The sequence below is a fragment of the Carassius carassius genome, chromosome 42 (genome assembly GCF_963082965.1).
Source record: "Carassius carassius chromosome 42, fCarCar2.1, whole genome shotgun sequence".
NCBI classification, from domain to species: Eukaryota; Metazoa; Chordata; class Actinopteri; order Cypriniformes; family Cyprinidae; genus Carassius; species Carassius carassius.
Genome location: NC_081796.1, coordinates 3,170,863 through 3,459,220, shown reverse-complemented (window position 1 = coordinate 3,459,220; position 288,358 = coordinate 3,170,863). Strand labels below are relative to the sequence as shown.

General features: G+C 38.3%; 3 protein-coding genes and 1 pseudogene across 3 annotated transcripts; 2 read left to right on the top strand and 2 right to left on the bottom strand.

Moving 5' to 3' along the window:
• Positions 1–41,282: 41,282 nt before the first annotated feature.
• LOC132124113 (inhibin beta A chain-like) lies at positions 41,283–51,755 on the bottom strand. The gene is made up of 2 exons (XM_059534948.1): positions 50,887–51,755; positions 41,283–43,468 (listed from the first exon to the last, which is right to left on the bottom strand). The coding sequence occupies exons 1-2, from the start codon at positions 51,287–51,289 to the stop codon at positions 42,696–42,698; spliced, it is 1,176 nt and encodes a 391-aa protein (XP_059390931.1). The 5' UTR covers positions 51,290–51,755; the 3' UTR covers positions 41,283–42,695.
• Positions 51,756–87,324: 35,569 nt separating this feature from the next.
• On the top strand, positions 87,325–98,876 carry LOC132124230 (coagulation factor XIII A chain-like). Its single transcript, XM_059535152.1, has 15 exons — positions 87,325–87,464; positions 88,899–89,059; positions 89,341–89,526; positions 91,442–91,693; positions 91,788–91,906; positions 92,008–92,115; positions 94,468–94,645; positions 94,754–94,892; positions 94,973–95,076; positions 95,924–96,012; positions 96,133–96,286; positions 96,383–96,661; positions 96,748–96,908; positions 97,004–97,140; positions 97,946–98,876. The coding sequence occupies exons 2-15, from the start codon at positions 88,927–88,929 to the stop codon at positions 98,082–98,084; spliced, it is 2,178 nt and encodes a 725-aa protein (XP_059391135.1). The 5' UTR covers positions 87,325–87,464; positions 88,899–88,926; the 3' UTR covers positions 98,085–98,876.
• Positions 98,877–105,750: 6,874 nt separating this feature from the next.
• On the top strand, positions 105,751–110,426 carry LOC132124225 (neuritin-like). The gene is made up of 3 exons (XM_059535145.1): positions 105,751–106,167; positions 108,670–108,814; positions 110,166–110,426. Exons 1-3 carry the CDS (start codon positions 106,113–106,115, stop codon positions 110,392–110,394), a joined length of 429 nt encoding a protein of 142 aa, XP_059391128.1. The 5' UTR covers positions 105,751–106,112; the 3' UTR covers positions 110,395–110,426.
• A 32,087-nt stretch (positions 110,427–142,513) lies between these two features.
• On the bottom strand, positions 142,514–282,154 carry LOC132123891 (phenylalanine--tRNA ligase, mitochondrial-like; annotated as a pseudogene).
• Positions 282,155–288,358: the final 6,204 nt, after the last annotated feature.

Below are 288,358 nucleotides of genomic sequence, written 5' to 3'. Positions count from 1 at the left end.
ACAGAGACAGGGAGACAGTCAAAATATCAGCACCTGCATTTACTCCCTGACCAAATAGGACCTGAGAGAGAGCATGTCTGCCATGTTCACCATTCATCAAAAAATATGGTGCTTGCAACATTTCTAGGGTTGTGTCCCCAAAAAATATAAAAGGTGTACATCAAAAGCATAGAAATTAGTCATTTAAGAGCAGAATGAAAAGGCATACATGAAAAGAGCATAATGTAAAGACAATTTATTTCACCTTTTTATGTGATGTTTCATATAATAATTAGCATCAAATTGTTTATAAGTGTCCCAAAAAACAAAACAAAAAAAGAAAAACAGAATTCTTTATTACCAGGGGAATGCGTCACAGGATGAGAGTGTTTCTTTGCTGTTATTCGTAGATATCCTCACCCGGGAACAGGTGTAACTAGAATTCATTGTTCAGTTCCATCCAATTGCTTTTGGCGTTTTTTTCCTCATGTGCGTCACAACCCGTAGGCTTTCATCTTTGATAAAACACTCATCTTATAAAGTTTTCAGTTGGAATAGCTTGTAGCTCTCTCACTCTCTTCATCTCTCTTGTGTATGTGTTCGTGTGGTCTGTATGTCTCTGTAGGTGTCCGTGAGTTTGCAAACCTTCCTCTGGTTTTTCCACCTGTCAGATCCAGTTTTGCTCTGGCTAGTGATTCCAGGAACTTGCATCTATTTCCACTTTTATACGTCCTGTGCTATGGGTTTGTGGGAAAAACAAGATACAGAGAAATTGCTAGTCATCCATCCTTCCTCTTGTCCATTGTGCAGAGGGCATTTATAATAGTAGCTTTTTTTTTTTTTTTTTACTAATATGAAGTATCTTACATTTCTGCATAATGCTTATAGCAAATTCTTAATTTGTATTTTTTATTTGTTTTGTGCAGTATCTTACCTCCTAGTCATTCAATAAATCCATAGTTAACCTGGCTGCTTATTTATCATGAATTAAATCTTTTAAATAGTTGGTAAGGTCGTTGTTTAGTTTAGGTATGGAGTAGTGTTAAGGGATCTAAAATATGTTCATGCAGAATAAGGCATTAATATGTGCTTTATAACTACTAATAAACAGTCAGTATGCTAGTATGCATGCTAATCAACAACTAGCTAATAGTGATAATTGGTCCGTAAACAAAAGTGTTACAATTGTTGTTGTTGTTGGTGTTTTTATTGTTGTTAAAAGTCCATTGAAACTCCTTGAAAGAACCCAATTGAGGAAAACGAGTTGGACTTGCAGAGCAAACGCCTCTAAAGGGTAAACTGAAAAGTGAAAAGTTTATGAGAAACAGAAAACATAAACATTTTCAATTAGGTTTAGGTCTCATCAACTATTTTAACATTCAAACATTTGCTCTCCACTTTTGATCTCACGGCCCACAACTCTTTGCCGTGTCACTTCAAAATCTAGACCTTATATTAACACACAACAGTTTCTGAAATCTCGCTTGTCTCTCGCAAGCCTCATATGGTGATTTGCTAACTCAGAGAGGCTTTGGAAGAAGCCTGCTTAGACATTTCTAAGAAACACAGAGGAAGAATTGCCCCTTTAATTCACCAAATAACATATAAAATGGGTTCAACTGAGGGACGAAGGGTCATTTTGTAATGTCAAGTGCTATGTGAAAGTAAATGCAAGAATTTAGGCTGCCAACTTGGGTATTAAAGCTTGAACTTGTTTGTGTATGAGTCTACAGTGTGTCTGAATAGAGGGTATGGTTTATGGCTTCACACTGTGGGACACGGCAGGTAGCAAGATCTGTAAAACCATGGAGAATTATTTGTTTCATGGAGGCCTGGAAAGAACAAACTATGCATTTTCTCTTAAATCATTAGTAATTATAAGATGACGCTGGGGAGTTGTGTTTTGTGGTAGGAGAGGGAAGTTAAATTGCTATTTTAGATGCCTTTGAAAAGCACAAGCCTCTGAAAGCACAACTTGCAGTGTCCTACTATTTAGAGCAGAGGACTTTAAATTAAAAGCTTTGCTTTTCCTTATAAAGAAAATGATTTTTAAATGATTATGTATACATATTTTTAAGACAGTTCACATTAGGTAATGTTATTTATTTATTTTATTTTATTTTTGTGCTTCAAATGTTGAAATGTTTTGATTGAAATACTCTGTAAACTTGTGATTAATCTCACAGCTGGTTGCTTTGCTTCATTACTCTTTATTGAAAAATTTGTAAAATGACTATGGAGAAAATGAAAGGGGAAAATACTTAACCAAGACCACTGATAAAGTGAGCGGTCACTGTTGTGCTCAATTATTCAACGGGAGTGATGTAATGTTATCCTAAATTTAACAGAATGATGTTTGAAACTATCAGGGTTACGTGTGGAAAAATACACCCTGAAGGGTTTTTAATTTTACGATAATGACCAGCTGATTGTACACCGGCGTGGGTACCTAACAAATAAATAAACTAAATGGACATGAAATATTGATTGGAACTGGAAATATATCATTAAGTGTGAAGAAAGAGAGTGCAGATTTATTCAGAATTATTCAAGAGACATGAAACTAGCACCGCCAAGCTGGAAATCAGCTGCATGAGGCAGTATAGGAGTCATTGTACAAAAAATATTTCATTGCACAATGCCATGATTGGCTGATCAGAATAAAAACATCATCATCAACAACAACAACAATAATAATATTGATTGTAATATTATATGCTATGATTGTTGAGATTTATAATCCTAAAAGTGGTATTGGATTTTGCAGTATTGGGTTAGGGTTAGCGACCTATATATAATATTATTTATTTTGTTAAGCAAGAAAGTATCCTTGATATGTCCCATTTCAGTTTCAAGTGTCCCAACATGTATCACAATCACTACATAAGAGAAATACAATTATCAATTTAAAACGAATAGAAAAACAGCACACACACATGCATAGGGTTTACATGTTATTCCATAGGCATAATGGTTTTTATACGAGTGGTGGTACGCAAGGATAAGAATTGCTATTCCTTGACAAATCCATCCTCAAAACTCAAGCATGTACTGGAAACCGAGGGTGTGTTGCTTGACAGCATAACCTTTGTGAATTATAGGTGTATCTAGTCACATACTACAAATGTTTATATCCATGTGCAGCTTCAGAAAGATCGATCTCTTTTTTATGAGGTAATTAAATGCACACAACTTTTGTCCCAGAAGGATGTACTCACTGAAAAGACTAACACAATGAAAACAAACTGAATCCAATCCTCTGTGTGATTTGGCCACATCCCTTTTTAAGTCTTGTTTAAATTGTGGATCATTCAACAGCTTACACCATGGAAAGACTGGCTTTGAACATCACAACACAATACCAAAAGATCGCAAATTAATAATATCCATCTGACATCTGGTTAATGAAATATGTTTACTTGGGTAGTGGTCTGAAGCAGGGCATATGTTGTTGATGATGTTACCACTAATAGTTACTCCCTCGAAACAGCAAATTGCATTCAAATGTTGTCTCTAGCAGTTAGGAAACGTTTTTTAACAATAATAATAGCAAAGTCTGCCTCACATTTCACGACACGTTGGGACTCTTTTCATCATCAGAAATGAGCTCCATTTGTTTACTTTGATAGTTTGGGATTAGCGAGATTTAGGAAGTCATTCAGTGTGACCAGAGCCTGAGGTATAACGTTTCTTTGACTTTCTCAGAAGTCGACCCTCATCAGAACTATTGGCTCTCTCTCTGTGGGAAGTCTAGACATTTAAAGACCTAGGGTATAGAGCAAAACAAATAAAGGGGTTACAAATAAATAAAAAAATAATAATAACCATCTTGCCCATATCATGTGGCTTACATGCATCACTGGACAGTTAAAACAATCTAGAGGAGCACGAGAATCGTAACGCCATCCCTCGCATCCTGTTGGTTTACATGTTAATGGTGAAGTGGGTCGCCTATATTAATACACTGGTAAACATAATCATTATTTTCTTATTATATGTCCTCATCTGTTGATAGGCTAAAAGTACATTTTCAGTCATTCAGAGGCTTCGATTTTCCAGTTTTATTAATTTCAAGTACCTTTTTAGGGTTGCAGCTTAATGGATATTGAAGAGGAATGTGAGTGATTTAATTTTTTACTTGTACAGTTTTAAACCTTGTAAATAAGAAGTGCACTTAATTATGCTCTTTTAGTGTACATTAAAAGTTAAAAATATTTTAAAAAATGCAATTGCAGATAATTATACTGAAATAAAACGATAGTTACGTGAAAAATAAAGAAGTACACTTATGCGTGTTGACTAACATACTTAAACACATGTAAACTACGTGATTATAATTTTAAGATTATGATTTTGAATTGTGTTATTTGATAGTACGTTAATTTGACAAATAAAGTTAGAATATTTGAACGTGATTAATTGCAACTCCATCATTATGAATGTGTAGTTAAAAATACATGCCACATGAGTTTTAATGACATTAAAGTGCATTTTAGTCGCCATACATATTTGTCAGTACTATTATTTTGGGTTAATGTAAAAGTCTAATATATACTGTATAATGTCATATACATAAATAAAAATGTAGTGGAAATAAATTGTACATCAACCCAAAATAATGCAAATCAGTGCAAAATTCAAAATACAGGTACAATTCCTTCATATGAGTACAGTACATTGTGCCCTATTTTTAATTTTTTTAAGATTATAGGTGTAATTATGAAAATACATATACAGATGTCATATTTAAGTACTTCAAAAAAGCACTAGTTCAGCAAATTGATTTAATATATTTTAACTATAATAGAGTTTCATTTAATTGCAGTAAACTTGCAATTAACATGAAGACATATTTCAAAGGCAACGTTAGTAATTATAAAATTACATTAACCTCCCGTTTCACGGACTAGGTTTAAGCCTAATCCCAGACTAAAATGTAACTCTGGGCCTGGTTCCCTGATAACGCTCACTATTAGTGCTTAGTGATTACTCTTTGGTAATCTTACCAAAGTTGTTTATGTTCCTAAGTGTGTTCCCCGAAGTGTCCCTTAGAAAGCTTCTTAACATGCTGCCTCTTACGTCCGACGTTACAAAGGCACTGTCCCAAGTAATGGTGCTGTATTAGTTGGCATCGATGGCTCAGGAATCGATTTTCCACTTCAAGCGAAGGTGCATTACAGCGTTAAGAAAGACAACACGTTCTATGCAAATGAAACATTCCTCAAATTATTACAGTAAGATTTATTTTAACATAGTTTAAGTTATCAGTAGAATATAGACTATAAATGGAATTATCAAATGGTCAGTAATATGTTCACACGATATGTTGTGACAGTTAGACGAACCGGGTATCCCTCGCTAATCATCCACCCTCTTTATCCCGTTGTGCCACTTATGCCGCTTCTTGACATGGGTTTAACGACTTAAAAATTATTTAATACACTTTTATATTAATGGTAAGGTACTTTACAATCAGAATTGATTGGCAAGCAGCTGCAGTTACTTCAGTTTAATAGGGTATTGATTGCCATTGGTTAATGTTTTCAATAAAAAGCAACCTATGAACAGAGAGAGAGAGAGTTAAATACAGATGGTCGGGACGCAACGTATAAAATGGCACCTAGCTTAGAACCGTAGCCCTCTCCCTCGACCTCGATGAAGCTCCCTGTAGCAAAAAAAACTTAGCGCTGCAAGAAGCTGGACTTCGGGGCTTAAAGCAAAATTCCGCTGCGTTAGCCTGGCAAGCACAGGTCTGAGAAATTTCAGCAGCTCCATAATGAGTTGTCTTGGGAGGCAAATTATTTTTTTTTATATAGCCACATCAGGCAAAATGTCAAAAGGGCTTAAGTTTTGCCTAATAAAAAAATTTACATGGACTAAACGACTCCGCAGTTGGCGCCGTCTTTGATTCAATACAAGGACACATTGGATCGCTGCCATAGTTGGTCGCTTACTGGACACCACCATGCTTACCTATTTATAGATCTTAGCCATTTAGTGCCAAATTATTTGCCAGATTTTAACACTTTGACATTACGAAATAGCCTAGGCTAATTATCACCATATTAGTTCTGATACCACATAAAGTCAACTTCATAAATAGGCCTGTATCCATTGCGAACATATTTTATTATTAGTCTTAAAATGTCCATAACATAAAATCATTGTTGTCATACCATAGTTTGACATGTACTGCGCTGCGCTGCGCTGATTTCTAAAGACCGCTGTACAGTGGCGGCGACTAGCGTCTTGAGCTCAAACAACGCTAAGAGAGAGCTTACGAATGGTCCAGACCAACCTTACGAAAGTGTGACTTACAGAAGGTAAACTTAGCGTACGAACATGTCGGGAATCATGCCATAAGGTTAAGAGAGAGGTTATGGAATAGGTTAAGAACTACTTAGCGATTAGAACGTTTTGGGGAACCGGGCCCTGAGCTTTTCAACTTGCATTGATTGATACTTAAAATATGTCAGTGCCCTCTTATCGTCTCAAGATGCACACCAGGGGTGTTTCTCTCTCTCTCTCTCTCTCTCTCTCTCTCTCTCTCTCTCTCTCTCTCTCTCTCTCACTAAGGCATGTTTATAAAAATGACTTAGTATAACCCCTGTATGTGAAACCAGGTCATAAAATTGCACTAGTTAAGTGAGGTAACTCTCTTAAGCTAACTAACTAATTGCATATACATTTTTGCATTTTAATTGCATACAATAATACACACACACACACACACACACATATATATATATATATATATATATATATATATATATATATATATACATACATATATATATATATATATTTAGTTTAATTATTTTATTTTATTTAATACTTTTTTTAACTATGTTAAAGTGTACCCCTTTTTCACAAGGGAAAGAAGTTTTCAAGAAGCTGTATGATAAACAGATGAAAACCAAGATTTCCTCTGTATAGTCTGTAAAGTAGCATCAGTTATAGATTGGATAACTTTGAGTTTCTTGGCCAGGATTTGCTTTCTCAATGTGGCATTTATTAAAGGATCTCTGTTCACAAGAGGCACATTGTTCTGCCTGGGAATGGTGCAGTTTTGTAAACACCAATCTTCTAGAGATGGGCTTCCAAGCAGGCAATCTGATGTGAGCGTTTATGTCAAATGACTCTTCAGTCAGAAGAGTTGCCAAAAAAAAAAAAAAATAAATCTTGCAAATATAAAACACATTTTATGGCTGTTGAATTATACATTTGATCAGTTATGATGAGTTATTGTTAGAGCTAAAGTAGTTTATCAGTCAAGTCTCTCACTTTTTGGTTTTAATACCTGGTCACTGATAATTCTCCAACAGTGTTGGTTTATTCATGATTTTTAGATCCAGAGTGAGATGATATTTAGTCATAGAGTCAGGCCTATGTATGAATATAAAATTATATTAAAACCCTCTGTGTTAGCACCTGGTTTGAGCAGGTAAAGACATGCCGCTCATGAGCGATCCATCATTTTAAAGACTGGCATGATTGTTTTGTTTTCTTGCCATGACGACATTAATGAATAATAGTCCGAATCCAGATGTATCCAGTCACATCGCTGTATGACAGTTTGGAGTTTGCCTGTCATGATGACTCATGGGCAGTTGTTATTCATGCAATTCATGTTATTTCATATACCTCTTTAATAATCCTGATGCTGTCTTCTTTAGGCTTGTTTAGATATTGACCCGTGTTTTTAGAATAGGGTTCTGTTTAAACACAAGGTGGCGTTGTCTCAGAGTCTTTATGCTTTGCTGGGAACCCATAGTTTAAACATTTATTTACATATATATATTTTTTACAACTCAGGAGCCTTAATGAATCCAAAGTTTTTTTGTTTTTTTTCATGACAATCTAATGCATTTTTTTTTCAGTAATATATATATATATATATATATATATATATATATATATATATATTAGTAGTGGGCATATATCTCACTGTGATCTTGAAATTAATCTAGATTAATCTAGATTAAAATGGCTCGTTTGAATTCTGCCGAAGGCATTAAAAATATGTGTGTTACCCAAATAAAATTGACAAACAGTAAGTCTTTGAGAAGGGGATTATCAAGCTAGGTGGTGCATTAGAAAAGGGGCTCATCTCCTGTTTCCAAAATGCATCACAAAGTGCTTGAAAAAACTGTAAACTAATTCCACATTGCACAAGGTGCAAACAACCTTACGCCTGTTTCACACATACTCTGTCTGCAGTGCGTATGCGTTGCATATTTTTTTACGCAACATGTTAACGGATTCCAGTTGCGTTCACATCACATAGCTAATGCAACAGGTCACCAAGTGTGGTCTCTCAAAATGTAAAAAAAACTTCAGTCAAAAGTGACTGAAGAGGTAGAGAGGGATAAAATGAACTTTAAAAGTAAATCTTTTAAATTCACATTGTTACAAAGCACACTTTTTACTGAAAGTTTACAAAGCACAAGTTTACTGAAATGCATTAAGAGACAAAGTCATTAAAGTGATTGCTCTTTAAGTACATTTTATTTCATTAAAATTATCTTCATTTTTACATATACTTCTATATATACTAGATATACATTTAATACTACTTTTCCCATGCTTCTTATTATAAATGAACTTTGTTTTCAGAGGAAATAAAATGAGATACAAATGAGACAATTGTTGGCATACAGTATGAATATAATCTTTGCAAACTTAACATAGCCGACATCATTCATTCATTAATTTATTCTCAAAAGGATTTGATGCAAAATACTTGCATGGTAACACTTCAAATTAGGGAATGCATGTTCACTTACTATTAAGTTTTCCTTTAATAAACTACTTACTATCTATAAGAAGCAAATTATAGGAAAGTGGTTGGGTAGTTAGGGTTAAGGGATGTAGAATATGGTCATGCATTAATATGCACTTACTAATAAACAGCCAATATGCTAGTAATATGCATGTGTTCCCCAGTCTAAATTGTTACAGTTTGTGTATAAATTTCCGCCTCCTTTAGAATTTCAAAAGAGATTTTTTTCTAAAGACAACAAGACATTTGAGATTCCTAAAGTAAACTCTTCTCTATCTCATTGCTGACAAGGAGAAACAATTGAGATGTCATTTGTGGCATTTTGAGAATGCACAAGTGTGTATTTTGAAATCCTTAAAGGTTATTATGGGCTTAACATCTGATGTGTCTTTATAGCAATATTTATACAGTGAGAAGTTGAATCACAAAAAAGGGCTGAAACAAGACCTATCACGCAGTGCAACACACCAGCGCATTATAGCGTCTTTTTTTTAGTATTTCAGAATAAATGTTTGTTTACATTTGCAAACATGACTCCATCTGTTTCGTCTGTGGCGGAAATTGTTATGAGCTCTGTCACTGTGCTCTTTCCATATTGTGACATTTAATATTCGGATGACTCTTCCTAACATCGGTCTCAATAGGTTGATTACAAAACAAAAGACACTACGTCACAGAACAATGAAGATGGATATTTATTTCTCCTTAAGTGGGCATAACTTGAATTCAGACAGTTGTGGGGCGAATTTTACTGAGTCACTGAGATTACTTGCACACTCCCAAAACAGATCATCTGCGCCCCACCCCACAAACTTACAAATACTTGTCTGTGTTGCTAAATATAGCCGTGATCAGTGTCAGCCTCACTTCATGTCTGACTTAAGGATGATTGTTTCATCCTCTCCTCACATATTCGCAGCCCCAGGGTCCGTGTTTTCCTGTCATGCGGCAGACAGGATGTATAAGAGGCACGTATGGCTTTTTAATCATCATTTCACATTCAATATTCCTGGTACACCTACAATATTTCCAGTTCAGTGTCCACTAACTTTTCATTTTCAAAGTGGAATGATATATTAACTTTGATCCATCCAGAACAGCTCTGTCCACATTAATCATGGTACAAATTTAAACTGAGCAGGGACACCAGAGAAGGGAAATATTAATATTTTGCTGGTTGTTGCCATCACTTCAGTAATAATAACAGGCTGGAGCCTGCAAGAACATCTGCCAAGTGAAGCCTCAATAAATGGCATTGAAGTAACGGTTTGTAATCGTAACAGGTGATAATGTTTTGACAAGTGAACAGATTTAGTATCAGTGATTGTCAGAACGCCGCATTGATTCCATCAACTCGTGACACATGCCTGTACGAGAGTCAACCTGAAATAAAGTCTTTTTAACACAAGCTCAAGATATTTTCAAGTTTTATTCACATCAGTAATACCTCTTGTGTTTTTTTCAAAGCTTTTATTTGATAAAGGCAGTTGCTAACAAGTGGCTAAATGAGACTACAGAGGTTAAATGTAGTGACATCGAACTGTTAAATTAATCTACTCACAAATCGCTTTCATCTTCCAAACTCTTGCACACCGCTGTAACTCAAACTTTAAGGGCAAGTATTTTAAAGACTGAACGACGTGTCAGAATCTTAGTTGTGACACTGAAGTTATGCGACCGTGGTGTAATATGTTTGTAGCCTACTGTGGCATGGACTGGGGAGTGCCAGCAGATTTTTGATGGACTGAAGAGCAAGCTCACGTCCTCTCCAGTTCTTGCATATTCTGACTTTTCTCAACCTTTTATCCTGGGAGTTGATGCTAGTCACTCAGAATTAGGCACTGTTTTATCCCAGGAGCAAGAGGGCAGGGAGAGACCCATAGCTTATGCCAGTCGCAGTCTTCGGTCCACTGAGCGAAACATGACAAACACTTGGCGCTCAAATGGGCCATGGCTGAAAAATTTAGGGAATATGTGTTGGGGCAGAAGTGCATGCTGTATACTGACAATAATCCCCTTACCCATTTTGCTTCTGCTAAGCTTGGTGCGACAAAACAGCGCTGGGCGGCACAACTAATATGTAGGTCTGGGATGAGTAACAATGCAAACACTTTGGCCAGACAGGACCCGTCAAAGGTAGATAGGCAGCATTATGATTTGCTGGGAATTATTGTCCCAGTTGAGGTCCAGAAATCTTTGGCTACGGAAGCCACACAGGACACTATTGTATCTTTGCCAAATCGCTTGGCGGGGGACTTTGGGGCCTTGCAGAGGGCTGATGTTGTTTTTGGGGAGGTTCTGGGAGAGGCAGACCTTTCCAAATGGTGAAAAATGCCAACATCTCTCAAAGCCTGCCTTAGTTCAGCTTCGACATTGGGACATTGGGACAGGCTGGATGAGCGAGATGGGGTTTTTTTTTTGTTCAGATGAGGGGGGAGGAAGTTTTTCAGATAATTAGTTTTTTCAGATAATAAGTTTTTTCAGACATTACACAAGCAATGTGTAATGAAGTTTTAACAATGGTGCATCAGGAACACAGGCATCAAGGAATTGAATGCACCACAGAATCGCTAAGACAGCAGTGTTATTGGCCCGGTATGAGTTCCAATGTAGTCCGGGGGTGTAAAGATTGTGAGTGGTGTCAGGTAGCTAAAGAGGCACAACCAGTTGCTAATAGCTTCATGGGTCATCTGCTGGCTTTTCGGCCAAACAAAATCTTGGAGATAGACTTTACTGTACTGGATGGTATTACGGTATTATCAGGAATCGAGAATGTGTTGGTGATGACTGATGTGTTTTGTGGAGTCCAGTAGTGCATCAAGTGGTGAGGGCACCAAAGGAACGTGGGGCTGCCTATTCTGTTGTGCCAGTAGGTGAGCTCGATAAAATGAAACATGTTCATCGCTCATTGCTAAAGGTAAAATATTCAGGAGAGCTTCCTGTACAGAGCCCCCCAAGGCTTTCTTCCTGCACAGCAAGTGTTACAGAAGGAAGATGAGGACATTGATGCAGATCTTTTAAGGCTTGTCCCAGGGGAGCATTGGGCGCTGGGGGCAGTAATGGATGAAAGGGGAAGATTTTAAACTGGGGGGAAGATTGTGTCATGCGTTATGGTTGTGACGTCAGTAATTAGCACCATCCTACGCACATACATAAGCATCTCACACCGGTAGCTCAGGTATGCGACTCCCCTTTGGGATGCTGCCTTTCCTCCTGGCTCGGTTGTTTGGTGTCTGCTGTGAAGTGATTCAGCTCTATTTTTCATCTGCCTGCAATTCCCCAAACCCCGTGTGGCCTGACCTGATGGCCGAGTTTTGTTGCCAGCGCGTTTTTTTGTTGCCAGCGTCTTTTCTTTCCGTTGGTGCTTTTCACTGCCTTTGCATGCACTTCTCTCTCTTTGGTATGTATATTGGCTTTGATTGTGGTTTGATTGTAGTTTTTCAGCATTTGGCAAAGATGACATTATAGTCTGGTTCTTCGTGTAGGTGTATCTGAGCATGGACTTGTTGTTCATTCCTTTTAAACAGAGTGTTTGAACACTTTGACTACATTCAGAGTCCCGTAACGACTTGCTGGAGTGCAGCTTTTCCAATGTGACTGTGCCGCTGTTTTGTTCCCACGTGGAATTCGGCGAGTGCCTGTTTTCATCGGACCACCTCGAGTGTTACCTCGTCCATTGAGGCGTGGAGCATTTTATATAGGGTTGTGTGATTTAGCCACCTTTTAGAGTATTTTGTTTAATTTTGTGTATATTTTGATTTATTTTGAATTTTGTTTATCAAAGTGGTTAATTTATTTTAATTTACTATCACCTTTAGATATCTGTTTATTGTTTGAAAAATGTTGATTTAATTTGTTTTGATGTGAATTTTTGTTAATTAATTTATCTAGTTTAACTTCTTTGATATAGTTTGGTTGCCAAATCTAATATTATTACTAAATTTGTATTTTTTCCTTCTGAATCCTATGTTTGTTTCTTTGTGTGCGTGTGTTTCCCTCAGGAGTTGCAGGTTTACTCGGAGAGCGTGTGTGGCTAACCTCTTTTGCGGTGGTGGTGTTTCTCACAGATTGCAGTGCTTTGCTGTGTGCACATGGTTGTGCGTGTGTGGTACCACCAGGAAGTTACTTTTGTTGCCCAGTCTATCATGAAGTAAGACTGCAGCCCTGTGGGTTGTTGGTGAGAGTGTGTGTACTCAGATATGAGGTCGAATGCTGTTTTTTTCTTCTCTAAAATAAAAATATATATTTTTTTGTAATTTTGTATAAAAGCCTGTGCCTCCCATTATTTGCAACTGCCTTGGGGAACCTGTGTGTAGCCTTAGGGGATAATTCCCAAGGTGGCGTAGTCAGTGTTTATGGTTGGGTTGATTGGTTCTGGGCCCCTTCTAGTCAACTTGGTCACCACACTAAGTTTAGCTTTTTACTTTTGCTGATTGTATTTAGGATTTTAAGTTTCAAGTGTTCGTAAGAATCATAAACCTTTGCTGGTCACAGAGATTATTTTATGGAATAATCCAAAAGCTGTGAAAAAATTATATTAGGTGTTGCGAACTTCTGGGTTGGCTTTAAAAGTAATCATTACAGTCTTATCTGAAGTGTTTAATTAATTATCAGGATTATATACCATCTGTGCTTGAAAATTCCATTTAATTTGAGGTTATGTTAGTTTGCTAAAGGAAATAATAATAATAATAATAATAATAAGAGAGATGGTTTAGTTACAGTATTCACAGTGGGCAGTGGGATTTTTTCTTTGGTGTGATGTTGCATCCATGCATGTATAAGGAACAACAACAAAAAAAGCACTGTGCGTCATGTTTTACTGTCATGTTTTTCTTCTTCTATTTTCTTTTTCCAGCTCAAGTGTTCATGTATTTTACAGTATGTAAACACCTTTGGACACAGCCGTTGTTTCCCAGAAAGCGACTGCATCATTTTCAAGAGTTTTGGCCCAGTCCTAAGTGTGCCTGAAAGTCTGATTTTAAACAAACATCACTGCATCAGAATTAGATAGTGTGCATGGGTATGTATGATCTCTCTGCAAGCGTTTCTGAGTACTAAAGAAAAGCCATCATGTGCTAAGCAACCTGAAGAGTCTTGGGGTACTTGTGTTGAGTGGCGTGCATTATGCAGCTGAATCAGACTTCTACTCAGTACTCCAAATACTTTGTATGAATCAAGCACAGAACCTTTTTTCATTGCTTTCCACTTACTCGAAGGCAGTTTGTAAGCACTTTTTTTTTCTTGTCTAATTGGGAAATGACTACATAACATAAGCCTTGTCATTTGCCGGAGGCATATAAACTAGAGCATTTTTAACATTCCACGGATTTGAACATTTATACTTAGGAGCAAGCATTCCCATAAGCATGTCCAAACATGTTCAACATATTTGTTTGAAATGTCAGATTTTCATGATTGCACAGTGGTTAATGTAAGTTTGTTTGTTCTTGGAGGCATTTACATAGAGATTTGTGTATGTGTGTTTAGGTTTATTTAGATGCATTTTGGGGACAGTTTAGAAGTTGGCAAAATTTGACATATTGAGTCTGAGAATATCCAAGGACAATTGGTCAATCTGGAGCCCAGTGTCTATATACTGTAATTTCAGACCCAAGCAAATGTTCTGCACTGGAGTGTTTTATTTTAGCAAACTGTTGAATTTAATAGGGTTCATTAGCTGATCTTTACCACACATCATTAGCTGTTCTGAAATATGTAGTTCGATAATCATTAGATATTCCTATAGAAATTCTATTATAGTAATGTTTAGATGAGGGTTCCACAACAAGTGTAAATAGATGAGACAGTTGCCTGGCAGTTTATTTTTTTATTTCCACCAAAATACTTCATTCAAGGTTTAGGCATACTTATTAGCAGTTTATGCATTCAATTCGAAATGTTCCATGTTCTTGGTGTTGCAAGCATACACTACTGTTTGAGAATACTAGAAGTACTAGGGTGTGTTTTTTTTTTTTTTTAATGGACTGAAGTGCGATAACTCTCTCAGACCCCTGAAATGATTGAGAAAAGTATCCAGTGCTTTTAAGGTTATCAGGTTATCACACACTGTACTCTGAGTACCGGGTAATTGAAAGACTTTACTCATGTATATATATATATATATATATATATATATATATATATATATATAAACTGTATAATATTAATGAAATAAAAGGCCACCTAAGTGTACTTAATACTTAATAAGAGTACACTACCATGACTGTTTCTTAAACTTTTAACCGTAATGTTAATGTAATGATATTAAATTGACTTTTAATTAACTAAAAATTTACTTTGTTTAACAAAGTACATTTTAAACCATTCTGTTTTAATCATCTTTTAAAGAAGTACATTTATTTTGATTGTGTTTACACTGTAAAAAATTGTCCTGTAAATTAACGGTAATATACTGGCAGCAGGGTTTCCAGCAGTGTACCGTAATTTTACAGTTTTAACTTTTTTGTTACAAGGGAATAAAACCAAAATAAGGCTTCAACAGTTAATGGTAAACACGTTTCAATTTGATATGTTTCTACTTTATTACAGCTGATGCTGCCTGTTTGCTTTCTTTGCAGGTTTTCTAGTGTTAATTTGTCAATAAATAAATAAACACTGTACTTTTATTCATCTTTATGCTATAAGCATTGCCTGAGTCTAAGGACGTGAGTGATTATGGTGTCTCGTCCTTAGCATACAGTTAAGATTTCTTACATTCATAATAGAAATTGTATAAACTTATACATTAGTTTTGATTCTTAAATTCTGAATCCAACAATGGTGCACATGTCATGCAGTAACATTTTACTCTTACGAGTCCATAAAAACTGCAAACACTGGCTTAAGAAAGAATTAAAAAAAACTTAATACACTCTCTGCTCTTATTGTGCATGATTCATCCATGTATGTCATTCCAAAGACAATACATGTTTGTCTTATATTAACAATTTGTTTATATTAACAATAGCCAAACAGAAATTGATACAGTTTAGGCTGCTGATGTAAATAATGCTTTCCATACTCTATTTCTTTCAATTTCCACGAATGCATACTGGCTCATATGATGTATGCACTGCTTATTGATGGCTTGTTTGGCATAGAGTTGAAGATTTCCTCCATTCAGTATGTAGAAACACGAGGGGTGTGGTATTTTATGCCAGCGAGTAGTGAGTGCAGGTCACGCAAGGCTGTAATAGAAACGTGAATGTGTCAGTGTAAGAGGAAACTAGGTTTCTGCACTGGAATATGATATATTACTTATAGCTGAGAACACTTCTCCCATTGATTATTTGTCCAGTTTTCCATAGTTTTAATATCAGCTATTCCAAACAGCTTACAGACTACTTTCTTTCTTTTTTTTTCTCCACATGCACAAATGAAGCGTGATGGAGAAAACAGTCATGTGATTGCTCTACCTCTTCCTTCTTTTAGGAACTAGCACTTCCATTTTTAACACACAGGATCAAGCTGTTCCTTTCGTCCCACCCGCTTGAGATTTCCTTTGACACCACACACACACAAACTCAATCTCCCACCATATTATGCCTCCCTTAGATTTCTTCGGGATGTTCAGCTCATGGTTTTCCTTAACAGTCTTATGGAGGTTAATCTCACCACCCACCTGTGGTCTCTGACAGGAACTCGCGCTGTGTTTCTGTGGCCCGTCTTGAGAATCTTACACTTAATTACAGTGTGGAAACTTCTTACCGACTTACTGTCAGGAGAGACAATTAAAGCAGCAGGTGAATGAGGTTTGAACCAGCAGAGCAACAGGAACCTGGGGAGGTCAAACTGTGAATCCAATCCTGGAAGCAAATTAATGTTAGCCCGCACTATCAATCAGAGTTTATATCATTGACAAGGTTCTTGGAGCACAACAATGGCCATTTTTATATAAGCATGATTATATCCTGAGGCACAACAGGGCTGATGCTTCTACAATGGTCTTTTTTGATTTGTCCTCCCACATCCAGACTGCAAGCAGTCCTTAGCTACAGGTTGTTATGTTACATTAAATACAAGGGTGGTTCCGAAAACAAATGGATCACACACACCACTGGTCAGCGAAGAAAACTTTGAAATGAAGTGAAGTTACATTTGGGTGGGAATCATTTCAAAAGAATGTTATGAGTATTTAACCAGATTTTTCCTCTAGGCTTTCATTATTATATTATTATAAATGTATTTATGAATGAATGAACGATTGAAGGATTGAGTTGAATGAATGAATGAATGAATGAATGAATGAATGAATGAATGAACGCAAGTGGAAGTTGTATTTTAATTTTCTGACATGTCTATTGAATACATTTGATACATTTTCTAATGTGTTATTTAAATTAGTAAAAATATCAATTATTAATATATTAATTAAAATTAAACTATTAATCAATTAATTGTTTTACTTAATATTTTATTTCTGTAGTCATAGATGTATTTGTATATTTATTAAGTTCTTTATTTTTGTATGTACTTATATATCACATAATTTTGGAATATGAAATATCAGTGGTAAATAAATAAATACAATTTGCAATTAGATCACTAATATATATTTTCATTCATTCATTTATTATTTTGTCTTTACTTAAAATAAATAAATAAAATTAATTCATTCATTAATTTGCCATTTATTTTGTGCAGTGTACATACAATTTATGTATAATTCACACCTATTTGCTTAGCAACGTTTTTTTTTTTTTTTTCGTTTTCTCTAGTTTAGAATTATTTGAGTCTTCATTTTGTGTGTAACACAAATATGTGAGATGTAATGCATTCTTAATAATTAAGATTGGATGTTTGTTCAATAATATATGACCAAGGACAAAAGTTAAATTTGCTTTAGCAACGAACACTAATAAGCCTAAAAAAGTAGCTGTATGCTGAAAACCGTTTAAGAGATTACCCGAGTCCAACAACGGACTTGTCCCAGTATTCTGTTTTATTTTTAACTTCATGTGGTCTGTAGGATTTAAAAAATAAACCATCTGTGTTTCTGGCCAAGAAAGTGCACATTTGGCCAACTGTGTAATATATGACTCGAGGGTGCTTGAGGGTCAAGGCTCTGGTGAAATCTGTAACTGTGGCCAAATCTTAAATTCAAAGGGAAATTTACAGTTATCTCAAATCCTATTACTTTGCCATATGGCTGCTTAGAATGATAGGAAAGGGAAAAGGATGATGTCTTAGTTTGGGGGCAGCCATTGATCACCATGCTCACTCAAATAAAGACGTTTTCTTCCACATCAAAGCTCCTAGATGTACAATTGTTTCTTCCGAGGTTGCCAAATGGCACTTCATCAGAGAAAAATCTGAGGAGAAACAAGGCAGCGAAGAGTATTTCACTGAACAAAATCTCTTCTTGATAAAAGTGGGCCTGGAGGACTGTTGTTGATTTCACAAATTTCTTACCTCAGTGCCACCAAAGTTTCCTCTCAGATCATTAGGCCTAACACTCGAGTGAAAGAAATAGCATGTGACGTTTAACATGTAGGTGGTCATTTGTAATTTCTATTCCCATAGTCATGCCTCCAAATGGAATTATTAAATGGAGTTCATTTGATTCCAATCATTTTTTTTCTATTATAATGAGAGAAAGCACTCAATGAACCCGGGAGCTGTATGTAGACTCCAGGGAGAAAATATGCCACAGTGGGCATTAAATGTCATGCTTTATCAGGATTAGACTACAAAGTTCCATTGAAATAGTCACTGGCACTAATGATGACAGGTGGCCTAAGTGACATATTTCAAAGCGTTGAACAGTCACAAGGCCTCATTTATGCCATCTGACGTCATTGACTTTTCCAATGTCACAACCCTCTTGAGACAGGTCTTATTTGGCCCACAGAACACGAGCTTCATTTCAAGCTCTCACTCTACACTGGTGACTAATGGAGTTAACTGTGCTCATCAACATGCTAATGATCAAGTGCCGAGCCCCCCCCCCCCCCCCTTTCTTCCACATGTATGAAATCCCATTAAACCAATCAATCAATGTCTGGCACCAGGGCTACTGCACTGACTCACAACTGGTGGAATAAGTGTTAGGGTCCACACGATGGAGGTGAACATTGTGACTACAGTGTCTTCAAAAGGTTGTCTTTGTGCTGGACGAACCATCTGAACTGTGTCATTTCATCACCAGGTCCGGATCTCACTATTACCCTATTTCAATTTTTTTTCTTGTCTTGCCACCTTTTGTAATAATGGTCTTCTGCAATGTGTGCTTAAATGATTGAAATGAAGTATTTACAAGTAGATGAATGACTCCAAAACATGATGCATTATGCTGACAGTTATTGGAGGCCTTATCTTTTATGCAGTTGTATGTATTTTAGTTTTGTTATTTGAACCCTTTCAAGGCTTTGTGTAACTCATCCTAATGACTCCGCAAACTTTTTGGAATCGGTGCAGGCAATTTACAAAAAACCTGATTCCAGACTATTTTATTCCAGAATATCTGCAATTATCACAATGACCAAAATACATTCACTGTGGATATCGTCACAATACCCAAATCAGGACTGCTAAACCTGGACAACTCCTACCTTTTTGGTCTACTAATCCAAGACTATCTAAAAATGCTGGGAGACTTGTCGATTATGAAATGCTAACTCCACTGCCCGGGTCAGATGACAAGTAGACAGAGTGAGTTCATGATTGGCCTCTGAAGATTCCCAGACTGAAACAAGCTGTGGAGCAGGCTCTGAGGGCTCCCAGACTAGAGCGGACTCTAGAGTAAACTCTGAGGGCTCCCAGACTGGAGTGGACTCTGAATGCTTCCATGTATGCAGAATAGTCCAGAGGCCAAAGGCAAAGATAGCCTTCTTGACAATGACAGCAGCAGCAGACTTGGGACCACAGGAGCAGGGCCTTCCATGACCACCGGACTCAGGACCACCAGATTTGGGTCCTCCAGGACCACCGGTCTTGGGACCACCAGCCATGTCAATGGTGTAGGAGCTATCCTCCTCCTCCTCATCTTCTGAGAATGATGCAAACTGGTTGGAACGGGCACAGGCTAGGAGGTGGGAAGAACAGGGAGAGGAACCCACTCCTCCTGCAGCAGTTGTCTCTCCATTAGCTGGCAACAGTTGTAAACACCTCCCAATAAGTCTAGGTTTCTGAATCCTCCAGTCCCTAAAAATCAACAGGGTCATCCAGTCCAGCAAGAAAGGCATGTATGATGGTGCACTCACTAAAGCCTAGCCCCTCAGTCTCATCAAGGATGGCTTGAGCAAATACAGCACCCCAAAAGGGCAATAGTTCTGGTGAAATAGTAGCAGTCCTTTGGCCAAGGGTAGGTCCTTGGAGAAGGTCTCCTGCTCAATGGGTGAAGAAAAACTCAAATATCCTCATCTTCTGCTAAATGGCTGTTTCGTTCAGTCACAGTCCGTGTGGAGAGATGAGGCGAGGACTCAAAGATGCAGTGAATTGGCTCTTTATTACATTGATTGCTTACATATAGAACAGCCACAGGCTCAGCACCCATCTACTTCCACTCACTATTAAGAATCTACATCCCTTCCAGAAGTTTCAAAATCACTTTCCTGAACATTCTCGTTCACCATTCCTGGCTGGTGGAATGATCTTCCCACCCCTATCCAGAATGCTGAATCCCTGTCAATTTTTAAGCGACAGCTGAAAACTCATCTCTTGAAGCTACTTGACTTCATCATAAAAAAGTATTTCTCTTTATTTATTTATTTATTTATTTATTTATTTATTTAGCTTGTATTTATTTGAACAGTGTCTAAAACTTAGTATTACATGCAATTCCTGTGTCTGTTTGCTCTTTAAGAAGAATTGCATTGTGTATCCCCCCATTGAAAGTCACTTTAGATAAAAGTGTCTGCAAAATGACTAAATGTAATGGAAATGTATTAACAAAAATAAACAAAACTAACAAAAGTTACACCAAGGGAAAAAACAGGAAGGAAGGCCAGAACTAGGAGCACACAGACACTGACCACAAATAACGAAACAGCACAGGACTGCAAACACAGGTAGACTAAGTGGGGCAGGTATTGAGGGAGACACAGGTGGAATAACTGAAACAACAATGGCTACGTTTACATGCACAATTTTTGGTTCAATCTGAATTCATTACGATTGATGAATCTGATTGTAGTGTTTACAAGAACACTAAATAAAGTGATCGGGTTGATGTGTGCATTTATATGTCACAAGCTTCAAATCAGAATAGATTTATTTTGACGTGCACACTGCTCAAACAGTGAAATTGAAAGTGAAAAGTGACATATAGATAATATTGAGTTTCTCACTGTTTGTACATAATAACCAATATTTACCCATTTACAGTATGGATAAATATACATATAAACCACTTTGTGCTGTGCTGCTCATATTTATCACAAATAAACCACCCACTTCAATCAGATCATAATTTCATTCCCATCGAGCTCAATCGAATCGATTAAGGTGTTTATATGAACGTTTTTCAATCCGACTGAGCCGTCAATCCCGACAAGCTTGCACGCTCATTCTCAATTACCATAAATCCCGGCCATTATATCCGACTGACAACTATATATGGGCATCATATTATGACACCAAACGAAGAATTTCAACATGTATTCTCAAAAGTGAATGAAAAAGAAGTGGTCGGGATAGCGTGAAAAGACTAATTAACCAGTCATCATTCTTGGCAATTAAGTCTGCGCCGGTCTCTGAAAATATGCCTTTTGAGTAGCACTCTATCTTAGAGCTGAAGATCTTTGCCCGAACGGTCGGGGTCGGGCTTAATTTATTTCATCTTATGCGGGCTTGGGCTTGCGCTCCGGTTTGCGAGGTAAACGAGCGGTCATGTGATGTGTTTCGATTAGCGCGAGAAAGATGCGAAAATGAATGCTGAGTAAGTGTAATGGAGGCTTGCTTCTGCCGATTACGTTTTGGTTGCACCAGCAACTAAAGCAAAGTCTGAGGTGTGGAAAAGTTTTGACCAGGTTTATAATGAGAATAATGAGTGAATAATGACGCACCATCAGTGAGCGCAGGAACGCGCTGAAGCCATCTACAGTGGAATCAATCATTTTCCTGGACAAAAAACATGTAGGCTTAGCCTAATCTCTGTGAGTAATGGTTTTTCAAATGATAACTAAATATTAATTGAGTCTTAAATGCATAATGTGGACAGAGTATTTACGATAATGTTGACATTATTCATTTATTAAATATAGCCTATCATCTGCTAGTGCAAAGCAAATCCGGCGGAGCCTTTATCTTAATTTCGTTATTGCCAAATACCCATCTTAATTTAAAATTTATCTTAATTTAAATTGTTAAAAATGACTCGTTTTTATTGGTGTGTTGGTCTATTTATAGGCTAAATGAGCCTATGTCTAGAATGCTGAGATGTTACAATGTAACAGTGGACTTATTTTATTTCTTTATTCCAACTTCAAAGTGGTCTAGTCTACGTTAGTTATGAATAAATTATGTTAAAACATGTGTAAATGACTCATTATTGACAAAAGGCAAAAGAGTTGTGTGCGTGCGCACATTTGAAAAATGTCGGGCTGTAAACGGGTTCGGGCTTTAAAAAAGCTGTCAATCAAAATGTACCTGTCGGGCTTGGGCCAAACCTAACTTTTAAGGCCCGATTACAGCTCTACTCTATCTGCCAAATCTAGCAAAAGCGCTATATTAGCGATCGTAAATGTTTCTTGTTATTCCTGATTTTGGCCATTTTATAGGAAACAATTTTTGTAACAACTAAGGGGCTATTAGTTTGCCCAGTCCTATTAAAAGCATTTCCTTATTGGATTAAAGTGTTCTGTTGGCAGACACTATTAGCTACTAGCTCTCATAATAAAAGTAAAAAGAAAAACCATATGTAATTGCTATATATTTTTTTCTAAATGATGTAAATATGTACCCGATTAAGGTGAATTAAAATGCAGCCTTATTAATGAGCAAAATGTTCTGCTGTTAAACACACTATTTACGCGTGGCTGGGAGCAGGTGTAGATTTTTTTTCGTACCAACTAACATTTGGAAAATACGAACATTTTAATTAATCCGAAAATTTATGCCAGAACCACTTTACACACGATTTACACACAAATTTGTTCTGCTCGTGTTGCATGAATGAGACTCATTGTCCTCGCGTGGCCATCCTGGGCACTCCAGCTAAAGACTGTGACCATTAATAGCTGTTAAATCTCTTAATTCTGAGGTGTGTAGCAACTCAATGCTCAAGCTATTTAAATTCAGGTGAATTCTGATTGGCTTTGAGTATTTTTATAGTTCATCAGCTTGTATAGAGTGCAATAGTGTCTGTCCTCTTTTTCAGGGAGCGTTAGGTCCAGAAGTAATTTTTCCATAAAATTTTCACGAGGATTAAAAAAAGAAAAAATTGTGTTGTAAGCCATGAACCAACAAGCTATGGGGATAATTATAACATTGCTAACGTTGATTTAAAGCAAAAACTTATTTGAAAATCAGCCAAAAATATGAAGGTACAAGACGGCTTAAATCAGGAAAAGAACTAAAATCCCATAAATCATAAAAAATGACACAATCAAATGAAATACGATCCATTTTTGGTTAATTGTCATAGCAACAATATATTTAAAATTCCTTGGAAAACGTGCTTATGCTGAATATGTATTTAAATATTAAACTGTTTTGAGTACATGGGAAGAGTGTCTCCATTACATAATTTGAGTCGCTTCATGGGAGAGGGCGGAGCTCAGCACTCATTTGGCATGATTTGCAACTCTCTGATTGGTGGAATTGTCTGCACAGCATCATTGGTAATATAGTTTTCCAAAAGAGTTTTCATTGTTAAACACAATTATTCATAACGTATTCAAAAAGCATATACCATTGATTAACAAAATCGGAGCTCACAGTAGGGCTGTCTTCAATGGTTTATACCATAAAAATAATTGGGACTATGTACAAAAAAAAATGGCTTTAAAGCGACTGTTGCACTCTATAAATAGTTCTAAAAGTGATTCCAACAATATTGTTCCTCAGCATCGCTAACATTATAGTTTTGTTGTGGAATTTCTATATTCTAATAGAAAATTAGAATATAAGTTATCATTATAGTCGTGGCTTGGACATTTCAGACATTACTCTCCCAAAGCATCAGAATCAAAGAATAGATCATTTTTAGGCTCCTTACCCTACTTTTAATTGTTTACCTGTTAACCCGCTATTGTCCACTAAGGAAACATTTTCAAGGTTCTTCTTTCTCAGTTTCCTCTCTCTTTCGTCTGTGAAAGCTTGAGATGTCCAGTTTCTTAGACAGATGATCCAGAACCTGCTCTCTAATGAGCAGTGTCAGGCCCTCAATCTTTCACAATCAATAAATATTTCTCTAGCACAATAAATCAGCATGGATTTGACATCTCTGTTTAAACAGTTACCCAGAGACCCCGGAGTCAAGTTCACATGAGGCAGAGGTCACCTTAACATGTCCACATCACCTGCTCAACAACATATGCATTCACTAAAAGATGATGTTCTGATTTAAATCAATCCTACATGTCTTTTCATTTCCTAAAAGTCCAGCAAACATGTCATCAAGAAAACAAGACTCTTCCATCATTTCTTTTATACCAAGATCTGTCTGGTTTCCACTATCAGTCTGTTCGCACAGTAGTTCATTTATATTTCCCAGCTTTGTGTTTTGATTTCAACTCAGACAAACCCAAACAAAGCTTGGCATTGCCACTCAGGGTTATGTTTATCATATCCCACGTACTGTAAGTGTCAGGTTGCCATCATGCAATAAGAAACACCAGACCATTTACATTTTAGTATAGCACAGCAAAAGCATGCCACATTCTAATTCTTAGCAGAAAATTGGCACTGCTTTTGTTTTAAATCTTTGACAAGAACTATTTGTAGTGGGGTTTCAAAACAATCAGGCCATTCTTAGATTTGTAAAAGAATGAGCATTCTGTCATTGTCCTGATGAAAGAACACAGGATCAGGGTTATGTTTTGCTAATATCTCAAAGGAGTATTCCAAACATACCACATCAGATGGCCGTTTAACACGCTCTAATCAGTGGCACTTCAGGTATTATTCTTCAAGGTTTGCTTGTTCAAGTAAATTATTTGAGAAATAAAGCCAAGCAAGCTATAAAATCATAATTGTGTGAAATTAAGTCAACGGTTATCAGATGTAGTCACAACTGAGAATAAAGTCACAATTATGTATTGTGACTAATTATGTAAAAATAGTCACAATCATGAGAAATAAAGTTTTATTTGTAACGTTTATATTTCAAGAAATACACTTCAAGATATACACTAATGTGTATCTGTGATTTATGGTCACAGTTTTACATTTAACATATTAAAGTCAGGATTATGAGAAATAAAGCTGTATTTATGAGATTTACATTTACATTTAGTCATTTAGTAGACACTTTTATCCAAAGTGACTTACAAATGAGGACAATTAAAATCAATAAGAGGGCAATGATATACAGTGTTGGGGAGTAACTAATTACATGTAACGGCGTTACGTAATTTAATTACAAAATTATTGTAACTGTAATTAGTTACAGTTACTAAGGAAAAATGAGTAATTAAATTACAGTTACTTATGAAATTTTTTACGATTACAAAGGGGATTACATTTGAATATTTACACACATCCACATACAGATTTAACTGATTTCTTTCCCAAATTGCTGACTATTCTGAGACATACCGCCCTAATCATTTCCGGGATGCGGAAATACAGTCTGGTTCGTAGAATCCAGTCATAAAAACGAAATGCCTAACTCGGACGGAATATGCCACATTTTGGATGACTAAATTAAAGTAGGTCAGCACACTTGAATCAAAACATGACATGGACTAGTGTCTGTGAATATAAAGCCTCAAAAATGCAATATATGACTTGCACATTCTGCGTGTCTGTGGAAATTAATCAGGTGCGGACTGGACACCGGGAGAACCGGGAGAATTCCCGGTGGCCTGGCAGCCGATTTTGCCCCACTATTTGATATCATTATTGTATAATTGTCTGCCGAATGTACTAAAGCGATCATTTGCGAATCCGCCATTTGATAATTAAATCTCTAATAAATCATGAATTGTTAGTCATGACTCGCGCGCTCTCCGCGCCTCCGCCAAACGGTTTGGATCAGACTCAGAGTAATCAATGCGAGAGAGAGAGAGAGAGACAGAGAGAGACAGAGAGAGAGAGAGAGAGAGAGAGAAGAGAGTGGACTGCTGGAGCAGAGAAGCAGAACTCCTGTTCAGGGTTTCAGGTCAGTTTCATCTGTAAAGATGTTTTTTTGTCTTTGTTTTTTTATTTAATTAATCAAGCAGCAGCACGTTGCTCATCAGTCATCACTCAAAATACTATATAAAGGACATCATTATTATCAGTTGTAATGTTACAGTAGTAATTTAGCTGAAAAACAATCCGATTTTTTTTATAGGTTTAGGGGGAGCTACGACAGACAACAACACAACCCTTACGAAAATTAACATTTTAATATTTAACTATAAATCCAGAGAAAATGGTTACTATTGTTTAACTGTGATAACCAAAAATGTAAAATTATTTTACAAATGTATTTATTTAAAAATAAATACAAATCCATTTGCAAAAAACAAACAAAAAAAACAAGGTTATTTGACTTTTATATAGGCTAATTAAAGCATGGTAATTTTTTGTAAGGGAAAAACATGACTCGTGCACAGTATTACGATTTTTCTATAAAGATATTGTAGTATTGTAGAGTATTGTATTGTAAAGTATAGTTTTGTTCAATCTTGAGTATTAAAGTCACGAGAGAGATGGATAACAGGGCAAAATAAAGAGACTGAAGAGAAAAATGGAAGTGAAGGTGCAGTTCAGGAGATAACTTTTAATTATTTTGCATGTCCCCAAATTAAAGATTTAAACCTTTTTTATGTCAGGTCCATACAAAAAATAGTTTTGTCCATGAATTTGTTTGTATGAGTTTGAATTTTCCAGTCTGATTTTTTTTCCCAGTCCGCCCCTCCTGTAAATTAATGGCAAAGACATGGTTTCATTTACTACACATAGGCCTACTGAAGCTCGCAGTGTTTTCAACCTCTGCTGCCTCAATATAGGCGTACACGAGCACATAAACATGATTTCTAGAACTGCTCTGTGTCACTTCATGTGCATTTTACTTATTTTGAGAAAACTATCATCATATACAGAGACAGCAGTTTCAAAAAAACACCAATGTTTCAGGAGTTTATTACACAGAATACGTCACATGCTTATTAGATAACTGTATTTAAGTTGATGTATATGCTTTTATTTATTATTCTTTAATTTTCACAAATTTAGAAAAGTAATCAAAAAGTACTCAAAAGTAATTAGTTACATTACTTTAATAAAGTAATTGAAAAAGTTACACTACTATTACATTTTAAACAGGGTAACTTGTAATCTGTAACCTATTACATTTCCAAAGTAACCTTCCCAACACTGATGATATACAAGTGCTATAACAAGTCTCAGTAAGGTTGACAGAAAAAGTAGCAAGGTTTATTATATATATATAAAATATATATAAAATATATTATAATATATATATATAATAGAAAAAGAATAGAGCAAGATAGTGTTAGAGGCCTTTTTTTCTGCTTTTGTCAATTGTATAATAATAAATAAAAAAATGGATAGAATACAGAAAGATTAGAGATTTAAAGTTACATTTTTGAGAAAAACTCCCAGTTGTAAGATATAAAGTCAAAATTCTGAAAAATAGACATACTACCAGATGTTGTCACAACTGTCAGATATAAAGTCACAACCGTGATTTACAATAATTACTGTCACAATTATTATAATTTATGATATAATGTCACAGTTATGAGAAATATAATTTGACCAAATAAAATTTGACCTTTATATATATATATATATATATATATATATATATATATATATACACACACACAACATATATATAAAGGTCAAATTTTCAGAAATACATTTTACATTTTGAGATATAGTGAAAATTATGAGAAATAAAGTTGCTGTAGAGATAGTCACAATTGAGAACATGGGAAACAAAAACGATTTTTCGCGGCGTGAGGACACAAAATGTGGCGTGATGTAGCAACAGTAAGCAACAGGAAGTCTTTGTGAAGGATCAATTGTCAATAATGTCACAATTGTGAGATATGGTCAAAATTATGAGTAATAAATTACCAGATGTAGTCACAATTTACAGTAGAAGATTTAAAGTCACAGCTGTGATTTAGTCATGGTTATGAGAAATTAAGATAAAAAGTCAAAATTATTAGAAATAAGGTAGTATTTGTGAGATATGAATTTGGAATGATTATTATTTTTATTTTTTTTACTCTGGGACAGAAACTGCTTTTCTTCTGGTTTAGTGTAGGTCTAGCTGATGCACTGGATAAAGTCAAGGACTTTGGCTTCAACTAGAATGTACTGACATCACAACACAACTTGGTTTCAGTAAAAAATGAAATCTTTGCGTTCCACTGAACTATAATCAAGATGAAAAATATACTTTCTAAGACACTCTGCAGCCAAATAAAGATGAGAATTCTTCTCCCAGACATTCCTTTCTTTTCTGTTGGCTTCAGGCATCGCTACAGTTCACATCGTTTATGGCAGGGATAATGATATGCACCCCAGACACTGAAGTGATGCCCTAAACGATATATCCTTATGGATAATGAAAGGGTTCACTTTAAATTATAACTTATTTGGGTCTTGATCTTGTTTTGATTGGTTTCTCACTGTAAATGGAAATGTGAAATCTGTTGACAGGTTTTGGCCTGCAGGATGACATTGTTCCAGTGTCTGTGAAGTTAGTGCAGACATGCCTGACAACTCATCACAGACTGCTAGAATCAAGCTATATTTTCCCAAAGCATATTAGTAATAACACACATCTATATTTTCATATCTGAGCAAGATGGAAAAAATTTAATAAAATACCCCAGACCAAATGCCTGAAACAAAAACAAATTCCAAGACACACAGCCTCATACCCCACAGTAAATATGAACCACAGGGAAGTCAATTACCAGACATTAATCATGGAAGGAAAATTAATTGACTTATTTATTGTATTGACTGGTTTAAGGTTGTTAATTTTTAAAAAGAGTAGTTAAAATAAGCATATATGATATAAGTAAACTGGAAGGATCTTTACAAGATCCCTTAGAACTTCTCACCTCGGATTGCTTAAACTGCAAAGTGTTCCTGGTAACACTTAAGCATGGGGACCAATTCTCACTGTTAAGTAGTTGCTTATCATCATACCAATTATTAACATATTGGCTGTTTATTAGTACTTATAAAGCACATATTCTGCATGAACTTGAGCCCTAATCCTACTCAATTCCTAATCTTAACAACTACCTTAATAAGCAGCAAGTTAAGAGTTTGAGGCAAAATTCATAGTTAATGGTTTGTTAATAGCGAGAATTGGACCTTAAAATAAAGTGTGTGCAAGTTCCCTTATGAAAAAAGTACACTTACAGTAATTGTATTGAATGCGCACTTGCAATGTCTTGTAAAAGTGTGTATATATATATATATATATATATATATATATATATATATATATATATATATATATATATATATACTGTAAAAAAATTACTGTACAATTTACATAGGTACTGTAAATCAATTATTAAAATTTTACTGTTAAAATAAAGCAAACCTTTTTACAGCGATCACTGTAAAATTAAATGTTTATAAATTTGAGTGAAATTACAAGAGCAACTTTGAACTTTTAATGCTCTGCATATATTTTACTGTAAATTAGGTGTTTTGAAATTCATTAACTAAATTAACTTTAAATTGAGATTTTTCACTGCTGTGATAATGTTTAAACATTTGGTTAACTTATTTCATTTGAGTCCACTGAAAAGTATTATGTCTTAGTATAAAACTGCAAAGGTTTAATGTATAATAGTAAAGTAACTAAACATATGACTAATTCAAATCGCTGCAGTTTATTATCAACTATAACACACATATGTGCTGAAATACTTAAAGAAATTATCTCTGCATCAACGTCAATTACTGTCTTTAAATAAAACAGCAGAACATTAGTGTTTGTGGCTCATCATTGACTGAAGCACAGTTTCTACTCTCCAGCACAATGATTAACCACAAAACTACTGTACATTAACATATCTCTCTTGTGCAAATACACATTAATACAGCTCAGCTAAATATTACTCTCCTTATAGATAATTATGTGAATTATTATGTGATGATTGTGCTTTACAGATGAACAGTTGTTGTTAACAAGCAGAATTACTGAATGAAAGAGAAACAAGAACTACAACTGACTTTAGCCACAGCCTTAGACTGAAATAAAAGACATTAAGGCCTGGTTTCACAGACAGGGCTTAGACTAAGCCAGGATTAGGCCATAGTTCAATAAAGACATTTAAGTTATTTTAATAAACGGGCTTTAGAAATAACATTACTGGTTTGCATTTTGAAAATAAAGGCACTGATATGTTTTAAGATCAGTCAGAGCACATTTCTTCATTTCTCCCATTATTAACCACCCCAATGCTATTTCTGTCAGACCTTTACAGAAGATGTTATTGAGAATTTTGTTTTTGTTTTTATTTTGACACTACCATGATGGAGATCAGTGTTTGCTTTAGCTGGACTCTTGAACCTTGACTTTATAACATCAATGCTTCGTCGGCTGTTGTAATCATGTGTTTTTAGACACATTTATAGTGGTAAGAAAACTAAAAATCCAAAGCAGAATTTGTAGTGTTATTGATTATGTCTTGTTGGTGACATCATCATCATTAAACATCAGGTTCAGTGTTTCTTCTCTTACCAAGACATTAACAATAAATTAGACCAAAAGGACAAGCAGGCTGTTTTCAAAGATTGTTAAAAAAAAAAAAAAAATATGATGTGTTATGAAACACACACATCAAGAATCAATGTATGAATCTCAACAATGGTGAGCATGAACAAAAATAAATAAAGAGATCAACTCTGAACATCACAAAACATGCTACTAAAACTCAAGACAAAAACAAAAGCAAAAATTAAAGCACATAGTTATTCAATTCAATAAGTGGATAATTCAACTGCATAATTTATTCATGCCGCAATGCATGCTGGGAGTCATGGTTGAGTTTTCTACTGCACTGGTACCCAGCATGCTTTGCAACATTAAGCTTTTATTTGATGATTCATGTGCTGATTCTTGATGTCTGTATGTGTGCCAATAATCCCGTAATGCTAAAAGGTTTTGTGTGTAAATGTTTTGAAAATCTTTCAGCAGTTTGTTTTCTCATGCGGGGTCAAATAACTTCTGTAAATAAAACAAATCAAATGAAAAAACATGCACCATGTAACTTGAAATTATCCAATAAATGAGTTCAGTGAATCAAACCACCTGGTAATGATTAAACCATTAATAATAATAATAATAATAATAATAAAATGTGTACTACTGAGTAGTGTGTGGGGGATCCTGGCACGTCTGTGACACCAGTATATCCATCAGTACACTTTAAAGAAAGTAGAAGTAATTATACAAGTATACTGTATATAGAGATTTACTTAAGTCCTGCTTAAGAAGGTAAAAAAAAAAAAAAACCTTTTCATTTCATTGCAATCATGCATTTTAGTTTTTGAAAAGATATATTCAGTTTGCACAGTATATTCTTTTAAAGTATATTATTTCTGTAATAAACATGCTTTTTAAAAGTGCCTTCTGTCTGTTCTTATATCCTGTGTGATATTTAAATGAAATAAAAATGCATCTGTTTAGTTGTCCTTGGATCCTAATACCAGAGATGCATGCAAAAATTCAGATTTAAAGACACTTCCTCAGTCATGAAATCTATTTGGTTTGTGTTGGATAGGTTGAGGTCTGGATACGAGTATTACATAACTGGGATTTCTGTCATTTCCTAACTGTTCCAAAGAAATCATGAATGAATTCTTCACAGTTGAACTCATGCATACATAAAATGTGACTGATGTTTAAATGCCTTTCTCAGCTTTGAGAATGACACATCATGTTAGGGAAGGAATCCAGTGCTTAGTGCCACTAAAAACTATCTGCTTTCCCATTCAAAATCATTGGCTTAGGAAAAACGTTTTAGACATCCTCAGATGAGACATGGATTAGCAGATATTTTCCCAGTGTTTTGGCAAGAATTTAACAGCTACTGTATACTGACCTCTCTCTTATTTCCCATGATGCTTGTCTATAGAGAAGTATTAATGGGCCAGGGTCAGGTGCTGACGTGCCTGTGTTGTTGAGTCTTTTTCTCAAACCGGGGCCAGTGCCAGCTACATGATAGCAGTGCACCAAGGGTGTGTGGCCATGGATGTGTGAAAATGACCCAGCAGTCCTGTGTTTAATGGATGGAGGGAAAAAAATGAAAGAGCATGCTGTATTACAGAGAGAGCTTAAAAATGATTTATTATTCTGAATTATATGCTTTTTTATGGAATCTAGCTTTCAGTATTCAATTATTTCATTATGATCTGATTAAAGGCCACATGTTGAAGGCAAGCTACAAAAACAACTATATTTGTACACATTTTTTAAGAAAAAAGCGAGTAGTGAAAATTCTACAATCTTATACTCACCATTAAGTTATTTTACACCTCTATGACTTTCTCACTTTAGTGGAACACAAAACAAAAGATATATATATATATATATATACTGTATATTGTATGTAGTACTTTTTAGTTTTCATTTCTATATTTTCCACCATCTTACTGTCAGTTTTTAGCAATTTTGTTCTGAGATTTATAGACAGATAGATAGATAGATAGATAGATAGATAGATAGATAGATAGATAGATAGATAGATAGATAGATAGATAGATAGATAGATAGATAGATAGATAGATAGAGCAGTTGTGCAGCCACGTGTCTTGGCTGAACTGAATTTATATGCAAAGCGACCGTGCCTCATTATATCTACAGTGAAGCGGAGGGAAAGGTTCTCAACAGATACACACTCTAAAAATATACAGTGACATTTTACTTTATTTGATGTTTAGTTCTCTATCTCTTAATACAGACATACAGAACTGAAAAAAATGGAGGACTGTGGTACTAGAAGGTCATATTGTGAGCGCAGGCTCAACTTGGCTCACAATTGATATATATGTATATATAAACTAGTGAGCACTGCTGATGAGGTTGCTAATACAGCTGTGGGGGAATGATGTAATTTTGACAGCTTTCTGTCTTCTAACCACTGTAATCGAGCTCTCAGTATTTTCCCTTATTTGAAAAGTCATGGTATTTTTTTGGTTTTGGAATAAATGGGAATGGAATAATAATGTTTCCGCTGCCTTCCTTTCGCTGCTATAGAAATGCACTCATCTATTATGATTTTTGCTTCTGTGAACAGTGGGAATGTGAAAAGTGTCCATGATGCCATATCAATATCGTCCATCCTTCGTAGCAGACATTCTTCATAAAAAAAGAAGACACAGACTTGCATTTTGTGATTTAGAGCAGAAAACTTTTTTTTTTTAAACCCACAACTTTTTTGTGATATTTGTGATTTTTATACCGTTTAAATATCACAATTCACAAACCTTTTTTGATTTGTGGCTAAAATTGAATTGATCATTTTGATGGCTAAATTTGTGCAGAAGAATCATCTGTTTCCTGTGGTCTTGTCCTGGTGCTCCTCTGAGACAAGGTCTTTACAGGAGATCTGTATCTGGGGCTCTAGTTGTCCTGGTCTCCGCTGTCTTTCAGGGATGTAGAGGTCCTTTCTAGGTGCTGATCCACCATCTGGTCTGGATACGTACTGGATCCGGGTGACTGCAGTGACCCTCTGATCTGGACACAGACTGGATCTGGTGGCTACGGTGACCTCGGAATAAGAGAGAAACAGACTAATATTAGCGTAGATGCCATTCTTCTAATGATGTAGCAAGTACATAGGGTGTTATGGGAAATACATTTTGACATTTGATCAATATGTGAAATACATAAGGGACTGTAAAATCCATTTGATTATTTATGAATATGCCATAATAATGCAAAGGTCGAATGATCTTCATGTGGACAGTTTTTCCAGCAAACACTGATGAATTTGATTAAAGGCAGGGTATAGGTGTTGGGTTCAAAATATTGTTATGCTGCTTGGAAGTCTCATCTGTGGAATGCATAGGACCATAAAATGTTCGTCCACTCATATCCCTTGGTCTGAGGGCTACGATAGGCTGTTCCACCTGCCTGTCAGAGTATGTATTTGCAAACCTCTGTTTGCACAGATATGATATATGTCACCAGCATGTTCCATTACACTATTATCCATTACATTATTATTGTAATATTATGGGCTTTGTGCTAAAATGATTTCACACTGGTGAATGAGATATGAGGTAATCTGACAGCATTGCATTCAACACTGCACCAACTGCGTCTCTCATCATGTCGCCGTTTAGCCTCTGGTCTCCCTGTGTGCGTTCATGTGTTTTGGAGAGTGATTATGCAGGAAGGATGAGATCTAAAGCTTTTAAAACTAGCCTCTCAGAAATCGCCTAACCTACCTTTAACTGATTGCTGTAACAATTTGAATAATTATCATATGATGTAATTAATTTGATTACACATACAGGATATGCAGTTCTCTAGCAAAGTCACCGTTGCTAATTTGCATGGTTGAATTCTGCTGAATTCTCTGCTGCTCCCAACGTGTCATATTTAGTACAGTAGCAAGGCACTTGGATCATTTATTGTTTTATCACACTGCATTCACAGGTTTCCAGTCCAGAGCGTGCAGATAGTGCAGAGTGGAAGTGGAGCACAAAGTGTGAAATGGAAAAGCTGGTTACATTCTTTCGGTTTTTGTTTTCAGAATCAGTTTTGTTCCCCTTTTTGCCACATTCTTTTGAAATGCTAAGTGAAGGTCTGAGATTTTATGCTTTCCAAGTAAAATGCTGAGATAAAGTTAACAGATCCCGCACACCAAAAAAACATAAAATTGCAGGTTGTATCACACGAAATCAAAGTTTCCTGTGAAAGCATCACTTCCGAGCAATGAATAGAAAGTGTCCTTTTTATGAAGGCTGAGGCCGGTTTCCAAACTGATAAGGCAATATTGTCTAAAGACAGAGCTGAACACAAGCCGATACTTTGTTGTAATGATGTCAAAGGAAGTGATGGCTTTTATATTTTTCACCGGAAAAAAAACTATCTATTATTATCAGACTGAAATGTTACAGTAAATCTGACATGAGTTACTCAGTTGACAACCTTGGACCAGTATCTAACTCCATGTTGGTCCAGGCTGGTTTATATTGGTTAGTGATGGTTATATATTCATTTTTTTTTCCATCTGCCTTATGTTAAACTGCTCTAAATTAGTTTTTCTCCACAGCAATCTACACTTCATACAGCATAATGACAAAGCAAAAAAAAAAAAAAAAAAAGACATGACAACTAAGTTATTAATAAACTGAAAAGAAATAAACTGAAATGATTACATTGCAGAAGTATTCCTACCCTTAACTCAGTACTGAGTTATAGTATAAACAAGATAACCAAGATACAATTCTAACCAAGGCTCTCCTACATCAATTGCTCAGTCTTCAAATTAAGCATTATAGAGGTGACATGCTTCTGTGAACATTCAATGCAGCAAAAGTTTTTTTGTTTTTTTTTCTGTCTCTGAGATCTCTCCCTTGACACATTCTGTCTCTGAGCTCTAAAGGCTGTTCTTTGACCTCAGGGCTTGGCTTTTGCTCTGATATAATATTTTTCAGGCCCTATGTAGACAGTAGTGCCTTTCCAAATCATGTCCGATCACTTTAAATTGTCACAGGTTAACTCCAAATGAGTTGTAGAAACATATCAAAGATGATTCATTAAAACTGGAATGTACCTGAGCTAAATGTCAAGTGTCAATACCTAGGCACTGCAATTATTTCAGTTTTTGTTCATGTTCTTAATCTTTTTTTTTTTTTTTTTGCTTTGTCATCATGATGTATTGATTGCTGTGGGGACAAAGTAACAGAAAGCAGTTTAACATAAGATAACTAAATGTGGAAAAAATGAAGGGGTATGAATACTTTCGCAAGGCACTGTGATATATTAATTTGGTACTGTTCAAAGTTTGTTTTTGTTTTTTAAAAGAAAGTGATACTTTTATTCGGCAAGGATGCATTAAACTGATCACAAGTAACAGTAAAACATTTATAATGTCACACACAATTTCTATTTTTCAAATAAATGCTGCTCTTTTGAACTTTTTGTTTATCAGAGGATTCTGAAAAATGTACAACTATCTTAAACACTGATAATAAAAAGAAATGTTTCTTGAGCAGCTAATCAGCATATTAGAATGATTTTTGAAGGATCATGTGACACTGAAGACTGGAGTACATTCAGCTTTACATCAGAGAAATAAATTACATCATCAGATATATTCTAATTGGTAATTCTATATTATAATAAAAATGCATATATTATAGACTTCTTTAAAAACATTTAAAACATCTCACTAACCCTCTTGTACAGATAGATAAAATAATATTTAATATATAGTATAAATATTATATATATATATCAACTGCATATGCAAGTATGCCATGCATTGTTTGTGATGGCTATCAGCCCCAGTCTGTTTCTGAACTCTAGTCCATCAGTGTAGACAGACTGCATCATCACAGCGATGCTGTCAGGAGTGAGCTGAACGGGAATCAGTGGAAAGTGTTCTTCACATCTGTCTCTTCTTCTGCAGGAGTATCATAAGAAGACATGAAAAGCTCCACGGTGCTGTTGAAGTGGACTCTGGTCCAGTTCAGACGGTTGGGAGGCTGATATCAGAGATGCTTTGGACTAAAGATCTGTTAAGTGCTTAGACAAATAGTTGTAGTAGTTGTCGGCAGTTTATTTTCTGGCTGATAAAACACCTTGGATGTCAAGTGAGGGGACCACTAGTGATCCTGCTGTTTTGATAATGAATGATTTTCTTCTGATTTCCTCTAAATCAGTGGACTGGAAAGGTTAGTTTTAGCTCGTGTGAATTACATATCAATTTCTGTCTTAGTTTTGTACCCTGTGTCAAGCACAGTTAGTAAATATTATTCAATTTAACTGTTTTATTTGTTGTAGTAGTTGTTGTTATATATACAAGTTTATTTATTTAAAAGAAAAGAAAATTACACATTTCCAGAATTCAGTGTGTTCTCAGAGTTTTGGCTTCCGCTGAATTTACATTCATGAACTCTTCCTCTTCAAAATGAAGTCATATGCATTGTATTTCTAGACAGCAGAAGAGTCATCTTGAATTAACATAAAGGATCTTTCAAGCTCTCATATCAGTAATATGCTTTCACTTCCATGGATAAAAACGCTGGTATTTGAGCCAGACGCTAACTTCACTTTAGCATTTTGGCCTTGGCTTGTTTTCCTCTCTGAAATAAAAGAACAGTATGTTCTCAGTCAAGTTGGATCAAGGTCATGGCCAGTCCTGGCTTACGATATTTTGTTCCATATAAAAATGTCCTTCATATCTTCTGTTAACCTTTGACTTTTCCATGAGGTTGCAGAGCAGTAATGATCAATAGTATTTCACTGTGCTCTTATTTTACCAGAGTTTGAATAAATACAGATTTATCATGAATGGTAAATATATATTTACAGTTTTGTATGCTGATTAGTCAATAAAGCTATAATGAGTAAAAAAATAGCCATTATTTTAAATCATATAAAGGTAGGACTTTATTTTTCTGTCCTGTTCCACATTTACATACTATGTAATCTGTAACAACTTGGTAATAACTGGCCAATAACTATGTACTAACCCTGAACCTACCTCTAAACATAACCTTAAGTCGTTGCCTTATATTACCCAGTACTTTCTCAGACAAGTACGCTGTAAGTACATGTAAGAGCACTGTAAACTGAAACTAAAATGTAGGCCTATCTTTAAAAATTTATTTCTAAACATCTTTCCCATCTCTTATGCACACACATGCATTCTATATGTTTGCATTGAAGTATATCATTGTTTTGTCCTTTAAAAGGGGGGCAATGTTTACAGATGTTTGTCAATGGCTCATTCTCCCATTAGAGTCAATTAGCACCATTGTCCTGTGTGTAGGAATCAGTGTTTCTGTTTGCAGAGCTCAGATGATATCCTAATCTAGTCTTGGGTTTGACAACACCTTGCGCAACTAGTTTCTCCCTCCCTCTCAAGCCCTGCGAATACTACACTTATCTCTTTGATATCACACAAAGTCAAATGCTTGTTTAAAGGTCTGTTAGATGCTTTGTTTTGTCTTCAGCTAATCAAAATTCACCAGTCATTTATGTACAACACAACTCAACAAGCATGTTTGTGTGGATCATCCTCTCTTTAGGATGCATGTGTACTGACAAATGCAAGACCTCATGATTACAGAATTTCTTTACTCTTTATATTTGCTTATTTTACACAGTTTAATGTATTGCTGCACAGGAAATAGCACCATTATGTACAATTACCCTGATAGATACAAGTATAGTTTGTGGAGCAGGAAGTAGGGCAATAGTTCCCAACATGCATTGCATGTGACTTACCACTGATTGTATTGAACCTACTGTTCCTATTTCCTGTTTACTTTTCATTTATTTTACTCTCAACTTTAAATGTCTTAATTAAGTGTGTTGTGGTAAATCCTTCTGTCTTTTTTCTCTCTCTCTCTGTCAGAAAAAAAATAATAATTACAACTTTTTTAGCTAACAATTCTGCCTTTTCTTCTCAGAATTATGAGTTTAAACATCACAGTTGTGAGTTACCATTAAAAGTCAGAGAAAATTCAATAATTGTGATCCAATGTTCCCTTTAACTTACAATTGTGGGTTTACTTAGCAATACAACGTTTATATCTCATTACTTTATTTTTGGAACACCATCACACACAAAGAAAGAAAGAAAGAAAGAAAGAAAGAAAGAAAGAAAGAAAGAAAGAAAGAAAGAAAGAAAGAGGAAAACCTGTGTGAGCAAAGTCAGTAAGTTTTAGCCCAATGCGATTAACTAACATTTTCATGAAAAAGAAAATCCTCTCTGGGTCAAAATGACCAGAACACAACATGAAGGTTAAAACAACAACAGCAACAAAATGTTGGTCCAAAAAACTGTGAAATAAAACACAGTCACGTCTAAACGTGTTCAGCTGAATTATTTGCACATCCATAAATAATTTGCTTTAAACTTGAAATTCTGTCATCATCTATATACCCATGTGACATGTAAATCTACTGTGACTTTTATCGTGGAACAAACTGTCAAAGTTTCTACATAGTAATCACTGTCAAGTTCAGCTGTTGCACCTGCTTATTTAAAAAAAAAAAAAAGGTTAAGAAATAAACCAAGGTTCCCTTTCATGCTTTTTAGAAGCTGTACCTTGAACCTTAAAGGAACACTCCACTCGTTTTGAAAATATGCTCTTTTTCCAACTCCCAACTTAAACTGTTGAGTTTTCTAAATCCATTCAGCCGATCTCCGGGTCTGGTGGAAGCACTTTTAGCTTAGCTTAACATAGATCATTGAATCAGATTAGACCGTTAGCATCTCACTCAAAAATGACCAAAGCTTTTCGATATTTTTCCTATTTAAAACTTAACTCTTCTGTAGTTACATCGAGTACTAAGAACGCAGGAAAAGGAAAAGTTGCCAATATGGCTAAGAACTATACTCTCATTCCGGCGTAATAATCAAGGATCTTTGCAGGAACAGTAATGCTTGTAGTACTATTCAGGCGCTGCATGATATTACTGCACCTGTTGCACCCAAGGTACGGCAGCAAAGTTCCTTGATTATGTTAAATAGGAAAAATATAGAAAATCTTTGGTCATTTTTGATATGCTAACGATCTAATCAGATTTAATGATCTATGATAAGCTAAGCTAAAAGTGCCACCGCAAGCTCCGGAGATCAGCCAAATGGATTTGTAAATGGTACTTTAACTCCAGGGGAGTTTTTGAAAAGTTTCAAAAAAGTTGAGTGTTTCTTCAAAAGTACACACGTATCAAACCATTTTTTTTTTTCTGTCATCTCTTGCCTCAGGCACCAAGTGTGCCAGGACTGCCACCGATGCCCCAATGCTTACCTTAGCAAGCAGCACTATTTTTTTATTTATTCTTTTTTTTTTTCAAGTGCATTCTAAATGAATTTTTTTTTTTTTGAGTTTACAATTATGATTGTTTCGCTGGCCGCAGACTCTGAGCTCCTGAATGCCATCGGTGAAGCTCTTTGATCGCTCTCTACTGAATTATTATCACTGCCAGACGTTTGCTCCTCTCTGTCATTGGCCTGAGACAGCTCTGCTTTAACCAGGAACTACTTTATGTCATCTAAACTAGTACCTTTTTCATTTTAATAAGTGAAATTCATCTGAAGTGTCAGGAGTTTGCGAGGCTGTTGATGTTTTCTTGCACGTGTGTGTGCACGCGTCTTGGGGGACACTGTGGTTATGTGTCATGCACCAGTAATGGTTCATGATGGCTCCTCCAAAACCACCATGATTTAACTCAAACCTCAGCATGCAACATGCTTTTTATAGACGCCATCTGGTTCTTGATCCCAATAATCATAATTTACCATGTATACAGTCATCTATTTTCCTCTAGTATTCTCTTTGGGATGTTTCTGAGGTGGCTGTTGGGATTATTTTCTAAATGACAAGGTATGGACCCCGTTTTATTGCTGTGTATATATTTGGTCCTGTAAATTGTTCCCTGATTGTCAAGGCCTGTAATATTGTAGGGCTTGTGAGTTATCAGCACTGTTTTACTTTGCACATTTTTAATATATTTTTCCCTAGTATTTCTTGTGTCTTGCAATTAAATGTTTTTATATGTATGTGATTTTTGCAAGAAATCACAACCAACACTTTTCTCATGTCGTAGTGTACAACCTAACTTTAATGGTGAAGCAAAGGACAAAATACTGTAGAATAAATTAAATTAAAAAAAAAAAAGCCACAAGCACATTTTTGATTTGTACAACAAAACAATGCAACATATTGGTATCTTAATTTCCATATATACAGAATAAAAAATATATATTTTTATTCTTAGTCCACTTATTTGTGTCAATTATTTTCAATAACAACAAACAAATAAAAAACAAACAAAAACATGTACAACGTCTTTCTTTTTATAGATTTTTTCTTTTCCATTTCAGTTGTGTTTTTATGACAGTTTGAATGCATTTTCATCAGGAAATTACTGAAAATAGCAAACTTTTAAAAGTCCAAAATGTAACACAAAAGTTCTTTAAGTTATTTTTTCTTTTCTTTTCTTTTCTTTTCTTTTCTTTTCTTTTCCCAAATTGCTTCATTTCAATTTTTTTTGCATTGCACAGTGGTAAAACATTTCATGTTGGGAAGCGGAAATATTAACATTTGCCAAACAAAAGCAGTTTTTTTTTATTGTTGTTGTTTTTTGTTGTTGTTGTTTTAGTTTTTTGTTTGTTTTGTGTTTTTTTGTTTTGTGTTTTTGATCACTGTAGATCCTTTTTATATTTGGTGAGAAATGTTGCACATATCTAAATAGTTATTAGTCTCCTAACTAAATCATTAAATATCAATGCTGCACATTCACTTTTGTAACAATTCATAATTAAAAACACACTTTAAAAGGTTGGCTTAAGTGCTGTTTTAAACATTTAGATGGCCAGTCGTGCATGGACTGTGCAGCAGTGCAAAAGCACACACAGGAGTGAGCTGCTGTGGGACATTGAGAAACTTTTTTTAAAGGTATTTCGGTTTTTCTAACCTGGACATCTTTATAGGGAAAACAAAGCAACCTTCTGAAAGACATATTGGTATCTTCTGAACAACTGTTTGGAGACAGCCTAATATGGTAGGCAACACTAACCTGAATTCTTTGGTGTTGAGTAAAAAGACAAAAAAAACAATTTTGTAAAATGCATGTGTTTACATGGTCCTCTGATGTAGTGTTAGTCATATCTTCCTTCCCCTCAAACCTCCCTGTTTATTTTTAACAATCTCATTGGTTAGACACATGCTATGTAGGTATGTCTGCTCTGAAGTGCTTCTAGTCTTTCTCTATATACATATTTATATATGTGGCTATGCTGATCGAAATGTTGATATAGTGCAAAACTGTAAACGTTTTAACGTCTCATTTTTAAGATTAAAAAAAAATGTACAGAAATCAAAACAATAATAACATTATTAACAATAGTCAGAATAATTAGAATAATAATATAGAGAAATGTTTGGTTCCAGCAGCCCGTCAAACTTCTTTCAAGTATCTCTCAACAACACACACAAACAGACATGCACACAACCTAACACGAATACTCCCGTAGGCACACTGTATATACACACACTTTTTGTACACGGACACACACAACAAACATACAGTATAACATATATAAATCATACGTACAGGTATAAAAAGTCAACAAATGTTAACTTTTTCTTAGTTTGTAAAAGTAAATAGTTAAGAAACAAAACAACACCTTGATGAAAAAAATATATCATAATACTTGACAAGTTGCATAGTTTTGAGATTTTCTTTTTCAGGCACCTCATCTACACCATCTCTCTTCCTGCAACGCATGTCTGCACTGCAAAGTAGGCCGCATAAATACTCTCTGACCTTGCTCCCTTTGCTTTGTAACAAAAATATATTATATTTATTTTCTCTTTTGAAAGTGCCACATAGATAACTCTGAGTTACAGATACCCATTGTAACGTGATTGTATTCTAAAATGACCACGCACAAGTGGTCAAGAGAAAGAGAGGCCTGTCTATGTGAGAGTTTGTCTTGAGGCAGTGAGATAAAGATAGAGGAGCTCTCCTCTCCTTTCTCTACATCTCTTCTTTTTCATTCGTTTTGGGACTGCAGTTCTTGCCCCTACCATCCAACCTTGTCTCTCCCTTCCTACCCTTCCTCTTCACACAGTGGCCTTACGAGCAGCCGCATTCTTCTACAATCATGTTCTGGATGTCCTTTTTTACGATTTTCTGCTCCTCATTGTAGTAGAGCATGGACATGGCTCGCAGACGAGTTGGCACGCAACAGGACTTGATGTTGGTGAAGGGACTGTATCCTCGCATGCGGTAGTGGTTGATGACCGTGGAGTGGAAGGACAATGAGTTGCCCGTTATGCTGGCCACATGGCTGGGACAGTCGCCCTCGCAGTAGTTGGCGTGATACCCTGAGGGAGCGATGATCCAGTCGTTCCAGCCGATGTCCTTGAAGTTTACGTAAAATTGCCGTTTGCAGCAGACACGTACTTTGCCGTCACATTCCAGGCCTCTTTTGCGACGTCTCTTTTGGGACAGATCGTCCATCTGTCGCACCACAGCCATGAGGAACGGCCGGTGGGATTGCTCACGTTCACCACCACCAGGAGTCACGAGCACCGGTGTGGCCCGGGCATCGGCACATAATGGGCAGGAGATGTGCAGACTCAGTGTGCTGCCCCCATGCTGCAACAATGCCTGCAAACTTGCTGAAATGGGAAATGTGTGCCAGCCACTGCGTCGCGTGTCCACGGATTTCTCTGCTAGAACCTTCTCCCCTGTACTTTGCTGCAGGAGCAGCCGGATGGTGACATTGGCACGGGTGCGGTTGCCCTTTGGCAGTCGTAGAAAGAGCCAGACGTTAGCTTGCTCCACGTAAGACATCTCACCACCTTCCTTTGATATGAGAAAGTTCACAAAGCCTGGAGCTTCACCTGTGGGATAGGAAGAGAAAGAAACATCAGAGATTAGTCAATCGAGCTGATCTTTAGTTATCTAACTTGTATTTCACTTTAGCCTGAAGCTCTGGTTGACTTTGAAGACAGTGTGCCAGCCACATCAGAGCTGAAACTGGGAGTGGTGACATCGGATGGAACACTTTAGCTTTGTGCCAACATTGACCGTTTTTAAGGTTTCCGTAACAAACAATCTTCTGTTTCGTGCGACTATTAATAAATGGCATAGATATATGCAGTCATCCATCCTTTTCCTGCACGTCAAATCAGTGAATCAGCTGTCTCTATACGCACACTCGCAAGCAAACAATGCCTCCCACTTGGTTCTTCCTGCACCACCTTGGTATTAAAAAATAGAGGGTTTTAACAAGACTTTAAACCAACTTCATCACCTCTCCTGGCAGTTAACTGAGCAATTAAAAGTCTGCTGGCCTGGAACAAAGTTTTTCTGAACACAGGGTAACACGAAATGGCAATAACAGCATACAGCATGCAGCTGAAAGCAGTGATGTGGCATGTGGCTGGCTGTCTCACTGGACTCTAAAAGACTGTTCCATTTGGCTTTGATTCCCACCGTGTTTTAGACAGAGGCAATGCCTCTGGAAAATCTCAGTTCACGGATCATTTGGGTAGTTCTAAACAAATCCTCTCCATTTACTGACTCAGCCCGTTTTTCAGCTACTAAACCTTTGTTGGGACATCGTTTCTGGCTGGTCTCGGTGACTGTTGTTTACTTATACTGCAGCAGAGTTCTTGTAAAACTGACCACCTTGTTGAAGGTTTGACATACACAAAGAGCTTCTTGCAACAAGTATAAAGCAATATACTCTACTCTAATGCTAATCTATCACGTACCACAATATATTTACAGGGCTATGACATAATAACAATGGCATCAAGCTGCAAGTGTATATGTTTGTCAGAGCGTATTTAAGGATCCCTAGCCCACACACATCTGTCCAAACATAGGCGAGCTTCACAAATGCAGTCTAAAATAATGTTGTTGTTGTTATTTTTTCAGTAGCGGCTAATGCATTGTTCCCCTTTAAATCTGCACCCAGTGAAAGAATCAAGTATTGTTAGCATGTACTAAGCTGGGTAAACCCTTCAACTGCCCCTCCAGAGCAGAGGCCCAGGCCCAAAGAAAAAAGGTCACCACCGGAGCTTTGCAACTCTGCATGCATCTGAATATATTTGCCAGAGAGCAAAGAGAAATTTTGAAATTTGAACAGAAAGACTAAAGAGCCATGCGGTAATCCCTCAACAATAAACACCAATTTAACCGCAAGAGCAGAGTTTGCACAGCTGTCCTGCACACAAAGATGGAGAATAACATTTACACATTCCTCCCCTCCCCCTTTCCATTCCTTCAAAAGAGGCGGGTGGCTGAAGTATAGAATCACCTGGGAACTTAAGTGTGTTTTTGGGGGGGGACACGGGGATGTCCACTCCTCTTTAAACATGGCTTTAGTTAATGTGTTCTATAATCCCCTTTTCTATCTGGTTTACCTTAGGAGGAATCAGCTTCTTTCATCTCCTTGTTGGCCTCTTGTCATATTGTATGGCTTGCAATGTCCCAGTACTTGAAGCTAAAAGAATGCTTTTGCAGTAAAGAAGTCCGCAACCTGAAAGGTTGCTGAAACACGCCTCTCTGGAAGGAGTTTGTTTGTACTCTTACTGGTTAACTGGTTATAGAATGCACTATTTATCTTTGGCTAATTTGTTGACAATGCTGATTAAAGGCAACCGTTTTTCCACACAGATCACACATGCTAGTTCAAAGACCATAGCGCGAACAGGTGCTTAATGGATCAAGTCGAGCGAAGCATTCATTCATACACCCAAAAAGAACACAAGAGAGCTTGATGTATATTCTCTAGGTCTTGCTGACACTTTGGCAATGGCTAGTACTCACTTTAAACACTAGTTGCTTGTTGCTGACATGAAAACAATATCTGGATCACTTCATAAATTAAAGAGTCTTGACTTTGACTTGATTTTCTTTTTTGACCCAACAAGATATTAAATTAGAAATAAATATCTGAGGGTGGACATATGACTCTTTTAATGGTGTGTGGGAGCGAATGATTTGAGTTCCACACCTGTTATGCAACATATTTCAAACACAGTCCCGTCATTAGTGAGGATAGATTTCACAGACTTAACTCTTTTGCTAGAGCATACTATGAGCAGTAATATCAAGTGATATTCATATTCATATATTCAACCAATAATCAGTTATCATCTTCTAGATAACTATCGCTTGCTACTATAATGCATTTAAAGCAGTTCCAAATCAGATACTACACCAAATAAAAATGCAGCCGAGGTATTCCAAGAGAAAATATACAACAGAGACCTACACTGCAATCATAAAACTTCCTTTGACATTACAATGTCACTGAACAGACCAGAAAACCACTAGAATTCCTTTCAGCATTCATGGACTTTCCTACATCCCAGCATGAGAAGCAAACAAACAAAAAGTGCAATTAAAGCTTATTTCCCAACCATAACACTGTGGAGTCTTGTATACATTCTCCGGCGAGTGTCACTAACACTGGCGAGCCGTTCCACGGTACCACACCTTGCACCGTAAAGGCCAAGTATGCTTGTTATGTTCCTTTCCAAACTGACTTGCTCCCTCTTTATCTGGTCCTCATAGCCCACAGGCATTTCAGGCACCAACAGTGGGCCTGATTTACTGCCTCCATCTAAGTCGGGCACCCCATCCAGCCACAAAGAATCACCAGCTTCAGCCAGCACCTGCAGGCCAGCAAAGCTCCCAGGGAACCAGGAGGGTAATAAGGAGAGTTACTGCAGCCTCCCCCTAATAACCTTTGGTAAGAATCTGCAGAACATGGCTCAAGCCCATGCTGAATAACTGAAGGTAGACAGAACAACACATGGTGGACAGTCTATATCGGTTGTTACAATTCATATTTTACTTGTTTATCTGATTGATTTGTCAGGATTCATGGTTGAATGTAGGTTTGAGATGCTTGCTACTCTTCTACCAATCCCACATCTGCAAGAAATAAACCACTCTCAAGAACAGGTTTGGATGATGCATCAGCTGTCAAAGTAATAAATGAGCATAGTTGGCATGATGCTGCAGCATCCTTTCTTCGCTACAGTACTGTACCTCGAATCCAAGAAAGCTTTAAGTAGCATATTACAAAATGTCATGAGCAGTGAAGTATCCTGCAACCTGCAAAACCTATTTGACCACACTAAAGCTAAGGGATCCTTGGCTAAAAAGGAGGCATTCTGATGTGGTCCTCAAATCTGGATTGTGTTTAAAGGTAATACTTTGTGGCTATGTAATATGTAAGGTTTGGCAAGCTGGCAGTGTACCCCCAAAATAAGACAAAGATACTTTAGGAATTAGCCTATTCTATTTACATTGCTTTAGAAAAAAAGCAATTCTTTATATTATTTAACAAAATGACATTTATCTTTAAGAAAGTCAGCTTCTCTTTTCTGCAAATAAATCAGTATTTGATCTAGCAAAAATAACTGTTTGCACATGAACAATCGGGACATCTTTCCCTTGCTGTAACCATTATTGGAGGGAGTGATTATAGGGCTTTCCCTGTGATAAATTACTTTGCAAGTGGGAGGAGATCAAAACGAGGAAAAGAAGTAAATATTGAGTCATTGTTTCAGAACATGTCAAGCTTTGCATATGCAACCTGCACGCCTGAATGACATCAGAAAGGCCAAACACTGAACGCCCACACACATTCATTGCATCCACAGTGATATCATCAATGTACTTCTGTTTGAAGATTCTGCACATGGTTTCAATGGAATTCAGTGACAAAGAACAGTGAACATTGAACATAATATTTATATGTTTCTGCATTTGTTAATTCATTTTCTTTGATTTGGAAGCAAAGGCAGTACATCTTGCAACTTCTCTTGAAAAATAAACTTTAGCAGAAAGTTTGGCCATGTTTTGTGAATGACCTCTGGTGCACTCTTGTGATTTAGCAGTAATGGTGACATGTCAAGGAAAGAGCAAACTCTTTAGATATGCATAGATATGTTTTTAAGCATTTAAAAATGCTGTTATTTCTTTGCTACTGCCTGAAATTCTGCAGACTAAAGTTATTCATGTTTTGCAGTCATGTTAACATACACAAGCACTGATTGCACATGCCTTCAGGCTGCACATACTTAGAGTAATCACTCATTCAACTAGAATACTGCATGTTAGAGATAGTGGTTTAAACTAATATGTCCTACAATAAATGCCTAATGTTCTGCAGTTCTTGTATCTGCCAACTGATATCTTCATCAAGGTGATTTCTGAACCTGATCAGCACATAATTTAAGAGGACAACAGCCATGTATAAAGAAAAGACTTTATACTATAAACTACCAAGAAATAACAACTCTTGACCTTCTGAAGAAGCAGCTTATTATTACTATTTCAGCCTATGATCATTCAAGAGTTTAATGAATAGTACTTAATGCTATTACTTCATATATTTCATAGCTTTATAAGATATGTGTATGTCTACCTGTATGTATGGCAATCATTAGAGCAGATTCTTGGACATGATTCCAGACAGATAGTGTTTGCAGAAGTCTGAGACTTACATCATACACATAATTACAGATGTCTAAACAACCTACTTAAAGCAACATTATAGTGATGCAGTGCAGCAACATGCATCCTAAAAATCAAACCAGTATGAAATAAACACCATGCACAACTTTGCATTACGGTATTTATAAAATGAATCTAATTACAGCTATGTCTCAGCCAAAAAATATCACCGGGTGCCTCAATGCAGTCTAAATGATGCTTGTACACCAGCAGTGGGACGGGACCCACTAGGAAAGTCAGTAAGCTTCCAAGGGCAGCAAAATGTGAAAACTCTATTATTAAATTGTTATATTGAAATAAATGAACTATTAAGAGCCTAAATTATTATAACGTTGTTTTCTTTAAAATGTTATAAGCTAGCTAAATTCAGTAGGTACTTCAGCAGCACATCTTGAGATTACCATAATGTATTATTTAATGTATGGACAGTTCTAGTGTTTATTATTATTATTATTATTATTATTATTCATTTATTAAAAATGTATAAACACCACAATTTGAGCAGACATAAAACAGCAAATCAAATCCTGCCAAAACTGACTTGTAATTGGCTTTTATTATTTAAGGTTTGAAGTTATAAATGTTAAGAGCCCCTGTTGTGCATCAGTTTTGATACCAGATAAATGTTTAGCCTACATAAAAAAATAAAAAAATAAAAAAAATCACTGCAAATGTTGGAGAACAGTTCTATTTAGAATACTTTTGGAAAGTAGATCAGATGCAACTGAAAGTGGAATTTCGCACCAGTCGCGAGAATGGAATTCGATTCGAGCGGGAAAACTCATGAGCCATGATTTCAGGTAAGAACCAATTATGGTGAGGTTTCTGTGAGACAACAATGCGAAGGTTTGGCTGAAGGAGATGATGGATGCTTTTCTACGCTTATTATACCCATTCATTTGTAACAAAAGCTTGTAAGTGAACAAAAGGGGAGAGGACGTGTGCATTTGGTCAGGTTTGATTATGAATTGTGTTTTAGTAACTTAAACACTGAAGTATCGCCTGACAGAACGTATTGCAGTCTTACACTCTAATAATGCAAACACTCCATCCACTGCTTATTTTAACCATCAAATGACTTATTTTGTCCTATTTACAGCCTTGTATTTAGTTTAATTAGCTTTTATCGTGAGAACTATGTTGTAACTATTATATTTACTAATGTGGGTTTCTTTAGTTCCTCTGGTGTGTTTGAAATGTCAAAATAAGTGATGGAGCCAGACATGTAATTGAAAAGTCTGATTGCTGAGTTGAGCTGTGATGTGTTTGGCTTGTGACAGTAATTTGACATTTTGGGATCTGAGTTGTTGAATATGAGCTTGTAATCCTGATTTATTCATTCAACCTGAGGGACAGTCCATCGCCATCCAGTGAATGTATCAAATACCCATGAAAAACCTCTAGATGTGTCTGACATTAAGGGAATAAATACTAAAATTCCAGGTGCTAAAAGTTAGAAATTGATTTGATTATTAACAGATTTCGTTCTGTCTCATAACTAGGTTTTTGTCACCAAGAAAGCATGAGCTGAATTTGTTTTGTACTGTGACAAGCTGTAGTCTGGCGCCAAAAGGTTATCAGGGAATGGTTCTCATTAACAGGGTTCTCACGGTCATGAAAAACCTGGAAATATAAGTGCATTTAAAATTTCCAGATGTGGTAAGAAAGGTCTTGGAACTTTTCGTGATAAATGTAAATTTGTTTTTTAGAGTTGCGTTTCACTCTAAAATATCGAATTGCTCTTTGTGAATGCAGTCTTTATAAAATGATTTAAAAAAATACTTTTGCAGTGGTCACGAATGAAAAAGTTGTGGGGGGAAAACGTGGCTGAATCTTGCATATTGTTTTATATTTTAAGAGTTCCAGCGAGTGGATGATTTCATGTCACATCTTGTCTTAAATGATTTATTTCTTAATCTAGTTTACTTGACATCTCTTGTGTACTTATTATTCCATTTCAAAAATGTATAATACATTTTTATACCTATAAAGTCATTTTGAATATAATCATTCTCTCCACAGGGCCGCAGTGTTACAGTCTCAGCTCCCTAAAATCGTGAAACATTCATCTTTCAGACAAGCAATCCAATTGCTCTGTTTGCTGCTTTTTAGGTCTGACACATCTGTTGAGAACTCCTGCAGCACGCTGCGGCTCTGTCACTCATGACCCGTTTGAGCTGCATGACTCAGAGAAGAAGCCAATCTCTCCTCACATCATGGGCTTGACAGCACCTTTGAACAGCTCTCACTGCAGCCAACAATGCTCTTTCAACTGCCTTTGAAACCTGACACAAAGGCAGTAACTGAACAGCCTTCTTCTCCCTCCTATAATATGGAGAAGTCCTTTTTTATTCCTATGCATCATGATTATTTCTGTCTCTCTCTCTCTCTCTCTCTCTCACTCTCTCTCTCTCGCTCTCAACCCTCTTCAGTCACATAGGAGTCTGTCAGTCCCCTAGGAAGTGCTCCTGTGCAGAGCTTACGGCTAGAAGCCTGGGGGGCCCTCGCAGATAATTACTGATTCTCTAAACCAGCAGGAGGTTTGCAGGAACCCCGAGAGGGAGGAGTGAGTTGCCGCAGTGTATTTCTCACTGCTCTGACTTTGTGCGGTGGCAACAGGTTTCTCTGAACTCTTCAGACTGATGATAACAAGTTGAACAGCTTTATAAACCCACCTCTCCGGTTTCATCCCACAAGGGAAAACTGACCGATTCACTTAGTTTCAAGTATTTAAGGACTAAGATCACCCTCTAGACATTTGTTAGAAATTTGGACTCACCGGCTTCAGCAAAGGTGATGATCTCCGTCTGTTCTGCCTGTTCAGTGTCCTGACGGCTGCTGGCCTCGTCCTCAATCAGGACACTGCCGTCCTTGGCCACCCGTCCCACGTGTACCTTGCGAATGGCATTGAGGAGCGCAGCTCGAGGCACTGGGTGCGTGATGTTTGGGCGCTCTTGCAGGTGCAGCATGTTAAGTATGTGTCTCTTCACCGCCTCAACCACGTCTTGCTGGGCTCCCTCGTCCTCACCCTCACCTTTTTGAAGCCGTGCCAGAGCACAAGAGGGACAGTCCGTGGCTGCCTGTTCGGACGTTGCCAGGCTCCCTTTGGTGACCATGGCACTGAGGCAGCAGGTCTGGATGAGCAGCAGGAAGATCCCGCTCATAACAGGGATAGGGGACATCCTTAATGAAAAGTTTCAGTTGCTGAAGAGAGCTGGAGGGTGTCGGAAAATGAAAAACTTAACTTTAAAAGTTCCTTTCAAAGAAAGACAAGAATCAGTCCGTTCACCAACAGCTGGCAGTAAAGTCTGTTTGCCTGTGGATGAGCTCAATCTGACAAAAATTTGAGAGGAGCAAAAAAGTAAGAACTAAACTACTAGTGGGAAAAAATAGTGAAGGAAAGTGTAATCCTTGCTGGTAAGTTAGGAGAAGAGATGCTGTTTGGACAGCAGGGATAGCTCTTGTGGATTTCTCCCTCTCCAGGTCCTTGGGAAGTTTGTATGGGATGGGCAGTCGGCTTCTGGATGTGCCCCAGGGAAGCAGTGCACTCGTAAGAGGTCTGGGACTTCTCACTGTGCAGGAGTTGAATGGTTTTGTTGAAGTGGGCTGGACTCTCTCGCTGGCTCTTGCTCCTAGTGTCTCTTCTACTGTTCCTAACACAGTAATTATACTTCCCGTCCTCCCTTCCTCCCTCCCTCCTGTCTTACTTGCTCACTCCCTCTCTTTACGTTTCCTTTTTATTTATTTTTCTAATTGTTCTATTTGTAGGGGAGAGTAACACGTAGTGGAATATGCTTGACAGACATGACAAGTGTTATTAAGTGCAGAGTGACTAAGTTCATTCATTTGTAAATGTATTCATTTGTATTGAACTCTCTAAATATGATTATATTTCAATAGCTAGTTGACAAAATTTAAGTCTGGCAAATAGTCAGACTGAGTTATTAGAGTAGTACTTGAGAATTGTGCGGTGGCATAGCAGTTCCTCATAAAAGTGTTAGCCAATTCTGGTCAACTGGAGATTTCTAGAGGTAATTTTCAGAGAACACAATTTTTCTTCCCATTTAAACAGTTCCCTTTTTCATAAATAATGAACATCTTGACGTCACTTGGGAGCAGTGCGCGTTAAGTAATCCACGCTTCCCTTTACTGCTGCAACACATGTTGTGTGCAGATTCACCAGGAAATGCCCGGAAGGCTAACTTCCTGTTTAATTGGCAGAGGACAGATGTCTGGGATTCAGGCAGCTGGGGTTGTGACATCATCAAAGGCTGAGTCGAGGGCATGTGTGGGTCGTTCGTCTGCATAACAGCCCAAACACGTATGAGGGATCCCACAGTCATACAAGTCAAGGTGTGAAATAGGTTCCATAGACATTTTTGTACCATATAAGACATGGTGATGTAATAATTCTGGATTACTCAAACTTCTGATTCAGGAGACCCCCCTTCCTCGGTGATGCTGCGTGAAGTCAGTGTCTAAAGTCTGCTTTGAGAGAGTCAGCCTTTGGTTTTGTAGTATAAGAAACTTCTGGGGAAAAACATTGTTATGTAGTTAAGCGTAGGGAAAGAATGGGTCTTTTTTTTTTGCCTTTTCCCTAGTTATGTGATATGGTTTTATTGATCAGGGATATTTTAGTAAATATTATTTACATAGTTGTTATTTGATTTGTATACCATGCTTGTATGTATTTTTGAATGTATGTTTAATAACTTGATTTGGATAAAATGTTATGGTAGTCTTTCCTCTGTATTACATTTGTATCACTTTAACATTTACCAAATCACTGTAAGGAGTCCCTCTTGTGGTTCAACTTGCTCATTGCAGAGAGTCGAGAAATACTGTGTGTGTGTGTGTGTGTGTGTGGAATACCGTATTGATTGTTGAGTATTGATTCACATTATTTAATATATCTTATTATGGATATTATGAATCTTTTTTTGGCAACTTCTCAATTAATAAATAAATAATTTGCATTAGACCCAAAGGATCCTTGAAATCCTCATACTGATGATACCATCCAGAGAATATCTATCTATCTATCTATCTATCTATCTATCTATCTATCTATCTATCTATCTATCTATCTATCTATCTATCTATCTATCTATCTATCTATCTATCTATCTATCTATCTATCTATCTATCACATGTTTATTGCATGTGTTGGTTTGAAGATGAGAAAATATTCTAATCTTTATTTCTAAATGTCAGACCCTTTAACATCTAACTGCTGGAAAACTCTCTAGACTGGATTATTCTAATTGATTAAAATGACTGGTTGATTGTAGACTGATTATTCTAAATATGATTGTCGTTAATACTGTTTCCCCTTTACATGTTTTTAGACTGAAACCTGTAATCTGGAAAAGAGAATTAAACACATCGTAATAATCATGGCTTGTGCTGAGACCGCAGAGAAGAGGAAATCTGGAAGTTACATTGTATAACACCATTAAATAATGACCTCACTGAATTCTCACACGACGCTTGTGAAATTTGACGTTATGTTTTTGTGGTCTGAGGTGGCCAAAAATATCAGTTGTTGTAATGACTGGTGGTTCCTTTATTTTTTTTTATTTTTTTTTGTTTGTTTGTTTGTTTTCTGAAATGGTTCCGGGTTTGAATTTCAGCTAGTTATTCACATAGAGAATGGAAAGCAGAAAAAGCAAGACAAATTTTTATTCTTCTGGCACTGAATGTTTATGTGGACACTAGCTTTTTATTAGGGTTGTTAAAATGAGACATTGCAGTCTCTGCCTCATACCTGATACAGGAGATCTGTTACTACTATTGGACAGCAACAGACTTGCAGTGACATGGGGAAATACTCTGTATCACATGGCCATAAACACCAAGAACTTGCTGACTTGTTGAATATACAAAGTAATTTGTATTAATAACCAATTCTCCAAACATGACAAGTCAAAAATCCCGCATAGTCCTAAGCTTAGTTACATTTTGTAAATCTTATGTAACGTTTTGCAACGTTTCTTAACTGTAACTGGACCACGGCTAAATGTCTCACGGCGGGACAGTCTGGATGATTTGGGCCGCCAGTTGGTGATGGATGGGCTTCCTCCACCTCTGTCTTCTCATCAGGGGACACATAACAGAGAGAGGGAGGAGAGTCTGGTGACACATGGGTTACGCGATTCCTCACCGTCACGGCAGGGAGACAACGTCCCATTAAATTGTGAATGGAGAACAGGGAGAGGAAGGAGCAGGGAAAATGCTTTTTCAACCCTAGAGAAAGAGATGGACTGAATGAGCAAATCTTTCTCCAGATGTGAGCTTCTCCAGGATTCAAAACTTTCTATCACACAATATGTTTCTCTTGCTGTCTATCCCTTCCAGGATTTGGGGTTGGAGAGAGGCTATAGGTCAGGCTGTCTGGGCCGTGTGCTATCTGAAACCAGAATCGACTCTGCCTCCCTGTGTGAGTTTCATTGGAGACTACAGGGAAAATCTCCAAGTCATGAGGTCAGATAGGCTAACGTTGATTGCCCTAGCATCCCTGCTGTTGGAGAAGTGCAAAGATGGGAAATGAGAGCCAAAACTATCTTGCGCAATCTGCCTAACCATTGCATTCATCATGGTTATTATGCTGCATTCTCCCATGTGGCCTATACTTAGTATATCAGCATGTACTGTACTTGGATGCACATGGCCCTAACTTTTGACTTCATTAATTAATCTAGAGTAAATCAAATGCCATCATTAAAGGTCAAGTGAGTAATTTATATGCTACTAGCATGACCAGAGAGAATAAAAAAAAATATATATATATATATTATTAATTTATTAATTAATTTTCTTACTTCATACACAAAAAACTTTAAAATTCTGCCAAAATCCAATTTCTATGATTTGCTATTTTATAATAGTGATTTTATAATATCAAAATACAGAGAAAAAGTAGAAATGAATGACTAATAAGCCAATAAGTGCTCCTGTGCTGCTGTCTACTGGTTATAATTGTGTATGTATAATTTTGTGTATAATTTGATGTATTATTAAAATTTTACATAAGTGTGTTTAACACAAAATATATTTTGTTCAACCCATTAAAAATAACATTCAAACTGGATCATCTTAGAGCTTTGAAGTGCTAGTAATAGTTGTGTGAAATGTTTGAATGTCATTGAAAAGTGCTTGCATTTCTCTCTCAAAAGGTTGTACAAACCCTGAAATGAATGATACAATGCATTGACTATTTCTACCACAACACCATGTTGACAGTTAGTGTTACCGCTTCGGTGCAGAGTTTGAATGATTCTCACTAGCTCTTGCAGTAACCTTATCATTGTGCAGCGATTTCAAACGCTTCTCACTGGATCTCGCTGCACTGTCGCATCTGTGCAGTAACAGTGCACGAAATCAACTTTGGCTCCAGAGTAAAGCAGTTCTGAGCTCAGACAAGTTTGTTTGTGTCACGGTCCGAGCTGATAAACGGTCTGCGCTGCACAGCTGAAACATAGCGAGGTTTAGTTTCCGCTTTGTTTGCCTTTTGACGTTTCTCAAATGCAACAGAAATTCCAGAGATTATGAGTTAGGCAACAAAGCATAAATATGAAAATGTTTATTTTCTGAGTATATATTTCTTGTGCATGTTATTCCAAAAAATAAATAAACAAATAAAAAACGTTTTGTTTTCCATTCCTTTATAAGAATATAATAATTCTTCTGATATCATCAATCCCTTATGTATTTCAACACCTCCAAGCACCTACCATACATGTATAATTTTTGTTTCTAACTTAATGTCTTGTTTTTATGGCAGGCCGTTTCGAACACTGGATTGAAAAAAAAAAAATTATAATAAAAATGGTAATTGCAACTTTTGTATCTCACAATTGTGACTTTTTTTTCCCTCAGAACCTCTAGTTTACATCTCACAAGTCACAGTTTATATCTCACAATTCTGACTGTAACATGCAAGAAAAAATAAATCTGAATTGCAAAATGGATACTCGCAATTGAAAGAAAAAAATTCAAAATTGTGAGATAAAAAAAGTTGTAATTACTTTTGCGTTTTTTTATTTATTTTTTTATTCAGTGGCAGAAACAAGGTTACACATGTTTCACTTAGAAACAAGCTACATTAAGGAAGTAAAATAGGTTGTGAATGCTGTTTCACATTATCTTTAGCTTTAGTTGATGTATTTGTAGAGAAAAAAATCATTCTGCACCCTAATCACCCTTGACCCTTTCATTCCGGTTGAAGGCCGTGGCCTTGGAGAGATCCACAGCTCTGCCGTTTGAGCATAGATCTGTCATAGACTTTAGCTGAAACTTGGAAGTAAACATGGAAAACAATAAGCATTCTGGTATGTAATATTTACTGTGGGAAGAGGTGTTTGGAGGTGTCTTTTTTCAAGATAAGAGCTATACATGGTACAGCTAACAAGCCAACATCTCCAAAATGTTATTACATTAGATGCATCAGATTGATAGTGTATGCTACAAGCATCTGTGAGCCATCACTGATAATATAATATAATATCCAATTGCTTTGTAAAGCATTGCATAATAGCTAACTTCAGCGGGAATGTAACTTGCACAGTGCATGTATTACGTGCATCAAGCTCTTTATATTCAGCCATGGCAGAATCTCCCACTGTGCTTTATTGCAACAGTATATTTAAGCCTCTTGGGTGTTCTGGTTGGTTTATATGCAAACACGATTTTATTAATGTATGTTCACTATGCAGTCATTCGTCAAGCACTCCACAACCCACCTGACCTGAAAAGACATTTGTATTCTCAACAGCCCAGTGTGATTTGATATGCAGAGCTTTGTCTAATGCGAATCTAGCTTTCTTCACCACCAGCTTTCCCCCCACCTAGCCAAAAACATATTTATTAATAACTCTTTGTATATCTGCTGCACGGATTGTCTTTGGTAGGTTTGTAGTTGATTCTCTGTAATATTTTAGTTGATGCGCCAGATGACTTACTGCGCCAAAGGGGGGAAAAAATAAGTCTGCTGTTGAAATAATTATGGTTTTATATTTATTAGCAGGAAATGTTGTCTGTTAAATGAAGCATATTCAGTTCTGGATTAAATGCCTCGTGGGACCTGTGTATTGGCGCATTGAATGAGAGGTCAAATTGTAATAAATAGCGTGTGCATGGCTTCAGTTTACCACTGAAGCTAAGCAGGGCTGAGCCTGGTCTGTACCTGGATGGGAGACCTCATGGGAAAACTAGGTTGCTGCTGAAAGAGGTGCTAGTGAGGCCAGCAGGAGGTGCTCACCCTGTTGTCTGTGTGGGTCTGTGTGGAACCCGGCTACTTTTCAAAGTAAAGCACTTTGAGTGCCTAGAAAAGGAGTACATAAATGAAAGGAATTATTATTATATTTATAAAAAAAAATCATTAATGTGTTGTATTTTCTTGTGCTGTTATATATGCATGTAGCACTTAACCAGTGTCTTGCATTAGTTTGTTCCTTTTCTGGCCTATCATTGACAAAATATCCATATCTGTATGTGACTGTACACAGTCATACCTTGTCTGTTTCATCCTCATGCACTGAAATGTTTATTTTTCTGTAGCTTGTTTTTACATGTGTAAACCACAGTTTATGAAAATGTGAAGTATTTATGTAAAGTATGTGTATATTTAGATTAATTCTTTCAATAGGTTAGGTATATTTATGTTTATTTACATTTATGTATATAGCATCATCGTCAGGTAAGCCAGAATATTTTTTGTTCCTTTGTGCGTGTGCATGTATGTCTCCACATATATGACACATGTTCTCTAGTCAGATCACCGAGACCAACTGTAGCTAGTCTCTCATTATAAACAAAGTAATGGAAAGTAAAAATAAAGTTATGAAGTGAAATTCAGCCAAGTATGGTGACCTATACTCAGAATTTGTGCTCTGCATTGAACCCATCCGAAGTGCACACACACAGAGCAGTGAACACACACACACACACACACACTGTGAGCACACACCCGGAGCAGTGGGCAGCCATTTATGCTGCGGCACCCAGGGAGCAGTTGGGGGTTCGATGCCTTGCTCAAGGGCACCTAAGTCGTGGTATTGAAGGTGGAGAGAGAACTGTACATGCACTCCCCCCACCCACACCCACAATTCCTGCCAGCCCGGGACTTGAACTCACAACCTTTCGATTGGGAGTCCGACTCTCTAACCATTAGGCCACGACTTCCCAATATATCATCGGGTATAAGTTCAGTGCCCATGCAACACTACATTTGAATGAAGAGCCAAGCTATAGTAGAAAGGAACATATTAGGGACATTGACGTCAGTAAGTACAATGATATGAGTTACAGTTGTGCAGTCTGGATATTCAGGGATCAGAAACAGCTGCTTCTTAGCCGGCTATGGGAGTGTAATCTTCCTTCATACACGCAACAATATGTGGGAAATAGGATGAAGTTAATCTAGATGGGGAAATTCCCTAGCAGTTCTAGCCCTCTCAAAAGTGATTTCTAAGGCATAGTCTCAGACCAATTGGAGGGGTAATAGGAGGGAGAGGGTGTGGACGTGTAGACAAGACGGTGATCAGAAAAGGGTGGTGGATCTGCTCAACAGCACGCATATGGGTGTGACACTTATAATTCTGCTGCATACATCGTCATTACAAAGATTGCTTGTGATGTTACTTGCGTCATGTGTTTTAGGACCCAGAAGACTGTTCTTTTATAACATCTCAAGCCCAAATTGGAAAACTGTTGACTGGTTGCTTTTAAACATGCGTATTACTAGCATGTTGGCTTTTTACTTAAAACACACATATAAATGCCTCATTCTTTAATAAGAATTCTATTAATAAGCAGCAAATTAGGAGTTTGAGGCAAAAGTTGTAGTTAAGTTGTAGTTAATCACCAAACTAAAGTGTGAATCTCAGAACTGCCCATTGCTGAGCCCCCTCCTCTTCACTCTGCTGAAACACGACTGCACACCATCACAAACTCTTCATTAAGTTTGCAGATGACACAACTGTGGTGGGTCTCATTAGCAACAGAGATGAGACAAACTACAGGAGCGAGGTGAGCTGGGGTGAGCCATCCTCAGGTTCTTCCACTCCCCACTCCCACTAACAAACTATGACCTGCACCAGTCACTTTGTGCAGCATCGGTCTGTTCACTACCCCATTCAACTACCTCTGCAATCTGCAATGTTTGTTTACTTCACTGGTTTGAACTCTATCTGCCGCGTGCCTTGTGCTGCCTTTTTAACTGTATTATTTTTCTTTTTCTTTTTTTTTACATGCCCTTATTTGTATATTTGTATTTTATATTTTATCTGTATCTATCTGTATTTTTATGCTCTACTGTTACTGTTACTGTTAGTGTTATCTGTATGAACCAAGGGTCTGGGAGTAATGGAATTTCAGTTCTCTGTGTGTATGTGCTGTACATGTGGAAGAATTGACAATGAAGCAGACTTGACTTGACTTGACCTGACCTGACTTAACTAAAATGCAAATTTTGAGAAGACAAAAGCATTTTTGACCTTGCATGCATATTGTAGCAGACTCCCAAAACTCTTTAATAACACTTTATTTTCATGGTTTAATTCCACTGACTTTTCAAGTATTGTACATGTCAACTGATTCTACAACCAAAATGTGATGTCAGCTTTCCATATCTCCAAACCACACAGTAGTTTTGGTGGTGACAGCCGACTCGATTCACTTTCTGTGAGAAACCAAAGCTGAGCCGTCAGCTCATTCTCACTTCCGACAGTCCAGACGCACTCTGAGGTGAGACATATGACTGCACTACCGGCTGAACTGATTCATTGATCGGCTGAATCACTGGCCCACTGGTTGGAAATGATCAGGGGCTGATGGATTCATGACAGGGGTAAACATAGAAATATAGCTTCTGTATGAGTCTGGAATTGCTGGCTCTGCCTCCACTCTCTCCTTTAATGGTTATAAAGTGAAGAATGTATTCCGAGGCCCTTTTGTGTTGTTCTTTCATTTTTAATTGAACCAGTGTGTGAGTGTGAGGACTGATATGTTGAGTGCTTGCAGAAATTCCCCTCGCCTCATTTTGGCAGGCAGATACGTGTGATGTGAAACAATATTTGGCCGCATGGTGAACATGGAGTCTTTTCTCCTTTTCTCAAGCTTTTCTTCACTCTCGAATTTCATTAAGTACTAATTTATCATTCTCTCATAACTTGGCTGTTTATGAGTGATACTTCCTGCGGTTTTCCATCTTCTGTTGATAGAAAATAAAAACATCCTCTTGGTCAAAGTATGGAAACCCAAGCTTATTGTCTTATTTTGCACAAATAAGGAATTATTTTCTTTTAAGTTGGGCTAAATTGAAAGTAAATGGGCTCTTGTGAGTAAAGACAAAGTTCACTCAATTTGTTCATGTTTCTCCAAACCTGTATGACTTTCTTTCTTCTGTGGAATTGAAAAAAGGGGTATTTTCTCATTATTTAATCCGGGACAATAAATATTAATAATAAATGCAAAAAAGAAATGTAAAACTGCAGAATTAACCAGGGTGGCTAATTTCCATCTACAGTCTAGTCCCAGGAAAGATTGATGGGGGGAGAAAATCAATACATAAATACACTTCTAAAAACTAAAATCCCAATAAATATGCAAAATTTTCATTTGACCAAAGTTGAATTTTTAGAGAAACTTCAAGGACTTTTTTGTATTTTTAATTCTGTTAAATCTCAGAGTTTCAAATAATTTCAAATAATGTATTCTATAATGTAATAATGTAATGTTGCATTTAATGTGACTTTTATGAGTCTCTCTACGATAAGACGTGAGGAATCCCACATCTATCTCTTTCAGGAAATGAAAGAAAAGTGTTTCAAATTATGCTCAGATTTGGCCAAAAGTCTACAATCAAGGGATGAAAAGATTTCAATATTAGAGATCAAGAGATCTCAATATTAAAAATATCAAATGATCTGAGCTAAACTCTCCGAATTTATTTCATAGCTCTATACTCTGACTGTATGTCAACAGCTATCTCATTTGTGTCTATTTAAATTTCTCCTAAGTGATTTCTGGGGAAAGTTATGAGCAATGCTTTGGAATAATAAGTATTTTTGTATTTTCTATGGGAGTTTTTATTTTATTGATATACACTAGCAGAGAGATAGGAAATCAAGGGCAGAGAGAGGAACAGTGTGGGGATCTGAATGCCTGTGTGTTCACAATGACCACCGATCCAACTGAAGTTAAATTGATTGCTAAAATGTTCCTATTGGAAAGTAAGGTCTACAGTTAGTAGTGACGTATACTCTGGTCTATTCCAACATTTAGGCTGAGTAGTGAGTCGATCTTCCGTTGCAGATGACTCATGTGAGGAAACAAAACATCAAGCCTTTACTAGTCCTTTTGTGGTTAGGTGTATATACAGAAAATATAAAAAGTGATGTAATTCGTACGATTCAGCTTCCTGTGGAAATATGTCAGCATGGATATCAAATCATGAGTCTGTGTGTTTAATGACAATACAGGATTCCAGGTAACACTGACCACCAATGTTTTTGAGGCTATGCTTTTGTAATGACTGAAGTACTTCAGAAATGACTTTAAAAGTGTTTGTTTCATTGGGAAACTCTGGTTTACCCTGGTGGAATGACTTTGCTTTTCTTGGGCTTTTACCTAATACTCATATTACTGAGAACTCCATTATTTTGATGACTATAGATGACTCAAACTTTACATGCAGTGTCATTCCATGAGAAAATAAAAGTCCAGGTTTGAACAATATTAAGCTTTAACATGTTAAATCATCTTACATTCCCTGAAGAACACCATATGCAGCGTTTGTCTATTTCCTCCCACTGACACATGGGACTTCTTCATATCCAAACATATGCATCCATAGACACGTGGAATATAAAAGTATAACATTTCCTTGTTCCTTTGAAAGCTGTCCATGTGTATGGCCAACATACCAGTTCATACAAAGTGCTTTCAGCCATCCCTACAGAATATGATCCATATGGACATAATCAAAAATAACCAGGACAAATTCAAATATTTTGTCTTTTGCGCTTTTTAATTTGATTATGTACAGTATGTCCTGTCCTTAAGGAAGATTTAATTGCACAGATTATGATCTTTCATAGCTCATGAGTTTTTGAAACAGAGATTATGAAAGAATTCTCAGTTTCACTTAATTATCCCATTTGTATCAGTTGTGAATTTCTGAATCTGAATTCTGAATTTCTAATCATTTTCAAAAATAAATTTTACAGATAATAATAATTATTATTCCATTTAATTAGATCATCATTATTAAAACACCTCATTGTGCCTTTCATACAGTGTGTAATGTAGCTGTATGTGAATCTAAATAATCTGCAAAGTTGTATAATCTTCATCTCCATAAAGCTTTTCAGCAGATGGAAGCATGAAGTGCTCCAAAATCTCCTGATAACTAGCCGCATTGACCCTGCCCTTGATAAAACACAGTGGACCAACACCAGCAGCTGACATGGCACCCCAGACCATCACTGACTGTGGGTACTTGACACTGGACTTCAGGCATTTTGGCATTTCCTTCTCCCCAGTCTTCCTCCAGACTCTGGCACCTTGATTTCCGAATGACATGCAAAATTTGCTTTCATCCGGAAAAAAGTACTTTGGTCCACTGAGCAACAGTCCAGTGCTGCTTCCCTGTAGCCCATTTCCTGCACACGCCTGTGCACGGTGGCTCTGGATGTTTCTACTCCAGACTCAGTCCACTGCTTCCGCAGGTCCCCCAAGGTCTGGAATCGGTCCTTCTCCACAATCTCCCTCAGGGTCCGGTCACCTCTTCTTGTTGTGCAGCGTTTTTTGCAACACTTTTTCCTTCCCACAGACTTCCCACTGAGGTGCCTCGATACAGCACTCTGGGAACAGCCTATTCGTTCAGAAATTTATTTCTGTGTTTTACCCTCTCGCTTGAGGGTGTCAATGATGACCTTCTGGTCAGCAGTCATGTCGGCAGTCTTAATCCATGATTGCGGTTTTGAGTAATGAACCAGGCTGGGAGTTTTTAAAAGCCTCAGGAGTCTTTTGCAGGTGTTTAGAGTTAATTAGTTGATTCAGATGATTAGGATTTATAGCTCGTTTAGAGAACCTTTTCATGATATGCTAATTTTTTGAGATAGGAGCTGTATGCCAAAATCATCAGTATTAAAACAATAAAAGACCTGAAATATTTCAGTTGGTGTGCAATGAATCTAAAATATATGAAAGTTTGATTTTTATCATTACATTATGGAAAATAATGAACTTTATCACAATATGCTATTTTTTTGAGAAGGACCTGTATATATATATATAAGTCATGCATTGTAATTTTAACACCTTTTGATAAATTGAAAATATCATATCTATGAACCTGTGAGACATTAAAATCTTCTTTCTGAGATATTGGTGTGCTTTCCTGATTAGAATTTTCTGATCAGAAGGAAAAGTAGACCTAAGGATTTTGTGGTGTTTTCTTTTTTTTTTCTCTCTCTCTTGAGGTTAGATACGAAATTTTCGTCAGATTGCACTTGTCATCATAAATTTGGAAGGTATGGTGCAGCGAAATGATAATCTGCCATCATTCTTCCCCTTTCAATTCATCCTCATAGAGAGTGTCTTGATTCATGCCAGGAGTTGGTACAGAGTTAGCAGAAGCTGTGTCTTTACAGCTGTGTGAACTTGACTGAATAAGATGCTTGTGATCTCTCCAGGAGAGATGGATGAGGAAGAATGACGCGGTGATGGTATCCCAGTCCTTTTGTTTTGATCTACATTCCCACGCTCCTCCTCACTGCCAGATGCTTTCCTTCTCTCATTTTATAACCTCCTGGCTGATTGTGATTCACCTTTTTGTAGCAACAGTGAAGGTACGTCACACCTGAAGTTTGTGCTTTTGATCTAATCTGTCTGTCACAATTGCATATATATGTTTGAATATTTAGCAAAAATGGCTGCCCACTGCTCCAGTCGTGTGTTCACGGTGTGTGTGTTCACTGCTGTGTGTGTGCGCTTTGGATGGGTTAAATGCAGAGCATGAATTCCGAGTATGGATCACCGTAGTTGGCTGTATGTCACTTCACTTCATATTCATATATATACATAACAAAAACCCACCAATTCACGATCTCAACAAATTAGAATATGGTGACGTGCCAATCAGTAAATCAACTCAAAACATCTACCTATCTATCTATCTATCTATCTATCTATCTATCTATCTATCTATCTATCTATCTATCTATCTATCTATCTATCTATCAAAATGGTCTCTGACAATCATTGACATCCTTTTGTGTAAGTCACAAAAATTGATTGTCAATAAGCTGGCTGTTCACAGAGTGCTGTATAAAAGCATGTTAACAGAGAGTTGAGTGGAACGGAAATCGATTGAAGAATTTTAGAGAACTTCACAAGGAATGCACTGAGGCTGGAGTCAAGGCATCAAGAGCCACAACACACAAAAGTGTCAAGGAATTTGGCTACAGTTGTCATATTCCTCTTGTTAAGCCACTCCTTTACAACAAACAAGAGGCATCTTACCTGGGCTAAGGAGAAGAAGAACATGACTGTTGCCCAGTGGTCCAAAGTCCTCTTTTCAGATGAGAGCAAGTTTTGTATTTCATTTGGAAACCAAGATCCTAGAGTCTGGAGGAAGGGTGGAGAAGCTCATAGCCATAGTTGCTTGAAGTCCAGTGTCATGTTTCCACAGTCTGTGATGATTTGGGGTGCAATGTCATCTGCTGGTGATGGTCCATTGTATTTCATTTTCCAGTAGGATTTGGCACCTGCCCACACTGCCAAAAGCACCAAAAGTTGGTTAAATGACCATGGTGTTGGTGTGCTTGACTGGCCAGCAAACTAACCAGACCTGAACCCCAGAGAGAACCTATGGACTATTGTCAAGAGGAAGATGAGAAACAAGAGACCAAACAATGCAGATGAGCTGAAGGCCACTGTCAAAGAAACCTGGGCTTCCATACCACCTCAGCAGTGTCACAAACTGATCACCTCCATGCCACGCCGAATTGAGGCAGTAATTAAAGCACAAGGAGCCCCTACCAAGTATTGAGTAGATGTACAGTAAATGAAGATACTTTCCAGAAGGCCAACAATTCACTAAATGTTTTTTTTTTTGGTTTTATGAAGTATTTGAATTTGTTGAGATGTGAGCCAAAATCATCACAATTAGAATAGCCAAAGACTTAGACTACTTCAGTCTGTGTGCATTTAATTTATTTAATAAATGAGTTTCACAATTTGAGTTGAATTCCTGGAATAAATTAACTTTTCCTCGACATTCTAATTTGTTGAGAAGCACCTGTACATATATATTGAGAATGAGATTTGTTTCATATTACAATAATGAGATTGACAGTGCTTAAAAAAATTAATATTTAAATAATATTAAAAGCAAAATAATGCTTCATTTTTTTATGTTATTTAATTTTTTTGCTATATTATTGAATTTCTCTTTGAAATCTCTTTGTTGCATATCATCTACCCAATACAACTACCAAAAGCTTTAAAGTCTCTATCTCACGTGCCAAGGTTTTAAATTGTCCCCTCAAAGCGATTTCCTAAACGCCTCTCTTAACTCCTCCAGGTTTTTAGTCTCCAGGCCGTCCAGATGCTTTCCCAAATGCACATAAACAGCTCGTCTTATTCTGCATTTGTGGATTCTCTGACGTGAGCTTTTTTACAGCATTTTTCTGACCTGTGATAATGTCATCCATGACTGAGTTTAAATAGTCTATGAGCATATTGATGTTGGACGTTGTTTGCCAGTAAACGCATTTTCTGATAAAACTGTCACAAAGTGGGAGAGATTGACATCCTCTCCTGCTTATAATCCAGACACAAGTCCTCCCAACAGAGCACCAAAGCACTTAAAGTGACACTCACAAGTCATGTTTTATTGCCCTTTATAAAATGGTAATCTTTCTCTCACCAGCAGCCTTCTCTGCTGGAGCTTTTGGCCTGGCTGGAACGAATGGAGTACGGATCCACATACACACGCTTAGGTAACACTTTGATAGTCCACTTTAGACATTCTGCGAACTGTAACTTTACATGTCAACTTCAGACATCTTTATACAGCTAAGGCTGCTCTATGCCCACTCAAAATGTTGTGTAAAGATGCAATGCTGTATCAAAGCCAGACGAAATTATGCCTTCTGAGACCTACCTCAGTCCCTACTATCAAAGTATACAGTTTTAAATGCTGCATAAAAGCCAGACTAAATCAAACCTGCTCTCACAGTCTGCATAAAGACATCCAAATGCCACTTCTGAAGCTTTTCTGTGCTACCTTTGCAGTATACAAGTAACTTAAGCCAAATCTACACTGATAAAAAGGTGGCAAAGAAGCACTTCTGAAGTGGCATTTAGGTGTTTGACTCTTTAATACTGCTCAGAGGTGTCATATATGCATTTACATAGATTCAAATATAACTGTATAATTTCATACTGGGGTTGAGGTGGGTCTAAACAGGCATAATTTAGTCTGGCTATACATTGTGGCTATACATACACAATTAACATAGAATTGTGAGCAGGTACAGAGCAGCCTTAACTCAGATGTGTAAAGGTGCCTTAAAGGTGCTCTAAGTGATGTCACACATTTTTAGGCCAAAACATTTTTTGTCACATCCAGCAAACATCTCCTCACTATCCACTAGCTGCTTGTCCCCTGAACACACTGTAAAAAAAATGGGGTCTCTCTAGACACCACAGGCTCCACAAACAACAAGAAAAACAAACTGGGCTCACCCGCACCACAAAACATAAACTGTTCCAGCCAATAACCGACAAGAAAGATTTGGGGGTGGGGTTTGGGGGGTTAGTGCACGGATGAGGAGGAGGGAGGGTCTAGCTAGCCTCCGTTTTGTTTGACAACAATTTGAACGTCAACAAGAAGTTACGACTCCCGACATCGCTTAGAGCACCTTTAATAGTTAGTAGAATGTCTAAAGTGAACTAACAAAATATGCCAAATTTACAATGCAAAGCTGGCAGAGAAGTGCTTCAGAAGAGTCGTTTAGGTGTCTTTATGCAGACTGACAGAGCAGGCTTAGTCTGGCTTTTATGCAGCATTACATCTTTTCAGAGAATTCTGAACCGGGACAGAGCAGCCTTAACTCGGCTGTTTAAAGATAAGTAGACTGTTAGTTAGTTGAATCAGAGATGGGCAGAATTTTAATGAAATGCATTTAAAATATGTATTTAATTGGTTTTGTCATTTGTATTTTGCTGGGGGAAAAAAAAAAAATAATTTGTAAGAAAAAACTTGAGACCGTATTTTGTATTTGAAATACAAAAAGGTCATTTAATACAATATATATCGCAATGTCTTTCTTCATGAGTAAAAGTACTGCCAACTATAGCCTATCACAATTTTTGGCTTTATGCAAGGGAATCATGTGACATCTTGTTGGATCCATAGACAAAGTTTTAAAGGGTTAGTTCCTACAAAAAAAAACAAAAAATGTTAATTACTCACCCTCGTGTTGTTCCAATCTCATAAGGCTGGGCATACACTGTGCGATTTTAGTTGAATTTTTGTTTTTGTTGAATACCATCTCTCACTGTATGAGTAAACTGCATGCAACGTCAAGCAAAAGCTCAGAATTTATGTGCTCACACTATTCAGTCCAATCGTCGAGCTGCACTATATACTGAACTATACGAGCAAAATAAACATGTTAGACCCCCTAAACCCAAAACTGTGTAGCCTCTATCACTTCCATTTCATTTCTGTTTTCAGTCGCAGGTTAGGGCATTCGGTTCATAGCTCTGCTTCAACAGTGCAATGCCATCATGAGGGGTGACCCTAATTTCAGACTGAATGTTAGAAATTAATCCGTCCATTCGATTGCGGGTCGAAGTTACCCCCTGTAAACTGCACATCATAAGATGCACAAAAAATCAGAAATTCAGCCTGAAAAAAAAAAAAAGTCAAAATTCAGCTCAAAATCTTGTTAAAATCACAAAGTGTATGCCAAGCCTAAAGGCTTGTACACACCAGGACGAATATCACAAGCGATTATTGCAGACGTTTAATGAGGTGTAAAAGCACAATGAATAAATAAATAAAATAAATAAAATAAATAAATAAAATTAAAAAACACCTTAGGCTCATTTTTTTTGGTTTTGGCGTGCTGCGTTAAAAAAAACTGGTCGACCAATGAGATTGGCGCTTTTGTTCACATGCCTGGAGCTGCTGAAGTTACAGTAAAACACTACTTGGTGGCGCTCAAGCACAAAACGGTCTTGCTAAGACCAAAGAGGAAGTAAGATGACAAGAAGATGCATCGAGGCAAGATGAATATAGAGCTGCTGGTCTCATTGGTGTCTGAACACAAAGGGCATTATGACAAACGTGACAAACAAAAAAGTTGATAATAGGGAGTTGTTTTGGAGAGGAATTGCAGATCGAATAGGATTTTGCAATTTGCACATTCACTCGGCTGATTCCCGGCTAAAATCACTTTATTTTGTACACAAAAGACATGTCGAAAATCGTTGGCGATAAGTGCGCGATAATTATCCTGGTGTGTAGGAGACCTAAGACCTTAAGCAGTAATAGAGCAGCCTTAATTTAGCTGTGTAAAGGCACCTATAAAGTGTAATTCTCACGTACTCATGCTTGGCGAGCTACAGTAGGTCAGCACAAACTAAATAGGAAAAAGCCTATGGGACCAGAAAGTTACACTTGGACATTTTTTATCCAGAGCTGATTAATTAATAGCAATAAATCATGTATAATTAAATATTTTATTTAATGTAGTTACATTACATATGTGGCATGGGCAGTAGGTTTGATGACAGAAAGAATTTGGAAAAGACAGAGACAAAGCAAGAAGAAAGAGAGAAAAAGAGGAGTCGACTACGCCACCCTGGTCACTAAGCCAGGGAAGTATCCCAACAAGGACACACAGGTTCGAGTTTTCCCTTATACAGAGACTCTGAGACGTGGATATAACAATGTGCAAAAATATTCTTTATTAGACAAAGATAAAATACTAAAGTGCAAGGCGATCAGGCTCAATCATAACCACCGCACAATAACGAGGAAGGATTGTCAGGACTCGTGATTACCAGGAGCAGGACGAGCTAGTGCCAGACTTCACCAGCGTCAGCGATGGCCAAGAGGCACCCACACGTGCACTATACTGCACACACACACACACACACACACACACACACTCACGTCAACCAAGATCAATCACTACGGGTTGTAGACCACACACTGTGCACCATCAGGACCCACCACCAAATAAAGCAACTAGCCTTCCTGCTCCGGACTCACACGGCCTGTAACACAAGAAATGCAAATTACAAGAAAAAGAAAATAATTTGCTTACATTTGAGTACTCAATTTACAAGACACATTATACAAAACAAAAACAATATAACAAAAAGAAAATCAAAAGCAAGCAAAATACAAGAAAATAATGAATTAAATAAAATCACACAATAATAAAGCAACATAACTCAACCAATTAAACAAAAACAAACATCACCAATACTAAAACATCCTCACATTGGAGCAACTGCACTCAAATGTGCATGTTGAGGAAACAGGACAATGGAAACAAAAGTTAAAATAGTAGGAACAAAACAGCAGCGGAGTCCCAATCAGGGCAACAGTCTTCAGGTGCCCTTATACAGGCAGATTAATTCACCAAACATGCGGAGATCACGTCATTCATCCGGCAACAGCAGATGAACAAAGTTCACAAAGGCGAGCTGGAATGCACGCATAAACCCCATCACTATACATTACTTAAATAAATACGGCTACAAAAGCTAGAAAGAAACTTACCAAGAAGCCAAGCAGCAATACAGCAGTGACGCTTAGTGCAATATATAACGTGCGTTGGTATCAGGCAAACAGCGCATATTGCCAATGGCTACAAACACTCAGCACAACGTGTGCTAATCGACACACAGCCCAGCACCTGACGAGAGTAACACTGTTAACCGTTTAAAGTCTGGTAGATTTGAGCAACGCTCATAAACGGCCGTCACACTCACCTCCAGCCAGAACACTAGACCGACAGCAGAATAATGACGCGCTAGAGAGACGGTCACGCATTGACGTCACGTCCAGTGGCAAAACAGCCACCCTAATATACTCATGGAAATGAGACGCTGATTACCTGCGGGCCTCTAGGGCGGAGTCAACTTACTCGGAGAAGACGCAACCCAAACAGCGGCACTTCACTACAATCTACCCTTCCCCTTTGCATCGTCGCCCCGACGATGAACTAACCAATAACCACCGTATTCAGATCCAAGGTCTGAACACCACGGTTACTGAACGGGACACTGACGGCGCTACACCCAACAAGGGTCTAGGAAGATGATGGAGATTTGAGTGTCGACCAGCAGTCACTCTTCCAGTCCTTCGCAGTCCAACCTCGCCCCTCCCAGGCCCATCTCCCGACCCAACGGATTCGGCCACCGAACCAACTTCGACACCACTGCTCTCGTCAGGGATAATCACCCTTCCCATGGGGACCGGGTCCGAAGACCTTGCTGCCAGAGGTGGAATAGCCCGCTCAGGTGAAGCTAGCCTTACACAACCAGGACCCCCTGAGAAACACTCAGGACACACCCTCACCAGATCCACTTCTTCCTCCTCTTCCTGCAATGACACAGGAACCAAGGGATCACTCGAGTTACTAAGGGGAGCAGGACCCAAGGGCTCCCTCTGGATCCGACTCTTAAGCTGTGAGCGGTGGACGGTTTTTACTGCGTTCCGATTTCCCACGGGCGCTATAGCGTAAACTGCACCTCCCTCTCGAGGCGCTCTCACTACCTGGTAGACAATCTTATGGCGACCCCTTACCCCATAGTCCCGGAGATACGCCAACTGGCCCTCGACCAGAGGTGCATTCTTTACCTGCTGATCGTGCCTTTCCTTACGCTTCGCAGCTACTACCTGTAAGCGTTCCCGTGCTCCTTCAAATGCCACTTGCAGCCTGGTTTGGTGTTTGATGACCCATTCATGCACCCTCCCTGCCACTGGTTCCTGCACCCTACCCAACATGAAGTCAAGGGGTAAACGAGGTTCTTGACCGAACATTAAAAAATGCGGAGACTCCCCAGTGACTTGATGAGGGGTGGTATTATAGGAAAAGAGAAGCTGGGGAAGACAAGACACCCAGTCCCTCTTTCTGGAAACTGGCAGTGCGCGCAAAAGATTGTGCAAAGTTCGATTAAAGCGTTCGCACTGACCATTCCCAGCTGGGTGATAGGGTGTGGTGCGAGACTTACCCACATCATACAGACTACAAAGCTGGTGGAGCAGGAGAGATTCAAAATTTCGCCCCTGGTCAGAGTGGAGACGACTGGGAACCCCAAACTTATAGAACCACTCAGTTACTAAGGTCTGGGCTACTGTTTCCGCTCTCTGATCCCTAGTCGGCACCGCAAGAGTGTATTTGCTAAACACATCGGTCAGTACCAACACATTCTCATTTCCTGACCTAGAAGGTTCCAGCACCGTAAAGTCTATGGCCAAGATTTCGTTAGGCCTAGAGGCCAACAAATGACCCATGAAGCTTTGAGCCAAAGGATGTGAATCCTTAGCTACCTGACATCTCTCACACTCTTGGCACCACCGCTCCACGTCCGACGACAAGCCAGGCCAGTAACATCGCTGTCTGACTAATTCAGTAGTACGCTCGATGCCCTGATGCCCATGTTGTTGATGTAACTGCATGAGGACATCAGACTGTAACACAGCAGGCAACAGTAACTGGAAAACCTCCTCTCCCCCGCTTGGAGTCCTAACCCTACGATAGAGTACCCCCTCCTCCTCTAACAGGCGATCCCACTGACGGAGCAATGCCACGGCTGAAGTAGACATGCGTCGTCGTTCCTCAGGCCCAGGATGGGCCTTACGCCTCCACCAAGTCAAAACCTCAGAAATCACAGAGTCTTCTTCTTGCAGCCGACCCAAATCAACCATCGAATAACCAGGCATCGTGACGACCACACGCTGTACTGCTTCAACAACTGGCTCTACCCCCACAGCTTGCTGTAATGACACCGGGACCACAGTCCCTGGGAAAAATTCACCTACTGCCCCTAGCTCTGGTGGATTCTGCCGGGAAAGAGCGTCAGCATTCTTATTACTCCTTCCGGATCTATACCGGATCTCGAAATCAAAAGCCGCCAACTGAGAAGCCCAGCGCTGTTCCGCCGCCCCAAGTTTCGCCGAGGTCAAATGACTGAGAGGATTATTATCCGTAAAGACCACGCACTTGTTACCCAATAGATATTCTCGGAATTTCTCAGTCATGGCCCACTTGAGCGCAAGAAACTCCAACTTCATGGAGCTATAGTTATCCATATTGCGCTCAGTGGGCCTGAGACTGCGACTCGCATATGCAATGCGACGTACCCTACCCTCGTTCTCCTGTGAGAGGGCTGCTCCCAACCCTCCGTGACTAGCGTCCACCTCTAGGATGAAAGGCAAGGAAAAATCCGCATATGCGAGCACCGGGGCTGTGGTTAGCCTCCCTTTTAACTTCTCAAAGGCCGACTGACACCGCTCATCCCAAGCACCCTCAAAACTTAACCCAGTTCGTTTCATAGACTTTGATTTCTCACAAGAAAACTCAGCCACCAGCCTATGCAGAGGGGCTGCCACTTTAGCGAACCCCTCCACAAAACGCCGGTAGTAACTGGCGAACCCGAGAAATGAGCGCAGTTCAGTGACATTAGATGGACGACGCCACTGAGCCACAGCCTCAATCTTACCAGGGTCGGTTGCAACACCCTGGGCTGATATAATATGGCCCAAATACCTCACCTCTGTCTGAAAAAAACGCACATTTCTCCATCTTAACCTTCAGATTATCATGCTCCAAGCGGCTCAAGACCACCTCCAGCCTCTCCAAGTGCTGCTCTACAGAGGAGGAATAGACAACAATGTCATCCAGGTACAGAAGTAATGATTGGCACTGCTGGTCACCAAATAGTCGCTGCATAAGTCGCTGGAACGTGCTAGGGGCATTGCAGAGCCCAAACGGCATCCGATTCCACTCGAATAACCCGAATGGGGTGCAAAAAGCAGTCTTTGGCTTATCCCCTTCTGACATGGGAACCTGATTGTACCCACTGGTTAAATCCAAAGTGGAAAACCAGCGGGCACCAGTCAGGGCGTCCAGCGACTCCTCAATTCGAGGTAACGGAAATGCGTCTTTCCTTGTTTTGGAGTTCAATTGACGGTAGTCCACGCACATGCGCAGACTGCCGTCCTTTTTTTCACCAGCACAATTGGAGAGGCATAGGGGCTACAGCTCTCCCGCACCACCTGAGCATCCAACAGCTGATTAATGTGCGCTCTTACCACTTCATACTCAGATGGGGGAATACGGCGATATCGCTGTCGAACCGGGGTGTCATCTATGAGTGGAATATCATGTGCAATGATATTAGTGCACCCTAAATCCCCCTCAAAAGCAGAAAATACCGACTGATACCTCCCCAAGAGAGCCCTAACCTTAAATCCAATGCATCAATTTGGCCTGGGACAGTTGGAATACTTGCAGTAGCAATAGACCACACCCTACCAGAATTAGATTTCACTTCGGTGACACCTGGGGGCAAACTGATCACATTCACAATTGTTAAAGTGCCTATTACTCGGCGAGGAAAGAGCAAAACATCCGTGATCCCGACATTAACCACTGGAACATACACAGTGCCCTTAATTACTTGAACCAAGGCAGGAGAAACCAATAACCCCATAGGTAGTCCCAATTCTGGAGGTTCAAGGAGTGCAGTAACATTGGAATACTGCTCCGAACACGTTGCGGCTACCAGTTTAATGGTGCCACCAGGTATACGGTATGCCCGAGGACCGCGGGTCTTAACCTGACCCACTTCCCCAACTGGAGGAAGAGTGCTGGTTTGATGGCAATATTGCAATGCCCGAACGACAGAGACGGGAGCACTCGCTACTGGCGGAAACTCAAAAAGAGAGGGGCCATGTTGTCCCAAAAGCCCCTGGTAACACTTACCCAGTACATTCATCCCCAGCACTCCAGGGACCTTAGCACACATGCCACCCGGGGGGTCTTTAACTACCAGCACACCACATTTCGGTACTAATTTCCCGCAAAGCTCCACATCTAATTCCATATACCCTATATAAGGAATGGAAAGTCCATTCGCAGCCTTAAGTTGCAACCACTGACAGGTTCTAAGGCGTTCCTGTCCCCAGGGCTCAAAATACTTTAGAAAACAACTCTCCGTAAGAGTAGATACCATGGACCCAGTATCTATCAAACACGGTACTGAAATACCACCCAGGAGAGCGTTAATATGAGGACAGGGGGACATCAAATTTAACATGGGGTCAGGAACATGCAACACATCTGAGCCGATGTTCCCCCCAACCGAGCTGTGGCTCTGCAACTCGGCGGGGGCTAGTTTTCCGATAACTGACCTGAACGATGCAACTCCCCCTCACTGACCCTAGTATCTTCTCTGCTAGAAGCGGGTACCCGAAGCGGAAACACGTTCGCCGTCGCACTCCCTTGCAAAATGTCCCGGTTTTTGACACCGTCTACAAATAACCGAACCATTACGAAAAGGACGAGGTTGGCTATGAGAACGCTGAAATGGGTCCTGTAACAGAGCTACATTTTGTGTGAGTTGAGTTAACTGCTGCAGCAGTTTTAACATCTTTCTCAACTCACCCATCTCAGACCGCCGAGGAGAGTCACCAACACCCGGACGAACACCCTGTACACCGTATTGAAAACCATGTGCTGAGGGGAGAGAATGACTACGACCTCTTGCCCCGCCCCAGCATGCCCTCCTGCTCCCACCTAATAGCTTCCCTGCGAACCTCCAATAAAGTGGCACTAGGTTGACGACGAACCAACTGTTTAAGTTCGCGGCGAAGAGCACTATCGACCACATGCTCCACGAATTGATCACGAAGCAAGGTTTCGGCATTTGACATAACAGTAGGCGATTGCTGCTTGACTTGCTCCAAAAGGTTCATTAAAGCGAGTGAAAACTCCAACAGAGCCTCCCCATCATGTTGCCTCCTGGAGAAAAAGGCCTCCTGCAAGGCAACATGTGATTTGGAGCATCCGTATAATTCTTTCAAAGCCGTAATAATCTTCTCGGGGTCTTCTCGCTCCCCAGCAGGCCTATAATTTATCTCATCACGTGCCTCCCCCTCTAAATGGTCAAAAAGAAAGAAAGCCTTATCTGCTATGGGCATATGATGGGACCGCATGCAGGCCTGTGCCTCCTCAACCCATTCGTTAATTCCTACACCAGACCTACCATTAAATTTAGGACACCTTCGGTCCCTCGGTATAAAAACGTACCGTTCCATAGAAATGGCACCCGCATCAATAGCCTGAGGAGGAGTAACCGACGGGCCAGGTACATTGGGAACATGGCCGAGGTTCGAAGGCCCTACAAGAGCTTGATCTTGCCGCAACTTTGAATTATCGGCCCGTAATTGGGCTACAAGCTCCCTCAGCTCTTGCAATTCTTCTTCCATTTCTACAATACCCAATGAAAGGGAATCTACCCAAGAACATCCAAATAATGTTACCTGCGGTCACAGTCCACGCTGCTGTCTTGTTCCCAATACCTAATAAAAAAAGAAAAGAAAAAACAAAAACAAACAAACATACATCCACGCCTCAGCTCTAATGTAGAAAAGGGAAACCCTGCCGACTACGCCAAATGTGGCATGGGCAGTAGGTTTGATGACAGAAAGAATTTGGAAAAGACAGAGACAAAGCAAGAAGAAAGAGAGAAAAAGAAGAGTCGACTACGCCACCCTGGTCACTAAGCCAGGGAAGTATCCCAACAAGGACACACAGGTTCGATTTTACTCTTATACAGAGACTCTGAGACGTGGATATAACAATGTACAAAAATATTCTTTATTAGACAAAGATAAAATACTAAAGTGCAAGGCGATCAGGCTCAATCATAACCACCGCACAATAACGAGGAAGGATTGTCAGGACTCGTGATTACCAGGAGCAGGACGAGCTAGTGCCACACTTCACCAACGTCAGCGATGGCCAAGAGGCACCCACACGTGCACTAAACTGCACACACACACACTCACGTCAACCAAGATCAATCACTACGGGTTGTAGACCACACACACTGTGCACCATCAGGACCCACCACCAAATAAAGCAACTAGCCTTCCTGCTCCGGACTCACACGGCCTGTAACACAAGAAATGCAAATTACAAAAAAAAGAAAATAATTTGCTTACATTTGAGTACTCAATTTACAAGACACATTATACAAAACAAAAACAATATAACAAAAAGAAAATCAAAAGCAAGCAAAATACAAGAAAATAATGAATTAAATAAAATCACACAATAATAAAGCAACATAACTCAACCAATTAAACAAAAACAAACATCACCAATACTAAAACATCCTCACATTGGAGCAACTGCACTCAAATGTGCATGTTGAGGAAACAGGACAATGGAAACAAAAGTTAAAATAGTAGGAACAAAACAGCAGCGGAGTCCCAATCAGGGCAACAGTCTTCAGGTGCCCTTATACAGGCAGATTAATTCACCAAACATGCGGAGATCACGTCATTCATCCGGCGACAGCAGATGAACAAAGTTCACAAAGGCGAGCTGGAATGCACGCATAAACCCCATCACTATACATTACTTAAATAAATACGGCTACAAAAGCTAGAAAGAAACTTACCAAGAAGCCAAGCAGCAATACAGCAGTGACGCTTAGTGCAATATATAACGTGCGTTGGTATCAGGCAAACAGCGCATATTGCCAATGGCTACAAACACTCAGCACAACGTGTGCTAATCGACACACAGCCCAGCACCTGACGAGAGTAACACTGTTAACCGTTTAAAGTCTGGTAGATTTGAGCAACGCTCATAAACTGCCGTCACACTCACCTCCAGCCAGAACACTAGACCGACAGCAGAATAATGACGCGCTAGAGAGACGGTCACGCATTGACGTCACGTCCAGTGGCAAAACAGCCACCCTAATATACTCATGGAAATGAGACGCTGATTACCTGCAGGCCTCTAGGGCGGAGTCAACTTACTCGGAGAAGACGCAACCCAAACAGCGGCACTTCACTACACATATTTAATGTATCATTAGAATATAATATGCAAAATACATTTATTATATATGGTCAAACTTTGTTTACTCTGGCTGGGACCACTTAATGAGGTGACAGGACTAGATAGCAAGCCAACATTTCCGTATCTGTGCTGTACATTGGTCCACTGAGACATGAAACAGTGTCGATCTTAGCTGTGGAAATACGCCGGTTTTTCTTCTGGGTCAGCATTAGAAGGACCTCCATGAGCCTGGGATGCAGCCATGATTCAAAGATCCAGCAGAAAGATCCAGGCCCATGACATATTGTGCAGACAAACCAACTCTATATTTTTACTTCTTAAGAATACACTATGGTGAGAGCAAATCCAGTGGGAGACTGCTTTTACCTAGTCCTAGGTCATCTGATGGTCTTATCTGATGACATGAATATGAAAGCTAAACTCAGCATTATCTAGTGATGCAGAGACAGCGATCCATCAGCTAAGAAAACAAAGACATTGCAACCTCCTACGATTTAATCGGCATCAGTGTAAATGCTTTTTTTAATGGCGTATTTTAAATATCACTGATACTTAGACCAAAAAAAAAATGTCTTCAGAATCTTTTGTCAAAATCTACAATTGTTTTGTGAGTAAGAATCTGTTGACAGGCGGAAATTCATCTTATTTTCATGAGTGTAATTTGCAGGTGGAATCTGTCCCCAGCACTTTTTGAAAATCGCTGAAAAAAATATAGCATAAGGCTAATTAATTAATGTAACACGACAATACATTTGCATCAGTCAGAGAGGTCTGATCTATACACCTTGCCAAGCACATATGTGACCCTGGAGCATAAAAGCAGTCTTAAGTTGCTGGGGTATATTTGTAGCAATAGCCAAAAATGCATTGTATGGGTCAGAATTATCGATTTTTCTTTTATGCCAAAAATCAGTCAAGTCTTCTGTGAAGATAAATTTCCTTCCATAAATATATCAAAACTTAATTTTTGATTAGTAATATGCATTGCTAAGAACTTAATTTGGACAATTTTAAAGGCATTTTTCTCAATATTTAGATATTTACACCCTCAGATTACAGATATTCATATAGTTGTATCTCAGCCAAATATTGTGCGATCCTAACAACCCATACTTCAATGGAAAGCTTATTTATTTATCTTTCTGATGATGTATAAATAATAAAAATAATTGAAAAATGGACCATTATGACTGATTTTGTGATTCAGGATCACATATCAGCATTTATAAACAGTAAAAATAGTTTTAATGTGCAGACTTCCTGGGTAGAATTAGGAAGTTTAATGCAGACAGTGTTTTGTTTCTGAAATTGGCGTTTCATTCGCGGATGTGCCGCAACAGATCTGGTGTTAATATAATGAAATTTGAATGATCAGCAGCTACAGCACACTGATTATATTGTTCATAAATCTAATGTAATCTAAATGTTGATAGGCGTATAATGATATTTCTTCTGATTGAGCATGTTTGCTGTATCCATTAACTTAGTTTACATGTTTAAACTATATAACTAATGGTTCGCTCAACGGTTTTCAGTGGCTATAGGACCCATAACAGAGACTGTAAAATATTGTGATGTCTGTTTATGTGGAGTTATCTGAGAAAGATACTATTTGAGTATAAGAAGATGGGCTTTTACAAGAGCTATGCCACACGTTTATTGTTTTGTTTGAGTTATTCACATAGAAGTGATATAACACACTGATTTAATTATTGTAATAAATATTGCAAGAGTGACTCCGTTGCTGAAAGCAGCACAACTGTGTCTGTCTCGTATTCTTCAAACAGACTTTACTGCAGTACCGTCAGCTGGACAGCTGGTGTCCTACATGAACATAAAGGGAATGGGCTCTTTTAACTCTTTCAAGACAACACGTCACACGTTACAATTACCCAAAGACATCTCTGTTCAGAAAAACATCAAAGCTTTGATGTTAACATTGTAGTGGAGTGATGTTAACCTGGTTGTGATGCCAAGTCGAATTACAGCACTGTCTTTCGTAGGGCAGGCATTATGCTTTCTTTATGACACCATCATCAGGGAGCCTGTTTCGAACACGTTTCACCACACGGATGTTTGTCCTAAAGCCACAGTACCTCCTTCAAACAAACCCTTTGATGAGAGCATAGAGAAGTGATGCACCTGAGATATTCTCACAACACGTAAAAATCTCTTACTTTCCAACACATACAGCTATAACAGACGGCTGACTTCATGAAAGAATGACATCACAGATAGACGAGGTGTTTCCTGCTTTGACGGCAGGATTTGTTAGATGGGCAGCGCAGTGTTTCTGTCATACAGACACCTGCACTGGTTATGCTGTACTGTACATCACCAGCCGGCTGAATCAGGAACGGCTTCTTTGGATACAGCTGGAGCTCTGTGGGGTTTCTAATGAGCTGATTCATGCGGTGAATCATGAGCAGCTAATGAGGGTCTGTGAAAGTTGGCTTTGTGCAGTAGTGCTTTTGAATAAAAAGGAACTGTAAGGTTAAAGCCCACATAGAATTAAGTATGTGTATATTAATTAGTCATTTAGCTCAGTCATTACCAACCAGGGGTCCAAAGGATTTAAGAAGGTTTGGGGCCATTAAGATTTTTCTTTGAGAATTTGTGTTCATAATACCAAACAATCATGTCGTTCGACCACAAGTGACCCTGTTGTAATGGCACTGCACATGTCTGGATCTCTCATAAATGGGCCAGGGTTTACAGTAGTTCTGAAATAAACATTTGCAGGTTTATCTGGTGTGTCTGTAGTCCGTCGGACCTGAAGATTTTTTTTTCCTGATTAAATACTGATGATGATGCAAGGGCGTGTTGAGAAATCGTGATGTCACGGTTCTCTCAATTTCAAAACCTGACACTTCAGAAGTGTGGAATAATTCAAACATTTTAAACCGGGGAGTTAGTTTTGTGTTCTGAAACTTAGTATGCATTTTTTTTCAAGTGTAAATATCAAGAACATTTAGATTATCCATTTCATGAAAACTGACATGATATTTGAGTGTTTTGCCCTCCTGTCACATGACTGAAAACTATGAAAATGCGGGGCTTTCAAATATTGTGTTGGGCAGTGGGGTGCCTTCCTTTTTAAAAAAAATGTTGAGAACCACTGATTTAGCACGATTCTTCTTTATTCACTGATTTAGCACATGGAGACTACTTTTATGATTAAGGTTTATTGTATGCTTTTAGTTTTAAAAGAACAGCACACATTTTTCAAAACTTCTTTCTCATTCTACTGAAGGAAAATTGTACAGGTTTGGCATGACACAATGAGTAAATGTGAATAGTTTCCTCCAAATCATGATGAGCTCAACCCCAGCTAGACAAACACTGGCCTGAACTGTGAGCCAGTGCTCAATCCTGCCAATAGCGGAGCCCTGTGATGGATGTGTTCTGCCTTTCCAGTCTCCCAGCACCTAGTGGGATTCCCGTGTTTGTACAAGGTATATCCTATTCTTGCCCCTGGAGTTGATATTTGCAGTAGCGTGTGGAGTGAACATCCTGACCATACTGAGAATATGACAGTGAAAAAGACAGAAAGCTTACAGACCAGTGAAACCCAGCCTGGGTTTGGAGGAAGATGGCCTTTGAATCACAATCTGCAGCTTTAGGAGACTTGGAAAGGTGTTTTTTTTACAGTCTCTGTAAGATACTTAACATATCCGTTTGGCTGGAAAGTGAATTATGGATTCTAACAAAGGTGACAGAAGTAGTCTTCAGAGGAGGCATATTAGCACATAACTCGAAACATGTGCTCTTTAAGAGAAGCCATGCTAGAGAAGCCTTGTAGGGTTTCATATTGAACTGTCTTAGTGAAACTGGGCCATGGACTGAAATCCAAAGCTCAGCGTAGGTTTTCTTTGTCCTCAGCTTTGAGGTTAGACTTTGACTCTGGAGAGTTTTCCCTCAGCTTGGAGGAAATCATCTCTTGCATGAGTTTCCACAGGGTCTTATTTTTATGCATTAGGGTAATAGGTAACTGTACGTAGACCTTTTCCTGAGGGTGATTCCAAATTTAAGCAGGTACGCAGCTGTTTGGTGCATTTTTACTGCTATCTGTCAAACGGTGTGAGGAAAGAGGTGAGGACCTCTATCAGTTTTGTCTAGTGTTTTACGAGCAGAGGGCCACGGTTTCAGCTGGGAACACAGTTTTTGAGGATCTCCCCTCTGTCATGGTCTTTTTTTTTATTGTATTCACTGCCAGATTCACAGAAACCTGTGTGCCCATGAGAGAACCGCAGTTCAACACATGTGCTAACCGCAGCTTGGACCTTCTGTCAGATTCTGAGAGGGCTGCTGAGCTTTCAGATGGAATTCTTCTGTGAAACATACAGATTTGAATGTCACTGAGGTTCAAACAACATCGGACCGGCTATCAAAAAAAACCTTATGTGAACTTTTCTCTTTTTTCCTCATTGTGAAATACTTTAATATATCATACCATAAAACTGTATTTTGTATCTGCGTAAAGTTAATTTCATCAGCTTTTAGTACTGTACATATAAATGGCCTTAAAAATTGCCCCTGGAAAAAAAATATATATTTTTCAGCAATAGCCAAAAAAACATTGTATGGGTCAAAATTATGCATTTTTCTTTTATGCCAAAAATCACTATGATATTAAGTAAAGATCATGTTCTATGAAGATATTTTGTAAATTTTCTACCGTAAATATATTAAAACTTAATTTTTGATTAGTAATATTCATGGCTTAGAACTTCATTTGGACTTTAAAGGCGATAGTTTTTTTTTTTTTTTTATTATTATTATTTTTTTTTTTGCACCCTCAGATTCTAAATGTTCAAATAGTGTATCTCAGTCAAATATTGTCCTCCTAACAAACCATACATCAATGAAAATATTATTTATTCAACGTTTACTGTACATATACACGTTTTACTATTTGGATTTTATATAGGTTTTAAACATATCTTCATCTGCCCTGGGAATGTCCATATCTGTGAGCCTTATAGGTAACATATGGCAATATCACTCCTGTTATAGGGCAATATAAGTTACAAAATCTTGAATGCAATGTAAACAATTAAAACTCATAATATTAATATTACTTAAAACTCATAATATGATCATTATTATTGCTGTAGAGATGTAGATTGTGTAGCATAATGCAGTTAATCATTTGGCGTTATGAAGCTTATGAGTAAGCCTCTCCCAAAGGAAAGTTTCAAAACAAACGTTTTGATTTAGGTTTGGCCACTTGACGCCACGCTTCGCATGCTGAAGACGTTCATTGTGCAGCTCAGTGATGATATATTTCCATAGCATCAACTAGTTACACAATCAGCATGTGGTATCTATTTTCACAGCATCACATGTCTGTTCATTTGAATATGACCAAAATACACTTGTTGTTGTTAAATCACTCTTTCCTAACAGAGAAAAGGTCACTTGACAGGTTCCATGTTGTGAAGCACACGCAGGGCCCTCCTCAGCTGATGCGGGGCCCGGTTGACCCCACTAAGGACAGTCCTGAATCCACATGTTTCCTCCATTCTCTGTCACTCTGTTGAGACGCAGATGGTGGAATTGAGTGTTCCTGCCATTCGTAATCCCCAATAGCATACAGTATGAGCACAGTCAGTGAACCCTACCAACTCCAGCCAGAAGCTTGGCCCACTGCTGATAAAGAGTTCCTAACCTTTCAGACGCGACATCACCTTCCCTAACAAAACCAGACAAGTGTTTCCGATGTGGGTCACAAACGGTTTAGGCAAACGAAGTGGGAGATGCAAAGTGTTTGTGCAGACCTGTTAGACTCGGCGGTTTACATTGAGGAAGAAGACTGGTGTTCAAAGATATAGAAATGTGATCATTTTCACTGTGTAAAGCATCAGTGTGGCGTAAACAGCGGAAGGTTAACATGACTACAGCAACATCAGTTTATTCAAATATATTCAAAATGCGCATGAAAACAACATTCACACATTAGTTACTACAACAACCACTTCATGCTGTTTTCAGTGGTGTCCTCTGCCATCTGCTGGATCTACTTATACTGACCTTACCTGAAACCTAAAACATACGGCCTGGTAATATTTATATATATATATATATATATATATATATATATATATATATATATATATATATATATATATATATATATATTGCTTTGTAATTAATTACTAATTTGAATAGAAACCTGTAGTAATACATGGAAATCTGATCCAAAATGGGGTTTTCTTTAAATTCACTGAAAAATAAATTTGAGTAATATGATGTCTTTGATCACACTCTCGAAGAATGTTCTTGTTTCCTCTCACCAGTGACATGGAGCCCAGACTCTTCCACGCATCCCATTTGACTTTATTCACAAAGTCCAGCATGCTGGGTTTGGGGGTGTTGCAGGGTCCTCGTGTGGCCTGATGATTTACAAAACAGAAATGCATCATAATTGAGAGATGAGGACAATCTGGTCTTATAGAGTCAAAAATAAAATAAAAATAAAACAAATCTGTATTTAAAAAGAAGTTTCTTATGCTCTCCAAGATTGAATTTCAGTAAAAAAAAAAAAATAATAATAAAATAAATAATTCCAGTAAGTTCAGACAACCAAAACCTACAAATTTGGTGACTTGGGTGACATCTGGTGAGATATGATGGTATCAAAATATCAAAAATATCAATATCCACTATTTAACTGTAGTACGCAATGGCTGCATATGGTCATATGTTATATATATATATATATATATATATATATATATATATATATATATATATATATATATATATATATATATAAAACTCAAATTCAATAACTCAAAAAAGAAATATGGTACCATGGCATGAGTACAGCTTTACTGGCTCTGAACATCAATCATTAATATATTAAAATGACAGCACTATAATTCAGTGTCCTGCTATGTGCTTTTATGTGAAATAATGAATGGGAGCATGTGCATATGCGCTCTTGTGTGTGAGAGGTGGACACCTGACACTGAAGTAGGGTAAAGGTCAGTGCAAGCTCAAGGTAAACACAAGGTTCAGGAGCATTTCTACTGCAAAGCACAACATGACTCCACAGCAATTATAGAAATGCTACAGACTGCAATGTAGTGAATCTTGTGTCTAAAACTGCTCAAAATAAAGCACTCAGTTCCCAACATCACATCTCTAATAAAATCAATTTTTCCAGACGAATTGATCAATCTCCATGGTGAGAGAAGTCTGATAACAGCTGCAATAACAGTGGCCCACAATAATCAAAGTCTATGTACACAATTCCGAATTCCGATTCCGAAGCTGTGCGCTGTTGTCAGTCATCTGAAAGGTTAGCTCCGCCCACGAATCAACACGTTAGCCAATCAGACATATTCTTATTCTCACTCTCTTATGAATTTAAATCAACATTCAAGATCTAAATTATCCAACGTTTAACAGTGATCAATGGCTACACAAGGAACTGTTAACGAAGCATTGCATTTTGAAGTATTTTGATTATACCGTGGCCGGCTCTTTGCCTTTTGACAGTTGAAGTGCCATTGGTATGTGGAGTTAACGAACATGAATAAATCAGGCCTCAGCATCAGAGTAAACAAGCGTTTCCCATAAGCATCAAGCAATGCAACCGGAGAGGCCGTTCGAAAAACTATTCATTTGAAATATTCAATAATATTTTGTATAAAAGGAATTTAGTTTCTGACAGCTAGTGAATGTGTACAGTGTGTCTTTGTGTACGATGCCCAGAAAAGAGTCAAGGTCTTTGAATATTTACAACAGTTCCATCTACCAGTTCATGGAATGTACATAAAGCTGGAAAATACCAAACATACTTTACTGGAAGAAATTTAACTGAAACTGTTTCCTAATCATATGTACAAAATAATAATAATAAATAAAAACTTAATATTGAGCATAACCTTTAGCTTATAACACTCTCTAACAACAAAGCAAAATAAAGCACCTCTTAACCGTCAGGATTACCAGCTGGAGTGCTCTTGATAGCCACCAGAGGGCACTCCAGCTGGTGATCCTGACATAAAAACAATCAGACATGATGAGTCTGGGCAATGGGTTTATGGGAAATGCAGTCCAGGATTGAGTGGCAAAGGAATGTTGTGGAGTGCCATCTAGTGGCTATCAAGAGCCCTCCAGCTGGTGATCATAACAAACCCACATCTCATATGAGGGAGTGTGTTTGTTTTAATGTTACATTTTAATGACCACAACTAGCATTAAAAATAGCCATACAGATACATTAATAATAATAATAATATATGTTTCTGATGAAAACCTTTTGATCTAAAGACTTTCCTGTTTAAACTGCTTATATTTGTTTTATATTTGCTTAGAATTGTCTTATGTTTAAGAAAAGAAAATTGTTGTTGTTTGTTTGTTTTTGATGATTCCTATAGTCCTTGATGACTTCAGTAATTACAGTAAATCTTGAATATAATAATAATACAAATGAGTGGGCGGGGCCAAAATATATGATGAGTGGGATCTGCATGTAAAATACACATAAATTATGAATCAATACAGTGCTTGGGTTAGCACATGCATGCAAGGCACAACAAATAATGTGCAATAATTATAAGGCAAAGGCAAGTTGCGACTCATTCCAAAGTAATAATTATATGACCGTTATCACTTACAGTTTTCATAACTTTGGGTGTGTTGCAGCTGAGGAGGACATTTCCAAACAGCTGACTGCACACTGTCTTACAGTGAAGCTTGTGTTTTATGCATCTGAAGTCAATGTTTGTAAAATAGACTGATTGAAATATATTTGTACATTAAAATGATAAATGTCTCTCAAGCAGAGGAATGATGCGAAGACTTCATTGTTCCATCATTCAGTGAAAATCATTCAACAGAAAATGTCAATAGACAAAAGACTGTTTCATGATGCAGGCCTCTGAGCAAAGTCATCTCTCACAATTATGTTTCTGGTTACGCTTTGGTTTTCTTGTGAATTTATACTGAAATGAAAAGACATGGCAACTTAATTTGCCATTTGGGTCAAACACAAGTTTCATTTCCCTGTATTTTCTAACTCTGCCCTCAGAGACACTTCCTGATATTCATCAGTATGAAATATATTAATGTAACTTATCTCTGTAATAATGAGACATACTTGTTTTATTTTTCTAAGAACAGCGTCTCACACACGTGTGATCAGTTCACACAGTTATCATAATATTCAATTGAAATTCGCCCAGATGCAGTTGTCTTTTTCTTTTATTACTTTTTTATTTGTGGTATTTCAGGTCTGACATATGAGTCGCTGCTGCTCGAGTATTACCAGTTATGACATTACTGAGCCATTTTCTTTTCAGTTAAGTCAGATTGCACCCAAAGTCATTTTTAACATCCCCCTTTTACACTCATATCACAGTTTTAGGCTCTGGCTGACAACATGTAGTATAACAAAGCTGATATGTTGGATTTGTTGTATAATAGCACCATTGAGGCTGTTCTTGGCTTATTAGTCAGTCCCATGTGCTGTGTTTATATTATCACTACTCTGAGAAGACATCATCATAAACATTTGATCTGAGGTATGATATTTCATCAGCATGAATTTTCATCTTCCCTATTGATTTTTAGTCAGAAAAGAGTATTTATGTTCTTGAAGGCCACTCCTGATAACCTTGAACTATAATTTATTGTCTGAAACTGACAACCTCTAAAGAATTGTGTAAATTAAAATGGCATTTGGGAACTTTATGCTGTTATTTTTGCACAATAAAATGTTGAATTTTATGCCTCAAAAGTAAACCTTGTGAAAGAAGGGACAGTATGCTCATAGTACCTCAGCCAATCAAATGAAGTGGTGAAATGGATAAACTGATGTCAATTTTATTCTTTTGACATAGAAACTAAAATATGGAAGTGACTTAGATCTTTGAATCACTGCCATAGAAAACATTTCATAGTTTTATAGCGATAACTATTATGTGTTATTGGTAAAAAGCACTGTAAGCATCATAACATTTGTCGTCTATTGTTAGTGATGGTCTGAATATGCTGTTGTCATCGAGAATCAGAATCAAGGTCACAGATTTGTCTGTCAGACTGACCTGATCTTGGGATCCTCTTGACTTTGGAGGCTGTGGTTCCTTGGAGGTGTTTTTCTCCAGTGGAAGAGGAAGTCCTGAGCGTATATTAATCAGCATGGGGCTCTTCATCAACACATCTGCCTGGAGCTTCTCAGCAGACCATCTACTCTTCTACAGAGACTGTGAGTTCAACACTTTTAATGAATCTTTGTAAAAGTTTCTGAGCTTTGATTTTGGTCATTAATACTTTGCTTTCAATTTGGTCTAGGTTTTGACTGTTTTCTGCATAATTCTCTCACATTGCAATTAAATATTTAGATGCATTTACCAGATTTCTGCAGTGTAGCTGTATTTGTATCACACACACACACACACACACACACACATATATATATATATATATATATATATATATATATATATATATATATATATATATATATATGTGTGTGTGTGTGTGTGTGTGTGTGTGTGTGTGTGTGTGTGTGTGTTAGCAATAAATTAAGAATGCATTCACATAATTTTTTTGTTGTTGTTGTTTCTTTTTTTTTGGCCATGATTTACTCATTTGTTCCCTCATTTTATTTCAATATAACCGATTTACTAAAACAAAAGAACAATTTAGTAAATCATTTTTTTTTTTCCCCCTACATGTCACGTATGGGTCTCAGTGGTATTTTATGTAGCACTTGGATGTTAAAATAGATCTTTTGTAATGTTTTTTTTTTTTTTTCATAAAATGTATCAGTGTTTTGCTTCACAACTACAGAGCATCTTTTCATTTAATTTCTTTTCTTTTCTCTGCTCTTCTCTTCTTTTCTTTTCAGAGATTTTCATTCCCTCATGATTTGAAATTGTTAAGCAATGTAATTGCTATTAAGTAAATTTGTTACTGCATGTAACAAACAGGGGAAAGAGGTTTCGGGTTATTTTTTATTTTTTTTTCTAAGAAATTAATTTCATTTAGCAAAGGTGCATTAAATTAATCAAAAGTGACAGTAGAAAAAATATATATAATGTAACAGAATATTTATTTTTCAAATAAATATTTCTATTCATTCTAATGTTCACAGAAAATATGAAGCAGAAATTGTTTTCAACATTGATAATATTCAGAAATGTTTCTTGAGCGGCTAATCAACATATTAGAATGATTTCTGAAGATCATGTGACACTGAAGACTGGAAGAACGATGCTGGAAATTAGATTTTAAAATATATATACATATTTGTAAAAAATATATATTTCACTTCTGAAATCATTAAAAAATCTTACAGACTCCAAACTTTAGAACAATGCTCTGAATAATTCTGTGATTGATGCTGCTTCTGCTTCTGCTTCTGCATTGCTCAGTTGAGAATGATATTTAATCAGTGCTTTATGATTCTCACAGTTTCACTGAGAATTTGCCTTTCCTAAAATGATCTGACACCATTTTGCATCATATCTTCCCATGAGGGAAAACAGAAAGAAATAGACAAAGAATTTTTCTTTAAACACACATGTAATTGCATGCACCTACTGTACTATCTGTCCTGTCCTCTGCAGCTGCATTGAATCTTCAGATGTATATGTCAGTATTTTAAAGTCTAATGTTAATATGATCTCTCGTCCAGGCAAACATCAAGACATCTTGTGTACATCATGTTTAGTGACTTCTCTACCCTTGAGCCCTCGGGACCCCAGAGAGGCCGTATGACCTTTGCCAACTCAAACTCAATTGAGTCTAAAACGCTTGAGTATGAGCATTTTAAAGGAGCCACACCAAGAGCACCCAGTAAAGTTCTATTCATTCATACTCAACTGAAATTTGTGCACGTGAAACAAGTGCTTGAAAATCAACATATTTATAGATTAAAGTCTTTTTTTACCATTTAATGGATAGTTATAACATTTAAGTTAATATAAATTGATGTATTTTGTATTGATGTAAATACTACTAAATGTCTTAATAAATATATTGTAACTGTTCTGAAACGGTTAGCCCTGACTCAGCTGCAATTATAATGTGTATATTCTATAGATCATCTAAGTTCTTTTTGTCTTTTTTTGTTCCAGCAACACAAGCTCTCTCTGTACTGGGTGTTGATATGTATGTGACAGACAACAAGAAAGCGCACAACACCAGCATGTACAAGAACACCAACCTCATTGTGCGCAGGAATCAAGAATTCATCATCATCATCAGGTTTAACCGAGCCTTAAATGACCAGCAGGACAATGTGCATTTGGAGTTCATGATTGGTGAGCAGATCTTTCAAACCATCAAATTTACATTTAATCATTTAGCAGACGCTTTTATCCAAAGCGACTTGCAGTCAAACAAACAATATGTAAGTGCTGTGACAAGTCCTATATAGTCTGATGCAGTACACATAGCATTTTTTTTTTAAATAATACATAAAAAGAGTAAAAACGTGAATCGGAAAGAAATAGTATAGATAGAGCTAGAGCCTCTCATGGTATTATAAATTGTATTATAAATAAAAGAAAACAAGTGGATAGAATAGAAATAGAATAGAGAGTGCAAGTGTTAGACGGAAGAGATGTTTTTTTAGCTGTTCCTTGAAGATGCTGCTCGGATTGAGTTGGCCAGGTCTTTCCACCAGCAGGGAACAGTTAAAGTAAAAGTCTGTGAAACTAGTTTTGTGCCTCTTTGGGATGGCACTATAATATGCCGTTCACTGGCAAACACAAGCATCTGGAGGGCACATATGTCTCATAATTAAAAAATAAAAATTCCAAACCAATTTCAATCATATGCTTTTAACAAATAATTAATTCATTAATTTAAAAAGCAAGCTTAACCTCAACTGTAACTGGGACATTATGAGATCTTTCAACAAGATCTGAACAAAAATGTCCCACAAATTAAAATTGCCTGTGCACAATTAAACAATGAATTAAGGCTGTCATGATTTTTTAAAAAAATGTGAAAATGAATGTAAATCTTGCTCACACTGCACCAGATTTTTATTATTGATTTATTTTCGCTGTGTTGAGACTTAAAATCATTGAGCTTAGGAATGCAAAGACCAAGACGCTTAGATTAGTCAGCACCATAGACTGTATAAAAATATGGACGTAGTGTCCGTGACGTCATTCATAGATTTCTGAAGAGGGTTTTTGAAGCTCAAAGTGGGCGGAGTGGGCCTTTGCCATGTTGGCAACACATCACAGCACGTCACTGCACGTCACTGAATAATCCAAAATGGGTAAAATAGCGGGAGCTGGTTGCTGAAACCATGTCAACCTAGCTCGACGGCAGTGACAGCAGCCGCAATCCACCTGTTACTCAAGTGGCCACGCCATTAATTATGCAGAACTTTAAGGCTTAATTTAAAGGGATGAGTTATAAAAAAAATTCACCCCCTCACAGTTGTCATGAATGGCAAAATTAGCTGTATAGACCGAAACCACTTTTTGTACCAGTCTGCAAACACACCAGAGCCATAATTATGACGTTTCCCCAAAATAACTATAAAAAGTTTTTATTTGTATTCTACAGAGCCCCGCACATGGCATGCAGAAAATTCCCCTGATATGCTAAATCGTGCACGTTTTAGTACAGCGAGGGAACGAATTAGTAAATCGTGTGCACAATTAATTTATTTTTTCTTGAATGTCATGTGTGGGGCTCCGTAGTATTTTATTAATTTACATTAATAATATTTTTTACATTATCAAGAGCAATAACCTACAATAAAGTTTTTTTTTTTTTTGTCATTATATTCCATTCATATTAGCTCCCGTTTCTAAATAAATTAGTTAGATTTTATTTTGTTTAATTTTAAACAGTCAACCGTTATCAGCAACAGTCAAAATATTTTGACTGATTGAAGTAATTGATTAAATTCAAGTTTTTTATATATATTAAAGACAACACAGACAATAATTATTAAGGTGGTGATGAAAATCAAATGATAATTTTTTTATTTTTTTTACCATTTTAATACCCCTTAATGGTAAAGTTAATTTCTGAGCCTGTTTTGGAGCCCACTGACTTTCATTGTATGACCAAAACCCATTCTTCAGCTGCTTCAGACATACTCAAAAATATCATACTTAAAAGTCATGAGTTTTGGATGATAAAATTATGATAGAATATTAATTTATGGGTGAGCTGTCCTTCAATACTGGCATACATCTGTCCTCACAGGCGATACACCTGATGAATACAAGGGCACCTACATCATTGTGTCCATTGGAAAAGAGAATCGTGATGGAAACTGGAGTGGTCGCGTGATTGGCATGCAAGGCAATGAAGTGATGGTGGGCATAACACCCGACGCCGGCTGCATCATTGGCCGATTCCGCACCTTTGTAGCAGTAATCACTGATTTTGGAAGACAGCGCACTCCAAGGAACCCTGACACTGATTTCTATGTTCTGTTCAATCCTTGGGACCCTGGTAAGTACAAGTATACACCTGTATAGCATAATGGCAACAAAATGTTATACTTTTAATGATGATAATGCATGTATCTCAAATTGTTGCCGCATAGAGGATGTGGTGTATATGTCCAGAGATACAGACAGGCAGGAGTATGTGATGAATGATGTGGGGATCATCTACAATGGAGATTTCAACAACATAACTTCCCGTGCCTGGAACTTTGGGCAGGTTGGCAGTACTCTGGAGTTGAATCTTTACAAAGAAAACAAATGTTCTTCCTCTTATAGTACCTGATACCTTCATTTAACATTTTATATGGTTTCTTGTAGTTTGAAAAGGGGGTTCTGGATGCCTGTCTTTTGGTTCTGGATGCTGGGAAAGTACCGCTGCTGTACCGTGGAAATGCCATCGAAGTAGTTCGGCAGGGATCAGCCCTGGTATGATGTAATATTTTGTTGAATGAATATCATTAGCATTCTTTTTTTATCACACACATAGACAGGTTTCATGAAAAAAGCAACATTTTGAACAAAATTACATTTTTGTGAAAGACCACATCGAATTCAGATCATTGATAAAAGCAGGAGTAGATCGATTCCAGAGGTATAAATGCCATACCTGAAAACAATACTTGAGTAAAAGTACAGATACCTTACAGTGACTCACCAATTCCAACTTGAGTAGTCTTAGAGTATCTGATTTTTACAGTACTTAAGTGTTTTACTTATACTGAATGTAGGCTCAACAACTGCGCTGGTCCTCAATACCTAGAGAAATGTGTACAATTTGGCAAAGATTTTATGAATTTGTATGAGTGTGGTCATATGAATTCGTACGAATATGTCTACCTTGTAAAATATGTACAAATTGCCATGAGATCGGGTTGTGATACCCAGTAAAACTACAAAGTAGCCAAAAAGATACTTAAGTACAGTAACTAATTACATTTATTTGTACACTTTAAAACACTGAATGCTTCCATCAACACCAAAGCTTGCACTAAGCTAAACCACTTCCAGGGGCAACATTTCATTAGGTAACGTGAGGCAGTTTTGATTAATATGCTGTTTAATGCGTGATTATAATGTTATTGTACATATGCAGCTGCTTACATGCTATCACTTCTTTCTGTTGCTTCTTCTTCTTCATTGTGTTTTAATGCAGACATTCAGTATTCTATCAGAAAATTTTTAATAGTGCCTCCTGATATATAACAGTGAAAACACGGAAAGCCACTAACAATAGAGTTAAGAAAAAAAAACATTAATAAAAAATGAAACCAAAATGTAATTTAATCCTACAGTTGGATTAGTCTTTTTGACCCAAAGTTGGGATGAAACAACCCAGCATTTTTTTGAGTTAAGATTATAGAATAAACTATCATTATATATATATATATATATATATATATATATATATATATATATATATATATATATACCGTAAATATATATATATACCGTAATTCCTCAAATAAAAACCGGTAGTCAAATAAATGCCGGGCCTTTTAAGCCCCTTTCACACTGCACATCGGACCCGGCATATTGCCGTAACATTGCCGGGTCGCCCTCTGTGTGAAAGCAAACACGTCCCGGGATTGATTCCGGCATTGAACCCGGGTCGGGGACCTAGTAACATTGCCGGGTTCAACCCGGGACGAGCGCTGTGTGAACAAAAGCCAGATCTAATGCCATGTTGAAGTGATGACAGACGTTATCGTGCAACTCTTTTACCAGCTGTTTTGAAGGAAGATCAACATTCGCAATGAAAAAATGTGCAAAAAAAATGTGTAATGAAGCAGAGATCAGTTAGTTTCTCACTTTCCGCGCTGACGCTGAGATCGTTCGCTTGCTTCAGTGAAATTATAACGTGCATAACGTTTTCGACTCATACATTACACGTCACGCCCTAATGTCACGTGTCGTTACTGGATCTTTATGGGTTGTGTGTGAAAGCACGCACATATCCCGGGTAATCACTGGCAGTGTGAAAGTGCAAAATCTAGCGACCCGGGAACAATTGCCGGAACACTTTACCCGTGTATTTGCCGGAATGGCAGTGTGAAAGGGGCTTTATAGTGGCCGGGGGAGTGGTCAACATGGACAAATAAAGGCCGGTCTTAAATAAAGGCCGGGGGAAAATTTGCGCAGCAGAGCCAGATAACGAACGTACACGCCCACTGCCGGAGCGTTTCTCATTCTCGAGTCAAGAACCGGTTGCATCGGTTTTCGGATCACCAGTACACTGAACCGAGAAACGTTTCTGTCGGACGCGTTCGAGCTGATAAAACTGAGCATGCGTGATTCAGCGTGAAGCAGACTGACACAGAAGCGCGTCTGAACCAAACTGGTTCTTTTGGTGATGGATTCTGAACTGATTCTGTGCAAATGTTATGATCTCTGTCCACTGGAACGCTATCGCTTTTAATTTAAAACGGGTTATTTAAAACAATTACTTATCAAACAGATGCAATTAGAAATAAAGGGCTGCCTCTAATAAAAGCCTGCTTCAAATAAAAGCCTGTTACCTTCTGCAGTTCAGGTAAATAAAGGCAACGGCTTTTATTTGAGGAATTACGGTATATATATATATATATATATATATATATATATATATATATATATATATATATATATATATATATACACTTATTTATTTATTTTTCTTTTGGTTTCTTTGTTTGTTTGTTTTATAAATTCCAACATACTTCCTAAGCAGTTGGTTTTATAAGAATATATATATATATATACCCACACATACATATAGGCTTTTTGGTGGTATATTTTCAGATTAACTCTCAGGATGATGATGGTGTCCTGGTTGGCAGCTGGAGTGGTGACTACTCCACAGGCACAGCACCCACTGCCTGGACTGGAAGTCCTGAGATCCTGCTCAAATATGCCAGAGACGGTTGTGTGCCTGTGTGCTTTGCACAGTGCTGGGTGTTTGCCGGTGTGCTTAACACTTGTGAGTATGGTGACGCCACATACATTATTTGTTCTGAAATTCAGGTTATTTAGTGTCTTGCTAAAAAAGACTGAGGCATAACCATGGCTCTATGATGATTTCACCCAGTCGTGCGATGTCTCGGGATCCCCGGACGAGTCATCTCCAATTACTGCTCTGCTCACGACAACACAGGCAACCTGAAGACTGACATTATACTGGATGAAGATGGGAGAGTGAACAGAAGCCGAACAAGAGATTCGGTCTGGTGAGACACACAAACATACACAGTCTTATAGGTAATGATGGTTACATGTTGTTTAGTGACAATCACACTGTGCTTTACAGGAACTACCACAGCTGGAATGAGGTGTACATGAAGAGGTCTGATCTGCCTGAAAAGTTCTCTGGCTGGCAAGTGATCGACTGCACCCCTCAGGAGACCAGTGATGGTATGATCCTCCTGATCTTCTATATATAGCCTGGCCTTCCTCTGAAGTTTACTTGATAAGGTTAGGAGACACTATAAATGAATTATTGAAACCATTTCCACCACTGAATAAAAAGTAATTGTGACTCTTTAGCTCGAAATTCTTACTGTCTTCTCAGAATTGCGAGTTATAAACTTGCTATTGAGAGTTATAAAGTTCAATATCTAAAAGAGTTTATATCTCGCAATTGTGTGTTATAAATTCAGAATTGGGAGAAAAGTCAGAACTGTGAGATAAAAAGTCACAATCGCCTTTTGTATTTTTTAATTCAGTGGCAGAAATGGGCTGCCATAATGAATGTAGAACACTGGGGTCCCATTACTTCTTACATTAGGCAATTATGTATCCATCAGGATCTACTATTCAACCCTGTTAAGAAACTTATTGCATGCAAAATGACTGAATAAATACTCTTCAGTTTTATGTGGGCTAATTCATATTCTTATATTTAGCACTGTAAGAAGTGACATGACAAACAGCCAAGTATTGTGACCCATACTCGGAATTCGTGCTCTGCATTTAACCCATCCAAAGTGCACACTTACACAGCAGTGCACACACACCTGGAGCAGTGGGCAGCAGTGCCCAGGAAGCAGTTGAGGGTTCGGTGCCTTGCACAGTCGTGGTATTGAGGGTGAAGATATTTGTACATTCACTCCCCCAAACCTACAATTCATGCCGGCCCGAGATTCAAACTCGCAACTTTTGGATTACCAGTCCGATTCTCTAACAATTAGTCCATGACTTCCTGGTACTGTTATGTTTTTTTTTTTAATACATAAATATAGATTTCCCCTCTCTCTTTCAGGTCTTTATCGATGTGGCCCAACGTCCGTCAATGCCATCAAAGATGGAGAGCTCAGCTATCCGTTTGATGCAAGGTTTGTCTTTGCAGAGGTAAGAAAAATGTCAATGCTCTTTGATGTTTACTTACCATCAGTCTTTAGATACAAGATCTTAAAATCACTGCTGCAAATTGCATTTAAACCATGGAAAAACTCTTTCTCCTATCTTAAGCTGAACAGTGATGTGGTCTACCATCAGTCTGATAAGTACGGAAACACAAAGGTCGTCTCTGTGGACACCATGTATGTTGGAAAGCTCATTATCACCAAAAGTGTGAACAGTAATGCCTATGAGGACATCACTTCTGCCTATAAATATCCAGAAGGTAAGCTCCATTCGGTCCAAAAACACCTGGACATGGATGGTCATTCCCTTGGCTATCCCCTTCCCTGTCATCCTTCAACACTCTTTCTGATTCCAGGCAGTGACAAAGATAAGCAGGCAATGCAGATGGCAGAGAATCGTGGTGTCCCTTCCAGGAATTACTTGAAACCCCCAGAAGCAGGTGTGGACATCGAGCTCCCGGCTGACGCCATCAAAATTGGTGACAACTTCAAGCTGACGCTCAATATTAAGAACCAGACCAGCCAAACCTGCACCGTCAGCGCTGTCATCACTGGCTGTGTGGTGTATTACACAGGCATAACCAGCTCGATCTTTAAGCTTGACAACAAAGCTGCAACTGTAGATCCCTGGAAAAGTGAGTCTGACTTTACAGGTTTGCTGTTGATTTTGGACACATGCATTTCAGATTGCTTTGCTTAATTTCTGAAAATCATTTCACAGCCTCCAGCATGGTGATTGATGTCACAGCTTCAGAGTATATGCCTTACCGGGTGGAACAGTCCAACCTGCTCTTTGTGGTGTATGGACGCATTGAAGAAACCGGCAAGACCCTTTCGACAATGAGAGTTGTCAGCCTCCTTCCTCCAGACCTCACTATTAAGGTATACATCTTCCATAACCAATCATAGAGGAACATGTGTGATACATTGATCTTTTCTATTAGTTGACAGACATAACTCAGATAACTCATCTACAGGTGACTGGAACACCCCGGTTCGGAAGAGATTTCATGGTCACCGTGTCGTTCCAAAATCCCTTTAACTTCATCCTGAAAAACATTCAGCTCCGCCTAGAAAGCCCTGGTCTTATAACAACCAAAATGAAAGCATACGAGTAAGATGGAATAACCTCTGTCATATTTATTTTCCATTCCTTCCATTACCTATTCACAAAACATCTTAAAGCTTTAAGTAGCTCTTAACTTGCACATTTAGGAGAAACTCTTAAAAATAATGGGCGTGTCAGTCCTAACTTTAGGACTCTTAAATTTTTGATCAAAGAGTATTTCACAAAGCATTTTAGTGCTAAACCAGCTCCTAAATCTGTGTAAGCTGGGGTAGTCAAGAGGACTCCTAAGTCACCAGACCAAATCTCAAACCATCCTAAAATGTCTGTTAATTAATCTAATTAATATGTCCTTCTTTTCAAGCTGGTCAAGACGTCACAGCTGTCCTTGAGTCCAGTTTGGCTTTCTTTCATGTTTTATGTTACATCTTACTATTAAATCAACCATGGTTATTCTATTATGTTAATTAAAAGGCTGTTTACCTTGTTGAAAAAAATAAATAAAATAAAAAATAAAACACTGGTTAGGTATGTTTTGAAGCATGGCAGCTAGTTTAAGCTGGTCCATAGTTGGTCATGAGCTGGTTCAAGCTGGTCATGTGCTGATACTAAGCAACTAGCTTCTGCTCAGGACTAACTTTAACCAGTTCATGAACATCTAAACGACCAGCTTAAACTAGCTCAAACAGGCTGTCATGCTTAAAAACATATCTAACCAGCATATGCTGGATTTTTTCAACAGCCCCTAATCAGTTTGCTTTTAACTATTCAACACATCAAGTGAGGTGCTGACAATGGTGTATATATATTATTTTGTATGCATATATACAACTCTATCCATTTCCATTTGCAGTCACATTGCACCTGGTGGTTCACTGAAATATACAGAGACGATCACCCCACAGTATCCTGGGAAGAGGATGCTGATAGCGTGCCTGGACTGCCCTACAGTGAGGCAGGTCACCAGTCAGCTGGAAATCATTGTGCAGTAACAGTTAACTGATTGCACGAGCGAACCAGGATGAATCAGAAGGGTTACAATTACCATTTTGTTGAATTGCTTTGCGTTGTTCACAAATTTTATTGAAATACAATATAATGTTGTTTTTTTTCTTTACTAAACACCCACACCTTCCAACACTGGATTGTTAAAAATATGATGATTTTTGATTGGTACAAAATTACTGATACCGGGGAATACAAGCATTTTAAGCAAAAACTTGTAAACTCATTTAACTGTACAAAATACACACAATCAAACATTAAATACCTATGCAGCATGCACTGTCTCCCTCAACCTGGAGGTCTGATATGTTCTGATTAGCAAAGTGTGGATGCAAGAAAGTTGTAAATTGGGAGTTGGAGGAAGAGTGGAAAAAACTGGAGAACCCCATAATATTAGGAGTGTTGGCAGGTATCCACTTGATGCAGAATATATTTGTGGGTGTGCAAAATGTTCAATGTTCAGAGAAAACAAAAAGATCAACAATTACCTGAAACAGCAACCTGATAAGTATATGTAAGTGTACTCATGCACACAAAAAAGTCTGAGTGTGCAAGCGACTGAAAGCTATGAAATACAATAAAGGTCTATTAAAATATAAGAAGATAATATAAATTATTTTCTAAAATTGCACATGAAACACTGTGGTTTTGGTTGGGTATCTTAACATAACTGTATTAATCAGACTGTATTAATCAGAATATATTGCATATTTTCTGTGCTACAATGCCACTGACTGTATTTTACTAACATAACAATAAACTTTCAGCACAAAAGCATATTTGATGGTTTTATTTGTTATTTATACTGCAGATCTTCATTAAGACTTCAACACCACCTGAAAAAAGTAAAAATATCTGGGCCCGTATTCATAAAGAATCTTAATGCAAAAAGTAGCTCCTAGTGACAAAATTCTAAGAAAGTTCTTAGAAATGTGGGCGTTTACTCTTAAAATTAAAGAAAAAATCCTAGTAAAGAAAAAAGTAATTCAGAAAGCATCTTAACCCTTAAAAGAGGTTCAAACTTGTTAGGAGCACAGACGAGGACTTTTAAGAGGCTTAAGAGTTTCTTTAGCAGAGGAGAAAATGGCAGAAAGACGAAGAGGCAGAAGAAATGTGTTGCAGACAATGGATGACAGTGAGTTAATAAGACGCTATAGATTAGATCGTGCAGGGCTCATGTTTGTGACTGATCTTATTAGAGATGTGCTAACATCTCCGACACAGCTCAGAAATGCCATAGCGCCAGAAATTAAAGTAATTCACAGCATTATTCACAGCACTAGGCTACATTACGATATTTGGCAACTGGGAAACTGCAACAATGCAATAAGTGATGACAGCAGAGTGATCACACAAACAATTACAGCACTTTCAGAAGATCTTATTGTGTCGCAGTTCATTTCGTTTCCACTGGACATTCCCACCTTGCAGGCTCAAAAAACTGCATTTATGAATATAGCAGGCTTATAGGTGCGCACAAGCAGGGGGAATGAACCGTTAATAGTTTGTGCTATACGCTCCCATGTCTGCTTCTTGTCCCTTGCTGTGAATTTTCCTTTAAGAATGGCCTTGTGTTCATCCACTAACTGGGCTAACAGTAAACACTGTTCCTCTGTCCAGTTTGGCTTTCTCGCCCTTCTTGGTTTAGATTCCATGTTTGATACATTAAAACCAACATGCAAACCGCCACTTAAATAGGACATCAATCACTGTAATTGGAAAGAGTGGAAAATTTTTTTATCATTCTAAGCCAATCAAATACCTTAAAGGAAATTAAAAGCATGGTTAATAAAAAAGTGATTTATATACACACATATAATGTATGTGTGTGTGTGTGTGTGTGTGAACAGTCAAATAGGAAAAATACACATGTAAATTCAACGTGAGAATTAGAATAGAACCTATACTTAAAATCACTCTTTTTTTCCTTCTTGGACAACCAACCAATCACAGTCTTCACAAGATTGTGTCATACATAGCAACGGGGTCAACACTAAGATGAAAGTTTTTGTCTTTTCCTTACTCAGAGCTGCTCTCAGATCGGTCCTGAATCGCTCTTAAACTAAGACTCCTACGTAAAAGTTTTTAAGATAGATTAAGAGTTTTTTTGTGAGAGGATTCTTAGAATCTTTATGAATACGGGCCCTGGCTTGTAAGGGATTAGGACATCATGTCAAAGTGTAATGCCATTTGCAACCCGTTTTATTTCTATAATCTTATGCATTTCCCAGTGAAATAGAAAGGTCTCCTGACCATGGAGTTGCTAGCGCCATCTTCTAATGGAAAGAATTAAATTAAAGCGCAGGTGTTTTTTCTGGGCCAAGGCTCATTTAAAATGGACTGTGGCAAAGTGGAAGACTGTTCTGTGGTCAGACAAATCAAAATTTGAAGTTCTTTTTGGAAAACTGGGACACCATGTCATCCGGACTAAAGATGACAAGGACAACCCAAGTTGTTATCAGTGCTCAGTTCAGAAGCATCTCTGATGGTATGGGGTTGCATGAGTGTGTGTGGCATGGGCAGCTTACACATCTGGAAAGACACCATCAATGCTGAAAGGTATATCCAAGTTCTAGAACAACATATGCTCCCATCCAGACGTCATCTCTTTCAGGGAAGACCTTGCATCTTCTAACATGACAATGCCAGGCCACATACTGCATCAAATACAACATCATGGCTGCGTAGAAGAAGGATCCGGATACTGAAATGGCCAGCCTGCAGTCCAGATCTTTCACCCATAGAAAACATTTGGTGCATCATAAAGAGGAAGATGCGTCAAAGAAGACCTAGGACAGTTGAGCAACTAGAAGCCTGTATTAGTCAAGAATGGGACAACATTCCTATTCCTGAACTTGAGTAACTTGTCTCCTCAGTCCCCAGACATTTGCAGACTGTTATAAAAAGAAGAGGGGATGCCACACAGTGGTAAACATGGCCTCGTCCCAACTTTTTTGAGATGTGTTGATGCCATGAAATTTTTAATCAATTTATTTTTCCCTTAAAATGATACATTTTCTCAGTTTAAATATTGGATATGTCACCTATGTTCTATTCTGAACAAAATATTGAAATTTGAAACTTCCACATCATTGCATTCTGTTTTTATTCACAACTTGTACAGTGTCCCAACTTTTTTGGAATCAGGTTTGTAAATAAATAAGTTTAATCATTTAATCGCTGAGAATAAGAATTTTGTTGTTTGTTTGATTCTAATTATATAATAAGAAATATCAAAAATGCAGATCCACTATGTGTGAGATGACAAAAAAAAATTAAAAATAATAAATATATTAGAATAAAATAAACATTGCATTGTGTTAATTAATTATTAAATGACTCAGTAATTATCATTAAAGCCAGACTTCTAGCATTAGTGACCTTTAATTTGGAGCAAAATAAACCAGAGGAGTGACTTTGCGTCTCACATCTGATTGGTCCAACTTCAGTTTGAGATCTCTAACCCAGAACATAACCTGCCCCGGAGCAGGTTAGTCATGGAGTGTAAGTTACTATATCACTGTCGGGAGATAGCGGTCGACGGCTGCAACAGTTTTAAATTGCAGCTTTTTGAGACCAGTTTTCCCACGACTGTGTTATGTGTGGTGGTATATATCGACCTCCAAAGTACAATAAGAATTTTATCCAGGATTTTGCAGAATTTGTGGCGGCAATTGCATTGAAATATGATCGTTGTTTAATTATTGGTGATTTTAACATACATGTGTGCTGCGAATCAAAACCTTTGGTTAAAGATGTTCTTTCTTTCAGAACCCTGGTTAAATGACACTACCCGCTCTCTCAGACGTGCCTCCAGAGTAGCTGTGAGAAAGTGGAAAAGAGATAAACTTAAAATCTCGTTTGAAATGATGCAGGACGCATTATGTAAATACCAGAGGTCAACCACTCTATTCTTTTATCTAGACTTGAACACTGTGTCGGCATTAAGGGCATAGCCCTTTAAATGGTTTCAATCATATTTGACAGACTTGTCATATTTGACAAGTTTTTCTGTTCACCTTGGTGAATTTTCGTCATCTGCCCACCCTCTTTTTTGTGGCGTCCCTCAAGGGTCAGTATTGGGCCCTATGTTGTTTTCTTTGTATATGCTGCCCTTGGGGTATATTTTTAGAAAGCACAATATCACTTTTCACTGTTATGCAGATGATGTACAGATTTATTTGCCTGTCAAAACTAATGACAAAGCTTCGTTTCTGTCATTACTGAATTGCCTGAAATATTTAAAAATATGGTTGGATCAGAACTTTCTTTGTCTTAATGAAAATAAGACTGAGATTGTTGTGTTTGGTCGTCCTGGGGATTTAAGTACTTGTGTAGATGCACTTGGTAATTTAGGGTTATATGTTCGACCATTTACCAATAATCTTGGTGTGATTTTTGATAGTGCTTTTAAATTTGAAAAACAGATTAGTTCTGTTGTAAAAGCCAGTTTTTTTCAACTAAGACTGTTGGCTAAAGTCAAGCCCTACCTGCGACGTAAGGAGTTTAAAAGTGTAATGCATGCTTTTATAACATCTAGACTAGACTACTGTAACTCTTTATATGTTGGTCTGGATAAATCATCTCTTCAACGCTTACAGTTAGTCCAAAATGCAGCAGCTCGGCTTTTGACTCGGACTAAAAAGTATGAGCACATTACCCCTGTCCTAGATTCACTACACTGGCTTCCTGTCCGCTTCAGGATTTATTTCAAGATTTTATTGTTTGTTTTTAAGATTTTAAATGGGTTGGCGCCTGCGTATTTATCAGAGCTTTTACATGTCCATGCCCCCATTAAAGCATTGAGGTCATCCAATCAGGTGCTCCTCAGTGTTCCAAGAACTAGGTTAAAAAATAAAGGTGACCGGGCTTTTTCAGTGGTGGCACCTAATTTGTGGAATAGTTTACCTGTGCACATAAGAACTGCTCAGACTGTTGGAATTTTTAAGTCATTTCTTAAGACACACTTGTATTCCTTGGCTTTTATATCAAGCTGAGCTGTGACATTGGGATGTTTTTACTGTATTTGTCTTATTTGTGTTTGACTCTCTATTTTTCTTTTCTAGACATTGTTAAGCACTTTGGTCAACCATGATTGTTTTTAAATGTGCTATATAAATAAATTGAACTGAACTGAACTACTATGGCAATGAATGCCGCTAAAAGCCAAGCCACTTACATGGTACCTATTGGTGCAAACTAACCTGAAACTTACCTGGCTAGCCAGCTAATCTATCTTAATGGTACAGGCCCCAGGGAACCTCAAATCTGGCCCGCAAGATCCACTTTCCAGCAGAGTTTAGCTCTAACCTTAATCAAACACATCTGAGCATGCTAATTAATGTCTTCAGGATCATTACAAAATCACAGGTACTCTAGGTGAGTTTGATCAGGGTTGGAGCTAAACTCCGCAGCGGATTTGCACTCCAGGGCAAGATTTGAGGAAACCTGTGGTAGTCTATGTGTGTTGGAACTATATTCGCAGTTGTAGCTAGAAGGGATATAGCTACAGGAAACCAACAATAAATATTATTTTCTACCAAGTGGATTGCATTTTTAATAAAGTCTACAAATACCCCAACCCTAAACCTACCCTTACTGTAATGCAGATACATTAAATATCGTTGTTTAGCATGAGAAAAAGGACGCGATATTGATGTGCGCATGCGCAGTAAACCCAGGTAGGAAAGTCTGAGGGGTAGGATAAAATGTCAGGATACCAGCCCTCGGGGAATTGAGTTTAACACAAATATATTTTAAGAGACAAAAATATATTTTAAGGGTCAAGATATTTTATAAAAAATATGAAGACAAGCTATTTTTAATCTTAGGAATAGCATGCAACAAGTAATCACACCTTACAAAAACAGCTAAGAGTCTATTTAAATCTTGCTGATTTTAATCTGTTAGAAAACAGTGAGCTTCGTTTCTTGAACCTAATGAAGCACAGAATTGTTTTACTTAATTCTTGTCATTCAGATAATTCCAGAATGAATCCCCTGTTTTCACAAAAGAAAGGAAAACTGCTGACGCAAACGGTGCCTTACCTCATTCACTCCACTCCCTCCATGTGAATGAAACACAGTTTAGACAGCCTCCACTGCATCAGGGCTGCTGGAATACCCCCTTCTCTCTCTTTCTGTGTCTGCTGCTTTCCCCAAGCCCTCCCCGCACCCACCTGGATGAGTCACCACGGAAAACCTCTCAAACTACGGAGTAGGACGGCGACAAACATATTAGCTACACAGGGATTCCCTATGGCTGCTTTCATTAAACCCCTCTCATTCAAGAGTTTTCGACATTCCTCCAAGACTGGCTTTCACATATTATTGGTATCAGCCAAAATAACTTGCTTTTCTGATTAAAGAGAGCACATAACCTAGATATATTATACTTCTTGTTGCACGGCTCCGCCACAAGATGGAGACAAAACATGAAAAAAGAAAACTGCCATAGTTTGGACTCCTATAGCATTCTCTATAAATTAAATCCATGCTATTGAATCCCTTCCTGCATTGCAACACTATGCAGGCTTTTTTTTTCAGTTATGCAACTGCTAATTTTTCTCGAAAGGTTTAACGCACGAATTTGCACAAATCATAATGCTCATCCTACATTTACGTGACAGGCTACTTTTAGTTTGAAAGCTTTGCTGATAACAAATAGTCTGCCATTAATTTTATATAATATTGAGTAGTAAAACTCATCCATACTGTCAATGAAAAAAAAAGTCCTCAGGGCATCAGTCCCCTGGGTTCTGTATAGTCTGGACGCTAAATGAACTGTCAGGGGACCTAATTACTCAGCAGCAAGGAGCACACGGTTTCTGCTCACTGCTCGGATTCTCCTTCAGCTAGAATGCCCTAGGTAACTTTTTAGTATTCTCCTCCTGCAGTCAGTGTTTTAGAAAAAAAAATAAAAAAAATAAAAATATTGGTGTGCATCAGTACTCGGTGCTCATTGGTTGACAACAAATTCCGCTGACGTCAGCGACGTAATATACATTTTTCTCCTAATATCACACCACATGTATTGTACATTTTTCATAGAGCATAATTCATAATTTTCAGTAGCACAAAATGCAACCTGGCATTTTTTTTCAGTAATAGGCTACTGAGGCATTATATTCCTGAGCCAATATATAATTTTCACGATTCACACACACACAAAAAATAATAATAATAATTAATCATCGAAATCATCGACATACTGCAGTTTGCTTCGTTTATACCTCAAATCACCTCAGACAGACATTGATAACCTGGAGTTATTTATTCATAAAAAGAACCAACCATCAGTAACGATCAGTTCTGCACTAATAAGACTCAAAATAAAATATGGGCACTGCATTCATCAAACTGTGCACAGCGCAGGGTCACATTTCCATAAATTATCAGATAAAGCCATAATTTAGGCATACTACATGCATCTTATACACAATACATCACAGCCATCTCATGAAGAGGGAGCCGTTTTAACAAACCTCTGCCAACTTTAACTTCCAGCCACATGCATCAAGATTCCTGCATGTTTCAGTCTTGGCACCCTGGAGCAATGAAGTCTGCACGTGTATCCATATATGGGTCACGGGTCCACGTGTAACTTTCACTGCGTGAGGGTGGATAGGTGAGACCACCCGGAGAGCAGATATATGCGGACATCTCCGCGATCCCTGAAATGCCAGTAAAGTGCGAGAGGGGGAGAAGGGGGCCAGCCCGGTCTAGCAAATGAGAAAATAGAGAAGTGGGGAGTCCGACGGTGAATTTTACGTCAGGCTTGAGACGTGGGCGTGAAGAAGGGAGAGAAAAAAAAAACACGAGGCATCACCGCCTTCTCTTAACGGGGTGCACCATTTCACTGCACCGCGCCGCGCCGACAACGGAACAAATCACAAAGAGTTTCTGATTAGATGCGTGAACTAAACAGCGATGTCCGACGCTCAGATCTGGCAATCTTTTCCCCTAACAACTATATAAAATTGGCATATATACTCCAATGGTTTTACTGGACGTAGAATGGGATTAACTTTGTCTGGAAGATATATTTCATTGTTTCTTGCTGTTCAAATAGGTAAGTCGATTATTTCTGTCGTTTATTTTGGGATGGGCTGATTTTTCCTTTTTAAACTCGTTTTAATCTTGTATAGATGCATATAACTTAACACTTATAATTCATAGTTAAGGCTATTTGAAGCCCGTAAAGGTATAATTTTGTTGGTTATATGTTTGTAGAGTGTAGGCTTTGTTTGTGGATATTTTAATAGCTTACCGTCCCGACTGCGATTTAAAGGCTTGCAACTATTAGATCTGTGTCTTGACTAAGACAACAGTAATATTCTTTAAAGTCTTTTAAATGTATAACAGTCGGGTAATATTGCATTGCATCTCCATTCAATGTTGGAGAATGTTCCGAAAAATAAAGCCCCGCAAATCTTATTGGAGCAAGTTGGTGAAAGTGTGGGACCGCCCGATCCTCCCCGTAATAAATTATTTATAGCCTACTAATATTAAAAAATAAGACGAAACGGCAAATGTTCATTAAAACGATTGCATTAACAGATTTTGCTTGCAAATGTTTTATAGCCAACATGAATCATCCGTTTTATATGGTCCCATGTGTCCCTTAAGGCAATAACCACAAAATATAGCTAATTTAGCTACTTATAATTTAGCTAAAAATTGGTTTTAAATTTTTTTTTTTTTAGAATATATACAAAAGATACCAGGTCTTGTTCCTGTAATATTGTGTTTTGAAAGGGATTTTTTTTTGTATTTATTTTATTTTTTTGTGCTGCAATGTAAAGTGCATCTCGTGCATCAAGATTAAATCAGTAATGTTAGCGATGAATTGTGGTTGCTCGTGAAAAAGCTGGTGCCGTTGAATTTAATTAATTTGCCATAAACCCCCTCATGACTTCACTGAACAGATTTTGCGGTGCTAGGTTGACACCGGTACCGCTGACAGGGTCTAGTAAAGTGGTCGTGACCACAAGTAGGCTACAGTATGATAGGTGAGTCTATATTAGATGCTCAGTTGTTTCTAAATATAGATCATCGCGCCTACAACGAAAAACCATTTTAAAAATTCACCGTTTGTTCGCAGTGTTGTCTTGTGCGACTGTTAATTCCAGAACAGAAAATAAAGGCAGGGAGGATTGAAATGTATTTTAAATATGAAAGCACACATCCCATTAATGCACGGCATTCCACAGCGAGCTGCATGAGCATCTTTGTATTTCGCATCCTCATATCCGCCATGTTGAGGTCTGAATATTTCAATTATTTTAATAAAAATGCACGAAAGAGGTTATAGAGAGTATAAACCAAGGTATCGCATTTACGGATTTATTTTCACTCGGTATGATCTGTTGGGGCGAAATGGATAGGACTATAATGTTCATCGTAAAGGGCGATCTGTCCGTGAAATCACAGTTATAGCGAGATAATTCGTTATGTAAGCCGTAGAGGTGCGGCATTAACACCTTTAATCATCTGTTTCAGGAAATTATACAATAATTGAATCATTTTATCAGTTCAGTATTTTGTGTCATTGCTGGATGCGATATTTATTTATTCTGTGGGTGATAAAGAATGCAAGGAATGACTGTTCCAGCTAGCATTTATTGCATCAACTAAGGACTTTTAATGATTTACGAATAAAAGATACATAACAACAGTCATGATTGCATCTATATTTTATGTTTCGACTTTTATTTAGCGTATAATGCTTGCAGAATAGAATACATGAATACATATAACGAATATAAAATAATGTAGGCACCTATGCATAATGTATGGACAAATATACAGTATATAACATAATTCATGTAATATAAAGTAGGAAGGCTGGACATGTACCGCATAAAATACAACAGAGAGATGTAGACTAGCATACACTGCATAAAGGATCATATAGCAGGAAATGCGTATAATATAGGGCTAGAGTAGGCTTTATATCGACGCAGGGTATGTTCTGCATATAATTCATGCAAAGCATTTGATATAATGTAAAGACAATTCTGAGCTTTACAATGTGGTGTGTAACAGGGCGTAAGCGTCTTGCCCATGTGGTTTATGGGTAGAGGCCCGGCCTGATTTGAACAGTGAAACAACTTAATTCGAGAGATCTCGCTATTTAACCTGTAGAAGCCACAGGAGTTTAAGGATCGTTAAGAAAAGGGATCTGGTCAACTGGTCTTGTTGCAACTGCTAGTGACCTCCCAGTCCATCATCGAGTCCCAAATGAAGAGGGGAGGAAGAGCATGTGTCCAAAATAGTCTCATTTTCTCTAATAGATCTGTCAGAGAAAAGAGACTCTACAAATCACTGAGAATGAAAATCTCACTTTACACAAGCCCACACACCCCCACCCTCATCATGTAAACCATTACATCATCTTTTGTCCACGCGCCACCCTCATGCTCAACACACACGTTATTGTGTGCAAGTGTTTTATGCCTTATTTATTAGAACCGGAATAATTAAATAAGACGAGCGAATAAAAGAGAGTGCAACTAGCTGTTAGAAGAAAAAGAAGAAAAAAGATGATTCATGCTAATTTCTCGTTTTCCAGCCTATTTGCTGCAGGCGGTTCGAGCAGCGGGGAAATGTGAAACAGTGTTCAAAGGTTTCTCCGACTGTCTGCTTCATCTGGGAGATAGCATGGCCAACTATCCACAGGAGCTGGACGAGAAGGAAAACCTTCAGACCATCTGCACGTAAGGGAAACATGCATACACACAACAGATGAAATATACGTGTGTGAGAGATAGGGAGGGGGAGAGAGAAGCAGCGAGAGGAGCCAGATGGCACAGGGGCCCCTTGTTTAATTCGACAGCTCCATGAGCAGAAATAGAGCCGTGCAGGCAGTGCGCACTATTCACATTTCACCAGGTAATTACAATTAGATAAACCATCTCTACACGCCAAGGCCAAAGATCAACATCCATAATTGGATCAGATCGGGAGGTAATGCACGATTATTGTAAGCGATCCACCCTATAAAATAACGGGTTCTTTTACAGCCCGTACTGAACGGAAAAGTATCTAATTACAGGGACTGAAATTATTATGCCTTTCTTTCACTCTATTTTTTTTTTTTTGTTTTCGAAAATAAGTCTGCCTGCCGCGTTTTTGAACACGCACTAAGACCCGTTTTAAAATTATTATTATTATTATTATTATTTAATAAAATGAGATGCCTGTCTAAGGAGATGTGCACTAAGTGCCCATTTATTTTCCATATACTTTTTTCCATATAGCCTAATATTATTTCATATAATAGGCTATTGTTTCTGCTTGAGTAAAAAGCATTTCCTTTTTAGCATTATATTGGATTTTATGTTTTTGGAGCGGATCTACTTGTGACCATGCGCGTGGTCATTTGTAGATGCAGGGTTTAGAATGTGGGTGAGTGTTCCTGAAACACATTAATAAATGATAGGCTCGAGAGTGGGATAAAGGAAGGGGGTGGGGCGCAGGAGGGGAGTTGTAAGAGAGCGGGAGAGATGGGGAGGGCCCTCGATATCACGTGATACGGAGACTTTCCCTTTGGAGCCGCTTGGGTTTCCCTCGTGCCCCGTCTCCTCCTTCACGTGGCTAAATGAGGACTCATGAATGCTATAAAATGGATCCTATGTTAAAGTTTTAATTATTTTAGAGTTATGATTTGGATACGTGAAAAAAAATTGGAAGTGTTTATTTAATGTTATTTCTGTGGTGTTTAAAATTCAAATGAAAACGGAAGTTTAATGCAGTCAAATAGTTTAAATCCTTTTTTTGTTGAAATAAACGCATAAACCGAAAATATGGCGTTGTTAAACTGAAAGCAAAGCGAATCTCAAAACTGCTTCCCACATAGGCCTATATGATATTTTTTTAAAAGAAGAAGAAAAAATTGAGTTTCATACTTTACAAAATAAATAAATGCATACAAATAAATAAAATAAAAATCTATAAAAACAACAACAGCAATAATGTCAGATGATCGACTTGAATGTGAAGCGTTACTCAACTCAGACATGAGCAATGATTTTTTTTTTCTTTGTGTTTGAAATATTTGATTTGCAGTTACTGGGATGATTTCCATTCATGTGCGACCACTGCTCTGGCAGACTGTCAGGAGGGAGCCACAGATCTGTGGGAGAAGCTGAAAAAAGAGTCCAGAAATCTGGACTTTCGCGGCAGCTTGTTTGAACTGTGTGCGGCTGGGAACGGCGCGAGCCGATCATCGGTTCCGTTCGGCCTAACGCTGATCCTTACGGCACTGTCTGCGCTCGTCACGTGGATGCAGTTTTAACCCACGGAGAGAGAAGAAGAAGAAGAAAAAGACGAAGAAGAAGAAATAAATAAATAAAAGAAGAAAAAAGAAAGAAAGGAGAGGGGAAAGTCCAGATACACCATTAACACAAGAATAAAAAAGAATAATAATTCATGACGATCAAAATTAATCCTCACCCAATGGATTTATAAACCTATTTCATCTGGAGAAAAAGCCTTTTTTTTTTTTTTTTTTTTTTTTTACTTTTTTTTTGCAAGAGACAATGGCTAGAAGAAGTCTTCTGGGAATGCTCAAGCACACTTGCCTGACTCTGGGTCGATATCATGAAATATTTATCAGATATTGAGTTGAAATGACGGCCTGAATTTCTGAAAGGTCCTGGTTAGAAGTGTAGTATTTTATAACATTACCGTCTATTATGAATGAATTATTACTGTAGGCTTTTCACATTTTCAACTGCCATCATGCATATAGCAAGATATTCTCTCATTCGTTTGTTTTATATGCTCTTTGTCAATATTTCGTTTTTCATTTGTCAAATTTATTTTAGTCAAGCCAAGTACATGGATGTTGTGTTAGATTGTTTGCTGACCCACCAATCCAGGACAAAAATATAAGGAATGTCTCCAATAATCACGATGCTAAAAAATAGGCTATAAATAATAATACTATTTATGATAATAACACGTATAATAAATAAACCTCAGGAATGACTAAGGCGTATTTAGTGGCATACAAGAGAGCGGATTATATATATATATATATATATATATATATATATATATATATATATATATATATATATATATATATATATATAAGATTTTATTAAGGAACAAAGAAGTGTCAAATGTAGCCATTAAAAGGCTGTGAGATAGTGACTGTTGCCCCCCCCCCACCCCCCCACCCCCTAAAATATATTTTGTTCCATTCAAATAAGAATTGTCTCTTTTTCATGTAGGGCACATGACAGTAAGAAGGCAACACTTTACATTGCAGTGTCCATGTTGCATATACAAATGTGTAATTACAAGCAAGAGCTCCAGAAAACAGTTCCTCATACACGTAGGTCATTATATCACACAGTACTTACACTGCAACGTAAAGTGCGGCCTGTTTTTCTCCCGACAGTATCGTAGCACGAGAATATGGACCTTGACATTAATAGTTGGATGACGTGAATTTTGCTAGCTTTATTTGATGTTGCCAAGGCATAGACCACGTTTCACTGCCTTTAGAAGATGTGTGTTTTGTTTGTTCGTTCGTTTGTTCGTTTCTGCGGATGTTGCATATGAAATACCTGAATATTCAAAACCATACAAGTAAATAAGAGATGTATGTGGAATGAAAAGAGAGATACTTTAACCTAAACCGTTTTAAAACAGATTGATTATACAGGTATATAAAATAGACTGATAAAAGAAGTATTTAAAAGTATTAAATAAAAACAGTTACTGTTTGAAAGAGATCTGTGTTGTTTTTTATTGATGTAGCCTTTGTGGTGATTACAATGCATCTAAAATATGTTTTATCGAATAAAGTCTAATTCATAACGGTTATACATAGCCTGCATAAAATATGTAGCCTATATTAAACTGCTAAAGCGTAGGTTCAACACGCACGCGTTTCTCTTGCAGCTCCTCAAAGGGGCGTGAACGAGCACGGAGGCGTGCGAGACTCTGTCGAGTGAAGACGTATTGTTTCATTATTAATAAGGTGGCAGATAGAGTCATTTTATATTGATTCCCCCGCGCTCAGCGCATTTCTGCAGCATATGAGGCGCTTGTCTGAGAGAAAACAACCACCAGATTGAAAAATGATAGTCGAGGGAAAAGTATTTATGCTGGTCGTATTTTGAGAAACATTAGTCTATTACCTTTTCAAGAGGCCACGGCCTTTTCCTTTTGTAAATTAATGACAAATAAGAATGGTGGTGCAACCAATAAGAACAAACTTTGCAAGAAAAAGTAAATTATTATTATTATTATTATTATTATTATTATTATTATTTATTGATTTATTGATTTATTGATTTATTATTATTATTATTATTATTATTTTACGTAATTTACTAAATCTTCAAATAATCATAACATTTTAAATAATCTTTATGCAGTAAATAAAAATAAATATTCGTTTCCTCATTTTCATTTTAATCCGATTGGATAAATAACACCACAAAAACATCTAAATCGGAAACGGAAACACGGTAATCAAAATAATGTGTATATATATATATATATGTAATGCATTTCTGCATATTTTTGCACACAAAATGGAATCCAAACCAACATTAAAACCTGCATATCGCGTGGTTTAGAGATAGGAATAACTGTTAGGCTATTCATTATTGAAAAATATTTGAAATTTACAAACTGAAGTAAATACATACGTTTTGATCTTATTTGTTAAAAAAAGGGGTAAAAACTGGTTCATTTTAAAATAAATGCATTACAGATACTTTGCTTTGTTTGCGCTTGTTTATTAAGTTCAACTTTTATGATAATCAATATAAATCCGACTTTGTATCAAAAACAACTTTCTTTGATACATTGAGACATAAACAAGCTTATTTTGAGCAGTGGTAAAATGAGCACTAGTACTCTCCCTGGAGGTGTGAGACTGTATGAATGGGACTCAAGTCCTGGAAGGCATACTTTATTGCTCCTTTTTAAGTTTGAAAATGAGATTGAATTTCATTCTGTCCCTGAAAGGAGATGACGACTACATTTGTAATCTCATTAAAATGCATGCTATTCTGTTCCTGGCGCTGAATATATTATCCTCAACAGATCTTTGTGTAGTGCATAGAGATACATTTTTTCTTAGCTACGATTTTTTTCTTTTAATTCTGAAAAGAACACTCATTTGGAACATTTCCTAACCACACAGAATGAGGAGGCTATACTGATTTTGACATTTAATATTTAACAATGAATGCAGAGGACATACACACACATACTGAGATGGCTGGCTCCCCTACGGCTGCTGCACAACAGACTATGCATGACCATTTTTCAGGGCTGGCAGGCTTGATCAATGTGCCCATGCCAGTGCCAGGCAGACATGGCGCTGATTGTTTAGCTGCGCCTTTTCTCACAGTGATGTGATGAGCACAAAGGCAAGGCATACAGTCCCGCAGAGCATCATGGAAGATTGTTTTTTTTTTCTTCTCAGTAACACAGAGTAGTTTGATCCACAGAGCAAATATAATGTTTGCCCTGAAAAATGTTTGTTAAAGACCCAGCATAACATTTTGATGCAGATCAATTTATTAATAAATCAATTAATCAGATGGTATGGAATGATATTGTGGACTTTATTCAAAAGGAATTGCAAATTGTATTTGTAATTGCGTTTTCAATTTGTGGACGCATAAAATGTGACATAATCCAAACGCAAATGCAAATCGCGCATTACCGTTTTCATTTTCGTTTAAGCGAATGCACAGTGTCTGCCAAATTTAAAATGGAAATGCAAAGTCAATTTGCAATTGTTTTTCCCATATCTTACAGAGCTATGAGCCTGTCATATTTAAATAGCAATATTAATTACCACATTTGCCTTTTCACTCTCTCTGCACTGTGCATGTAAACTGCCAAAACTCAAATGGAATCGCAAATTCTTTTGCATTTGAATGTCCAACATCTACACGGAAACCTGTCAATCAAGTTACAGGGGTGGGGCCATTTTATTGGGAGTGTTTGCATTGGGAAGTGACGTCACTCACAGTCGACGGTAGTAAAAGAGGCAATTGATATAATATTTAGTTTCATTTGTAATGACTGTATATATACACATTTCCCTGAACTAAGTACATTTCTGCTGCTATTATTATGTTTAAATGAAAAATGAAAGTAGGCAGTGGTATTTCATATCCTTTTTCATTTTATTGTAAATATACAGTGAGGAAAATTGCAGTAGTCAAGGCGAGCTGACATGTTATCAAGTATGCTGCTGTTTGCAGAATTACCGGACCTGCGTCCTCGCAGACATCACACTTCCGAGTCGAATGCACAAAGTCTGAACTACTGAGGATGCAAGTCCGAAATCAGAGTACTTTGTATTGAGAAATGCCCGCAGACCTACGTCACCATTCTATTTGCCTAATCTTCCCTTTGTTACGGTTTAACTGGTTACCGTGTTATCTGGTGACCAACTTCCTAGTCCTGGTCTCCACTGCAGATGTGCTGGAACGACGGCAGCAGATTCGGCGATTCTGAAAGCACAAACTGACATGATATTAAGTGTTTAATAAACGCAGACTTGCTCATTGCATGATTCAGATATTCTTGTAAAGATTACAAGTTATTAGTATGATCGCCCGTTTCGTGGCTGAAGTTAGTAGGATAAAAAAAAATGAAGAAAGTCTGTGTTGGCCCGGGTTTCGAACACGTGTTTAAAGATGGTGCACCGTGAGAGACAACAGTTACTTACCACCAAGCTACCAATCTACACTGAATCGGCACCAGATCTCTAGATTCAAGACAGGACTCTCGGCTTTACATCGTGCAGCTGCTGAAAAAAGGAAATGTGACCGTGTTAACTTGTGACCTGTGTTTACCTATTATGAAAATAAACAATAGCAGAGCACTGACTACATTTTATGGTTCATGATGTTAAAGAACATTTCATAACGTCTCAGACAACTGTACATTTGTGGCTACTGTGTTTTAATTATAAACACTATCGTTAACTCATATTTACCCTAGTAAAAACATGGTACATTTTAGTACAATCGAAGACACAAAAATTCTACTAGAACAGACTTGTATATGTGCATTGCCAGAAGAGACGAGAAATGGATTCGTGTTCAGCACCACAAAAAGAACATAAAGTCTCAATATCAGGAAACATCTTTTTTAAGTAAAGCTTCACAGGATAGAAAAGATGAAGTAATATGTAAGACACATCCTTAACCTTATTGGTTATTAAGTATTTAGATGACAAAGTCCACACTAATTAATTAATAATTATTTATTACCGTCGACTGTGAGTGACGTCACTTCCCAATGCAAACACGCTCAATAAAATGGCCCCACCCCTGTCACTTGATTCACAGGTTTCCGTGTAAATCGAAAATGAAAACGGTAATGCACGATTTGCATTTGCGTTTGGATTATGTCAAATTTTATGCGTCCACAAATTGAAAACGCAATTGCTAATACAATTTGCAATTCCTTTTGAATAAAGTCCGCAATATCATTCCATACAGATAACCTGGGTTTTGTTTCCAAAACAGCAAGTTAAGCTGTTGGTGTTGGTTGGTGTCGCTGAATAACTTCATCTTTAATAAAGACTAATCTATAAATATGTGGAAAAACTCGCGATAAATAAGCTACTGATCAGCATTAAGCAAAAATGAACAGTCTCACGCTGGCGCAACATTCAGCGTTTGGAAAGAAGTTCCTGGAAGAAATAAAATTTAAAAATGTATGATTGAATTAAAGGGTTAGTTCACCCGATAATACAGGTTAGTCCATCTTCTACTCACCCTCGAAGCAAACTAGGTGTAGCCTACGTGACTTTCTTCTTTCAGAATAATCCAGTCGGAGTTATATTAAATATTGCCGTTGTTCTTCCATGCCTTTCAAAAGCAGGTGTTTGTTGTCAACAGCTCAGAAGACTTGAAATAAAGTGCGTGGATCTGTAATATAACGTCCCTCACACGGCTCCGGGGGATTGTAGCGAATCCATGGGTTTTTGTAAGATAAATATCCAGATTTCAAACATAATAAACACCTTTTTTTTCTAACATCTGCTGACTGTGGGACACCAATGAAATAGATCATACACTGGAGCAAATAAGCAATCTAACATCTAGTACAATCTATATATTTCATTCCATACATCCTTTAATTTTTAGGATAAATAAAGCACCGTTTTTGAGAGAGCGCATGCGTGTATGTGCTCTACTCTATTTGCTCAGCGGCCCAATTCTGCAAAGCTTCCGTCCAGCTATTTCTATTATCTACTTGAATGGTGACATCTTTTAATTCAGACTTTTCCGCCATATTGTGTTGCTCTTTCATAAGTAGGCCTAATTTGAATGCATCTTAGTACTGCATATCTAAAGTCTTTGGTAGTTAATGGGACCTCGTAAAACAACAAATAAGGTGAACAAAAATGGATGCAGTATTCATATGCTATTGTCATCTACAGCAATAATTTGATGATAAATGATTATTTGATTATGATTATTATGAATAAATGATTATTTAGCACAATTTATCACTATACACCAGTTTGAACAATTAATGTGTGACAAAGTTCCTACATTTTTGGGTGTTGACTAAGGGGACACAGGTGATGGCTGTAACATTTTTGACATTTCTATCTGTATCTTAGTTTTCTTTTAAGCCAGTGCGTTCAAAATATAATTCAAACTGTGTCTCCTATTAAATGACACAAACTGAAATTGGAATGGAATTGGTATTTGGAATGAACTTGTGTGTGTTACATTAGCCTCATGATAATAAAACTGAACAAAGTGTGTGTGTGTGTGTGTGTGTGTGTTTATGCATGTTTGTTAATGTCAAACATAATTAATAATTAGTAATTGGCCAGAATATAACTAATTTAACTTGAACATTTAGAAACACCCCTCAGTTTTTTCTCTTTCAATACCTAGGCATGAAGAAATTTAAAGAAAACCTTTAAATAAATAAATAAAAAAGCTTGAAGTTATAAAATGTTTCATTGATGTTTTAATTAACCCAGAGTCGTATAGCCATGAACTAGCTCACCTTACAGCTAGCAGCCAAAACATTAGAACAACTTGCATGAAAAATATCTACACAGACACACACTAAACATAATTTAACTTTGATGAGTTTAACAAATCAGGGACCGCTACCACAAAAATAAATGAAATATAAAAAGATACCTTTTTCCCCCTCTAAAATCTGCTGTGTCTGCCACAGGGCTCTACTTCATCACATGTGGAATAAGGACTGAACTGAAAATGTGTGAATTTGGTGATTTATAACTTATTCCTTATTTGAGAAATTGGAAATGTTACAACTGACCCGTGTCCAACCATCCCCGGTCTCCCCCTACGGCGTTTACAGCTAAACACTGAAACATTTTTAAGCCTTTTGTCCGTTCTTTTACACTACAATGGTGTTTTGGGGGACTGAAAATGTTCAAAGTGCAAGTTTTTGAAACCGTCGTGCCTACCGTTGTGACTTCTTCATGCAAACTACAAAAATATTTATTACGAAAAAATAAACAATGATGTAATGCGTATGTGTAGCTATTATTTGTTTGCACTGCATTTCTTTACGAAATGACATCCCCAACTACTGGTCTGGCATGCATAATGCTTAAAGTCGTTTTCACAGATCCATGTGAACAGGGATCTGTCAGACTCTGTTCCTTGTTTTGTGTATGTTTTGCTCCTCATGTGCTTTCATATGCCCATATTTGGTAAGTTTCCTGTTCCTGTCCTGATTAAATTTATTTCATTCCAGGTGTTCCCCGTTTGATTTGATTGACTCCAGGTGTCTCAAGTCAGAAGTCCCCTTTGTCTGTGTATTTAAAGATTGTTCAGTTCCCTGTTTGTTTGTCCGGCATTGTTGATGTCTACACCTTGAGAGTCATCATGATATGAAGAAATCCCTTGATTCACAAATTGTGACAAAAAGGCATCGAGTACAGCTCCGTAAATTTCCCCAAGTATTTATTTGGGGGGGTGGGTTGTAGGGCTCCAGCCACAGAGGCCAAGGCGGTGGTAGGAGCCGTGGCATCGGAGGCTGTTTTGCCATGGCCTCCCGAGTCCCCTGCACTGCCATGGCGCCACAAAAGGGTACTGTTCTGGAGGCCTACTATCCCATTGGATGTTATACAGTGTGAGGATACGCCTTCCGGAGGGGGGCATTATGTCAGACTCCATGTATTGTGTATGTTTTGCTCCTCATGCTTTCCTATGCCCATATTTGGTTAGTTTCCTGTTCCTGTCCTGATTACATTGATTTCATTCCAGGTGTTCCCCATTTGTTTTGATTGACTCCAGCTTTTGGCTGTGTATTTAAAGAGTGTTCAGTTCCCTGTTTGTTTGTCCGGTATTGTTGATGTCTGCTCTTTGTGCTATGTGTAATTCACCGTGATATGAATAAATTCCTTGGTTTTGGACTCCTGGCCTCCTTGCTCTGTGTTCCAGCACCATAGCAAATCGTGACTGGATCGTTTTGACAACGTTGTCATCTGTACAAAATGGATTTTCTTTTTTAGTACATTGCTGTTATGTAATGTACCCTTAGTTTCTACTATGATGCATCATGTTGGTTAAGCAGTGAGTCTAGATCTATCTATCTAGCTATCGTGGTAGAAACACATACTGGCTAATAACATTTTGACAAAAAAATTAACAGCAGAAGTAGAGCAGGCTTTAGAGTTTGTAACATTATCCCTCAAAGTCACAGGTCTTTCATGAGAGGTTGTTAATGACATTAAGTTTCGCCTTCAGCAAATAAATTAATCAAATTATTGTTGACTTAACACCTTTTAATAGCACACATGCCTCATCACCTCACCCTGAGCAGCTTAGTAAAGGATCATAATTAAAAGCCCAAAGCGGGTTAGTTCAATGGCGTTATGTCCACACTGGCCATTTCACTGCATCTGGGAAGCAGACACGTTGCTCTAATGTAATTACAAGAGCTGGATAATCCAGCAGTACCTATTAGTGCCAACCGATAATAAATGCGATGAATTGTAGATTGTGGCAGGACAATATTTCAATAATGGACCTCAGCGTGGTTAACTAAACTTGAACATCATAGAAATATGCTTGGTTCTCCTTTACAAGTCAGTGTCAGAGAGGGCGTTATATAGGAAATAGGTTATGTTCATTTATTGCTGTCTCAATGCACGTCTCAATTTGACATAGTTTGGTCAAGATGGATTGGTTGACACTTAGACTCATTTGATGAGCTTGTATAATGCACCACATGGATCCCAACCTTAATGGGACAAAACTGGATCATGTAGGAGTGAAAATTTAATTTGGGACCATATCAGCTGTAGGGACTACTGGAGCACATTGTTCTCTCTTCTTGATGATGGTGAAGATTTGCTCACCAAGGGGCAATTACATAAACACGAGTTTCACCTCTCTACAGCTCTGCATTTTATAAATAGACATCATTTCATTTTTGCCAAAATCTCTGAAAATTCACACAACAAAGATTGGCATGATCGTTATTGCTTTCAGATTTTCAGTTTGTGAAATCAAATGCCTTTATCTGCATGGCAAGTAAACTGCTTCTTCACACTAACATTCAAAGGTGAGCTATTTGACATGATTTATGTCAACCTTATTGTTAGAATTCAAAAATGGTTCCGGCCAGGACTTGACTGCATTTATTTCCTCTTCTCATCTTCCTTCTCATAGATATTAAGCCATAAAAAGTATAGGACCTCAGGCATAAAAGAATCATTTAGCAAATGACAATTTCTCAAGACTTTCAATTCCTTGTTAAATCAAAGCATCAATCTTTTTAACACTTGCCAATGTTCTACAAAGAGGAGTCAGTGTCATGCAGCGGCTGCAAGGAAAAATTACTTTTTAGAGGTTATGGTGACCTATTGGATATTGGCAGGGAGCCTGAATAAACTGGGGGAAAAAATGTAGTGACTTATGTTTGATGAATATGAAACTTTTCTCCTGTTTGTAAAACACAAAGCCATTATAACCACCCAGAGACAGTCAGCTTTTGCTCAATGAAAATAGTAAAAAAAAAAAAAAAAAAAAAAAAAAACATTACAACATAGTAAAAAAAATAGTAAAAAAAAAAAAATAAATAAAATTACAACAACGCAGAAACATTACAACACAAAGCAAGAGTGGTGGTGTTTCCCTGAATGATTCTGTGTTTTAGAATTATTATTATTATTTGAATGAATGAATGAATCAGTTGATATACTGATCCAATGACTGAATAAAAACAGTCAAATGTTTATTTCTCAACGAATCAGATTTTTTCAACACATTGGTTGAGGGAATAATTCAGTGACTTTCAAAAGCAGTGGCTTAATTCCTGAATGAATTAGCAGAGGTGGGACCAAGTCATTGTTTTGCAAGTCTTTGCATTCAAGTCCAAGTCAAGTCCTGGGCCAAGATTGTTAAGACCAAGTTAAGTTGCAAGTCCTTAACTTTAAGCTTTAAGTTCTTAACCAGTCATTAGTGCTGTTTGCCCAAATTAGTGTCTCTGTATTAATTAATACAGTACATTTCAAGCCATTAATGGTCTATACTAGTAGGCCTATAATTTAGTCAGTGTTGGGGAGTAACTAGTTACATGTAACGGCGTTACGTAATTTAATTACAAAATTATTGTAACTGTAATTAGGTTCAGGAGGAGCTACGACAGACAACAACACAACCCTTACGAAAATTAACAATTTAATATTTAACTATAAATCCAGAGAAAATGGTTACTATTGTTTAACTGGGGTAACCAAAAATGTAAAATTATTTTACAAATGTATTTATTTAAAAATAAATACAAATCCATTTGCAAAAAACAAAAACAAAACAAGGTTATTTTACTTTTATATAGGCTAATAAAAGCATGGTAATTTTTTGTAAGGGAAAAACATGACTCGTGTACAGTATTAGGATTTTTCTATAAAGATATGGTAGTATTGTAGAGTATTGCATTGTAAAGTATAGTTTTGTTCAATCTTGAGTATTAAAGTCATGAGAGAGATGGATAACAGGGCAAAATAAAGAGACTGAAGAGAAAAATGGAAGTGAAGGTGCTGTTCAGGAGAGAACTTTTAATTATTTTGCATGTCCCCAAATTAAAGATTTAACCCTTTTTTATGTCAGGTCCATACAAAAAATAGTTTTGTCCATGAATTTGTTTGTATGAGTTTGAATTTTCCAGTCTGAATTTTTTTCCCAGTCCGCCCCTCCTGTAAATTAATGGCAAAGACATGGTTTCATTTACTACACATAGGCCTACTGAAGCTCGCAGTGTTTTCAACCTCTGCCATCTCAATATAGGAGTACACGAGCACATAAACATAATTTCTAGAACTGCTCTGTGTCACTTCATGTGCATTTTACTTATTTTGAGAAAACTATCATCATATACAGAGACAGCAGTTTCAAAAAAACACCAATGTTTCAGGAGTTAATTACACAGAATACGTCACATGCTTATTAGATAACTGTATTTAAGTTGATGTATATGCTTTTATTTATTATTCTTTAATTTTCACAAATTTAGAAAAGTAATCAAAAAGTACTCAAAAGTAATTAGTTACATTACTTTAATAAAGTAATTGAAAAAGTTACACTACTATTATATTTTAAACAGGGTAACGTGTAATCTGAAATCTATTACATATCCAAAGTTACCTTCCCAACACTGAATTTAGTATAATAATAATAAAGATATATTAATTAGTTGTGTTTCGTTGAGGAATGAAACGTTGTTTGTGAACAAATTGTAGGCCAAATTGTAGTGAATGAATAATTTATTTAATTTGTAAAATGAACAATCAGTTTAGTCAAATATTTAATTACTTGCTAATACATAAATCAGATGCTCATTTATCTCCACCTATTGACGGAGGTCTACAGAAGTAGACATAGCTTTACTGAAGCTGAAAACTAAATAAATAAAAATAGTTATAATCAGTGTTGGGGAGTAACTAGTTACATGTAACGGCGTTACGTAATTTAATTACAAAATCATTGTAACTGTAATTAGTTACAGTTACTACGAAAAAAATAGTAATTAAATTACAGTTACTTATGAAATTTTTTACGATTACAAAGGGGATTACATTTTAATATTTACACACATCCACATACAGATTTAACTGATTTCTTTCCCAAATTGCACTGACTATTCTGAGACATACCGCCCTAATAATTTCCGGGATGCGGAAATACAGTCTGGTTCGTAGAATCCAGTCATAAAAACGAAATGCCTAACGCGGACGGAATATCCCACATTTTGGATGACTAAATCAAAAGTAGGTCAGTACACTTGAATCAAAACATGACATGGACTAGTGTCTGTGAATATAAAGCCCCAAAAATGCAATATATGACTTGCACATTCTGCGTGTTGGAAATCAGTCGCGGACTGGACACTGGGAGAACCGGGACAATTCCCGGTGGTCTGGCAGACGATTTGGCCCTCTACTTTAATATCATTATTGTATAATTGCCTGCCGAATGTACTAAAGCGATCATTTGCGAATCCGCCATTTGATAATTAAATCTCTAATAAGTCATGAAGTGTTAGTCATGACTCGCGCGCTCTCCGCGCCTCCGCCAAATGGTTTGGATCAGACTCAGAGTAATCAATGCGAGAGAGAGAGAGAGAGAGAGAGTGATAGAGAGAGAATAGAGTGGACTGCTGGAGCAGAGAAGCAGAACTCCTGTTCAGGGTTTCAGGTCAGTTTCATCTGTAAAGATGCTTTTTTGTCTTTGTTTTTTTATTTATTTAATCAAGCAGCAGCACGTTGCTCATCAGTCATCACTCAAAATACTATATAAAGGACATCATTATTATCTGTTGTAATGTTACAGTAGTAATTTAGCTGAAAAAAAAAATCTGAATTTTTTTATAGGTTTAGGGGGAGCTACGACAGACAACAACACAACCCTTACGAAAATTAACGTTTTAATATATTACTATAAATCCAGAGAAAATGGTTACTATTGTTTAACTGTGATAACCAAAAATGTCAAATTATTTTACAAATGCATTTATTAAAAAATAAATAAAAATCCATTTGCAAAAAAAACCAAAAAAAAACAAGGTTATTTTACTTTTATATAGGCTAATAAAAGCATGGTAATTTTTTGTAAGGGAAAAACATGACTCGTGTACAGTATTAGGATTTTTCTATAAAGATATTGTAGTATTGTAGAGTATTGTATTGTAAAGTATAGTTTTGTTCAATCTTGAGTATTAAAGTCATGAGAGAGATGGATAACAGGGCAAAATAAAGAGACTGAAGAGAAAAATAGAAGTGAAGGTGCAGTTCAGGAGAGAACTTTTAATTATTTAGCATGTCCCAAAATTAAAGATTTAAACCTTTTTTATGTCCGGTCCATACAAAAAATAGTTTTGTCCATGAATTTGTTTGTATGAGTTAGAATTCCCCAGTCTGATTTTTTTCCCAGTCCGCCCCTCCTGTAAATTAATGGCAAAGACATGGTTTCATTTACTACACATAGGCCTACTGAAGCTCGCAGTGTTTTCAACCTCTGCTGCCTCAATATAGGAGTACACGAGCACATAAACATAATTTCTAGAACTGCTCTGTGTCACTTCATGTGCATTTTACTTATTTTGAGAAAACTATCATCATTACAGAGACAGCAGTTTAAAAAAACACCAATGTTTCAGGAGTTAATTACACAGAATACGACACATGCTTATTAGATAACTGTATTTAAGTTGATGTATATGCTTTTATTTATTATTCTTTAATTTTCACAAATTTAGAAAAGTAATCAAAAAGTACTCAAAAGTAATTAGTTACATTACTTTAATAAAGTAATTGAAAAAGTTACACTACTATTATATTTTAAACAGGGTAACTTGTAATCTGAAATCTATTACATATCCAAAGTTACCTTCCCAACACTGGTTATAATATAAGCTACAAATCTTAACAAGTTTTAAACAAGTTTTCTTGTAGTTCTATTGTTTTATGTTCTTATATGCTATTCCTTCAGCAAATATTTATAACAGCAAATTATTAAAATGTCATGCTGTTACAGAGAGGAGTGTAATATAGTAGGCTAATATACAGTAGTCTTAATGTTATTCTTCATTCAGAATAAAATGTCACTATTTTAATAATCCTAATAGGGTTGAGTTAATATGTCGAGTTTACATATGTTGTGGCCGCAAACATCTCCAGCACACTGTTCAAATGAGGCATGCAAAATTATTCACACCAAAACTGTAGATATTCAGATTCTCAAATATATATAAGTCAATGTATTTTGTGGCTCAAACTAATTCATAATGATTACAGTTGATGGCTTAGTTCAGGGGCTATGTGTGCTACCATGTAGTAGCCTGACAAATTTACAACGTGATTTCGTTCATTTCTTTTAAAAGACATGAAAGTGAGTGGCTAATAAATGGGAAGAAAAATTTATTGAACTTTATAGGTAGGCTACATAAAATGTGCGTTTGACGTGAACAAAGAAAATCTGATTATGTTTGAAAGGATTTTACTCCCGTTTCCATATCGTTATATATTATTATTATTGCTATTATAAATGGTTTATAGCGAACATGTGTTTTTTAAATGTCTGAATCTTTAAATAGCCTAAAATATTATGTGGTTGAAAACACTGACAATCGATCATTGGGCTCAGTGCCTAAAGCCATGCTTATCATACCAATGATCATACGTTTCAGTAACCAGCCTGTCACAACTCTGTTTTTAGAAGGTAGGCCATAAACACTTTCCAATTCACAGTCCAATCATGTCTCAAGTCAAGTCACCTTTATTTATATAGCACTTTAAACAAAATACATTGCGTCAAAGCAACTGAACAACATTCATTAGGAAAACAGTGTCAATAATGAAAAAATTATAGTTAAAGACAGTTCATCATTGAATTCAGTGATGTCATCTCTGTTCAAATAGTGTCTGTGCATTTATTTGCAATCAAGTCAACGATATCGCTGTAGATGAAGTGACCCCAACTAAGCAAGCCAGAGGCGACAGCGGCAAGGAACCGAAAGTCCATCGGTGACAGAATGGAGAAAAACACCTTGGGAGAAACCAGGCTCAGTTGGGGGGCCAGTTCTCCTCTGACCAGACGAAACCAGTAGTTCAATTCCAGGCTGCAGCAAAGTCAGATTGTGCAGAAGAATCATCTGTTTCCTGTGGTCTTGTCCTGGTGCTCCTCTGAGACAAGGTCTTTACAGGGGATCTGTATCTGGGGCTCTAGTTGTCCTGGTCTCCGCTGTCTATCAGGGATGTAGAGGTCCTTTCTAGGTGCTGATCCACCATCTGGTCTGGATACGTACTGGATCTGGGTGACTGCAGTGACCCTCTGATCTGGACACAGACTGGATCTGGTGGCTACGGTGACCTCTGAATAAGAGAGAAACAGATTAATATTAGTGTAGATGTCATTCTTCTAATGATGAAGCAAGTACATAGGGTGTTATGGGAAGTGTTCCCGGTTCCGGTTAACCTAATTAATGCAACCTAAAAATCCTTTAATGGATTTGGATATTAAAAGCATATTAGTATGTTATGTGTAAGCCAGGTTAAAGAGATGGGTCTTTAATCTAGATTTAAACTGCAAGAGTGTGTCTGCCTCCCAAACAATGTTAGGTAGGTTATTCCAGAGTTTAGGCGCCAAATAGGAAAAGGATCTGCCGCCCGCAGTTGATTTTGATATTCTAGGTTTTAACAAATTCCTAGAGTCTCAAGTCATTGTTGTCAAAGTCTAAGTCAAGTCACAAGTCTTCTTTGTTTATGTTGAGTCAAGTCTCAAGGCATGTGACTCCAGTCCACAACTCTGTGAATTAGAGGTTTTGAACAATAGACCTCTTTCACATGTCCAGGTTTCCGAGCAGCAGAAGTCATCATAGTTGGGTAAACTTCTGTAGCACTGAATGGGAGACTCCCACAAATATATATTTTTCGCATTCCCAAAAACTCTGTGGTAGTGATTTCATGACTTTCAAAACAGAAAAAAAAAAAAATAGAAAGAGATTGTTAATTGCAATCAGTAGAGAAAACAATGTCAAATTTTTCCATCATTCTCATAGATGCTAATTTAGAAACACCCTTACATTAGCGTAGTTTTTTTTTAAATTTGATGCAAATAATACAAAGTACAGTGTGATAAATTTACATACATTTAAAAAAAAAGGATTTACGATGCTGATGACAGTTGAAACACGTCATCGTAGTCTTATGAAAAGGGTCCATTGGTTGGGTGAATGATTTGCTGACACAAAGAGAAACAGGTACATTTATCTCAAAGGGAATGAATAACTGTTTTTATACAATGGTTCCTTATTTTGCATTGGAATGATATTTCGATTATAACTCCTTTTAGCATCATTTTTGAATGATATGGTCATTATATGAAGTTTCATTACCATTGAGAAAGTAGGTCCTGTGTTCAAGGAAGATTTCACGAAGGTCCTCAAAGGGAAACTAAGTTTCTCAGCCAATCAAATCTGAAATCTGAGGAACTGTATTATGTATGTACTAGTTTGTTGTATGGTGATTCAAAGAATGTATGAGGCATACAATTTGCATATAAGGTGCATATATCTTCAATCCTGATGTCTCACCACAAGAAACTTTAAAATGTATCCGGTTTATATCTTCCTTTATAATACTGAATTTCTGAAGTAGAGATGATTTATATCCACTTTGTGGTGATGCCTAAAACACAAATTGACTGTCTCACCTGTCTGCAGCTGTGAAATAAAGGTGCTGTTATTCTGGAGTTCTGGGCCTCTGGGCAACAACAAGCCTGTCTGCTGTTGGAGAATCAACCAAGCATTATTTGGTATACTTTCAAGTCTTCTCTGGGAAGCCAATATAAAATAATATTGGCTTGGTTTCACAGTAAAGAACAGATGAACTGCACCCATACCATATTTCTGAGCTGAGGGTGCCCACACAATTCACATCCAAGAAGAAGGCAAAAACAAAGCAGAGATATTTAAAGAACTGTAAAGAAGAGGGTCAAACAGAAAGTATTGAAAGAGAAAGTGAGAGGCGATTATCTAGGGAAGAGGATGGGAGGAAAAAGACAGAAGAGAAACATGAGGAAGAAAAGAAGACAGCTGACAGACAGCTTCTCAGAGAAAGTGAAAGTGGTAAATGGAGACAGCACAAGGACGGAGACTGAATGACTTTTTGCAATAGTCAAACGAGAGAGAAACTGTGACCGAAGATAGAATGAATAGATGAAAAGACAGAGAAAAGACAGAGGAAAGAGAGGATGTCAGACTAATTGCCTCAGACCTGGAATTGCGCCCGTCAGATGCTGTGCAGTGACATTAAAATTGATTTCTTCTCTGCCACGGATCACCTGCACTGCTGGAGAGAGATCACAGACGGCCTGCCAGCGCGAGCCTCGGCTCCAAGAGCTGCTGATGCAGGGGACACAGGGTCAAATCGCTGGCCCTTCAAATGTGTATGCTAGGAAGATGTTTGTGCCCTTTATGCCAGAAAGACAATCACACCTGAGAACGATGGATTTATCTGCTCTGCAGTACATATTGTTGATATACAGACAGACAGACAGACAGACAGACAGACAGACAGACAGATAGATAGATAGATAGATAGATAGATAGATAGATAGATAGATAGATAGATAGATAGATAGATAGATAGATAGATAGATAGATAGGCTAAAGCTTTTATCCAGACTGAAACCATTCAGATGACATCATCTCTTTCACAGATTTAAACTCGCACATTCCTCTCTCTCCCTTCCTCCATTTTTCTCCTCCTCCCTCCATTTCTCTCCTCTTTATACACCATTTTACATCGATAACTAGATTTCCTCATGTCAGTTGTTTCTGATCTAAAATTCTGTGGCCATACAAAGAAAAATGTCTTCATCAGTTTCCATCTGATGTGAGCTTTGCAGTGAAGCAGGCTTCCCTTGATAAGGAGACAGAAGCTGCTTCTGGAGAGACTGGTACACCACCTTCTAAAAATACCTGCCCTAAATTCTCAAAACCCAAACGGAAACACAGAAGCACTGATCACATCTAAAGCTGACATCCACCAAAATGAGCTGCCATCGGTGATGTTTGCTCTTTCTTTTGTGTAAGAGGCAAATCATGGATCCCATGAAACTTTCAAGTAGTAAATGCTGAATATCCCATTTAGTCTGTCCCCAGTGTTCCAATTATTATTATTATTTTAAATACATTAAGTACGTACTGTATATATATATATATATATATATATATATATATATATATATATATATATATATATATATATATACACACAAATCTGTTTGAATACCTGTCCGTACATTTGTTTCAAGAACAAAAACATTCTTTAAGATGTAGATGAGTGCTACATAAGTGCTAATGGATCCTTTGCAGTGAATGGGTGCCATTAAAACGAGAGTCCAAAGAGCTGAGGAAAACATCCACACCACTCCAGTCCATCAGTTAATGTATTGTGAAGCCAAAAGCTGCATGTTTGTAAGAAAACAAATCCACCTTATGGATTTGATTCTTACAAACACACAGCTTTTGGCTACACCAGATGTTAATTGATGGACTGGAGTGGTGTGTATTACTTTTGGATTATTGTTGTTTTTGTTTTTATCAGCTGTTTGGGCTCTCATTCTGACGGCACCCATTCACTGCAGAGCATGCATTGCTGAGACAGTGATGCAATGCTACATTTCTCCAAATATGTTCTGAAGAACAAACAAACTCGTCTACATCTTGGAAGGCCTCCAGATGAGTAAATTTCAGCAAATGTTAATTTTTGGGGGGGAACTATTCCTTTAAACATATGGTACAATACCCAACAAACAGAGACTGGAGAACTGAACTAGATTTTAGCATTACGCTACTTTGGAGGAGAAATTACTTAACCAATAACAACAAAAATGCATAATTCATGTTGTGATCTACAAGCTTCAATTCTCTGCCAGTCTGGTAAATATATGAATGCATTTGCATTTCTAAGAGCCCCTGGGAATAAGGAATATGCCGCTGGTTCCCTTACCCCAAGGTGCTGTTGTAGCATCGGTTTGAAACAATATTACCATGTTTGTTCAAGAAGATATTAAGTATCAGTTCAATACCTATTGATGTGCCATAATGCTGTTTGCAAATAGAATAATCAGATTTTAAAAAATGTCTATTAAAATCCGCACAAGAATGAACATGAGATGTATTTCATGCAGCAGCTGCAAAGAACATATATGCAGAGGAGAAACAGTGATTATGCTATGCTGAAAAAAGACAGCATATAAAGAAAGAGAAAAAAAAACCTAAGCGGAGTTAAATTTCGAACACTAGGAGACGTGTAACATCTGTTCGATATATAAATGCGAGCTGGGTTTCTTTCTGGCAACCTAGCCAGATTGGACTTGAGCTGAATTTCCATGGCAACCACTTTGTACCACCTAGGTTGTTCAAATCTGGTTGAGTTTCATGTATGCTGGCTGAGACTGCTTCTTGTCCTTGCATGCTCCAAACAGTCAATCTTCAACACTCTTTATGGATTCACTACAACAGAGCACGTGGCTTCAACCTCCTTGGAGAGCAGCTTGATTTCAACAACAAGACTTGCATGATTCAGCCTGAATCGTTGTGCAATGATTCAAAAACTACTCCCACTATCTGAATCTTGTTCATTATTTTAAATACTAATTTAGCTTAAGTCCTTTCATTCTGTCTCTATTGTTGTTGGGCATTTGATCAGCTTTACTGAATTTGAGTTGAATAATTACATTTATCGTGTATAGTGGTTCACCTAGAACCACTTTGTTCATCTAGATGAACAATGTTCAATACTATTATACATGTATATACATTTAATCAAATTTAAGAACCAAGTACTATTGACACTCTCTGAATCATGCTTTACGATTCAAATGCTACTTCCCCATCTAAATCAATTGTTTTCATTCAAATTTGACTACTATTTCAATCATGATTTTTGAATTAAGCTTAAATATTTAAATACTAATCTACTCCCACCATTTCAATAATATTCAATGAGTCAAGTGCTATTTTTGTAAAACACGGACACTGGGACAGAATGTAAGAGTGAGTTAGTTTATTTGAAGTGTTTGAGTAGAGTAGGGGAGAGATGCAGAGGTATGGTGAACTATTGCAGCTGGTTCTGGCAGGACAAACTGGATGGGGATATCCAGAGCCGTCGGTGGGGTGACCAGGGGAACAGACACGTTGCACACCTCAGGGTTCACACAGGAGAGGGGAACTTGAAGAATGGAAGGCTGGAGACACTCGGGAGAGACGTTGGAGAGACACTGGATCAATGATAGGTAAGTAGCAAGGTTTGTATTGAGTCTGTACAGGTAGCCTTACAACAGAAGAGGTTCCGCTATGCAGCTACGAGATCGGACGATGAGAGTGACTGAGGTGTGTGCTTTTATGTGGAGGGGAGCTGATGGGATAATGGTACACAGGTGCCGGTCATTAGAATTCTGGTGAGGGAGTGCGCTGGGATTGGCTGATTGGTGAGCCTGACCGACTTGCAACAGTACACCCTCCTCCAGGGCCGCTCCTGAGGGCCGAACACCCTGACGGCGTGGTGGTCTCCCTCTGCCCCGAGGGGCTGGATGATCCGGATGGGCCATGTGGAATTCCTCCAGAAGTGTGGGGATCAAGAATATCGTTTCTCAGTTCTCAGATCGTTCGTCCGGGCCGCATCCTTCCCAGTTGACTAGGTATTAGAACTTACCACCATGCCACCGGGATTCCAGGATTTCCTTGACCTTAAAGATGGTTCCTTCCTCCAGGAGTAATGGGAGAGGGGGTTCCTCTGTCCGGTCAGGCTCTGTGGAAACAGAAGATGGCAGCCGACCTTTGTAGGACACCTACTCTGACCTACCGACACATGGTAAGCGCTAATACATAGTCAACTGGGAAGGATACGGCCCGGACAAACGATCATGGGTCCCAAGAAATGATATTCTTGATCCCCACACTTCTGGAGGAATTCCACATGGCCCATCCGGATCATCCAGGCCCTCGGGCAGTGGGAGACCACCATGCCATCAGGGTGTTCGGCCCTCAGGAGTGGGCCCTGGAGGAGGGGGTACTGTCGCAAGTCAGTCAGGCTCACCAATCAGCCAATCCCAGCACACTCCCTCACCAGAATTCTAATCACCGGCACCTGTGCACCATTATCCCATTAGCTCCCTTCCACATAAAAGCACACACCTCAGTCACTCTCATCATCCGATCTCGTAGCTGCACAGCGGAACCTCTCCTGTTGTAAGGCTAGAAAAAGAAAGCCCCGTCCCAGACTCTCTCGCTCTCCCATAACCAGTAATCTACAGCAGGAACATCAGAAGGTTCCCCAGACCAGGGGAAGAGAGGAGGCTGGTAACGGAGTGTGCATTGGAAAGGTGTTAGCCCTGTGGATGGTTGGCGGAGCGAGTTCTGGGAGTACTCGGCCCAACCTAGGAACTTGTTCCAGGAGTCCTGATGGTCCTTGCAGAAAGTCCGGAGAAACCGTCCTATCTCCTGTATTTTCTGCTCTGTTTGACTATTTGATTAGGGGTGGTAACCAGATGAGAGGCTAACAGTCACACCTAGGAGAGAAAATAAAGCCTTCTATACATGGGAGATGAACTGGGGACCACAGTCTGACACTATACCCTCTGGGAGACCAACGGGCGGAATAACCAATTGAAAAGGAGTTCAGCAGTTTCTAGAGCTGTGGGCAGACCCTGTAGGGGAATGGGGCAGCAGTATTTAGAGAATCTATCCACTATTACTAGGAAACATCCATTACCATCAGATGGAGGTAGATCCGTGATGAAATCCACTCCTAGGTATGACCAAGGACGGTTGGGGATGGGAAGTGGGTGGACTTTACTGGCAGGGAGATGACGGGGACTCTTGGAGATGGCGCACTCGGTGCATCCACGGACAAACCTTCTGACATCTGCTGCCATGTTGGGCCACCAGAAGTGGTCTTTGAGCAGCGAGAGAGTTGTGTCAGCCCCAGGGGGGCCAGTAGTTACGGATGTATGGGTTGTTAGAATGAGAGCAGTGCATTGGTTATGTGGGACATACCGACATCCTGGTGGGCAGACCAGCGGAGCAGCTGGAGGGACTTCCGCGGCGACTGGCGATGAGGACCACTGAATAGGGCTGGAAATAAGTTGAGTGGGTATTAGATTTTCAGGTTCTTCCGTACCATCCCCGGGACCATGGAGACCTAAGCCAGTGTCGTCATTCTTCCAATGCTAATTTAATGCCCAGTAACTCACGGTTTCCAATGTCATAATTTTCTTCGCCGGGCTGAGCTTCCTGGAGAAGGGGGCACATGGATGGAGTCGAGGAGGAGAACCTTGCCGCTGGGAAAGAACCGCTCCCACTCCGGTTGTGGAGACATCCACTTCAACCACGAAAGGGACTTCAGGGTCCAGATGTACCAGGAGGGGAGCAGTGGTGAAGGTCCGTTTTAGGGTAGTGAAAGCTTCGGTGGTGGCTGGAGTCAAGGACAGAGACTTGGGCTTATCAAGGAGGAGATTGGTTATATGACTGGTGATGGTTATGTAATCTTTGAATCGACGGTAGAAGTTTGCGAATCCTAGGAAGTGTTGGAGTTCTTTGATGGTAGAGGCCAGGAGGTGATGGCTTCAATCTTCCGCTCATCCATGTGGATACCGGTTTCATTTATGATGTAAAGTGAACAGGAAGTGAACTGATGGAATGTACACTTTTTGGCTTGGAGGAAGAGGTGGAATTCTCTGAGTCTTGAGAGAACGGATCTTACATGCACGCAATGTTCAGCGAGGCTCCAGGAGTAAATAAGGATGTCATCAATATATACGATCTTCTGTAGGAGTCTGATCTTCTGTAACACATGTACACTGGGACAGAAGGTAAGAGCAAGTTAGTTTATTTGAGGTGTTTGAGTAGAGTACAGGAGAGATGCAGAGGATATGGTGAACTATTGCAGCTGGTTTCGGCAGGACAAACGTAATGGGGATATCTAGAGCCGTCAGTGGGGTGACCAGGGGGACAGACACATTGCACACAAGTCAGGGTTCACACAGTGTTGGTATTGACTGATTGGTGAGCCTGACCGACTTGTGATAATTTTCCTTATTTGAAATAATTTCAGTTAGTCAAATACTATTTACTCTTTTTGAATTTTTTCAGTTATTCAGATTATACTCATATTATTTGAATCATGTTCAATGATTCAAATGCTTCTTTCCTCATATGAATTAAGTGCAATTAGTCATTTTTATTCATTCATTTTACTTTGTGATTCATGTTTAATTCTATGACTCCTTTTAGAGACATATTCAGTGGTTCAAGTACCATTCCCACTATTTGAATCATGTTCAAAGATTCAACATTAACTTCCCAGATTTTAATCTACTAAAATACTAAGCTAATCTAAGATACAAAAATAAACTAATCTCACTATTTAAATTGTGTTAAATCATTCAAACACTACCTCCTGAATCAAGTTCAATTAGTTTTTTTCAGATTCCAATCAAGTATGATTCAAAAACTAAGCTACTCAAACAATTTGAATCATGTTCAGTGATTCATATGCTTCCTTCTGCATTTGACCCATTCAGTGAATTAGATAATAATCTTATCCACATCTCTATGTTCATATCTGAAGCTAGCAGAAACATTGCTGTATGCTGTATTGATGGCACGTTGATATACAATTGATTGCACATGCCCAATCCCCCATTGGAATCATGCTTAATAATTCAAACACTACTACATATTTGAATTTGAATTGTTCAAAGTCTTAAGAGTTAATTTGTATTGTCTTAAAGTCCCTTATGTTATCTTTTCAGCAGCGGATTCTGCTCCTGAAATATCATCTCTGTTTTGTTATCACTATGTATTATTAAAGAAATGATAGAGGCAGATGTCATCCGCAGCTCTTACTTGTGCGACCAAGCAGCTGGGGACTTACAGAGCAGAATTTGCTGACAATGACAAGGACCTTATTCTTTGAGTGCAAGCCCCTTGAGGTTTGGAATAAATTTAATTTTCTTTTGCATACATATTCACAGCTCCTCTACACACTTCATGGTTTAGAGATGCACTCAGGAAATCTGAATACAACAGCATGACCGATACAACATGGACAGGATTCATGGATAATATTCTTCCTGACACCAAAAGCAAAGTTTGGACTGACATGACAGCTGATCATGTTGGACATGAGAAAGTTCTGTGTGTTCATGACATCTTAAAAACTACACATTGTAAAGAAGGGTTCAAATGTGCGTTTAAATAATAAGCTTAGCCTTACAAAAAAACAACAAAAAAAAAGTGTACATTTTGAAACAGGAAAGTTTGAAAATGTACTTTTGAGAAGAGACATTTGATTTCATTTGATGGAGATGGTAACTAAAATTACTTTGGGAAAAATATTTGAATTAATAATTAAGATATAAGAAAGAATGTTGCTAGGGTCAAAGAACAACATGAAATCTGAGCATGCCATCATAATGGAACAAAATACACTGTATGTAAATGTAGACTATTTCTGAGAATGCATCCCAAAATATCACACAGCCACCAACTAGTTTTGTTAAAATGAATCAGAAAAGTAAATATATTTTGTGTGATATTTTGTTGTTTTCAAATCAGATACTGGAAATTATGCAGTGCAGTTATGAACAGGTTTTTATTACAGGTTAGTTTTGCTGCTGTTACCTCCCAACAAGCTCTCATTATCCTTTTAAGTGGCCATATCAGGTGCAGGATGATTCTGCAGAACTAATAGCACTGCTGTCCTCAAAGTCCTCCTCATTGCTAAACGCTGCTGCTGTAGTGTGTGACTTTCAAGTCTCTGGGAGACCAGTTCAATAAATCTTCCGTCTCAGAGAGAGACTTTAATTTTCTGGACCCCTCTCCATTTCTCTTTTCAGCTCTTGTTTTTCAGATGACACAAGCACAAAACAAATAGCCCAGGAGTACCCGAGAATGAAATACAACAAGAGAGCACTCAGAGAGCGGTGAGAAATAACTTTGTGACATACAAACTGAGTGGTGCGCCAAACCTTTGACAGTTTGGAAGATCGGGGCCACAATTCATAAAGGCCCACCTCACACACCTGAAGTGCTATTAAGTCTAGATTCATGAAGGCAAATAGAGACAGAGCGAAGCCTCCTTCAAACATACTGACAAGAGGAGCAATTTTTGAACAAAGAGTGAAGAGCTGAAGACATTCATTTATTCAGATGTTAAATTAGTCCTGCTTATAATCCACATGATATTTAGCTTGGACATGGGTGCCCAAGACTATTAGTATACTACACTACACTAATATTCAGCCAGCATCATGATTATGAGGGGTGATATTGAGTTCACAACATCACTTCAAAGAAAACAAAATTGATTTTAAAACAGGACAGTATCAGTTAACTCTACTATGGAAGCCCTTTAAAAATAAATAAATACATAAATACAATTCAGACATTGTTTCTAACAATTCTGAGAAGAAGAAGAAAAAAATAGATATAAATTTACAGTTGTGAGATATAAAATGTACTCAAAACCTTACAATTCAGAGTCTATATATTGCAATTATAACACTTTTCACCTTTTTTTTTTACTATTGTATTTAAGTGATTCTTTTTATTTCTTCTGGCACAGAAAAAAAAATAAGGTAATTGCATAATTCTCTCTCACAATTGAGTCTATTTCGTACAATATGGACTTTTCTTCTCAGACTTTTTCAGTTTATATCTCACAATAAAGGGAAATTCTGAATTATGCGAAAAAAGTTACAATTATCTTCATTATTTTTATTTTTTTTTATCACTTTACACAAACAAGCTTCCATGGAGTTTGCATGAATTTCTTTAACCATAAAACACAACACAATGCAATGCATAATTCAAAAATATTGGCAATGCACCTATGCTTTACATTTAAATGAAACACTGGAACACAAGATGCTGTATCCGAATTCACATACTCTCTGAGTAAGTACTTTTTTTTTTAATAATTCTAATCAATATGTGTTTAGCCTCAAATGTGGACTTACTACATTTGTCAATGTCATGTGACTTAGCAGTTGTCGATTCACTGCCATTTACAAATCCTCTCTCGTGGCCTCATGGGTTAGTAAAGGGTCCATCAGATGCACAATTAGCACAAATAGTGAATTTAAAAACTAGGTCAACTCTAGCTAAGCATAATGTATGTAATGTGATTTTGTTTTATTATTTATTATGACTCCTAGATTGGTTGAAGTCTGGGTCGGTGAGGGGGGAACAAAGGTGAAATCATATTGATTTTGTCTGCATTTAGGTTAGAAGGTCGAGTTACTTTGTTCCATTTTAGAGACATAGATTTGTGGAAAGCTGCTTTTGTGTATTGAATTAAATACTGGAATAAAGTTTGAAAGCTGATCTCCATCTTTGTAATTTAGGGCAGCTCATGACTGTCTATCCAGTGAACGCTGCACATTTCTCTCCTCTCTTTCCCCTCAGGCCAATGAGTGTGAAAGTGCATCCTGGGAGTTTTCCTGGAGGGGCGACAGCAGCACAGTGTGATTAATACGGGTTTGACCTGGCAGCTCCATCGTACATCATAACAGCATCCGATCTGAATAACCCCTCAGCTAAAAGCCCCCTCCCCACTGCCTGCAGCTGCTACTTTAATGCCATTATTAACCCTTTTTTCCACCTGCATCAGACATTCTTACTTACTCCCAGTGACACAAGCTTGATATATGACACAATTTGGCTCTGATAGAAACTCTTATATCACAATAGGAGCACGAAAGCAATGCCTCGCAGCTGGTGAGATGCAGACAATGGAAATTCTAAATCTCGATAAAAAGAAACAAGAATAATGCATCTAAAAAAATATATATACAACATTGGGATAGCAATATAAATTGGCAAATCAGCTTGATCAGATTTTGTTGATATGAAAGATTGTCTGAATAATATTAACCCTCTAGTGCTGTTCACGTTGTGGTAAAATTTAAAATATATTTTAACTAAATTAATATACTATATTTTTGTTCTATAATGTTTTATTATAATTATTATTATTATTTATATTTTGCATTTTTAGATTTGATGGTACTAAATTATATTTATGATCCAATTATTACCTGTTTAACCACTTTTTGAGCAAAAACCTGAAAATGATATTTCCAACTTAAACTGTTGTAAACCTTGAATATTTTGGAGTAGCCTTACGTGGCAGATTATTGCTGAATTGAAAAAATAAAAATAAAATAAATTATAGAAGTCTATTTTGATGAAAAATTTGTATATGAACTCTATATTTTCCAAAACATGTTTTACTCTAAAACTGAGAAAATATAAGCCATAAATCTAAAGTTGTGTCCCAAATTTTGAGGCTCATATCTCAAAAATATAGCTTTCAGTAAGATTTTGTTTGGGCGCAGTCCCAAATGTTTCGACTAGATGAAATTTGCTTCTTCAGGACCATTTAATCAGGTCAACTCATGTCCAAGATTTTTTTTAAATTAATTAATTTATTTATTTATTTGTGTGTGTGTGTGTGTGTTCATATAGCAAGTGCCACATCCATGTTTTGCACCAATTGGATGAAGTAAAATAAATAAATAAAACAATTAGAATCTAAAAAATAAAAACTTAAAATGTTTTTACGACATCAAAAATGACCGAACAGCACCAGAGTTAATGGTGAATTCAGGATAATTGGGACAATAATAGACAAATGGTAAAAACTGTCCCAATTCATGTAGCCACCACATTAAGTTGTCCGTCAATGTGCAATTTATACTGTCTCTGACATGACATGGTTTTATATTAACACATGTCCATAGAGATCTTGTAAAAAATATAGGGAGTAGATCTAATGCTTGTTTAGGTCACACTTCTAAAGTCATGACAGATGCAAGTCTATGTGGATGAAATTTGCTCTGCTCTATGATGGCATCTGATTTCAAACATTACTGGCCAGACCAATGACACTGTGACTTTATCATTAGTAAAACAACATACAATCACAGATGTCAAAAGAATCAAACCATGTTAGTTAATACATAACATCTTTGACTATCTAAAATTCATTTTTCCTTGTTTGACCACTTAAAGGCTCCATAGCTCATTTAATTATTTTAACGACGAGACTCTTAAAAAGGTTGTGTGATCCTGTGGAAGAGAAAATTGCATTTCCTTTGCAAGAAAATTGGCTGTAAAGAGCACTGTAATGATATCAACCTTCATATTCATCCGGAAGAAGGAGGCGGGAACCGGCGGACAATCAAACAACATTTTAATAAAGGAAAATAAACCCAAAACAGCGCACCAGCCCCTCACGGACGACTGGTGCGCATAAAATAAAACCAAAACACAACTAAAAGCCCAGGCCTGGTCCTCTCTCGTCCTTCACTGTTGTCGCTCCAGTTTTATATCCTTCCATCTCCTCCATGGGCCTCGAGACCGGTGGGTCGAACAGGTGCAGTTCATCTCCAATCACTCCCCCGGCCTCGCTCCCATGTCCCTCGGCCCCGCCCCACTCGTCACATACCCCCATCGCCCCTCGCAGGCCGGGGGGTACTCCCGAGACTGCGCTCTACTCCCCCCCCCCCCCTCCCTCCGGGGGGGCCGCTCCCGGGGACCTGCGGGAACCTGGGGGTAGGACAGGCGAGGCGAGAGAAAAGGAGATGGAAGAAGGAGCGACAGAGACGAGAGAGGGGAGAGAGGAAAAAAAAAAAAAAAAAAAATTCCGGTTCCCAGACGCACCGCTGCTCGGCCCTCCACCAGCTGGGTGATCTCCTCCGCGGTGCCTGGCGGTGGCACTGGACGGCCCTCGGCGGACGGCACGACACTCCTCCGCCGCCCGGTGGACGGCGACGGCTCCTCCGGTTTTGGGCAGCCGGCAGGAGTCCCCCGTTCCCTGCTCCTCCCCGTTCCGGCGGAGGCAGCAGGCTCCGGCCACCTGGCGAACGGCGCCGACTCCTCCGCTCCCTCACGGACGGCAGCCGTCTCTCCACATCGTGGGCGGCCGGTAGCGAGCTCGCCCGTCCCCGGCAACTCGCTCCAGTCCACCGCCTCGAGCGTCCATGGCGGCACACTCCTCGCCAGCTCGATGGCACCGCGGATTCACCACAGCGGCGAGGGATCTTCAGCAGCGCGTCCCTCCTTCTCCCGGGTTTCGGCACCACTGTAATGATATCAACCTTCATATTCATCCGGAAGAAGGAGGCGGGAACCGGCGGACAATCAAACAACATTTTAATAAAGGAAAATAAACCCAAAACAGCGCACCAGCCCCTCACGGACGACTGGTGCGCATAAAATAAAACCAAAACACAACTAAAAGCCCAGGCCTGGTCCTCTCTCGTCCTTCACTGTCGTCGCTCCAGTTTTATATCCTTCCATCTCCTCCATGGGCCTCGAGACCGGTGGGTCGAACAGGTGCAGTTCATCTCCAATCACTCCCCCGGCCTCGCTCCCATGTCCCTCGGCCCCGCCCCACTCGTCACAAGCACCAACATGAATTCCCAGCTGAGCTGTTGCACTTTGCCTGAGAGGAAACAATAAAAAGGGTTTTAAAATGTATCATATCAGATATGATGTATTTGTACCCGTCTTTGAGTTTCAATAAATGGCAATAAATAAGCACCTGCATTTTAGCCCAACACTTTCTCTTGGTTTCATGATGCTATAGTGATGAATAGAAACAGACAGATGTAAAAATTTAGCATCCCACAAACCAAAAAAGATGAGCATAGACAATAAAAAAATGTCCTGATTTGAAATGGAAAACGCTTTTGGTAAAACAAATGGTAAAATTGTTATGCTAATGACTTTGAACTCTGGATCTCAGAGTTTCTCAGAAGTGAGTTCTTGTGTTGGTTTGAGCACAAGTTAAGAGCCAAATTAAATGTTGCTCTATTTTTAGAAAAGCATTGATATTTCAAACAGAATCGATCCAAATTTTGATCTCAGCGTTGAAACTCCTCCACATTCAATGTCAAAAAATCTCTCCAAAAACTTCCAAAATGGAAGTAGTTCTCTGGCCATATACTTATTCCTAACTTTTTCTTTTTCCTTCTTTTAATTTTCCTTGATTGATTGGGTTCATTTCTATGGTGTTTGCCAATCTCTGGTGACAGTATTGATCTGTCTAAAACATCCTGGAAAATCAGAGTCTAGAGTCAAGCCGCTGTGATTTCCGCTTTTGTATGTGATGATAAATGATTTTCCCTCGTCTAGAGCATGTAATGTCAGAGTCTCCTGTCTCCGTCCCATTTTCCTAAATATTTTTGTGGAGACTGTTTGTCTGCTGGTGAGTGGAGTTTCTGTATGAGGCAGATTAAGATTGCTCCCCTCAACGAAATTTATCCTAAGGATTATACAAGCCTGCCAAGAATCTCAGGGCCATGGCGGAGGACTCGATCCGTGCTTAGAATAGTGTTTTTTTTTTCTGCTGGATGGTCAGTAGGTGCAGTTCCCTTTTATTGTATTTTAATTTTTCATCTACCTGGTTCAAATAGCTCCTTCTGAGATTATATATTTTTTTGTAATTTTTTTATCATTTGTTCTTAAGCTCTCTAGAATTGATTGTTGGTGATTTCAACATAATCTGGTTCCACTCATATAAAAGGGCAAATTTTAGATCTTGTTTATACATTTGGTTTAAATATTGTTTATGTTCTGTCTGAGGATCTTTTTATTTCAGATCATAATTGTATTTTATTTGACATATCTTTCAATTTAGATTCATCACCATATAGTCGGGTAATTAATTCTGGCATCTAGAAACCTTTCTATAGAAAATGTTTGTGCTGCGAAGATAAATATTCTCTGAGAACACTAGAAGATCTCACTAAACTAGTTAGCTCTATGAAAATCTCCACTATTTCACTGGATGTCCTACCCACTACTTTGTTTAAAAATGTTATTGACACCATTGGTCCATGTGTGCTTGCCATAATTCATAATACATTAACATCTGGTCATGTTCCAGTTTATTTTAAATAAGCTGTTGTTCAACCTATTCTCAAGAAAATATTCTTGAGCTCTCTTTGCCCCAAAATTATAGACCTATTTCTAAGCTATATTTTATGGCTAAGGTCCTGAAAAAAGTAGATGTTATTCAACTTGCAGCTGTTTTAGATGGGTATAATTTGTTTGATAAATTCCAGTCTGGTTTTCAGCATTTGCACTCCACTGAAACGGCTCTTCTAAGAGTTTTTAATGATTTGTTAATGCAAGGTGATGCAGGGGAATGCTCTGTTCTGGTTCTATTAGATCTTACTGCTACGTGGGAACAGGAGCGAGGCCGGTGGAGTGATTGGAAATGAGCGACACCTGCTCGACCCACCGGTCGCACTGTTGATCACTGTATATTAATTGAGATGCTCAGACAGTATGCTGATATCCCTGGAACAGCCTTGAAATGGTTCTCGTCTTACTTGTCAGATAGATCTTTTGTCAGTTAGCATTCACAATTATGCATCATCAACAGCATCTCTCTCCTGTGGGGTTCCCCAGGGTTCTGATTTGGCACCACTGCTTTTGCTTTGTATTTGTTGCCTCTGGGGCAATTAATAAGTACTTTTCAAGCTATATGCTATCATTGTAATTCAGTAATTCATTGTTGAAATGATTAATAGTGGTCCAAAATGCTGCTGCTAAGTTTAAACTTGCTTTTTTTTATTGTTCGTCATGATTTTTTTATTTGTGTGTGTGTGTTCCAAATTATTGTTTTATTGTACAAAGTAAATTATTTTATTTTGCACACATGATTGAAACATCATGAGCATTTTGTTCTAAACACTGGCATTTAAATAAGTGATCAAATCCTATCTTGCATAAATCAGCAGAAACCCATTAACACATGAGAAGTAGCCCCACCGGACTGTCTCATGCTCTACAAAAAGTGTCCCATTCATTCAGTATCTGATTGCAGCACATCAAAAATTCATTACTGGGATTCTAATTGAGCTTGTTCCCCAAAGGAAGATCCCTGTATTCTTTAGCCACTCCTCGGAAACAAGAGTGCGACACATGGATCACACCATAAGGGCTCATTAGGATGCAGAGGAATCTCTGTTCTGCTCCAACAAATGCCATACCGGTTGGGGTCAGTTTATCCCAATCTGTCACTGTATACATATGATGTAGGGCCTGGATAATGGGGATGTATTGTTCATGTTGGATTCAAAAGGGTGATCTGGAGATGAATAAAATGTCACAGTCTAAAAACAAACATGACATCTAACAAACAAAAGTATGGACAGACAATACAAGTGAAATATTGTTTGATAAGCAAACAGTACATAAAGATTCTTCAAAATTCACCTTATAGATTGAGACAAACATGATGTTGAGTCTCCAACAAGTGCAGTTGTTGCTGAGAGTTTCCACGGTTTATTTACCACCACAGAGAGATGTGACTACATTTGTGAATCTCATCACGGGGGGAGGAAGATCATCATGATGGTTGTAGGGAGAGCTCGGTATCTTCCTTGCACTCCAAGCTCTTTTTGGGCAGCCTGCTCAATGACTCCGTTGATGATACGCACTTCTTCCTGTGTCAGGGTCCTCTCTATGTGACGATACACCACACGGTGACAATGACTTACTCTCTTCTTCCTAGGAGAGTAGGAAAAGAGAAAAATATTATTTAACAAGAGTCCTTAGACTTCAAAATTGCTCACCAAAATGTTCTTTACAAGTAGCTACTATATTCAACATCTTCTGAAGTCATACATCAATTTTGTGTGATGAACAGATTGAAGTCGTTACTGACTAATAATCTTCCACCTCAGTGAGCTGTTCAACACCAAAACCAGATCTTTGTGTCAGCGAGTTATGAACTTGAGAATCGGATCAGACTGATTTATGAACCAGTCATTCAGATCAGTTTTGTAAACTCAGTCAACCAAAGAGTTGACTCAAATCAACAATAGCTTTTAACTATTTGGCTCTCAAGTTCAACTCACTGGCTCATTATTCTGGTCACAGCAATTATGGAGTTAATTGCTCATAGGAGGGGAAAATTATAAATAATAATAATAATAATAATAATAATATTGTGACGAGTGGGGCGGGGCCGAGGGACATGGTAGCGAGGCCGGTGGAGTGATTGGAGATGAACTACACCTGTTCGACCCACCGGTCTCGAGGCCCATGGAGGAGATGGAAGGATATAAAACTGGAGCGACGACAGTGAAGGACGAGAGAGGACCAGGCCTGGGCTTTTAGTTGTGTTTTGGGTTTTATTTGCGCGCACCAATAAATGTTTATTTTGTTATTAAAATGTTTTTGATTGTCCGCCGGTTCCCGCCTCCTTCTTCCCGATGATTATTAGAGTTTTATATCCTTCCATCTCCTCCATGGGCCTCGAGACCGGTGGGTCGAACAGGTGTAGTTCATCTCCAATCACTCCACCGGCCTCGCTACCATGTCCCTCGGCCCCGCCCCACTTGTCACAAATATTATTAATAATAAAAACATACATTTCAATCTGTTTTTAATGTAAGTTGAAACCCAGGTTCATTGAAAACAAACTGCCCGTTGTGACATTTGTGCAAAATTATATTACATTGTTTCTTGCACATTTCAAAGTGAAAGTCCAGTGAGTGGTGCTAAAACCACGTTCAGTTTTAGTGATTTATTTTTTTACGGATGAAAATTAATCTGGCAACATTTTATTACACTACATGGTGTATCTCGGCAATTTGGATATTAAATGACTGGTGAGTGGCGCTGAAGAGTTTGCTGTATCACGTTTGAAAATTGTGACATTGTGACATCGTGACATGACATTCAGCCAAGTATGGTGACCCATACTCAGAATTTGTGCTCTGCATTTAACCCATCTGAAGTGCACACACACAGAGCAGTGAACACACACACACACTGTGAACACACACCCAGAGCAGTGGGCAGCCATTTATGCGGCGCCCGGGGAGCAGTTGGGGGTTCGATGCCTTGCTCAAGGGCACCTAAGTCGTGGTATTGAAGGTGGAGAGAGAACTGTTCATGCACTCCCCCCACCCACAATTCCTGCCGGCCCGGGACTCGAACTCACAACCTTTCGATTGGGAGTCCGACTCTCTAACCATTAGGCCACGACTTCCCCTTAAAATAACACACCACTTGCACTAAATGTAGCCGACATTGCTAGTGAAAGCAAACTTGAGATAAAACACATTTCCTGAAGCAAGCAATCCATTTTAGTTTGCTGTTACAGGTTGTTAAACACTTTTATTGTGAATTATGTTTCACTGAACTTGTACCAGAGAGCTTCACATCGTAGGAGCAATGCTGTACCAGGTGCACTATCGAGCAAGTTTACAATATCAGAAAAGCCATAAATATGGAGCTGGTTAAGTGATGCAAAGAACAAATGTATTAGTTTGCAAATCATGCATCACGGTAAAAGTTTTTGAGGTCTTAACATAGTATTGTGCAAGGAACCATCCAAAAATAAGTCAAGTCACCTTCATTTATATAGCGCTTTAAACAAAATACATTGCGTCAAAGCAACTGAACAACATTCATTAGGAAAACAGTGTGTCAATAATGCAAAATGACAGTTAAAGACAGTTCATCTTTGAATTCAGTGATGTCATCTCTGTTCAAATAGTGTCTGTGCATTTATTTGCAATCAAGTCAACGATATCGCTGTAGATGAAGTGACCCCAACTAAGCAAGCCAGAGGCGACAGCGGCAAGGAACCGAAACTCCATCGGTGACAGAATGGAGAAAAAAACCTTGGGAGAAACCAGGCTCAGTTGGGGGGCCAGTTCTCCTCTGACCAGACGAAACCAGTAGTTCAATTCCAGACTGCAGCAAAGTCAGATTGTGCAGAAGAATCATCTGTTTCCTGTGGTCTTGTCTTGGTGGTCATCTGAGACAAAGTCTTTACAGGAGATCTGTATCTGGGGCTCTAGTTGTCCTGGTCTCCGCTGTCTTTCAGGGATGTAGAGGTCCTTTCTACACATTTTAGCTAAAAACGGTAGTGAATAGAGTAACAGCTGTCATTAGATGCAGTGCTGTGTGAAGATTCTTCAGAATATCTTCTGCAGAAGTCATACAGGTTTGGAATGACTTGATGGTGGGTAAATGATGGCAGAATTTAGATTTTTGACTGAACTGTGCCAATAATGTTAGTTTAGTTGTTGCAGTGCAGATATTTATGCACAAATAAGTTATACAACAGTGTATTTGAGGTCAAGCTAATACACAGATCAAACTTGTTAAGCGAGCTGCCAGTCAACAAACTCTCATTCTTTCACACATGCAGTGTGCCTCGTCTCAGGGGAGCAGCTGGATTAACAAAGAACAAGAAACTACAAAGTTTTAACTTACACAGTGCTCTCCAGGGAGAAGACCAAAGTCAAGCATGATGCTCTCTTTATTGTGCATGCTGTATGTAAGCAAGACTGCAGAAGACTGAGGAAAAAAGCCAAGGGTTTGGAATCTTTACAAAGCAAACTTAGTGAAACAAAATGACTAACAGGCAACTGCAGTAAAGCAGCTGCTGGGATTCCAGTGCAGACCAACAGGGAGTTGCGAGGCTACATCAGATTCACTTTGCCGATATTGGATTTGCAGTCATTAGGCCCGGTGCCCACCGGGATGTAAACTGACATAATAATGCATCAGAGATGCACCCTAAGAGTCTAAGAGCTCCAAAATGCTTAGCGTTTTCAACTGAAATAAAGAGCTATGGCTATTTTTTTTATTATATTTGCTATCCTACACTTCCTACAGAATCCCAATCCAGCATCCAAATCCTCTCAGGTTCGTAAAATATTGTGTTCAATGAAATAATAAATAGATTTTTATTGTATCTAATCAATGAGATTAATAAAAAAATTTAAAATAAAAATGCTCAATGTCATATTTATTTAATGCATTTATCGTATGTGAAATTGAATTTCTGCGTGAATTCTGGTGCTGTAATCAACTCGAAATCATCACTTTACTCAAGTATTTTCACATGTTTTTTTACAGTTTTTCATGATTCATTTATTATTATTATTATTATTATTATTAATGTACTTTTGAGGTGTTTTAGTAGTGATTTAGTAGGAATGAAGTTCAGAAATATCACACAGTACCGTTTAAACGTTTGGGATCGGTAAAATGTGTTAGGCTGCAGTTATTTGATCAAAAATGCAAATAAAAATATTTTGAAATATTATCAACAACTTTCTATTTGAATATATTCTTGAAATGTATATACAATATATATATATATATATATATATATATATATGTGTGTGTGTGTGTGTGTGTGTGTTTATTTTATATAAATGTTTATTTTTGCTGAATATTTAGCATCATTCCTCCAGTCTTCAGTGACACATAATCCTTCAGAAATCATTCTAATATGCTGATTTGCTGCTCAATAAAATTTTTTATATATATGTGAGCTTGTTCATACATACATAAATGTACCAAATAGATACTGTCAGTATGTCCATATTGCATATGTCATTATATATCCAAATTTACAAAAATATGTAAAGATTATTATTAAAAAACAGGTGTATTATTCACTAAAAGCCTTTCACATACATCTAGAAAAGCTTGTCATCACAATGATCTGTTTCTATAGGAAGAAACGTGTATCTTTATCTTTGAACACCTCGCTACATAAAAAAGTAAACGGTTGAAGTGTAAATGCTTTTGCGCATCTTGCGTCTTTATACCAATATACCAGTCCCTCTCGATAAACAGCATGCTCACAGTAAAGAAGCTAAAAATATCCAACAGATGAGTGTGATCCCTGGGGAAGCTCGTCCATGACTGATCGACACATAAGGAATGATCCTACCTTCTGCTATGTGAGGAGAGAAAGATAACTCATCAACCACTGTTAGTGTGAACAAAGACAACTACATGGAAAGCAATTAAAGTAAACCCCAGACCAAGTGAAAAAAAAAAAACATAAATAGACAGCTGTAAAAACGGCAGCTAAGAATAAAAACATGAAACATGACGGCTTTCTACCCACAAATGCTGTAGTAAGGGTTTCTGCGAACTTGTGGAGCGGAACGGCTGGCACACACATTCCGTCTAGCAGCCAGAGATCGACTGCGAGAGCTGCGCAAACAAGCCTGACAATTGTAGGCTATCACAGGCTGCCACTGGGACATGTACGCTTCCACGCATCTCAAACAGCCAAAGCAGATAATTGGATAAAGTGATTTTTGTCTAGAATTGAAGTATCTTTATTTCTTTTTTTCAGTTGTTGCCTTTTTATCTCTCACATCAGAATTATAGAAAGAAAGCAGTGCAAATTTGGGAAGCTGAACTAAACTAACTACAACTAGAAAACACCCTGATTCAAGCAGAATATTTCACTACAAAAGAAGATGAAATTGCAGTGGAAGGACTTCTGCTTGGGGACTCCAAGGAATGGAGTCATTTTTTGAACCATTTCATTTGCATGAACCATTCGAATGACAATTATGTAAAACGAATCATCCTTCTCAATGTTTCATACCAGAGAGAGGGGAGATTTTAAGAGTATTTCGTTATGTTCTCTCAGCTAAAGCTGCAGGCGCAATGCAATCTGATATGTCACAGATGTGTCATGTCAAGTGGCTACTTGTCGGAAAATGTGGGTTGTTACTGGACGAGCTGCATTATTATGAAAACTGAAGTTAGTAGCATTGCTATTTTTAGCTAGTTACAGCTAAGGACATGACAATGTGCAGCTAGCAAAGTTAACAAGACCCAAAAGAGAGGCAACCATGCTGAACATTTCACCATCACATCGCAAAATCGCATCTAAAACCTTTTTTCATGATTTTCAACTTCAAAACTATGTGTATAATAAATCAATCAAGATTATATTTGAAGCTTGCATGTTATTTCAATTGAGGATAATTTCAGCCTTGGTAAAAAGAACAGCTGCCATTTTCAGTGAACACACAGGTGTTCAATAATTCAGTGGCCACAGAAGGTGAACAGTGATCCAAACACACACAACAATTCCATTTTATTGCAGCTGACTCTGTTTTATTGCTTGGCAAAATTTGGTGTGGGAGTCGGAGGGTGCAGTTATTCATACAGGCTTTGCCACGAAAGAAAAGGTGTGTGTGACAAACTGAATGAGCCACATAAGAGAGAGAAAAATAAATAAATAAGACAACAACAGAGCACAGATATGAAATCTGTTCTGAGTGACAAAAGAAGTACTGAACCTTAGAGATAGAGAGAGCGCAGACGTTTGTTAGCTGTTTGTGACCAAATTGCCGGAACCCGATTCGACTTGACATTGACTGAGAATTCGTTTTATCAAACGAAACTCTAAACAACTTCTCCATGCAAGAGAGGACAGAAACCTCATCTCTAGTTTCTAGTCTCTTTTGCCAAAGCTGGCAGTACAATATATTTTCTTGATTAATTTGCCAGAGTTTTAGCTTGTGGTACAAAGAAAAAACATAGGTTTATTGTCTGTGGTGAATAGTTATTTTTAAACTTCACCAGGTAATTCCAACCTTCAATCATGGATGTTATTAAAGCTCAGTGCAAAAATACCACAAAGCTCATTAAACCGCTTTGGTAATGTGATACATTAAACACTGGCTCATTTTCATCCCACAGTCTTAATGTGAAAATGTAATGTACATAACTGACAATACTGTATAGAACTGAACAGATTTAGCGTTTGCTTGCTTTTCACAGTTGTAATAGAAAATATTCTGCGCTTTCTAAAAACACTTACAGTTTAATATGAAGGTCACATCCTATAAGCTTTTACTTTGGAAAGCTGAACCAGATAATGTTTCATACTATTATTGTCACAATACCGAAATTTCAGTAGTCATAACAAATACAAGTAGGGGTATGTTTACACAACAGCAATCTAGTGTTTCTGAAAAGTTTCACATATAAATGACACCATTCAAAACGGTCCCCGTTCACACAGATTCACGAAAACGACTAAAACACTGTAGTATGCATGTCAGGCCAGTAGTTGGCAATGTCATTTTACAAAGAAATGCTACATCTGCACACACACCTATAGACTGAACATGTAATTTGCATACGCATGACTACACAACGTGATACTGGCATCATTTTCAATAAAATGCAAGTCAGTGGGTACCAGCACTTGAGTGTCAAACAAAGCATATACAACCAGGATGGTCTTAAGAAGTGAAACGATTGGTCTGTGCAAGAAACTGAGCATTATTGCCAAAGTGTTGGGGGTAACACATAACAAGTAACATAATGCGAGTTACGTGATCAGATAACGTTTTTCAAGTAACTAGTAAAGTAACGCATTACTCGTAAATTCACAATTAAATATCTTAGTTACGTTTTCAAATAGGTAATGCTAGTTACTTTGTTTTCCTGTTTATTGACTGAAAGTTCTCCTATCCTCATGTTGAGAGAAATCAGAGACACGTCCTTCAGCCAGAAGGTTACTGATTTCACTGTTGGATGAAAGCGCCTTTGCAGTTGCCAAAAATGATAACTTTTGGGTTTTTTGTTATTAGAAATAAATAAGCATGCCAATTCCAGGTAAAAGAAAGTAATGCAAAAGTAACATACTCCAGAAAAAGTAACCAAGTAATGCAATTAGTAAAATTTTTATGGAGTAACGTAATATGGTAATGCATTACTTAAAAGTAGCTTTCCCCAGCACTGGTTATTACCTGTAATCTAGAGTCTCCAGAGTGGAAAAACAAATGATTCTTCTGAACTGTGAACTGGATGAGCCAATTCACTTGACTTAACTGTCTGAATCAGTTTGCCGCTCGAGCAGCACAGATCTACAAGTTACTCAATCAAAACTCACTTTTGGATGCCTGAAGGCCCAAGTAACTGTATACTTGCATATGTGCAAACGTAAAGCCTCTTTAAAGTATAGTCCATTTGAGCTGTATGCGAATGCAGGTGCTCTACACATGCACTCTAGAAAGCTTCATCTTTGTTCAGTGTCTGCACTGTTTTTTCTCCAAAAGTTATGACCGATAAAATGTCTTTGTAGACATGTAGCTCTTCTCAGTTATAGTCAATGCAGCTGACTGTTGTTGCAGTCTCCACTATTTTGTTGTTGTTCTGTCTCTTTAGTTTCATTTTCTACTGTGAAACAAGAGCCTGGGCCACTTGCCACAACAACTGATTAGTGCAAAAACAAGTCAATAAGCATGTGGATCCAGCACACACAAGCCCAATGTATACTTTGCTCATCAGCATTCTGTGACAATTTTGTCCATGCAACCCAATTTTTGTGACCATGTGGATGGTCCACATAGTGTACAACAGCCCAGACGTACGGTGAATACTGAGACAGAACGATTCGAGTAAGTGGTACTGCATACATCGAGGCTGTCCATCCACGGTTGAGTATACTACTGTATGAAAGCTGAGCAGATGCAGCTGTGTGTGTGACGGAACAGAACGCGGAAAGTGAAGTATACATGGACCTACAAAGTACGTTTAGAAAAATGAGATGGTGTGCATACAGTACACGCGTATTATTCTGGTGTTGCAATTTGCATCACCCGCACTCTACATGGACCCTTTTTATAGTTTTCTTTCAATAAAAATGTAGTCTTGCCTGATATGTGTTTTTTTTTTTGACTCAAATGCTGACTTGCATTTTATGAATCACTGAGGACCAAGGTCTCAGCTAAAAATATTCATTACTATTCTGCTGAAGAAAGACAGGCCTGAAGGTGAAAAAATTAACATCAAATTATTTTCTTATAATTTGAGAACTATTCCTTTAATTATTTGCCAACAAATGGACATGACAACAGTTAAGTTACAAAAACAGATAAAGCCAGATTAAGTTTAAAGCAAAACATTTCAGAGGTGTTATTTCATGTCTCAAAACATGCATTTTCAGAATATCCATTGCTGCGACAGTGGACGCGAAAACAAAAGCACATTGATATATATGCCAAAGTGAAAAAGCACGCTTCGCATCCTCAGAGCCTAGCAGAAAACTAAAGGCAGTCGCACACAGCGCTAAAGGCCATGGTGACAGTGAGTAGTGCTTTTCCATGTCTTCTAGGCTCACAGGTTCTGTCACTGTAAGGAGCAGTAATATCAGGGCCTCATTTTTGCGAAGGTTTCAGCCTGGCTTTTGCCTCTCCATCCAGTAAATGGGAGCAGTATTCTAGTATTATGACTACACGGTGCAATTTAAGAGACATAGGACAGACACGGCATGACTTTCTGTTCTAAGATATAAAACCATGGCATCTTTTGTTAAGACATCTAAAGACAAAGGTAAAAAGTATGCTTTTCTTTTATTTGTTTATTTTATTATGCAGCAAATTCATTTTAATGGATGTGGATTAGAGGCCTCTGTGGTCTCAGACCAACCGTTTGATAAATAACGATTCAGTCCAAGGACCACATTTGCATAATTTGCATCTTATATTTGTTTTTAGTTGTCTCTTTGTTCCAGTCTTTTCATTTCTTTTTCCAATACCATTTTCATAAATATAAAGTCTGTTGTAATTTGACTGAAAATACAGTTTGTATAAGAAGAAAATCTTCATGCCCTGATTTATTAGTCTCCAACATGGCAGTAACAACATATGCTGGAATATTTAGGTCATATCAGAGTCTTTAACGCTTTCTTTGTCTCTTGGGGAGCCTTCAGACCCTTTGCACACATCCTATATATACAGTCAAAGATCATGGTCCATATACAGATTTTTTTCGTGCCATTTTATTTTGTGGCTTTTGGAACTAAAATAATCAGAAACATGCTGTCATGTCTAGGCGGTATGATGGTTTTAATTCAAGTGTTATATTTTGAAGCAGCTGTTTTGCACTGATGCAAGACTTAAAATTCATTTGTTATGCATAATCCTGTCATTTGATTTGAGTTCATCCAGATATAAATAAATAGAGCAAATAATCAAAAGAGATTAAGAAACTTACTTATGTATTTAATTCACTGGATCCTCAAAAATAGACATTATCACGTGTTTTATATATATATATATAAATATATATATATCATACATAAAACAACTAGTTTAGGCTCAGTATTTTTTATTATAATTATTATTATTATTATTATTATTAAGCAATGATGCATCAAACTGATCAAGATTGACAGAAGTATTTTACATTAAAAGCTATTCTTTCAAACTTTCTATTCATCAAAGAATCCTGAAAAGAAAGAAAATCATGATCTCCGCAAACAAACGTATACTAGTTGAACTGAGAAATGACTACATGTGTGGTTTATCAAGTCCATGGATACAAACACTTGCTGCATGGAAAGGATCCATTAGTGGAAGCAATTTCAGCTCAAGTAACAGGCAACATACAGGAGGAGGGTTTACTAGACCAAAGCCATTTCTGGAAGCACATCCACAGAAAATCCCATGATAATAAGTTGATTTTCAGAAAGCTTGATATTCTGAAACATGACACTTCCCACTGGTTAAAGCTCTCAGAAGAGAGGAGAGGAGCAGACAGAAAATCCAGTCAATGGGCTGCTAATGACTTTAACCAGTGAGTGCTGTGATCAGGCTAACAGCACTAAAGCAAAGTGTCTTCTCATGGAAAAAGAGATAATGTTTTAACAAATGTGTTTTCTCCATCATCACTACCCCCCCCTCAAATAAAAAAATAAAAATAAAATAAATAAATAAATAAATAAATAATAATATTATATATATATATATATATATATCATATGTAGTACAGGTGCATCTCAATAAATTAGAATGTTGTGGAAAAGTTCATTTATTTCAGTAATTCAACTCAAATTGTGAAACTTCTTGGTTCTTTTAATTGTGATGATTTTGGCTCACATTTAACAAAAACCCACCAATTCATGATCTCAACAAATTAGAATACTTCATAAGACCAATAAAAAAAAAAAAATAAAAAAAAAAAATCATTTTTAGTGAATTGTTGGCCTTCTGGAAAGTATGTTCATTTACTGTACATCTACTCAATACTTGGTAGGGGCTCCTTGTGCTTTAATTACTGCCTCAATTCGGTGTGGCATGGAGGTGATCAGTTTGTGGCACTGCTGAGGTGGTCTGGAAGCCCAGGTTTCTTTGACAGTGGCCTTCAGCTCATCTGCATTGTTTGCTCTTGTTTCTCATTTTCCTCTTGACAATAGTCCATAGATTCTCTGTGGGGTTCAGGTCTGGTGAGTTTGCTGGCCAGTCAAGCACACCAACACCATGGTCATTTAACCAACTTTTGGCAGTGTGGGCAGGTGCCAAATCCTGCTGGAAAATAAATCAGCATCTTCAAAAAGCTGGTCAGCACAAGGAAGCATGAAGTGCTTCAAAATATATTCGTTAACGGGTGCAACTTTGGTTTTCAAAAAACACATGGATCAACACCAGCAGATGACCTTGCACCCCAAATCATTACAGACTGTGGAAACATAACACTGGACTTGGGCTATGAGCTTCTCCACCCTTCCTCCAGACTCTAGGACCTTGGTTTCCAAATGAAATACAAAACTTGCTCTCATCTGAAAAGAGGACTTTGGACCACTGGGAAACAGTCCAGTTCTTCTACTCCTTAGCCCAGGTAAGATGCCTCTGACGTTGTCTGTGGTTCAGTAAATCTCTTGACACGTGTGTGTGTGGTGGCTCTTGATGCCTTGACCCCAGCCTCAGTCCATTCCTTGTAAAGTTCACTCAAATTCTTGAATCAATTTTGCTTGACCACCCTCATAAGTCTGCGGTTCTCTCGGTCGGTTGTGCATCTTTTTCTTCCACACTTTTTCCTTCCACTCAACTTTCTCTTAACATGCTTGGATACAGCACTCTGTGAACAGCCAGCTTCTTTTGCAATGAATGTTTGTTGCTTACCCTCCTTGTGAAGGGTGTCAATGATTGTCTTCTGGACAACTGTCAGATTGTGTAGCCCAGTGAACCAAACTGAGAGACCATTATGAAGGCTCAGGAAACATTTGCAGGTGTTTTGAGTTGATTAGCTGATGTCACCATATTCTAATTTTTTGAGATTTGTTTGGGTTTTTGTTAAATGTGAGCCAATATCATCACTATTAAAAGAACCAAAGACTACTTCAGTCTGTGTGCATTGAATTTATTTAATACATGAGTTTCGAAATTTGAGTTGAATTACTGAAATAAATGAACTTTTCCACAACATTCTAATTTGTTGAGATGCACCTGTGTATGCTGTAATACATTTAGTATATGTAATTACTTTTTAAAGAAATTATTGTATATTATTTAATCATTTAAATGATAAAAAATTTAATTTATGAATTATAATAAAATGCTAAAATATGTTTATTAATTTGAATACATTTTAAAGTACAATATTAGTTGGATTATATATATACATATACAGTGTATATATATATATATATATATATATATATATATATATATATATATATATATATATATATATATGTGGCTATTTACCTAAGTAATCTGAAATTGTCATATGGAATGACAAATATGTTTTTATAGTATTCCATATAGTCTTAATACAATTATATGTAATAATTAATATTAATTTTATATTAATAACTATTATTTTTATTTATTGAACTATATAATATTAAATAAGTATCTAATCATTTTTTGTATTATTTTCTTATTATAATAGACTGTCATAAAAATGTATTTAAAAGTATTTAAATTACTACCCATTAATAGCTGATCTTAGCTTATTGTACATAACAAGCTTTACATACTGATGACTAAAAAAAGCAAAATCCAAAAGCAAAATACTAAATTAAACCGTTTGAGAACAGATTTGATCACTGTGGATATAGTCACTACTGACAAGCCACCTTTAGTAACACTTCCATAAACACAATGCCATAACTAGGATTGGCCGCTAAGAGGATTTAGCATCGACTTTCATGGTCTCTTATTAAAAGGTTAACTATGAAAGAAACAAGAAGATATTATTTCCATTAAAGGCATGGCTGAAGAATTGAAGAATTGAAGAAATCAATTTACATTCCATTAAGAGTTCCAGACTTTGGCATCCAGACCCGCAGCAGACTAGCCTCTTGTCTGTATTAATCCAACAACTAATTTATTTTCTAATCATACCTGACAAAGGCGATGGTTACGTAGAGCACCTTGTGTTCTATGTATCGAGACACCAGACATGCGGACGGATGAGGGCTATTTCAAGGATACTTGTGAGGTCATGTTTAGTTGAATGTTACAAAAACACAAATAGGGGCAGCACTTCACTTCGCAGAGAAGAACAATAGTCTTGAGCTGGCCCGTCCCTGTTATATCAGTATAGAGTTTAAGGAACAACTGAAGGGAAAGTTATTCAATTATTATTAAAGGAACAGATCACCAAATAATAAACATTTGATGTTAGAGACAACAGGACATGGACTTTTTACTGGAGGAAGCATTATCATGGATTATGGACTCATATTTTAGCCACAGCTATTGTACATGGAGATTTTATCTTCACAAGATTTTAACTGATGGACTGGATTGCTTGTGGATTATTGTGATTTTTTATCAGCTGTTTGGACTCTCATTCTGACGGCACCCATTCACTGCAAAGCATCCATTGATGAGATGAAATTCTACATTTCTACAAACCTGTTCCCATGAAGAAACAAACTCATCTACATTTTTGTTGGCCCGAGGGTGAGTACATTTCTTACTCTTACTATTATTATTATTCCTATTATTATTATACACAGATTTTCATTAACTATCCTGACAAAAAGGACTATAGTCAAAATATAGTCAAAAACAGTTGCTGGTCATATAATTAGAATATCATCAAAAAGTTGATTTATTTCACTAATTCCATTCAGAAAGTGAAACTTTATATTATATTATATTATATTCATTCATTACACACAGACTGATATATTTCAAATGTTTACTTCTTTTAATTTTGATGATTCTAACTAACAACTAAGGAAAATCCCTAATTCAGTATCTCAGAAAATTAGAATATTGTGAAAAGGTTCAATATTGAAGGCACTTGGTGCAACACTCTAATCAACTAATTAACTCAAAACACCTGCAAAGCCTTTAAATGGTCTCTCAGTCTAGTTCTGTAGGCTACACAATCATGGGGAAGACTGCTGGCTCGACAGTTGTCCAAAAGACGACCATTGACACCTTGCACAAGGAGGGCAAGACACAAAAGGTCATTGCAAAAGAGGCTGGATGCTCACAGAGCTTTTTTGTATGGTCGCATGACAAAAACTGCCCAGTTTACAAGTTTAATGGAATGGCACATCTTACCCACTGGCACAACTTACCCCACCCTCACCTACTTATGATTTACTCAGAATTTCAGGTTTTCAGCTCACTCAGTTTAGCACAAAAACACACAAACCTGATGCTCTGCTCCAGTTCTGCACTCTGCTCGAATACACTCCCTTCCACATCAGGGGGGACACATAAAAAAAGAGACAATGTTCATGAGAAAATAATGAACCTAATTAAAAGGAAAGTGCCTCTGATGATGGGAAGAAAAAACTTTGGGGAGATCAAATTAAAATTCCAGCTCAGAGGGAAGTCTACAGGCATAGAAGGAGTCACTGAATTATTAAGATCTCTGTCATTAAAGTGGGGAAGCACCTCGATCAGGAAGGGTGACGGGACGGCATCTTCAATGCACCTAACGGCTGGTCTTAAATAGGAATAAAAAGTGCCACTGTTGAAAAAGAATGGATTTGAGCCAAAACATGCAGCTCTGTGATGTTCAGTATTGTCACAGATTGACTGCAACAGAAAACATCACAAACACATAATGTTCAAGCACATCTGAGACTTTGTACACAAAGCATTAGGATCTCAACACTGATGTATGCTGATTTGTTTGGCTGTTTACATGCACTTCATTTCTGAACCCAAAGGATTGTGTCATAACAATAATTAGGTAGACTTTACCTTTTTAAAATAATTTATATCATGGCATGAACAGCAAGTGCATGTGAAGTCTTCATCACTGAAGCCGAATTAAAGATTGATTAGAAGGGCAACATGAAAAAAATCCTCAATGGATCTTTCATGTTTCATATTTCAGGGATAGTATGAGTAAGACACACCTAGTCGGATAAAAAGCCAGTTTGTATTCTACTGATTACAATGGATAAAGTTTTAATCAAGAGGTTCCTTTTCAATCTTTAATAGGGTAAAGGCTGTGAAACAAATTAATTATTAATGTAGTGTAATTCTGCATATGTATGGCCCCCGCTCTTCTGTGACTATCATGTCAGATACGTTCTTTTAATATAGATCCAGAGTCAAGTTTGTGCATGCATTAAAATGAACAATAATGCGAAACAAATCAGTCAATAGCCACATGCTATTTAGGCAATAGAACACAAGAATACGTATAACTGATTTGTTATACGTATTCTCGAACAGATCAGACAAAGGCACATAGACATTTTTAAATGTTTACTATTGATTATTTGTTTAATTATTTATTGATTTATTTTAGTGATTAGATTGATGACTGAATGTCAACACCATTGCTGTGTTTGTTGTTTGTTTTGTTTTACTTTTTACTGTATCCTTTGTTATCTGTGTTAATGTTAAATGTGGCTCCCTTGAGTGCAAAACAAATTCCCCTCGGGGCAATAAAGGTTTTCATCATCAACTAAGAAGAAACAAACTAACATTCAGTTGAAAGTAAAGAAGTAATGTAATCCTCATAAGCACCAGCCACCTTCTTTTCATTAAACACCTGACACATACTGTAAGACCTGACTGTCTGGCTTTACAGGGAAAAGTCATATTCCAGTGGTACTGTACTTACAATGAGCACTAATAAAATTATTACATTTAAAAACAGTTAAAACAATTAAATAATAAATAAATAAATCACTAAATATTTATATTTAACCCTTGTTTTGTTCAACACACATTTGGTGTTCCCGATCAAAAATGTCCTGCCTTTTAAAATGGCTTGTAAATGCCATTATGTTATCATTGACAATTGTTATATTATCAATAAATACTGGTTTCAATCTTCTTGTCAAATTGTTTTCTTTCAATTAAGACTGTTTTTGTTTGTTGTTTTTATTGGTTGTAGGTCTCATTAATTTGAGCGTATGCACCTCAGTTTTAGAGCGAAAAAGCATTATTTGTGGATCATTTTGTCAGTATTAAATAAAATATTAAAAGAATATTGCACTTTTATCACACTAGTGTGGTCTAATGTTTAACCAGGAAGTTTGTTTTGAAAAGCTTTTATTTTGTAATAAATTTAAAAACTAAAATTGCAAGAAAAATTACACTTAAAAAAATAGAGTATAGATCTCTTGTCATGTTTTATTATCATCAAGTATTGGATTCAATCTTATATATACATATATATATATAAACACAAAGACGTTGTCTTCACAAGGCATTTACTGATGGACTGGAGGGGTGTGGATTACTTGTGGATTATTTATCATATTATTATTTATTTATCAGGTTTTTATCAGCTGTTTGGATTCTCACTCTGGCGGCACCCATTCACTACAAAGCCTCCATTGGTGAGCAAGTGATCTAATGATACATTTCTCCAAATCTGTTCCCATGAAAAAACGAACCCATACAGGTTAGATGACCTGAGGGCTTTTCAAGCAAAAAAAAACAAAAATAAATTGGGTGCACTATTTCTTAAATTCAGATTTAAAATATAAGGATAAATATATAACAACACATAATAAATAAATGCATAATTTTTAAATGCAGCATTCACATTTTATAAAGCATTTACAAAACGTTTTTCCTTAGCAAGTAAAAAAATAATAATAAAAAAGTGGGCAGATTATGAAAGCAACCAATGAACTTTCTACTCAGTTTTAAGGGCACAAAATTGTATATTTCCAAATTACATTGGTGAAGTCAGCAGTATTTTGGTAGGATATAAATTCAGACCTACAGCAAAAGCTACTAAGCATGCGCACATCAATATAGCATAATTATTCGCACACTGTACAACAATAATTACTATTTTTACATTATTGTTATGGTTGGGGGAGGTGTAGATGTTAAAAAAACAATCTGATAGGTAAAAAAAATAAAATTTATTGTTAGCTTACAGATTTTGCTGTATCACTTCTAGCCACAACCTTAATATAGGGCTGAGTGATTTTTCAGATTTGATCGCATAATTTAAAAAATTTACATTTTACCACAGTTAATTTTTTTATAAATCGAGAAATCATGATTTTTAATAGAAATATTAGAATAGATTAGATTTAGACATTTTGACAATACGCCAATGTTAGAAGTAAAGATGAAATAATGATCCAACCACATGTTGGCGCACTTGAATAATCGCTTGTGTGTGACGTGCTCTGTGAAGGACAATAAGTAGAATATATCACTAGGTGCAATTCACACAGTGTGCGCTTAGTTTTTTGACAAAGATGCGACGCGGGCAGTGGAATAGTATAAAATATAGGAAGATAGGAGTTGAACTTCTTTTAACTACAGCACCGTGTTTTTAGAAAGCTATTTCATGCATGAGACGCAACAGGAAACGCGAGCGCAACAGTCAAACACTTCCATCTTTACATAGAAAAAACCTGTAGAGAACTACTACTGTATGTATGATATTTAATGTTTGTATCATGGTGACATCAGGCTGAAAGATGCTGTTCATTGTTTTTACAGAACATTTATAGTTAATAATAGTAGACTGGTGTTGTACCTTCAGTCTTGATTTGATCACCATTCACATTATATGCCTCACAATTTGCTATTTAGGAAGCGTGAGTAAACAAAAACCAACAACAAAAAGGTGTGTCCGGTGCACGTTGGTCAGAAAGACTCTTCCTATCGAAGTGGGCCAGATATCATGCCAGTAGTCAAAAGTCTGACTAAGCAAGATAAAAAGAAACATAAACCAAAGGAAACTCAGAGTATTATTCTAAATATATGTTTTAGCATCTATAATTCCTTTTTTCCAAGTAGATTTGTTGCCATGCAGCATTTTCCAGAGGTCCAGAGAAATAATCTGTATGACAGACTAATGGGTGAAAACATGTATCATGAATAATTATGACAAGAAGAACAAAGCACTAGAAGAACAAATGACTTATTTACCAGCTGAAAAGAAATGCAAGGATGGAATGGACTGCAGGCCTAAGGGAAACATTTACATGGATATATGCACACAGATCTAGTACATTTGTATGGGACCAACGGGTAACAAGGAAACTTGGTCACATAAACATAAGCTCATTTGTTCCCAAATGGATATGAGTGGAGAGCCAGCAGTATTTTGCTCTGGTCATGCCCACTGTGGTGTGACACTGAAAGGCTATCAATTTGTCAATATGAAGCAGATCCACTGAGTGTGTGACAGTCGCCTACTCACAATCTGCTTAGCCAGCGAGTGGCTGATAAGTCGGTGAATCATGTGAACGTAAGCACTGTGTGGCCATCCATGTCCATCCATCATAGAATATCATCATGTCAGGGCCTAGTCATATGATCATGCCTTTAGAGCTTCACCTTGACATGGTCACAAAATAATAAAACTTAATTCCTTTTCTAATCCCAATGAAGGATACGTTTAATGCAATCTTCTTGAGTCATGAACTAACCAGAATTGTTTAAGACAGTGTTTCCTTGCCATTGACATAATTTAACACAGCTTTCGTGTTAAACTGTTATAGGAGGCGCTATTACACATTCTGATAGAGAACTAAATGTCTGGATCAAAACACAGTGAAGAAAAAACAGAAACAAGTGATCATGAATGTAAGCAGATACATATGAAAAATAATGCATTCATAAAATATTTAAACCGCAAATCAAAACTGCCTAAAGTCACAGAATGAAATGTTGACCCAGGAAGTGCTATATGTGCAAGCTTTGGTGTTGATGGAAGCGATCTGCTCTCGCTGTGTTTTGACAGAGACAATTTATAAGAGACTTGCCACTTTCTCAATCCTCAATAAAACTATATAATTAAAACTCGTAACGGCAAAGATGGCCATTGTATGCACATGTCCCGGCCCTCCCACTGGAAAGCCAATCATCTGCTTTTAACAGTCAAGCTGGGAAACATTTAAGCCTATCGTCTGGTTCCATTGACGCATGCGCACAGTTGAGGTTTTGCGACAGCGGAGATGATTTGGCGACAAATAACGTTAATGGTTAAAATATTTAAGACGTTACCTTTTATTCTCCTTTGGGAAGGCGAAAAAGGATCGCCCACATCCCACTTTGTTATTGCACCCATAGAAGGCACATAAACGTGGCATATGTACTTATATTTTACTTTAAAGTTATGGAGTAACCTTAGAAATTTACAAACCTCTGTCTTATTTTTGTCTGCCAAAATACGTTACTGTTTGAAACGGCGGCAGATTTGATATGCAGTGTATGTGTGCGTTGTGTAAATATAGATGGTGACATTATATAAATTGTCTCTGGTTATATACTGACTGTATCCCTAACGTCAATAAGTACAGCATTTATTCAAGGGTTTTTAAAAAATATATTTGTTTTACAGAACACATAACGTTATGTAATGAGATAACAAAAAATTATGTCCATATCAGGGGTAGACAAAGCAAAGAAAAAGTGAGACACAAGAAGGACAAGACACAAGAAAATAAAAATTCAAAAAATTGACTGTACACTGATAAAACAGATAACATTGAGCATTTGTTTAAGTGCTTGGCACAACACCAGCATTCTGGATAGAGACGTAAATGAAGTTGGTGTCGTGAACCCTTGCGCATTTGTAGTAAAAGTATAACCTGTGGGGAAAAAGGTGTTTTAAACCTTATTTTGGGGCAAAGTCATCAAGCCTTTTCAGTGATTTTTATCATAGTTTCCATACATGCTGTTTTTATGTCCCAGTGACCAGTGAAAGTGCAGTTCTGACTCCCTGCCCATTCATTTAGATAGGAGCCTGGTCTTGTTAGTCCGAAATAGCTGCCCAGATCATCAATAAAGATCTGATCTGGATGTAATCTTAGAGAAAAACGTGATTTTCCCAGCTTTTTAAATAGAAGTTGGTCTGAATGAACTGGCTAAACCAAACTGAACTTTGATATATTTTAAAAAATATTGTATTACTGTATTAGGTGTTAAAGTGAGTCTCATTGTACTGCCATTGTATTGAATTTACCCAACCCAATGTTAAATAAATGATCTCCTTCTGTGTTCGAAAGAAAGAAAGAAAGAAAGAAAGAAAGAAAGAAAGAAAGAAAGAAAGCAAGAAAGAAAGAAAGAAAGAAAGAAAGAAAGAAAGAAAGAAAGAAAGAAAGATGTTTGGAACGACAATGTCAAGAGCAACAGCAGGTGTTGTTGATACAACTTCTATCTTGATGCAAATGTCCACTAATGGGATGCACTGCCTGATACAGATGCATATTCCAGACAAGTATCTTGTAGCAACTAACAATATAGCAACTTCCAGCAATTTCATCACTTTCAGTGTGAACAGGGATTTTAAATTTCATAACCAATAGTCATAGCACAACACCCTCTTTCTTCGAGAAGAGCTGCATGTGCATCTAATATGATAAGTGTAAGATATAGGGGCCATTATACATTTGTCAGTTGACTTGTTTGCTGTACAGGGGGTTAAATTGCTGCTTGGTTTCCTGTATCGATCCAGTTCATGCAACAATGTAATGAATAAGTTACCGTGAATCTGTGCTCGGGGAGGCCGGATTTTCATGGATTTAACTATATGGACCAATTCTCTAGCAGGACCCAAAGACATAAAATATATGAGCTATGTGATCTGCTCCTCTTTTCAGAGTTTAAGAGATATCTGTAGTGGCAGAGCCAACAGATATTGATAATGTAGGGATCTTGGGATTTGATGGCATATTTCAGGCTGAGACTATTTTAAGAAACAACAAATGAAAGTATTGGTTTCATACATTGATGAAAACATATTGGTACTTTGGTGACCATATGTCTTTTTTTCCTGGACAAGACCTGGCTGGGATTTCTAAATTGCCTGAAATGTCCAGGTTTGTCTCTTATTGTTTTCATACTTGCTGAAGGTATATAATCGACCAATCGAGATGGTGGGATCTACAGAGAACAGTCAAAGCTATGCATATACTTAGTGTAAAAACATGATAATACCATGGTATTTTATGTTACTGATTAACATAAACAACATATCAATATATATTTACAGTGTTGGGAAGGTTACTTTGGAAATGTAATAGGTTACAGATTACAAGTTACCCTGTTTAAAATGTAATAGTAGTGTAACTTTTTCAATTACTTTATTAAAGTAATGTAACTAATTACTTTTGAGTACTTTTTGATTACTTTTCTAAATTTGTGAAAATTAAAGAATAATGAATAAAAGCATATACATCAACTTAAATACAGTTATCTAATAAGCATGTGACGTATTCTGTGTAATAAACTCCTGAAACATTGGTGTTTTTTTGAAACTGCTGTCTCTGTATATGATGATAGTTTTCTCAAAATAAGTAAAATGCACATGAAGTGACACAGAGCAGTTCTAGAAATCATGTTTATGTGCTCGTGTACGCCTATATTGAGGCAGCAGAGGTTGAAAACACTGCGAGCTTCAGTAGGACTATGTGTAGTAAATGAAACCATGTCTTTGCCATTAATTTACAGGAGGGGCGGACTGGGAAAAAAATTCAGACTGGAAAATTCAAACTCTTACAAACAAATTCACGGTCAAAACTATTTTTGGTATGGACCTGAGATAAAAAAAAGGTTTAAATCTTTAATTTGGGGACATGCAAAATAATTAAAAGTTATCTCCTGAACTGCACCTTCACTTCCATTTTTCTCTTCAGTCTCTTTATTTTGCCCTGTTATCCATCTCTCTCATGACTTTAATACTCAAGATTGAACAAAACTATACTTTACAATACAATACTCTACAATACTACACTATCTTTATAGAAAAATACTAATACTGTACACGAGTCATGTTTTCCTTACAAAAATTGACCATGCTTTTTTTAGCCTATACAATAACCTTGTTTTGTTTTGTTTTTTGCAAATGGATTTGTATTTATTTTTAAATAACTCAATTTGTAAAATCATTTTTAATTTTTGGTTACCACAGTTAAACAATAGTAACTATTTTCTCTGGATTTATAGTAATATATTAAAACGTTAATTTTCGTAAGGGTTGTGTTGTTGTCTGTCCGTAACTCCCCCTAAACCTATAAAAAAAATCTGATTGTTTTTCAGATAAATTCCTACTGTAACATTACAACTGATAATAATGATGTCCTTTATATAGTATTTTGAGTGATGACTGGTGAGCAACGTGCTGCTGCTTGATTAAATAAATAAAAAAACAAAGACAATAAAGCATCTTTACAGATGAAACTGACCTGAAACCCTGAACAGTAGTTCTGCTTCTCTGCTCCAGCTGTGCGCTTCCACAGTCCACTCTATACTCTCTCTCTCTCTCTCTCTCTCTCTCTCTCTCTCTCTCTCGCTCTCTCTCTCTCTTTCTCTCTCTCTCTCTCTCTCTCTCTCTCTCTCTCTCTCTCTCTCTCTCTCGCTCTCTCTCTCTCTTTCTCTCTGTCTTTCTCTCTCTCTCTCTCTCTCTCGCTCTCTCTCTCTCTTTCTCTCTGTCTCTCTCTCTCTCTCTCTCTCTCTCTCTCTCTCTCTCTCTCTCTCTCTCGCGCATTGATTACTCTGAGTCTGATCCAAACCGTTTGGCGGAGACGCGGAGAGCGCGCGGAGACGCGGAGAGCGCGCGGAGAGCGCGCGAGTCATGACTAACACTTCATGATTTATTAGAGATTTAATTATCAAACGGCGGATTCGCAAATGATCGCTTTAGTACATTCGGCAGGCAATTATACTTTAATGATATTAAATAGTGGGGCAAAATCGGCTGCCAGGTCACCGGGAATTGTCCTGGTTCTCCCGGTGTCCAGTCCGCGCCTGATTTCCACAGACACGCAGAACGTGCAGGCGACATATATTGCATTTTTGGGGCTTAATATTCACAGACACTAGTCGATGTCATGTTTTGATTCAAGTGTGCTGACCTACTTTAATTTAGTCATCCAAAATGTGCCATATTCCGTCCGCGTTAGGCATTCCGTTTTTATGACTGGATTCTACGAACCAGACTGTGTTTCCGCATCCCGGAAATTATTAGGGCGGTATGTCTCAGAATAGTCCCAAAATAGAATTTGGGAAAGATATCAGTTAAATCTGTATGTGGATGTGTGTAAATATTCAAATGTAATCCCCTTTGTAATCGTTAAAAATTTCATAAGTAACTGTAATTTAATTACTCATTTTTTCTTAGTAACTGTAACTAATTACAGTTACATTAATTTTGTAATTAAATTACGTAACGCCGTTACATGTAACTAGTTACTCCCCAACACTGTATATTTACTATATCTGAATATAATATTTTTTTCAAATGATAAAGCATAATAACTGCAACTGGGTCTCCTTTTAAGAATCTGGAGCGAAAGCCTTGATATGGATTTTAAATTTTCATTAGGATATATTACTGCAGCATATACCAATTTTCTACCTCTGAGGTTAAGTTTGGGTCAATCTGGTTTGAACTAAAAGTGTAAAAGTGAAGAGTTTCATTTCTAAAGTCAGCAAACACAATAGTTAGGTCAACTTTATTTATATAGCGCTTTATACAACTTATACAACTTACAATGGTGTCATTATTCAGCTCATATCAGTGTATTGTTGTGTTCAATAATATGAAACAAAATCCAATTCAGCAATAAAGCAAGTCTACAGAGAAGAAGGAGAAAAAAAAAGTTTTATTTCAGTTTCCCATAACACCCGTGATCGGTTAATCAAACAGATGTTAGCTAGATGCCTGGAATATGAAGCCAACTATTGTAAAAACTTGTCAAAGATATTTCAATTGAAGACATAATGAAGACATACAGTTTTAGAGGTCAAGGCGATTCAAATTCAAAAAAACTAAATCCTGCTACCATCATGCAGACATGAAATATCAAACATACAGTAATAGTGCATTTTACTGCTTTTCCATTGGCCGATGGGTATGATCTTGCATGTTATGCATCGTCTTGTTTATGAACCGCCAAAACCCAGTGCTAATGTTAAAAGAAGTTATACTTGAATTTGAGAGGCCTTTGAAATGGGACAGCCTTCGTCAAGCCGCTGTGATGCATGCGCTCTTTGAAGGATGCAGCCTCTGAATTGGAACACAGCTACTGGTGTACTGTCAATGTGTCACATGTAACATTTGCTAATAACCACAATTCCTCGATTTAAAAAAAAATAACCCCGGCCCTACCTTTAATGTCTAGCATTTTATGCGTTTATCTGCATTTCATCAACCATTCAGACTTATGTGAGCAGCTCCAGTGAGTAGCAAGAGGGAATCTATCTCATGGGTGACAGTGAATATGCAACAGCACTAGGGTGTGTGTGCACGTCAGGAAGTGAAGTCTTTGTGCTTTCAACTGAATCTGATTGAATTCCCTCAGTCACTGAGTGAAAGGCATTACTGAATGGCAGCAGACGTGAGTGGGGTCACCACTGTCTGCCTGCCTTTAATCCAGCAAACGCTCTCCATGCACTGCCTCCTCATTACTGCACCAGACCCAGTGACAGTGCTATTGGAAACACACACACACACACACACACACACACACACACACACACACACACACACACACACAGTGTCATACGGCAGTACCTTTCTTCTTTTTTCATATATTATGCTTCTGTTGTGAGTTTTGTTCCCATAATGGAGTGGTGCCCATAAATCAGAGATAGTTCTGTAGTACAGTATGAACACCTGTGATTTTCAATAGTTGTTTAATGAGGGTTCTTAGATGTATAATTAATTGTCTAAACATTATAATAATTAGTCCATCAATCAAAAAGGGGAAAAAAAATAATGGTGCCACCAAATCGAGCCCTAAATGAACCCAAAATGCTATATAAAAATAAATAAAACCACTTCCATAAATCACATTGATGTTTTGATGTGAATTGCAAGAACGTCTTTACTGCGATAGGCGTAATGAACTGTCGATGCAGGGTGTAGCGGAGAAATCGTGTTTTCATATTTTTTTTTTTGAGAGCCTGTGACTATGTTTCAAGGTCAGTCAGTCGCTTAAAATATTGAACAATTTGACTTTTGTTCTGACATGGCATGGTAAATATAATGCAAAATATATACATATATATAATAATAAAATCTGGTGCAGCCCAAATATATTAAAAACTATATATATATATATATATATATATATATATATATATATATATATATATATATATATATATATATATATATATATATATGGTTTTTTTTTTTAAATAAAATAATGATTACAGTGTGGAGAAAGGACATATTTTATTACTTTTTTTCTTGAAGGTTACACCATGACATTTTTAGTGTTATTTATTTTCTTGATAATTATAAATACTCCATGTTTTCACACACACACACACACACACACACACACACACACACACACACACACACACACACACACACATGCACACACACGCACACACACACTTTAACATATAGCATCATACCTGTCCTTTTGATTGATTATATTAGGAATTGCAAACATTTTTTTTGTATTTCAAGTCTTCTGAAATCTTATGTTTAAATATGCAAATAAGGCATTACCTAAGTAAATATGCACTGATCTGCATACAAAACAGAAATCTGAATAAGTTCGCTATACAATTTTTGTTAACATATCAGAGTAAAACGTTTTTATATAGGGGACTTTTATATCTCTTTTTATCACTCTATAAATAAGAAAACACTGTCAACAGCCATAAATTATTTATGAACAAACCCCTCCATAAAACCCTTCAGAAAAAAAGATATAGGAATAAAGCTGTAAAGTTTGATGTATTTAAGTGTTGTTGTAATGGAGATTCCTGGATCAGTGTATGAGAACAAAAAAAACACATTTTGAGAAACCAGCCTTTTACTATATATATGTAATTGGAAGATGTAAATGGATAAAGTGCAATAAAATAAACACTTAAAAGTGTATTCTGGATGTTGTTTTTTCCACTGACCAGTGCATAATAAAAAAGTTTTCACCTCTAATGTCTTGCTTTAAACCCATTTGAAATCAACATGAATACAAAGAGTACATTTTTAAGAGCATTTAAACTATATTTGAAACTAGTGTTGTCACGGTACCAAAATTTCAGTATTCGGTACCGATACCAGTGAAAATCCACGGTTCTCGGTACCAATTTCGGTACCAAAGCAAAACACAAAAATATGCTAATAAAAAAAAATTACTTTTAAGCACTAAAAATAAAACCAATGCCATTCTTTATACTTATTTACAATTGTGTTTAAAGTTTTTTTTTAAAGTTATATAATTATGAAAAACAGTAAACAAGTTTCACCCAAATTTAATTTGTCTTTTAATTTATACAATTTAAACACATTTTATTTTTGGTAAATAAAGGGGATTTGCTATTAAAATGAAAACATGGAAGAAATATTGTGATTTATTTCTTTAAAAAATAAAGTTTTATACATTTTTTCAACAGTAGTAGCAGTATCACATACATTTTACTAAATAATAGTAATATTTCTAGCACAATGCCTTTATGTAAAAATTAACTTTTAGACCTAATGAATGCATATTTGTCATTTTAACTGAACTTAAGACTGGTGGTGATGCTTAAGATATTTTTGGTCATTGGGGGTTTCTGTAAAAAAAATAGTAATAGATCATATTAATTATTATTAAAGGATAATACTACTACTTATTCTACTTTCATACTAATGTATATACAATGCACTATGAATTGATGAGCTGCTGGATTCATGAATATTAATCACGTTTTAATCACGTGCTTTGCTGAAATCAAAACAGGGACTGTACTAGATCAGCGCCAGCCAATGAAATTGCCATTTGCGCATTAGCTCCGCCCACTACCGGAGAAACCGGTATGTCTTCTGCTTGTTCGAAAATGAATATGAATAATTCTAAATGAACTCCATTATTTTGACAGGAGAAGACAACAAAGAATAGTTTACATATAGCGTGTCGATTCAGCGTGGTAAGACTCTCGCTCTCTCTCTCTTTGCATGTGTGAGAAACAGCGCTATCAGTAAAGCGACGGTGAGTCGTGCGCCTTCACAAAGAGTTTACAGAGCATCAAATACAGGTGCGCTGTGCATCCATTGAGATGAACTGAAAAGTTCAGATCGCTTGATGGAGAGAGAACTCTGAAGCTCAGATGCTGAAATTAATGCAAGCGTCATGTGCTTCAGTCTATGTAGTAAACAAACCCGCACGTCTCTGCCATTCATTAATTCACACAGAGACGCGCAGAACACGGATTCATATTTCAAACAACTTTTGCGGCTTAACATTTACAGATACTGGTCCATATGGAGATTTGATTTGATTAATTAATGCTAACTTTGACAAATTCCATGACTGTCGATATTAAAATGTAAGTTTCATTTTCATGACTGGATTTTGAGATTCCGTCCTCGTTTTCTGCTTCGCGGAAATCATAGCGCTGAACCGGGTTTGAACGGGACCTCGGTACTACCGGTACTAAAAGAAACCTGGTACCGTCACATTTAAATTTTTTTAGTACCGACTTGGTACCGAAGTACCGGGTCTTTTGACAACACTATTTGAAACATCATTTATTTTTTTCTTTTCCTTCTCTTGGATGCTCTCAGTCACCAGATGATTACCATAAGCCACAAACACATGGTCAAATTACTGAATCATAATACAATCCTGCACTAATGCCTCGGATAACAGAGAACACAAAAAAGAAAGAGAAAAAAAGCAGAAAGGAGTAAGTGATGATTGCCTTCCAGTTACATTTGCTCTGTGAGAGGGGCTCCTGGGAGCTGGGCTCTCAGTGGGATCTATCACATACATTAGTAGCAGAGGCTCTCTCAGTAATGAATGACTCTGAACACTTTGAGAGCGAGAGAGACAGCTGACATTAGCCCAGCAATCCACCCAGAGCTTTATTCCCTTTTCCTTCCTGTTATTCCCCTTAATTATTTATGCCAATTTATTTTACAGTTGCCAATTGCCAGATGGCATTTCCTCTTCTTAATTGCTTGTTAAATGTTTCACTTGACCTTTTTTAAGGGGATAAAATCTCACTTACCAATTAATACTCCTTTTAAAAATAGTTTTTACTTGGGGAGATTATTGCTCCAGCGTTCTCTTACTTTTTGATTTCCAGACAGCACATGCTGCTGATTTTACTTGAGATTTCAGCTAACAGCATCTGACGACAGATGTTGCGTAAAAGTTTGACCAATCTTATCAGATTTGGTTTGACGGCGGACACCCCGCCCTTGCGGTCTCGCGCTGCCAAACCCCCTGAGACGTCAAAGTGTCGGTATTCACAGACATGAATGTTTAATAATGCTGTGGCGTTTTCACCCAATCAATAATCACCAGCGTGCTGTCGGGTCTCCGCAGTGTCAGACAGCAGTTATAGAGGTCTGACGGTGTCAGGTAGTGAGATGGAGGAAGCGGTGGGGCGTGATTATTTTTCCTGTGTTGTAAAACCGGTGATAGCGTGCCCACATCTACATAAACAATGGAGAGGGCAATCAGATGCAATGCACATTTTATTGTGTGTTGCTCAATTATCGAATGGGTCAATCACATGGTCTGGTGACCATAGACTTGCAGCCTGTCTCCATGTACGGCAATAATAAAATCGGTCAGCCTAACTGGTAAAGCATAGGAGCGCTGCTCTAATGCCACCTATAAACAATGATTTCCAACTTCTGCATTGCTGGGAGATGATATTTAAAATCCCTAAGCAAGTAACGGCACTTGACTGAGAGAGTCTGAAACAGCCATCATAGATCTATATACATTAAAGCGATGTAAGCATTTATACGGATGTAAGCATTTATTGGCTGTGAAGCCTGAAATCCTAACACAACAGCTCAGTTTCAAAATCTAGTGAGCTGCCCACCTAGGTAGCATTATTGCATTTTTTTTTTTATAATTATGCTAGGAAGCAATTTAATTATGAAAAAATAAGATGATGGTAATCTATTGCATTTCAGTCTTTACTTGCCATACAGAGTAATTCACAAGCTGTACGCGCAAACCTGCTTCAACACTGCCAAATGACAGAAGATATTTTCAAGATTTGGTTTCTACATGACATTACATGATAGGCTTCATGTCTAAAGCTCAAAGTTTACTTCAGGTTTGACATAATTCTTACATTTAAATTACATTTAAGCATTTAGCAGATGCTTTTATCCAAAACAACTTGAGGCTATACATATTTTTACCAGTATGGGTGTTCCCTGGGAATCGAACCCACATCCTTTTGTACTGCTAACACAATGCTCTACCACTGAGCCACAGGAACACCTTAAAGAGAAAGTTCACTAGATAGTTGACTGTAGCCATTGACTTCTGTGGTATTTTTTCCAATACTGTGGAAGTGAATGGCTACCTTTATCTGTTTGGTTAACAACATTCTTGAAAATAACTACTTTTGTGTTCAACAGAAGAAAGTAATTAATTCAAAAATATCCAAGGCATATGTGTGAGCTGAGTGTACTATGCTGGTAATGAAAATAACATCACATCACACCTATGCATAAAAACCAAAGCATACTTTGGACTTTAGAAGGCTTTAGAAGAAGTGGGGAGTAGACAGCAAAGCTGTCTGGTAAACAGCTAACATATCAACTTTGAGACATTTTCAAAAATGTGTTTTCTCAAACGGTTTACTTTTGGAAGGAGTGTTGCCTCTGATCAAAAGAACAAACACTCAATGGTGTGTTTGCAATTTGTATTGCAGTGATACTTCATAATGGATTTTTAATCATCAACTATAATCAAAGATGGTGGTCAATTAAGACTATTAAATAAACAATGTTAAACAATGCATTCATCACAACTGATTGCTTATGATATATAAAATTGTATCATGTTTATTCAAGTAACATGTAAATAATTGAAGAGGTAATTATAAAGAAGACTACAATACACTACACTCAAGCGGCAGACATATTACAAAACAATCGCTCGGATTATGAATATTATGTTCACTCAGTAGTGCTACCTGACTGCGTAAAAGACGTTGGAACTTTGGCACTTAGCGCCTGCTTATTGCTGATGCAACTGTATGCTAAAGGATTCCTAATGTTTCATGATATATCTGGCTATTTTTTTTTCTTTGTAACATAACTCTAAACATTTAATGATCATTTCACTCAAAATAGGTGGGCTAACCTAGAAGTATCTACATTTTACATACTATCGTTTCATTAGTACCAATTTCTGAAGTTAATTCTAGTTTAGCAGGACAAGTGGAAAACGTCTTGGTTACGTATGTAACCCTCGTTCCGTGACATTGAGAGTGACCAACTGAAAGGGAACAACAGGATTACAGGCTAAGCCTATCACCAACATCCTCTCAGCAAATTGGCTCCTTGATAATTAGAAAAAGGTGCACATGGAGACTTATTTTTTCCTGCAAGGCCCCATGGGATCAGAAGCTGGACATGAAGGCTCGGCTGTCTAACCTGTTTAACAGCATCTGGAGTTGCAAGTAAAACAGGAAGATGCAGCTGATGTACATCAGCCCTCAAGTTTTTGCACTATTTCTGTGTCCTGAAACATACTGGCATTTATAAACATATACCCTGCAATATGTCTTTTTTATGTTTGTTTGGTTTTTTTTTGCATTGTTGAATTCAATTTTGTTTGTTTCGTCATCTAAACAGATTTCGAGAAATGTAGCATTAGATCACTTGCTGGCCAGTGGATCCTCTGCAGTGAATGGGTGCTGTCAGAATTATAAAAACATCACAATAATCCACAAGTAATCCACATCACCCCAGTCCATCAATGAATGACTGGAGCAGTGAACAGCTGTGTGTTTGTAAGAAACAAATCTATCATTATGTTGTTTTGTTTTAAAGAAGGCAATGTTATGGATAGAAGACTCGATTTTAGCAGGAAGCAATGTTTACTGATGGATTACATGTGGATTATTGTGCTGTTTTTATAAACTGTTTGGACTCTCATTCTGATGGCACCCATTCACTGCAGAACATCCATTGCTGAACAAGTGATGAAATGCTAAATTTCCCCAAATCTGATGAAGAAACAAACTCATCTACATCTCGAATGGCCTTTGGGTGAGTAACAGTTCAGCAAATGTACATTTTTGGGTGCACTACTTCTTTAAGTATTGCATTTGAATATTGATTTTAAGCGATGATACGTGAAAAAAAAAAAGCAATTTAAAGATGACCAGCAAAGAGAATAAGATATTTTAGAGCCAAGGGATGCAAGCATGCTGCCTTATTGAAGACTGAAAAAGAAAAACTCTCAAAATCACTATAGAGACAGTATGGCGCCAGGGCCTGTTGGTCAGTTTTTGCTGGAAGCCATTAATCCGTGCATCTCCAAGCTAATTACAGCCACTCAAATATCTATCCATTTCCCGTTTTTTCCACAGGCATATAAAAATCTATTCATCCCACTCACATTCTTCTCTTACATTTGGGTTTGTTAATATAACATCTGCAATGCTGTAAATATTCCATTTGGCCCACTCTAAAGGTCTCGGTTTGGCTGAATGGAGCCATATCGATCAGATTTGGTCTGGTCGGGCTCCAGGTAAGGATGAGATGTGCAGGGATAGGGATTACTGTACTCTTTCTGCCAGAACACACTGAAAGCACCTCGTGTAAGGTGACCCAGACACAGGGAGATGAAAAATGCCCTGCAGCGTGTGATATGAGGAAACCTCCTCTCAGGGGAAAATGGATAAGACGTGAAGTTTGCAGGAGGAGTTTTTAGCAAAGAGAGATCATTTTTCCACAACCACTCAAAGTTTCATGCAAAAGCCTGGTTAATTCTAAACCAAAATGATTACATTTTATTTTTAGTACAGAATTAATGTTTAATTAATGTTAATAATGTAAATTAATGTTTAACACTATACTAAAACCACAAAATATAGTCTTGGGTATATGTCCTGTAATTTCAAAATAGCAATGAGCTATATTGTTCACCCAATGTTCACACAAAGAAAGAAGACATGGTTTCAGTAACACAGTTAGTGATGAAGCAGTCATGTCACGGAGATGCTGTGTGTATCTATTAGAAAGCAAAAGCACTTTATTTGGCCTTCCAAAAGTAGATGCATTTGGAAATCTTTAAGATTACTTAGAACAGCTATGCATTTTATGGATGACCGGTTCGTGAACCTAGGAGAGGAGGTCATTCTGACTTTGATATGACAAACTGGTGCTTCTGAATCAGCCTCTGTAAGTATGTTTTGTTATAAGTTAAGTGTTTGCTATTGACTGTTCAAATGCAAAGTTCTCTTACGAGAGTTCTCTCGTACTGCGTCTTAACAAAAAAAAATTATCCTTAATTTTGAATTTTTGTAAAGCGCATTTGCAGCAGCATACAGCCATAGGCGAGACGGCTCGCTCGCTCATTGGCTGCTCTGCGGCAACTGTACAGCCTATCAAGCGCAGGCTGATGCAACATCAGACCAATAAGGGCGCTTCGCGCCCTTCATGCCACTTCCCGCCGAAACGGGTGAGGCCCAACCCTATAAAAGGAGCTTGAAAAGGCTGACTCACCTGATTTTTCATCTCTTCAGCGAAGCTCACGCATCGCTGGATCACGAAGGAAACAAGCGCCGTCTGATAGGCATCTCAGCGGGACGAGCTATTCCTGAAGCCGCTGGCCAACGCCGCCTTCCACTGCCGTTCCTGCTGCGCGTTCCGGCGCACATATCCTTTCAATTCTGTTATATCCAACTGTTCTTTATGCGTGTGTGTGTTCGCCCTGAGACACACACTCGTAAAAGAGCTAGCGTCTTTTTTAAGATGCCTTCCTGCGGCTCGTCAGAGCCCATCTTCCAGCGGATTCCGGAACCGTCTTCAGCTCAACCGAGCTCGCCGGTTCGCCCTGCTTCACCGGCCTTCCCTGCATCACTTCCCGATGGGCAGCGCCCGCTGTTTGCCACCGCGTCGTTCGAGGAAGTCGATCTCAGGGCCGCGTCGGGGGAAGAGGATACGTGCTCTCTGTGAGCTTCGGGCAGTGAGGGCTGACCGAGCTCCAGGGATCTCGCGCCTTCTGCTCAGAAGCCCAGCAAACGAGCTGACATCGAGAAGGAGCTGAGGCGAGTACTCACGCTGGCCGCGACGAGTCTCGGCCTCGAGTGGTCTGCACCAGCGCCCCCCCCCCCCTCTCGTTCCCGGCTGGATGGTAGTTTCCTTTCGGATGAGCGTATTTCTCAAAGCCCCCCTCATTTCTTCCTGAGCTTCACGAAGAGGAGGCAAAGGCTTGGAACGCTCCATATTCAGCGCGAACTCGTTCGTCTGTCTCACTAGCATTCTCCACACTGGATGATGCTGAAAACAGGAACTACCAGTCACTACTGCCGGTGGAACAGGCGATAGCGACGCACCTCTGTCCGCCCTGCTGAGCAGGCTGCGTCTGCACTACACACGATGGCTGCAGATATTCCAGGGTGATCTCCTCTGTAAACGGGACGAGATGGGACCTGAGGCTATCTGTCTCGCGGATTTTAGGAGTGCTTCGCTCGCTCTTCCGGCCGTCGCCCCGCACCGCGGGGACCACGGCAGAGGATTACAGTGAGGCCGGAAGCCCCGAAGCTATCCTGGGAAAGCGCCGGTGCACGAGTCGCCGCGGCCGAACTCTCACCTAAGCGCGCCGCTGTTTCAGGTCCAGGGATTGTGACTGTTCAGCGTCTTTTGCAATGCGCAAGCCTGTACGGTTGCCCGCTTGCCTGCACACAAAAAACATTATCACGGCTACCCAGATATTTCCCCAAAAAGGTGTAATTTCTGGTGTCCCGGCCACGGCCGATGGTGCTATAAATGTAGTGATGATGCCCACTGCTCAGTGCCCATCTCCACATATAAGCACAGCCCTTCACACAGGGCTCGCGCCCATAAAAGCGACTCAAGTCGATCGCGCGCATTGCATAGTAAACCTGCCCACTCCATGTCACACGCGTCATGTGGTTTCTGTAAAAACGAAACCCGTGCACGTTCGTTCTGCCCAGGCAGACAGCGAGTCTAAAGCAGTAAATGTGCACGCTTACAGCCCACAATTACTCACAGACAGCACGAGTCCCACGGGACCCGCTCAGGCCTCCCTCACTCGGTTAAGCACCGTGGGGGGGGTCGAGGACGAGCGATCTGCCCGCTGTGATCAGCGCGCTCTCCGCCCCAAATGTCACAGGCTTAACGCCCATGTTAGAGCACATCGAAGCGCTGCAGTTGCCCAGCCAACAGAGCGTGCTTCGCATCCAACCCCTAGCCATTCATGCAGACGCATGGTCAGCACTTCCAGGGGTTTCGGATTGGGTGCTAGACATTATAAAGGGAGGCTACTCGCTACAGTTTTTTCGACGCCTCCGTGCTTTTTAGTGCGCGTCGAAACTACGGTCAAAACAGAAGTAGCACACCTACTTCGAGCCGAAATATCAAAACTGTTGAGCAGAGGGGCTGTGGAGCCTGTTTCTCAAGCTCAAAGCGAGGGGGGGGGGGGCTGTAGAGCAGATACTTTCTAGTGCCCAAGAAAGATGGGGGTCTCAGACCCATACTGGATCTAAGACAGCTGAGCAAAGCATTGGCGGAACGCAGTTTCAAAATGCTTACAACCAGGAAACTCCTCTCTCGCATATTCGCAGAGGAGACTGGTTCATGTCAATAGATCTGAAGGACGCGTATTTTCAGATACAGATAGCGTCACGTCACAGGCGATACTTGAGATTCGCCTTCAAGGGCCAGGCATACCAGTTTACAGTCCTGCCGTTCGGCTTGTCCGTGGCTCCTCGTACGTTTACGAGGTGCGTGGACGCAGTGCTCGCTCCTCTCAAACTCAGAGGCATGCGAGTGCTGAACTATTTGGACGACTGGCTGATTCTGGCTCAATCACGAGCAGAGCTCGTGGAACACGGGGCCATTTTACTCGATCACCTCGAGAAACTCGGTCTCAGTGTTAACTGGACGAAGAGTTCGCTGAACCCCAGTCGGACGAGACTGTTTTTGGATATAGCTCTGGACTCACGTTCCATGACGGCGCGGCTGTCACCACAGCGCGCATTGGGCATTCAGCGCGCAGCGAATTCTCTCCGCTGCGGCGCGACCGTTTCGCTCAGAGTATTTCAGAAGATGCTGGGTCTCATGGCCTCAGCATCTCCAGTTCTTCGGTTGGGCATGCTCCGCATGCGCCCCCTGCAGTTCTGGCTGAGAGCGCGGGTATCTGGTCAGCTTCATCTCAGGGTCAATCAGAGCTGCGTTACAGCCCTGAAAGCCTGGACAGCGAACGACTGGTACCAATCAGGTGTAAGCCTGGGGACTTCCTCGAAAGTAAAGATGGTGTCGACGGACGCCTCCACTTCGGGATGGGGAGCGCTGCTCGAGGGCAGACCGTCATTTGGCCTGTGGTCAGAACGGGAAAAGCTCCAACATATCAACTGTCTGGAAATGCTGGCAGTGGAGAACGCGCTGACGCGCTTTTGTCCCCGAATCAAGGGACACCACATCTTAGTCCGTTCGGACGACATGTCTGTGGTGTGCTACATAAATCGCCAGGGCGGTCTCGGGTCCCAAAACCTGTGCAGGTTGGCGGAACGCTTCCTGGTTTGGGCTCAGTGCAACTTGCGCCCGCTGAGGGCAGTTCATGTGCCTGGGCTACAGAATCTGGGTCCAGACAGGTTGTCCAGAAGCAACATTCCCACGGGCGAAATGGTCTCTACACCCGCAAACAGTCCGGCTGTTGTGGGAGAGATTTGGCAGGGCGGAGGTGGTCCCACGAAAAAGCTCATTGCCCCGCGTTCTTTTCCAAGAACAAAAGCGCGCTGTCAAGGAAATGGCCGTGCTGCCCGCTTTATGCTTTTCCCCCCGTCTCCCTCCTTCCGCAGGTGATAGAACGGGTGAGGGAAACGGGATGTTCAATACTGCTTGTAGCACCATTTTGAAGAACCAACCATGGTTCCCAGATTTGATGCAGTTAGCAGACACTGCCCCGTGGCGAGTGCCGTTGAGGAGGGATCTCCTCTCGCAGGCCGGGGGCTCGATTTGGCACCCTCAACCGGAGTTGTGGTCCCTCCATGTGTGGGCGCTCAACGGTTACCCGCTGATCTCTCAGTGGGAGCGCTAAATACCATCACTCAGGCTAGAGCTCCGTTAACACGACGGCTGTATGCCTCAAAGTGGTCGGTGTTTTCCAGCTGGAGCACAGCTCGGGGATGTTCACCCATTAGTTGTGAGGTGACAGAGGTTCTCTCCTTCCTACAGGAGCTGTTGGATAAGGGCAGAGCCCCATCCACGCTCAAAGTTTATGTGGCGGCCATCGCAGCGTTTTCTGAAACATCGCTCGGTCAGTCAATAGGAAGGAACGATTTGGTCATCCGCTTCCTTAGAGGAGCTAGGCGGCTGAATCCTCCCAGACCTCCGTCAGTCCCTATGTGGGACCTCGCAGCGGTTTTGGAGGCCATAAAGGGTCCCCCTTCTGAGCCTATCCAATCGATTAGCCTCCAGCATCTGTCGTTCAAGACAGTATTCTTGTCGGCTCTTGCTTCAGTGAAGCGTGTGGGTGACCTGCATGCGCTCTCGGTGAGCCAGTCGTGCTTGGAGTTTGGGCCTAATGACTCGAGGGTCATACTCAAACCTAGGCACGGTTATGTGCCGAAGTCCCTCAACACGCCATTTCGGACTCAGGTTATTGCCCTGTCTGCCCTGTCGGTGTCAGGAGAGGATGGAGACTCGAGTCTTCTTTGCCCTGTGAGGGCTTTAAGAGCTTATGTGTGTCGCTCCGATGTCTTTAGACAGACTGAGCAGCTGTTTGTCTCGTTCAGTGGACATTCCAAGGGAATGGCTGTTTCGAGACAGACTCTATCCAGATGGATAGTTGACGCCATAGTGTTAGCTTACGCTTCCAGGGGCCTTCAGTGCCCACTGGGCGTCAGAGCACACTCCACAAGGGGCGTCGCCTCGTCGTGGGCGTGGTCTACGGGGATCTCCTTGCAGGATATATGTATGGCGGCAGGTTGGGCCTCGCCGTCTACATTTATCAGGTTCTATAACCTGGAGGTTCCTGCCTTGCAAGCAAGGCTGCTGTCGGTATAGTCGAATCAGGGCCCTGATGGGAACTCTGAGTTTGTGAGCGTTATGCGCTGCCGACTGTTATATGGGCAGTATTGCGTAAGACCCGCATTGCCACATTGGTCAGGCTTTGCCTCGGCTGTGTGATGTCATATTGCCGCATCTACGGGTGCTGCTAGATATGGGACGGAGGGACCCCCCCCCCCCTGTCCTGGACTCTCTGTGAGTCCCTAGGGTGACTATGCACTGTAAATCCTGGGTGTTGCTTTCAGGTTTATTGGTGTGTGATCCCTGCGCGCACGGCGCTTTACCTGGGGTTCCCGTAGCGTCTTAGTTAAGACGTAGTACGAGAGAACTCTCGTAAGAGAACGTACTCGGTTACTAACGTAACCTCGGTTCTCTCTAGAAGAGGGAATGAGTACTGCGTTCTCTGCCGTGCGTACGATTCACTCTGGTTCGCTTCGGCGATGAAATAAATCAGGTGAGTCAGCCTTTTCGAGCTCCTTTTATAGGGTTGGGCCGCACCCGTTTCGGCGGGAAGTGGCATGAAGGGCGCGAAGCCCTTATTGGTCTGATGTTGCATCAGCCTGCGCTCGATAGGCTGTGCAGTTGCCGCAGAGCAGCCAATGAGCGAGCGAGCCGTCTCGCCTATGGCTGTGTGCTGCTGCAAATGCGCTTTACAAAAATTCAAAATTAAGGATAATTTTTTGCTTCAGTATTTCGTGAAAAGAGACTTTTCCCGTAGCGTCTTAGTTAAGACGCAGTACTCGTTCCCTCTTCTAGAGAGAACCGAGGTTACGTTAGTAACCGAGTACGTTTTGTGCATTGCATGTGTGTGTTTGCGCATGTGTACGTGTGTGAGAGAGAAAAAGAGAGAGAGAGAGACAGGGTCACATCACAGTGGAGTCAGCTGTCTTGACCGTCTGTGGCTTGTGTACTGCAAACACATACGAGCTTCATCACGGTGTCTGTCACGCCACTCTGTTACTCTTTCAGGCTTGAACTGGGAAAACTAAGGACATTATTAACTGTCTTTATACATTTATTTTGAAAGATGAAGCTCATGATTACAGAAAGAGGTGTTACATTTCTGACGAGTTCTTGCGGTGTTCAGCCAATCACAATGCACTGGGTCAGTTGGCCAATCAGAGCAGATTGCTCTTGTCAGAAGGAGGGACTTTGTAGAAAACAACTCAGAGAGGCGGGGCATAGAGGACCTACAATAATGTGCAATACTTGAAAAATAATGTGTTTTTTGAACATTAAAGCATATCAACATATTCTGTTACACCACACTGTTACAGCAAAAAAAAAATATATGACCCCTTTAAAAATTCAACTTGATGCTTCCATATTTTTAGGTTATCTCAAATAATGTCTTAAAATTGTCCTAAGTAAAACTGAAATGGAAATTATTAGTTCACTAAATGCCATATAAATCAATATAGGCAACCATATATTTCTTTCAGGAAATGTTCAGTTAATAACACAATAAATTGATCTACCATATTAACTAACATTAATGACTAAAAAGTAAACAGCAAACAATAGTCCTAGAACAGTAACCATATAGTTTATTAATGCTACTAGGCTGTTTGTTTACAGTCATCAGACTGCTTAATATGAGAATGTGAACTGGACTTAAAAGACTGCACCTTTTCTTCTTTTTTTGTTTGTGTTCTTAGTTATTAGCTATTTAATCTATATTTTTGCAATGAATTACTGTGTGAATCCCCATCGGTGATGTAGTGAAGGCCTCCCTGTTCTCTTCTAATTACTGGGATTCAGGCAGTCAATAAAGCTTGTGCAGACTCTGAGACACTTAAGGAGCATCTAAAAGATTAGCACGTCAAAATATCTTAACCACAACAATACAGGCCTAACCAAACGGGTACATTCTTAACGCCAGAATTGCTGCCAGACTCCTTCATCGCTATTAAAAACTGTTTTAGCCTGGGTGTGGTAAGCGAGGTTTACTGCAGCTGGTGCAGGCAATCTGAGAATTGTGCACTTCTCTGAGGGAACTGATCAATATCTCTAATGCTGGGTTAAGTTAATCTACACCGTACATTACAGCACAATGTAAAAATAGATTCACTCAAAGAACTCAAGTGCAGGATCTACAAGAGCATCAGAACGGAGAATGATAAAACCGCTGCAGTAACCAAGTGTCTCATTTGTAACTTAAATCTCTGAGTCTGAGCTTTTGGGGCTCAATGTGATTCGTTGAAATGCATCGGAATATTTAACAGACATGTCCTGGATCAACCTTTTTATGGTACTGTCACTCGTAAGGCTAACGCTAACCTGATCACTAATCCCAACCATTAACTACCTCCCAAATCTGAGGGAATGGTTCAGCTTGATTGGTTGTTATAGACATTCCAGACAGACACAAATTTGTTCAAGTTTTTTTCCTTACATGGTTATCACAAATTAAACTTTCAACATTAATGTCCCGAAATTTGATGGTTTCCATCCATGTATAATCCTGGGCCCGGTTCCCCGATAATGTTCACTCTTAGCGCGCTAAGAAGACATCGAAAGATATATCTTACCAAAGTTGTTTGATGTTTCTAAGTGTGTTCCCCGAAGTGTCCCTTAGGAAGCTTCTTAGCACGCTGCCTCCGACGTTACAAGAGCGCTGTCCAAAGTCAGGGTGCTGAATTAGTTGGCATCGATTGCTCATGAATCGATTTTCCACTTCACATGAAGGTGCATTACAGCGTTAAGAAAGACAACACGTTCTATGCAAATGAAACGTTCCTCAAATTATTACAGTAACATTATTTTAACATAGTTTAAGTTATCAGTAGAATATAGACTATAAATTAAATTATCAAATGGTCAGTAATGTGTTCACACGATAGGCTATGTTGTGACGGTTAGACGAACCGGGTACCCCTCGCTAATCATCCACCCTCCTTATCCCGTTGTGCCGCTTTTTGACATGGGTTTAACGACTTATGAAAATTATATAATACACTTTTATATTAATGGTAAGGTACTTTACAATCAGAATTGATTGGCAAGCAGCTGCAGTTACTTCTGTTTAATGCGGTATTGATTGCAATTGGTTTATGTTTTTAATAAAAAACAACCTATCTACAATGAACAGAGAGAGAGAGAATTAGATACAAAATATGCTGGGGAAGCAACGTAAACAAGGGCACCAAGCTTCTCGTCAGGGAACTTGAAGTTTTGCTGGACCATGCCACCAAGTCGAAGATCACACTCCTATGGTCCACTATAACCTGCATGTTTATGGTCGCGTATCCCTTTCGCGATATTTCCTCCCGATCAATCACTGATGGATTGGCGATAGGGATCAGTGTGCCATCCACCAGGATGTAATCCCCGGCATGGCGCAGAAGGGCGTTGGTGACTGTGTGGACACACCTCCACACCGAGGTCTTTATTAGGCCGTAGCCCTCTCCCACGACCTCGATGAATCTCTCTGTAGCAAAATAAATAAATAAATAATAATAATAATAATAAAAATAAGCTGCTCCACAATGAGTTGTCTTGGGAGGGGATTTTTTTTAATATAGCCACGTCAGGCAAAATGTCAAAAGGGCTTAAGTTTTGCCGAATAAAAAAACTGACATGGACTAAACGGCTCCGAGTCCGGCTCCGTCTTTGATTCAATACAAGGACATGTTGGATCGCTGCCATAGTTGGTCGCTTACTGGACACCACCATGCTTACCCATTTAAAGAACTTAGCCATTTAGAGCCAAATTGTTTGCAAGATTTTAATTATCAAAAAAATGATTGCCAATTCGCTTTAATTACATTACGAAAAAGGCTAGGCTAATTACCACCTTATTAGTTCTGTAACCACATAAAGTCAACTTCATAAATAGGCCTGTATCCATTGCGAACATAATTTATTATGAGTCTTAAAAAATAACAGAAAATCATTCTTGAGCCACAAAATTGTCAACAAACCATAGTTTGACTTGTACTTCGCTGCGCTGGTTTCTAAAGACTGCTGTACAGTAGCGTCATGAGCTCAAATAACGCTAAGAGAGAGCTACGAATGGTCCAGACCAACCTTACGAAAGTGTGACTTACAGAAGATATACTTAGCGTACGAACGTGTCGGGAACCGTGCCAAAAGGTTAAGAGAGAGGTTAAGGAATAGGTTAAGAACTAATTAGCAATAAGAACATTTTGGGGAACCGGGCCCTGCACAATTTATTTTTTCAATATCAATGCTGAATGGAAATGTCAAAATCGTAATAGAATTTTACACTGAGTGTGCTAAATTGCAGCTAATTTATTATATAAAATAAAAGCATCAAGGTGGCTACAACATAAATTCCTTTTCTTTCATTTTTCTATGGGGAACACCTCGTCATGACCCATGTCTGAAGCAAAGGCCTAAGCAACATACCCAACTTAATCGTTATGGCCTCGGCCCGGGGTAGAGCTGAAGGCTTGAAATCAGGAAATATTCCTTTAAAGGGATACGGCTAAGAACCTAGCATTTTATACCAAGTCTTGCCTGTCACACAGGGGCTACCACTTGCTTTTGCATAAGCTTGCTGAAAGAGCTGTCTCAACAGATCGCAGTAGCAACACCCCGTTTAGATAGGTATCTGAGGATACATAGGTGGAGTGGCGCCCAAGAGCGGCGCTTTTACCAACTCAAGAAAGTGCATGAAGCAACCAGGCGAAGCCCTCACCATATAGGATTTTAGAAATAATGCAGAATACTAGTTTGTAAACTTAGCACAGTGTGGATTTCAGAAAGTGCACAAAGACTTCACGTGCAAACTTATCATAGCATGGATTTTCCAATACTGATCTAAGGAACGGCTCTCGTGGCACTGTGATAGAGCAGCTCATAGATAGAATGGTGCATCTCAAAACAGTATGTTTGAGAGTCATCAACTCGATCTGTGGAAATAATGCTGGAGCGCTCTGGGGAAAAAACATAGAATTCAGTCTCATATGAGAGGAGAACTCCGAATTCAGAGTAGAGCACTCATAGGAGACCCTTCTTGAAAAAGCACTCGAGCACTGCTAAACAACCATGAGAATTAGAGATCGACCGATATGGGTTTTTCTATAGCCGATGCCGATGCCGATGTTTGAAGGTCAGGGTCAGCCGATGGCCGATATGTGCTGCCGATTTTTAGGGCCGATATCTTGAAGTTTTCCCCTTCATTTGCATGCTAAAATGAAACACTAATAATAAGTGGATGCACAACTTTTCTAAACTTATCATCATTTATTGAGCACTGACTTGAACCATCTCTCGAATCTTAATTTTGTGCACTGCACGGTATTAAAATAAAAACTGTATCCAAAGTTAACCAAACAAAATCAATAAACTGACCAAGTATTAAATATATAAAACAGGTAAATATATATATATATATATATATGTCAATCATTTGCATTAAAGTTTTAGAGCATTTATCAAGTAGAATTTTTCAAGTTTGTTGGAACATAAATGTAAACTTAAATATACATTTAAATAAATACAATTTTTGAAATAAAAATCAATTAAACTGAAAAATATAAAAAAATAAATATATAAAAAATAAATAACAGTAGTGCTGCAAATATGGAAACATTTGGATATGTGCAGAACGAGACCTGAGCTATAACCTCCAAATACATCTAGTCAAACCTGTGCTTGCTCGTCCTCGTATGGATTGGATCATTATTCGGATCAGCAAAAAAAAAAAAAAAGGCCAAGACAAATAAACATACGTTTTGTCTTTTTTTTTATTAACATTAAATCATTAAATTAAAATGTATGAAATCAACTTAAAGTGCACATAATATCTTCTTTTTAACATAATAGCCCGACTTCTCATTTTCCAGTGTGCTGTGATTAAGTGAGCAGTTATCGTCACAGAGCTCTCCGTCCCCCTCCGTTCATAAAGAATCTTTTCACTCTAACCTCTCTCCTTCATCATTATATCTGACAGGGAATCCAAAATGCGCGGGGCGTTCAAGCTCCTCCGTTCCTCCGCTCGCCATGACCACTGAGTGTGGACTGAACATGCGCAACTTTTTTTTTTTCATAAATCAATCCGGGGGTCACGTGTGTGCCGAACCGAAGATATTGATCAATGATGATCCGTTGCACCACCACTGCACCACTACTATAGTGTGTCATTTGAAAACAGTGCAGTTGTGTTTTAAAATACAACAACGAGCACCACGAAACCATTTAAAGAGGCGCATTCAGCGGTCTTCCTTGACGGGAAACAGTCAACAAAGTAAAATGATCTCCAACGTATGGCGCGCTCTCTTCATTTTATCAAATGATCATAATCTATTCATTTTATAGTCCTGCTACTAGCATTTTATTCAGACTAAAACCCCTTTAATTCGGGTGAGAAACTTTTTTTCCAAGTGGCTTTTGCACATAATAATAATACCGCTGTAGACACATTTTGCAGCATTAAGGTAATAAATTGATCATTAATTTAAACGACGATCGATCATGGAAATTATCAAATATTGACATCCCTAAATACAAATGAGTTGGATGGAAAACTGGTTATTGTCTGCATCAAACCATGCATCAAACCATGCTTCCGAACAAATGTCATTCACCGTTCTGGGCAGCTCCAGCACAGCTGTCTCTCCGAGCACGGTGCTGTCTGTGAGCGGGGCGGAGTAACGTCAGAGACAGTTTACTTTGGTAACGTCACGCTGCAGTGTTTGTTAGAGCTGTCAACGTCTCCACCCCATTTACAGAGTGAAATTCTCTGACTACCTTTATCTCCCAGGACGGTTGTTGAATCTTCCAAAACTTTTGGCTTGGGGTGCTTCACATGCAGCAGCAGCACTTTCCACCGCACCAATAACACGGGGCTGCCTGCCGACATGCCTGACTTTAAATCGGCGCTACTAAACACGGATATCGGCCGATGCCGATATATTAAAAAAATGACAAATATCGGCCCGATATATCGGCCGACCGATATATCGGTCGACCTCTAATGAGAATCACCCAAATAGCCCCTCATGTTGAGGGAAGCGATGCTTGAAGTGTATAAACCAATACATAAGGAACCAAGGTCTAATAATCTCAAGAAAGGGAATGAGGCAGAGCACGTATCCCTTACCGTACATGATTTCAGAGTCTTGCGTGCACATTTACCACGTGGATTTTAGAAAGTGTGCATGTTCACGTGCACACTAACTACCATGTGGTTTTCAGAAAGTACACAGAGCTTAGCGTGTGTACCTAAAGGTTCCTAAGCATCGCAGAGGCGCTCAAATTTTACAAACATCTGGCAAAATTTTACAAACCCCTAAGACTTCTGTAACTGCCACCTCCACTTCCCGCTGGATGCGACAGCACAACTTAGTGGCTGGCTGGTACTGACGAGTGTTTAGTAAACACTGTAACTGAACACTGCAAAGGAAACTCACAGAGTTTACTAGTAGACACATAACCACCAGCAATTTAATACACATAAGTATATACAGAAATTGTTACATACTCACCCACCCTCTTGCGCTGGAGCCCCACTCAAGGGGCGCCTCCTTTTAGTCCGGACCATCAATAAGGTGGTTACTATGAACATAGAACCAGCCAAAAACATTATAGGTCCAGCATAGGAGACTGTTATGTGAGAGGTTTGAACTTCGATCAGGTGGAGAGCTGGTGGTTACAGGCTAATTAAGAAGGGGATAATAAAAGCAGAAGTTAAAAATCCCCAAAGGGAACGAGTAGATACCTAGGTATCGCTCTGATTCGGACGAGAACGCTGCCTCATCTGCTATCACATCCCTTAGGTTCTGCTTACCTCCTCGTGACTCACGATTCCTCTTACCCCTGCCCACAGGTGGGGGAGGAGCGCGAGTTGCGACACTAGCCTTCTCTGCCCATCTTTGATCCTCAGATCGAGACAGGCCAGGACCCCTATGTTGTTCGGGCTTGGACCTGGACCTTTGTGGAACGAAGGATCTGAAAGCAGAGGAGCACGCCTTCATCTCCCTGAACTTCTCAATCACCGTCTCAATGGAAATACTGTAAAGTTCAGAAGGCGAAACCTAAGCATCGAGAAGAAAGACTTTTCTTTCTTCCCAATGTCTGCCAGGTTCATCCACAGATGTCTCTCCGCTACAACCATGGCTGCCATAGTCCTTCCCATGGCGGAGGCAGCCTGCTTGGTAGCATGGAAAGAGATCTGTGGTGCAGTGTGGCTCGGCTACCTGATCAGGAGAAAGGCCCTCGCCTATATCCAGGTTTCTTAACAGATCAGTCTGATATGCTTAAAGCACCACCATCGTGTGTAATAAAGCCACAGCCTGACCTGCTGCTGAGTATGCCTTGCCATTTAAGCGAGATGTATTTCTTGACGGGGCTTAGATGGCAAGGATGGAGATTAAGAGAGGACGTCTCCCCCACAGAAAGAAAGCTCTTTTTACTCACATTTCACTGCTGGTTATATATGCTCTATATAATTGTGTTTGTGACAAATAAAAATCTTGAATCTACAGGGGGCATCCTCTCATAGCCGCTCTCACGCATTACCTTGATGTCGGCACAACTCTAATGCTAAAACTGATGGATGCAAGAAGAAAACCGCCTTTCATTTCTTTTCGATCTCTGTACGGAGACCAGTCAGAAATGGAAGGCTCACCTGAGCTAGAGGGCCATGATAGACAGAGAAAGATCGCTCTTACCAGTTCTTTCAGATGCACTCTTCAAACAGAACAGCCAGTGAAGACGAAGAAGAGAATGACGTGTTCTCCCAGTACCTGTTTATAGTCACGCCGGTAGTGACATCAGAGGCTGTTGCTGGTTAAAAATAGCTGGAAATATATCTAGTGACACAACAATCTGTGTGCATTTAACCGCACATTTAATTATTTGTTAGACATGATGTAGTGTAATTTATTTACGGTTTTACCTTGAATGATCTTTTCACAGACAAATGTAACTCCAGAAATGGAAAGTATCTGTCCAGACGTTTATACGACCACGAATGCAATGCACAGAGACGTGCTTTACTATTCTACAACAGCAGATGGATGCAGTGAAGAAACCAACAGACACAGAAGCAAACGCTGGCTAATTAGTTGAAACCATTCAGCATAATGTTTCAGTTTCTATTATAGGATCCATTAAGGTTGCATATGGGTTGGTGGTTTGGATACCTTGAGAGACAATGAAAGCTATGGATAGACATGCAAACAAAACTTCCTGCTGACATTTTGATAGCTTTAGACTGAGCCTGGGATCTATAATGTTTTCATGCATTCTTCCAAAGGGAACAGCTCTGTTTTCATGAACACTAAAAAACTGTTTCCAATACAATACAAAACTCTTGGAGGTTGCAAAGTGTCTGCTTGATTATTGAGGTGTAAACATCCAATTCAATCATATTTGTTGTATTGTTCGGTGTAAGAAGAATCTCATTTCCATAAGCGAGGCCTTTTGTTTACCACACACTGCATATTTTCCTCCATCTGTTGAGAAGAAAATTAATTAAATTCAACCAGGAACTGTTGTGCATTCACATTTAAATTGCGGACAGTTGTTTTTCTCGCAGAATAGTTTGCTTGTGGATTGTGGCATCAAAAATCTCATAATGAGTATTGTGTTTCCTACGTGAACGGATGGTCTTTATTTCAGATGGAAATTGAGGACAATCAGGTGCATCAATGTTTTCCCATTTTTTGAGGCCTCTGGTGGCACACATCAGGGATGCAAATTGCCCCCCCCCCCCCCCCCCGATACCTGTAACTTGTTTACGCAATTCACTGTAATGAAGCCCAAATGCTTTTTAACGGGAGTCTGAGACAGTGGAAAGCAATATCATCCTGAGACAATGCAGCCGCTGTCACAGGCCGATGGGGTTAGAAATTGACCCAAATCACTGGGCAATCAATCCATCAGTGTCTCTCGCCCACCACAAACACATCCTCCACCTCTATTTTCTCTCTTTCTCTCCCCCATCGGCCTGTATCCTGCTGTCGGATGAGGCTTTGGCACCAGCCAAATCACCGGTGTGTAGGCCTATCTGCTATCATTATTACCTGGTTTATGATGTGAGCTGATAATATTCTTCCTGCTCCTGCTCTCCAATCTCCTCCACTGGACTCATTCATCACTACAGCCAGGTTATTTAATTCCTTTGCTGTTTTCATTACTGGCTGCTTTCCACTGGAAATCTATAGCTGATTTGTTACTTGTCCAATGTGATACACCAGTCCTAATCATCTTGACCAGGGGTGCGTTTCCCAAAAGCATACGTAGTTAGCTAACTATGGTCGTTAGTTCCATTGAACGTAACAATGGAACTTACGACCATATAGTTGCTTTTGGGAAACACTCACACAAGTTCCAATTAGGGTTTTGATTCCTTTTAACAATATAGGATTGTTGTTAATGACGTCATGGGCAGGTGGTGGAGTAATCACTCAAACTAATCAATCGATTGAAGATCTATTTAATGAACATGGCACCTGATGACTATTTTATTGGTTTTTGTTCCCTGTTATTTTGCATCATTTTGGGTTCCCTCTTACGTCTTACACTTCCCCTATTCATTTGAATACATGCGCACACTTCCAAAACAGCGCTGACTGTTGACACACTAAAATATATAAACTGAAACATATATACTGAAATGGAAGGAACAATATAGATTGTACTGCATGTTCATTTTGCTCATTGTGTCCAAATGCATGATCTACTGAAGTCCAAGTTGTACTAATAAGTAACTATGCTTTCAACCACAGTTCGAGAGATTTAGCTCCAACCACATAAGTTAGCAATCCTGTTTGCAAATGTTCTTTTGAATTATGATTTCAGGAAACACCAAATCATTGCAACCATAGTTTGGCAATGGTGTTTTTCGGGAAACGCACACAATTAACAAATCATACAATTAACGACAGTGCAAAAAAAAAAAAAACCTTGTAAAGGTGAGGTCACATTAGTGAAAGTTTGGTGAGAAAAGTTAATTGTCTGTTAGTCGATATGACATGGCAGATGACTACTAAAAAAAAAAATAATAATAAAACAATAAATTATATATATTTTTATTTTAATAATGCATTATTACATGTTAAAATTAACATGAACAGGATATATAGTATATATTTTGACCTCTGATCTCTAAAGGGACTGAAATTGGTGATACGACGCTGCCTGTTTGTTTAGCTCCAACCAACAGAGGCTCTGAGGTGATATAGTGTGTGATATATATTGTGTGTGTGTTTGGATGTGCTTGTGCATTTTTCTCAGTCATTTGTTAACGAGAACTGCAATCAAATCCCATCCTAAACTGCTTGTTCTGTTTGGCAAATCTGTTGTAAGAGATGCGCTGATGGATTCCGGGTGATCTTTTGCCCTCTCCTGTGAGGAAATAACAAGCGGCGCCCGGTCAAACTCCCTGACCTTTCCCCTAGCTGCTCACCCAGCTCCATGTCTGAGAGTGACACCTAACAAATCATAGAGACACCGAGCAGCACGAGGGCTCTCAGGCCCACATGTCTGAACATGCGCACGCACACCTTCAGAGAGGACATTGAGAGTGTTTATACCATATTCTTGTGTGACTGGATGCTCTTCTTCACTGGCTCTGCCTCGAGTGGGGGCTCTAATTACTGTATTGATCCAATCGGAGAGCACACTGGCCCCCAACTAATTTGCACAACCTCTTGCACATTTCCCTTCTTCAGTCAAGTATATCCAGAGGTCAACTGAGAATCATCATGTTCGTAAACAGGTGGTGTGAAATTGTAAATGAATAGTCCTTTTGATAAAACTACTAGTAGTGACACAAAATATACTTTCATACATACTGTACATTATGAGTATGATATAAATTTATAAACCATATTCATGAATTATATAATATGAGATTACACACAATCAGTAGCTGCGTTTACATGTACCCTACTAATCTGATCGTAATAGGACTAGAAGCACAATCAGAATAAAAAAAAAGTCACATGTAAACACGTCAGTCAGATTGAATTTGCCAGATTTGACAAAAATTTTGATTGGATTGCAAGGAGTGGTTTATTCCTTTTGTAATCCGATCGAGAGAACATGTAAACATTTGCTCAGATTGAAAACTGAAACTAGAAAGTACTGTGTATGCGCAGTGGCGTAGAAATAGCGTAATGACGTATGACGCTCAGATTGAGCTGTTCTTCCTGGCGAATAAAGTGTCATAAATAAGTATCCTGTCATTATAAAACTCCCTTTTCACTAAGCATCAGTAAAGTAGAGCTCGACAACATTCCACCAGAGTCCTTGTTTAAGACTCTGATCAACAAATGACTGGTTTTGGGTGTGGGAAGGGTTACATTTACAATTTTTTTAAGTAAGCAGCACTGTATAATAGTTCATGTGCTGGTGGTCGCCTAATTAGAATCTGAAGTACATAAATATCATGATTGCTTTGTAAAACAGCATGCGAATGTAGCCAATGATAATCTCTCTCTGGGGCGTGCCTTATTTTACGTGGCCTATAAAGATAGCCTTAGGTATGGTAGTAAGGTGCGTCTCATCGTCACGGGTCACGTCATCCATTTCCGGTGTGTCGCGGGAGTGTTTATTTGTGTGGACTGAGGAAGCCTGCGGTACAACGCATGTGATACCCGATCGATTTTACGTACTGGAGTTTAAATGCCCTGTGCATTGCAAGCAGTTTAAACCGTTTACAGACTGAGGGCGAAACATTGCAGTGGGTTTCTCGTCGGGGCTTTTGTGACTGTTATACCACTGATTGTTGTTTAGTAGTGTTGCATATGGTCACGTTACGACTCTCGTCTCATGGTGCTTTGCTGGCTCGACTGCAGGAATGGATGCATAATCTACCGTGAACTGCATTCACGTGCTGCTGTGGTATTGTGTTTACAGGGCTCTCAAGTTTTGAACTGAGTTCAGAGTGAGATTTTGGCGGCGGCTGCAATGGCAGCAGGGGTTTGATGGGGATGGGTGTCTGATCTCATAAATGACACATATTCTTACAAATAAAATAATATTTATTTAATTCAGCATTTATTTGTGTGTGTCTGTGTGTGTGTGTGTGTGTGTGTGTGAGTGAGTGAGTGAGTGAGCGAGAAAATGGTCAGTGTTTTTTATTGTTTATTGTATTATAGCACTGTGGTTCCAGGCCAGCCATTTTTACTGTCATGATGGATGACAGGGTTCCATCAAGTGCTAAGCTGTTTCTGGTTTTGGTCTTGTTTAATCCCACCATGGAGAAAACCCTCTCATTATAGGCATTTGAATGCAGGAGCACTAACACCAATGCAGCTATTTTAGAAAGCCTCCCTGCTTATGTCCCTCACACCTTGATGGACACAGGAGTTCTCGTCTGCAGACTAAGCACCAGTAAAAAAGAGCTGGTGGTTTTACATTGTGATGAATGGCCATCGGGTTGACCACTCCTTCTTAAAGGAACACCTATAGGTGGCTGCTCTAACCCTCTCTTTTTCCCTGTTTCCAGTGGGTTCTCCACTGTTTCCTCTATGGTGTCCTCCACAGTCTCTTCCATGGACCCATCCTCTACTGGCACCCTAATTGCCTCCTCCACTGTCTTCTCCACAGTCTCCTCCTCTGACCTAGCCACCTTTTTAGGGAGCTGATCTTTTAGAGCAAAGCATGAAAGAAAGCTCCTTTGCCTCCTCCCCTGACATCTTTGAAATAGACGAATGCAATAATCAATATTATACATTGGATAAAATATAATGAAATAGCCTAGGCAAAACGTTTTCAAAATAGGGACCAGGATGTTGTGCAGTAAAAATAAAAGGAAAGAAAAAAACTACAAATAATTCAAACTATTATGGGTACTGCCAACAAGTATTATGGATAGGCCTATTATATTAGTCTTTTATATAAAACTGTCAAAGTAGCCCCGCATCCTCTTCAACATGTAAAGTTAGCTATAAAAAAAATAATAGGGGGCCAATAATAGGCGCAAAAGCTACGGCCGACCAGGTACAATGGCCAAAATTGCGTGTGTGTCGGGGTCATAATAACCATCAGACCAAAATATATGTTTTTAAAAAATGGAAAATTCATATATTGATTAAAAAAAAATCATATAAACATGTGGTTATCTTCTGTAACCGTTTCGTTACCTACTTCAGCGAGAGTCTGAATCTGTTTTGCGCACGATCCTGTGGAAATTTTACGAAGATACAGCAATGCTATTTTCTGATTGGCTGATCGGTAGCTATATTTTTTTGTTCGATTAGCTGGTGCGTGTCAGGGCCGTCGGGGAACTCACTTGATTCCTCTACCTGTTTCACGGTTTAAAAAATAGCGCCGCAACTTAAGTGGGCGTTTTCCTCGTAATGTCTCTGCGTGAGAAATACAAGGTGTGGCGTGTGAGCGTGTGAACGGGTTGAAATGCGTGGGTCTCACGCCCCAATGCGTGAGACTTGAGAGCCCTGTTGTTTATTTCTGTTTAAAGCTGGACACTTGCAACATCAGCTGTCTGGTAGTTTGGCGTGCCGCAGATTCGATACGATGGCCTACGTTACTCTCGCTTTGAGGCATCAAATGGTTTAACCATCCAGCAGTCATTATCTTGATCTGGTCCCTTTTTGAGTGGTGTAAACACTATATAATTTGAATTATTTTTGCTTATTCTGTTTTGCTTTCCTGTTTATGCGAACCCATTGCTTTAAAACATTTAGTATTCTTTTGTCGTAGATTTGTTTTTCTTCTTTTCTGAATTTATTATTTTTTTGTCAACCAAGTTTCTGTGAACTGGTTGTTAATCGAACGTTTTCTTTGGTTTAATTAGAGTTGTGAATCTGTATTTTTTTCTCTTGCATCCACCGTTTCAGTGTAGTAGTTTATTAGTTGATGGTAACCATATGTGTGTGTAGTTGCTCTTAATTCATTGAGTACTCAAGTTTTATAAGAATGTATGCGAGTGTGTATATTTGATTGTATGTTTTAATGTGTAATTCTGCTTCCTCTCCAGTTGTTGGGGTGATCAGGATTCGTGTCTGTGTTGACGAGTCTCTCTCTCTGCTTGGTGGTGGTCTCTTCCGATTGCAGTGTTCCACATTTGTGGTCTGAAGTGTGAGTGCACGAGTGTTTGCTGTGTCATTTTCAGAGAATGAGCGAGTAGTCCCCAGCCCTGGAGTGGAGGCCGAATTGTGTGTGAGTGTTTGTGTGTATTTTGATTCGCATATTTAAATACATTTATTAATGGTGCCCAAATAAAAACTAATTTTGTATTTCATCTGTCTCTGGTCTTATCTCAGCCGCAACCGAACCTGTGTGCTTTAAAGTTAATATTGTCAGGTGATTCCCCGGTAAATTTGCCTCTGGGGTGGCGTAGTCGGGTATCTTAGAGGGCCAGAGTTTAGGTCTGTCTTCTGGGGGTGAGGCAACTCTCTCTCCCTGGTGTGAACTTTCACATTTATGCCCATTGCAAAACGAATTTGCTGCTACACGAAAAAAGCAGGAAACTCTGTATATTCATGCAGTTGTGTGCATGTCAGAGTAAATCCTATCAGAAGCTTGTGACATATAAACGCGCATATCAACCCGATCACTTTACTTAGCGTCCATGTAAACACTACATTCAGATTCGTCAATCAGAATGAATTCATTTTAATGGAAGCAAAAAGTGTCCATGTAAACGTACCTAGTGCCGGGTAAATACTTACAAATTGTATTACATTTCTGATTACAAATTAAATTATGGAAATCGTAGTTGGTAACGCAATCTGTGTGATTACACATATTAGGTAATGCATTTTGACTGCTTTTTGATTACCTTTAGATTACTTTTGCGAAGTTAATAAAATACTATAAAACAGATGACCGAAGGGCCCGTGCTCACTTTCCCTTAGACACATTCAGTTCGGTAATAATATGGACTCATTACAGCGAAAAGAAAACAGTAATCAATAATCCTTTTTGCGTTTGGGATTGAAAGAGTTTCCTCCTGCCCAGGTGAAAGTATTTAGCCACAGCGCAGCTCATTGATCTGACCTCAAGTGCTTTCATCACATTTCCCACTGTGTTTCCGCTTCTGTGTTACTGAGAGCATACATGATACCACCTGATGTCTACATGTGGTCTGTGAAAGCTTGTCATATCTGATATGCATTCAGAAATACAGTCAATGCAGTTACAGTTACATACATCCGAAAATACATTGAGGTGGGAATATCTAACGCATTCTCATCCAAAGGCGTCATATACAGACCCTCTTGACATTTCGTCAACATCCTACGCATATGGCACCCTCTAGCGTCAATATGAGACACAGATTATGGGTAAAGGTTAGGGTTAGGGTTAGGGTTAGGGTTAGACCGCTAGGAGGCGCCTTCTGGCCCATTTTTATCTGCTTCTAATATTGACGCTAGAGGGCGCCATGTGCGTAGGATGTTGACGAAATGTCAAAAGGGTCAGTATATGACGCCTTGGGATGAGAACGGTCTGGAATATCTATACCTAACAAGTGTGTGGGTAGACAATTATCCGCAGCAGATGGCCTCTGAAAGAAGGCACCTCATACAAAATCTCCAGAGAAAAAAAATAATTTAAGCAAGAATGCATTAACCTTTCAAACCTTCCATAAGCTTGTTAAGAAATGTATATCATTGCTAGTGTGACTTCAACTTTAAATGAGCATTCATTTTTAAAGGCGAAGTATGTAATGTTTTCAGCATTAAAGTATAATGCTAGCTGTGCATGTTTAATTCCCAGTGAAGTACTAATTTAGCATTGCATCACTCACTCACTCACCAATGGATGTTCTGCAGTGAATGGGTGCCTTCAAAATGAAAGTCCAAACAGCTGATAAAAACATTACAATAATCCACAAGTAATCCAATCAACTAACACCACTCCAATCCATTTATTAACATCTTGTGAAGACAAAAGCTGCGTGTTTGTAAGAAACAAAACCATCATTAAGGCGTTTTAACTTTAAATCACTGCTTCTGGATAAAATACCATAGAGTCCATAATCCATAATAACACATTTAATAATAATTCCTCCGGTGAAAAAATCCATCTCCTGTTATCTCTCACATCAAAATCCACCCACAGATTTGTTTAGAGCTGTTTTTAACTCTTTCTGCTTGTAAACACTGCTTGATCTGTGCAGATTTCTCTCCTGATTCAGACAAGATTTTATACTAATTGCAGTTTTTTTTTTTTTTTTTTTTTTTATGTTGCTGAGATTCATCTTAGAAGAAACAAACTCATTTACATTTTGGATGGCCTGCCCTTAGGGGTAGTATACATTTTAGCTAATTTCCATTTTGCTGAACTGTTCCTTTAAGGGAAAGGCAGTTTTCTTTCTTTCTTTTTCTTTCTTTCTTTCTTTCTTTCTTGTTGGTTCTACATTGCTTCTATGTCTTTGAGCTGATGCACTGTTAAAAAAATAATAATATTTTAACCATAAAAAACTGTAACAACTTGTAAATTAGCTAACAGTAAGTTCCCTTACTCGAAACGGTTAAAAACTGTAAAGATCTAATGGAATATGTCATGTAATTTTTTCTCATCTATTATGTACATTAGGGTTTATGTTGCATCTTATGTTGTTAAATCTATGTTTATTGAAGAATTTTAATGTCATGTGTGTTACCACATGGAGTTTTGTATTTGTGTATATGACACAATGTTTCAATATTAACCACAACTTAATTTACCAAAAAAAAAAAAAAAGTTTCTACATGTGGGATTCTCTAAATCAGCTGTGTTTTTATAGTGGTGTTCAGTCTATTATGAAGATAAAAATAGATGCTTTTAATATTATGAGTTTATTTAGTAATTAATATAAGTTTGATCTGTAAATCCTAGAATTGTGCTACATTATTTTTTATGGTCAAAATCTGGCAACCACAGCGGAGTGGTTTTATTGTTGTTGTTGTTTTTTATACAGTACAGGTTTGGTTCAAGGCTTACAAGTATTCATTGACTAATTGTTTAAAATGCCTTTGGAGAAAATGAATGGGAAAAATATCAAGGCTGCTGAAAAAGTGGCCAGTCACTGTCGCAGTCTATTTATGAACTGAGACAATAGTCTGCCAGCAAATGATGAAAGCCTCAGAAAGTCTTTGTTCCATCTGTCCTAGTATTCATCTCGTCTGACCTGAGGAAATGTGTGAGATATCTCTCTCTCTCTCTCTCTCTCTCTCTCTCTCTCGGCGTAAAACACCAGCAGTACACCCAGAGTATTTCCAGCTCATCAGCTGAGTTTCGCTGTAGCAATGGCAATGTGTGGTTTTGACAGGTGGACTCTCTCCATCCTCTCTTTCCCTCTCGCTCTCCTTCAAAGTGATAAAGTGACAGCTACATTTAAACGGGTCCACTCTGACAGGACGGCAACTAGTTTCGAGCTGACTGCTTGTCTGGGACGACTCGCACCTGTTTCATCTGTGAGACTGCTGAATCCCAGGTAGCGTGACGACGGCACACCTGCACATGGGAAATTTCATCACAGCCACAGACTCTCGAGGCCTGAGTTGACGTATGTGGAGAGCTCAAACAACACGTCCACATGTGATGCGCTTGCTGAATGCAGAATGGTCCAACTGAAAGGGTTTTATCTCTGGGCTCTTTCCACACTTTAGTCAGTAAAATATTTTACTGGTGGAATCCAATAATAGTGCTGCGATGACAGCAACACATTTGTCTGCAGGCATTAATTTTATGCACCTGTTAGTAATTTAGCTGAAACAGCTAATTGTGGTATTTAGAGTAAGTGTCAACATATGTTTTGGCTCTATAGTGTATAATGATGAATAGAATATCTTATAAGTATATATATATATCCAAAGTTTGGGCTTTTTTTTAAGTTTCTGCTCACCAAGGCTGCCTTTATTTGATCAAAAATAAAGTAATAACAGTAATATTGTGAAAAAATATTACAATTTAAATTTAACTATTTACTATTGTAATATTGTAAAAATAAATGTATTCTTGTGATCAAAGCTGAATTTTCAGCATCATTACTCCAGTCTTCAGAGTCACATGATCCTTCAGAATACATAAATAGGAGAATAAATAATAAATACATAATAATAATAATAATAATAATAATATTAAGATCTAAGACTTTTTCTATGTATTGTTCCTGTAGCTCAATTGATAGAGCATTGCGTTAACAGCGCAAGGTTGTGGGTTTGATTCCCAGGGAGCACATGTTAGGTAAAAAAAGGTTAGCCTGAATGCACTGTAAGTTGCTTTGGATAAAAGCGTCTTGTAAATCCATAAATGTAAATCTACACAAAAGGCATATGTTACAGTTTTCAAAGATGAGGCAGTGCTCTTCCTTTGTGCAACACATTTATTTCTGTATGAAAGTATGAGAAAGACAGTTTAGATCGGGAACACTCTCTGTAGCGTGTGCACTCAAACTCACTCGTTACATACTGATCGCTCTTTCACTATACTAGCGTCAGTTTTCTTAACAGTATCAAAAATAATGTCTCAAAGTGCAAGCATTTATGCATATTCAGGAAACTGACCGGACACACCATTACAATATCCTTAAAGTTACCCTTTCTAAACCCATTAACACTATAACACAATAAATCTAAACATGTTCAATACTCACTCTTACACTGTGCAGAGGCAAGTATAGTAAATAACATTAAAGTATCACATTAGCCTCTGGTAACATAAATACAGGTAAGTACAGTGCAAACTCTCTACTCAAATGTTGAAAATCACAATTCAGTGTATAGCTACATTATTCCAGCATTTATAAATTGTATAAACTTTTCTTATTGCTCTTTTTATCATTTTATTAATTACTTTAATCACAGTTTTAACCCAATAACGGTTTCTATATTTTAACATTACATTCTCAGCAAATGGATTATAAAATCATTAACACACTGAGTCTGATTTCTTATTAATAATGCACCATGAAATGCTTTTTTCACAGTTAATGGCTAATGATGGAATGACTCTCAATAAAGTTAACACGTGAGTGGGATGACTATAGGCCTACTCACACGTGTGCATTTTAGCCTAACATCTTAACACTACACATGACTACTTCAGGTCTTCAACATCGATTTAGTGCATCACCTATCACTTATCTTACATTTTTATGTGAATCATGGTATTTTTACACACTTCCTACTCATTTTCACTCTTGCAGAAAGTTACGATCTTTTATCAGGACTGTTACTAACAAGACTGGCTGCAGCCTGGCGCTTCCCGTCTCATGCCGAGGCATGTCCAACGGTTCACAGGGTCAAAAACAAAATATGAAATTGCTAATTATTTTCAATGGAGTCACGGGTAAATTTGTGATTTCCGGATTTTATTGTTGCGTCCCTGATGCTAACGTAAAATTGATGAAAACTTGAAGAGGTGCTGTACAATATTGTAATGATTGGAGGTAAAGAGGAAGATATTTTTTTTTCATCACAGCAAATTATCCAGTGTTGAAATCCTAGTGTTGGGGACTTTTAGAGTAAAGTTTTAAAGTTGTGGTGTTGAATTTTAGCTAGTGTAAACAGCCCCCTCTGGCCAGTGCAAATATCAGAGTTAACTTTGAGTTAGTGGTGGAAATTATGATTCTTTCTAGAGATTCGTTCATTTTCAGTTCGTTCACCAAAATGATTCGTTCAGAATCGTTCACTGATTCATTCAGTGATAATTTCTTCGTATTACACAAAATATGCCAGCAGGTGGCAAAAAAAGGGTGTATTATGTGTTATGTCTTTAGTCAACGAACGTATTGCCTTTTTACAAAAACTGATATGGCTTTATTAAAATGTGTGTATAATCGCATTCAATATATAAAGTCTAATTAAGTTGTTTAGATCAACAAAGCACAAGGTTTTCCTGCCTAATTAGCATTTTAATTGTTTGGTCAGACAATTTGTATATTATAGCCTATATACACATTCATAAATCGGGGGATTAAACGTGAAATTGCTAAATATCAAAACAAGCGTATGTGCACAGTAACCCTAACTGTGCTTTGCATTTTCCGAGATTGACATGCTAAATACCTGGCAGACTAATCCAGTCTACTCTCATTCATTTCGTTCACGAACGAAATAAGCTATGTACCAGGTCATTTCATTCACGAACGACATGTATCCGTTCATTCAACTCGTTCACGAATGACATGTCTATCAGTTCAGTCATTTCATTCACAAACGATAAGATCTCTAGATCTAGTTCAGACTCATATGAAACTCGTTCATTGAAGGGCGTATTCGTTCACTACATTCAACAAATCACATGCTCTGACTATATGGTGCACATGGCTGATGTGTAGGTGCACGATATAGGTGTCTCAATACCACCGACAATTATGCAACTAAGTCTTTTCTAAGAACATAACTTGATCTGAATAATTATTACCTACGATCTAAATTACCAGATCATTATACCAAACGGTTAAACATGCCTAAACCTTCCAAAAATAAATCAGAATCCCCAGATCTAGCACATGTTGAAGACGGCGGGGATCTGACTTTGGCGTCCATTGCTAAACTTCTCGAAAAAAACCGAGAAGTACTAACCTTGGATTTTAAAGAAACGCTTGCAAAACTTGAACATAAACTGGATCGAATTCATGATACTGTTGCAGCGCATTCGGTGACGATCGGCGAACTTGAGGAAAATGCAACTCAACAAGATTCACGCTTGGCAACACTGGAAGCAAACTGTGTTAAATTAAAGGACAGTAACACTAAGCTACTTGCGAAAGTAAGTGACTTGGAATCCCGGTATCGTCGACATCATATCAGGGTGGTTGGCCTACCTGAATCCATCGAAACACAGCAACAGCCGATAGTGTTTTACTCCAAAATGCTAACCGAGGTGTTTGGCCACATTCTGGACTCCCCGCCTGAGTGCGAATGGGCTCATCGAACCCCATCTGCCAAACCACAACCAGGTCAGAGACCGCGACCGGTCATCATTAGGCTTCACAAGTACCTTGTAAAGGAGAAAATTATTCGTGAAGCTCGGGCCAAAAGAGGTCAGTTGAAGTTCCAATCCCATCTCATCTCAGTCTACGAGGATTATCCACCTGAAATTGTGGCGCAACGGAAGGAATATAGAGAGGTGATGTCGGAGCTGTATAAACGCGGACTTAGACCAACGCTTCTATTCCCTGCCAGACTTTTTATCAAGCTCAAGGAGGGAGGTAGGATGTACTTTTCTTCGGTTCCAGAAGCAATGCAATACATTAAGACATTGCCTTAAACTGGCTGGCTGGTGACTTGTGTGGTTATTTGAAAAGGCTTAGTCCTTGTGTTAAATGGCTTTAGAACTGTCAATAAGGCATACCTTTTACTTTTTATTTTACTTTTTATTTTCTATTTGTCTTTATTTCTGGCTTCTCATTTGAGCAAAAATTACTTATGCATACTTTGATTGATTAATTAATTATACTTATAAATGTGGGTGTTGAGATCACCAACCAATGGTACAAATGTGTCAGTTTGTGCTCTTCATAAATCAACTTGTGGTTGGAAGTGGGTGTGGATGTGAGGGTGGGTATGGATGTGGGTGTAAATGGAGTAAGATGCAAGAGAGAGCACACCTAGACAAGTGTACTTGTATTTTTTTTTTTTTAAAAATGTATTTGTTGTATTTAGGAATGAATGCTTTATGTGTATATGCCTTATCATGGATGCTGAATGTAGGATTAGGTCTACTGCTTTTTGATGGGGTTGGATGATTCGGATGATCTAGATGACATTGGTGCAGTGACATTGGTGCATATACCACTTGCAAGCAGTATGACCTAGAAAATCTTAAACACTTAAGTATGAATAATAACTTTTCGGTGGTCCATATTAATATCAGAAGCCTAACCAAACACTACGATCAACTAGTGTCAATGCTGTCTGTATCAGGTTGTAGCTTTGATGTAATTGCTTGTAGTGAAACCTGGTTAAATGATAGGTCATACTGTGATTCTCTAAACCTTAAGGGCTACAAACTTTACTATAAGAACAGATTAGGTAGAATGGGTGGAGGTGTGTGTCTTTATGTTAACTCAAGATTCCAGGCCAATGTCTGTGACAATTTGGCCTTGGATGATGAACAAATAGACTCATTATTTGTGGATATAAGTATCAATGCAACTAGTAATCTTATCGTTGGCATAGTGCATCGCCCCCCTGATCTGAATCATATTACTCAAATTGTTCCAAACCTGTATGAGTTTCTTTGTTCTGCTGAACACAAAGGAAGATATTTGGAAGAATGTTTGTAACCAAACAGATCTCGGTCCCCATTGACTACCATAGTATATATTTTTTCCTACTATGGAAGTCAATGGGGACCGAGATCTGTTTGATTCTGTCATTCTTCCAAATATCTTCCTTTGTGTTCAACAGAACAAAGAAACTCATACAGGTTTTGAACAACTTGAGGGTGAGTAAACGATGATAGAATTTTCATTTTTGGGTGAACTATCCCTTTAATAGTCACATCCGGGACATTTGCTCGTGTGCACGCGCCTGACCCATCTGAAATACTTTTCATAGACGCCATTTTCTTTGCTCATGACGCGGCTCGTATGAGGACGGAATACGGTGAAATAAAGTGTATAATCTTACTCATAAAATGGGGTTTGTAATATCATATCGTTTTATAATGACATTTATTTTCTGTGTGTGCATAAACTTTTCTCAAGGACATTTCCTTTCACTCACGATGCGGAACAGACGAGGACGTCTTTTAATTTCTAAATGGGAAATCTAAAAAGTAACTTTAAGTGTTTTATCTCATTTAAAATGTGTTTAATAACATCATATTGGTTTTTAGCGATATTTATGTGCTTTACTCCAAAACTTTTTCTCAAGAGAGATATTTTCTTCCACTGGGGAGAAGACGGGGAATTAGTTTTTTTATCAAAGAAAAACACCATAAGTGATTTACCTCGTTTACATGTATTTTATAAGATGATATTACTTTATGGTGATATTTAAATGCTCTGCGCGCCTAAACGAGCCTAACGGTTCCTCACAGATTTGAACTGCTGTGCAGGCAGACCATGATGGTGCAGACGCGGAAAAGACCAGAAGTAAGCGTTTTACCTCATTTAAAATATCTATTTTATAACAGCATATTGATTTATTGTGACATTAATATGTTGTGCGCTCCTACACTTTCCTCAGAGAGATATTTTCTTTCACTCACAAAGCGGAGCAGACGGGGAAGTTGGTTTTAACAAGGAAAACATTGAAAGTAAGTGTTTACTATATGTACGTTATTTCATAAAATAATATTATTTAGTAACGTTAATGCTATTTGTATGCTGTGCGTGCCTAGACGATCTGAAACATTTCTCACAGATTAAATTTGATGTCAAAATAGCAATATCAGTAATGTTAATTGTTTCTTGCATGTGTCCTGACCAAATGTTGTCATTTTTGTCATTATACTAAGCATTAATCTAATGAGTTTTCATAACGTTGAGTTTCAGTATTTTCTATTTTAGTTATTTTTTCCATATATATGTGTATGTTTCATATTTCATATTTTTATATATATATATATATATATATATATATATATATATATATATATATATATATATATATATATATATATATATATATTCATTTGTATATATTTGAAAATAACTTTTCAATATATACTCAAATCCTCTATAATGCATGAGTTAAATTGTTCACCCTTCAAAGTGAATTTGTGCCCTCACAAGATTGGATTATGACACATGGGTAGCATGAACTATAGGGCTGTCAACGAATATTCTAAATTCGAATATGTTTCGAATAGTTTTTAAAAAACGAATTTCGAAGGTGAAAATTAATATTCGAATTAAAAAAAAATGTGGAAAAAAAGGCCCGCGGTAGTAGAGGCGTGGTTGCCTGCTTTGCGAGTGGGCGTGCTAGCGGGCCTGAGGGTTCAGGGACAGGTCACAGCCTCACAGGAGTCGCACTGTCTGGCACAGCATCACTGCTGAAAGTTGACACGTATTCATGGAAGATGCCAGCAAGTGCAGAGCCCAACTTGACCGCAGCAGAGAAAATGAGGTAAAATTGTTGACCCGCGAGATAAAGTTGTATGCAAGTTATTTAAGATACAGTTAGCATACCATTCGACCACTAGCAACATGAGGTCACATCTCAAAAATGTGCACCCAAATGAGCATGGCATAATGTGTGGAACTCCAGCTAAACAATCACGTCTTGACATTTAACGTTACTTTGCATCGCCCGCCGCAAGCACTTTGTCTGCAACACGACAAGAGGCCATAACGGATAAAATAATTTCGTTCATTTTTAAGGACATGAGACCGATCAGTATCGCGGATGGGGCACGCTTCGGGGAGTTCTGTCAAGCAATGGATCCGAGGTTTGATTATTTATCGTTTCATGTCAAGGAAAAGTTCCATGTTTACCACAGCACAGCTCGCTCGGAGCATTCAATGTCAGTTCTATATGCTGTAAAACTTAAATTAATATTAATAATATTTGTTTCAATCACTGAATGAAGCCTGCTATATTTGGGACAACAGTCGCAACCTTCTGCAGTCTTGGCCATTAGTTGATTTCCTTGTTTTTGTGTAGGTAATACGTTGTCATATATGTTTAAACTTAAATAGACTATCTATACAAGTAGTTATGTCTCTTTGTATTATTTTTGCCTGTTATTGACGTAATGCGCGTCATTGACAACATGCGCAACCAGATGTTCGAATAGTTCGAATATTCGTGTATTTTTTAGAGGGAATATTCGAATGTCAATTTTGAGCAATTTTGACAGCCCTAATGAACTACAGATTAGATATGATTTTTTTGGTACTGTCATTTATTTATGTGCTGTCCCATTTATGCGCGTACATTTTGATAGAGCCCTCAGCGCAGTGAGATCAGCATGGAATTCAGGAATCGTGAAAGAATCAGAAACATACTGAACTTTTTCATATTATTTAACAAATATCCTGACTAGATTGTTGGTCTCTGTGCATGACTGTGTGTTCATGGGACACTATTAGTTTAGTTCACTCTGAATTGCACAAAAGCTGTGAAAAAAAATCAAGAAAAAAAAAACTTTGTACTTCACTGAGTTGAATCTTTTTCACTGACTCCTGACCAGAGCTTCGGTTGTTATGACTGTCAAAATGACAGCTGACAGATGAACGTGATAACTTCCTGTTGCAACGAGCACAGCAGATGTATTTACCTCAGAGAACAAAGCACATATGTTGTATTTCATGCTTTGTTTTTATTAATCTTCATTTTTCACAACTTGTGTGCTTTTCCTAGTTGAGTTGGATTGAATTGCTTTGCTAATAGATTCTCATGAACACATATTCATGCACAGAGTTATTCACTTATACTCATGCCGTTCTACAGACACCATGTAAGACATGTATGTCATACAGGTTTGGAACCACATGAGGATGAACAAAAATTATGACAGAATTTTTGGGTAAATGCTTTGAATGAACTATTATGGTATTGTAATTGATTAATTGGTCTAATATTTCACCTGTTAATAATGTTTTTGATAAATGGATGTAAAATGATTGTTTTTTTTTCTCCCCAATTTTACAGAAGCACTTTTGTGATGCTGCAAGTGGGAGTGGATTTCTTGCTTAGATGGAAACTGCAGAGAACCACATCCTGTCGTCCTGAAAAAAAGAAAGAGACTACTTTCTCCAAGGAGGTCCAAACGCCATTGGCACAGACTTTGTTCAGTGATCAGTAACATACATTCAGCCAGGGCCATCCTTAGGGGGTTCAACTGATGCGGTCGCACCGGACTCCACACTTGAGGGGTGTGTCATCTCCATGACTGAGATGCTGTGGTTTAAGCAGATACATGTAAGCACTATAAACCTGATTAAATGGAGAATACATATGGACCAAATCCGTTTTTTTGTGCCTTTGCACTGATTTGCTTTGACATTGTTTTAATTGTTGTAAAGTATGTTCTTTATATGAATTGAAAACACTGAATGTGAAGACATTTTGGTGCAGGGAAAAAAGAATTACAATATTTCAGTTAAAATAAATAAATTATATATATATATATATATATATATATATATATATATATATATATATATATATATATATATATATATATATATATATATATATATATATATATGTGTGTGTGTGTGTGTGTGTGTTATATAATATATATATACACACAGACACACACACACACACACACATATATATATATATATATATATATATATATATATATATATATATATATATATATATATATATATATATATATATATACACACACACAATGTTTTGTTGTTGTTGTGTTTAAAACACTTATTACAGTGTTGTTATTTAACTCTTAATAGTGTTACATTTTAACACCATAATAGTGTTGGCAATATCAACTACTTATTGCAGTGTTGTTATTTAACTCCAATAGTGTTACATTTTAACACCGTATTGGTGTTGCAAGTGTCAACACTTTTGAAAGTGTTGATTTAACACTCGTGTGGTGGTATCCATATATACACTGAGAAAGTGTTAAATTTAACTATTGGTGTTAAATTTCCGATTTCAAATTTGTTGTGTGCCATCACTGAGGAAACTACACACTAGAAACCTAGGCCATGGCTTTGTTTCTTTTGTTGCTAAAAAAGACATGTTCAATATAAATACAATTGGATCAGTGTAATGTTGCAGGTGTATGTATTTATTTTACATGGCTCTATTGATTGAAAGATATTTTGAGTTTCAGGAACTAAAAGTTAAGTTGGGTTAGTTACAATATACAATTTAGTTGAATTGGTAATGGAGTAATGCTAACTTAACAAGCTGAGTTAAATAAATGTGAGGGGAATGATTGTTTAAACTAAGTATCTTCAGTTACTGTAACTCAGTTATAATTACATTCAACTTAAATGTTCTATTCCATTCCATTATGGGCTTAAGTACATTGAACGTAGTCCACTTCACTTATTCAACTAATGCTTCATTACTTAACTTTTTTAAGGCAACGAGTTACCTCAGTTTTTTTAAGTAAATTCAACTTATCCGGGTTTACAGTGCAGTAACACTTTTTCTAAAAATACATCACAACAGTATTATCACCGTAATTCTTATCATCAGAACTCCGTTACTGAAATCAAAATTTAAAGGGGCAATGTTTATATGTGTCTCTTAAAGGGGCAATAAACACTCAGGGCTACACATATTTCTCTCAAGTATTTTTCAAAAATCTGTCTAAATCTGTGTTAGCGATCACTTCTCCTTTGCCGAGATAATCCATCCACCTCACAGGTGTGACATATCAAGATGCTGATTAGACAGCATGATTATTGCACCGGTGTGCCTTAGGCTGGCCACAATAAAAGGACACTCTAAAATGTGCAGTTTTACTGTATTGGGTTCCGGGGGGGTCTGAAAACCAGTCAGTATCTGGTGTGACCACCATTTGGCTCACACAGTGCAACACATCTCCAGTGTTGTGCATGAACGCGTTCAATGAACGACGTTCACTGAACGCATTCATATTTTCGCCGAACGCTGAACTGAACGAATCACTTTTCATACAATGAACGTGAACGAGAGCGGCGCTCACTCTGGCAGGAATGAACAGCATGCGCAGTTCACGTTCACGCTCATTTGAAAAGTCAGGTTTTACCAGGGCTTAATTTGAGCCGGAACATGTTCCGTCACCTCCGACATTGGATCCGGCACCTCCTGTGTCACTAAAATGAATTGCCTAAATGAAAAAAAAATTACTGTTTGTGTAGTGTTCAATGTTTGTGACACATGACTTGCGCGCTTGTTGTACTAGTTGAGATTGCTGTTAGCCTCGATCGTTTCACGCAGGGGAAAAATGTCAAAAAGACAGGAAAGTTTGCTTAACTTTTTCAAATACGCTGGACAGTCAGATCCCAAACAAGCAAAAATCGTTTCCGCTGATCAAAAAGGAGACCACGGTGGACACAGTAACCTAGTAGGCTATCGATATCTCGTTATTTCGACATAATAAGGGGACATTCTAATAAGCCACATTAAGCGTTCTTATAATGGTTTTATATGGGAGGAAAATGCTTAACCGTTCATATTATGGGCTCATCTGATTTTTTGTACATAGCATAGCCTATTTGTTAGGATTTTAGTATCATAATGATTAGGCTAATAAATGCACGCACAATTATCCGTGAACTTGATTTGAACAAATGCCTTTCAACTTGTGTGTGCAAAATTCAGGATTAAATTAATGTGCAGAAATTTGTACAAATATAGAGTAGGCTATGTAGGCATACTATACTGTTGTAGCCATTAAAAAAGCACGTTTCATATTTGTTAAAATATTATAATTTTTTTTTTCCATTTATGTTGATTTATGAAAAGTGAACAGCACGGCCGAGTAAGATAGGATGCGCAATATGAGACATGGAGCGGGTCCGACATGATTTTGACCGTTGAAGTTGAAGTTGTTATAGAAAGCCTTTCTTTAAAGTGAATTTCGTTTTGTATAAATTTAACAAATGAACGTGAACTAGTTCGTTTTTAGATATGTGAACTTAGTTCATTTAAAAAAAAATGAACTATGAACATGAACTAGTTCATTATCATCTGTGTGAACTGAACTTTGAGCTAGTTCTTTTTAAGTATGAACTGGCACAACACTGCACATCTCCTTCTCATAACTCAGAGTTGATCAGGTTGCTGATTGTGGCCTGTGGCATGTTGGTCCACTCCTCTTCAATGGCTGTGTGAAGTTGCTAGATATTGGCAGGAACTGGAACACATTGTCGTATACGCCGATCCAGAGAATCCTCAATGCTCAAAACATGCTCAATGAGTGATATGTCCGGTGAGTATGCTGGCCATGCAAGAACTGGGATGTTTCAGCTTCCAGGAATTGTGTACAGATCCTTGCAACATGGGTCCATGCATTATCATGCTGCAACATGAGGTGATGGTCGTGGATGAATGACACAACAATGGGCATTCAAAATATCATCAATAAAATGGACCTGTGTTCATTGTCCATAACATACACCTGCCCATACCATAACCCCACCGCCACCATGGGCCACTGGATTCACAACACTGACATCAGCAAAACGCTCACCCACACGATGCCATAAACGCTGTCTGCCATCTGCCCTGTACAGTGAGAACCGGGATTCATCCATGAAGAGAACACCTCTCCAAAGTGCAAGAAACCATCGAATGTGAGCATTTGCCCACTCAAGTCGGTTACAACGATGAACTGCAGTCAGGTCAAGACCTCGATGAGGATGATGGGCATGCAGATGAGCTTTCCTGAGATGGTGTCTGACAGTTTGTGCAGAAATTCTTTGGTTATGCAAACCAATTGTTGCAGCAGCTGTCCAGGTGGCTGGTCTCAGATGATCTTGGAGGTGAAGAGGTCCGGTGCTGTATGTGGAGGTCTTGGGCTGGTGTGGTTACATGTGGTCTACAGTTGTGAGGCCAGTTGGATGTAACGCCTGAAACGCCTTCGGACATGGCTTATGGTAGGGAAATGAACAGTCAATTCATGGGCAACAGCTCTGGTGGATATTCCTGCAGTCAGCTTGCCAATTGCACGCTCCCTCAAAACTTGCGACATCTGTGACATTGTGATTTGTGATAAAACTGCACATTTTAGAACGGCCTTTTATTGTTGCCAGCCTAAGGAACACCTGTGCAATAATCATGCTGTCTAATCAGCATCTTGATATGCCACACCTGTGAAGTGGATGGATTATCTCAGCAAAGGTGAAGTGCTCACTAACACAGATTTAGACAGATTTGTGAACAATATTTGTAATTTTGTCTACATAGAAAAAGTCTTAGATCTTTGAGTGCAGATTATGACAAATGGGGGCAAAAACAAAAGTGTTGCGTTTGTAATTTTGTTTAGTATTATAATAATAATAATAATAATAATAATAATGTATGATCATGAAAATAGTGTATAGGGCGTGGAATGCTCAACGGCCTAATCGACCTGTCACTCCGGGTGGACACTCGGACTAACCGCCTGGGTAGACAAGTCAGTCCTACATGCTATTACGTCTCTCCGGAACGTGGCCGCTCGAGTCGAGAGAACATGGTCGGACCCGTCTACGATCACGAACCCATGCAGGTGGGTAGAGCTCGGCTTTTCCGGAAGGAGAGAGAGAGGTGGAGGTCCCAGGGACTGTGTTTGTATTGCGGTGGCTCGGGTCATTCCTTCCAGTCATGCCCGGTAAAGGAGCCAGCCCCAGTAGTAAGTTTGAGGCTACTATTGGGTGGGATCTCCGCCGGGAAGTTATCAACTACATCTTCGACTCTCCTTCCGGTGAAACTGCGGTGGGAGAACCATACTCACGACTGTCACGCCCTTCTGGACTCTGGAGCCGAAGGTAATTTCTTTGACACTGTCCTTGCACGTCAACTGAACCTTCCTGTCCTTCCCGTGTCTCGTCCTATCCATGTCACAGCACTCAATGGCCAGGAACTGCCCCGCGTCACTCACAGCACGGAACCCATAACTCTGCTTAACTCTGAAAACCACACAGAGACCATATCCTTTTTCCTCATAGACTCCCCTGTAGCTCCCATTGTTTTATGTCACCCCTGGTTAATCAAACATAATCCACGAGTGGATTGGGGTTCCAACATAGTCAACTTGTGGAGTGAAAGTTGTCATGAGTCTTGTCTGGTTTCTGCTTGTCCTGTTGTTCCTGTTTCTGTCTTTCAGAAGGAGACCATGGTGTTATCAAACGTGCCCGCAGAGTACTTGGACCTGAAGGAGGTGTTCAGTAAGTCCCGTGCTGCTTCTCTTCCTCCGCATCGTCCCTATGACTGTGCTATAGATTTATTTCCAGGTAAGTCTCCGCCTAAAGGCAAGCTTTACTCTCTTTGTATTCCGGAGAGGGAGGCCATGGAGAAATACATTTCTGATTCCTTGGCATCGAGGTTCATCTGCCCTTCCTCTTCTCCAGCGGGGGCGGGATTCTTTTTTGTGGGTAAGAAGGATGGTTCTCTGCGACCTTGTATTGACTACCGAGAGTTGAACAACATCACGATAAAGAACACCTATCCGTTACCGTTGATGTCTTCAGCTTTCGAGAGGTTACAGGGAGCATCCGTATTCACAAAATTGGATTTACGTAACGCTTCTCATTTGGTCCGCATCAGGAAGGGGGATGAATGGAAAACCGCCTTTAAAACCCCTAGAGGGCACTTTGAATATTTGGTGATGCCGTTCGGGCTCTCCAACTCGCCAGGGGTTTTCCAAGCACTCGTTAATGACGTGTTGAGAGACATGGTAGATCAGTTTATATATGTTTACCTGGATGACATACTGATTTTTTCTTCATCTCTCCAGGAACATGTGCAACACGTCAGACGAGTGCTCCAGGGATTACTCGAGAATGGGCTTATTGTCAAGGCGGAGAAATGCGTATTCCATGCACAGTCTGTTTCCTTCCTAGTGTATATCGTCTCGTCCGAGGGAATACGTATGGATCCTGACAAAGTTAAGGCTGTGATAGATCGGCCATCTCCAGATTCCTGTAAGGCCCTACAGTGGTTTCTGGGGTTAGCCAATTTTTATCGACGTTTCATTCGTAATTTCAGCCAACTAGTCTCACCTCTCACGGCCTTGACCTCCCCCAGTACTCCGTTCAGGTGGTCGGATGCAGCCGAGACTGCATTTACCAACCTCAAGAGCCGCTTCGTTTTGGCTCCCATCCTTGTAGCCCCTGATCCCACACGGCAGTTCGTGGTGAAGGTCGACACATCAGAGGTGGGGGTAGGAGCAGTTCTTTCCCAACGTGCTGCCTCGGACGACAAGATGCATCCCTGCTCGTTTTTCTCTCATCGTTTATCTCCTGCTGAACGCAATTGGGCAATTTGGGGAAGTCGTGGCCTAATGGTTAGAGAGTCGGACTCCCAATCGAAAGGTTGTGAGTTCGAGTCCCGGGCCGGCAGGAATTGTGGGTGGGGGGAGTGCATGTACAGTTCTCTCTCCACCCTCAATATCACGACTTAGGTGCCCTTGAGCAAGGCATCGAACCCCCAACTGCTCCCCGGGCGCCGCAGCATAAATGGCTGCCCACTGCTCCGGGTGTGTGCTCACAGTGTGTGTGTGTGTTCACTGCTCTGTGTGTGTGCATTTCGGATGGGTTAAATGCAGAGCACAAATTCTGAGTATGGGTCACCATACTTGGCTGAATGTCACTTCACTTCACTTCACTTCATTATGACATTGGTAACAGAGAATTGTTGGCTGTCAAAATAGCTTTAGAGGAGTGGCGTCACTGGTTGGAAGGGTCAGGGGTACCTTTCATTGTTTGGACCGATCACAAGAATTTAGAGTATAGGAGAATACATCCCGCCTTCCATGTGTCCAAAATTAAACCCGTGTTTTATTCATGTATTAATCCGCCTACCCCGGTTCCCCCGCCGCCGTGTCTCGTAGATGGGGAACCGACTTATTCGGTGAATCGTATTCTGGACTCGAGACGGACGGGACGAGGATTCCAGTACTTGGTGGACTGGGAAGGTTACGGTCCGGAGGAGAGGAGTTGGGTACCTGCTAGGGACATACTGGATCACTCCCTTATTGATGATTACAATCAGCAGGTAGGCCCTTCTGGGAACTCCAGGAGGCGTTCTTAGAGGGGGGGTTGGGGGTGGGGGTACTGTCTCCCCATCTCAGGGTTTTGCACTTTGTGGGTGAAGTCTGTGTGTTACGCGTCAGCACTGATTAGTTTGTGGGCGTCTCCGTTAATTGTCATCAGCAACAGCTGTCACTCATTACTCATCCCTATATATTGGCTTGTCTAGCGTCTTGTGTTTTTGAGAGCGTTGTTTCATTTTTGTGACCTATGTTTTGCTTTCTTGTGTGTTTCTGCGTTGGATGTCCGTGTCTCCCCGGAACCCCATCCACTCTACGCAACCCACCACCAAGCAACACCACTTACCTTCGGCTCGCTTCCCCGCAGTTCCTGTGTCACCCTCTCCTGCTGCCAACTCACCTCCGCCTTCCGGATTCGTCACTCATCGCCACCATCTTGAACTGTGCATTCCTCCCAGCATCATTTGTGTATCAGTATTGTCTTGTATCATTGTCTTCATTAAATTACATTAATCTCGCACTTGCTTCCTGCCACTCCTTCATCCAGTCGTTACAATATGTAAAACATGCAATAAATTAAACAATAAAAAATAATATTCAAATAATGGCCTAATTCAACACAAAGTACTCCTCTAAGTGTGTTATGGAAATAATATCAAATGCATATTTTATTTTTCTTCACTGATCTGCAGTCCTACTTTAGTGTTCAAATGAACATTTAGCTTGATATTACACTTGAGCTCTGATGATAATTATATCCCACCGTATGATGAATGTGACTGACTTAAACATCTTATTTGTCTTTAATTTGCAAATGCATTATCATTATATTATTTTATCTTCCTCCATTAGCTGAGAAGCACATGCTCTGCTAGCAGTTCCAAACAAACCAATCATTTTGTAGTCATCACACAGAACAACAATCTGCATAGTGATGCATAGTTCTGACTGAATAAATGTGTATTTCGCAGAATTAAACATATTTATAGCTTTGACAGCCATAATGTACAGGACAGAGAGAATGATTAGTAAGAAGAAAGGGCCTTTCAGTCAAAAGAATGTTGACCTCTTCTTTATACAGAGCTTGATTTTTCTTTTATGTTTTGTATAATAAGGCCATATTTTTTACACTACTGTAATTTGTAAAGTGACGAGCACTGCAAACACGGTCTCGTAGTAGTTACAGACACACAAGGGCCTGTGGGATTTGGCAGGACAGTGCCGTCTCCCACCAGTGACCTCCACTCTCAATTACACAGAGATTACCCAGCAGCCCCAGCCAAGACTTGTCAGCCTCTATAAATTTAGAGGCAGCACAATTATGCTCACTCCTGCCTGCTAACGCCATTAAACACTGCCTGCTCTCATACACACAGGAGGAGTGAGTGGAGAGTTGATACAGACGTCAGAGAAAGACAGACACAGACGGATACAGATGCAGCTTTGCTCACACTGCTGCTCAAGAACAACCAATTTGTTCTCCTACATCTGACGATACCATTGCTCTCCTACAGTAAAACACTCCTGGGTTCATGGCTTATGGTTAGATAATTGATATTTTACCATTAATGTGCCTGTAACATTTCTCAGACATATTTTTTCATTGACTCACCTTTTTCTTTGTTAATACATTTTCCTGGTGTTCACAGTTTATCAGTGCATGTTATTCTGGTGTGTGTGTGTGAGGGGGGGGGTTGTTTTCGTAATCTTCCATCAAAATGTAATGCCGTTTTCCACTCTGAAATGGGTTTTCTATTCTGCTGATGTAACCGAGGGAAAGATGATATTAACCTAACCTTTTCTCACCCAAAACATCCATTCAAACCCTGATGGATAAAATCAATTCAGCTTCACATAATTTCTCACAGAATATTCTCAAATATGGCACGTGACTAACAACATGTATACAGTTTCAAAATAATAATGTATAATAAATGTGTGTGTGTATATATACACACACACTCTCACACACACACACACACACACATATATACTTATATTCACTGAGGTGCTATCTATTAAGAATAATAATTTATTACATATTTAATACATATTTTGTAATTTATGTGAATTAAAAATAAAAACAAAATAAATGTTAAATTCATCAAGTGCCATCTTTGGCTCAGATCAATAAAAACTCAGCTTCTAAAACTCAGGTGTAGTCTCACACAGAATCTGGCAAACAGTCATAGCTGATAGTATAATGTGTATTTACATCAATTTTATTGGCCAATCAGCATCCAGGAGCAGAAATATCTGTTTTGTGAGTCACATTATTGTGAAAGCTGTTTCATGTTGACTATCAGTGTATGGATTATGTAATAAAACATTTGCCCACAGTAACACAGCGCATACAGTCGGTTCTCTAAAATGCTAATCGCAGCATAGTGATGCAGTCTGTGGTGTGATCTCTGTCTTTTTTCATCACTGATTGCTCCATGAACAAATCTTCTGTAAAGCGGCGTCTAATTAACCCCACAGCTGAGCGACTAGACCTCAAAGTCCTCATCTCAGTCCGACCACTGAGTAAAAGCTGACAAAACAGCAGTCAAAGTGAAGTGAGTCAGCCTGGGCTTCATTCATCTCTCCTTCCTTTGGCTGAGCATCAGTGTTCATAATGAGAACGCCCAGGACTGAGGAGAGTGAGTCAGGCCTGAGAGTGAGGAGTTGTAAAATTTGTATACTACAGTGTAATGCCTCTCATTGCAGGAAATGTCAAGACATTTACAGGGCTCATCTGTAAGGACTTTTTCTTTTGCTGTAGATCAGATTTTTAGATTTGTATTGACCTCAACACCAAATGATACATTGCTGATTAATAAAATGCATCATTATTAAAATGTTTTGTCATAAAGTGGAGTTTTTTTTTTTCAGTCACAGTAAATGACAGTTGCACGAACTCACTCAAAGTCCCTCACACTGATCCTCACACCGTATTTATGGTTCAAACTGGATTTATAGCTCAGCTGTCTTGTCTAATTACACAAAACACCATAAACGTATTACTTCCACAGCAGCATAGCAGTTTAAATGATTAGTTTATGTAAAAATGAAAATTCTGTCATCATTTACTCACACTAATATCAGAACAAAGCTGTATGACTTTATTAACTGCAAAATGGATTTCATTTGTGTAGGAAAATTAATAGATATTCTTTAGCATTTTTTTTCTCATTTGACAATGGCAGTCACTCATTTTGAAAGATTTGTTTTTAAATAGTTCATTTGATTGATATTTACTCAGTTCTAAACATTGTTTTGCTTAATTATTAATACTGCCGTTTAATCTATTGCTAATATTTTAATGAATACATACACTGTATAGGTTTTACAGCTAATGTTTATAGGGAAAAAAAAAAATACGTAAAGTTGAGTATATCTTTCTTTACTGAATTTTTAGTTATGCGGAACTAACCCTTAAATCTTCATTACTATTCAACAGACATTAATCTACATTATTCAATATTTATTATTTAATAATTTAATGCAATTTTATATATTTTCATTTTAACCTATTCCAGTTTTTCCCTCCCCACTGTAATTTTCTCCCTTCAACAGATTCAACACTTGTTGAATCTGTTGAATCTTGTCCATCTTTTTTCCTCACTTTATTCCAAAATGGATTCAGTCTGTGGCTGGACACTTTCCAGAACTCTAATATGCTTTATTTCAAGACATATTTCTTATTTTGAAAACAGCTACTCATGCTTGACGGTAAAGGTGCGGTCATTACAATAGGAATCCGCATGATTGGTAATTTTGCATGAGGGGAAAAAAATCCCCATGTGGTTTTGCAATCAGTTTGAGTTGGTCTTGTGGCTTTACTTTGACGTCCAACAGAAATCTGCTTGGTTTGAAAGTGTCTTCTGTGTGAGTTGTGCTTCAGTCATCACCACATTACTGACAGCAGACTATGAGCCATGGGCCAAATGTTGCTAATATGACCGCACATTAAGCATGATGCTGAATGGGCTTTATCTGGTTGGTGGCAAAGACAGAGCTTTGCTTTCGAGATATAAAAATAAACCACAAAATATTCTTCTAAAAGTTTTCAGATTTCTCCACAAGGCTTCTATAGCAAACTCCAGGAAAAGTCTTCAGATTTCTCGGAAGTGTCATTCCCTCTGGTCACTGTCCCAAAGCGACTGAATCTGTGAACTTCAGAGGAGACTATTGTTGTCTGGAGAGTTTCTGGCATGTCAGCCTTCGCTCTGCAACTCTTACTGCCCTCCTGGTCACTTCTTTGACAACCGCTGTTCTGGCTCAGTTATCCTAATTTGATTGGATGGTGTCTGGGTCAAGAAGGTTTATATAAACTAGAGAAACTACATTATCTGTTAGCATTCACATTTATCTCACTTGCAGCTGTTTATGTGGCATCTGACAATTTTTACTTCATGGAGCTACTGAAACTTGGTTGAGTGCAGCTAAAGTTTGATGAAAAATTACAAAGAAAAGACATATATTTAGAACATTCATCAGTGAGTCACTGCACAATAATAATAACCTGTTTTTGCTTGGTTTTAGTTTTTATTTCTTGTAATTGTGACTTTTGAATCTCAGAATTGAATTTGCATATTTTTTTCATGTAATTATGGTTTTATATCTTTTCAACTGTGACTTTAAATCTTAAAATGTTGACTTTATTTCTTGTAATTGCATTTGTGTGTGTGTGTGTGTGTAATTTCGACTGTATATATTGTTAACTGACTTTAAATCTTAAAATTGTGACTTTATTTCTTGTAATTGCATATTTTTTTCTTGTTTCTTATAATTCCGGCTTTTCAAATTTGAATCCCAGGATTGTGAATTTATTTCTTGAAACTGCATTTTTTTTATATATATAATTCCGGCTTTATATCATTTTAGCTGTGACTTTAAATCTTAAAATTGCGACTTTATTTATTTTATTGTAAATAATTTTTTGTAATTCTGGCTTTATATCTTAATAAAAATATTTATATATCGTTATTTCTTAGAATTTATTTCTTCTTTGATTTTAAATCTCACAATTATGATATTATTTATTGTAACTGTGACTTTATATCTCACAACTCCAACTTTATTTCTTATAATTGTTGCTTAATATTTTCCAACTGTGACTTTACATCTTAATCTACTTTAGATCTCACACTTGTGAGACGGATTTCTTATTTTTATACCTCACAAATCAAATTTTATCTTCATATCTTTTCAAATGCGCTTCTACTCCTCATTCCCTGGTCTTATTGTGCAATGACTCTTGGGTGTGAGAAAAAAAAAAAAGTTGAAATGTGCTTAAATTTGAGACAAGAATAAAATTATTAATGTGTTACTTTCTGAAAGCAGCATATATAGGCCTAAATGCAATATTTAATCAAATATAACTGAACATTTGACATCATCAACTCTTTTTTAACACTATTCACTCTACAGGTGTAAGATATAAATGTGCCAGTATGTGTGTGTATAAGCGTAAGCATGATTGTGAGGTGTAATGTGATGCATAGCATCTTCCTCTTCACAGTTTTGCATCGTCAACAACACCCCATTATTCATAAGGTTATAGATGATGTTCTCTGAGCCATGGGCCATTAAATACACTCTGCTCTCTCTCTTTCTCTCTCTCTCACACACACACACACACACCCTCTCTCTCCTTTTTCTCCTGCACTGTGGCTCAGTAATGATGGCAGACATTAGCCTGCTGGCTTGTAGCACTTTCCGGAAGGATCACCCCGGGCTTCCGACAAAGAGGGCAGATTTTTAACAAGTCTAGCTCTTCCAGCAGCCTGCTGATGAGGACAGCCATTTGCTAGCAATACCTCCCTTACACCTATCACTGTCTCCCAACCTGACCGGCCGAGCTTAGCTGCAACTGCAGTCACGTACATTCACACTTACTCCCTCATGCTCTGTCGTTGTCAGCGAAACCCTTTTTTGAAACAACTGGATTCCATTATATCCATTGTAAGAAGAGTGTAGCAAGTGTAGACAGATTCCAAAAAAGTTGGGACACTGTACAAATTGTGAGTAAAAAAATAATGGAATAATTTACAAATATCATAAACTTATATTTTATTCACAATAGAATATAGATAACATAACAAATGTTGAACGTGAGACATTTTGAAATGTCATGACAGATATTGGCTCATTTTGGATTTCATGAGAGCTACACATTCCAAAAAAGTTGGGACAGGTAGCAATAAGAGGCTGGAAAAGTTAAATGTACATATAAGCAGTGTTGGGAAGGTTACTTTGGAAATGTAATAGGTTACAGATTACAAGTTACCCTGTTTAAAATGTAATAGTAGTGTAACTTTTTCAATTACTTTATTAAAGTAATGTAACTAATTACTTTTGAGTACTTTTTGATTACTTTTCTAAATTTGTGAAAATTAAAGAATAATAAATAAAAGCATATACATCAACTTAAATACAGTTATCTAATAAGCATGTGTCGTATTCTGTGTAATAAACTCCTGAAACATTGGTGTTTTTTTTTAAACTGCTGTCTCTTTGTATATGATATGATGATATTTTTCTCAAAATAAGTAAAATGCACATGAAGTGACAAAGAACAGTTCTAGAAATTATGTTTATGTGCTCGTGTACTTCTATATTGAGATGGCAGAGGTTGAAAACACTGCGAGCTTCAGTAGGCCTATGTGTAGTAAATGAAACCATGTCTTTGCCATTAATTTACAGGAGGGGCGGACTGGGAAAAAAATCAGACTGGAAAATTCAAACTCATACAAACAAATTCATGGACAAAACTATTTTTTGTATGGACCTGAGATAAAAAAATGTTTAAATGTTTAATTTGGTGACATGCAAAATAATTTAAAGTTCTCTCCTGAACAGCATCTTCACTTCCATTTTTCTCTTCAGTCTCTTTATTTTGCCCTGTTATCCATCTCTCTCATGACTTTGATTGAACTGATTGAACAAAACTATACTTTACAATACAATACTCTACAATACTACAATATCTTTATAGAAAAATCCTAATACTGTACACGAGTCATGTTTTTCCCTTACAAAAATTGACCATGCTTTTTTTAGCCTATATACAAGAACCTTGTTTTGTTTTGTTTTTTTGCAAATGGATTTGTATTTATTTTTAAATAACTCAATTTGTAAAATCATTTTAAATTTTTGGTTACCACAGTTAAACAATAGTAACTATTTTCTCTTTTTATAGTAATATATTAAAACGTTAATTTTCGTAAGGGTTGTGTTGTTGTCTATCCGTAGCTCCTCCTAAACCTATAAAAAAAATCTGATTGTTTTCAGCTAAATTACTACTGTAACATTACTACAGATAATAACGATGCCCTTTATATAGTATTTTGAGTGATGACTGATGAGCAACGTGCTGCTGCTTGATTAAATAAATAAAAAAACAAAGACAAAAAAGCATCTTTACAGATGAAACTGACCTGAAACCCTGAACAGTGTAGTTCTGCTTCTCTGCTCCAGCAGTCCACTCTCTCACTCTCTCTCTCCCTCTCTCTCTCTCTCTCTCTCTCTCTCTCTCTCTCTCTCTCTCTCTCTCTCTCTCTCTCTCTCTCTCTCTCTCTCTCTCTCTCTCATTGATTACTCTGAGTCTGATCCAAACCGTTTGGCGGAGGCGCGGAGAGCGCGCGAGTCATGACTAACACTTCATGACTTATTAGAGATTTAATTATCAAATGGCGGATTCGCAAATGATCGCTTTAGTACATTCGGCGTGCAAGTATACAATAATGATATTAAAATAGCGGGCAAAATCGGCTGCCATGCCACCGGGAATTGTCCCGGTTCTCCCGGTGTCCAGTCCGCACCTGATTTCCACAGACACCCAGAACGTGCAGGAGTCATATATTGCATATTTGGGGCTTAATATTCACAGACACTAGTCCATGTCATGTTTTGATTCAAGTGTACTGACCTACTTTTGATTTAGTCATCCAAAATGTGGCATATTCCGTCCGAGTTAGGCATTTCGTTTTTATGACTGGATTCTACGAACCAGACTTGTGTTTCCGCATCCCGGAAATTATTAGGGTGGTATGTCTCAGAATAGTCAGTGCAATTTGGGAAAGAAATCAGTTAAATCTGTATGTGGATGTGTGTAAATATTGAAATGTAATCCACTTTGTAATCGTTCAAAATTTCATAAGTAACTGTAATTTAATTACTCATTTTTTCTTAGTAACTGTAACTAATTACAGTTACATTAATTTTGTAATTAAATTACGTAACGCTGTTACATGTAACTAGAAAGGAGTTTCAAATTGCAAAGAGTTTGAAGTTATCATCCTCTACAGTGCATAATATCATCCAAAGATTCAGAGAATCTGGAACAATCTCTGTGTGTAAGGGTCAAGGCCAGAAAACCATCCTGGATGCCCGTGATCTTCTGGCCCTTAGACAGCACTGGATCACATACAGGAATGATACTGTAATGGAAATCACAACATGGGCTCAGAAATACTTCCAGAAAACATTGTCAGTGAACACAATCCACCGTGACATTCTCCGTTGCCTAAAACTCTATAGGTCAAAAAAGAAGCCATATCTAAACATGATCCAGAAGCGCAGGTGTTTTCTCTGGGCCAAGGCTCATTTAAAATGGACTGTGGCAAAGTGGAAAACTGTTCTGTGGTCAGACGAATCAAAATTTGAAGTTCTTTTTGGAAAAATGGGACACCATGTCATCCAGACTAAAGAGGACAAGGACAACCCAAGTTGTTATCAGTGCTCAGTTCAGAAGCATCTCTGATGGTATTGGGTTGCATGAGTGTGTGCGGCATGGGCAGCTTACACATCTGGAAAGGCACCATCAATGCTGAAAGGTATATCCAAGTTCTAGAACAACATATGCTCCCATCCAGACGTTGTCTCTTTCAGGGAAGGCCTTGCACTTTCCAACATGACAATGCCAGACCACATACTGCATCAATTACAACATCATGGCTGTGTAGAAGAAGGATCCGGGTACTGAAATGGCCCGCCTGCAGTCCAGATCTTTCACCCATAGAAAACATTTGGTGCATCATAAAGAGGAAGATGCGTCAAAGAAGACCTAGGACAGTTGAGCAACTAGAAGCCTGTATTAGACAAGAATGGGACAACATTCCTATTCCTGAACTTGAGCAACTTGTCTCCTCAGTCCCCAGATGTTTGCAGACTGTTATAAAAACAGTCATCCCTCTGGATGGCACACAGTGGTAAATATGGCCTTGTCCCAACTTTGTTTTAGATGTTTTGATACCATGAAATTTAAAATCAACTTATTTTTCCCTGAAAATGATACATTTTCTCAGTTTAGACATTTGATACGTCATCTATATATATATATATATATATATATATACGGCCTCAGAAAGCTAGTCTCGTCATTGCAGCCGATGCTGATCCTCTCAAATGTGATACTACTACAGATGGCGTCACATATCCCATAATCAAACCTCACAATAACCCACCAGCCAGCCGAACATCACATATATCAGCACTGTATCATACCACAGAGAGTGCTTTGAAGAGCTCAGTCGAGCTAAATCCGGCAGTTCTCCATCAGGTCTCCTGTCCACAGCTGTCATATATATTGACAGCCCTGTCAACTTTCCAAATTATTTCTGCTTGTTTACACCTGACAGCGTTACGTGCCGATAAATGCAGATTTGTGTTGGATTATAGTGGCCATCTGGTTAGATTTGTTATTTATGTCAGACAAACAACTCCACGGTGAAAGAGAGTAAAGGAGAGAGAGTGTGACTTTTACTTTCTTAGTTCTTAGTCTAAAATAAATTAACAGAAAAATTGCATTTATAGTTATTTATTTTATTTTATTTTAGGTTTTTATTACCTATTTAGCTCAATTGCACATCTTTAAAAATATATATTTTATTTTATAATGTGCACATTTCCTCTGTATTTATTAGTATTATTTGTTTTCATCATTTGCATACAGTTCACTCAAAATATCTTTGCTATCCATAATATTATTATCTTTTTATTGGTTTTATGTTTTTCATCTTCAAAGATCAAGCACCGTTTACAAGCCAAAACAGTCTAAGACAGATCTAAACAAATCTTTGTGTGTATTCTGATGTGAGACAACAATAGTACATTGCAAATAGCATTTGACAACAATGCTTGATTGTTTTTATGGATCGTGGACTCGTATTTTAAACACAAAGATTTTCGGTTCACAAGACATTTACAGAAGGACTTGGGAGTGCTGTGAATTACTTGTGAATTATTGTACGTTTTAATCCGCTGTTTGGACTCTCATTCTGATGGCACCTATTCACTGCAGAGGATCCATTGGTGAGCAAGTGATGTAATGCTACATTTGAATAAATAGCAGCATGAATAAATAATTTCTGTCATGCCATCAATGCACACAATTGAACTGAAAGAGAGCATTTCTTTACTAAACATTTGCATTGCCTCCTTGTCCTCTCAATACTGAAAGCTCCCAGTGACATTTTAATTCTTTAAATATACTGCTGCACAGTTGGAAAAGATCATGATTTGAATGGCAGGTGCTACAAATCATCAGAAATCTTTATTGCTGGACAGCTTCCATGCAATACCTTGACATTTCTGAGGGATATAGACATCTATCATATAATGGACGAAAAAGTTCAATGTGAATGTGGCATTTGGCCCTTTTTAACATTCAGAAGAATATTTCACTGCACATATTCTTATAAAAATGTAACTCGCCTCTTCTTTAACAGTCTAAGTTAAAACATTAAGATTGTATTTGTTAATGAGGCCAACACAGCCTTGAAAAACTTCAACAAACATGTTTCCATAAACATTTTTGGAAACAGAATAAATTATAGACACACCTGAATCTTTCAAGCTATCTCAAGCAGAGGATGTGTGTGTCACAAATAAATCTAAAACACGCTGCTGTATCTCAGCTTACTATAAATGACTTCCCACCTTTGGGTTTTACATTTCAGTCGTTTTGCAGTAAAGGTTTCCATACAACCAATATATACTGCAACAAATAGCATGTAGAATTTACCTACTGTCAGCAGATATAACCTTGAATTACAGCACAAGTGATGTGCTGATAAATACATTGGGCTGTTCAAAGGTGTATTGGTTTATGCAATGATTTTGCTCTTTTGGTTTCATTCGTTGCCTTCGCTTACATGGCAATATAGAGACTTTAGCTTTTTATTAGCGACTTTAACTTTTAGTAGCGCTCACTAAGGCAAACATCACTATAGAAGTTTAGAAGTTTGCAAAGCAAAAGTATTAAGAAATTTGTTGGATGATTAATGGACTAGTCACCCATCCTGACCCAACCCTTATAACTGAAAGTGCACTGAAAATCCCGCACAGCTCCCAAGCTACGTTATTACATTTGTAGGAACATGCATTAAATACACCTTCACAAAGATAACAGGGTTGATGGTAAAAGAGTAGACCGTTTTACAATTTAATTTGATATTACAAGCCTTGTGTTCATGGTTGTGAAACTATAAAGTACTTACTAGAAAGAGAGTTTAACGCTTATTGCTTATTCACTTATAAATGATCAGTTTTTTACTATACAAAATGATGGCAACAGAACAGATTGATGGTAACAGAATTGACATTTTGCTACTTAATTTGTATGGTGTGAAAATATTAAGTACATTTTGAAAAGGGAATTTAATGCTGACATTTTAATTCAGTTCACTTTTATATTATCTGTTGTTTATTTTACAAAAAAACAGGGTAACAGGGTGGACCGTTTAAATGGACATTTTTGGAAAATAGAATTTAATGATTATATTTGAACATTCACTTACGTTATCAGCTGTTTACTTTACAAAATGATGGTAACAGGGTTAATGGTAACAGTGTGGACAGTTATACCATTTAAACTGACTTGAAAACACAAAAATTAAGGTAACAGTTGACTAATTAGACTTTCCCCAACTGAGAATCATAAAAACCAAAACAAGATGACTTAGACTTGTCCTTGAAAACTTCACTTCCTTAAAAAAAAAAAAAAAAAAAAAAAATTGATGATGCCATAATGAGAAATCCATAATGACATGATTGATTTATCTTAAAATTTTAAATATCTGCTATTTATGCTAAGGGGGAAAAAATGCATCCGTATGATAAAAATTAGAGGGCAGCGTGTTTAGGAAACACACAGTTGGATTCTTGGATATGTACTGTTTTGCAGAATGAGAAACCACTCAGTCACATATAAAAATCGAGTCATTTTTGAAGGAAAGCCCTGCTGTGTTATTGTCATAAGTAAAACATTGACCACAAAGGAAAAGCATTAAGTTTCAGATGGCTCTTTGAGGGCACGTCTGATGCCAGAATCTTCCTCACCACACTGAAGAAGAGCATGATGGGAGACATGCTGCCAATCTCATCATATTACCAGCTCTCAAAACTGCCAGAGTCAGCAGTACCACAGAAAAAAAATGAGAGAAAATGATTAGGACAATATTGTGAATGTGACATTTCTGATGGACGGAGATGGTTGGAGGCTAGATGAGCTGTGATTGGCTGTCATCTCACTGTAATTAGTGATTTGAAGTTGGTGAACAGGTTAAAGTATTGACGTCTCTCTTGCCCTTTCCCTCCCTCTCTCTCTCTCTCTCTCTCTCTCTCTCTCTCTCTCTCTCTCTCTTTCACTCTGGTTGTAGAAAGTATGAAGCAGAGCTTACAGGCATTGACGCAACTGCAGCAAAATGATCATAAAGAGGAAATTAGCTGCAGGACACACACACACACACGCACACAATACATTACGGCTACTTAGAAAAGTACTTCTGCAGCTACAATACACTTACACTGTGAAAATCACAAACTATTCTAGAAACTATTCAACTAAAATATTTGTTTTCGAAGAAACGCGTGCACAAACATAGATCTGGACTGAATCAAATTAGAAAAAGAGGAAAACAAACACCAATCTCTTTTAATTTCTAACTGCCGTATGGGCTATTACACCTCTGCAGCACCTCATGATGTCATCTTGTCTACGAATGTCATTAGGAGAAGGAGAGGGAAAAGGTTGCTATTTAAAAAAGATTAAGATCAGGGACAGAGATTAATGTTTGCGGCTCTTTTTACGCACTGCAGGTCCTTGTTGTATCATTTAACACACACACACACACACACACACACACACACATACAGTCTTTTCCAGTAGAGGGGACTTGGGACAGTCAGACCGCTGTGCCCGCAGGTGAACTTCTCATCCTATTTAAACATTAATTATTGATGTCACAGGGCAAGGAAACAGGAAAAGGGCAATCAGAGCATAGCCTCTGCAGTCTGCAAAAGCAGACCTGCTCAGGATTAGTTGTGCCATATCAACTGCATTCAGGGAAAATCAAGTGGATCATTCTGTGGTTTGTGAATGGATACTGGAAGAGAGAGATAATGAGTTTGAAGAGTTCAACGAACACGGGCCAATGTGAAATGGAGCCTAATACTGGAGAGTTCAAAACTGAGCCATTAGGCATCGTTGACCTCTGCTCCTCTGTCAATAGATGAACGCCGCACTGCCAACAACCCCGCGCAATAACATTAGTGTTCTCTCCTGTGAAAGCTATTAGCTCTCAGAATGATGGCAAAGACTGACAAATACAAATTAACTAAATGAATGACAGAACACAGCAACTTCCTAAAGTCTTCATGTTGTATTAACAGCTGCATTAAAATAAATAAATAAATACAATAAATTAGCATCCATTCTGTGATGAGGAATAGACTTTTGGACACATTAAATAATTTAATTAAATCTAACTGTACTGTATGTTGGCATTTTAACTCACAATTTAACTCATTTATATTGTTTTAAAGATTTTTTTTTTTTAAATATCTTTAACTGAAAAAAGGTAAAAATACTAATTTAAAAAACAAGAAAAAAAATACTTATTAGGAATAGGACTTCTTTGCACTGAAAACATATTTTATAAATTACTTTCTGTATTTGTATCCTCATTCTTTTAGAATGCTTGTACATCCACAATATCTGTAACGAGGAGTCAGAGGCGTTCGGATCCATGTGTAGAATTTTATTAAGAGAATGGTCATACAGGCAGAAATCAGGAACGGCGTCAAGGTGTGTTAGGGATATCCAGAATCATTAACGTTTACAAGCAGAGATCAGGGCAGGCAGCAGAGAATCAAAGTCGCTTTTTTAACAATCCAAGATGAAACACAGGAACAACAAACACTAGGAAAAACAATCAGAAATGTCAGGCAGGCTAAACAAGACCTCGAAATGTGGTGGAGTGAGTGTGCTGCTTATATTTGTGTGTAAATGAGGTGCAGGTGTGGCAAGGAGATTGGCTAATGAATGAGGTGCAGGTTTGGCAAGGTGATTGTGATGCAGTGACTCATGGGGAATGTAGTTCGGGTGTGGTGCAACAGTATGAGAGGTGCTAGTGCCCAAGTGACATCTGGTGGTTGATGGGTGGAATGGTCCTGAGTGGAGTGCCCTCTACTGAAGTTCATGGGCACTCCATCTAATGATCGTGACATAGCCACCCCCCAAAGGAGCGGCTTCCAGACACTCAAAACAATCTAGGAGGGCGGTGGAGCGGAGGCGGAACAGGGGGAGGGATGGAGGGGCAGGTCCATGAGGAAGTGCAATGGTCGGGGACCTGGGCAAAGCAGGCGGAACTGGAGCCCTTCTTGGGCCTAACATGGAGATCATGAGCCTTTCATGGACCTGACATTGGAAACAGGGGCCCTTCCTGGGCTTAACTCGGGAACAGTGGGCCGCCATGGGCTTAACTCGGGAACAGTGCTTAACTCGGGAACAGGGGCCCACCGTGGGCTTAACTCGGGAACAGGGGCCCACCGTGGGCTTAACTCGGGAACAGGGGCCCACCGTGGGCTTAACTCGGGAACAGGGGCCCACCATGCGCTTAACTCTAGAACAGGGGCCCACCGTGGGCTTAACTCGGGAACAGGGGCCCGCCATGGGCTTAACTCGGGAACAGGGCTCAACTCGGGAACAGGGGCCCGCCATGGGCTTAACTCGGGAACAGGGCCCGCCATGGGCCTAATTCGAGAACAGGGTTCAACTCGGGAACAGGGGCCCGCCATGGGTTTAACTCGGGAACAGGGCTCAACTCGAGAACAGACACCCGCCGTGGGCTTAACTCGGGAACAGGGGCCCGCCATGGGCTTAACTCAGGAACAGGGCCCGCCGTGGACCTAACTCGGGAACAGAGGACCACCATAGCCGAGAAGACGGGACAGAAGCCCACTAGGGCGGAGCAGAGGACCACCACAGCCGAGAAGACAGGACAGAAGCCCACCAGGGCGGAGCAGAGGACCACCACAGCCGAGAAGACGAGACAGAAGCCCACCAAGGCGGTGCAGAGGACCACCACAGCCAAGCAGACGGGACAGAAGCCCACCAGGGCGGAGCAGAGGACCACCACAGTGGAGTCGATGGCACAGGAGAGCAAGTCTGGTCAGGTGGGACTGAAACAGAGAACATAAACAGGTTAATAGCGGCCTCCGTGGCCGTGATGAGATGGTAGCTGGCCTCCGTGGCCATGACAGGGCAGGCGGTGAGTTCATGGAGGATCTCCGTGGCCGTGGCCATGACAGGACAGACAGAGAGTTGGTGGATGGCCTCTGTAGCCATGACCGGAACGAATGAGAGCTCATAGATAGCCTCCATGGTTGTGACAGGATAGGATGAGAGCTCTGGAAGTGCGGCTGAGATGTGACAGTGCACTGGAAGTTCGGCTGGGACGTGACGAGGCTCTGGGGGTTCGGCTGAGATGTGACGAGGCTCTGGGAGATCCGTGGTGATTTGACTGGGTTCATGAAGATCGTTGGTGACTTGACTTAGTTCATGAAGATCGTTGGTGACTTGACTTTGCTCATGAAGATCGTTGGTAACTTGACTTTGCTCATGAAGATCATTGGTGACTTGACTTTGCTCATGACGATCGTTGGTGACTTGACTTTGCTCATGAAGATCAACTGTGACTTGACTTGGCTCATGAAGATCGTTGGTGACTTGACTTGGTTCCTGAAGACCAACTGTGACTTGACTTGGTTCCTGAAGACCAACTGTGACTTGACTTGGTTCCTGAAGACCAACTGTGACTTGACTTGGTTTCTGAAGACCAACTGTGACTTGACTTGGTTCCTGAAGATCAACTGTGACCTGACTTGGTTCCTGAAGATCAACTGTGACCTGACTTGGCTCATGAAGATCAACTGTGACCTGACTTGACTCAAGAAGTTTAACGGTGGTTATACTTGACTCATGGGGGTTAATGGTGACTTGACCTGATTCTGGATGGTCAGCGGTGACTTGACCTAACTCTGGACGGTTAGTGTTGACCTGACTAGACTCTGGGAGATCAACGGGGACCTGATCATCGGGGACCTGACTTAATTCTGGACAGTCGACGGGGACCTGACCTGACTAGGGAGAGTCGTCGGGGACCTGACCTGACTCTGGACAGTCGATGGGGACCTGACCTGACTCTGGACAGTCGACGGGGACCTGACTTGACTCCAGACAGTCGACGGGGACCTGACTTGAATCCGGACAGCTGACGGGGACCTGACTTGACTCCGGAAGATCAACTGTGACTGCCCTATTGTGCAGCGGTGCTGGGCTGGTCGCCATCTTGTGCAGCGGCGCTGGGCTGGCGGCCATCTTGTGCGGCGGCGCTGGGCCAGCAGCCATCTTGTCATCCACAACACACAATAAATGCAGAGCCACATTATTGAAGTGCCAGATCTATATAACTTTCAAGTGTCCCGTGAGGTTTGTGCAATGGCATGAGTGAGCCGAGCGGCTCAGATAGGCCACCACGAAAAAATATCATCAGACATATCTCGTCCATGATAGATAAATGGGCCAGCTCAACAAAGTCCCTCATATAGTCCTCGATGGGCTGAATTCCTTGACTTAGACACATAATTTGGGCTACTGGGTTCATGACTGACCTGGATGTACTCATTAAGGCTGCTGGATCCTGGGTTGGCGAAGTCTTCTGTAACGAGGAGTCAGAGGCGTTCGGATCCATGTGCAGAATTTTATTAAGAGAATGGTCATACAGGCAGAAATCAGGAACGGCGCCAGGTGTGTTAGGGATATGCAGAATCATTAACGTTTACAAGCAGAGATCAGGGCAGGCAGCAGATAATCAGAGTCGGTTTAAACAATCCAAGATGATACACGGGAACAACAAACACTAGGAAAAAACGCTCGGAAATGTCAGGCAAGCTAAACAAGACTTCGCAATGTGGTGGAGTGAGTGTGCTGCTTATTTTTGTGTGTAAATGAGGTGCAGGTGTGGCAAGGAGATTGGCTAATGAATGAGGTGAAGGTGTGGCAAGGTGATTGTGATGCAGTGACTCATGGGGAATGTAGTTCGGGTGTGGTGCAACAGTATGAGAGGTGCTAGTGTCCAAGTGACATCTGGTGGTTGATGGGTGGAATGGTCCTGAGTGGAGTGCCCTCTACTGAAGTTCATGGGCACTCCATCTAATGATCGTGACAATAACATTGAGGTCACCTAAAAAAAATAAAAATAAATTTAAATTAAAAAAGGTAATAATAATGAATGAATGCATGAATTAATGCATGAATAAATAAATACATAAATGAATAACGTTTATTAAACACTCTGAAAAAAAATTATAATACCTACATTTTTGTATTTTTTTTTATAGTACATTTCACAGTAAGTAAAATATTTTGATATATTTTTCATATTTGGTGTTGTGCTACTGGAATGCTTATCTAGTGATGGGTTCTGATTCTGCATCTGACACTTTGGACTTCTTACTTTGGATGTGTGAACTTGTCCACCACTGTGACCTTCTCCACTAGGTCTCCTCCTATGCTGCGCACCAGGTCATAGAAGTCATTTTCTGTGTAACCTTTGGCCGGCAGCCAAAAAGAAATGTCACTGAAGAGCGGTGGGTACTTACTGAGAGGCCACGAAAAAAAAGAGAGAGAAGAAGAAGAAATCCATTTGTACACAATACATCAATGCAAATAAAAACGGATGCATATACAACCCGAATTCCGGAAAAGTTGGGACGTTTTTTAAATTTTAATAAAATGAAAACTAAAGGAATTTCAAATCACATGAGCCAATATTTTATTCACAATAGAACATAGATAACGTAGCAAATGTTTAAACTGAGAAATTTTACACTTTTATCCACTTAATTAGCTCATTTAAAATTTAATGCCTGCTACAGGTCTCAAAAAAGTTGGCACGGGGGCAACAAATGGCTAAAAAAGCAAGCAGTTTTGAAAAGATTCAGCTGGGAGAACATCTAGTGATTAATTAAGTTAATTGATATCAGGTCTGTAACATGATTAGCTATAAAAGCTTTGTCTTAGAGAAGCAGAGTCTCTCAGAAGTAAAGATGGGCAGAGGCTCTCCAATCTGTGAAAGACTGCGTAAAAAAATTGTGGAAAACTTTAAAAACAATGTTCCTCAACGTCAAATTGCAAAGGCTTTGCAAATCTCATCATCTACAGTGCATAACATCATCAAAAGATTCAGAGAAACTGGAGAAATCTCTGTGCGTAAGGGACAAGGCCGGAGACCTTTATTGGATGCCCGTGGTCTTCGGGCTCTCAGACGACACTGCATCACTCATCGGCATGATTGGTCAATGACATTACTAAATGGGCCCAGGAATACTTTCAGAAACCACTGTCGGTAAACACAATCCGCCGTGCCATCAGCAGATGCCAACTAAAGCTCTATCATGCAAAAAGGAAGCCATATGTGAACATGGTCCAGAAGCGCCGTCGTGTCCTGTGGGCCAAGGCTCATTTAAAATGGACTATTTCAAAGTGGAATAGTGTTTTATGGTCAGACGAGTCCAAATTTGACATTCTTGTTGGAAATCACGGACGCCGTGTCCTCCAGGCTAAAGAGGAGGGAGACCTTCCAGCATGTTATCAGCGTTCAGTTCAAAAGCCAGCATCTCTGATGGTATGGGGGTGCATAAGTGCATACGGTATGGGCAGCTTGCATGTTTTGGAAGGCTCTGTGAATGCTGAAAGGTATATAAAGGTTTTAGAGCAACATATGCTTCCCTCCAAACAACGTCTATTTCAGGGAAGGCCTTGTTTATTTCAGCAGGACAATGCAAAACCACATACTGCAGCTATAACAACAGCATGGCTTCGTCGTAGAAAAGTCCAGGTGCTAACCTGGCCTGCCTGCAGTCCAGATCTTTCACCTATAGAGAACATTTGGTGCATCATTAAACGAAAAATACGTCAAAGACGACCACGAACTCTTCAGCAGCTGGAAATCTATATAAGGCAAGAATGGGACCAAATTCCAACAGCAAAACTCCAGCAACTCATAGCCTCAATGCCCAGACGTCTTCAAACTGTTTTGAAAAGAAAAGGAGATGCTACTCCTAAAAATAAATTGTAAACTTTCTCAGTTTAAACATTTTCTATGTTATCTATGTTCTATTGTGAATAAAATATTGGCTCATGTGATTTGAAAGTCTTTTAGTTTTCATTTTATTAAAATTTAAAAATCGTCCCAACTTTTCCGGAATTCAGGTTGTATATATATATATATGTCTATGTGTGTGTGTGTGTGTGTGTGTGAGTGTGTGTGTGTGTGTGTGTGTGTGTGTGTGTGTATTTTATGTTGCTTATCCAAATACCTCACTATTTCAAGCACTAATCACAAACATCTCAACACACACACACACACAGGAGGATGTTGGTGTGAGCGAGGTGTCTCTTCAGCCGGAGGTTAAATCTACAGTCACACCCTGAGGCCATCATACCTACAAGGGCTAGTATCCTCACAACAGCAGGCATCTCCTGGCTCTCAGAAAACCTTGAACACTCATGAAATACTGGTGCAGCAGAAACAACAGAAAAGCTGTGTGGTAAAACTTCAGCTACCTCAATCCAACCTCCTTTCTGCAGGTAAATGTGTTTACGTCATTATTATTCACCAGTTCTACTCTATTTGCAGAGTAAATTTCCAAGAGTATGAAGCAAAAACGTACAATATGTACAGTATAAAAACTATATAACTGAACATTTGAATAGAGTAAAGGCCATTTGGTTAACAGTCTATTCAGCAGTCTATTTGGTTAGTGGTAGTATTATGTTAATTTAGCAAACAAAACAAAACAATACAAATAAAAACATTAAAAGTTTAATTTCACAATCTATAGTATTATATATTGTATGATATATAACCCTAATTTAAAAAGACACTAATGAATGTATTTTTTAAGCCAATAGAATAGCTTTGGGGTCTTTCTGGGATGGGATGCTCATGACACAGCAATTTCATAAACCGCATAAATCCACTCAATGCTGTGCGTCATATTGATTTTATCAGTTAAGGGGATTTTTTTCCTCAGCTGAAAATGCATTTTCATCCAGGCTAAGGTTCTCCCGCTTTTAAAAAGCCACCAAGCTGATTTTCATTGTTCAGGCTGGTCTGGTTTGGTGGTTTTAGAAAGCTTTTAGAAACTTGTCAGCTGATCAGGGGTGTGTCTCTTCTAGAACAACAGTATGATGCATGGTTGGAGAAATTAACTAGCTAGTCATGACTGTGTCCTGAAACTGTAGTAATGTATATCATTAACTGTTGTTAATGTTGTCAACTGAAGATTAAATAATCTATTGTGAATAATGGAAATTGCATTTGCTGTTTAAATGGGTCTTATTATGCTTTTTCACTTTTTGAATTTTTGTCAGTGTGTATGTTTGGGCATAAAAAAGATCTACAAAGTTACAAATCTCAAAGTCCACTCCAAAGGGAGATATTTCCTTTTTTTTTTTAAATCCCTTTTTAAGAACTACAAAGAACGACTAGTTTGGACTTTACATTTTTCAGGGTATATACAGGAATCATGGAGTTAAATGTAATTCCTTTTAAGACCTTTTTAAGACTCTTTCCATAAATTTTAAGACCTCATCGCCATTACAAGTTTTAACCGGTTACATCGGCGACACTTTAACTTACACTTGATTGTAAGATAGCACAACTAAACAGACTTACTTTGTGATAACTCTTTATCAATACAACATAATTCAGAAGGGGGTAATGAAGCACAAGATAATTGAGTGACTTACCAATACAACCCAAGAAACGTCTCGGTTACATATGGTAAACCTCGTTCTCTGAGTTTGAACTTGAGTTTTTATATCAACTTGCCTTGTGTGCAAATTAAATGTTTGTAAAATGCTCAGTGTGTTGATTATTAAATAAATTAGATTAATTTGTTTTATTTTTTTTAGCTAGGGTTTCGATTTTGGGCTAACTAAAAACTTTAATTATGTATCAACTTGAAGCTCTAATTTTAGGTTAATGATGCTTCAGGGAAAACAATATGCCCTTAAAATCTTATCTTATCATATCATATCATATCTTAGTCATATCTTAATGTGCTTGATGTGAATGTAAATGCAGTACAGAGATCGTGTAAGCATGCCGTTAGTGTTTGTGAGGTTATTAAAGTGAGGACCTGCATTGTGCTTCTTGTTCTGGTGTGTGTGTGTGTGTGTGTGTGTGTGTGTGTGTGTTGTACAGCATGTCTTATTGTGTTATAGTGTGCACTTGTGTGTATGTTGTGCTTGTTGCTCTCACAGGACACGACAAAACACACAAGGGCGGATGAAAGCACTGACCCCTCGGTCATACCTCATTACCAGCGCAGAGAGAGAGACAGACAGAGAGACTGATAGAGCATCAGGCAAACTGACAAGCAAATCTCTCTCTCTCTCTCTCTCTCTCTCTCTCTCTCTCTCTGAGTAATGGACAGTGGGCAGAGAGGGAGATGGGCTGAGAAATGACCTACAGCCAGAGAGCACAGGTAATCACTCGCACACACATTCCCTGCAGGACAACCATCCAGCCTGCCTGCTGCTACACACACACACACACACACACACACACACACACACACACACACACACACACACACACACTCTCATCTACAGGAGGCCATGTTCAGTGTCAAACCTTTAACAGACCAAGGTCCCTCAACAATATACTGGCCATGTGAGACCTACAGGAGGTCACATGTGCAGAGAAGATCACATACTGTCCTCATAACACATCTCAAATGGTCTGTGTGCAACAGTTTCACTGCTAATTAACAGGCATTCATGTGATTAATGTGCTACAGCAATGAAGGAAAAAAAAAAAAAAGGTTTTCAGTGCTTTTGTTCAATGTTTGTGTTAAAACACTCCTGACATATTTAGATTGCCCGTGTCAAACGACACTGGCTCAACCAATGGCATGAGTCGGGGGAGGGGCTGAATGTTTGTCTGACCAATAGCAGATCTGGAGTGTTTGTGAAACCTGTTAGAAAACAAATAACAACTGATTTTTTTTTTTTTTTTTTGCTGAAACTAAAGCACACTTCACTTTTAAGTGGATTTTTTTCTGGATCAGAAAGTTTATCTGCTCTGCTGACCATTTTTGATAGAGTTTCAATAACTCAGTCAGTACAAATACACTACTGTTCAAAAGTTTAGGGTGAGTATGTTTTATGTATTTATTTATTGTACAGAATCAAATACTTTTTTTTATTCAGCAAGAAGGCATTAATTTTGCTCAAATGTGACAGTAAAAACATTTAAAACATTACAAAAGATTTTCAGTTTTAAATAAACGCTGTACTTTTGAACTTTCTGTTCTTTAAATACTCCAGAGAAATGAAATGCATTACAGTTTTCATCCTTTTTTTATTTTATTTTTCTCAGCATTGATAATAATCAGAAATATTTATTGAGAAATGATGATTTCTGCATCATGTGGCACTGAGGACTGGAGTAATGATGGTGAAAATTCAGCTTTGCAACACAAGAATAAATTAAAGTTTAAAATATATTCAAATACAATTCAGTTCTTTTAAATTCTAATAATATTTCACAATATTCACATTATTATACGTAAATACCAAGATGCCTGATCATCTGGAAAACCAGGTTTAATGGGATTCTCATTTTACCAGCAACTGCATGTTTTATCTTTCTGCTGCTCTATTATAAGTTCCATATACTTAGAAACAGCATTATTACCAGCTCAACATCTATCTAGACGGCTGATTTTGGAAACAACATGCACACGTGCTTTTGTCATACTGGTTGCACCTAAGTGGTACAAAAACAAATCATCATCACATTGATTCAGACGTCAGTGAATTCAGTGATAGTGTTTTCAGAACAGCTGTTTTGATTCAGCTTGCAAAGCTGTGGTCATCACGGTCTGTGTGCTTGCAGTTATGCTTATGACTGACTATTATGGGATAGCATACTGAGTGTGTTCATTTGACCCTAAGAATAATAACAATGAGAAAAAAAAGATAGAGAGGTCGATGCAGAAAGAGAGATGCATCGGCACTGCAAACCTTAGTGACATCACAAGAGAAATTCACACTGGGAAAAATGATCAACCTGTTGAGATCTGCTCAGCTGAGCCTGGATCCTTTTATATGCTGCTGAATTAAACATTAATGAACAGAATGAAACTGAAAGCCTTGCACCCAAACTCTTGACACTGGCTGAATCAGAAGATGATATCTCAGGTTTCTTGGTCAAACAGAGCGATATATTGAAAGCGAAACTGAATGGTAGTGATAACACTCTTTTGGAAGTCAACCAACAAATGTTTTACTTATGGCTTTTACCGCACAAGAACTGAGACTAGAGATGTAAGATGTTTTTGATATCTATTATTTTGTGAAAACCTGGACAAACTTTCTTTCTTTCTTTGAAATATATAATTGTTTTGTTACATTATAAATGTTTTATTATTATTATTATTATTTTCTATCACTTTAAATAAATAAATAAATATCAACCAAACAAATAAATAAATAAATTGAATAGTAGCGCTTCAGTTTCCCAATATATTAGAATGATTTGAAGGATCATGTGACATGGACTTTGCCATCGCAGAATAAGAAAAAAAAGGAAAAAAGAAAAATACATTTAAATAAAAAAACAGTCATTTTAAATTGTAATAATAATGAAATATGACTGTTTTCACTGTATTTTTGAACAAATAAATGCAGCCTTGGTGAGCAGAAGATGCTAAAAAACAAAAAAAAAACATAAAACGAATGAACTTTTGACCGGTAGAGTAGAAAAATGATTATTAAAATGTTATAGTAATTGTGAACTATAACTAATTAACCATGTAATTGTGAACATGGTTACTAGGTGAGATCTTTATTTTAGAGAAAAGCTGTAAATCTTACCTGGAAGGTGACGGGCTGATAGATGTCAGATAGGTGGAACTGCTTCAGCAAGCATTCATTCTCGCAGCAGAAAAGTCAGATATCAGGGATGCCGAACAGAACCATGGCCAGCCTCTCCAGCCCCAGACCAAACGCCCAGCCCATCTTATTCCCAGCACCAGCTGCAGAAGAACAGAACAACTGAGTGGAAAAACTACTCATTTTATTAGTTGCTCCTCAGAGTGAGACATTCTGTCATGAGAAGACAAATGCTTCAACAAGGATGAATGCAACTAGTCAAAACAAATCCACGCAAATCCAAATCCTTGACGTTCTTCTGTTGTGTTGCAGCGTATAAATATTAAACCCTTTAAGTCAACCTGAAAGCAAAACCCACCTTTCAAGGAACATTTTTGATTATATTGTGCATGATTCATCGGTTCATGTCATTCCAAATAAAAACTAAAATGCTCCATAATCTCTCCTGAAAACACAATAACCTTCACCTCTACTTTGGCTCCTCTCCATTTTACACTTATTTTTCACCAGCCAATCAATTCCCAAATATATTGCTTGTCAATGAATATTCAGCTTCACTCATTCAAACATTAGATGAAGTCATATTCGTTAAAATGAGTTAAAATGGCATGCGAACAGTGTTGGGTATAATGCTTACTAAATTAATTACTTTTCCCTTGAACCATGTTTTTAATGTAAACTTCTCTCTTTAAATACTTTGGTCAGTTCAAAAATAATTAGTAATAAATACAGTAATTGATAAAGTAATTGAATTACAATGCTGAAGATGTAATTTGTAGTTCGTAATTCATTACCTTTTTAGAGTAACTGCAAATGACATTTCACGGTGACTTCAACTCATACGACAGCATTAAGTGCCTCTAATTGTGTTTTACCTTTATGCATTTAGCAGATACTTTTATCCGAAGCAATTTTTCAAGCAATCAACAATATTTGCGATATACAATGCCATGTTTATTAATGAACAGATTACAAAGCAAGCATGAGAAGAGGAGTAAGTCAGGCTGTGTGGCTCTCAGGCAATCAGTCCTGGAAGTAGTGCTGCTATTTCTGATGTGATTATAGTCATTATGAATTTTTATTTGCTTGGCAACCTTATATGACCTATGGTGAGTGGAAGAGGGGAACAAACCTTCCTGTCTTTCTCTCTCTCTCTCTCTCTCTCTCTCTCTCTCTCTCTCTCTCTCTCTCTCTCCCTCTCTCTCTCTCTCTCTCTCTCTCCCTCTCTCTCTCTCTCTCTCTCTCTCTCTCGCGTCACTGATTAACCCAGTGAGGCATTCCTTAAGATGTGAGGGAAATGTGCTTTATATGTTAATGAAGGGAATGCTCAGGGGTCAAAGTGCTCAGCCATACGAGACACAAACCGGAATAAATATACCTTTACAAGTACAAATCAATCAACTCTCCCTTCCTTACCCAAGTGGAGACATTAACGAATCTGACCTCTCTCTAGACCACCGAATTAAAATTTTGTTTCAAATACTCATTTAACCAATTGCAAAACTTATTTGTGTATATATATATATATATATATATATATATATATATATATATATATATATATATATATATATATATATATATATATATATATATATAACTGTTTGTTTTAATTGTCTCCAAGCTTGAATAAGCATGACCTGATTTGAGTGCAAGCTTGAATTTGATTTAAATACATGATTTCTCTGAAGAAAACACCAGTGGTGTTTGCTCATGCAAAAATATTCCAAAATACTTGGGTGTTGTAGAGTTTCTAAGTGGTCGGTCTAGGTGTTTTTTTTATAGGCCTTAGTCAACTTAAACTTCTTTTGGACCAGTTCAGTTTGGACTGAACCATCTGAAACAGTTTGTGACTTGAGCAGCACAGATCTATGAGTTACCCAATCAAAACTCACTTTCGGACACCTTACAGTCACTCAGACTGGAAATGAGTCAAAATACTGCCGTATTTGATCCTATGATGAATCAATGAATTGGTTCTCGCGAGACTAGCATATTCTCACGAGAGTTTACACTACATCATCCGCTAGATGCTACTCTCTAGTGAACACTTGTATAACAGTTAGCAGAAACTAGAGATTACAGTTAATAAAGCTTTAAATATGGATATTTTTCTTACAGAAATGCATCACTTTGCTTTGCTTCAGAAGGCCTTTATTAACCCCCCGAAGCCATGTGGAGAACTTTTTTATGATCGATGGATGCAATATATTTTGCTTCAAAATCTTGAGCTCCATTCACTGCAGTTTTAAAGCTTGGAAGAGCCAGGATATTTTTTAATAAAACTCCGAATGTATTCATCTGAAAGAAGAAAGCCATAGACACCTAGGATGGCCTGAGGGTGAGTAATTATGGGATGATTTTCATTTTTGGGTGAACTATCCCTTTAATTTTGTCTTGCATGTACATGCTTTTTTGACTCTCAAAATCCTGTTAAATACTGTTCTACTGACGAAGAAAAAGCGCCTATATCTTGGAATGGTGAGGGTGAGTAAATGACAAATTTGACATAAAACAAATTTTCATTTTTGGGCTAACTATCCCTTTACATTCTGTGAAAATAAATAAATAAATAAATAATAATATTAATAATAATATTTTAACTGTGGACGGAATTTCATCATGTGATTTTCTGTTATTTGTTGTGCAACAAGTTGTTAGGTCAGATGACTAAAATGAGTTTGGATTTTGAATAGATTTCAATACTAGCCCAGTGAACTGGGGAATTGTAAAGCTACATGCTATATGAAAACAAATAAGAAATGTTTCCTGAGCAGCAAATCAGCATATCGTAATGATTTCTAAAGGATCATGTGACACTGAAAAGTAGTGATGCTGAAAATGCAGCTTTGCATCACAGCAATAAATTACATTCTTAAAGTTGAGCAGTTTTTGAGTTTTTTGTACATTACATCAATGGCTATATGAAAATGAAAGCCTTCTGCACGTTTTGAGGCATCATTCACATCCACAGCATGCTCGTAGCGTGACATGAATGCTGTATGAGCAATAGTCGCACTGATGCCTGCTTTAGCAAGCACATCTAATTACATGGATGATGATGTTGAAGGAAGGAAGACTCCACTAGAGTCGCTGCGGCGCTGAGTTTTGGATTGATGGTCGGGCTGATTGCTATCACTCGTCTGTCAGTGGAAATCACGAGCACATCCAGGGAGATAAAAGAGAGGTGTAAAGCGTTGTGACACAGCTAAGAGTGAAGCGGAGGCTAAGCGGATGGGTGCCAACACACACATCGTGAACACCAGAGAAGTCAGCCTCTGAATCTGAATGACCTCAGATAAATGCCACAGCCTTGCGTTTTCCCTCCCTTCTTGAGTCGATGATGTCAGATGCACTCATAGCCGATCGGAGCACAGTGGGCGGGGACGTCGAGCGTGGCCTGCGTTTGACGGAATTCGCCTCCTGATGACATCAGCGGGGCTAACTGTCTTGGAAGCTTTGACTCACAGCTTTGCCAATCCCACATTCTCTTCCTACATCTCTCTCATCCGTTCTCCTACATCGTTCCAAAACTCCTTCATATCTTCCGTTGTCTCTCTTCCTTCACTATTACTCACTTTTCACCCTTTCATCACCCCGTCCCAACTTTTTTGCCAATTACTATCAGTTTACTTCTAGTTTTTCACTTGATTCTTTAGTCTCTCAGCACTTAACTTGTTTTTTTTTTCTCTCTCTGATGCTGATGTTGTTTTGCACTAGTCACCCCTCACCAGGACCCTGTTCCATGATGGTGGCTGAACAAACTCAGGATTACAGGATTAGTTTTGAGTTGACAAAACCAAACCAGTCCAATCCGGGTTTGTTGGTACCATGAAGCTGATCATCAACTTTCTCTGTCTTGATCCTGAGTTAATGGAGCATGTGCTCATGAAAGTGTGACATCAGTAATTAATAGCCAATCACATGCCTTGAAACTCTCACTTCTTGTGAGAGAATAGGTGCGATTCACTACCCAAAATTAAAAGAATGAACAAGATGAAGAATTTAAGCTCATTTACATGAGATAAAATGATATTTCCTTGAAAGAGGGAAACTTTAAATAAACATCTTGCCATATAAGTGAAAGTAAAAGTTGCAAAGTTAGTTTATAGAGTTGATAATATTTATAGGTATAAAATCTAAACTCATATGAAGTCATGTATAAAGCAATTGATTCTAAAATGTATTTATATTGCATATTATACATCCTATATATTTGGTAGAAAAAAAAACAACAACATCAAATAAATACACAAGTAAATAAATTAGAACAAAGAAACAAATAAACAAATGGGCTTTTGGACTGCAGACAAAAAAAAAAGAAAGAAAAAAAAGCTACTCTAAAAACTATTGCATTTTTATCTAGTACATCACGTTCTTTTATTTCAAAGATCAAGACAATCTTTTTACAGAAATATGTAACTAGAAAATAATATATGACAAAACATTCATGTATTAATTAATTATTTCATTCATACTGTATATGTAACATAAAAAAGAAACCAGCGTCAAATTAAGATTAAGATTAAGAAGATAAAATAGATAAAATGAGATGAGATGAGATGAGATGAGATATGATACGATAAGATACAACATAAATATTTTTGGTAGGAAAGAAACCAGCATCAAAATAAGATTAAAATTAAGATTAAGATGATAAGATAAGACGAGACGAGATGAGATGAGATGAGATGAGATGAGATAAGATGAGATAAGATAAGATAAGATAAGATAAGATAAGATAAGATAAGTTAAGATGATACGATAAGATGATAAAATAAGATAAGATAAACCTGCATCAAATATACAAACAAAATCAAGCTTTTATCTCAAAGACACAACAAAATTTGATTCCCCCATTAAACACAAATCTGTATTTTATTAGAAAGCAACGTCTATGCTCACAAGTCTTTACTTCCTATACAGACACACCGATGTAAGATAAATTGAAGTTATAATGGAAAGAATGATTAAATGAGATTGATAGGTAGCAGATGGGAAATATACACACTAAACACTAAAAATACTTAATGGTGAAAACATATATTTGAGCTGAACAAAAAAGCAATCAATAACTGTGCTTTGAAAGGTCTGCAAATATGGTCAAAGTGATCTGAAATTCTAATGTGGGTGGCCAAACTTTGTGTCTTTATCACTGGAGAAAAACAAGTTTGATCACGTCACGGAAATGCTTTCAGAGTTTCACAAGAGTCAGTGACTGTAATATGATGTGTAGTACCCTAATTGTATCCTACCTTTCTTGACTTCTAAAAGAAATTATTTTTCATAGCAGACTCTAAATATAGCTCACTCCAAATGAAAATGCCACTTCAAACATGCTGGGATAACACAGATTTCCACAGACTTCAAGTCGCGTAAAAGAGCCACAATAAATCAAAATCACTTTTGTGGCTTTTAGACTATGTCTGTTAGCTTTGAAATCACCTAATATGCTCATTTACTTCTTAAAGAAAGCAAATAAACCATGATTCGCATTAGCAATTAGGAAATTATGGTTCATGACTATGATGGAAAGGTATTTAAATAAAATAAACAAGCCGTTTGATGTGTCCTACCAAACTACCCGCTTCAATATGAACATGTCAACACAGCAAAGAAAGTGATTTCATGATGTTTTATGTTAAAGCCATGGCCAAGTGGTTTGCCTAAAAATTTTAAATTCCTTTAGCACTGAATAGCATTCGCTAGACGACTGAAAAAAAATCACCCATTTTATTTTTTCATTCCTGGTATAAAATATACTCTTGACATTTTACCTGCGATCTGTGTTTGGAAAAAGAAAAGTTCATTTGAGCTGACGGACTCCCTCGGATGACTGTGTTCTAATCCTCTCTGGTGTATTTTGACTTTTTCACACAGCTGTTTGTTTTAATCCTTCTTTACACTTCAATAATCACAGTGTAAATGCTTTTAATCATTAACCCGACTAACAAGTCACACTATTTATCTTCTGCTGCCGAGTCAGACAGACCAAACAGAGGAGGAGAGCACTTAAAGATGAAGACTCTCTGCTGCTAATGAACAAGTCTCAATTTGGAGATGTTGAACCAAAACGCTCTAAAAATACACCAATCTTGTCCTCTCGTTGTTGCAACTGTAAACTAATTGGCTAATACTCTCCATTGTTTCAGCATTTCTCAAAAAGTATAAGATATTGCGATCAGTGTTGTGGGTAACGCGTTACAAAGTAACGCGTTAGAGTACTCTAATTACTTTTTTCCTGAAATGTGTAACTTAACGCGTTAGTTTCGTGCGTAAGTAATCAGTAACTTCGTTATTTTTAAAAAAAAGTAATCCGTTATTTTAAGGAAAGGAAAATCCCGACTGCAGCCTGCTTTTTGTCAGACAGTAGGCTAGGTCTACTGTGCCACCTGCGGATGTATCAGCGGAGTCGAAACTCTGTGATTGTAAAGTCAATGGCTGTGATACGTCTGTGCCCTGCGCCTAACCCTGTGTGTGTGTGGGGTTTTTTTCGAACTCGCGGCAAGATGGCAGAGAGGACAGCGTTTGGTTTATGGACTGTGTTAAAGCGAATTTAGGCTTGTGACTGTGAGTGAAACTTTAATAATAATTAGTTCGGCTATTAAGCGATTTGTCATTTGCCTGTGTGGCAGTGAAGGATTTAATTCGGTTTGTTATCATTTTTGTTTGACAGGCAGCTGTTAATTTCTGTTAGATCGTTGGCTGGCTGGTTGTTCATAATTTCTAAATGGATTTAAATCTGCAAGCCTGTTTAAGGTTGTGTTTACAAGTAAGCATACTTGTACTTTGATAACTGCATTATTTAAAGTTAAAGAAAAATCAGGAGTTATCTTGTGGTGCTCATAATATACAGTAGTCTAGGCTACCCGGGCTGGGTAGGTGCGAATTTTGATTAATAATATGTTCTGTGATAATAAATAAATAAAACGCCATGTGGATTAGACTATTGCTGACTGTCTTTCCTGTTATTGTTATCCTGCAGTGTTAATTTAGTCGGATGACTGACGTTATTCATTGTCGGGAGTCACGACTTCTAGGTGCATTTAAAGGCGCCGGGGGCTTTGTCTGTCATGTGTGAGCCGCTGCAAACGGCTTTTAATTTTTGGTAACGCATGAGTACTCTAACGTGTTACTTTTATGAATAGGTAACGCTGTATCATAACTGATTACTTTTGATTGATGGTAACGTTGTAACCTAACTAACTACTTTCCAAAGTAACTACACCCAACTCTGATTGCGATGTACAAACGTGTCATATGCGTGAAGCAGTCCGATTTTGAGAGCCATTAATTTCACACTGAGAGAAAGAAAAAACGATTACAAAACCTAATCATCAGGTATGTCGCTTAAATTATCATTAGGTGAAAACAGACACATGCAGTCCAAGCAGAGACAGAGAGCCTCATTTACTCTGTTATGAACACAAAATTACATTTGCATAGTGAAATTAAAATGGATTTTGAAGGGGGAATATTTGCTCACCCTGCTCCTTACTGAACCATTATCATATATTAACACTATAGGTTATTAACTACTGTGGCTGGCTTCATAATGAAGTGCTTTTGTTACTTAGTGTCGATATATGGACAGTTAAATATTACCCGAGAGTGAAAGGGTTTGAAAGTTGTTGGAAATTACAATTTAACATGGATGGAATTGGGAAAATATCACTTGGATTCTGGCAAAAACCCTAAGTTTATTGCTAGAACACCAACAACCATTGCAATGCAACTACTGAAATACAGCTGCTATAAAAATAAATAAATAAAAAACAAGCAAAAAAAAAAACACCATGGTTCTTGAATTCTAATACCATTTTTAAGCACACACTATGATATCATTTAAGTATACTGAAATACAATGTTATATGTTGCACTGAATAAACTGAATAAACACACACACACAAATATATATTTTTATATATATTTTTATTCTAAGATCAACCGCCTGTCATTACTCTTTAGTCTGCCACAAGAAACAACATTAAAATCATGAACTCAAATGTCATTGTAAAAAAAAAAAAAACAATGAATGTTGTAACAGTGTGTAAATCAGACCTTTCTCTAATGCTTACGCTAATGAGCTTAAACGTATTTTTTGTACACAGTACCGCAAACTGTCAATCACTCCTGTACGCGTGCATCACTGTCCTCCTCTCAGCTTCATCAAGCTTTAAAACAAAAAGGGGACAAAAAGGTTGTATTGTCTTTGTGCATATAGATTAATTAGATAAATGAATATCTAAATTCGTGCCGCCTACGGTATTTTTTTAGAACTTAGAAAAAAGATGCTGCAGCCAATGAGCAGCCGGCGGGGGCTGGTTGCAGGACGACTCAACCTCCGCAGACAGTTTTTAATGTTTATCAGACAATAACTACTCAAGATTTTGCTTTAGTATAATTATCGGGACAATTAGGGCCAGATTCGGGATTCGGGACAACAGTTTAGATTTTGGGATGTCTGGTCACCCTACCTGAAAGAGCTACTGCATTACTTCATTAGCTAGTGTCTGACATGCAGCGATGTCATTCAGGCCCGGTGGGGTGTCAGCCAGCGAGTTATCTGATTCTGACCGTGTTCTTTTAGTACTCAGAGTCTGAAGCCAGAAAAGCATATTACTGTAAGTGTTGTTCACTGTATTTGAAATTTTACAGTTAATTTTAAAGTCGCCAAACCAGTTTACAACAGATTAAAGTGTGGCCAGAAGGATCATCAGAGGTTCTTCAAGACTGCTTCAACACAACTGACTGGGACATGTTTAAACAGGCTGCCACATGCAATAACACCACTGACCTCCAGGAGTACTCAGAAACTGTCACTGCCTACATCAACAAGTGTATTGATGATGTAACAGTCACAAAAACCATCACTGTCCGGGCCAACCAGAAGCCATGGATGACAGGGGAGGTCTACAGACTCCTGAAGACACGGAACGCTGCCTTCAGAGCTGGAGATGAGGTGGGCCTGAGAAAAGCTAGGGCCAACCTGTCCCGTGGCATCAGAGAGGCTAAGAGACAGCACTCCAGGAGGATAGCTCATCAATTCAGCGACAGCAGAGACACTAGGAACCTGTGACCATTACGGACCTGTGACAACAACATCTCTCTGCTGAACGAGCTGAACAACTTCCAGTTTGCATATCGGTCCAACCGGTCGACCGATGATGCCATCACCACTACCCTCCACTCAGCACTCACACATCTGGACAAAAAGGACTCATATGTCAGAATGCTGTTCATAGACTTCAGTTCAGCATTCAACACGATCATCCCTCAACAGCTCATTTACAAACTGATTCAGCTGGGGCTCAACACTTCGTTGTGCAACTGGCTGTTGGACTTTCTGAATGGAAGACCTCAGGCAGTACAGGTCGGCAGCAACACATCCAGCACCATCACACTGAACACTGGGGCCCCCCAAGGATGTGTGCTGAGCCCCCTCCTCTTCACTCTGCTGACCCATGACTGCACACCATCACACAACTCCAACCTCTTTATTAAGTTTGCAGATGACACGACTGTGGTGGGTCTGAGTAGCAACAAAGATGAGACAAACTACAGGAGTGAGTTGAGCCGCCTGGCCAAGTGGTGCAGTGACAACAATCTCTCTCTGAACGTGGAGAAGACAAAGGAGATTGTTGTAGACTTCAGGAGAGCACACACTCAGCACGTTCCTCTGACCATCAACGGTGTGACTGTGGAGAGAGTGAGCAGCACCAAGTTCCTGGGTGTGCACATCACAGAGGACCTCTCCTGGACTGAAAACACTGCAACACTGGCCAAGAAATCACAACAGCGTCTCTACTTCCTCCGCAAACTGAGGAGAGCCAGAGCCCCACCCCCCATCATGTACACCTTCTACAGAGGCACCATCGAGAGCATCCTGATGAGCAGCATCACTGTGTGGTATGGCGCCTGCAACGCGTCCTGCCGAAAGACTCTGCAACGCATAGTGAGAGCAGCTGAGAAGATAATTGGTGTCTCTCTCCCCTCCCTCCAGCACATTTGCGGAACCCGTCTCACTCACAAAGCCCTCTGCATCGCAGGTGATCCCACTCATCCATCACACAGCTTCTTCAGGCTGCTACCATCAGGGAGGAGACTGCGGAGTCTCCAGGCCAGGACCAGCAGACTGAAGGACAGCTTCATCCACCAGGCTGTCAGGAAGCTGAACTCACTCCCGAACTTGCCCCCCCTCCCCTCTTCTGCCCCAGGCACCACTGAACTATGAACTCCCCACACACACACTAATTATATGATGGCATGCACTAGTCACTTTGTGCAGCATTGGTCTGCTCACTACCTCATTCAGCATGGAACTGACGTCATTCCACTACCTCATCAGTCAGTTAAATAAAATAACTGCTCTTGAGCCCTTTGTCACTTGTCACTTTAATCAGACTTAATAAGAAATTTGTAATAAGGGATTTTTTTTGCACTAAAATTCTTTTATTGTTAAGGTCTTTTATTGTATAGGTCTTTTTTTACATTCCCTTATTATATAGTTGTATCTACATTTTATATTTGATCTAGATTTTTTTAGGCTTTAATGTTAATGTTATCTGTATGCACCGGGGTCTGAGAGTAACGCAATTTCGATTCTCTGTATGTATGTTCTGTACATGGGGAAATTGACAATAAAGCAGAATTGAACTTGAACTTAATCTTAAAAATAAAAAATAAAAATAAATACTGCATATCTTTTGCATATCTTTAGCTTATTCAGATTTATGTTCACCACTAACACAGGTGTCTGGTCGGGTGCTGTATACTATATATTTATATATGTGCTCAATAACAGTGCTGAACAAATCAACCCGGAAAACAGAGATGAAGAAAAGGGATGGCGCTTTCATGCATTATTGAATGCTCTAACCATATGATTGAGGGCAAATTACTTTGTAGCAAGTGTTTTATTCATACAGATGATGAGAGGAAGTTGGCCCTTTCCCGTGTCTTAGAGTATCATAGTTTTTGCCAAAGAGATGCGGTCATGGGAAAAAATCCCAGAGGACATTGGAGGCCACGGACGCAGCATCAGGATTTCCCCGGTCTGAGGGTCAGCCCTGTGTGTAATGAAAGCAGCAGTGATGTGTGACACAGAATACAAAAATCACCGCCTACGACTAGAATGAAAAGAAGGGCTTCAGTATGACCGTCAAAGCATTAGCAGCAGGTACACACACGGCCATTGGTGATTATATGAAAATGTGTTTTTAAATAATTCTGTCAATGCCTGAGAACCTGATATGGCTTAGCGCAATTATAAAGTTGCATTGTAATTTTATCATTATGTAATCTGATGCACTCGTGATAATGATATGTGTTTTCATCTTCTCTTTCACAATAATGCGGCTCCACACCAACTCCATCTCTGCAAGTCCTGTGTGTTTGAGTTGCTATGGCATGCATTTAAAATGCAACATGTGCCAAACATCTTCCCAAGCTTAGAAATCAACAGCAAGAGCAGCATTTCAAAAGAAAAGATTCCCTGCAGTTTTCCACCAAAATAAAAGTGCTATGCTTCAGCGTTAGAAAGCAAGAAAAAAACCTAACAATCATAAATATTAGCATTGTGTAATAATAATAATAATAATAATAATAATAATAATAATTATATATATATTATTGCTATTATTAAATACTTTATAGTTCGTAGTAATTTTTACAGTGATTTTTATTGATCTGATTAAAAAATAATAGTAATAATAATAATAATAATAATAATAATATATTTTTATTTTAACAACAACAACAATAATAATAAAGATAATAATAAAAATAAATTAAACACTGAACAATGAACTAAATCGTTTTTTTTTAGCTTAATTGAAGGCTTGATTATTTATTCACTTATGGATGGTAATTTGTAATTTGTTATGCTTATCAAAGTTGCAAATGGGCACAAAATACAACAATTTTTGGAATAATCAAAATATTATTATTATTATTATTATTAATAATAATTAAAATTGTTATTATAATAAAATTGTTAATAATAATACATATTTCAACAACAATAATAATACTATTTTAATGGTTAGATGTGGCAGAATGTGAGTTTTAGGATAGTTTTGGGAATAGAAAACGCCTGACCGAAAGTTGATTGTGAATTTTTGCTGGATTTTAGCAGGCATATGGATTGTAATAAACACAAATGTTACAAACACAAGTAGAAACAGTTGTAAACCATATACACCTTGCAGTTCCATTTTATTTAGGTCTTCTTTCACACTGGTCACATTTAAATCTCGATTAAAGACAGTTTTATGTGTCTAATAGCAAGACACTATGTTTTGGGCATATATAGGGGTTTTATTTGCATGGTTTATAATGCTTTATAAGTTTGTTCTTCGCTAATTCTATTTCAATTAGCTATTTATGGGTTGTTGTTTTTTTTTCTTGACTGTAGCACTTTAGTACAACGTGTTTTTTTAAAGGTGTGGTTGATTATGATTTCACTTCCATAACTTTAGTTAGTGCATAATGTTGCTGTTAGAGCATAAACAGTGTATATGAAGCTGAAAGTTCAATGCAAAGGGAGATATTTTCCTTGAAAGAAATAGCTGTTTAAGGACTACGAAAAAAAAAAAAAAGAAAGAATGGTAGGGACCAGCAAACTAACCACAATTTTTACATTAACCCCGCCCCAGGGAACATACAACTACTTGTAATGGTAAGGGGGCGTGACGTTTCCGGACAATGTGCACTAGGTGCTTAGCGGATCACAAACACTCTGGGCCCACTAACCAATCAGAGCCGGATTGTGTATTTCTGAGGGAGGGGCTTTAGAGAACCAAGAACTCATTAGACCATTTTGACAAGAACGGAAACAGCGGAAACACAATGAAAAAAGCTGATCAACCAACCCTTTAAATGTGCTTTATGAATAAACTTTTTTTTTTGTTTTGTTTTTAAGATCTTTAAAAGTCTTTTAGCACACAACTAATTCAATGGTTCTGTAATTCAGTGTCGGTATCGCTTTGCTTGATGCTGTTTTCTGCTTGTCCTGGTCTTTTCAACTAGGACAAAACTTAGAATAATCCAATAAATTAACCTGTTAAATGACCAAATGACTCAATTAGCATTGGGTGCCCAGCGGCGTTTAATCTGCTGTGAAGTCTTCTGAACTCGAACATTGACCTGCGCTCAAATCTTGCCTGACAGCGTCCTCATTTATCTCCATCTCATTCTGCCATCCACTAGAGTCGTTTTTTGTTGTGCCAAGCTTATTTTGTCCTCAACTTAGCGGACGATGACAAGCAAGTTCCTTTTATAAACCACCGCAGCAAGTACAGCTAATTATTCATGTGAGGTTGACAATGTGGCTTAACCTCCTCTAAACGCTGGATACAAACTAAGCCATGTCGAGTTACACTTTCGGGAGAACTTCCTCCGTTGCCATTTGCATTTGATCCTCTCCAAATTAAAGGTTGTTTTTTGGCATTGTGCACATGGTTAGTGCGTCGATACACGTGGCTAATTCTTCACATGACCTGGCATGGTATTATAAAGTGTGGTACCTGTCATAGAAGGGCTTTTGTTTTAATACACTAAATTAATAGTCGCAACTCTCTGAGACTCAACCGAAAACCCATTCGGATAAACAGATATTTTTGCATGCTTATTACATCTCAATTAGCGTGTCTTGGCTGTGCGGGATGATTGCTCTCTGGTCCCACTGCAGCAGATGCCTGGGGACACGAAAACCCAACACTCACGGTGACATATTCATTCTCGTTTCTGTCTTGGAGCTCCACAGTTAGTTTCTGTCTTCCAAACTCTGAAAAAGAGCAGTGAACCAGCCAAATTTAGACTAGGTCACGGTCTCGGTCATGACCTAAGCAACGGTTCACTTTAAGCTGTGAAAATTCCTGCTAAAGCTGCGATATATTGCGTAAGATGAGGAGGACTTGCACGGATAGAGTATCCAGCATGTTAGACAACAGCATTGTTGAGTTATTGATGCTGATCACTTGGCACATTTATTGTATTGTATTGATTATTTTTCAGCAAGTGGTACTTTTCATAAAGAGGCTACAAAACTCAAAAGCAATTTCAACAATGGTAAGTGAAAGGTGGTTCTTAAATGGTAAATGGTCTGCATTTATATAGCGCTTTCAACAGACCACATGGCCATCCAAAGCGCTTTACAAGTTGCCTCACATTCACCCATTCACACACTCATTCACACACCGACTGCGGTGTCAGCCATTCAAGGCGCCATCCAGCTCGTCGGGAGCAGCTGGGGTAAGGTGTCTTGCTCAAGGACACCTCGACACTTGGTCAGGTGGAGCCGGGGATTGAACCACCAACCTTCCGGTTTGTAGACAACCTACATGAACCACTGAGCCACTGCCGCCCCAATTAATTTTTCTAATCTAAAAATTAGACATTTCTGAACATTTACTCTCCCTCAGCTCTTCCGAGATATAGATAGGTTTGTTTCTTCATCAGAACAGATTTGGAGAAATGTAGCATTGCATAACTTGCTCAGCAATGGATGTTCTGCAGTGAATGGGTACCGTCAGAATGAGAGTCCAAACAGGTGATAAAAACATTACAATAACCACAAGTGATCCACAGCACTCCCATCCATCAGTTAACATTTTATGATGCCAAAAGCTGCGTTTGTAAGAAACAAATCCATCAATGAGGCCTTTTAACTTAAAACTATTTCTTTTGGCCAAAGTAGGAGTCCATAGTAACACTTTCTCTCACAGCAGAACCCCCCCACATATTTGTTCAGAGCTGTTTTGACTTGTAAATGGTGTTTGATCTGTGCAGATTTTTTCTCCTGATTTAGACCAGATGACATTCTTACTGGAGAAAGTAATTTTATGGATGGAGAACTTAATGATGGATTTGTTTCTTACAAACACACAGAATTTCACTTCACAAGACATTCATTGATGGACTGGAGTGATGTGGATTACTTGTGGATTATTGTGATATTGTTATCAGCTGTTTGGACTCTCGTTCACTGCAGAGGATCCATTAAAGAGCAAGTGATGCAATGCTACATTTCTCCAAATATTCCCAGAAATATTGTTTCAAATTAAGCAAACTTCAGGAAATCTGTATGGCATACCTACATATACCAGAGGAAAAGAAAAATACAACTGAAGAGTTTCCAAACTCAAAACTGAGCAGTGAACCAGGTCACAGTCTAGGACATTTTCTGCTCAACTGGGTGAAAATTTCCTGCAAAAGCCATGTGACAAGCTGCATAAAATGGATCATCTCTTTCATAAACACAACCATATCCAATATCATGTTTTGAATCTAAATGTAAAAAGACAATTCACTTAAATGAGTGACTGTTATGAATTTGAGCACATCAAATTGTGAGTAATGTACCTTGCTTTACTTGTAAAAAGCTGGTCCATACACTGAACCCAATGTATGGTCTCAATCCACATATAAGACATGTTCAGGTAAATCTCCAGCACATCAAGAGATTTTTCTAATTTAATTTAGGTCTTTATTCTAAATAACGTTTTTTTTTATGTCTGAAAGGTTGGAATGGGCACAAAGGTCATAAAAGACCACAATTACAAGACTGCTGATCACATTTAATCATTATGTACATTAATTAAATCTCCAGACTTGTGCAATATAAACTGTATACTCTCAATCCACTTGATTTGGCATCTTTGCATTCCATTAGCATCTATTTCCAACAACTACAATGAATTCCTAATTACCCAGTGATGCATTCATTCTTTCGATGCCTTGCTTTTTTTTTCAAATGAAGTACAACTGATATTGCATTGTATGTCAGGAAGAATCTGGCCACAATAATGACCACTGGCCATGAATCTGCAGATAAAATCAATAAGGGGGTGACCAATATGACTTAACATTAAATTTCTTCTTAATGGATTAAATGTATATATGTATTGTATTTGATAATAAAGTTAAGGACATCTTTCTGTCCATAAATTCAAATTACATGTCAAAAACACTAAATATGCAAAGTCACCACCTGGTCGCATGAATATTAGATGGAGATGTTCTGATGTTAAGGGAATTAACATGTCATCCCACCTAACTAAGCAAGCAAATGAGTCGGCACTCATCCCTGAAGCATTAAAAAGAGGATGCAACAAATTCATCTAAACAGCTCTCATTAAGAGCAGTTCAATAGAGGAAATGGCTAAAAATCCCAGCATAAGGTTGTACTTGGACTGTTGCTATGATACAAACCTTGCATATTGCTCTAGTAATCAAAGAAATTGCAGTGAGATGGAAATGATTGATTTGTTCAGTCTTCCGTTAGTTCAAACAATCACGGCTCATAAATATGCAGCAAAGCCAAATAACTGGATCGATGGCTGTTATAATTATATAGCAGGGCGAGAGTGAAACAGTGATATCAAGTAGACAATCAAACACTGAGCACATTGTTTACAGAACCAACAAATGCCTACATACAGTCATATATATTAATCTAATTTATACATTATTCATTGTTCCCAAAGAGTGAGCTTACAAATTCTCCATCAACCAATACAATAATGTCACTGCAAGCAGCAATCAGTGGGTTAAGAAGCAAATGGGAACAAAAAAGGGCCTTAAATGGGACATTTGGCACAGTAGATGCTGTGGATACTGTCTCTATTCACACTCCTCACAATTCTACAAGATTTAGTAGAGATGTTCGAAGTATGTTATGTTCATCCTGATGTTGCATTGAAAATACAAAACCTCAAAGAGTGTCCTAATCAAAAATGGAAAAGCATTCAGGATGTATTCTAGTTCATAGAGTTAAAAGCTCACATGAATATACACACTTACAACCTCAGATGCTTTTCCAAAAACCCTCCGCTTGGCATCACTCAGAAAAAAAAAAAAAAAAAAACCTTGTGGTTTTTGCGATGCCCCAGTGAACTGAAACACAAAATGATGCAATTACATGTTGCGACTAATTATCACATGGATATGCATAAAGACAGGGCATCTACAATAGCAATAAGCTGTTTTTCTAACCACAGTCATGCAGCAGTGGCTGCCTTACATCGTGAGGTGTCATGGCAGCCGAAGCCTAGTGGTTTCTCTAATCAGAAGGTTGCTGGCTTGATCCACGCAAAGCAACAGCAAGGCACTTAACCCAGGGTGGCGTCAGGGAGCTTGTTCCAGTAACAAATGTAACCATGATGCTACGGATAAAAGCATTTTCTAAGTGACTACAGGTTTTTAAAACCAAAGACACAATGGATTGAAAATGCACAATTAATGAAGCTGTAAACATCCAAGTTTTATTTTTATGAAAAAAAAATAATAATAATAATAATTAAATCCCAGATCAAACTTCACACAAGAAACCTGGAAGCTACAGTAGAATACTGTACAGAGTGTCTCTGCTTCCACTCAAAATAATAATTTTCTAAATGATATAATAAATAATCTGTGGGGTATTTTGAGCTGAAACTTAACAGACACATTCTGTGGACACCTGAGACTTACATTACATCTTGTGAAAAGAAGCATAATAGGTCCCCTTTAAGGCATATTATTCTTAATACATTATAAAATATTTTATATCTCCACAAGATAATAGCACCATACAGTCCCTATAAAGATGCATGTAAAAGTGATATCAATGCTGGTTTGGAAAACAGGAACTGCTACATCATAAATTAATGTTTGAATTTAAGGTTATGGAAAACCCTGTGCATTTCCTTGAGTATCAAGGCACTGTGAAACCATTGATCCAGCATTTTAGCCACCCTATCAACTACTTTTTTTCTACCTCTCAGAGCCCTCCAAAGGCGTTTATCAATAGTGTACTAGCAAGCGTCCATGTTCCCACCCATCCTACTCACAATGCTCTATCCATGTTCCTTGAAAGCATGAGTGACAATAGCTTTCTTTCTGAAAGGCCCTCTCTTCCCCAAGAGTGCCGCTGATCAGTCCTGAGGTTGAAGACTGCCTCAGGTGGGACGTGTGCCAGTTGTTAGCACACCTGTTTGTCATTCAAGCAGCATTGGCCCCAATGACTGCTGAGTCAGACTGAGCCGTAGCCGTCTATTCACTGTGCTAACATGTGCACCTCCCACACACACCCACTCAAACGCAGTGCACAGAGTTCATATGTGAAGACATGCATAGCAACCGTGCAGGGAAGCAATACATGGTTTGACACTCAAAAGATGCTAGAAATTATGCAATGTAGATTCATGCAGATTGCTGCTTTGACTCTTCAAATTACATGGTTGATATGTCTCAAATACATAAAACTGCTTAAAGGGATAGTTCACCCTAAAAAATAATAATTATTCTGATAAATCGTTCACTCATCCTTACTCATCTTTCTTCAGCAGAACACAATAGAAGATTTTTGATAAACATTTCAACTTCTTGTCCATATTATGAAAGGCAATGGAGTTAAAAATATAAGCTCGAAAAAGAACATAAAGGTTGCATGAAATTATTTGATGAGACACTAATCACAGCACGTTTTTGAATTCAATATGAAATATAAATTTACCTTATCTATTGTCAATCACCTAAATGATAGTATGAACAAATCATCCATATTTTATATATTTGTTTATTTATGTTCTCTGAGGCATTACTCCTCATTGGAAATCCTGAAGTGTGACTTGAGGGGATCCCCAGTATTTATGGAAGTAAAATAATGCCATACGTCTTTGAAACAAAAAAGCATGTTGTATAGCACTAACTGAAAAAAATAATGCATTGCATTAACAGTGCATTTTAATGCCTTGTATTTCCACGGCCTGCATTTTCAGATCCTGAAATTTAACAGTTGTTCATTTAAGCTGTGAATATTTAAATTCAAAATATTTTCATATTCAATTCATATTCACCTTCCAGAACTCACTTCCAAAATATTCAACCGTTTAAAATATGATGTATAATATTCGACAGGAAAATTTCTGTCCATTTTATTTCACTTTCCAAATTCGCTTCCACAAATTCAGTGGTTAAAATTCGGCAGATAATTTGCCTTTGCACATTCGTGAGCTGCAGGAATAGCAGTAGAGCACTGATGCATGATTTCCAGGCGCTGTCAGTCACTCACCAGCAGGTGGTGCAAGCAGCTGTTGATTAAGACCAAAGCAACAGGTGGATTAAGTCATTAATTTACAAAAACTGATCTGCAGAAATGAAGCAAGCACTAAGTAGTTTTTTAATTATCGGGGCATGTGGAAAAGCTGATTGTGTCTTTGCTGTTCCCCGTAGCCTACATGTAAGCAGCATTCTCAACCACAAAGGAGATTATATATGCTATTTTACCCAACGCTGAAGTACAGAACTAACTAACATTATATCTAAGGAAGACATTTTTTTTTTTTTGAATAGGGACAAGTATGTCACATAAACACATGTTACATACTACAACATTTTAGCCGAAGCTAATTCTCAATGTCCGTCCCTAGTGAGCCTTTACAAAAATTAAACAATACACAGTTAAAATAAACAAAATAATACAATATAAAACAATATCAACAAAGCTGACAATCAGTGGTCACATATTTGACTTCTGATTAAAGAGTCTTTGAGTTTGTGTTTAAAAAGAACCCAGTTTGACTCTCCTTTAAGTTCAGTGGTCAAACAATTCCAGACCTTTGTGCCTTGTACAGAGAAAACTGATTGTCCAAACAAAGTATTGCGTCTCGGAATCTGACAGTTCCCATTCTGAGCTCCTCTAGTCCTTGAACCCCCAACCCTGAGAGCAACTATGCAATCACTCAAGACCTGTGGGGCTTAATGATTAAAACATTTATGCATCAGCTTCAACAAAGAAAATTTAATACAATTTGCAAAAGATAAAATATTTAACTTCCTTAGACTAATACGATGATGTGACCTAATGGGTTTCCTATCTAAGATTTTAACAGCTCTGTTATTAATCATTTGAACTGGCTTAAGTGTAGTAACAGTAGCTTGTGACCATGTACAGATGCAGTAACTTATATGAGAGAAGATCATGGGATGCATGAAAGTGTGAGCAGCATGAAACGGTAGGCAGTCCCTGATTAGTCTAAATGTATAAAGATTTGCTTTGGCAACTCAACATATTTTTTTAATATGACTGTCAAATTTAAGTTGAGAGTCAAGTACAAGGCCCAGGTATTTGACCTCTGAGACCTGCTGGATCTTTTGCCCATTTATCCATAAATTTTGTTCATCTGGTATGGACTTGAATCTTGAGGCAAAGCAAATAGACATAGTCTTTTTAACATTCAATGTCAGACCTGCATTTTGAACCCACACCGCTACATTTTGCAGATGTTTTGTAAGTTCATCAGAAACTGCCTGCACACATCTCCCTCGCACATAAAACACTGCATCATCCGCGTACATTTGAAATCCTGCTGTTGGACATGAGTCTGGCAAATCATTAATATACAATGTAAAAAGCAAGGGCCCAAGAATGGAACCTTGCAGTACTCCTGTGTTCATTTTTAAAAATGTGGACATTTCATTATTAACCACCACACATTGATCTCTCTGTTCCAGATATGATTTGAACCACTGCAAAGTTGATGGCCAAAAATTTAAATTGGACAATTTGTGAATAAGAATTTAATGATTTAAGGGGTCAAACGCCTTTTTAAGATCCAAAAAAATGGCACCAACGATTTCGCCACTATCTATAGCAGATTTAAGTTGTTCCACAAAGAAGAAGTTTGCCGTTTCGGTGGAGTATTGAGGACGGAAGCCAAATTGTAATGGGTGTAGAATGTTATTTGATTGTATAAAAGTCATAGGTTGCCCATATACAATTTTGTCTAACACCTTTGAAAATATTGGTAAGATGCTTACGGGCCGATAATTGCATACATGGTCTGGTGTTCCTTACTTAAATAATGGCATGACTTTTGCCTGTTTCCAGGTTGTGGGAAATTGTCCGCTCTGAATAGACAAATTGAACAAGTGTATTAGAGGCTTTACAAGAGTGTTTTTATTTTGTTTCAAAAAAGCTGTATTTATATGGAAAAGGTCTTTACTATAGCTATTGTTAACTGAATTTATCGCTTCAAGCACTTTTGCTTCATTAGTCCGCAGAAGTGAGAACAGCGAATATTGGTTTATCGATTGATGTTTAGTGAATTTTAATTGTTGTTCTACATTCACTTGTTGCACCAGTTCTTCCACAGATGAAACAAAAAACGTATTAAATTCCAGTGCTATTTGTTGCCTATCTCTAATCTGCCTGTCTCCATTTCTAAGCTCATGAATAGTCTTTGATTTCCCTGACGGTTTCACAATATTATTTATTTACTTCCACATTATGAGAGGATTTCCCTTGGTTTCTATTATTGTTGTAATATAATACTCCGCTTTTGCTTTTCTTATATTTTTAGTAACTCGATTTCTTAAACTTTTAAAAATATTTATATCATTACTTAGTTTGGTCTTAACTGATTTTTTCAAAGCCAGATCTCTTTCTTTCATTAATCGTTTCAACTCCTCATTGAACCAGGGTAGTATTCTCTTCTTCAAATGCTTTTGCTTTTTAAGAAATTTAGAAATGACCCCATCAACTGTGTTCATTACCTCTTTACAGCAACTGTGCACATCGCTGTTTTCCATGATTGTGCTCCAGTCAAGAGCATTTAATTCATTATCGACAGCAGGAAAATCTCGCTTTAAAATGGTCAATATATTTGAATGATTTTTTATTTATATTTAGCAGATGTTTTTTTTTTTTGATAATTTACGAGCAACTAGAATCATGTTATGGTCAGATAATCCAGTTAGAAAATTGTATGATTTCAAAATCCGATCATCCTTGTTTGAAAAAACTAGATCTATTTGTGTCCTAGAAGATTTTGAGATCCTTGTGGCACCCTTAATTAATTGGGGTAAACTCACATTTAGTCATTAAGGATTTGAGTTTTTTCCTTTTGCCAGGGTTAGACCAGTCTATATTAAAATCACCTAGTAAAATAACTTCAGACTTATGGGCCGCCGATTTCAACAATTTATTCCACTCATTATAAAATGCATCTTTAAAAGAGGGAGGATTATATACAATCACAATTTTAAAATGTATACTTGCTGACAATGAAATTTCAACACAAATACATTCAATGTTTAGTTCATGATCAAAATTGACTTCTGTGCATGTCATATTATCTCTTAAATAAAGTGCCACTCCTCCTCCTCTTCCAGATTTTCTATCATTTTTTTTTAAACATTTATAACCTGGGATGTCAATTAAATCTGTTTTAATCCCACTATGAAGCCAAGTTTCACTCAAGCCAAAAAAGTGTAGATTCGAGTCCATTAACAGCGATTTAACCTCATCATGCTTTGGCAACAGGCTCCTGATGTTCAAATGCGCTCCAAAAATACCTTTAGGTTTACTTTTGCTGTCCCATAAAATTTTTGCGTGATTCACAGTGGAAAAAACCTTGAGAGATTCATGTTTACTCACTGATTTTAAAGATGTATCAGGCATCTGTTTTTCATTCCGATATCAATGACAATGAATTCCCGAATCCTTCTCTGCCTGCATCTCCATGGCACTGGACAATGTTCCACTGTCAAAGCTGGACAACCTTGCCACTGGAACATGATGCACGCGCAGAAACAAGTCCTCCTGCGATGAAACTCTCCTCTCATCCTGCGCTTTACAGTGCAGCCCCGTTCATCGGCGCCTGTACCCCTACATGATCCTCTCCAAAATCCGGGGCACCACTTCCCCCCGGAAACAACGCACCCATCGCAGTAAGGAGGACATTGGCAGCGGATTCGGAGGCATGGAAAGAAGGCGTACCTAGCCGGGCGGCTCCCCTCACCTGCGTCATTTCCACCTCTGAGGTAGACCAAGCCGCGAAGGCGGCCGATGGACTTGGCAACAGCAAGATGTCGCTGTGCGCAACAGGACCCGGAATGAGGTGAATGTCACCGGCTTACAGCAATAGCAAACATAGCATTTTATTAGTTTTTGTCCAAACAGCCAGCCTCTTTTCTTACGATTATATGGTAATATGGTATTCTATGTCCAGTTTAGTGTTGCAAACAGTTCTTGCAACCCCATTGTCTAGGATTGCAGTGAAAATGATAAATTGACCGTGTCCATATCCAAACATGTTAGAGCTTTGTAGGCACTGGGATCCTTCAAACAACTCTTCTGCTAAAATGCTCGCTTTGATGTACATTTGTACCGTAAAAAGCAACACCATTCCGCCGCAAACCCCCAATAAAATAAAAACGTTTAACAACTTTAACTGATGATGATAGGGGTGACGTTTTCCTTTGCTTAGGAGATCTTTCTTGCATCTTACATTCCATTGTGCTTTGGGTAAGCACGGCTGGCTTTCCTTCAAAATGATTAAAAGAGTCAGCGCTGCAAATATTTTATAAAACAACACGAGCAACACGGAGCCCAACAAACCGTAGTGCCAAACTCCTTCAGTCTGCCAAACCACCTCAGACGCCATTTTTTACAGTTACCATGTTAACTTACTCCATGCTATTGCTTTCATTTGCTTAGTTTCCATAAATTTGTATCATGGCTTGTGTGACGCTGTGCTGTAATACTGGGGATCCCAGTATTACACTGCAGGATTCCCCAATGAGTAATTCTCCTCAATTAATTAATACTGTTTTCTTATAAGAATAAAGTTACAGAAACTAAGCAACCGAAAGCAATATATGCCTTCCTTAGATGTAATGTTAGTTCTGTACTGCAGCATTGGGTAAAACAGCATTGTAATCTCCTTTGTGGTAGAGAACCCTGTATAAATGTAGGCTATGGGAAACAGGCTAAGATGCTAAATTAAACATACACACAATCAGCTTTCCACATGCCCCGATAATCGAAACTACTTAGTGCTTGCTCCATTTCTGCAGATCAGTTTTTGTAAATAAATGACTTAAGCTATCCGTTGTCTTCATCAACAGCCGCTTGCGCCACCTGCTGGTGAGTGACTGAGAGCAGCTGGAGATCATGCATCAGTGCTCTACTGCTATTCCTGCAGATGCCGGATGTGCAATGGCGAATTTTCTGCCAAATTTTAAACACTGAATTTGTGGAAGCAAATTTGGAAAGTGAAATAAATGGACCACATTTTGGAAGTGAATTCTAGAAGGGCAATATACATTATTACATTTTTAATTCTGAACATGTGTGTGAAATATTTTGAATTGAAATATTCACAGCAGGATATTAGATGTTAGGATGTTAGATTGCAGGACCTAAAAATGCAAGCCCTGGATACAAGGCATTAAAATGCAAGCACTGTTAATGCAATGCATTCATTTTTCAGTTAGTGCTATTCAACATGCTTTTTATTTTTGTTTCAAAGACATATGGCATTATTTTACTTCCATACAGGTCTTTCTCCATTCATTCAACAACTGATGAATTGAAAAAAAATGATTTTTTTTTTCTACTTTTCTTTTTCAACGATCTGTTTTACTCAGTGGACGTCATAAAATGGAAGGTTGACGTTTCTGCAAAATGATATTATGTGGTTTCTTGCAAGTTTTGGATACAATTTCAAAGTGAAATGTCCAGTGAGTGACGCAAACATTTTTATAATTTTCATGCTTGACATAATATTCCATCTGCACTAAACTTAACTCAGTGTTAACAAAAGCAAACATGAGATAAAAACACATTCCATTTTAGCTTGCTTCCACAAGTCTAGTGTTCATTTCAGCTGGAAACTGCAGTGAATTTTAAGTATAGGTTTTGCAAAAATTCAGGTAAATTAAAATTTTTCTAATGAGTATAGGTTGCCAAAAACTATGAAATGCAGAAAATTGCAGAGACACTTGTATCTGCTGATTTAAAGATTAAAAAAAAAAAATTGACTTGCCCAAAAATAAGCCATTTCCAAAGTACAATGATAAGAGTGTGTTATTCGATATATTTAAAACCAAATTTTTCAGCTGAACGATCTGCTTCCTGTGACCATAAGCTGTTGCATACAAAACAGCCACATGCATATTACATAACACATATCCACACAACCAGTGTGAGTGAGATGAACTTGATTATCCCGGCTGAAACTGAACATGCTACAGTACATATCACTAACAGCTGTGGGAGCATGTCTAAATGGGATGTAATATAGTCCTCATTACTCAATGCAAGCCTTAGGCGCTATGGCAAACCCTTAATTTCAGTAAATAGGCCAGAGAAATACATAACACAACAAGGGGAAACATAGAGATCTCATTCACTCATTTTTCCTCTGTTCCTTCTTTCCTTTTCTGTCCCTTCGATGACTCTATCTGCTAAAGCATCCAGGGCTATTTGTCCCCCTCTCTCGGGTGTGATGGCTGAAATGGAACAGTGCACAAGCAAATGTTTGCACTAACAGTGCAAACCAGAGAGACCAGACATGGAGGAGGCAACTGCAACATTTTTGCCCAGACCGGCCCACTATATGATCATAAACACCACCCATCTTTGCACGCCCTTAATTATATGCATACCAACACCTAATGCCATGTAATGAGTGAGTATAGGAACGAGTGAGAGTTAACAGATGAAATAAGTCAAAATTGTATATTTATTAATACAGTTGAACTATACTCCACAGCGGTGAATCATAAAACAAGCTATAAGCGGCTCTGGCATAGCAATACCATTGTTTCTTACAGGATTTTTGTTAAAACTATGGTGGTGTGTCCTCGGTCCTTCTAGGGGGGTTGGGGGGCATGCCCCCCCGTGAGAAAATTTTGTGCATTTTAATGTTAAATTCATTAATCTGGTGCACTTTGAGAGTTCAAAATTAAAAGCTCCAACCCATATTCAGTGTGCAAAATAAACAAAGAAAAATTAAAACCTCTTTTAGTTACAGTGTCTATTTACATTACACCTATGCATAATAATAGTTATAATTTTAATCCAATGACAGTAATAGCCATATTTTGTAAAACAAATGCACAAAAAAATAAAGGAAACTTTCTTAATTAGTTGTACCAATGTCTATACTTGAAAGAGATAAGCACATGATCTTTTATTTTGACGCAAACTGCATCAAGCTTTTATTTTGGCGGAAAACATGGTTTACAAACGCCTCATATTAAATTTCTAGTGAATTGCGGTAATCGTCAACTATGCAGATGTGGAAATAATCTACACTCATGACATGGCCTAAGTGTTTTGAAAGTAGTTATGCTTACCGCAGGCTCTACACTTTCTCATCTCTCTCCTGATCCTCCGTCCTCACTATCATCATCTGCCACAACAGCTGATGAAGGTCAGAAAAAATATATTTTGACACAGTTTACAGTGTCTGCTTTAAGGGCCTGGTTCTATTTTTTCACGCTATTTATCTGCACATTCCTTGCGTTTCTTCTCCATCTTTTTTTACAGATACACACTGACACTGCTGCCGCTCGCTCACTCGTTTAGAGTTGTGATTGGGCCAGCCCAGTGTCAATCAAGAAAAGAGCCAATGGGCCGCTGATCTACGTGTTTCATGGGCTGGTCTGTCAGAAAAAAAAAACGAACACTGACTTTGACCAATGCATTACACCGGCACAAACCCAGCGCAGCCAATTAAGCAAAACAAAACAAAACGAATGGGCCGCCGATGTACAAATTTTATGGGCCGTTTAAAAAAAAAAAAAAAAAGTATGAGTATGAGATATCGGCCCAAAAAGCACGTTGGCCCACCGGGCAAATGCCCGGTATGCCCAATGGCCAGTCCAGCCATGGCAGGAAACACACATAGCAACAAGTAGACCCAACAAGATGCTACTTCATCCCACGCCTTCTTCACCTCGGGAAGCTTTGGTGAATGGAGATGAACGTTACGCCCATTACTTATTAACAGAACAGGGACAACCCATTCCAAAAATGCACCCCGGTGCACGGACCATTTTTCCGTGGTTAAAATGGCAAAAGTGGATTTGGACATGCCCTGAATGCACCTGCACCGTGTGCTTTACACTTTGCATTTAGATCGTTAAAATAGGGCCCTCTGTGTGACAACTCTCTCTCTGTGTGTGTGTATGTGTGTGTGTGTGTGTTAGTACTGTACTTCAATTCAATCAGATGTCATGAAGTCTTTGGCGGAAAGCTGAAGGTGATTGCTGATAGGCTGTCCCAATCAGTGGTGCCTGCACACAATCCAGTCACATTTGAGAGGGAAACAACAAATTGAGGGTTTCCGAGATTAATCTTTTTTCCTCGTTTTTTTTTTTTTTTTTTTTTTTTTTGAAGAAGTAACGGGTATTACGGTTATGGATAGAAATGTAGCTGAGTAAAGAGTACAATATTTGCCTCTCAAATGTACTTGAGTATAGTCATGATTACTGCCCAAAAATGATACTCGAGTAAAGTACAGATCCCTCAAAATTGTACATAAGTACGTACTGTACTCAAGTAAATGTACTCCATTACTGTCCGGCTCTGATATTGTATCCAAATCAAATTATTACTGTATAACTCGGAAAATGTCTATAATCTCACATTTTCCTTTTTTATTTAAATATTCATTGCAGATAACATCTGCTTGGAATGCTAGCCTTCTAAAAAAGCATCAGCGTCACCATGGAAGTTTTATCTCCTACCAAACAAATGCGAGACCATTGATCTAGTGCACCATTGTTGCAGCTGTGGTCGCACTATGCATTTGACAGGTTGAAACCTAAATGTCTGACAAACAAGGTAAAGCTGTTTTTGATGTTACTGTTCAAACATGAATATAAGAGAAGTCATGATTATTTCATTAAATGAACTGGAACATCACACTGATAGCAGTGTTCTTCCCACAGATCCCCACTTTCTGCTGCTCTTGCTGCTCCTCCTGCATTTTTATTATTTAAATTAGATCCAGCACTATGTAAAAAAAAAAAAACATAAAAAAAAAAAACACGCAAATGGGATACCAGTGCTGGGTTGCCAAATAACCCAGAAATGGACTGTATAACCAGCATTTTGTGTTCTATTTTTTTTATCAGTTGTGTACATTAGAGTTTTATCTTTCTAATTCAATGATGAACTGCCTTTAACTGTCATTTTGCATTATTGCATTATTAAACACACTGTTTTCCTAATGAATGTTGTTCACTTTGCTTTGACTTAAAGCATTTTGTTTAAATAAAGGTGACTTGACTTGACTTGACTTACATCTAATGATGTTAAATGAACGTTCATTGCATTATTTTGGTATCGTGTGTTACCATAATAGTTTTTAGTATTTGTGTGAATGACACTGCGCACCTTCTATCTATAAGTATTTCCCTCCTCAGCTTTTGGAAAAGCTACTTGGGTCATCATGTGACTTTCTCATCACCACCTCTTTTGGTGGTTATCAGTGTATAACTATGGTTCAAAACAGATTAGTACTTAAATATGTTGGTATATTAACATTACATCAGTTAATGAAGTAGTTTATTATTATTATTGTGAGTTTAAGTTTTAAGTCTGCAAAACCAAAAATGTTGCTACCATATATTTTATAATGAAGGTCTGGCAACCAACAGCTGTCTGTATTTTACCGTAAATGTCACTTTTTTATTACAGTGCAGATAGACAGACAGACAGATCAATGTTCAGACAGGATGGTTTATGTTATATACAAATTATTAAAAAGAGATTTCTAAAATAAATAAAAATAAAAATAAAAAAGCTTAATTGCACTGCAAAAAAATCTTCCTAGATTTCCTTTTTCCGTTTAATATTTTCTTCTTTTTTGGGATGAAATGTGACCTGAACATTTCTTTGTGAGATTCACTCATTTATATTTCCCTGTTCTACATTCTATACTTTGTCTAACTTGCTACTGATTTTGTAATACAAAAGGAACATTATTTATCAGGCCAATAAAGCACTAAAATACACTGCAACTGAGAAAGACAAAGAATGATGGATATAATAGAGGAAGCAGAGTCTGTCTGACTGAAGGAAGGCTGACTGATTAAAAATCTGCCAGCTTGTCAAAAATGAAATATCCTGACAGAAGCCCTGTAATGAGGCCAAAGAAACATGTGCGTATAAAAGAGAGAGCTTTAAGCAAATCCGGTCACAACTGGCACATGATTTATTCAGTGCGGTAGGGCGGGGCGTATTAAGGATTAACTCTAAGATTGAAAGCGCCACCTGAACCAGAAAGAGAGCTCAGCTGGTACTTTCCCCACCTACCAGCCGGCCCCCGCTCTCCTGCCGTCCCAGAGGCCCCAGGGCGTGTGACTTGAAGGGCCGTTAATTGTCACCAAACACAGCTTTAATCACATTCCCCAGGCCTCCCGCCCTCTGGGGCGTGACTAAACCTCAACCATGCCGCTGACGCGTGCAGTCATTAACACTGGGTCCCATATGTTGCGGACAGTCCTGGCGAGGTCCCATAGGGCTCTGTCCTGGGCCGGCTGCAGAATTGATGTGTCCGGGGATTACACGTCACGCTCTAATGAATAACTAAGTGGGTCTACCAACAAACCGGTGCCGCACTGTTACCCCTCCTCCCCTTTCATTAGTGAAGCCCCGCCCCTAAACCAAACACGCCACCTCAGGCATACTTATGCCACGCTTAGCATATGGCGGTCACACTCAGAGGCGAATAAATAACCCTTCAACCTCCCAGGATGCCCCGTTCCTGTTTTTCCTCCTCCCGGTCTCATTTGTCCCCATACCCCCAGCGGTCACCACACATTTAATGCTGTCTTGCTGGCAGATTTTTATTGTCCTACTGCTCTGAAGAAAAGAGGGAATGTGTGAGTGTGGATGGGTGTGTGAAATAAGGGGGGTGCGAGAAGACTGAATGAGAAGTTGCCATAGAAACGGAGCCACACTGCTCTGCCGCAGTGAAGAAAGACAGAAAGAGAGAGTTGGAAGAGTGAAAATGAGAATGGAAGGGGGAGTGAAGGAGAACAGCGGAGAGGACTTGACAAAATCCCTGCAGTCCGACGAGGAAGCAGGGAAGGAGAGGGCTGGGACATCGAGAGAAGTCAAAGAGGAAACGAGTGAGAGTGAGTTTGTGTTTGCGTACGTATGACGACAGTTGATGCAGAGGAGGGTCACTTTGTCAGCAGTTGTGGAAAAACTCTGAGACACCAGCAGTTAAGGGGGAAAAAACTGGTATCTCTGTCTTTTTCAACAAAACTGATAGTGCTGAATGTCACTGTCGGTTGCCAGTTGTTTACGTCAATTCATAACATCGCCGGGGGGAATGAGAAAAGTTACACTTGGTTATTATGCTGCATTTTTACTGTTCTGATAACTATCCAATAATGAAAAGACCAAATGTAAACGTCTTCCAATATGCATTCGATAGTAACTAAATCACTCAAATCACTTTCTGAAGATGCAGCTAGAGCAAATGTAAATGCACCTGGTTGTTCGGGTAAGGGAGCAATCACAAATAAGACATGGATGAAATACGCAAAACTTTTGTTGTAACATAGGGAAAGTGAACAAAATTCCGCTGTTAGTATTAGCGTCATCGCAGACGCTAACATTTATATATACCATGGGAACAGGGATCAAATTAATATCAGTATTTGCAGGGACATATTTATATGGCCAAGTGTAAATTAGATGTGCATATGCAATCAGACTGCAATCTTATTCCAAATATGTTTGTGTTTGTAATCTTCCATTAAAATGTTGTAAGTCACTCCATCTCTGAAGCGTTTTTTTTTTATTATTAGTATTATTGTTTGTCTCTATGTACATTTCAAACCCTCCCTTACCTGACAAAGGCCAGTTTTCATGATCCAATCCATCTCTAGTGGATAAAGCTAGGTCCAATCCTAATTCTCATTAAATATGCTCTATTATCAGAAAAAAAAAAAGATACGGTACACATTTAAACATTATTTACCTCTAAAGGGTGCATTTTAGTACCTTGAAGGTACATATTTGTTCCCAAAATGTACATATTAGGACCTAAATGGTAAATAATGTGGATAGACTGACACCCCGAAAGCTTTAAAAACATCTATTTGTATTGATATTAACAACTGACATTAATAATTGACTACTTATGTCTTAAATTTGAGCTCTAGCTAAAACTTCCTAACTACTATGGTTCATCTATAGAACCATTACCATCCATCATCTATGGCTACAGTACTTAGTACTTAGACACTAGCAGCAGGTTCTGACAGATATTTAGTTAATAAGACAATTTATTATACACAAATTGTGTGGATTTGTCAAATTTCTTTGGGTAATGCAGCTTCTACATTACGGTGAAAACTTTGATTAAACAAGCCCCGTAACCTAGACAGGAAGGCACGCTTTGCCTAAAGACTGCCAGAATGACACCCATGAGCACATTCATCTGAGCAGCAAACCCTCGAGGATGGGAGCAAGGCCTGCTGACAGCTGTCTGGAGACACGAGGGCTTTGTTTACCCAGTTGTGAATACGCATTGCCACTCGAGAGGGTGTAAACAGGGATAAAGCAGTGATTTAGTACAACCAGACAGAAAAGGAAGAGAGACGCACAGTCAGTAATCTGTACTCCTGTCAGGCACAGCACTGCAAAAGACACAAACTTTCTACTAAAGTCCAATCAAAGCAGGATTACAGGTGTAATCATTCTAGACTCAAATTTTTATAAAAAGTGGTTTACAAATCTCTGTAAAGCACAATATTTGGTCTATAATTGCACCGACTGACCTCTTTGCATCCACACAGAAGATAAAACCTGTGTACGAAGATGTGAGGACCATAAATAGAAAGCTCTTTACAAGAAACACTATTTTTCCATGCTACCAAAACAATGCCGGGGAGCAGTAGCCTTCTAGCACAACGGAAGAGATGCGCTTGACCACGAGTGGTTTCAAAGAGTGAGAGACGATGGTAAGGGTAGAATGGAGAATGAACAATAAAGTGAGAGAGAGAGAGAGAGAGAGAGAGAGAGAGGTGCTCTTAAGTACTTGCCTTCAGCTTTCAATTATTGATGGATTCAAAATGACAGAACACACAAGAGGAACTAAAGATAAAATGCAGAAAAATATTATTTGTTGGGGAGGGACCACCTACTGAATACACCGACTTCATTTACATAAATCAGAACACTATACTGGATTTTAGCCTTATTCTGATTATGCATGCATAATCCAACCACAAAAATCCCATTTAGCAACATTCATATTACAATAAATCTGAATAAAAGATCCAAAACATGCCTCCATAAATCAGAATTTTGGATCATGTAAACACCTTATTCTGAATAACCACTGTCATGGATTATTGATTTATATCTGCGTATGAGCAAACAACAGTAACTGGGGGTGTATATATATATATATATATATTTTTTTTTATATTGTAAAGTGTAATTTATTCCTGTGATGCGCAGCTGAATTTTCAGCATCATTATTCACATTATTGCAGTCACAGAACTTCAGTGTCACATGATCTTCAGAAATCATTCGAATATACTGATTTGCTTCTCAAGAAACATTTATTATTATCATCAGTGTTGAAAACTTAAACTGATTAATTTTCTTGTGGAAACCATGATTTTTTTTTTCCTTTTTTTTAGGATTGTTTGATGAATATAAAGTTCAAAAGAATCTGAAGCATTTATTTGAAATTAATATTTCAAATTATATTATTAGTTAAATTATAAATGTCTTAATTGTCAATTTTTATCAATTTATACAATTTATAATAACTATTAGTAAATTACCTTTCAAAATAAAGAAAAATAAAAATGTACTGTAAAAAAAAATAAAATAAAAAAAAAAAAAATAAAAAAAAAAAAGCCAGATTTGCATAGCGGATGCATAAACTTCTTGTCAGAATAAAGATGGACCTTAATTGTAAATATCAGGCAAAACATTAAGTCAAATGTAGAGTGTGAAATTGCAGTGAGAAAAAAGTGATCACTTGCTGTTGATTGGCACAGTTGTTAATTGCCCGTTGCATGTTCCACATGTAGGTGGTGCAGACAGCGGGGGACGCTGCGCTGTTTAACACAGACAGGATCGATGAAGAGAGCAGATGAGATTGAAGAATTAAGTGGCAGTGAGGAGTGAGACGACTGGGCTGGTTGAGAGGGAGGACCGGTCATACAGGTCCATCCCCAGGGAGGAAAACCATGTCTCTGCAGTCATGCGAGTCCTTCCCCTCCCCCTTTACTGGAGCACTTGGATCTTCCGCATGAGGGACTATCCCATCCACTGTATGAGGATGGTTGCATCACACAGCACTGCACAACACCGCCATCTACTGGCAGAGGCAGAACGCCATTCTCTCCAGAGACAGCTCTCCAGGCACAGAGCGGCTGGAAAACCTTCTAAGCATCTTCATTTTTAGTCATCTCACACTCACTATGTAAAGGCTGTTCCTAACAGCAAGCAGGGAAATGTATGTTGTTTGGATTTGCTTTTGAAATTTTGGATTTCATTTAGAAAAAACAACAACAAAAAACCTCGATGGAAGCATCTCATGCATCTTTTGCTGATATGGAAATCCCAGAATGCCTTGTGACAAGCCCATCTGATGGTGGTTGGAGTCGATGGAAATGCTACAGTGTATATAAGTACATTTTATTGATGACTGGTTGTTCAGCAACAAGCTAAAATCAGACTCAGATGCAATCAACGGTGAGCAACAGTTTCTTGTGTGCTTCCTTTGACATACAGTATTCAATAACAGGTTCTTAATGTAATATCATTGCTTTATCTTTTTATTAATTTACTTAATGGAGACCAAAAGACTACATCAGTCACCCAAATCAATCAAACTAATTTGGTGATATAAATAGTTCAGCCTCTAAATTCAAAAGACAAGTTCTTCCTTTTCTTGATTTGTTTGGGACACAGGTCTGTACTTTTTTAATAAGTATTTTGTAATTATGACTTTTCAGCATTGATTTAATTAAAAAAAAAAAAAAAAATCAATGGAAGTTATTAAATTATGAGATAAAGTCAAAATTATTAAATAAAACGGTAACAAACTAATTCATAATTATGATATCAATTTTGGAATGACTTTGTATGTCAGTTTTACCTTTTTTATCTCATAATTTGGACTTTTGATTTCATGATTATGACTGCGTTTTCGTAATTCAGTTTCAGCATTTTATGCCACAATTATGATTTGCCAAAGCATTTTTATGTTTAAATAACTGAAAACAGTTTTGCCTACAGACAGTAGTGCAAATATACTTATTGTGACGGCTAAGTTTCTACCGTTGTGCAGTATGTCCAGTCACGACGTCGGCCCTTGTGCTCATGTTTAGGATCAGTAATTCGAGGTTTCATGTCTCTGCGTGTTGCCTAATGGCATGTTTACACTGACAGCAATTAAATCTCTGGAGGTCGACATCTCGACGGTCTGTTGTTTGGTAATTGTCGTTTCTATGTGATTGCTGTCTTAAACTTGTGTAGATCATGACAGCTGCCCTGCCTGCACTCCCATTGGTGGTTGCTCTATCATCTCTGTGTGCATTTGCATAAAATTGAATGCTGCCCAACTTTACGTTTGATGTTTATGCGTCAGCAGCTCTTTGCCTAAGTAGACAGTCGACAGCATTATGTGTGAGTTTATTTGCATGAGCGTACCTGAGCAGACCAGTTCCTGCTCCATCACCCCACAGCCCAGCACCTCCATCTCAAAGGAGGGATGTGTGAAAGGGAAGTAGCAGTCCACCCAGCTGATCTCCAAATCTGCAAGACAGAAACAAACAGATGGAGGAGAGCTAGACAGAGGAAGTGCGAACATCACTGGTTTCTTACCTTCCCCAAAAAGTTGTCGAATGAGGTGCATGAGAGCCTGTTTCAGATCGAACTACACAAGTTTGACGACCTCCAGCGTGTGTGTCTCCTGTTTCTGAGGCGTGTGGCAGCCATCGCTCTCAGACAAAGACAGCTCCTCACCATTCTCCACTCGAGCAAACAGCTATCATAGAGTGAAATGTTGAAAACAAATGTGTATATTTAATGACATTCAGAAAGATTACGTTAAGATTTTAGCATGACTTCTTTGACACTTGTCCTTCATTACAGACTGGATGCTTTAAATGAACAACTTTTTCTACACAGATAAGTAGAAGGTTCTGGCAGGTACAGTATGAACTATAGAGGACTGCTTGAAAGGTGAAGTTTTGATACTTAAATACTTTCTTCTATCTCAGTTTAAGAAAAACATCTCTTCAAATCAACAACACAACTAGAATTTAAAAAAATATGCAATTTACTTATTTTACATTTACAGACAGAGGTCTTTACACACACACACACACACACAATTGCATAATAAATTAAAAGAAAATAGAATACAAAAACATTGTAGTAGGTAGGTAGATTTTTTTAAAGAATAGAATTAGAATCGTGAGTGTTAAAGTTAGAGGGTCAAATAAAGATGGACTCAGAAATTTTAATTTTCAATTTTAATTTAATTCAAATTTTAATTCAAGTCTTAAAATTTAAGGTTATTGAAATCTTCTAACGGTTTTTTTTTCTAGCAAATGGACAAAAAAAAATCTGTATTAGTGGTAATATTACATTACATTTAATATAGAATCTATTACAATATTATTAGTATTGATTACCATTATTAATAGAAACACAACCTTAAAACTGTATTTAAAAACTCTGCATACTATTTTCGCATTCATTATTCAAGAATCAGCTCATTTTAATTAATGAGAAAATATGTAAAAAAAAAATAAATAAATAAATAAAAAAAATTAAAGGTTTGAATGTTACCTTGTTGTTACCATACTATTACCACATTTACCCCCTTTCTTACTGATAATTTTTTTTTTTTTTGAGGAATTCTTTGAAATTTCAAATTACAAATGAACCACACGCCCCAGAAAAGATGGAAGTTGAACATATCAATGCATAAAATTCACAAGATCATATTATCTGAGTATTACCAGTATTAACCCCATTGGAATGAATGAAATGTAAATAAATTATTTTATCTTTATAACTAAGGATTTCTCAAAACCACTCCAAATTTATGAAACCAACATGTTTATTCCTAACAAAATAACATCAAAACAACACAAATGTTATTAAATCAAATACATTTATTTTTATTTTATGATTTATTTATTTATTTATTAGATTATAAAATTTAATAGATAAGCATTTTGAAACCTAAATGTACTCCATTCAAACATCTACACCTAGGAACCCCTCAACTCCGTTTTTTTTTTTTTTTTGTAAAAATAAATAAATGAAAACTATAAATTATGTTTATTCTGTGATTCTTAAGGTTCATCCCCTTGCCAAAAATTATGCATTTTTTTGAAATATATCTTTTCCAGGTCAAAACAGAGCTAAATGCATAACAGAGAATATGATATTATATATTTTATTATTAGTAGTAGTATTAGTTATTTTATTATTAGTTAAGTCCTGCATGTCACTTCATAAAAGTTTTTTGTTCGCTGGAAGATTGAGAAATTACAGCCTCAAAAAATAAACATGGAAGAAACTTTCACAATAAAATCCTTTAAGAGAAGCGATGAAGTAAATTTCTATGTCAAGTCAAGCCATTTTTTTGTCACATTTCCATTTTTTATTTTTTTTTTTATTTTTTGGCCAGGCGGTCCTTTTCCTCATTAAGGATACCATTTTCACCTCATGGTTTGAGAAAAGCTGCACTCCCTCCATCTGATGGAAGACAGGATAGTGGATGGAGTTAATCTCATCTCGTCTAAACACATCTCCAGCCAGTAGGAAGTGGTCCAGACCTGAGCGCACCAGCTCCTTCTGATGGGCGGAGGTGTGGGCCTGCAGCATGTGTGTGCGGATCAGGTAGTAATTGTCTCCTTTTTTCTGACTGGGATGGTCTGGAGGAATAAGCAGACTGTCGAAGTTCTGCTCCACCGTCCACACTGGACTGAGGTTGTCATGTACGGATAAGAGCGGGTTTCCTGTGCGTCCGATGTAGGAGCGGTAGAAATGGTCATTGATGCTTTAATAAGCCACAAGGGGTGGTGCGGCCGGATGTGAATCTTGATGCCAACTTTGGAAAATATTTTAGCTGTCACATTGGTCATGTCATCTCGCAGGCAGACATGGCTGAAAACTTCTGTCGAGTCTTGACTAATCCACGGCCAAGGAGCGGAGCCATCCGTCGATAGACCCCTGCAGGGAAAGAGTGAGTGGGACACGGCCAGGGAACACGTCCATTGGCAGTTGACCAACTCTGTTTTAGAAAAGTGTGGGAAATATTGTAAAATGCCATGGTAGCTGATTCATTAGTCTGTAAGTAAAGAGAGAAAAAAATTTAGTTCTGTGAACTCTCTATTCAACTGTTTCAAAGTGAATAATTAACAATGCTAATTAGGAATGGGAAAGCATCAGAGTCAACCAGTTGTGCAACTAATTAAGTGAAGTGAACAAGACATTTCTTTGCATTTATTTTAGGCATTTAAAGTAGAAGTGTGTAATTCTATTCTATGTATTCTCTTATCCAAACTGAATAAGCAAAGAAAACTTAGAAAAAGTAGTTTGTAGGCTAATTTTCCTGAAAAGATTAAACATTGAAGATTTCAAAAAAGTTTTGCCCTGTCTGTTGCTTATTTGAACATTCAACCAACTCGACATAGAAACAACAACCAATAGCATGAGTTTGGGACAGGACTATATGTTTGTCTGAACAATGGCAGGAAGGCTCAGAAAACATTTTTCATTTCCATTTTATAACTCCAGTCATTTCTCTTTTGAAAGAGTAGTATTTATAACTGTTATCATTTATTCATGTTGAAAACAGTTCATATTATTAATATAAAATAATTAATATTGTGTAGAAACCATGATACTTTTGTCCAGGACTTGCTGACTTAGTGTCTAGTGTGCTAAAAATCCCAAGTCGATTAATTGAAGTGAAGTAGAAAAGAAAATTGTACAATGCAAAATTTACAGGATTCCAAAAATGCCATCCCTCCTGTTAAAGGACACTATTTCTACCGCCATCAAAACACTGCTTTTGAAATATTCACTAGCTTGAAATACTGTCAGTCTTCAATAAAAGGTTACAGGCTATTTATTTAGCATATTTATTTGTTATATCTGTCAGTTTTCTTATTGAAGACCTGCACTTGTTGTCCATATATATATCGATAAGAGAAAACAAGTGAATTGTTTCAATGTGCTATATAACATTTCTTAAAAGGTTGTCTTTATAATTTTATGACTGCTTTTAATGATTCAATCAATTCCTTAGTGATAAAGCCTCTTTTTTTTTGTACTTCTTGAATATCACAATGTTTCACATTGACCAACCACCTACTGCTGTTGATCAGCGACCCGCTAATTTGTAGATTTTACACATAATGTTAATGCTACATAACAAATTAAGAGCAAATAAACAGACCCTGAAGTCATTTAATGGCTGTTGCTATAGCGTCCCTACTTCCTCTGTATTGCTCTGCCATTAAACGCTGTTGTACATGCAGTGGAGATTCTCAGCCATGTTGGGCTTTAGTCGAGCAGTGTGAGAGTTAGATTACATTACTGGGATGTCAGATGAGCTCATGCACAAGGGACTTAACCTAAGAAACCTCTGGTGAAATGTGCGGTGCTGTTCTAACTTGTGATATAGGAAGAGAGGCTCTGTGAGAGAGCTGATGGAAATAGCAGGTGAGAGCTCATGTCCTCACAGACAGAAAAACAGACGCTCACATCATTGTCTTTGCTGCCAGCACACGACACATTAAAGCGGGATCTGGTATCCGTCACACAGCGGGCTCAATCCGGGGTGTCACAATACACTGTGGATGTGATTTATGGGGAGTGCAGTGTAACTGAATTATGGGGGGTTCAGTCATCATCACCCGCCTTTGATTTCCTCATTTTGTCTGGTTTTCTCTGTTCCTGACAATCTCTGTCCGATTTTATTGTGTTACAAACACGCCAGGTTCCACCTCCACTCACTCACAGCGCATGCCATCACTGGAATACTAATCACTTCCAACTGACCCTCATCACGACCCAATCACATCAGCACTATAAATACCACACACACGCACTCAGTCAGCGTCCGGTCTCGTTCGCGACAAGGTCTTACCTGTATGCTAACTCTAAGGACTAACTCTTCCTCTACTTACCCCTCAACTACATCAAACTACAATGATTCCTTGGCTTTGCCAATTTCTAGAGACGGTTCATCCAAAACTACAGTACCATCACCAGCCCTCTCACCAGTCTCCTCCGTAACAAACCAAAATCACTCTCTTGGACTCCTGCCACCACAGAGGCCTTCCACACCCTCAAAGAAGCCTTTGCAACCGCTCCACTCCTGGTCCATCCTGACCCCGGCCGACCCTTCGTCGTGGAAGTCGACACCTCAACTACCGGAGTAGGAGCGGTCCTATCTCAGCAGCAGGGGAATCCCAGTCGCCTCCACCCATGCACCTTCTTCTCCCGGAAGCTCAACCCAGTGGAGGTAAACTATGACATCGGCAACCAGGAGCTGCTGGCCATCAAGTTGGCCCTGGAAGAATGGAGGCATTGGCTGGAGGGAGCCAAACACCCCTTTCTGGTTCTCACGGATCACAAAAATCTGGAGTATCTTCGAGTTGCCAAGAGGTTAAACCTGAAACAAGCCCGCTGGGCGCTATTCTTCACCCACTTCCACAGTACCATCTCTTATCGCCCAGGGGCAAAGAATGTAAAGGCCGATGCCCTGTCCCGGTGTCACGCCCCCGAAGAGAATCTTGAAGGACCCGAAACCATTCTCCCTGAAAGGGTCATCATCTGCCCCATTACCTGGTCCGCCGAGACCCTTCCTCCAACTGATCCTGCTACAAACACCCCGCCGGGTTGCCCACCGGGACATCAATACATTCCCAGGACATGGCGTACTCCACTCATTCACTCCACTCACACATCTATTGCCACTGGTCACCCGGGGGTCAATGAAACCCTCTCGTTGCTTAAAGAATGCTTCTGGTGGCCCAACATGGCCTCGGATGTCAGGAGGTACGTGAACGGATGTACAGACTGCGCCATATCCAGGAGCCCACGCCATCTTCCATCAAGCAAGCTCCATCCTCTGCCCGTTCCCAATCGCCCATGGTCACACCTAGGGGTGGATTTCATTACTGATCTTCCTCCTTCAGATAATAATACCTGCATTCTTGTCATAGTGGATAGATTTTCTAAATCATGTCGTCTTCTCCCCCTGAAAGGTCTGCCCACGGCCATGGAAATGGAAGAGTTATTATTTAACCATGTCTTCAGGTACTTCGGCATCCCAGAGGATATCGTCTCAGACAGAGGTCCTCAGTTCATCTCCCGGGTATGGAAGGCTTTCCACTCACTCCTAGGTGTGGCCATCAGCCTGTCCTCCGGATACCATCCCCAGTCGAATGGGCAGACGGAGAGGAAGGTCCAGGAGATTGGACGCTTCCTCCGTACCTTGTGTCACGGCCACCAGAACTCCTGGAACCAGTCCTAGGGTGGGCCGGCTACCAACCTCCTCTATTCCCCTGGTCAGGTGAACCTTCGGATGTCCCCGCCGTCGACTACTGGTTCCGGGAGAGCGAGAAGGTCTGGGATGCGGCACACCACCAACTCCAGCGGGCCTTACGCAGACGTAGAACGACAGCTGACCTTCGCCGATCTGAGGCCCCAACTTCCCAACCCGGTCAGAAGGTCTGGCTGTCCACCCGGGACATACGCCTGCGCCTGCCCTGCCGCAAGCTAAGTCCCAGATTCATTGGCCCATTCACCATCCTTCAGCAGATCAATCCGGTCACTTATAAACTCCAATTACCCCTTGAGTACCGGATTCACCCCACTTTCCATGTGTCTCTCCTGAAACCTCACCATCCCTCAGTCTCTCCTTCCACAGTACCTGGCGAAACCGAAGCCCCCCCTCCACTCCTCCTAGAAGACAGTGCGGCCTATGAAGAGACATCCTGGGCTCCCGGCGGCGTGGTGGACAACTTGAATATCTAGTGGACTGGGAAGGATATGGTCCAGAGGAACGTTCATGGGTCCCACGCAACGACATCCTGGATCCCAACTTACTTAACACCTTCCACTTCAATCATCCTGACCGACAAGCTCCCAGGAGAAGAGGACGTCCACCACGTCGTCGGGGTACTCGGCCCTCAAGAGCGGGCCGTGGGGAGGGGGGTACTGCCAGGTTCCAGTACTGCCAGGAGAGGGGGGTAACACGCCAGGTTCCACCTCCACTCACTCACAGCGCATGCCCTCACCGGAATACTAATGACTTCCACCTGACCCTCATCACGACCCAATCACATCAGCACTATAAATACCACACACACGCACTCAGTCAGCGTCCGGTCTCGTTCGCGACAAGGTCTTACCTGTATGCTAACTCTAAGGACTAACTCTTCCTCTACTTACCTCTCTCCAGCGATCCTCCGAAGATCCAAGTCTCCATCGTACGTGTGTGTGGTACACCTCCCACCTCTGACGTCTTCACCCAGCTATCACGGATCCATTCATCACTCTACCCAGCACTACCCACTCCTCTGCTTGTGCCTTAAATAAAACTATCTTTCTATTACTCCTCAGCCTCCCTGGTATTCTGTAACATATTGTTTGTAGCCTCTAAATGAAGTACTGTGGTGGTACAGTGAAGGTTTCAGATGTAATATCATAGTATCTGGTGATTGCCTTAATCATGTACCATAGTATTTACATGGTACAGATCTACTGCCATTGCATACAGTATCTACAAAATGTCATAACCAGAACCCTATAATGCCAAGACCCTTTGGCATGTGCCATTGCTGCACCATGGTATTCCTCATGGTTCAACTATGATACATGCTATTCCAGTGATATATTGAAAATAAAACAAAATTTTACTATGGCACCTTAAAGTAATTAAATTAATTAAAAGGAAGGCAAGGTACATCTATAGTACATAAAAAAAGAATAAAAAAAAGTGCAATCCCTGTGTTCCAGAACATGTGGACCAAGCCATAAATCATGGCATTACCGTGGTATTTCATGGTCCTTTAAATAATACTATGATACAACTATGGCATATGTAACTATCTAACATACATAAAAAAGGTAATATGGTAGCTTTGTTCATCTTCAGAACACAATTTAAGATATTTTGGAAGAAAACTAGGAGGCTTTTTACTGTCCCCTAGACTGCCAATAAGTTACACTGTCAATGTCCAGAAAAGTATGAAAGATGTTGTCAGAATAGTCCATCTCCCATCAGTGGTTCAACAGTTTTGGATGAAAACCGGGAGGCTTGAGACTGTCCCATAGACTGCCAAGTTGATAAAAATTTGCAATTCCAGTCATCCAAAACATGTGGTCCAAAAACATAGTATTACCGTGGTGTTTCAGGGTACTTTAAAGAATACAATGGTGCAATTTATGATATATGTGAAAAGAATCATTCTATTCCCATGTTATCTTTCCCCATATATACGGTATTACCATAATACTCAATAGCACAATTTCACTCACGCAAATGTATTTCAGTACTACGGTATATTTCAAAATACATTGTACCATGATCCAACCACACATTCGCTTTAAAAAAAGTACAATGGTACTTTTTCATGTATTTCTTTTTTTTTTATCTTTTTTTTGAACACATACCATGGTTGTGTCATGATATTCTTGGAAGTACATTAAAGGACATATACTTGGTATATAACATGGTATTACCATGATAGACCAAGGTACTTCACAGAATACCATGGTACAACTATGATGCCTGTTGACAGAGCCATGATATTCCCTTAATTTATGTATTAAACACTTTATTATTATGGTATTATAAGGTAATTTACTGTTAAAAATGGTAAGACTGGCACTTAAAAAAACATATCAGAAAAACATGGCACAACCACATATTTTCTTACAAAAGATAAAAAGTACTATCTTTTTTTTTTTTGGAGGGGGGGGGGGTATTCCTGGAAGTACACTGCAGTACATACACTTAAAAACAACAACATGGTATCACCATGGTAGACCAATGTAGCAGATCTGACCATGAATCAGACAAATTAAAGAGTTGATCAGGGCTGTGGTTTAAACTTGAGCCAAATTCCTCAGGAAGGCAACCGGAGGTCATAAATCAGTCCTAGTTCCACAAGTCAGAAACAAGTTCACCAACCAACTCTTTCACAGAACAGCTTTCAACATTAACACCACTAGAACAATCATTGACAATTTCAATTCAGAGAAGAGATTGTCAAATTTGGGGCAAGTAATTGATAGTCAACGCCGGACATCACGTGTAAACCCATGAGAGTACTACACAAGATCATTTGACTTCCCCCACCTAGCAGAACCAGACTGAAATTCCTAAGGGGGGCCTTTTAACCTCTGGTCTCCACAGAAATCTTTGTCAGATAATGGCACAGAAAATTGTCTTTTCTACATATATATATATGGACGAAAATGAACTCAAAAAGACTTATAAATGAATATCAGTCCATCACTTCACTCCTTATTCATTTATATGTAACCCACACATTTGACTATCATGTTTATAATCACTTATTGTGTATGTCTTTTAACCCTTTAGAACCTAAAGCTAAAATTGGCCGTTTTCACTCATTTTGTTTTTTTTGAGTATAGAATTAGAACATAATGTGGTATCTTCAAGTGTAAGGTGTCATTTTTTTCAGAAAATTATAGGCTTTCAGGAAATTACAGTTATTGTACATTATTTTGTGTAATGAGTTAGTAAATAGAATTTAAATAGACAAAAAAATTAAAAACGGGAAGAAATTGTACTGGTTTTTATTTAGGAAAAATCTGAAAACTCATGATCGAAAGAATCTAATGCCTCAATCTTGAAAAAGGAACTATAATACATATATACAAGTCTTTTTGAGACACTGGATTGCACAGTTTTCACTCAGGAGCCATTTGTTGTACTCCAGTTCTCCATGCGTTTTTGGATCCTTCAATCCAGTCATTTAAATGTGGTGCTCTCTGAAGCAGTTCCTGTCTAACTGCAAGCATAATCCCACATCACATTCCTTGCACTTCCATGGGGTACTCCTTTTGCATCATATGCAACTCTGTGAAAGGTCTTGAGTATCACTCACAGGAACAGGCAGATGATCGCATCTCTCTCGAGCTGCCATCCAGGGGAACACCTGTGAGCGGAGCTGCTAGCAGCTCCTGAAAGTTTTGCCGTGTCATGAGCTTATCATGGTGGACGGCACACATCTCTTTGTGTAAAATGAAGCTGTTGGTCACTGCAATGTCCAGGAAGTGCTGGAAAATGGTCACATATGACTTGTTTTATGGGGCACCGACTTGTTCTGAGCATCTTGTTGGAGGTATCAAGTCCCCCCATGTACTTATTGTACAGCTACAGCAGCGACCACGGCCCCAGCCCCTCTGAGATGGTGTTGTGTTCGATGTAGATGGCCCATTTGCTTCTTCATAGATAACTGGAGTAAGCCACACTGAAAAACAAAACAAAAAAGCAGCATGTATTACAAACTCACTATATATGTACATAAAAATACTTTTCATTATGAAGCAATCTATTAGTAAGAGAAAATGTGTACAAATAATATATAAATATATAATAATATAATAAATAAATAACTATAATAATAATAATACAATAAAATAATAAAAATAAAGCCTGCAGTTATTTACATTTGCATACACACAATCACACACACATACATGCACCTACACACACACACACACGCAAATATACAGATATAGACATAAATGCATGCATGCACAAAGTCACGCAAGCGCGTACACACACACATTTGCATACACATCATAGACTGTATAAGATACACACATGCACACATACACAAACAGATACACATGCACACAGATACACACAAACTGATATACACACACACAGATATACACATGCACACATTAGCAGTAGCACACACAAACACACATAAACATATGCACACATGCATGCACTTACACAAACATACATATAACGTTACACATACACGCACACATTCGCATACATACACACACCTTTACTTACTTACACACACACACACACAAACACACACACACAGATATGTCCATGCACTTACATACACAATTATGTATGCATACACACGAACCCATACACATAACGCTAACATTACATGAGCAAATATGAACGCATGCATGCATGCACATACGCACTTACACGTGTGTGCAACGCACATATAAGTGTGTAAAACAGTGTTTTTTCGAACAGAAACACAGAGTCTGACTATTTTATTCATTTCTCATCGATTCATCAGAAAGAAACAAATAAATAAGCTTCACTTACCAATCCACGACTGGATCAAAACCAGTACACCTCCTCAACGTCTGAATACAGACTCCGAGTCTGATGAATCATGTTCAGCCTCTTCCCAGGTGTAATCAGAGACCAAATCAATCGCTTCCTCTCGTGTAAAACCTTTTTTCGCCATGTTTTTGTCTATATTTCACACTCTCAAACTTTCAAACCTGCTGCGCTCCGTATCTCCCGCTTCCACTCCGCCCTTCCCCCTTTCCCCGAAAGCCACTGTGATTTGCTGCTGGAAAGCATGCAGTTACCGTATTAAGCTGTATATTGTCTTAAAGCGCAAGCTGTCTTCTATCAGACGCAATTAGATATGAAAACATTAATACCGCATGGTAAATTGTGTCGGCGCCGACACGTTCGGTTTTAAAGGGTTAATAACTATTGGATAGCTTAAGGATACATATTCATGTTTCATATGTATGTGCTTGAATCTGCTTGCTTGAAACAGTCATGACCATCAGTTATTTGTCAAATGTATCATATTCTTGTTATAGGAATCATGTCCAAAATTAGACCCTGCAAGAGCGGGAAAATTCGGACCATGTGCTTGATAAGATAACAAATGATTTATGATACCCCCAAGCCAAAACAATATCTGATTGGTCAAGACAACATTTGAGGTGTGGCCAACAGGCCAGTTTAAATACTCAGGACACCATACAATTCTGCTTTTAGGTTTAGCTTTGATTTTGCTATCAGTCTTGCCAGCTTTTAGTATGCTTTTAGGTCGCTTTTAGCTTGTAGCTTTGCTTCCTAGCTTTAGCTTTTAGCCATGCTTTTAGTCATCACACGCGGTTCCAGCGTGCTTCGGCCTGCACGCCTGCTGCTACTTAGCCACGATGAGAAGAAACACCACCTAGTCTCGCCAAACTTTACTCCTTTTCTTTTCCGTTTGAGAGTTTCGTGTTCTGAGTTAAGTTTTGTAACGTCGAGTCTCCGATGTCGGACCTCGACTGCCCGTTCAACTTCAACCAGCCACACAACTCTGCATCGTCAGCCAACGCCCAACCACGGGCTTCCCAAGACATCACTTCAGCGACTACTGAACTTCCAGCCAATCAGCGACATCGGAAAACCCCTTTCAACGACAACAAAGGGGACTCCCTTTTCACAGGAAACGCAAGTAACTTTACCTCCAGACTGTGACCTTTACTGGTGTATCTATTATAATCTTAACCTCATTGAGGAACTCAATGTGAGGGCTAATTAAGTGATTGATGGTTGTTCATGTTTATGCAATTTAACGTATTGCTGTAAACTTGGGATTCCACATTTCCATTCTCATTCTTTCCCTAACTTTCGATCTTCCTGCAACTTGTGTGAATGTGTGAGTGCGTTCGTTCATGTGTTAGATTAGTTTATATGTCTTAGATTTATATAATAAAGCCTTATTCATATTGAAAAGAGAAGTATCTTGTGTTTTGTGCTTACAAGTTAATGTCTTAAACTGTTGATCTTGTTACTGTGCTAATTGATAGTGTTTACACTATACTTTGGATATTAATATCCAGCGCAGATTTGATGTTAAACGTCTCATTCAGTGAATCACAGGGCATCTCAGTGATCAGCCGTGAAACAGTGATTCTGTTCAAATTCCCTTTAAAATCTTAAATGATTCCCTTTGAGCTAAATTGACCTGTTTCCCTAACAACCAAGATATTTATATATATTGCAAGTTGAAAGAACCTTGTCTTGCCATGGTATTCAAAGATAATGTACTTCAAATAATGGTAAGACTGGCATGTTTAATAATATGTTTAATGGGGTGTTGATGGTGCAGTGGATGAGACACATGCCTTTGGTGTGAGAGACCCGGGTTAAAATCCACTGTGAGATACCAATGTGTCCCTGAGCAAGACACTCAACCCCTAGTTGCTCAAGAGGCGTGCGACCTCTGACATATATATCAATTGTAAGTCACTTTGGATAAAAGAGTCAGCTAAATGAATAATGTAAATGTAATAAAGAAATGTGGTGGGAGGGGTCATGGTAGTACAAATCATTTTTGTACCTTTTGCTACTGTCCATTCCAGTTGCCCTATTTAGGAGTTCCTGTAATATGTGGGCATCTATCTTTTCCTTCTTTTCTTAGACTCTCTAATAAGTGACTTGCTTTCATTCTCATCCATCCCCTCTCGTTCTTTCTCCCTCCCTCATCCCTCTCTCTTTCTCTCTCAGAGAGCATTTAGTGGGCTGCAGGTTTGGCTCAGGTGCGGGATGTTCTGAGGACACGAGAGAGCAGGGCTGTATTTATCCCAGAATAACAGTTCTTATTTCTCTCGGCCCAGCGCAAATATTTGCTTTGACCAAGCAATATTTTATGAGGCTGAAACAAAAGACAGACTAATCTTTTCCTCCCATCTCATCACTCATTTTCTCTTGATCCAGTGAGTGGCACAAAATAGAGGCAATGTCACTCTGAGAGACTTATGCACTCTCAGATACAAGCATACTGTCAAGACTAAGAGCATAAGGAGAAGCTGCAGGTACAAAGAGAGTGTGTAGCACTGCAGTGTCATTGCAGTGCGCCAGTGTTCAAGATGCTGCTCCAATTAAGACCTCGATTAAACACCATGATTCAGGGAATGTATCAGTGGTCCCTCCACTGAATAAAAAATAAATGAGGTAATTGCGACTTTTTATCTCAGGATTCTGACTTTTTTTCTCACTATTTTTCCAATTAGAGCTCTCAGAACAGCGTGATGTAAACGCGAAATTTTGAGAAATAAAGTCGTAATTGCAAAATGTAAACTTGCAATTTTGAGAAATAAAGTCACTATTTTGAGAAATAATGTCAGAATAGCAAAAAAAAAAAGAAATAAAGTCGCAATTCTGAGAAATAAACACGCAAATGCTTGTTATAAAGTCAGAACTCACAATTGTAAGAAAATAGTCTCTCACACAATTGGAAGAAAACTAATTCTGAATTGCAAGATTAAAAATTAATCTCAGAACTACGAGTTTATATCTCTCAATTCTGACTTTATTTTGCAATGCTGACTTTAGAACTCTAAATACTAAGAAAAAATAGTCAGAATTACAAGTTTATATCACGCATTTCTCAGGTGGAAAAAAGTCAGAAGGGAGAAAAATAAACTTGCAAGTGTGAGGGAAAAGGTCTGTGAGATAAAAAGTCACAATTATTAGTTTTTCTTCAATTTTTTTATTCAGTGGCGGAAACGGCTTCCATATAAGTTTGTGTTAGATAAAAATTTGCATTATACAATTTTAATTATAACATCTAGATCTTTCAATCTAGACAAAGAGTGGAGCTTTGAGGACATAGTACCGTAGTACTAACATGGTATTCTTGGAAGAACTGTGGAGTATGTCAGGTGAATACATTTCCCAAGTTTATGTTAAATGAGGCATCATTTCACATTTCGCATGACACAAGTTTCAGCTGTATCCTTATTCACATTTAAATTTGTCAGATGTGTAACAGGTTGTTGAAAAGACATCATTACATAAAGCCTGGGAAATATGGCATATAAAAGTAAAAACACTCAGAAGATGTGTCTCTACTGGTTAAATACACATGCAGTAATATTTGACATTGACTGAGTAAATAAAAGCCAGAAGGCACAGCAGTGCTCACTGGGTCTCATTATATAACTGATGGTCATGTTTTTGGTCTTGTAGTTCTCACTGCAGTTTTACTTTAACAGCTAAATTCATCTATTTGTGACTTCAGGGTTTGTGCAGTGCCTTAGTGAAATGCAAATGTACCAACAACAGCTGCGGGGCAATCATGATTTATTAGAGCAGAGGCGAAAATGATGACCGGGGTCTGAGAATTATCATAAATGATATGAAATCCTGGGTTTGTCCTGATCCTTTGATAATGTTGCTAACCTGAAGTCTCAGTGAGTCTGTGAGTCAGCCCACACACAGCTCGTTTCCAACATGAAGAAGGCAAAAGTGCCGAAAAAAAGGTTTCACACAGTATCCATGCGTCAAAGGAATAGTTAACCCAAAAGCCCCCAGGCAATCTAAAATGTAGATGAATCTGTTTTGAAGGAATGTAGCATTCCATCACTTGCTCACCAGTGGATCCTCTGCAGTGAATGGGTTCTGTCCAAGCGTGCCGCACAAGCCCTGAAAAGTGAAGCCAAAACGTCTCGACCGCCCCCTGGTGAGTGGTCCTAGTATAGGTCATAAACCCCGCCTCCCCATGTTATTCAATGGGACGCGAGACCAACTAAACAATTAAATTACCCTTCAAATATCTTTTTTCCGAAGCTGTTTTTTGTCATTTACTGTAGTTTGTATCACGCTAATGTAAATTCAAGTGTTCGTTTTTAAAATAAGTTGTTTTTTAGATAGTTATTTAATGCTCTAAAAACGGTGGTGTGACGTCGTGATTGACAGCTGTGATTGACAGCTCTCTTGAGCCGAGGAGGCACTGAAGCGTCAACAGGCTTTTTTCATGATCTTCGGAGGACTGAGGAGATTGGAGCTTTAAATTTAATCTCTAAATTTCTATAATTTCTATAATTTCATGTATGAAAAAGCAGAAGTGAGTTGCATTAATAAACTAGTTGCTAACATATTGCATGCATGTTAACAATAAATTATAGGATGCTAACCTGGCTAAAACAGACTTCATGAGCTTAAATATGAAGTTGATTTAGCTGTCCACTAGATTGAGATTAATTGTTTATAATAGTTTAATTGTAGTAATACGAGTACTCGTGTTTTTACAGTTTATTCATGTTTTACTTTTTTTAAATATGACCTATTTAAATGTCTGGTTAGTAGGGTACTTGTATTTACCTTATTTTAATGAGATTGGAATGGAACGGAGCAGACAGAGTTCACAGGAGCAGGACTCCACTTCCAAAACAGTGCAGATTACGGTATGTGCATTCTGCGAGGGAGAGTGAGGGCGGGGCACAGGGGCGGGGCCGTTGATTTCGCGGCTTTAAGGCTTTACTTCCTGCTTGCTACTGCGCATAGCTACTGCGCAGAACTGGTCCCTAGATCGCTATCTGCGCAGGCGCAAGTCCAAGATGTCAGCGCCATATCGGGACACTGGCGGCTTCAGTTTTGACCAATGGAAGAGAGCGAAGGCGAGTCGTCCATCTTTTTTTACAGTCTATGGTTCTGTCAGAATGAGAGTCCAAACAGCTGATAAAAACATCACAATAATCCATAAGTAATTCACACCACTCCTGTTCATCAGTTAACATCTTGAGAAGTGAAAAGCTGTGTGTTTGTAAGAAACAAATCCATCAATGCATTTTAAACTTTAAAGTGTTGCTTCCAGTTGAGTCTATAATCCATAATAATGCTTCCTCCAGTGAAAAAGTCCATCTCTTGTTGTCTCTCACATCAAAATCCACCCACATATTTGTTCAGAGCTGTTTTGGCTTGAAAACAGTGCTTGATCTGTGCAGATTTCTCTCCTGATTCAGACAAGGCGACTTTTTCACCAGAGAAAGCAATATCATGGATATAAGACTAATATGTTAGCTGGAAGCAAAGGTTTGAAGTGAAAACATTTTAATGATGGATTTGTTTCTTACAAATGCACAGCTTTTGGTTTCATTAGATATTGACTGATGGACTGGAGTGCTGTGGATTACTTGTGGATTATTGTGATGTTTTTAGCAGCTGTTTGGACTCTCATTCTGAAGGCACCCATTCAATGAAAAGCAGCCATTGCTGAGAAAGTGAAAGAATGCTACATTTCTTCAGTTCTGTCCTGTCCTACATGTTGCAGATTTTCAATTATGGGTGAACTATTCCTGTTTTTAAGGCCAAAAACACTGGTCCTGGATAAATTTGTCTTCTCACTAGTTATTTTGGTTTGATGAGACAGGGAACCCTGTAGATCTGGCCAACATCATGTTCTTAATACTACAGCAACAGTCTGAGTGGGCGTGTGAGAACATGGAACAGTCTTCTAGCATACTGTAGAAGACAAACGTCCGTATTAATTAAACCTGGCGAGCTAGCGCAGAGGTTAATGAAGTCAGTCTCATGTTCTTCTCTCTGGTCACATCTGCTGCTCAGTGTGTGCTGAAGTGTCAAAGGTCATTCATCCACCTGCGACAACTCAGCATGCATTCAGAAAGATATAATAGTAACACTCATCTGAAAGACTCAAGAATTCCAACTTTGCTGCAAAGTCGAGAACTGGAGAACCTTGTCATACTCCAGTTTGATGAGTTTATGGTTCCTCTGGCACACGCGGTAAACTTGAAATAACTTGTGTGTAGGGAATGCACCGAAATAAGAAAAATTAACATAAAACGAAAATTCTGGACACTGTACTGTATATATGAAATCATATATCTATTAACATGTTAAAATTAGGTCTCTC

Coding starts and splice junctions, on each gene's coding strand:
- LOC132124230 (XM_059535152.1), top strand. CDS start 88,927: ATGTTTAGTGACTTCTCTACCCTTGAGCCCTCGGGACCCCAGAGAGGC. Junction 89,060..89,340: donor AGCCACACCAAGAGCACCCA/GTAAAGTTCTAT, acceptor TTTTTGTTCCAG/CAACACAAGCTCTCTCTGTA. Junction 96,909..97,003: donor CTCCAGACCTCACTATTAAG/GTATACATCTTC, acceptor ACTCATCTACAG/GTGACTGGAACACCCCGGTT.
- LOC132124113 (XM_059534948.1), bottom strand. CDS start 51,289: ATGTCCCCTATCCCTGTTATGAGCGGGATCTTCCTGCTGCTCATCCAG. Junction 43,469..50,886: donor CATCACCTTTGCTGAAGCCG/GTGAGTCCAAAT, acceptor CCTATCCCACAG/GTGAAGCTCCAGGCTTTGTG.
- LOC132124225 (XM_059535145.1), top strand. CDS start 106,113: ATGGGATTAACTTTGTCTGGAAGATATATTTCATTGTTTCTTGCTGTT. Junction 106,168..108,669: donor GTTTCTTGCTGTTCAAATAG/GTAAGTCGATTA, acceptor CTCGTTTTCCAG/CCTATTTGCTGCAGGCGGTT. Junction 108,815..110,165: donor AACCTTCAGACCATCTGCAC/GTAAGGGAAACA, acceptor TTTGATTTGCAG/TTACTGGGATGATTTCCATT.